The sequence below is a fragment of the Scomber japonicus genome, chromosome 19 (genome assembly GCF_027409825.1).
Source record: "Scomber japonicus isolate fScoJap1 chromosome 19, fScoJap1.pri, whole genome shotgun sequence".
NCBI lineage: Eukaryota > Metazoa > Chordata > Actinopteri > Scombriformes > Scombridae > Scomber > Scomber japonicus.
Window position 1 is genome coordinate 2,191,604 of NC_070596.1, and position 288,358 is coordinate 2,479,961.

A 288,358-nucleotide genomic window follows, 5' to 3' on the forward strand; every position below is an offset into this window, starting at 1 on the left:
TACATTATGAATGAAACATCTTGGATTTTGTACATCAAAATGAAGAAAACAAAGTAATGACAATACTTAATGTGCAGCCAAGACTCACAACTCTTACTAAATGAGTACATTGTTTTCTTTCAGTACATAAAAAAAAACCTAATACTGTACATCACATTTTCACATTTTATTCAGTTACAGGATATTTCACTGTTTTGTTTTGTTTGTTTTTTGCTCCCGTCTTTACATTGTAAAATAAGCCTCTCTATTCCTTTATTTGTTTTGGTGCATTATTTCAACCTTGCATCCTAAAAAAAAAAACAAAGGTTAGCTCAATCTCCCAGAAAAACTGTCTGGAAAATGAGCAGATTTAATGTATTCTTCATTGATTGTAAACATAAGGTGTAGATGCTACCGAAGAGGCTGAGACAAGCGTGAGCAGACACTCCCTTTGTGCACTAAAAGTCCAATTCAGAATCCCCCCCCCAAAAAAGAAGTTAAAACAAAAATATATTTACAGGCTTGACACACAAAATAAATGCCAGAATTGTGGACTGGCTTCCTACTAAAGAAAGCTAAACTCCATAATCAAGCTACAGTGAACAGCTCTCGCTCTGAATATCATGTGACAAAGTTGCCCTAACATTTTTTTAAAAACATAAAAGCCTTTAAATCTGTGACAGAACATTGAAATGGTGCAACATGGAGCTTCAAATCATCAAACACTCAGAAGTTTTTTCTAGAGCACAGCAAAGTGGGTGAGAAGTGCAGTAAGGTCAACAACAAGAGTGTAAGGATTGTGGGTATTTATACAGTAAATGATACGAAGCTGTGGTGTTCTCTCTGTGTATGTGAACCTGGGTGATATCTTCCTATTTTTATCCATCACTGTTGTGTCTGTTACACGTGAAACTGTAACTCAGAGATGCAGGAAATGTGATATATGCAAATTAGTTCCACTCATATTGAATATAAACTAAGGTGAGTCGTGTGTTATTAGCTAATCCTGTGGCTGGTGTGAAAATCCAGCTCACATAGTGCATATTCCTGAAAAGCATAATTTTTAATCAAATTCCCAGCCAGCATGTCCATGTGGGCCCCACATTCAGTAGCATGAGCCCCACATGTGAAGCCCATGTGGGCTGACTGTATGAGCCCCATAAGGGATGTGTAAGTGGGCTAAGCAGGCATAAACAGGGCAAATTGTATGGGTCCCGTATTGTTTCAGAAACATGGGTCCCACATGTGTAATTCACCCAGTTGGGCCCCACCTGAAACCCAGTCGGAACCCGCTTGAAGCCCATATGGGCAAACACAGGTGGGACCACCATGGAAACCTTGGACAAACCCATGTGGGACCCATATTGCAGCTCAAATGTAACCCTTCTGGACATACTGGCTGGGCTGCCACAAATGAAGTGACACTGTGTGTGTAGTGAAGCTGCCATGTATAGCTTGCTGTGTGTGCAAGGTGCAGTCAATGCACATAAAGTGCAGCAAATGCAGGGTCAGTAATGACCCAGTGGGCCCCTAACAGGTTAATGTGGCCATGAATCCAGCAAGAACCATGTGGTAACAAGTGAGAGCCCTCAACAGCTGTTCAAAAAGCCTCTGGTATATTCCAGTAGCTGTTATAACAATAACAATCTGCAGTTCTCTGTTATTTAAGTTATTTTGGAAAGTTATGAGACTTGCATTCCACATCTCCAACAACACTGATTTTGCTGGAGTTGAATTTTCCCAAATCAGTAGCATGACCAATAAATACCATTAGTCAATAAATAGGTCAAAAGATGAGAGGATGACATTTTGTAACACATGCTCTCCTGTGGGAGTGAGAAACAAAGAGGTGAACACATGTGCAGTCATTAGAAACTAGTCGGTGATCTACACATGCTACATGCTACATGTAGCTACACTGCTCACTGACTCACTGAGTGGCTTCCTACATCCTCCAAGACTAAAATACCTCAGGAGAAGCAGGTGTGGAATCTTCCCCTCAGTTACTTTAATATCTTCTGCTCTCAGCCTAGCATACAGGCAATCAGGAAGGGGCCCTCAATGATGGGAGATTTTTTTTTGTTGGGCTCTACAGAAATATGACACGAGGCTTAACCCATTCTCCTGATGTTGATAGTTATGGTCACTGTCAGAAACCTAGTATATCCAAAACAAAATATGGAGTTACTGACATCAGTGTTATCCAATCAGAATAAAATAAAAGTTGTTTTGGGGGACATGAGTTTCAGTGTCCAGGGGGCCTTGTAGGTACTAATGCAGCCTTGTCGCTTTTTTTTAAATAAGGTGCTCTACTTTTCCTGGTGTTCATTTACAATCTGTTCCCAGGTCAGTTTTTTTGGCCGAAGTGTCACCATAGTGTCAGTGCCACAGTGCCTTTAATTGGGGGATGAAAGTTGATCTGATTGGCCCTAACTGAAAACAGCCTCTGTGATGTCACACACTTAATTCTGGGAGAAGTTTTTGGATTTTCTACCAGCTTTTAATTTTTATATGACAGTAGAACCAGAAAGTCACAGAAGGTAACCCTGTGCTGTCCCAGAAAATGTACAAGACACGTGTCCAATGGCATTCCAGCATTGACAGGAGGTGGGAGGTGGGACATTCATGTTGTACATGTTTGAGTCTTCCAGAGTGATGGATTTCCTGCCTCACCGGTTAGAAAATGAATACCTACTGAAACTGCTTACATTCTGATGGTACTGTCCTGCTTAGCTGTAGGATGGTAAGGCTTTATGTAATGAGACTTAATCCAGAACATGTATGTTTGACATGGAACCAGTGTATCATCTTATCATCATACCTCTATTTAACCCTTTGTGTCTTTTAAGTGATACTGTATTGTACTGACCTTCTATTCCAAATGTCCAAACACTCCAATACAATCAGGGGTGAAATCACAAATTGTACATCACTTACAACTGCTATCTGTCCTGACTCAAGGTTCACAAAAAAATATATCACGCTAATGATATTACAGCTCAAACACTCCTACAGAGTTTTGCAGCTGATGCAATTTACCTTTGATTCCTCCAAACTTCAGGCAAGGTATGTAACCATGACATCATCACTGGAAAGTCTGTGCATGACACTCTATATGAACACACTGAAGATGCTAATAATTTCACTCTAACTGTATGTGGTTATTAGCAGTCTTTGTGAATTGGATTGTTTTTGCATTGAGGCTCATTTGTATAGAGAGGAGACAGTTATATATCCAATCTATGCATGTTACCTAATTTAAATACATGAACTTTATAACAAAGGAGCACCAAGACGTTATTTGCTTGGCAGTACAGTCTGGGGTGCATTCACTCTTTTTGGATGCTTTGTGAATTACAGTTTCTTTTTGTATCGTTTTGTGGCTGCAAAAGCTGTACAAGACTTGTGTGAATTCACCCCTCAGTGTATTTTTTTTTTTATAGTGGCCAGTACAGGTACTGCAGCTGTATGCTCCTGTTCACTGGCCTGACTATGCTGGATGCTTATAATAATGCTAATAATGATGCTTTCCTACAAATGCAGCGCAGTGTCCAGCAGTTCCATACAAGTGCCATGATCCTCCACTGTGGACATATCAGAATATCTCCAGAGCTTGTGCTTTCAGAGCTTGACTGTGCAGTAATTCTTGAAGTACAGTCCTTCATACAGTAGCTACTGTAGGACTGTAAAACAAGATTGTGTGTAGTTATACAATTATTTCTTTCTTTTTCCTCCTCTCCCATCAAATCAGTAGTAAAGGACTTGGGGCTGTTTCTTCAGATGTCCAGAGTCTTTTATCAACAATTCACCCCATACACAAACACAAGTGTCTGTGAGGTGTCCTGTACAGCAGCACAGATGGGTCAGTAACTGGTCACCACCAGGAGGGGGCTGCAGAGCTACAACACACATCCTCCGCTCAGCTCAGATATTCATTGGTCTAAACAATTTTGACAGTGAGTCCTGTGCACCTGCCAGCAGTGCTCAGATCACTGCCGTCACACACCGTCATTCATCAGATGAGTCTTTCCTCTGGTGGAACTTTGAGCATGCTGTCCATCTCCAGACGAGCTCCAGCCAGCTCCTGAGAACTGGGGCTGTACGCTCCCTCTGACTGACGCTTCTTCCTCGCTGTTAGCACCATGAAAGTAAAGCCAATGGTCAGGATGAGCACGCAGAGGCACAGCAGAGGGACGGCTACCACCAGCCAGGGAACCGCCTGTTTATGGAACTGCTTCTGCAAACACACACAGGACAGAGATTGTGCTTTAGTGAAGATACTTGTTCTTGTTTTTGTATGATTTGAATTTATTTGCAGCTAACTGAAATCACATAGAGGGAAAATGCTATATAATTAGATTCTGAGCTATTTCAATGTCATTAAAAAACAGTAAGAACAAGTTTTATAGTATTTTCTGAATGATTAATGAACAATATAATATAAGAAGAACAATGTAACCAACATACATTAGTGTCACAGGTTGGACCGCTGTAGCCAGGTGGGCATTCACACACAAACATGTTAAAACGATCCAAACAGGAACCACCATTCCGACAGGGATTAGATAAACACTCATTGATCTCCATTTCACATCTGGAAGACAGAAAATACATGAAGTCACATTTTGAAAGGACATAAGTTTGTTCCTATAGCACAATTCATACATTGAATCTAAGAAAGAGTGTAGAAGGAAATGTAACAATATGAACTGTCTTCTAAAGATATCTGCTGTATCTGACAAGTAGGTGTTTGCTACTCAGAAATTCTTTAGACTTTACTAAAAACACATTTTCATTGCAGATAGTTTTGGTTTTATTTCTCCAGACACTTGGGACTGGTGTGTTTTATGTGTTTTATAACATGAGCGTCCTCTGCTGGGCTCCTGCACACTTTGAGGTGTGAACCCAATTCTTTCACCATCCTGCTGTATCCTGTCCCTCTAGAAGGTTGATGTTGTAATATACTCTCTTAAAATAGTTAATTTTAGATTTTTTTTTAATGATTCAATGTTTTGACAAAGCAAAACAAACTAAATTCCATTCATCTACATTTTGTTGGGGCAGATTCAGACATCTCAGAAACAGTTGTGAAAACCCTTTAACATCTGCATGATGTAGCTTATACCAAAATCAACTCATCCAAAGACATTTGAATTTGTTGATGTTCTAAGGGATGACTGTATTGAACAATCAAAAAATGCATTTGGAATAAATGATCATTTTTGGTAGAAGTTTTCGAGTAAACACAAAAAGAGTCAAGTCTATTAAATGTGAGCCTACCTGCTGCCTGTAAAACCTGGCATACATGTGCAGTTAGCTCCCCATGGCCCATCATTGCAAACACCATCATTTCCACACTGGACGTCTTTACCGCACTCCATTGGTGGATAGTCCCACCTGTTTGAAATAAGTAATACAATTTGCTTTAATACGATCTTGCAAGAACTCTTTGTTGTATGTCAGAGCTCCATATATCACTGTGTGTTCAAAGCCGTACACAGATTGATGACTGAATACTTACTGGCACAGTGGACCACTGTAGTCCTCAGGGCATGTACAGGTGTACATGTTGGGTCCATCGTGACAGGTGCCTCCATGTTTACAGTCATGATGCTCACACTCATCTACATCCTCATCACACATTGTGCCTTCATACCCAGGCTGGCACTGGCACTCAAAACCAGCTAAGTAGTCCTTACAGTTTCCATGACTACAAGGGTGAGATGCACAGTCATCAGTGTCTACCTCACACTGTTCTCCCTCCCAACCTAAGTCACACAAACAGCCAAATTTATTAAAGAGATCTTCACATGTTGCTCCATTTAGACAAGGACCTGAAGCACAAACAGGGGCGCTGCTACAACCCAAATGAATCTTTGGTTTTCCAATTAAATGGAACTGAGATGGTTGTGGGGCCTTATAATCATCCATAAAAGGAAGGTAGACTCCTCCGACCCTCACTGCACCCAAGCAACCAGTGAAGCTCTCCGCAATGGCCAAGGTGGCGTCCTTCTCATTAAGGAAGTGAAGACTCCCCGTGTGCTCCAGCAGGCTGCTGGCATCCATGATTCCATCCACAGTGATGATCCAGGGAGAGGTTTTGCGTTCTTTCTCAGCCATTGAGATGTTCACACGGTGCCAGCTCCCATCAGCCACTCGACGTACTCCTGTAAAGGTCAGTGTCTCCACACTGTTGCCGATGTGGATCTCCACCCGGACCGAAGAGTCCAGCAGGCCTACCATCAACAGGTCAGAACCCCAGGAGGCCCTCAGGAGAACAGCGTTCTCTGAACGGGTCCGCAGCTCCATGTATATGGTTGAGACGGGTTCAGCCAGGGAGCCTCCAGCACTGAACTGCACAGGGTTGTTCTCAAAAGTGGCATTGTACACACCTGAGGGTCAACATATAGAAATGATTATCAATTATTATTTTTGTTTCATTCATTAAGGGATCAGGCTGAAAAATTTAATTTCTTTGTTGTGGAACCAATAACTATTTAACTAGGGATGCATTGTTTCCCCTCAGTAACCATTCCAATACCAATGCTCAGTATCAATCTGATACCAAATCTGTAAACCTCACTGATTTGGACTCATTTGGTCAGATATTGCTGTGTCACTACAAATAATATCTGTGTGCAGCTGTATTACTGTACTGAAACAAAGGTGCTTCCTCCAAAGTTTGTTGATGCCAAGCTACATTGGTTTCTTCCAATTGCTTTTTAAACAAAAACCTGTGCAGAAGACCACCCTAGCATTACTAAACATTTAAGAACAATGCACCCGTTCCTCAAACCATTGAAACCCTGAAACAGCTGTGTGCAATAGAATTTATATACCTGTCATTGCAGGCATTAATAACCCCAGTGCAAAGATGGTCATACAATCCCAAATAACCACTGTGACATATTAAAACTGGTGAGAAGAACTGATGATTGGCCTTGTAGTGTTTCCATGTCAGAGGTAATGTGCTTTAAGACCACATAATCAAGATGTAGATGAGTAAATTCCAGTTTTCCCAGGAATAAATGATACTGAATATTTTAAAATCATAGGAAAACTTTCAACCCTAAGGTATACTAAAGTGTAAAGTATGTCCCAAAATGTCACACTGTTGCTGATAATATTTATTATTTGCTTGCTGCTAACATAGGTCAGGTTTTCACATATCCTGTGACTAACTTCTCACCAACAAGAGTTATAAATGTATGGTGGTCTTACATTCATATCCATCAGGGAGGTCCACACAATGGCCGCCATTGACACAAGGATCACTAACACACCACACACGTGTTTCACAGGTCTTTCCGGTGTAATCCTCTGAACAGGAACACGTAAAATCGTTGAACGTGATGGTGCATTCTCCTCCGTTTTGACAAGGCTCCTCCTGCAGAGGCAAGGATTAAGGTTTTATTCAATACAGACAGCAAATAATCTCCAGAACAGTTTCAAAAGTGTAAACCTTGATATGGTAGGATATGATAGGTATTCAAACTAGTCAAGGGTCAATATGTGTGTCCCATTTTGAGGACTGCCTCCTTCTAGGTTACTATATCTGACCTGGAATCACAACTAAGGGGCTGGTGTGGTCTGTACAGTGTGAACATAGTATAAGGAAGATAGTTTAAAGGAATACTTTTAAGGAATCATTTCCCACCTTGCAAGTGTCGTCACTGATGCAGCCCGTCGTAACATTTTCAGCATCACTTGGTAAATACACCTCCTCCTCTTCTGAGCTGTTCCAGGCGTCCACGTCCAGATGAACTAAGTCTATACGAAGGTCCTGGAGGCAACCTTTGTAATGCCCCCCCCATGCATCAGAGTCCCAGCCTGCTGGAAGACCTCCTACATATGCCTGATCCCCACTGTTCACATTCACTTCAGGGATCTCCCCTATTCCGTAGCGAAGGCCTGCATGCTCAAAGATCACCGTTCTATGTTGGACTTCCACTTGTAGAAGATGCTTCTCGCCAGTGGTCACAAATATTGGAGCAGAGAGTGGGGCACTGTTAATCAGAGAGTTGACAAAAACTCTCCCCATGCCTAGGTAGACTGAGAAGTAGACCTCTCCCTCCTCTTCCTCTGTGGGTCTTCTAAGCTGAAACAGCAGTCCGTCCGGCTTTAGTGACCTCAGGAAGAAGGACACGTTGAAGTTGCTCCCGTGGCTCTTACCAACATCATAGACACTGAAACTGGTTTGGGCTTCATGGCTGTATGTCCAGGAAGGGAACTCTGTCAGGGAGGAATCAGAAGTTTGGATAAATCAATTGACAAATACTGTTGCGTTAGAATGTTTAACAATAGGACGTTGATATTTATTGTAAGTATGATTTTATATGATGTGATGTGTTTTATGTCGATGTAACTATGTTGGCAGTAATAGACACTTGTCAATTAGTGGTGCAGCTATTGTAATTGTGTCTTACTTATGTTTTTGTCATTGCTCATAATGTGCCATACCTTTTTAGCCATACATGCATTGTCAAATAATAAAAAGTAGGATATTTACCAAAGTAATCAATTATTAAAGTAAAGTCAAGTAAAGTAAAGTTAGTGTTTGGGATAAGTACTCTGATATTTAAAAGTACTAAAGGTTGTGATTTGTAACACAACAAGCTAGTGAAGCTCTGTAAATGGAACTGCATTCCTGAAACTTCTCTCTGGAGAGGTACAATTTTATTGCCTTTATTAGTCTTTGGAGTTCTTTCTAAACCTCCATGGTGAAGTAAAATGTCATCCAGTGCAGCTGTGTGGCTGATTGATGTGTTTTAAATAGTTTTTGGACAACAACGGAGACCTACGGCACAGAGGAATAAGATATCAGACTTTGGATACACACACAATATTTGTAAGTAGGATGAGTTAACTGTTGGTTTGGCTCTGCACATAACATTAGTATGTGCAAAGTATTACCAGTAAAATATACTTAAAATATCAAAAGTTAAAGTACTTGTTCTGTAGAAAAATGTCCTACACGACTGATATTATTAGATAATTACACAACTGTGTCATTGATGCATCAGTGTGTGAGCAGAATTTTACTATTGTAGCTGCTCAAGGTGGAGCCAGCCAGGTAAATTGACTAATTTACAGTATACATTTAGCTATACTGGACATCAGTGTTATACTCATTTAGTCCAGAGGTCCCCAACCTAGGGACTGGGTCCACAAAATAATTATCAGGGGTTGTGAGATGATTAATGGGAGAAGAACAAAAAACTGTTCTGAAACAAACATTTGATCAGCCATCTTTCTGACAAATTGGACAGTTGTACTCCTCTGGGACTCAATTATTTAATGAAACCATGTGAGAAGTTTAGAGGGGACATGTCTCTTTAGTGGAACTGCCAACAACTCAAAGACATCTGAAAGAGGGCCCCAACTAGAATTTTGGTAAGGGGTCATACACCAAAAAGTTGTTGTGATATAAAATCTTAATTTATCTGAATCTGAAATCTGAAAAGTCGAATAAACTGGAAATGGAAATATTCAAGAAAACTACATGTACCTTAAAATCCTACTTAAGTATGGTACTTAAATGTACTTTAATTACTTTCCATCACTGGTAACAGTTAAAGTCAAGTCAAAAACATCAACTAATTACATTTGTGTTTCCTTATTATTACACTGGTAGCAGTGCAACAACATATGACACATGAAGACTGGTTTGAAAAGATCTGTTATAAAAAAAACTGGCTATTGGTTTAAGTGCTTACCTTCAGAGCAGCTTTCACCATGAAAGGGACGATAGCAGTCACAGTGGTAGCTGGTCCACAGGTCCACACAGCGTCCTTGTCCAAAGCAGGGTTCAGGCTGACACCATTCAGTCTTACTACATCCCAGTTCATGGCCTTGGTCTTCTGGAAATGTTTGGGGAAGGACAGGCTTAGAGTCTATCATTAGGTCTTCCATGCACCCAATGAAGTTCACACCACTTACAGTGTCCCCTAAAAGGTCCTCTGGTGCTCCACCTACATAAATTTGAGTGAAGGCTTCAGATGCTTGGAAAGGTGGTTCATCAGCACCACCATCTATAACTCTGCATCCGTCCCTGTCACAGCCGGGGCCTTTCAGAATCAGAACTAGTCCTTCATCATCCACAAACACATGAGCATCCCGCCAGTCTCCATCACTCACCAAGCCGGAAAACATTACATCCAGTTCAGACTCTTCAGAAAAGGCTTTAGCGTGAAGACCACCATTCACAATCTCCAGAAGGAGGTGGTTGTCCAAGTCACCTCTGTAGCAGAGCAACATATTGGGTATGGTTGTCCGGAAGCGTAGCTGCACCCCGTAACCACTATGAACACTGTGCTCAACCTCCCTTCGTGTCCTCTCTTCTACAGAAACCACAATGTGAATGAATCCTGGAGTGGAGAAAGAGAACGTTGTACGCGTCGAGCAGTGCTCATCATAGAAGCCATGAGGGCACAAGCATGTGTGGCCATGTTCTTCACCCTCCAGCCATGGGTGGCATGTGGCTCCATTCTGGCATTCATGGTCCACACAGCCATAGAGCTTCACCTCACATTGATTGCCTCCCCAAGGAAGTTGACCTGGCTCTGCATCAGGACAGTGGCAGGTGTAGGACGCTCTGCCGTCTTCACACCAGCCACCGTTCTGACAGGGCTGGCTCTCACATTCATCAATGTTCACTTCACAGTGGTCACCTGAGGAACACAACAGAGATGGTTAGATAATGTATGAAGGAGGTTGACTACTAGAGGGCACCAGAGCTGTACTGGAAGAGAAAGAGGGAAGATTGTGAACAAATGTATTTTCACACCTCTATTTTTATTGTTAAGTGTGTAGTATATATTTGGACTATTAGGGTTAGGGTTAGGGTTAGTTTATCAAGTATGATTATTTTCTGGTTTCTTTTCTAAGTCAGTAAACTGAAAATCTTTGGGTTGTGGACTGTTGGTCAGGACCAAAGAAAACATTTGAGGCTGAGGTAAGGTTTAGGGAAATGGTGATTTTTTTTTGGTGAACTTTTTATCAACCAAACTAATAAATTAATCGAGAAAATAATTGACAGATGAATCTACAGTGAAAATAATAGTAAGTTGCAGCCCTGTTCTCAATACTTGAACATCTATTAACACACCTCACAAATATATTGTTTAATTTTATAACGTGGATAAAAAAAAGTTTTTTTTGTTTATTAATAGTTTTGGGCACTTTTGCCTTTATTAGACTGTAGACAATAAAGATGTGAGGAAGGAGAGAAAGGAGATTACATCCCACAAAGGCCTCTGGCTAGACTTAAACTGGGGACATTGTATTGCAGTATGTGCAGAGTCTTTGAAAGTGCTTGACCACTTGGGTCTTAGGAGACTTAGGAGAGATTTTAGGGTCATCCAGTAATTGTGCTTTGATCCCTGGCTCCTTTAAAATCTCCACTAGGATTTAAAAGTTCTCTTGGATTTAACAATTTTCATTGTTCAAACAATCATGAGTTTTCCCACCAGTTGATCAGTTGGATTTGTGTAAAGTTTGTCATAGTTGGCTCATTACTGATAATCCATTATAACTAAAATAACTGTAAGCAATTTTAATTGACTTATGTTTAATTTCTGTGCCTGTTTCAGCATTTGTAAAAATGGTTGAGCCTTGGTCATTGTGATGATGATGATGATGATGCAGACATTTGAAAATGTTCTTTTAAGTTCTGACACTGATTTAAAGGGTATTTAGCCTATACAGGATTCTGTCTGTGTATTACAATACAAGTTGCAAGACTCACCTAAAAATCCAACAGCGCATGTACAGATGTATCCATTGATTTGATCCACACAAGCTCCTCCATTCTGGCACGGTTCAGATTCACACTCATCAATGTTGACAGAGCAGTTCTCTCCTGTAACGTGAAAGAGATTTATTGTCAGAAGAAGTGTGAGAGCTGAGAATGTTAGATAGGTTTCTTTCATTTAACTGACCTGCAAACCCTGGCTGACACTGGCAAATATATCCAGCTGCATCTGCAAAGCTGAGCTCCCACTCCAGTTCCCAGTGAGATGGATCCGAACGTTCAAAACATTCCCCGTCATTCTCACAGGGATGCTCGGCACACTCATCGATGTCAATTTCACAGTTTGGTCCTTCATAACCTAGAGGGAACAATAAAAATGTAGTTTCATTAAGTGTTCCACATGTTGCATGTTGGGACACATTAACAATAAACTAAGAAGCAAAATAATCCAGATGTGTTTGACCTCCTTGTTACTTATGGCAGATGAATCACGTCAGTCACATTCAGCTGCCACAAACAACAAAAGCTTTGTCGTTTTGTTCTGATTTGTTGTTTACTTTACTGGCTTTCAGAGAACTTCATCCATCTAAAAGAACAAAACTGAAACCTTTAAACGATTATCTCAGACAATTCCTCAATGCAGCATCTACAAAACCTCAATTTGTTCTCATTTAGTGAATGCACTGAGCCCTTCACAAGACTTAAGAAACACAGTGTACCTGAAGTATCCAAAGAGCACCTGTATATGATTACCACAAAGGCCCAGCAGCATTTCTAGTGTGTCTTCTAGTTCTCAACTAGTTCTAAGTGCAGATTTGAACAAATGTAATCAGTTCTGTCCTTCCTGTTTCATTCAGGTCAGGCTACAACCTGCTGCCCATTACTTACCAAACTGATGATGGATTAGCACTTCTTTACTGAGCAGAACCTTTCAAGCATTATATCACCCCCGTATACACTCATATTAGAGGATGCATACTATCTCGTATCTCCTTATTCTGAAGATAAGAAAGTTATCTACTTGTACTGTAGTAGAGCATTTTTCTACAGTTGTCCTTTAGCTACGTTATCATCATAACTCTGGAGTCTGTCTGTCAGCCTTTCTCACTTTGCTCCAGACTGAAATAACTAGCTACTACTGGATGGATTGCTATTACATTTTGTACAGAAATTCATGCTCCTCAGAGGATGAACTCTACTGACTTTGGTGATCCTCTGTCTTTTAAAATATATCATGTTGTACTGACCAATACTTTGTTTTATGACTGAATACCAACAATGTGAACAACATTACCGATCCTAATAAGCAAATGTTGGCATGCTAACACGAATGGGTGTAGACTCTGTCATTTTTGTTATTGATAGCATATTGCTGTAAATAAGCAATAAAAAGTATGCATTTAAGTATACACATTTTGCACTTTATATTAACATACATATTAACATGTTTCTTTTTTTGTGGTTATGCAGATCAGTGGATTTCTTGTCTGTGAGCAGAGGTGGGAGTCTTACATGCTGCCCATGCTTGTGTGAGAACCTGAGCTCAGAAGCATTAAGACAGTGGACCAGTCGGCTCAGCTCACAACTCCTGTTTGTTCTTCTGTTGGAACAGAAATGTTTGGTATGCAGTGTGTTTTTCCAGTACCTGGCCAGCACAAGCAGGTGTATCCTTTGACTTCCTCTGTACATGTGGCGCCATGTTGACAGGGATCTGAGGCACACTCAGGTATGTCCACTTCACAGTGCTCACCCTCGAATCCTGTGTCATTGCAGTCACATTCATAGCTGTAACACACAATCAGAATTATGGTTATTTTCACGGCAGCACCAGCTGATGCAGACATGGCTTAAAATGAAGTACTACTAATAACTCCTAGATGACTCCTAAAGGCTTCCTGCTGCGTGAGATTCCATTCAAAAAGTCATTTTTCTCCTCCAGTGTGTTTAAGATGACTGTAAGGAATCACAATGTTATATTCACACCTAAAATGTGAGAAGCATATTTAAATTCTGGGCAATGCTGAAAAAGCTCAGTCTGTTTACTTTATCATGCTGCAAATAGTTTGATGCACTCCATGATTTTTTCACATTTAAGTTATTGTGTTAATTCCTGGCCACAAGCAGCATCTACAACAATCAAGCCTCTTTTGATAGTTTATATAATCAATTAATTCCTATTCTGGAAAGGAAACCAATAATATCACAGCACTGCCATGTTCTTAAAAAAACCTAAATCTGTTAAGTTTTGATAATTTTATGACATATGCTAACCTTAATCTCACCTATAAATGCCTAAATAGCCATATTCCTCCTATTCTTAGTGACCTGAGGTGACCTGATGTGTGTGTATTGAGTGTGTCAGCAGCTCTTTAGTAAATCCTGATTTTTCTGTTAGGGAGATCAACATGGGGAACTGGCACCCACAGAACTCATCATTACTGCGGACACTTTAAACTCAAACTGAAACCGTTTTTAAAGAGGGATCAGTCATGTGGACATGATCCTGGCTTGTTTTTTCTATGAAACTCGTGTAAATGTGTGTGTATATGTATTTGAGTCTTGTGCAGTTGTAAATGTGTTTTATGGTTGAGTGTTATGTATTTTAAAAGCCCATCAAGGGACGGGAGAAAAGCTGGAAGTGTGGACATTTTTAAAAGGAAGCCTGTCTTTTGATTAAGAACTAAATAGTTTTATAGTCTTTTTATGCTATTACATTGTATTTGTTTTGATGTTTTAAATTGTTATCTTTTTTTATTTTGTGTGCTTTATTTTACACTATTTCATTATCATTCTCTTACCTTATTAACTTTATTAGTCTGTTTTTTTGTCTTTCAATATACATTTTTTAACCTAGTTTTAATCCAGCTTTTATTAAACTTCATCTTTTATTTTACTTTTCTTTTGTCATACACAAATAAATATTAAATAAACACACATTTTTGAGTGAAGGCAGACTTTAAGGATGTGCCTTACCTGTTCACCATATCATGACAGACACCTTCATTTTGACAGGGATCACTGGCGCACTCATCAACGTCAATTTCGCAATCGATGCCGTCAAACCCGGGCAGACATTCACAGGCGTACATGCCGATGAGGTCTTGGCAGGTGGCTCCGTTTCGGCAGGGTCCCGACTCACACTCGTCTACTTCAATTTCACAGTTGACTCCTGGTTTAGAAGAGGAAAGTCAGGATGGATTTACTGTCAATTTGAAACAATATTTGTTTATAGTGAAATGATCAGTCACATTTTTGTCAAATCAATACATGAACCACACTCAACTACCCTTTCTATCACAGTGCATCTATTCTGGTCTGCTGATAAAATCACTGCTGATAAAAGCCTGTCTTTCCATTCCCTAAACAAACTGATAGAGTGACAGTGGAATGTAGCCATGCTCACATAGCCTGACACAGAAGGAAAGGAGTGTAAGAAAAGCTAGATGGGAGTGTTTTCTCTCACCCTTCACGGAGACTTTATCTAAGCTGCAGATAAGAGGCCTGACTGAAAACATCTTACTGTGCACTTAAAATACTCCTCGTGCTCAGTTTATCAGGAACAAACATAACACTTTGGTTTTAACGGTGCAGAAGAAGCTCTGGAGGAACAAATGAATGCTGTCAATGAGCAGAAACTCCTTGTGTTGATTGAGATGATGATTAATGATGACATAATATTAAACTTATTCATTCACAGTGTCAGGAAGCGAGAGTCTATCTTTGTAATAATGCTGATTACTCTATTTTACCAAGCCTTATCAAATTTTGGTTTGTCTCAGTATCCAGAACACTGTAGATTGTGTTTTTGTACAGCTTTTCCTCTCTGTAATCATTCCTCCTGTTCATACTGACTATTAAAAGATCTCCTTGAAATGTGCTTTCAATGGAAGTGATGGAGGACTAAATCCACAGTGTGTTCACACACTCATTTAAAAGTAGATGATCAGCTTCTATTCACCTTCATCAGTGTGAGTTAGTCATATCAAGTGATATCTGACACATTTACTGTCTTTTTACCATCAAATTCCCTCTTAGTGTTTCCTGTTGAGCTGTGGTGGAAGTATAGTAACAAAAAGAGCAACTTTGGTACTAAAAACACTGTAACGTTGAAACATAGAAGATGAAGGATTGACTCATTTGGACGCTGAAGCTTCATATTAGCTTCACATCAACTTTTAAATCCATTGTTAAACAGAAGGAGGACTGTGGATTTAGTCCTCCATCACTTCCATAGTTAGTACATTATGAAGGGATCTTCTAATGGTCAGTATGAACAGGAGGAATGATTAGAGAAAGAAAAACCTGCTCCTTTAGGTAATAATGCACTGCAGGTCTGCTTTTGTTATCAGTCTAATATTACTTTAGACCATTTTTCTGCTCTGGTTTCATCAGAAATTCTAACGATTCAAAGAACCCAAAAGTAGGGATACTCCATATTGACTTTTCTGCAGATATCAGATATTCCGATATTGTCCAACTCTTAATTTCCGATACCGATATCACCCGATTTATGCAGGCTTTTTACACCAAGACTATGGAAAAAGTGCCAATATGGCACTGTCATATTTATTGTGCTTCTTTGCAGTTATTGCAAATTGCAAATTGACTATATTGACCTTTACAGGAATGTCCTCTCACTTGCTCCTCTCAGCTGTTGTTTCTCCAGCAGAGTAGGACCCAGATAGGACCCACCGGACTCTGGCGGTGACATCACAGAGGCGACTCGCCGAAAACGTAACAGAGAAAATGACAACGAGGAGGTAAACCTCGTTTCTGGTTTGTGTTGTGTACATGGCGGTGGACGCTATGAACTTGTCAGCCACGTTAGCCACTAGCACCCACGAGTCTAGCGTGTTGTTGTTGTTATACGTCATCAAGCGCGCGCTGGTAAACGTCCTATGCTGCGTTCAAGCAGGCTCGGAAATGCTGAAGCCTACAGAACAAACATCGGTTAAAACCCGATACCGCTAATATCGGAGGGTCGATAATATCGGACATCCCTACTCAAAAGTGTTTAATTTTATTCTGAGAACACATTTCCTCAAGTCCTACACACACTGTCCTGCGGCCAGAAATACTTACTACGCACCAATGTGGATTCATCCACAGTTGAAAATAGTCCCAGACGAATGCATTATTTCCTCCTGTTTGGGTAGTTTGTTAAATTCTACAGTAACCAGCTGATACTGTGTGTTTTGAAGATTTACAGCAGGGATATCAGAAAGTACTATCTAATTTGTTGGCAGTAAGCAAATGCACTAGACATCCATGTGGGTAAGTGTGTGTGTGTGTGTGTGTGTGTGTGCGTGCGTGCGTGTGTGTGTGTGTGTGTGACTTTTGGATGTACCTGCGAAGCCCACCAGGCACTCACACTGGTAGCTGTCCTTCTCATTGATGCAGGTGGCGTTGTTCTCACAGGGTCGTGACGCACACTCGTTGATGTCAATCTCGCAGTTGTAGCCCTGAAACCCAGGCACACAGAAGCAGTGATACTCTGCCACTCCATCCATACAGATGGCTCCGTTCTGACAGGGCATTGATGCACACTCATTCACATCCTCCTCACAGGTGTTCCCCTCGAACCCTGGTGCACACTGGCATTCAAAGCCCTCTGGTTGCAATATACAAGTCCCCTGGTTCCTGCAGGGTTCATCAATGCAGTCAGTCACGTGTGTCTGGCAGTCCTCTCCTCCGTACCCGACCGGACACCTGCAGTAGTATCCATTCAGCTGGTCTACACACAGAGAACGAGGCTCAGAGCAGGGGTTGCTCTCACACTCGTCCACCTCCTCTGTGCAGTTATCTCCTATGAGTCCATCCGGACAGATGCAGTGGTATTCTGTGGTGCCAGGGATGCTGGTGCAGTCTTCACATGGAGCAAATGAGCAGGCGTCATAGAGCTCATCACAGTTTTTGCCCATGTATCGGACCCCGTCTCTAGCACATATGCAAGCGTAGTCATTCATGGTGTCCACACAGGTAGCTCCGTTCTGACAGGGTGCAGACAAGCATTTGTCTGATGTGGCTGAGCAAAGGATTCCTGAAAAACAGAGGAAATAGTGAGTTCAGATCAGTTCATACATGTTGTAGAGCAATGATTCCTGACCTAGGGATCAGGACACATTAGGGTCCCCAAGAAAAAATTAAAGGGTCAACACTTGTATAGTACAAATTATGATATCAATGCATTTATTTGTGTGTAGGCAGGGGGTGGGGGTTAGGTATGTATCAGAGCCATAGTCTGATAGAGATGAATGTAGCAATGTGTGACATCATCCATTGGTTTGAGGGTTTGAAGCCCAGAGTTGTAGCTTAAGGTCAACGCCATCTTTTCCATTTGGAGCCAGGCAGGAGTGCAGTGTGTTCCCAGACCATTATTGTCAGCCTCTGACCTAGAACTCATTAATGTCCTAATTTTTCCCCCGCCTTGATTACTGCAATCCCCTTTTACCTGCCTTAGTCAAGCTGCCCTGGCACGTCTTCAGTTCTTACAAAATTCGGCGGCTAGGCTATTAACTAGAACTGGCAATGGACATCACTCCTTTTTTAGCCTCACTGCGTTGGCTGCCAGTGAAGTTCAGGGTCGATTCTTTTAATCTTGTGTTGTTTTAAGGCCCAACACCGTTTAGTGTCGACCTACATTTCCAAACTACTAAGCTCTTACGCTATCAGGCCGTCACTTAGGTCATCCAACCAAAACCTGTTGGCAATACCACGTGCCTGACCCAAGGAAACTGTGCTTCTGCTGCCCTTGCACCCAGACTTTGGAACAGTCGACCCCCTTTCATTAGATCAGCTGGGTCTATTAACTGTTTTAAACATTTGAAAACCTACTTTGTTAGTTTGGCCTTTCCATGACTTTTGCTAACTTCAATTGTGTGTGCTCTGAGTGATGACTGGTTGCTGTATGCTTTCTGTGTTTGTATGTGATGTGTGTATGTATTCTTGTATTCTTTGTGTGCTGATGTCAATGTAAATAAAGTTTTACCTACTTACTTACTTTCCTCAGACCCAAGCTAATGCTGATCACATCTTAGGTCACAGCTATTTTAACTCAGTTATGATAATGGTCCAGGTATTGTTACTATGTAAAATTAAATTTGGTGAAATATTGCGACAATAGTCTAACTCAGTGCAAGTTCCAGATTCAGGGAGAGCAGGAAGTGAGCTAACTGTCAATCACAGCTGTCAATCAACACCTAGCAGACATCAAAGCTACTACAAGTCTTCAAATCTTGGAGCCATAATTTCCAAAATGACCACCAGCACACTTCTTAAAGGGCCTGGATTTAGAGGCACACTAACTCATTTAGTCAGTTTAGGCTTTTTGAATGGGAGTCAGTTGGAACATCTAGTGGACATCATTGGTATTGCCCGTTTAGATACTTATGTATTGACTTCAGCCTCAAGTCATGGCAGTCACTGCTTGGTCTGTTCCCAGGGGCCTATTTTCTCTCAGTTCTTCCATAGACTCAGGGGGCCACTATACTGGAACTGGGCACAAGCTCCAGTGTTAATGAATGTTGGGTCAGCAAGCTGTTTCTTTAAAAGATATAATTGTGTTTGTTGTTTCAATGTGCAGATAATGAGAGTATTGTGCATCGTCCACCATGAATAACGACTCTCTGAGCATGTGTGGCCATTCTGTATGTCAAAGTGGACCCGAAACACTGTCAGAGGGGGTGGGGTAGTTTTGTGAGGATTTACAATACATACGCTGTCTCCCCTCATCAGCCAATGCCATGAGGTCTCTTTGGAATCAGTCCACATTCCTTTTATTAGGCCAATCTCAACTCCCCATCCACCACTCCCAGCCTCCCAGCCCCCAACACTTTGATCAGTGTTCTGTTTCCAAATTCTCACTGAAGTGGAAGATATTAACAGTGACGGAAGCTATGGAGAAGAGGAAGGGGGGCAGAAAAACAGAGAATACTTAATGAGATAAACTACTAGTGCGAAAGATAGTCACTCTCATTATTTGTTACAAAAGTTGGCCGTCATTGAGTTTTTCTAGGAGTAAAAGAGAGGTCAAACCAGAATATCATCCATATTTTGACAGTTTATTTTTGTTGACCCATTGAAAAGGTCAACACAAGGTTTAACACCACTGTGTCATCATTACCGTGGCAGTGGAGTTCAGAACATGAGATACTACTACTACTACTATCACTACTACTACTGTTAATAATAATAATAACTAAAAATACTAATATAAACACATGACTTCAAACCTGTACTCTCACAAGTTCAAGCTTATATAAGGTATAGAAGAAGTTCGATGTTATTTTGTGCCAAAGATTCATTCATGACAGTTAATTGGGCTTAAACGTGTAACCGGAAACCTCGTACATAAGCAAAACACAATAGCATTTGCTACTTTAATTGCTAGACAGTTGATCCTTTTACAGTGGAAGGATGACAAGCCACCCTTTCATTCTCACTTAGGGATCAGGGATCTCATGTAGTTCTTGGAGCAAGACAAAATCCAGTTCACTCTGAGAGATGAGAGATCAGATAAGTTCTATTGATTCCTGGCAGCCATTCATTTCCTATGTTAAGAATCTCAGACATGCCTGAACAAACTGTCTGGATGCATCATATGTTGAACATATTGAATTCCCTGGCTGTTAACTGTAATGTTTTCAGGTGTAGCACATGTGTGTGTGTGTGTGTGGGGGTGGGGGGGGGGGGGGGGGCAACATGTCAATATAGGAAGTGAAATTACCAGACATCTTGAATCTGTGCAATTGAGTACCTATTAATTAAGTTGAGTTGCACTGTGAGCACAGGGCTTTGATCAGGAAGAAGCAGGAAGTAAAAAAAGGCATAATTTCATACTTTAACTTAAAACCTGTCCATCCTGAATCAAACAGTGTTATAGGAGTGCAGTGCTTAAATCTGTCTTAACAAGACAAAATGTGAAAGGTAATACCATTACCAGTGACCTGTCTATTAACAACTGCAGACTACCGTATAACCACACTCAAATACTGTATGTACAATCGCAGTAAGATCAAGTCTATTCTTGTCCAGAGCTAACAGTTGTATGTATTTGAATCCTGAAACCTTCTTCAGTCAGTCACAGCCACCATGGAATCCTTCCCAATGGCATGCAGACAGATATCCCAATTACAGCAGTAGTCATACTGACTATGATTCCATCCACTAAATCCACTAAGTCCATGTATAATTCTGACTGTGGTTAGAAATAATACTTTAATACCTAATTACATGGCATTATTTATTTGTGAGAGTCAAATGAGATCAGGTTTGATGCAGCGCAGGGGTAAGAAAAACAAATATCCATATTATTACCAAGATAAATTGCAAGTATAATCTTATAATGAGGTGTGTCTTAACCACAAGTAATTGGACACCTCAGAATACATTCTGTTTGTAGTAAGAAATAATCTCATTATGCTCTTTAACTAAATATATAAGGCGTCCTGGTAGACTGTAACTGCAGTGTCCCTGGTTGGACCTTAGTTGTTGTCCTTCCTCTCTGTCTCCTGTCTGTCTCTGCACTGTTGACTGTTGTTTTTTTTTTATCATTTATATAACAAGAAAAGTTCAAATCAGTGTTTCCCACCATACTACAACATTGAATGAGCATGCACATCAACCATCAGTGTACTTCTTGCTCTCTGCACATATGGAGACCATGGATTTAGTGTCATGATAAAAGCTGATTGGACTGAATGATTGGATAGACTGTGGCAGTGCGGCACATGTTAAAGAAGTTCAACATTTAACCACTGAACTGTAAATCTGTTAGAAGCAAGAGTGTCTTATCAATTCCAAACCCCATAACTTGTTTTATCATTTTGTGTGCAATGGTTGAAAATAGTCAGGCTTATGATATAACTGATATGCTCTTCAGAAGCCAGTCTCAGGCCTGCCAACTAGACACAGTTCAGCTTTACAACCGTGGCCCGGCGCTGCCCTTTTGAAGCAGAGGGTTGTCATTTCCAATTGTCCCTCTGAACTGTAGACACTAACTGTGTTTGAACAGGAGAGTTTTAGCCACCTGTAGATAATAAGAGTCCCAGGTGGCTGTCAGGGGCTTCAAGATTAGTTTCAAGTAGCCTTGATGTAAGGAGACCAGGATAAACATGTTAACTGAGTGCTGAGGTGATCCTTTGCTTGCTTGATAAGAAACTTAACTTAAGTGCTTTTGGGACAAACATGAGTAGAGAACCACAGTCCTTGTCCAAATGAGTCAAATCTTCATCTTCTATGTTTCAATGTTAAAGTGTTTTTAGTACCAAAGTTCCTCTTTTTGTTACTATACTTCCACCACAGCTCAACAGGAAACACTAAGAGGGAATTTGATGGTAAAAAGACTGTAAATGTGTCAGATATCACTTGATATGACTAACTCACACTGATGAAGCTCAATAGAAGCTGATCATCTACTTTTAAATGAGTGTGTTGACTGTTTAAAAGCCTCTCTTTAATATAAGTCTGCCTTCAATAAAGGGATAGTGCCCTCTGCAGCTGAGGTAAATTAAGACCCCTGGCACTATAAGGGGAAACAAAGTGATTTTTGTTATTCAACCCCACTCCACACTCCTCCAACTGATAAAGGTATGAGGTTCCATTGTTCCAAATCCACACTAATACTTTTTTTTTTTTTAAGTTTGTACTTTAATCAATATATTCTAAAATAATCATCCTTTTCTGTGATAGTAACCTGTACACACCCGTTCTCTCTTCACCATTTCACTTATCCAACCCCCAAAGTCTTCATCCTACTTTCCCTCCCCCCTCTTTCACCCGAGCAGGTTTGATGGCCTCCTTGACCTCCACAGCCTTTCCATGTTGTAATCCCTCGGGCCTCTTCGGGCCAATCCCCTTGCTCCTCTAATCTCCAGGGTGGCAGGATACCTGCACAGATTACAGCTTCAAGCTTCAACCTCTAGCGTGTGTCTGCTCTCACCATATTATTTCTCACATACTTTTTTACCTTCTTCTACTGTAACTTTGACCTCTTATTTCTTACCAAGAACCTCATCAAAGTTGGCGCTCGGAATGCTTGTCAGAATTCCCAGGATTTAGTAATAGTGGAATAACACCGTAGGTGGTGCTACAGTGATAGTTAAGCATTTTACAGCATTTCACCCATGCTGGTGATTCACAAAACTTTATGCAAAATGACCTATGCTGGGGTGAGTGTAGATTATAAAATCAATAGTAACTTTCAAATTAGTCAAGTTAGGGTTATCAGATATGGTGTTTAGAACCAAGTTCATATAAATTGACTGATTTGACTCAAAGCATGTATGAATGCATAAAAATACTGTGCTTCGAACAATAATATGTGTCTGATATAGGTTTTCCGAACAGAATTCCCACTTTAAAAATCCTTAATCCTTAAAATGGCATCTTCTCAATTTCCCTAATTAAAAATTCAAGAATCTATGAATATGCAAATATAGTTAATTCAGAAGTTTTCCTGATGGGCACAAGAGGACTCCTACCCCTACATTCTCAGTGTTTGTGCACTGGAGGCTTCAAGTTTCCACATCACTCTTGTGTACGTTACATACTGGACCATGACTGGTCTAGTTGTGATGTCACACATCATGCTTGTAAGTTAAAATGGGATTTTTAATGAGCATAGAGAAACGTTCCTCCTTCAGCAGATGGATGTGAAACAAACTCTGTACATACATAATTGTGCACAGAGAACAACATCCAACTGAAGGAAGAAGAAGAAAAACAACATATTTTTGAGTGGAGGGGAACTTTAGGGAATATTGTGAACATGGCCAACAAGATTTAATCTCCAACTTGAAAATAACATAACATAATTCCTTGAATTTACAACATTTCTACAAAAAAAAGCTTAGTAGCAATCACTATATGGGCACATAAAGATAAACATTACAACATTTTCAGAAATATACTTATTTGCTTTCTTTCTGAGAGTGAGGTGAGAAAAGTCTGGAGTCAGGATGTAGTTAGCCTAGCTTAGCATACTTGGCCTGACTGTCCAAAGTTCACAAATACAACTAGCAACACCTCTAAATCTCACCGATTAATATGTGTTCTCTTGTTTCATTAGTTTAATGTGAGGAATTGTGGTTTTAGAGGGGTTTATGTGCTGGTGCAGGTTGGATTAAATAACCTGTCGATTGCTGCTATTGTTCTTTTATTTCTTGCATCAAATTTTAAACTACAACATTTTAAACTAGAACAGGAACCCAGACATACACAACATTACAACCTGTCCATCATTCAATGTAATCCACAGAATACACACACACAAGGTTGATTGACACCTGTAGCTGTCAGACGAGACACTGGGGAAGCAGGTCAGACAGTGACCGGTGTGTCATTCACCTGACACAATTAATAAAGTCACAGCCAGAGCGGCGCGTATCTGAGAGACTAAGACGCACGCCATGTTGCCTGTCTCCCTGTCTATTATCAATTGTCCAATAAAGATGTTATCTTTACACACACAAGCCTCTTCTCCTCAGATCTACAGCTCAGTTACAGGAAACAGACTCACAAACACAACCATCCAGTGTACACACACACACAAGCACACACATTCCCCTTCTCAATGATATCATTCATTAATCTGCAATAATCTCACTGTCTATTGTCGCTGACCTCCCTCTGAGACAGATTAGCAGCTAATCTATTTTTTGTTTATTGAAGTGTCTTTAAACACATTAAGTGTAGAGTGCTGTAATAAAAGAGTCAGCCAGTTCCTTTACATGAACATGAACAGTTAGTCATTGGAGCTCATCACAGACACATGATTTTTTGCTTTGTACATAACATATTGCTATATTATATATTTGCTAATCGTATTTCACAAAGCACATATTCAAGGCAAACAGGACCTGCTGCCACTTCACTTAGCAGAAACATGTGCAGTGGTTTGCACAACATCTGCAGGAAAATATAGACCCAGGTAGTGTTCGTTAGACTTGCACAGACACCAATACTGATAGCGGATATCAGTCTGATACTGACTCAAATGGCTGGCTCAGGCATTGGTGACAATGGACCAATTTGTTATCAAATACCATTATTTTAATATCTATGTATTTATTTGTTAAAAGAAGCAATGTTTAAGTCAAGCTTGATGTTGCATCACTCATAAAAGAATGATGCCAGTCTCCTTCACACAGTGAGGCAGTGAAACACTGGTTTGGGATCGGTACTCAGTATTAGCCAATACCTGAAGCCTAGATATCGGTACTGATATTGGGACTGAAAAAGTTGGTTCATCAGTAGGTACAGAATGTGTGTGTGTGTATATCTGGGACTGTTTTTTTTGTTAATCTTATCTATCTAATAGAATGTGTAAAGGTGGAAAATCATGGACAGTAACTGAGTACATTTAGTCAAGTACTGTAGTTAAGTACAATTTGTTGGTACATTGGTACTGCAGTACTTTTACTGTAATACTGCATACTACATCACTCATAATACTGCAGTACTCTTTTTTTATTTCGTGGACTTGTAATAGAGTATTTTTACATTTTTATATTGGCACTTTTATTTTAGTAAAAGATCTGAATCATTCTTCCACCACTGCCCCACATGAATCAAACTTGAAGGTACTCTGGGTAGATTTTGGTCACTATGGAGCAGTGTTTTACAAGTGGGCTGTGGTTTTGGTATGTTCTAGGTATGTTTTGGGGAATTGAGTAACACAACATGCAAGTCAAGTAGTTTGAGTACTTTATAATAGCAGAATGTCATAAGAGTTTAAGTGACAATTGAGAAATTTTAAAAACAACAACAGAAATATTGTGTATGGACCGATCAAACTGATGTTAAACATGGATCATGTGTGGAAAAACAGCACAAATGTTTCATGTTATCTGTTCTCACAGTTCCATGATGTACAGTACTTTACATGACATTAAACTAAAAGAGTTCCTGCTTTCATACAGTTCAGACAGTTTGCATCAAAGTAACACCAAGAACTTCTGGCTGACTTCTAAATAAAATCTATATTTTTAAACTGCTGCATAGTCTCTTCTTCAACTTCATGGATCTTTACTTCAAAACGGTATATGAAATATATTGATATATATAAACTTTCCAGTGACAGTGTTTGACCTCATTCTGCACCTCCATTCAGACAGATATGGTTGAGCTTCTCTCAGTAGCTCTCTTTCCTGTTTGCTCTGTTTGAGTATGCATGACTGATGAGCGCTGCCTCTGATTCTGAACCAGTCATGTGTCAAATCTGACAGAAAGAACTTGCAAAAACTACAAATAACGGATAGGATTTCTGTGCTTGAAGCCCCACCCTCTACAATCAACCAGCCAATCATAAATCAACCACTAATGTTAATGAATTGAGTTTTTCCGATATTGTGAAAAGTAAGTAAAAGTAAGCCGCCACCCCCCCCCCCCCCCCCCCCCCCCGGTCATTGTTCTGTGGAAATTGACAAAGCACCCCCAACTTGTCCCCGTCTATTTGAGTCTGTTAATATAGTGGATGCACAAAACAGCTCATTAAGCACCTCCCTAAACCCACTTGTGCACCATTCATGGAGCAGCATCTCTGAGAGCACTGATGACATTCCTCAGACTAGTTGTTATTACTGTTAGACTAAGACTAGACTATCCAATAAAAATCCCAGCAGTAATATTGATTTTTTTAGTCAGACAGCATACTGTAGTTGTTTGTTCCTATAATTAAAAAGCAAGTCTGTGGATGTTTATGTCCTTGGAATAACTATTTCCATGTAACCTGTTGATTTCACAGAAGAGGGATTACACCAACAAGTGGCCACATATGAGTCGCCTTTAGAATTTACACCCAGACCTTTACTTCAACACTTTAAGTACAATTACACAGAAATGATCATCCAAAAAAAAAAAACCTTCACAGTGCCTCTGTCTCTCTACTCACCCCATTTGAACATCATCATGGTCAGCAGCAGAGTCTTTAGATTCATATGAACTCTCCCCAGCTCCATGGTAAAACCACTGACCTGGGTCAACCACTAGGTAATATGGAAAAGGAAAAAAAAGAGAAGTGAAGAAGTCCTAAAGGGCTAACATGCTGCTGTCTGATGCAGGCGCTCCTGGCTGTGTTGCTGTTGTCCTGGTCCTGTGTTTAGAGGCTGGCATGCTACACCCTGCACATGCCTGGCTGCTAATGAGAGCAGCACTGGACTCAAACAGACAGCCCTCCCTGCTCTGGACTCACAGAGTGTAATCAGCCATGAGAGCCGAGAGACGACAAGAAAACATGAGCTGGATTAACACCTAATACTGATGCGCCCCCACCCCCATCCCTGCCTCCACCCCCACCCACCCTGAAGGACCAAGTGAAGTGACTGAATTAGTTTTTGAAAAATACTTAATTAACTTAACCTGTGCAAATATGGGTATGTATGGTATATGGTATATATTACACATTTCATTATTATGTAATAACAATTATTATCATTATTAACCTTTATTTTAGACTATTGAGGAGGAATCCTCATATACAATGGTGTTGAGAGACATTAACAGCAGCACAACATCACACAAACAACATTAGGTAAAAGAAAAGAAAATAAATAAATAAAGGAAAATATTAGGAAAAATTAAAAAATATATAATAAAACATGAATAAATACAGTTAAACAATTAAGATACAGACACAGTGAAGTTAGAAAGATGTAATAAAGATAATGACAAACTAAAGATAAATATAAGATACAAATGTGCCATTCTCACACTGAAATGTTTTAATGATTATCCCTGTCCTTTAACTTTTCATAACAATATAAATTCAATGTATTTTTTAAAAATTGGTTCTGCAGTTCAGAATTATGTAAGTACGTAAGTAATTGAAATGATCAAAATATTAAGTTACTGCTGGACTGCTGATTTGACTGTATTCACAGATTTTCAAAAACACGCACACAAAAAAAGTATTCATGTTAAAACATTCTTCTTCTCTAATTAAATGTATGGAGGCCTTATTTTAGGAACCCTACAGGTAAATCCTCTCGATGTCCTAGTGTGAACCAATCAGACTGTAGCCTTGTTTCCACTTGTACAGTCCAGTGGATCCAGGCCAGGTTTTAGTCACTGGCTCGTTAGTGTCCTCAGCAGCTTTAGTGGCTCCTTTGTAGTGTGGGAGCTTAGCAGTCAGACATCCATCAATTTAGCCTCTAAGAGACTTGTTACTCCCCTTCACTCCCTCCCTACCGCCGTCCCTCCTTCCATTCCCTGCCCCTCCCTAAACCCCAGCTGTACCTGACACCCCGCGGCCTACCGCAGAGATTGGCACCAATGAACTCACATGATCAGGGTACAGTGCATTGTGCATGCGGGTGGACTTGTCAAGTGTGAATGTGAATGTCAAGACTTAAACAGATGGACGTTCAAGTCAAATGTAGCACTGGGTCAGAAGTTCAGAGAAGGTTCTGAGACATCCCGAAAAGGTTCCTGAGACACACAGCAGACAGAGACTATAGAGACGGTTCCACTGCAGGAACTTTGGTGTATTATTACGGAACTGTGACCGTTGGTGCGGGTCTCCATAGCAGGAACCACACCTGAAGGACAATCTACTAGAACTTGTACTGGGGAATAACAAGTCCCTGCCTCAGGGTATGTACTCCATGCAGCCCCGAATAATTCCTGGATGGGGCTTGAGGTTGACCTGGTGCACAACGATTACACAATGATCGAAACTGTTGCAGAATGATTACATCACCTCCAGAGACCAGTGGGTCCTATCAAGGTCCTACTCTGCTATGTAGACACAACAGCTGAGAGGACCGAGTGAGAGAACGTTCCTGTAAAGTTCCTGCCTCCTAAATTTTACCCGGAACTTCCTTAATGTAAACAGGACTACTGAGACAGGATTTTACAGCATTATCAACAATGAAACTATCCTCTGTTTTGACAATCAACAGGTAGAATTATTGAGTTCACGTTATAAAATAATTTACCAGGAAAGTGATTGTCGAGTGGGGAGTGTTACAGCAAAAGCAGAGTTTAATCTTTTTTGACGGATGACACTGTGTTTTATTTTTGTGTTTTTTTAATAACATCGCCAACTATTCCTGGTAGTGGCTGGAATATTCATTACACCAAAAAACATTACAATGTTTGGTATAGAAAAACTACGGAAGCGTATTGCATTCACTTGAGTCATTTATTTTTTGGTCTGTTTTTCGAGATAATTATTTCTGTTTTCTGAGTATTTTTTTTCTGTTTTCCAGAGTAATTTATTGTTATGCTTGGTCTTTCGGATGAATTTTTTTCTGATTTTCTGAGTCATTTCTTTCTTTTCTGTTTTTCGGGCTAATTTTTTTTCTGAGTTTAGAGGGCATTCAAAACATTGGACACGTTCACTCTTTATTGAGAGCTCGATGTAATGGAAGCAAACATGACCTGCTTGTCCTGTCTTTAAGTCATTTAGATGGTATTACTATTATTATATATCTTTCTCCCGCTTTGCCTTTTTTCTCTCTAATTGCATATATTGGTCTAAAGACAAAGTCCCACCAAAAAGCTCAGAAACTGGGCATATGTGTGGAGCAGGAGTCACCATAGATGGGAGTCACTTGCAGGTTGGCTGTTCTCGCGAAGTATCTCGATAACTCAGAGAAAAAAATTACCCCGAAAAACAGAAAAATAATTACCCCGAAAACCAGGAAAAATTACTCCAAAAAACAGGGGGAAAAAATAGCCAGAAAAACAGGAAAAAAGATTAGTCAGAAGAACAGGAGAGAAAAAATTACTCAGAAAAACAGAAATGATTACCTCGAAAAACAGACCAAAAAATAAATTACTCAGAAAAACCGGATTGTTTTTTTTTTATTCAAGTGAATGCAATACGCTTCCGTAAAAAACAACATGCTGATGAATTCTTTACTCCAAAAGGCTCATCACCTCTGGAGCATTAATTTGTTCTGTATATTTGATGTAGATCTGAGAAGGGCACAATACGAAAACAGAATGTGGAAATGTCTAGTTTTAATGCTCAGTAAATACACTCTTTAGGTTGTGATATTTCTTGTAATCATCAGGACATTTAACCCTTCATGTTGGCTGGATTTGGCTTTGTTATATCTGAGACATGATTTAACCTTTACATACTGTTCATATTCTGACTCTATCTAATTTAAAAGTTCACTGCAAGCAAGCAGACATGTCAATACAGTTAGAATGATTTTGATGACATTCTATATTTTAAACATACTGAAAACATGTTTTCAGCTCTGTTATATTAAATGTGGTAACATATACAACATTACAGCACCACTACACTAGTTACACATGACTCATTTTAATAACTGTCACAGTGTGATGGAGTTGAAACGTGACATTGGGAGCTATAATCCAGGTTGTGGATGCTCTCTGCTTTTTCCTTCAATAAATACTGTCCTGCAAATTGCTTGAGTATGGTATTGGATGAGTACACAACTACCTTTCTTTATGCAGTCATCCACTGTGGATCATGAATCTACAATAGATTTCTCAGCAAGCTGGCCAGTACTTGTCCTGATATCCTGTTCCGGACAAACTGACTGACACTGACATTTTAAACCCTGTCTAGCAGGCAAACAATACCTGAGTACATCAACTCCACATGACCTGTTTCATGTGAACAAGTTGGCATTTGAAGTTGGTCAGTGGTACATGACACATCTACAAACATTACATCAGCCCTTTGTCATGTGAAGAACCTCCAGTTTAGTGATAAAATATACCAACTCCAGCAAGTAAACACACTAATTCAGACTGAGTCACAGCTTTGTTACACATTCAGCAGCAGCATGTCCCAATACTGACTCCAGAAGCCTAAATAAAGTGAGTAAATGCAGACTGTGCAAAGGTACAGCATGATGTATGCTCTACTCCTCAGGCTACTGTTGTTCTGTCCTTCTGTCCTTGAGAGGTTTCTTTTTAATCAGTGATGGATAAGGAGGAAGGTGTGAGCAACAGAAACGACAAGTTGTTTTAACACCATCTATTAGTCATTGATTGTGTCATCACAAAGACAACATTCCTTGCATCTTTGAGGTCATGAGCTGTTTTGTCCAGAACAATCTATTTTTTTTGGTGTCAGCATTACAGACAGGTTTCCTGTTTACTATGAAATGAGCTGATCATGATGTGACTCTTTGTGCCTGTGTAAAAATGTCTATTTAATATTGTGCGCACATGGTGCTCCTCCTAAATAATCATGTTGACCAACAACAAACCTGGGGCCATGTAATATTCCAGCATTAGACTACTGGACACAGAGAGTATGTGTGTGTGTGTGTGTGTGTGTGGGGGGGGGATTAATAAGGACCCAGCAGCTTGTTTTTGCTCACGGCCCCCAGCAGGTTAACCCTGCCATGAATAAAGACAGGGTTCATGTTGATGTCTGAGTGGCTTGACAGCTTATTGGAACAACTTTTGTCCCAAGCAAATGCCTTTCTAAGACTCAACAGTCCCAGTGTAAGAGTGAAAATAGTTCAGATTGCTTTGCCAGGTTGTAGTTCCTCAGCTTGGCACACACAAAGAGGTGTTAGAAGGGTGCCAGAGCAGTTACCTGCTTCACAAGAATTCCAGTATTAGGGATTAGATTTGGAAATGAGCCCAGAAATGTGAATTCACTAGAAAACAAAGGATTTGGGTCCAAGAATACCAACAGCTCCCACTTCTTGTGTGTTGTGTGACAATTTGATTTTTTAGCTTTAGTCAATCTAATTCTTAAATTCCAGATATGTTTTAAGATATATAAATACCCTTCTTTGAATAATGATTTGTGTTTTCTCACAAAAATTCAGTTAACAAGAATCTGTGAATATGGAAATATTCCAAAAAGTTTTCCTGCTGGACACAAGATGTCTCCTACTTCACTGTAAAGTTCATTCTCAGTGTTTGAAGGTTTCAAGTTTCTTCATCACACTTTTGCATAGTGGACCACAATTGGCGATAAATTGTTGTGATGTCACAAATACTCGTGCCAAGTGGGAGCTACCATGAGCTATTATGGAATAACCTTAAAGTGTGATATCACTGATGGCCATGAGATGCTCCAACTGACTCCTATTCAAAAAGCCTTAGCTTCTCTCACAACAGAAATACTAAGGTAAATATATTGTCCAAGTCATTATGGTCTCAGTTGCTAAATTCAGGCCCTATAATAGCTGTGCTAACACTTATTTTGGAAATTATAGATCTATTAATAAGATTTGATTGACAGCTGTGATTGAGAGCTGTGCCCCTGACTCCAGGACTCAAACTCAGTCAGACTATATAACTAAGTTTAATATTACTTGATTACCTGCCCTGTTAGCACACTCCTTATTTGGAAGATCCTGACTCCAAACGGAAAAGATGGAGCTGACCATAAGCAGTAACCCTGGGCTTCTAACAGGCTCAAATGCAAACCAATGGATGGCATACCTCAGTCTGTCCATCTCTATATACAGGATATGGTTACTCAGACTTAAGTTGATCCCAGAGACATAACATAATAACTTTTTGCCATGCTTCTCAGGGGAGTAAAAAATTACCATTGGACAAGCTAAAAAAATCCATGCACAATAGACCACAGAATGATGTTTGAGAGAATTTAGTTTGAAAGAATCCCCTCTAAGAATTTATAGTCCCTGGAAGTAGTGTAATAAAAATGAAATGAATCTATTTATCCTTTTGGGAACCCCTTGCAGCCCTCTTAATGACCCATGGTGGTTTTCAGATCCCAGTTTTGCAACCATTCTTATAAACAACTTGATAACCATATTAGAAAGTGGAGGAAAGAATCAAAACCCGCATTTAGAAAATGAAACTAATACCAGTGTTTTTAGTTATCAGTAGTGTCAGCGACGTGTCCACTCTGTGTTAGCATAATATAGCCAGAGTGTGTTTGTTTAAGTGCTGAAACTATTACAGTTTCAGTCATACTTACAGGATTGTAAACCAGAATGAGAGCACATAATCTTACAGTTGTATTGCTTTACAGCATGACATTTCATACAGTTCTCTAATTAAAAATTACTAAAGCTTGCTTTATATTTGAAGGCAACAGGCCAATATTTAATGTGTAACTCTTTTGCCAATGCAGCCTGTATGTTTAAATAATGAAACACTAAAGGTTTCTGTTCAATTGTCAATGTTGATTTAAAAAGTTGAAATAGCTTACAGAAGCGTGTCCTGAATGGGAGTTCTGGTTTTGCCATGGTATCAAATCAGGTATAGCAGTGACCCCTCAGTAGTACTTCTAGTATACTGTAAGTGTCGTACAATTTACTGGTGACTTATTTTGGGAACATTTCCATTGCTCCTCTGTTGTAACTGTGAGATTCACTGAATTAGGGTGGGTAGATGTGATGAATTAGAATGAATGGGATGCCGCTTTCAGTCCAAAATGGCGGCAATGCTACCGCAGCGCCATCTAGCGGCGGTTGTGAAAAGAGTTTCTGTACTATTGCTGGGAATATTTACATTACTAAGCCCTCAGTATTGTCTTATAGGCAAGTTAGGTCCTATGAAGATAAAAAATGACAACACAACTACTAAGCAAAAATAAAATGAACGTGTCTTTCTAAATAAATATGAATGAACAGACGTGTAAATAAAGCGGTTAAGATAATTTTCGTCCTTTTTGAAACGTGTCCTGTCCATGCATGCGATTGTTTTCGGGGGAAGAGTTTGAAGACTCCCCGGCGGCGCCTCCTTTAAGACAGACCTGAGGGAGCAGGAGGTGAACAGGGAAGGAATAGCGTTTCCATTAGCTTTTGGCTTTCATGCTGTCACAACTTGCTATCCTTCTGTCTTATTGCTGCTCAAAGACCCCTGCTTGGGAAATGTAGTGAACGCTACTGTATTAGAAACATTATGTAAATCACAAGAGACTCAAGTTCTCTCATCACGGTGGTTAGCTAACGTTAGCTACGAAGCTAGGTTACTCGGACAAGCCTTGTTACGACAGCTAACTTCGCTATGTGAACTAACTAAGCCAGGAAAGTGGCGATAAAGAAACTCAGCGACTGGCTGCTTGGTGCACATTTAGTGTTTCCACTTCTGAATGTGAGTAGATGCTGCTCATTGCTCACTGCTTGGTTGTGTGTTAGTAGTTGGAGCTAACTTGCTATTAAATTGTAGTAGTGTTACTCAGCTAATGGCTGCTACCAAAGTTGCTAACTAGCCAGGTAGCTATAGAGTGAATTCATAAAGCAGATACATGTAGCTGGTAAAAGTTATTGTGTCATTATTAGTATTTGTCACATATTAAAGCTGTATGACATAAAGCGGTGGGTTACCTAAGAGGCCAGTAATGCTTTTTCTTAGCCAAGGTAACATTAAGCTAGGTAAGCCTGACGTTAAAGCCCTCATCTGTTTGTTTGCTTGCTTTATCCACAGGAGTTTAAATAGCATTATAACATGACTGTGCTCTGCTCTTCGTGACTTATCAGACAAGTGATATTGCTGCTTGGAGAATAGAAAAGATTATGTAGCAAATGTAAATGAAAACAGTGTTGACTCGTAAGTGTGCATTGCCCTTTGCTCCAACATGTTTGACAGCTCCTTACCACAGCTGACTATTGATCTGCTAAATGTTGTTGTCTGGAATATGAAAGCACAGATTGGTCAAACATTAGTAAAATATCACCAATGCTTGTTTTGACTTAACCAGTTGTTTAAAAAAACCCAAGCTATTCAAATTTGCAATGACATATATATATATATATATGAACTAAGGAAAGAGAGGCAAGAAGAGAAACTAATCCTGTCATTTCAAAATCTGTCTCTTGATAGTTATGTTTTTGATGATACATGTATTACAAAATAGTCATTTATTCATTTTCTATAGTTGAAAGAGCCATTATGTCTTGTGCTATGATTATATTATTTTTCTATGTGCAGTGCTGTCACTCAAAGTGTTTCAGTGATAGAGTACACACTAATAGCATTGATACAAACCGATAGTTATACATTTTGAAATACAGTGTATCTGAATCAGTGACAAATAAGGGTCAGCAAGCAATTCTAAAATATGTTAATAAATAGTTGTAAAAGCAGTGTCAGGTTTGTTAAAATGTACATTTAGTATATTTGGTTTTATATCATTTGCATCATTATTTTACCAAAAGTAAGACTGAATGCTCCTGAAAATGGCAAATGGTTTAACCACAAAACAAAACATCAAATGAAAAGATTGTTTTTGGAGTATTTCTACATTTCAATTTTAAAGTATTGTGTCAATATTGAGCAGGACATATCCTAAAAACAACCATTTATTCTAAATAAGTTGTGACAAATGATGTAAAATGTGTTACAAAACATAGTGCTGCATTGTAAAAGTGGATTATATTTAATCCACATTTTAATTCACATTTATTTTTACTGTATATAATCAGATTGTTATGAGAAAATACTGGTTACACTAATTGACACTGGGTTGCATCACGTCATTGATCCATCTATATTACACATTCATACTGCCCTGTCATGTTTAGTAAAACAGCACATGTATAAACTTAGCCACACTTATGTCCAGTTTCTCAAACAGGTTAGGTTAGGCTTCTCATTCACACACACATTCATTCACACACACACGAGGAGCTGGCCTTACAATTGGGAGCAAATTATGGTTTAGCATCTTGCTCAGAGACACTTTAACACATGGACAGGGAGGGCTGGGGATCCTCCTGAGCCACAGTCTCCCTGATTTATTTCTCATTTGATGAAACAATCAATATCAGTAAAGCTATCATACATTTGTCACTGCTTCTCAAATGCAAGGTTAATTGTATCACTGCAAATTGAATATCTTTTTAACTTTGTCAGGGTGAAAAAAAAAACATTTTATCCATCACACTTCTCCTCTGCTGCTGCTTGAAAAGTCAGTTTCATCTGGAGTGAAAATGAAACACTGAAGTAAGATCCTGTGTCTCTCTGGCAGGTGTTGCAGGTCGCTCTCATGTGCCCATGGAGAAAGCGGCCTTTGAGGGGTGGCTGGAGACTGTCTCCGCCACTTTCCTTACGCTGAATGACCAGCAGCGCAACCAGTCTCTGGACCACCTCATCTCCCTGAGCGGCGCCGTCCAGCTCCGTCATCTGTCTAATGGACTGGAGACGCTGCTGAAGCGAGACTTCCTGCGCCTCCTTCCTCTGGAGCTGGCCTTCTACCTGCTGCGCTGGCTGGACCCACAGACCCTGCTCACCTGCTGCCTCGTCTGCAAACAGTGGAATAAGGTAAATACATCATCACCAGGCAGCACTGACACACAGCAATGTTGTTAATAATGACTCTCCATTATGAACCAGGAGGAAGCTTCTTAGGAAGATTGAAAAGGTCTAATATTGCTACAGCTGATCAGACAGAAATGGAGCTGCTGTTAAGCCGTCTGATAGCGATGAGACTTATTTTATGCTTAATTTATTAATTCGGCCTCCAGTTCACACTTTGAATTGTTTATTTGGAACAAAAAATGTCTAAAAAGTGGGAATAACATGTGACCTTGTTCGGTTATTCGTCCATATTGGTGTTAAACAGTGTATGAGTGTTGTGACGATGCAGTTTGGGCGTCCTCTCACTAACAGGTGTCGGGTCTGTTCACATATTTCTACAATATTTCTGCTTGTGTATCCTTGATTTCTCAGGGAAACACCCTCACTTCTCTGTCTTTGCTGCACAGAGCCGAAATAAATGAATTATGGGCTCACCAGAGGAGCAAGGAGGCATCAATTAAAGCAAATGAGAAGCTCTGTTGATAATTCAGGGGGACAGCAGGGGTCACAGAGCACAGCACAGGCAGTCTGCTCACTTAATGTGTGATGCTCTGCTGCTCTTACGGCTCATGATTTCAGAGGCCTGTACTACGAAGCTGGATTTTCTCTTATCGAGGTAACTTCAGGGTTAACCCTGGGTTTTCCGTACTACGAAGCTGGTTCACTTCTTACCGGGGTAAATCACCATGGTAACTTATGCTGAACGGCTAACCTGCTCCGGAGCAGGTTATGTTCTGGATAAGAGATCAATGAGTATAAAAGCACCACCTCCTGACCAATCAGTTCTCTTAGAAAATGACCTGCCCATTCTTAAAAGATCCTGTCAACATTGGTGCGAGGATCGCGAGAGGAGCGCTTAGGAGAGGAAGAGTTTTTAGGGATAGATGCAATTTTTAATTGGCCAAAATATATATTTAAAAAATAATCATTGAGGCACGTGGGGGATATTATTCTGTAGGTTTGACATCCTGAGATCAAAGGGTCAGGGAGCATAATAACTGTATTTATTTATTGTAATTGTAAAAAATTGACGAAAATATATATTTGTAAAATAAGCCTTGAGACACATGAGGGATATTATTCTGTATGTTATACAGTTGGTTTGAAATCATTCACTCAAATGGTTGAAGCACATTATAGGTTTGTATTTTGAATGTTGAATATTAAACTAACTTAATGTCTCTTATGAAAGGAAGGGCACTGAGGAAGCGCTCTGCCCCAAACGTCTGTGCCGTAATAAAGTGACATTGTGTGATCAGAGTGCTGTCCGTTTATATTGTCTGATATATTAATATTGTATGATCTCATGAATTTACACATTAACAGAGTCGGCAATTTTCTGCCAGCATTCCTTCCTGGCTTTTGCTGCATCAACAGAGTTGCTTTTGGCCTGGATGATGTTTGAATTCTTCATATTGTTGAAGAATAATTGTCTGCTCCTCCATGGTAAAGTAGTCTGCTCTGCAGGGTTTCTCCATGTTTGTGATTGGTCAGACGCTGCAAACACCTCCCCTTTATGTGAGCGTGCAGAGATCCAGTTTCGAAAACCCTGGGTTGATTTACCGAGTTGATAACCAGTTTCGTAGTACCGCTTATCCTGGACTGCGAAGATCTGGTTAAGTCAACGGAGAGAGATCCTGGATAGGTTAATCCAGCTTCGTAGTACAGGCCTCAGGTCTGCTGCTTCACAAATGTCACAGGTTTTATTTATTTTTATTTAGTTATTATTGTTTTTGCTCATACAGGTAGTGCAAGTCAAACTCCTGTGTTTACATGCTGGGAACTTGAACTGACTCTATGTATATTGTTGCAAATGTGTCCACAGCATGTAGTGGCTGATCAGATTTGTAAATCTGTGTGCTTACTGTTTGAATTCTGTACATTTCTAATGTTTATATTTAGTCTTGTACGGTTGCTGAGTGTGTTTGTTGAATTCAGAATGCTAAATGAACAAATATATTTTATGACTTAAGGTGTCTTTAATGCTACTACTGCTAATACGTTCTATACTACTACTTTCATATCTTTATTGATTATTTATGCTGGATAATGTTGATGTGATTATGAGGGAAGCTTCCGTTACTTTATTTAATTCTTTAATCTTGTTGGTCTTTGTCGTTGTTATTTGAAAAGGCCTTGCATGTAAACATTTGTGGTGTCTTGTAAGCCCATGTGAGCTGGGCATATTCATGTGCATGACACCCTAATATAAGTCTCAATCAATTAATCAAACCAGTAATAATAACTTTATTTGTGTAGCAAAGTGCTTTTACAGCTAAATAAATTATGTGGTTAAAATATAAATATAAATATAATATAATAAATATAAAACAGAACAAAACTGTAATGTAATATAAGATGGCAAATACAGTTTTTAAAATAGTAAAAATTGTAGATAAAGTAGTTAAAACATAGAATAAATAGAATATATAAAAACAAATAAAGTACAACATTTTAAAAGAAGAGCAGTAGTTCATCAGTGTGAAAATGATGAAAGTTAGTAAAAGGTTAAACTGAAAAGATTAGTTTTTAGTTTGTAAGATATTTAGCGACCTGGCTTCCCTGATATCTAAAGGTAGTGTGTTCCATAGTTTGGGGTAGAATTAATAAAAGCTGCATCCCTGATTTTCTTTCTGACGATGTGAAGGAGTTAGCCATGTAGCTTGATCCTGTGCAGAGCAGCTAAAACTCTTAGTTCTGGTTAATACATGAACTGTAGAGTTTTGAATGAATGAATGAATAGATAATATAAAAAACATGCAAAATTATCTTTCAAAATAAAGCACCAAATCAGTTCCTATATTTGTAAAGAAAGTTGGATATCATATTTGAACTAATATTGACAGTTAAGATAAGATAAGATAAGATATTCCTTTATTAGTCCCACAATAGAGAACATTGCAGTATCGCAGCATCAAAGTGGACAGTAAAAATAGAAGAGCATCAATAAAAAAGATGAAAGTACAAAAGCAAGGAAAAACAATAGCAATAAAAAAATAACCATAACATTATGTACAAGAGTAATATTGGTGTTGAGTAATATTAAAGAGTTACTATATTTATATATTTTGTGTTTAAAGAAGGTTATATGATATGATGGCATAAAAATAATTATTCATTTTTTAGAACATAAAAAAACTAAATTTACAAAAAAAAGTAAAGTAGTGTTGAAACGAGTGTCCTTCTGTGTTCCCAGGTGATCAGCTCGTGTACAGAGGTGTGGCAGGGTGTGTGTCGGAAGCTGGGCTGGAGGATCGACGAGTCCATTCAGGATGCTACACACTGGAAGGGGGTCTACCTGAAGGCCAAGCTGCGTATGATGCAGCTGAAGGATCAGGAGGCCTTCGAGACGTCCTCGCTCATCGGACACAGCGCTCGCGTCTACGCCCTCTACTACAAGGACGGCCTCCTCTGCACAGGTACACTGCTGCTCTGTGCCATTCTCTACATGGAAACTGCTTGTTAGCATTAAATACAAAGGTTGAGCATCTTCTCTATAGCTATGTATTTCATTCTACAGCATCACATTATAGCTGACAGTTTTTTTTGAGTTATTACCTTCACCATTTTACACCTGCATGCATTCATTCATTCTCTCACATGATGAAGCTTTCACAGCAAACTTTGTACAATCAATTGCCTATTGACACAGTGGCAGACACAAATTTAGCATGAATGTAGCACTCATTACACACAAGCTGGTGAAGGTGTAAACACAACCACATTGTAGTCATTTATCAATTCCAGCAGACTGTTATCAGAATGAGCTGTGTATGAGTGTAAAACATGGCTGCTGTTGATGGGGAAAGCAGGCAGAGTTTATATTCTTCTTGATTGACAGTTTGATCAGCTGATCATATTGTCTCTTTTACTGCTACCAACTGTTTGCTGACTGCAAATACACTCTGACAAACATTCAGAACCAGGTTTCAAATGACGTCCCTCATACACATTTAAGGCTCCTTATAATATGATGTAATTATAAAATAATAATAATAATACATTTTATTTGCAATGCACTTCACATTTGAAAAACGTGCTACAAAACATTATAAAACAATAATGAAAAGACAAAGGTTGTGATAAAAAGAAATGTCCCAAGTCTTAGTCCACAACTCTGTGGTCTGAGGTTTCCTCAGCTGGTCAGGAAGGGGGTTCCAAAGAACAGAAGCCCCCGTCACCCATGGTGCTGAGATTAGTCCAGGGGAGGAGGAGGTAACTAGAGTTTAGTTGATGTTACACACTATTATAAACTGTTATGCTCAGATGGAGAAGCAGCAAACAAACAGCACCAGCATCCTCTCCACTCTTCCGTTGCCATGGAGTCTGAAAAACACAGCAGTTAGGTAGACAGCCAGAGTCTGCACAATCTGCACAGATATAGTCAAATATCCAAAAAATGTCCAAAAGGGTTAGTGGTAAGCAATGACTGTAGTATAGTTGATGTTATATACTACTGTAAGATGACATTCCATTATTGAAAAAATTAGAAAAAAAATAAATAGATTTTCTTACTTATTGGCCAATTCATCTATCATAAATCCCAGCTCAAAAATGGAGCATCAGGTATGTACAGTATACTTGACATAGTGACTTTACTAGTGTGATAGATTAGAGTGTGTATTCTGTATTCCTCCAAAACACATATAACACATATACTGTATGTGTTACAAACATGATCAGACCTAGGTAAGGGTTTGCTTCCTTCACTACAAACTTAAAAGATGGATTCACAATTTTTCAAGTGTATCTTAAAATAACAGTCAGTAGCCCAAATGAATTGAATGAATGAATGATTCCTTCTGTTCATGCTGACCATTAGAAGATCCCTTCATAATGTACTTATAATGGAAGTGATGCAGACAGGATCCATCTCTGTGGGGTATAGACAGGGTGTGAGTGAACATGGCACAGCTTACAGTAACAGCTCTTAACTGCTTTATCTTCTATCTTCGTATCTTCTCTTTCAGGATCTGATGACCTTTCTGCCAAATTATGGGATGTGCGCACTGGGCAGTGCATTTATGGAATCCAGACACACACCTGCGCTGCGGTGAAATTCGATGAACAGAAGTTGGTCACCGGGTCCTTCGACAACACCATAGCATGCTGGGAGTGGAGCACAGGGGCTAAAATCCAGCAGTTCAGGGGCCACACAGGAGCAGGTTGGTTTATATGTTCAGCAGCTTTCTGTGTGTGTGTGTGTGTGTGTGTGTGTGTGTGTGTGTGTGTGTGTGTGTGTGTGTGTGTGTGTGTGTGTGTGTGTGTGTGTGTGTGTGTGTGTGTGTGTGTGTGTGTTTTCATGTACACAGCTATTCCACAATGTGATATTGCAGCTTTTCTTTGTCATATACGACAGTGAAGTGAATGTGTTGAGGTTTTGTACTGTTAGTGAGACAATACAAGCAAACTGAAGATGTCATTGTAGTCTGTAAAATGCAATTCTTAGATTGTTTTTTTATAATTTCATTGACTAAATGATTAATTGGTTAATAGAGAAAATAATCTGCTGATAAATCAATAGTAAAATAAGCTTGAATTGCAGCTGTTTAAATATTCATTTTTGTTACTGATTAGGCAGAGAGAGCTCAACTAGTCACTTTGTAATTTAAATCTCTCTCTCTCTCTCTCTCTCTCTCTCTCTCTCTCTCTCTCTCTCTCTCTCTCTCTCTCTCTCTCTCTCTCTCTCTCTCTCTCTCTCTCTCTCTCTCTCTCTCTCTCTCTCTCTCTCTCTCTCTCTCTCGTGCTCAGTCTTCAGTGTGGACTACAATGATGAGCTGGACATTCTGGTGAGCGGGTCTGCAGACTTCTCAGTGAAGGTGTGGGCTCTGGCAGCTGGAGCCTGTCTCAACACTCTGACTGGACACACTGAGTGGGTCACCAAGGTCAGCCTGCTGCTCCTCTACTACACTTTATTTTAGGGAAAAAAATCCTAAGTAGTGATGGGTTATGATCGCTAGTTCCAGTTTGGATCAGTTTCTGGGTGTGATAAAAAGCATTGATGTATAAGAGCTGATAGGCAGCCAGTTTTTCCCCAGTGGCCACTTGCGGTATTGCAGCCCAAAAATGTATAGAATTTTGGGTCCATAGAGGTTTTATATTTATAAAACTTTCTACGAGATGAGAAAAGCAATTTAAAAATGTGTGACATCATCACAAGTATGTGGGCTGAGTGGGAACTCACGGACAGGGCCAGTGGGGGGGACACTACTGCAGTATTGCATACAGTCAGAGGCTGTAAACATTAGTTAGGCTGCTTCAACCAGTAGAATGTGATTATATATGAGTTGTACTTATTTAACTTTACTCACTTTAATGAGCACACAGCTGTGCTTAAAGCTAAACAGAATAAGATTTGATTAAAGTTTTAAAGGACTCAGATTGGATTAATGGATATGGATGGATATGACAACAAATTCCCCCTTGGGACAATAAAGAATTAATCTGGATTTAATACTGAATGAATGCAGTAAAAATGAGAGAATATTCTACTCTGTTTATCTCCCATCAGGTGATACTACAGAAAAGTGAAGTAGAATCTATGGTGCACAGTCCTGGTGATCATATCCTCCTAAGTGCTGATAAGTATGAAATTAAGGTAATACTAACGTCTCCACTGTCAGTTTAAAAAATAATCAGCTGTTTGTGTTGTAGTCATGATGAGTTAATAATATGATGTAACCTGTGTTTGTTGTACAGGTCTGGCCTTTAGGGAGAGAAATCAACTGTAAGTGTCTGAAGACTCTGTCAGTGTCAGAGAACCGCAGCATCAGCCTCCAGCCTCGCCTACAGTTTGACGGACGCTACATCGTTTGCAGCTCTGACCTCGGAGTTTATCAGTGGGACTTTGCCAGTTTTGAGATTCTCAGGTAGAATAACACACACACACCAAACGCCAACATTTTACTCTGTGAAGTAATGAACAGGGTTGATGGGTCATGGAGTCTATTCTGTAGCTGTTATGTTATTGATGAAAGCAGCAGGTGTCACATCCTGTTTAAACAGATGTGTGACATCATCTCTGTCTCCTCCTCCACTCCTCCAGCTGCACTTTCATTGTATAACTGAACTAATACCAAAGCTTTTTATTTCTCTACTGTGTTCAGTTTATTTTATTTATTATTATTATTATTATTATTATTATTTTCTGATTATTTTACATAACCAACCAATCAACCTATTAATAAAAGTAAAAAAAAATCAGCAGTTGGAACTATAATGAAACTAATCATTAGTTACGGTCCTTTTATAAAGGACTTCAGAATGAGCTCCATTTAACCCACTACAACACCCTAACCCTACAACAGTCACATTATGGTAATGCATGATGATCTAAATACCTCCTCCACTGTTTGCTGAGTGATTTTATACAATTTTTTTTTCTTTCAAGAGGTTTGAAAATGTTTTAAAAAGTCATTAAATTAGCACCTAAACATGTGCAGATGTGATTAAAACACAAGGCCTGCAGGTAAAACATGAGGCTAATGTAGCTGTTCTATCAGTTTAGTGAGGGCCAGCTGTTCTGCAGGTGTGCTGCATTTTATTGGAACAGCTGTAACCAGGCAGAAATGAGCTTCCTGAATATGCATCCAAAATGCTGTCAAAACTTTTTACTATTTACAGCCTCTATAATTATTGACCAATAAAGAGGCAGAAAAAAGGTGCATAACCCAAATAACCATAACTTGTTCATTCTATTAAAGAGTTATCTAGAGTTAAAACAACTTCTCATTCAAATCACATCCCAAGATATGAGTGGAGAATATTGTTCTTATAACTGCATTTATACATTTTTAAAAAATCAAATCATCAAACCATGTCGTGATATGCTACTTCAGTACACTAGAGCACATTACAGATGAACATTTCATATCCAGGACTTCACATTATAGACACAAACACTGTAACAAACTGACCAAAGTATCACACATTGATCATATATTACACATAACAACTCAATCATGTTCTTAATTCTTCAGCCAGTGTTTCACATAGCACTTCATTACATACACAAAACAGTACTGAAAACTATAAAATGATTTCTGTGGCAGGTAAATGAAATTTTTCATGTTTTTTCATTTCTCAAAAAAATGTATTACCTTACCTGTACTCTGTTTCCCTTTTACATTCACCAGTTCTTGACTGCTGATTCAGCTCTAAATGATGCTGTTACATTATGGAGAGGAATCTAAACATTTAAAACTTGCACAGTACAGTCTAGAGATTAATGACTTTTGTTGTGATTAGGCTCTATATAAATAAAGATTGATTGACTTTACATGTAAAACAAAAAAAATGTAATAGCCTGTTTTTATCTTGTCAGGGTGATAAAAACGCAGGACCCAGCCAACCTATCCCTGCTCAGCTTCGGGGAGGTGTTCGCCCTGCTTTTTGACAACCACTTCCTGTACGTGATGGACCTGAGGACAGAGGCCATCTCGGGCCGCTGGCCTCTACCCGCCTACAGAAAATCTAAACGAGGATCCAGTTTCCTGGCTGGTGTGACCTCCTGGCTCAACGGCCTGGACGGGGGCAATGACTCTGGATTGGTGTTTGCCACGAGCATGCCCGACCATAGCATTCACTTGGTACTGTGGAAGGAGAACGGATAGAAGCCAACTCTAAACCTCCCCCCCCCCCCCCACCCCCCTTCCCTCCCTCCCTCCCTCCCTCCCTCCCAAGACTGCTAGGATATGAGCCACCGTCATGTGTGCTCTGGAACATATGAACCTTAACAGATCATGCATGGACCAAAGCATCTTTTTTTGTTTTGTTTTTTTTAATCAGTTTCTTCCTCGCATACAGTCATCTCTACACATACACATATGAACAGTAAGAGATGGAAATGGATGACAAACCTAAAAACAGATGAAACTATTACTGTTGCTCCTCTCATCTTAGACAAAGACAATTGACTTCTTGAAGATCCAAAAAATGGCATCAAAAGTTCCAAAATAAACACGATTATTATTATTATTGTACTTTTTTTTTTTTTTTTGGCAAATTAATTCTTTGAAGAATTTCACATTGTGCACTGAGAATATTTTAGCCAACCTTTCATCAACTCTATAATTGGATGCCAATTTTTGTCCAATGAGCTTTTCTGACCAGGATAAGAACTGATTTGCCAAAAATCATCATGGGGTTTCCTTGTAGAAAAACAGGTTCGCCTTAAGCACAGAACATCTCCTTTTGACACCGAGAGAGATGTTACAAAAATTATTTTTACAGAGGAAGCTGTGCATCGTATCGTATGTTTGAAAGTGGTATGGTACATCGTCATGTACCATGTAAAACATTGTGAGGTTTCATGTAATTCCACTCAATATGCTTTTTCTTTTTCTTTTTTTAAACAGGGGGGTTGTGGTTTAAATGTCAGTTTGAGAAATGTGATGTGCCTTTTCAGTTTTCATTTGACGTTACAAAACTAGAATTTCCTCCGTAACTCCGGCACATTACAGTAATCACAGGTGATGACTGCATTGTAAAGAATCTTACTTTTTACGTTGGGTTTTTGTTTGTCATATTTACTGTGCTCTAACAGTCTGAGATGTCTGTAATTTTATAGCTATCTACCTGACATGACTAGCTCAGTGAATGGCTTATATATATATATATATATGAATCATTGACTGTATTTAAAAACATCAGGTTTATTTTTCTATGCGTTGCGCAGGGACAGGAAGTGATGAGTAGTTGGTTCTGTGCAAAAAAAAAAAAATTGCTATTTTAAAAAACCATAGACAATTTGAATAGATGGAAACAATCTGAAATGATGCCTTCTCATGTGCATCAGTTTTAACATCGTCTCAATTCCGTTTTTCTTCTACGAAACTGAAAGCTCAGCCACGGTTGAGCCAGTTTCCCCCCAGATTTCTCACTGATGTCTTCCTTTGCATTGGTAAGTCACAGATCACTACAGATGGAAATGTATTCATGTGCACCAAACCTCATTTATGACAGATGGGTTTTTCTCTTGTATACAAACTGTAACCTTTTCCTCACACACAGATTTAATGTACACAGCTGATGTACAGACTGTTCTTAGTTTAGGTTTTTCAAATCTAATTAAAACTCCACCGACTATATATATTTTGTACTGTTATCTGACCATTGCACCATATTATGCCCCCAGCAGCAACACTCAGTTCCATTTTTAACAAGCGTGATATGATTTGTGTGTAAAGCGATACGTTGAAATGGGAAGAGAAGAAATATGAAATGGGATGTCAAAACTTTTGTGTTCAAGTATCTCTTCACAGTTTTGTATTTCACAGAATCTATTTGCATTTTCTGTCACAGCTTTATATGGTCATCTGCATCCACCAGCTTCAATACTGCAGCCTTTCAAAGAAATAAAAGTAGCAAATACACCTAACTGTGTCGTTTGCTGCCAATTTGAAATACATCATGTTCTGGTGCATGTTGCATGTTGTTTTAAGTAGCAGCAGCTGTAAGAAGGCCTTTCACAATAATGATGTCATCATCTTATCGTACAATAACATAATTATCAGCATCATCATGTCTATATATGGACTTATCATATGATACATGGACATGAGCTTGATCATTACCACACTTCACATTAGCAGCTAAGAGGCTAATGTAGCGCTCACTCTCCAAAGGTTCATGTGGCTGCAGGTTTTCATTCCAACCTATCAGGAGCACACCCGAGGCCTGTACTATGAAGCTGGATTTTCTCTTATCGATGTAACTTCAGGGTTAACCCTGGGTTTTCCGTACTACGAAGCTGGTTCACTTCTTACCGGGGTAAATCACCATGGTAACTTATGCTGAACGGCTAACCTGCTCCGGAGCAGGTTATGTTCTGGATAAGAGATCAATGAGTACAAAAGCACCACCTCCTGACCAATCAGTTCTCTTAGAAAATGACCTGCCCATTCTTAAAAGATCCTGTCAACATTGGTGCGAGGATCGTGAGAGGAGCGCTTAGGAGAGGAAGAGTTTTTAGGGATAGATGCAATTTTTAATTGGCCAAAATATATATTTAAAAAATAATCATTGAGGCACGTGGGGGATATTATTCTGTAGGTTTGACATCCTGAGATCAAAGTGTCAGGGAGCATAATAACTGTATTTATTTATTGTAATTGTAAAAAATTGAGGGCACTGAGGAAGCGATCTGCCCCAAACGTCTGTGCCGTAATAAAGTGGCATTGTGTGATCAGAGTGTCCGTTTATATTGTCTGATAAATTAATATTGTATGATCTCGTGAATTTACACATTAACAGAGTCGGCAATTTTCTGCCAGCATTCCTTCCTGGCTTTTGCTGCAGCAACAGTGTTGCTTTTGGCCTGGATGATGTTTGAATTCTTCATATTTATGAATAATAATTGTCTGCTCCTCCATGGTAAAGGGTAAAGTAGTCTGCTCTGCAGGGTATCTCCATGTTTGTGATTGGTCAGACGCTGCAAACACCTCCCCTTTATGTGAACGCGCACTGATCCAGATTGGAAAACCCTCAGAGGCCTGTACTACGAAGCTGGATTAACCTATCCAGGATCTCTCTCCGTTACCTGGGTTGACTTAACCAGATCTTCGCAGTCCAGGATAAGCGGTACTACGAAACTGGTTATCAACTCGGTAAATCAACCCAGGGTTTTCCAATCTGGATCTCTGCGCGTTCACATAAAGGGGAGGTGTTTGCAGCGTCTGACCAATCACAAACATGCAGAAACCCTGCAGAGCAGACTAAACCATGGAGGAGCAGACAATTATGAAGAATTCAAACATCATCCAGGCCAAAAGCAACACTGTTGCTGCAGCAACAGCCAGGAAGGAATGCTGGCAGAAAATTGCCGACTCTGTTAATGTGTAAATTCACGAGATCATACAATATTAATTTATCAGACAATATAAACCGACAGCACTCTGATCACACAATGTCACTTTATTACGGCACAGACGTTTGGGGCAGAGCGCTTCCTCAGTGCCCTTCCTTTCATAAGAGACATTAAGTTAGTTTAATATTCAACATTCAAAATACAAACCTATTATGCTTCAACCATTTGAGTGAATGATTTCAAACCAACTGTATAACATACAGAATAATATCCCTCATGTGTCTCAAGGATTATTTTACAAATATATATTTTCGTCAATTTTTTACAATTACAATAAATAAATACAGTTATTATGCTCCCTGACCCTTTGATCTCAGGATGTCAAACCTACAGAATAATATCCCCCACGTGCCTCAATGATTATTTTTTAAATATATATTTTGGCCAATTAAAAAATTGCATCTATCCCTAAAAACTCTTCCTCTCCTAAGCGCTCCTCTCGCGATCCTCGCACCAATGTTGACAGGATCTTTTAAGAATGGGCAGGTCATTTTCTAAGAGAGCTGATTGGTCAGGAGGTGGTGCTTTTATACTCATTGATCTCTTATCCAGAACATAACCTGCTCCGGAGCAGGTTAGCCGTTCAGCATAAGTTACCATGGTGATTTACCCCGGTAAGAAGTGAACCAGCTTCGTAGTACGGAAAACCCAGGGTTAACCCTGAAGTTACCTCGATAAGAGAAAATCCAGCTTCGTAGTACAGGCCTCGGGTGTCACTGTGCAGCTGATTAGTTGATTTGGTCCAGCTGTGTGCTGTGCTTTGTGTTTGCTGTTGTGAGATGTAATATGTTCTGGTTGTTTTCAGGAAGCCAGAACAGTAATAACACACTAACTGTCTCTGTGTGTGTGTGTGTGTGTGTGTGTGTGTGTGTGTGTGTGTGTGTGTGTGTGTGTGTGTGTGTGTGTGTGTGTGTGTGTGTGTGTGTTTAGTTTGCAGGCTCAATAAGAGTCAGAGTCTTCACTGAAAGTGATACAACAGCTTGGATCTGAGGATTCAGAAGAAGAAACACCTCCACTGATTGAATTGTTGAATGAAAGGATGATTGAGGTATTTAATGTTCTTTTTCAGACAACAGCAGGACCACGAAGAAGAAGAGGAAGCAACAGATGATGAACAGATAGGTGCTTCTGAGCTTTCTTCTCCTGGTTGAAGGACCTGTGTCAGTGAAGATGAGGAAGGTGAGAAGTGAAGATCTGAAGGTTTTTGTAGCATGATTTTCTATTTTTTTTCAAAACCAACCCTTCATAGATCTTGAAGGGCAGCACAAATGCCCAGCTGGGAGATGATCTGTCATGCCTACAGTCTAAAGAGCAAAAAAAGCAGCTTTTTAAAAAACAGGTTTAACCTTTGTAGACAAAGGTTATGGACACTTTTGTCCAATTCCGATTTTCATTTTGTGACTATTTCATAGTGGTTTTAGCAAGAGCCTTGAAAATTGGTACAGGTTAATCATTTTTCACATATTTTTGAATTACAAACCCAATCCTGTATGACTCCTTCCAACTCTGAGAAAATCAACTTTCCGGCACATTTACCACATTGGACAAAAGTGTCCAACGTGTTTGCATATTTGGCATATTTGAGAATTCTTTTTCTTTTTCTTTTTTTTTTTGCATGCATCTTCTAATCCACTCCTCCTTTATTGATCCAGACCATTGATTTAATTAATGTCAGACTTTTAACCCCTTCAATGCCAGAAAATAGAGTTCCTGGTAAAAAAGAAATGGTGAAAAAAAGCACATGAAAAGGTGATTATTTCCAATATACTGAATGCAAATTGAATTTGGTTTGGGGGATTATATCAGTCTTGGATATGTCATTGATGAGTAACAAGATTGATTTCCAGGGTTTTTTTTTTTTTTTGTAGTGTCAGATTAAAGGAATGGCTCCCATAGACTTCCATTATAAAAAAATGAATTGAAGTCTATGGGGCAATGGAATAAAATGGCAGTGCGTGCACATCACACACACACACACACACACACACACACACACACACAGACCCACCTGTGTCTTTGAAGTAAGGCCTGGTTTACATAGAGGTCCAGCTACAGTAAGTAGCGTGTTTAATAACAATACCTCAGGAACAAAATTGTGACAAATCAGAGGTGTGGGAACTGGTACTTTGTTTATACAGGGGAAGAGAGTATAAATGTATGCAGCTCCGGAGCTCTACATTTCTCTTAACCCTGGAAAAATGGATCCACGCGGCGTGAGACAGAGAATCACTGAGCTTGAGGAGATCATCACTGAGATACAACGGGTTAGCGATAACGAAGAAGAGGTAGAGGAGGAGGAGGATGAAGACTTGGATTCCAGTTCTGACGAGTGTTTGATCATGTCACTGACTGCAGCACTTATAAATCGCGCTGCAAATAAATGTGAATTATATGTGGAATTCGGACCGGACAAACATTTACTGTAGAATAATCTGTATCTGTATTTAATACTGAGGAATGATTTTCAGTTATAGATGCAGGATCATGGGTGCATTAATGAACGGGCTAACCTGGGCAAATTATGTAGAATAATGAACACTCGACCGTAACGCACATGATGCTGCACTACAGTGACATCTGGTGGTAAAAGTGATGGGGATGGTGTGACACCAAGAGGCCCCCCTCCCCTCCTCCCATATCTTTCATTTTGATACAATTTAACAAAATCACACCATATATATCCAACATGCAGCTTAGCAGACGGCACACAAAGCCTAATAGTTAGCAACAATGAAGCGTTCACACCCAAGTAGCGTTATTATAGGCCTACATACATTAAATAAATAAATAAATGGCACAAAAATGAATCAGTTATTTGCTTGCAATATGTTTGATTTGTTGCATAGCCTGTGGAACAGTTATTAGCCTAAGTGAAGTATTGTGCTGATGTAATTGTGTGTGTGTGGGTGAGTATATGTTGGCTCATTTGCAAAAGTGAAATGCACATAGTTAATGGTTCATACAATGGTACAAATAAATGTCACAGAGCCAAAGATGACCTTGTATTGAGTTTTTATAGGCAAAATACAGTGTGTCAACCACTTAGGGATGTGGGACTCATAAAGTCCTGTAGCGGGGTGCGGGGTCGGGGGCTCATAAAGTCCTGTAAGCCCAGGGCAGGGGCCTCCAGTGACGTTAATGCGCCCCTGGGCGGAGGGACCGCCGGAGAGTGAAGGCGGACGCTGCTCTGCTGGTGAGGTAACAGGTGAGTAACATCAGCTCTGCTTCACATAAACTGTAACGTTACCTGCTGACATTCAGCTCACTGTCTAGTTAGTCATGATATGTTGTTGTTGTGATGTTAGCTGTAAAGTAGCAGAGTAGTTACTACAGCTGTTTGACGCTCTGCACGTTAGCTTCGCGGCTAACGTTAGCATTGTGCTAACGTAACCTACAACGTAGCTGCTGTGTATCTGATATTTGTTCACTGCTTTCAAAGTGTTTACAGTCATGAAGACATATAAACACAGGTTTGCTATCATAATAAGATTATTTGGAGTAATACGCAGGCCAACATGCTATGTTATCATTAGCTTTTTACTCCGTTGTGTTTTGTTATATTTGATACACAGATAAACAGATTTACTTTATTGATCCAAGATTTGGAAAATCTTGATTTAGAGTAACAGGTTATCCAGGCATTGCAGAGGAAGAAAACACAGTAAATCAACACTAGACAATAGAAATGTATGTCCGTTAAAAAATGTTTTCTCAGCAACCAAAGGGGGACCCAGCAGAGAAAGTTTGGGAACCACTGTCTTAACATGTTTCCTGCAGAAGTTTTTTTCATTCAGCAAATCAGCAAAAGCAACAGTTTGTCCAGAGGTGGATACAGTCTGTGAGATCACTGTGCAGTGTAAATGATCCCTGTGGTGTTCTGCTGTAAATGAACTAATGTTGGCACTGAATGTTACTCACTGAATCAGTGTGTATCCTCCAGGTCTAATAAAAGGGTGGAGTGCATTTCCTCTATAAATACCTGAAGTAGTTTAAATTCAGCCTTTTTTTACACCAATGTTTATTAGCTTGTAGCCTCCTTTTTTTGACACATTACAGCCACCTGTAGATCAGTAGAGTAGTGTGTGTCATGTCACCCATGTGCTCCACAGTGACCCCTACTGTCCACATACTGACACAGCACACAGGAAGAAACAACATAAACGCAAAGTCAACAACTTTCTGTACATAAATTTTTATTTCCAATTTAGTGGCTGAAGCTGAAAAATACAGCAACATATAGCAATGCCATGATAGGAAATAAGTTAGCAAAAGAATCACAGACTGATAATCACAACCCAGTGGTTATCTGTTTCACAGTTACAACACTAAAAAGTTTGTACAAATAAATACATGCAATGCCCCACAGAACACTCAGTTTGTCCTCAGTGGAATCTGATAAAAACACAAACATGTCTGAATGTAACAAGTATCAAAAGCATAGAAAGAAAGCAGTAAAGCAACACTGTTGAAATACTTGATGAAAACAAACCGGAGTGATATGATGTATTCTTGTACACATTGATGCTAACATATTATATTTGGATACTCAATTAAAAAAAAAACAACCCACTGCTAGTGATGAGGGTTTATTGTATATGTCTCTTTTGGTTCAACATTAGAGAAATAAGTGTTGTGTTAAGCTGCATCTAAATTGAGTTGCATTTTGTAAAACTCACTAGCACATGCTGAGATGTTAGTGGGCTGTTTGTAATTATTTGTGTCGTAAATAACAGAAAAAAACCCGGGCATTTTTTAAAAACCTGTGTATAACTACAGTTCACTTGACTAATCGGTTTCAGTCACTCACAGCTCCATCAGTATTGGTTATAAAAAACAGCTGTAATTTACAGTATGGAGATCAGTTCATGAAAACTGTGGCGGTACATAGTTGGCATTAAACAAGACGAGCCCAGTTTGTAACAATCCGAGCTAAATCCTGACAAAATGTTGACTTTCTTTAAAAGAACAAACAACATTTTGGAGAATGAGCTGTTTTTGGCTTGTGATATACTTTTGGCAGCCGCACATATCTAACATTCCTTCAGTGTTATTAGAAATTGATGCTACATGCCCGCAAGATGCAGTTCAGCACATGAACACTGGAGGCAGTATGTCAGAAATAGACAAACTACAACAGCTGATGTAAGTGTTGGATGTTACCATGTTTAGTTATGTTTACCTTGTGCACAGTTAGATACTGTGGTGCTGGTTAGGGATGTGGGAGAATCATGTTACTGAATATAAACCATAACATTGCCAAACTATTTACAACTAGCTCTCCCTTTCAATATCTTGTTGCTCTGATCATTGTTAGGACACTATTTTGACAATATTAGACTTTTACATTATTTTTAAAGAATACTTTGATTTGCTACATTAGTCAAAACCAGCATTTCCTGTCTGCTTATTGTATCCATTAAAAATCCATATTCCAATAGGGTACTATATCAAAACATAACATGTACATGATTCCACATATTTGATTTTGCAGTATGAAATTATACATAGATGAAGTTGGTAAAAAAGAAAGTACATCATGATCTTTTGTGATCTTCAACATCACTGTTATCTTTATGTCCTGTACACACACACACACATTATTGGTCCAGGTCACAGTTTGGGTTTTTTTAGGCCAGCTCGAGCACACACACTGGAAATGGGGAGAGTGCTAGTTTAGCTACATGGGAGGTGAATAAAACACATTGGGTCATATCTTGTTTATTCATCTGGTGCAGGAATAGAAATGTAGAAACAAGCTACCATTGTTTCAATGCTAGTTCTATGAGTTTCAGTACAGATATTTAAAATGATACTTTGTCTGATTGCGGACTTCATGAATAATCCTTTAACACTTCCAAGTATCTAAATCTATAGAATCTAGATGAACAAAATTCGGCACAAACTCTCTGGACAAAGAACTCTGAAAGCTTTAAAAAAAAAAATTGATTTAATTCATTAAGTTTCTGGGGTTATTGAGACTTGATACCAGCTCTCTTCACAGAGCATAAACCAGATGACTCTTGAATGAAGTGACTAGCTACTGGGAACATGGAAATAATTAAGGGAGATGCTTCCACTCTCTGTGCTCTAGCTAGACACATCCTAGACCTACAGGACAGTCAACATTAATTAGGATTTTCCCTCATATAGTTTTGGTTCAAGTCCAGTGTAATGTAACCAAAAATAATGACTATGAGGTTAAAGCACTAAATATCAGTAGTAGTTTGGACATGTCTGGTCTAAGGTGTGCCAATAATTGGACAACAGCGTAGGACTGTGTAGCCCCTTTTTATGCACAATGTTCCACTTTTGGTACAATTAAGCAGTATAATGATCCTAAATATAAGTAACCAATGACTTTTAAGCCCAAACAATCATCAGACTGATTTCAAACACAAATCCCCTTACTAATTAATTCAATTACTTTGTCACTTAAACTTGGAGATTATGTATAAAAAAGGTCAAACACAGTTCACATGAGGAAAACCAAACTACTTTAACCTCATAATCTGTTTTAGTTAAAATCTGTCCTTAAAGACATTAAACAAACTTATATTATTACCTGAACACGTTGAACTGGAGTGTTACCCTTCAAACAGGTGAAATAAAACCAGTTGGATGTACTGCACAGCAACAGTAAAAAGACATTAAAGTAAAACATGACTCAGCAGTGTTAATCAATGCAGAAAATGTAGTTAAGCTGAACTTCAACAGTAAAATAGTACAATATGAAACAAAAGCACAGGCTCAGTCATTCACAGGTTGGCAGCAGAGCTCATTGTTATTCACTGGTTGTTAGAGGAACATTACAGCCATAATGCATCTCTGATTTCTCTGTTTGAAGAAATGTGCTTTGGTGTTAATTAAAGGACCATACCTGTGTTTTTATAAGTGGCAGTCATTTGGTTTCACAGATTTTGAACATCAGTTTGCAGATCCTTGAAACTTGCCGGGGTTTTGTAATAAATAATGTAACACTTATGTAAACATTAAATTATTACTGCAGGATGATGTAGATTAATTCTAATTTAAACGATTGGTTTGAAAAGTTGACACTACATTAGCTCATAACAATGATGTAGCTTTGACACAAATGACTGCAGACTAAATGTAAAGCCAGACTGACACAGATACTGATATATAAAAGTAAAAAAAACAAAACAGCTGATAATTGGCCATTAAGTTTTTGTTGATAATTAACATTGATATGTAGTGAGAGAACATTGAACAGTGTAAAAATGTATTGTTACTGCTCTCTGTTGGACTTATGTAATGGAGACGCTGTTTCAAAATGATTTCAAAAATACCTTTAACCTTTCTCTACTGATCATACCAATCTGCTTATTGATTGATTGATTGATTGATACACTGGGCCTAATATTCACTGTGATGGATTACAAGCAAGTTTCAAGAGTGTGCTAATTGATTTTCCTTTCTCCATAGCAATGAATAGAAACCGCTGAATGCCAGGAACAGTAGAGAGAGAGTACGTTACAATGTCTAGAACACAGCAGGACAGTGGTTAGCTTTGAAGTGAATATGTGATTTGTAGTAACTGGGCTTAAACATGCATTATCACCAGTATAAGCCTTTATCTGCACACAAGAGTAATACTGCAAAAAAACTACAGGGACTATCTGAAGACGTCATTAGTCCACTGAAAAATGTAGTCAAGGACAACACATGAATGAGTTCAGAAAAACAAAAAACATTCAACTTGGAAAATTGTCAACATCCTGATCACAAGTTGTGATTACATTATGTTCATTTATATGTTTGTAATTGACATCATAAATGACAGTTACCATGATTTACAACAGGGAAACATTACAAATATGACATCGGTTAGTAAATGTTCTTATCGTTTAGCTGAGTTTGACTTTTTAAGGATAATTTGGTTTATTACAACATGAATCTCTTTCAAGAGTTTTGGCCATTGTTTCCATCAGTTACGATAAATTTGGACCTAAAGTAATAAAGTGATGGGGGAACATGCCAACATCACATCTCTACAACGAAGTACAGAGGGGGAAACATGAGCAGCCAGATGATTGGACAGGTTTTAAACAAAGATTATCACAAACTAAAATGGGAGGTGAAACTTTGAATGAGCACACCTGAAATGTCACTAATAATCCATTATTAGATTATAGCGAGTACAGTAGGTCAAAGTTGAAGTGAAGCAGGAGGTGGATCAATAGAATCTGATGGTTGTTCATCTTTTTTTCCTTTCAAATAGGTTTGGCTAACCTTAACGTTTGTTTCAAACCTGTCTGATCATGTAACAGCTTACATTTCTTCACCCATCACAATTCTTTTTAATGATATTGCCGTCCATCCATCATTCCCATCATGCTTCTCCACATCCAGGTCGGCCTGGCAGCCGGCGAAAACACGAAAGCACATTCGTCCTTCACCCTTGTCATGTCCCACAACTACTTCCTGTGGAATTGCTATGCAATCAGGGAAAGATGGGATGTGTAATCCCTCCAGTGTGTTCTGCCTCGGGCTTTCTCACAGTTGGATGTGCCAAAAAAACAGAGGCACTGTAATTACATGAATGTGAAGGCTAAAGTGTTTACAGATGTTCCTAATGGGGTAAAAAGCCAGCGTTCCTAGAGAAGGGTGAGATAAACTGTACACGTGGTGAATACTTTGACACTATTTGAGGAGTGATTGTTCAGACTCATTTGTTACACACAAACTGACAAAAGTTGTGTGAAGAATGGGTGGGTGGGTGGGGTGGGGGGGGGGCGGGGCGAGAAGTTTGTACCCAGCTTACTTTGTAACCTCTACTACATGCCTGACCAGTCCAGAGCATACAGGGGTTAACTCCTCTGACTGTCACTTTCACAAATGTGCTAAAACTCAATCCCCCAATTTCAACATCGGAAAGGTGTGAGGGAACGTCTCAGATGTTGTTCAGCTATCTGAAAAGCACTTCTGTCAGCATAATGATGCATTCTTTCTATCTGTAAGGGTGAGACCAGCCAACCCATAAAAGACACTCATTTATGCTGTCTGCACCCTAACCCCTGATCTCTTTCATTTGGTCATAACTCAAAACCAATGACTACAGGTGAGGGTTGGAACACTGACTGACTGATTCTTCAACATAACAGTTTCATGTAGCATCAGTCTTCCTGGTTTATGAACCCCAGCATGTTTGAACTCACTAATAGGAATGATGGCTACAGCTTAACATTTAGCTTTTGAAGCAGATTATTTTATAGTACCAATGCTGATGGAGTCTTCCCTTCTCCCTGTGTCCTTCAGTTTTAGGGTGGCTTCCCACCAGCAGTCTATCAGAGGAGCAGCTTCCTGCAGAAGGTGGTGAGTCAAAGATAATCCATCATCGTACCTATTTCCCTTTGATGGCCAATAGTCAAAAAAATAAACTCTTTTACAAATAAATACAATATACACAGGATTGTTGAAAGCTAGGTACTTCATTGGGAATTGCTTCAGATGAATTCGACCAACTGCGTCAGCATACTGGTTTAGACAACAACTGGCTGTTTTCTGCATTAATGATTGTAATTATCACCTTGTTCGGTACCGTTTCCATGGTGTCTGATTCTGTAGAAAAAATTAATTGTTGCTATTTGTAAACCTTGGTATGTACATCAGCAAACACATTTTTACAGGACTACCAATTGAGGTAGCAGGGGGTGAACTGATCCAGGGCTCCTTCATTTGAACAACAATTCAACACAAACTATTAAAGCCAACTTCATATTTCCTCGCTGTTTTTGTACAACTACGCATTCTCACATTTTAGAACTAAGTCAGTCCAGCTGTGTGCCACAGGGCTGAAGGTGATGAAGACTCATTGTCCGTCCTTTCTGCTGCAGTGCTTATCTTTTGTGGTATAATGACACCTTCAATCGGGGGTCCTTCATCTGGATAGATCCAAGTTGAAATGCAGAAAAGAAATCCAAATCTTTTACTCAACAGAACATGTAGGCATCCATTTCTTCTTAGCCGCCTCACAAAAGCAGTTTCACAAATTGAGCTTGAACAACATGGGCATTTTTTTTTCTCCAAGTTGCCAAAACTCAAACTTCATTCGACGGCCTGTATAACACTGGAGATCAACGTCGTTCCACAGTTGTGCACTGATGCATCTTTTCACCCAAGCAGAAACCCAACATGGGCCAAAAAAATACTATGTGCTTGCTCACATGTTTTATAGCAGCGATGACGGTGAACGAAGAAGCTTAGAGAAAGAAACACGGGGACAGTCTCACCATCTTCCACCGCCTGGATTGTTCCAGCCTTTACATTTCACTTAGTACTTGTGAAGAAGATAGCAGGTGGGGGGGGGGATGACATTTGCAGTCACACATCCAGTATCAAAGTGCTTCGTCACTCTGCCATCTCGATAGATACCATCAAATTCCAACGTGTTCCATCATATAAGTCTATACTTCCCACATTAATGGGTTTGGCACAGTAATGTCCTGCTGGGTAAGGTCTGCTCTCATTCAAATGACATGAGGTTTGCTGGTATCTGTTAAGAGAATAGAAGAGATATTTAGCACAAATATTAGAGATGAGGGAAACCAAACCATATTCTTGGTTCTTCAACTGGGGGCAACAAAAAGGTATGAAGATAAAGTCCGAAGATTCACTCTCCTTTTAGCTCTGGTTTGGTCTCCACCAGCTCTTGAGCTGCTAAATGCTCCACTATGTTCTAGGCCTGTCACAATAATTATCGACTTATCGTACAATATCATAATTATCAACATTATGTCTATATATATCGTTTATCACGATTATTTCTGAGACAATATATTGTCCAACAAATAAGTAGTTATCATGACAGGACTACTGTGTTCACCAGTTAGTCTCTGTGTCTGTGTACATTGGCTTTGTCAGAGCTCTTCTCTGCCCTAAACATACCTGAGGTCTACTGCTCCTACAAGCCTCTTCCAGGTTTTTGTGCCAGATGATCGCCGAAAACCTGGATCCTGTCTGGAACTTGTAAACATTACCTGTGGAGTGACATAAACGTGTTGCTAAAACCAGACAGGTCATTGTTCTGTATCAAAAAGGCAAAAAGGAAAATAGACAGGTTCTGTTAGCAGGGTGACACTCACCTTTGTCTGGGTCATTGAGTTGGAAGATGTTAGGTCTGGCAGGGTCGTCTGGCAGTACCACCATCCATCCAGTCACACACACCTTCTTGCAGGGGCTGGACTTATACTGTGGTTAATACAAGATTTGTGTCACATTCACACCTGATTTTCATTAGATGTAAAACTTTAAGGTAGATGAATACTTCTGCATTAAGGGGGTAAGCATGAGAACATGGACACGGACCCTGTAGATAGTATGTCCATTGGTAGAAATGCTGTAGCTACACTGCAGCAGCTTACAGAGATCTCACATGGACAATGCAAGGATTGGTCAGCATGAGGAACCACACTCTACTAAAAAATGACGATACCAGTACCAATCCAAGTACCCTTAAAGTGATACTGATACCAACTGAGTACTTCATTCTATACCCATCATGTGAATAGAAGCATTAAATTGCATAAAATGCCACCACTCCTTCACATCTAAATGATTTGATTTTTACACAAATAGAAATCTTACTAGGAAAAACTCCTTTTTTAGATATCAGTTATTTCTTCAGTTTCTTATAGTTACACATCAATAGTTTCCTTTTCATTCATGAAACAAGACAAACCTTTCACTCTGTGACTAAAAAGAGCAAATACAACTACTACGCAGTATATACTTAAAGAATGAGTAAGCACAGTCTGATAATGTTCAACACACACTGCTGGTTTGTCCATGGTGCTATAAATGGAGTAAATGTGATTTATTGTGTCCTGCTGATGTGAAAGTTGTGTTAGGCTGACAACAGCACTGTAGTAAAAAGTGACAGGATGGTAGGACAACTTGCTTCAGGTACCAGTGGGAGCATAAAAACTAACCTGCATGGTTTGTTTATTTAGCCAGTTGTCAATACTGAACACCACATTAGCCTCATGTTCTTACCCTTTCGTACCCTAATATTTTTACTGGCACATTTACCACTTTGTACAAAAGTGTGAAATGTGTTTGATGCCATTAAAAAGGCATATTTGAGAATGTTCTTCGTTTTTTTTTTTTGCATGCATATTCTAATCCACTCCTCCTCTATTGATCCAAACCATTGATTGAATTAATTTCAAACTTTTAACCCCTTCAATGCCAGAAGTCTGAAATTAATTTAATTAAATCAATGATCTGGATCAATAAAGGAGGAGTAGAAGAAACATGCAAAAAAAAAAAGAAAAAGAAAATAAATTCTCAAATATGCCTTTTTAATGGCATCAAACACGTTGGACACTTTTGTCCAATTGGTGGGTTGGGTTGGTGTGTATGAGTCAGAATATAAACAGAATGTAAGGGTTAAATCAGCAAACTTACATGTTTCCTCTCAGAGGCCCTCAGTGCTTTTGCTCCATAGAATGTCAGCGTTGATCCAGACAGAGTGATCCAAAATCTGGTCCATGATGACAGCTGCAAATAAAACAGATCTCATTCACTAGAACATAATGACTTTCCAGTGTGCTGACACGGCAAAAAACATATCGGAGCTCAAACAATAAAATCTACTTTACCTTGGGCTTCCGTCCCTCCTTCATCTGTGTTTTCCTACGGAGGGGTCCCTCAATGGTCACACTGCTGGTCTCACTGCATCCATAGCAGGAATTGGCAGCAGAGGAGCTAAGGATGTTGGGAAATATGAGAAAGGATGGAATCATAAAACATTATTAACAACTGGAACTGTTTTCTGTTCAGTATTCAGAGTTCAGTGTGTGCAATTCAGTTTGAGACAATATGAGTGTGATGAGGTTCTATTAAGTGCCTGTCTGTTTTCTTACAGGGAAAACACATTATATGCTTATTAATGCTATGAAAAAGTAATCACTGTAATGGCAAAGCACACAGTGTATTTCTATGTGATGGACATTTTTCTTTTTTTCCCAATGACTAACAAGCCAAACAGATGACATGGTGCCCTGTGCAGCTATTATTGAGTTTTATTTGAGTCAAAGTGGATTTACTTTGTGAGAAATATGAATGAAAATCTATTGAGCAGAGAGACTAACCTGAACACAGCTTTCCACTTCACTCTTGCTCAGTATCGGTTCAGTGTGCACTCAAAATGTTTCATTATCATTTGTTCATCAGCAGTTTGGAGTTGTTTTTGTTTTTCTCACATTATTTTGCAGCTCATTTAGTAACAGAGGCTTTACTGCTGTACATACATAACTCTCTCTGTAACCACCCATTTTAATGACATAGCTGTGTTTTTGTTCATTGTGTCAGACAGTGTGGGTGTAAAATAATGGTTTTATAGACGCCTAACAGCTCAGTAATAACTGCTGCTTTATGAGCTGTGATCAAATTTCACCTTTCCAACACTTTCTGACAGCAGACTGAGGAAAATATGGAAATGAAAGTATGGAAGCTGTGTACACTGCAGAGACTGTAGCCTCAATAGATAGAATTCAATGCAGTCACAACATGTGTTAGTGTAGCTCCATGTGTACAAATGTCTGTTACTGCTGTTAGGATATCTATATACTGCTTTTAACCCTTACATACTGTTCATATTCTGACTCATAATTAGTCTCTACACCAACTGATCATTGATAAATGTTTGATTCATCCTTAGACAGACATTCACAAATCACTATTTTATGGTCCAGGAGAACATTTTTTTAGAATAAGATTAATAAAACAACATGTTTTTGTTACATTTTGTGCATCTGCATATGTAAAAACGTGTATCAGCTGCACAAAAGTTATTAAAAATGCTGCATTTTATTTCCATGTTTATATACTGTGGTTCACATTAGGACAGTCCAGCTATAAGAAATGTTTTTACAGCTCTTAAAAGTAAAAAATGGGTTAAATTTGCCCTTGAACAGTTTGTAAGGGTTAAATGCTTTGTTTATATATTGATTGATTTGGGATGATTGTTTATGTGTGTTTGTGTGTGTTTGTGTATTTTTTACTGTCTATTTTCTATTTTCTTATATATTAAGGCACAGCACAGCCAATTTGGTTGTACTTCTTGTACAATAACAATAAAGTTTCTTATACAATATGACTGAAGTGGAATGTATACATTATAGTGTATGACAATGGTGGTGAATCCTCTTATAGAAACATCATGCAAGTTACCAACACTGACATTATGTTATAAGTTAGCTTTTCTTACAGTCCCATTAATAAGACAGACAAGACAAACAAAGCACAACACTGACTGTAGCAGTGAAGGAAACACATGATCTTATCTGACAGAAGTCACCTGTAGTCAGTGAGTGTTGAGGTCACTTCACCACTCATCTTGGAGTCTTCAAGAATCTTGCCTTTTTGTGCATGTGTGTGTGTTTTTTCTCATGGTGGGGGATCTGTGATGATGTGTGTGATACGATGTGTGAAACTGTGTTGACCTTTATAAGTGCTGCCATTGGCTAAAGCTGTGATGCTTCCTCACATTAAGAGCACAATGCTGCACAAATGATCAGCCTTCAGATTCAGGGATGTGTTTGAAAAGCCTGGATGTGTTTATAATCTGTATTCAGGTATGTGATTTGAAATGAATAAATGTAGTTTTATAACTTGTATGTGAGCATATGTTTGAGAAGCTACTTTAGTCCAATAAAGACTGTAAATGGAACATTGTGTGGCATTCCTGCTATTAGTGTAAAGATTTACAGATGAGGGGTCAGACTTGGTACATTCATTATATTTAAAGGAGGTCTGGACTAAAACTACATGAGGAATCACAAAGTAACACTAAAGTACTCTAACCACTTACTGTTCTCAGAAAGTGATGTAATGTAACTAGTTACTTTGTAATGTAATGTTGTTGTTGTGTTACCCAACACTGCTCCTTTAATGCTTTTAACCTACTGCTCAAACACTTGTCTAGTAGTCCAGTAGTTCATAGTATGTTGTTTTAGAGAACATTCCAGACCATACAGTCATTGTGATTAAAGGGTCAGTTCACCCAAATTGCAATAAACAAAAGATATATTGATATATCTAACCATGTCGATAGTTTCATTTTTATTTGTCCAGGTTTTCCGAAATCTGTGTCTGAGGCAAAGTATTAAAACTTAATACTTTTTAGATATGACTACAATGTGTCTGTAGGACTGAATATCAGAAACCGACAAGTCCTGAAATCTAAACAGTCAAAACAGTCTTGTCTTGGTACTGTAATCCAGGAATCATATTGACTTGTATCTGAAAATCCCAAACCATACCCAGACTTGTAGGTTTCTGAGATGAAGTATGTAAAGTGTGATTACTAAAGGCATTGAGAAATGACATTAAAAAATCAACAGCAATACATCTTTAAATCAACAGAACACACTGTCAGCTGTTTTATTAGAACTAAACCTTTGACAGTGTGTTGTGTTTTCAGTAACTTGATTGAACAGACCCTTTAGCGACTATACAGACTATTATATTATAACATTCAACCAGTTTACCCTTTTAAATTGAGTGAAATATAAATCCCACAGAGAGCTGACTTAATAAGACACTGGGCTCTGACAGCATGCAGTAAGTCTGATTCTTACTCTAACAAACAGGTGAATGAATTCTTAAAGTGATGTGAACCTCTTGCTCTCTCACTTCACTGTACCTGTAAACATAGCTGCGGCTCCGGGGGGAGTTGCGAAGTGGGACCCTCCAGTTGGGGCCCAGTGTTGCGTACATGCGGCCCCTGTTTGTCACACATTGTCAGAGTCAGTCTGAGGGGCTTGCTGGCCTTTTGGTTAGCTTAGAAGTGTTCAGTGTACCTCAAACCATTTACTGAGATAGAATGTGAAATATAAACCTCACTCTGAGACTCTGCACAAACTCATATACATAACACATCTGTTTTGCAGGGACAAACATAGATATACAGTATGATTAACTTGATGTTAGGATGTTAGCACCATTCAAATACACTGATATCATATGCATAATGGATATGCTGCAGAGCACAGATACAAACTAGTGACACAGCAGTACAGCTTAAACACATATAGAAACAAAGCTTTGAGTAGAAAGCTGCAGATGTACTGTGTTCTTCATTTTAGTAAACCTCATAAACGGATCCAAACCAACAATGAACTGATCTGCTAACAAGTATTATGTGTGTATCAAAGCCTGATATATCTTATTCCTCTGTGTTATTGACACACACACACACACACACACACACGCACACACGCACACACGCACACACACACACACACACACACACACACACACACACACACAGTAATTTATTTTAAATCCCACACACTCCATCCTGCTAGTGGATTTATCCAAAGCTTAAAAATAGTGCTAATGCTATATTTTACAAGGCCTTGAATTTTGCACCATTGTTCCAGAAATGTGAGTAATTAGCAGGTATTTAATGGTTCATTTGTAGGGAGTCAGGTTGGCTTGGTAGGAGGTGCTGCATGATTAATCTGATTGCAATCGTGATGTCAGCCTGTACAATTATATAATCACAAAAGAGACTTCTAAACTTAATTTAATTTAAATGTGTGCATGAAAAAACAGCCACTTTAAGGAAATGATTGGAAAAAAACCTAATATTGTATATTATTTATTGTATAATATTATATTAAACTGCACAGTGAACACACTTTTGTCTGTCACAAGTTTGAAGATTTTTTGCAAATTGAAAATTACAACCCAAATATAATGATTCAGTTTTTTTTATTATCATTTGCAGCAACCATCTACATTAAATAACCAAAAAATGCAACACTAAACCTAAAAGTATTTGTGTATTAAACTATTAATCTACTTAACTGCTATATCCAATGGACTAAATATACATTTTTAGTTTAGTTTGTTTTTTTGTCCTTTTTTTCTCATTGTTGTCAATTGCTTTTCTATGCTATGTAACTCCAGCATAACTTTGTTATGTAATAAACAACCCAAAAAAACAAAAACAAAAATTAAATCCAAGAAATCAGTATAAAATTAAGGGACCTGTAAAATAAAGTGCTATTAAAAAAATCCCCAACAAATGCACTATATCCTGCTGTTTTACCAACACGGTATATGTATGAGCTGTTTTTAAAGATTGACATCTTTAGTAGGAATCAATGTGTGGAAGTCACAATATATAGAGACAGACTAACACATTGTTGGTTTGGGTCTTTTCATGGAATTTGATGATAATATTAAAAATCCAATCATGTATTCACATTTTATTTGTTGTTTCAAAGTAACTGAAACCTTTACAGATCACATGCTTAGTTTATATGTTGTGATTGGCTCTCACCTCTCCATTACAGGTGACAGCTCCTCCCCAAACGAGCTTTCACTGCTGCCTGTTAAAACAACAACAAACATGTTATTCATTATCTGCTCTCACATTTTTAAGAAAAATTGGTGAAACATTTGCATATATCAGTAGTTTAACTGTATTTGACATGGATAGACTGTCTGAATATCACACAGTGCATACATACCTAATGACAGGCCATTGGACACTGACGTACTGTGTGGATCATTTCTGACTGGACTCTGTGACTCTAAGAAGCTGTCATCCAGCAGATGTCGTGCTTTCTCTATGGGGAAGGTGGCACTCCTGCTCTCTGACATACCATACTGACACATCATACTGTGGACAGAGAGGAGCCATTATACAACAAGCTAAATACTGTATATACATGATAGTTTTAAAGATGTTACAATGCATTTTACAATCATGGTAAATTTTCATTAAGGCTCTGTTTATATTTTTTCAGTGATGGAGCTTCAGACTGAGAATTGTTCTCTAGTGATGTGTCATTAGCTTCATATTTGTTGGACAGGTCAACAACCTGTTCTGTAGCTACAGTATTAGCTGCATAAACTGAACTTATTCTAGTCTACAGCAATAAATACTGACTGTATTCAACATGTATACTAACATGTTGAATATGGAGCAGTAAACTTTAGATTTTACTCAAGCACTGTTCACTGCTACAGTGTAGTCCAGTGTAGTAGTCACTTTCACTGGGTGAAATTAACTAAGTACATTTACTCAATTATTGTACTGAAGTACAGTTTAGTTTTGAGGTACTTGCACTTTACTGTAGTATTTCCATGTGATGCTACTTTCTACATCTCAGAGGGAATTATTGTACTCCACTACATTTATTTAACAGCTTTAGTTACTTTTCAGATGCAGATTTGACACAATGGATAATATAACAAGCTTTTAAAATACAACACATTGTTAAAGATGAAACCAGTGGTTTCCAACCTTTTTGTCTTTTGATGTCTTACAAAAAGCAGTGTGTAGTCGGCTCACATTTCAGATGTCTATGAGTTGATTTTCCCTCTAAACTTCTCACATGCTTTTCAATAAATGTTGAAATGATCCAATATTTCAAGCAAAAATATTCAAAGATTAGAGAAAAAGTCCAAAAACTGAAAACACATTTGTGTATCAGAACTTAGTTTTTTCTTCTTTCCTCTCCCATTAATCATCTCACCAGCCCTCACATTTATCTGCTGACCCTTTGGAGGGGCCCCACCCCTAGGTTGGGAACCACTGGACTAAACTAGCTAACTGTATATAAAGTAGTGTAAACTAGCTAACTGTATATAAAGTCGTATAAACTAGCTAACTGTATATAAAGTAGTATAAACTAGCTAACTGTATATAAAGTAGTATAAACTAGCTAACTGTATATAAAGTAGTGTAAACTAGCTAACTGTATATAAAGTAGTATAAACTAGCTAACTGTATATAAAGTAGTATAAACTAGCTAACTGTATATAAAGTAGTGTAAACTAGCTAACTGTATATAAAGTAGTGTAAACTAGCTAACTGTATATAAAGTAGTGTAAACTAGCTCCACTCACTCATAATACTTATGTACTTTTACTGTAAGACTTTAACTACATCAAGCTCATAATACTTATGTATGTACTTATGTTTACTTAAGTAGTATTTTACATGCAGGACTTTTACTTATGGAGTATTTTTACAATGCTGTATTAGTACTTGTACTTCAGTAAAGTATCTGAATACCTCGTACACCACTGCCCGTGTATGTGTGCTCTTGGTTGTGAAGGCGTGTATACATCCAATTTAGAAATTCTGTTCAGACATAGTAAAAATTGTGTTAAACAGCCTCATTTGCTTTGCAGTTCTGTGTTCAGTATGTAAACTTGCAATTGATAAATGAAGTTTCAACATAGAAACAAAAGGGGATTTTTTTAAATAATTAAAACACATTGGGAGTTGATGAGAAAGACACAGCTGTTGTTGTAGTTACCCACAGCTGCCACTAGATGTTCCACATCTAAACTTCAGCGTTAGGCTTTAACAACGATGTAGATTTTTATTGAATCCTACAGTAAATTCAACTTTGGAAAAAAGGCCTGCTGTTACTCACTTGTTTCCCAGACTATGGCTCTTCCTGTGGTGGGAGGGAGGGGGGGTGGGGATATGAACCCCCACAGAGGCGTCAGGGCAGGTAGGCCGTCGATTATACCTCAGAGATGCAGATACCTCAGACAGACCTGAAACACAGTAAACAGGTCATCACTACTACCTGCTCTGACACTGCTACTCTATTTACAACAGTATGTGTAATTACATCACAGATTATTACTTTTATTATTACTATTACCATCAATCAATCAATCAATCAATCAATCAATCAATCAATCTTTATTTGTATAGCACCAAATCACAACAAAAGTCATCTCAAGGCACTTAACACATAGAGCAGGTCTAAACCGTACTCTTCAGGTTTAACTATGTTGACAGGATCACATTAGTTCATATTGTACATCAGTGTATTTCTTATAAATACAGTAGACTGTCATTGGGACAGTGTACAGCTCTTCTTTATAAACACACTGCATCAAATCACCACTAGATGGAGCCAGTGAGGCAGAAAATGAGCCTCTACAAAAATACTGCAATTTACACCAGAAAATAAAGCCTTCATCCCTGTAGTGAGTCTACATGTTCTTTGTACAGTGATTGTGTGAATGTGTCAGGTCTGTCCTCATGATCCTATCATCAGTCTGTCCACAACTCTGCCTTCTGGCAGGCCAGCGTCAGATTGGTGAATTGATGCAGTGTTAGCTGGTGTAATTTGTGCCAGTGGAACCTCTGAGTCACACCCGTTTCCCTCTGACTGGAAACCCACTGGGGCCATTCAATCAGTTAGATGTGACCAGTAAGGACCCAGCGGGGCAGGCTGTGTTCAACATGCTCAGCTTGAATACATCACACTGCTACGATGTAAAGTTATGTAGTGGTACTGAACACTATGAGCCTTATGAAAGGTGGGAACTGAGCAACTGAAGCATGAAGTATGAAAGCTCTCACACTACAGAGGACATACAGATAAACACATGTGTGGAGTTAGGAGGGGAAACAGATAGTATATTACCACTAATGCTGTACTATGGAATCTGTTCAAATTAGAACCTTTCCTAGAACAAGAGGAACATTTTTACTTACCTACAATTTTGTAATCACGAATAATAATGTGGTAAAATTAGAATTAAAGGAATCCTTGTAATATGGCAGGATAATGTGATCCCTCTGGGATAGAAACCAGCCTTAATGTGCCTTAATCACGCCACTATTAGCTCGTAAAGACACGAGCTGGTTGGGGTAGCTGAAGCTTGCAGTCTACAGGACTGCACACTCAGGAAAAGAGTGAGAATTGGATGCATGAAAACTCACTTAAAGTATACAAAAGACAGTTATTCTCTTAGAAAACAATCTGATATTGTGTTTTAATTGAAATGACAAACAGCATTTCATACAGTATATTCTTTAAGTCCTACATCATCATGGGTCCACCACAGCAGGACAGTCCAATGAGTGTGGTTAGTTTACATGTCTGTACTGACAGTGAGACAGTGACATGTCTGTGGTTCACATCTGTAATAATAGTGGGACAGCTGAGTGTCTGTGGTTAGTTCATGTCTGTAATAACAGTGGGACAGCTGAGTGTCTGTGGTTAGTTCATGTCTGTAATAACAGTGGGACAGCTGAGTGTCTGTGGTTAGTTCATGTCTGTAATAACAGTGGGACAGCTGAGTGTCTGTGGTTAGTTCATATCTGTAATAACAGTGGGACAGCTGAGTGTCTGTGGTTAGTTCATGTCTGTAATAACAGTGGGACAGCTGAGTGTCTGTGGTTAGTTCATGTCTGTAATAACAGTGGGACAGCTGAGTGTCTGTGGTTAGTTCATGTCTGTAATAACAGTGGGACAGCTGAGTGTCTGTGGTTAGTTTGCATGTCGGTAATAATGGTGGGACAGTTGAGTGTTTGTGATTAGTCAGTTGACAACTTTAGTTATCAGAATGTCCTAGTTAAGTTTTTATGCACATTATTATTAATATTCTAAGTTCTGAATGAAGTCCTCCAATATTTGGAGTGAGTAGCCTGTAAAACAAAGGGCCTGATTTACTAAGATGCCAAATAGTGGGTACTAAATTGCGTGCACAGTGCAATAGATGTGCATTTCGTTTGCGTACGTTTTGCAGGTGATCTTCTCAGAATAACTGTGTAAATGAAAACAGGAGCAACAGGAGCAGACAGCAGTATTTAAATGAGGGTTTGGTGTCTTAATGGAGAGTTTGGACAAACAAACATATGAAATGTGATCAAGTTCTAGTGAAGAAGTTAAATAATATATTGAGTTAGAACAAAAACTTACCAGAAAAACCCACATATGGGAGATTATTTGTGACGAAGTCAATGCTGTTAGTAAAACCAAAATTATTCCACTCCAAAATTATTAACACTGCTGGAAAAAAACAGTGTTGTGCGTATTCTGTCATTGTGCCTCCATCTCCTCCTCTCCACAGTGACAGCAGTCATCTGTGAGCAGTACACAGCAGGTTAATACCTGCCCTTCAAAAGGTATTATTATATAGATGCAGTTACCATCAGCTAAATTACCTTCAGATTTGGTAAATCACAATGCGTGTGCTAAATAACATATTTGCATTTTCTCCTCCCTGTATTTTGCACACTAGGATAAAAACGCATTAAAAAACGTACTAAATGGACAGCGTGTGATGTCACGTTTACACACAGGTTTACAGATGCAAACCTTTAGTAAATCAGGTCCAAATTGTTTTAAGTAAGAAATCCATAGCAGGTATTAATCTGCACATTAAATCAATATTTAATCTCATTGTAATGTTACAAATACAAAGCCACCAACAACTGCAGTGTTTCCTTCAAGCCAACACAAAGTAATTACAGATCATGATAGAACATTTTAGTTTTAGAGTAGTAAATTAGAAATAATCTAACTTCTACATTTTATTTTCGGACGTTGAAGCTAAAATGAATTACATTCAATTAGAGATGTTCATAGAATAATACAATCAAATCCCAACCATGCTAACCTAAAAGACAGCAGGAATGATTGATTGCAGATGCTTCCACACAGTCACCAAATTTGAACCCAGCTAAACACCTACAGGAGATTTAGGAGCATCCTGTTAGACAGCGTTCTCCACCATTATCACCAAACACCAGACGTCTTTATTAAATGTTCATATCGTTTGGAAGAAAATTTCATCCTTCCAGTAGAGCTTCACATCCTTGGAGAATACATGACAAGGAGCACCAACACTGTTTCAGTTTTTGCTCCCCCGTAGATATAAACTTGTTCAGAGAGCTGTTAGGAGGCCTGAAATTCACACACAGTGGGATTGGCAGGTTCAACAAAGCAAGAAAAACAGGAAAACTGTGATCTCACATGTCCAAAAACCCGTCTGAAAAGTCATATTCCAGGTGATTGATGTTAGCTCTAAGCTCATCTCAAAGCACATGTGTGCTTATTCAGCTACTTGAACTGCTGCTCAGACATTACAAAACAGCTTGGATGAATTTGCCAGATTGTAGTCTGAAACTTCAGTCACGAGAAGCTGAGCCACCAACCCTCCCTAAAATAGATGATTTATAGAACATGATAATTCAAATGAGCTAATATTCTCAGGATCTTCACAGCTAAAGTCACATACAGCACAACTAATACTAGAGGGCTTTTCTCTCTGTTGACTCGCAGATGGCTTTAGAGACGTGTAAACTGGGTGAACGCATCGTGTCACGTGTCATTTCTCTTGTTTTTGTTCTTGCACATGTTCTGCTCTGTCCATAATGCCATTTTACACTAACTTGTTTTACATGGAGAGACTGAGTAAACCAAATTCTTCTGTTTGGCAGTATGTGTGTGTGTGTGTGTGTGTATGAGACTTGTTTATGCTGAATGAGCCAATAGGCCGGCGGACAGAGCCAGAACAGCTGTTTTCTGCCATGTTATATAACTCTGAATGATCATCTGACCTGCGTGAAGAGAACACCATCCACATTCATCATGTACAGATGAGACACTGCTGATCTTTGGGAGAAAAATAAAACTAGATGTACAGCTCCATGTACTGTAGAACAACAAGCTTCCCATCTATAGATACTAAATAGCAAATAAAAGGGGAAAATGGCAACAACTAAAATTCACAGTTTTTAGCTGCATGAAGGAGATATTTGCTCCAGTCCAATTAGAAAACTGCTTACAACATTCTCTGACCTCGGCTGGAAAATAACAAAGTTCATTGACTCGAGTATTTCATGTGAGCACAGTTCTGAGACACATGCACATTGTGTTTCTTTTTTTTCCGCCACTTAATACTTTTACTCCATTTTGGAGGAAAATATTACCCCACTAACTCTGCAATGTTACAGATTTAACTACTAAACATAGCAGTAACATGGTAATGTTAAATGATCTGTACTCATATAGAGCTTTTCTAGTCATTATGATCACTCAAAGTGCTTTTACACTACATGTCTCATTCACCCATTCACACACATTGATACACTGATGACAGGAGCTACCACACAGGGTGTTAACCTGCTCATCAGGACATTCATACACATTCACACACTGTTGGTACAGCCACCAGGAGCAATTTGGGGTTCAGTATCTTGCCCAAGAACACATGGACATGTGGACTGGAGGAGCTGGGAATCGAACCGCCAATTTTCTAATTGGTGGATAACACGCTCTACCTCCTGAGCCACAGCTACCCCAATAACAGCAAGTAAGTAGCTGTAATAGAGGATTTTTAGATTGTCGTGATGCTGCTTGGTTTACCACTGCTGATTAGGGCTGGGTATCGGTACTCGATACCTTTAAGGTACCAACCTAAATAAATCTATACCAAGTAGTATGGAAACGTCTCCCTTTAAACGATACCTGCAAACAATCCTTTCTGCATCCAGAGCTAGATATGACTATTTATATGGACTTGCCCACATCCAATCAATGCAAGAGGTCTTCAATTTAATGCAACATGTGATTGGTCCACTGCCACAGCAGTTACAACCTGTCTTTGTTGGTGAAGTCGTGGTGAATTAGAGTTAGCGCGCTCAGCAGTTCAGCAGTCAAGATGCCACCTAAACTTTCTAAAGTGTGTCTACACTACACACCTGTTACACCAGATTAAAGACAGAGCACTAAATGTAGAATGGGTTACTGAATGAAGTTCTCAGTTGGTATCAGTATCACTTTAAGGGGACTTGGATTGTTACTGGTATCATCCTTTTTAAACGATACCCAGCCCTAATGCTGACTACATATTCTATGTAGAAGTTTGGGTGATTTGCCATTTTCTTCTTTACTCTGATTTGAACTAATATTGATTATTAGCTAGTTCCCTGAGCTCTGTCTCTCAGACAACACACACACACACACACACACACACACACACACACACACACACACACACACACACACACACACACACACACACACACACACACACACACACACACACACACACACACACACACACTCCTGTCTGGAATGAGCTGAGTCTCACATCAACCATGACTCTAACTAACACTGACTGGCTGCAACCTGAACTGAAATTTGTGGAACTTGTTTGGGGCTGCACATAGAGCTGGAGAAAAAAATCATGTGTCTACCTTTTTTTTGTTAATCACACAAATACACTAGAATGAAACATAAGTACACGGGTAGTGCTCTATTGCTCATTGCCACAGCAGTATTTAAGACTTATATTTAAAGTTTTGTTCCAGTGATTAAATACTCCACTTGAATATATACAGGCGATTTGTGAGACAGATTAAAAAAATACATAAATCTTGAAGATCAAAGATGGAGAGGAGTCATCTTGACTTTTAGTCCCTGGGTCCCACCACAATAAAACTCAATCCTACATTTCCCATAACACAACTCAATAGCTTCTCAGAATCCTCCAGAGCCACAGGAGACATTAAGCAGCTATTTTGAGAGGCTGAGTCAAGCTAACCATCATGAGCAAATTGATGTTTTTTGTATAAAATTGGTGGCGTGGCTGTTTTCTCCCAGCGAGGCAACTTTTCATACAGTACGTGCATATAGACTACAGCATCTTCTCCTCAGACTCTGACTCAATGTGTTTCTCATTATAACACATGAAACATCTCACACTAACTTATCATAACGATGGTTAAAGTTTATTATAAGATTAGTCTGTCATAATAATGAGAAAAATATGTCTTTATAAGAGAAAATAACTTGTCATAAAAATGACCCTCAGGTGACACTCTGTTTCTAACCAAACCTTTCCATGTATTAGTTCAGACACATGCTTCCTTCCTGAGTGATTCACTGATCATCTGTGTATTTTAGTGAGAGCTGCACGTTCACACTCTTGGCACAGAGAGATGCTTTTGTAATTAACAAGCGCTGAAACTGAAAACTTTCCTTCCTTTACTGCACAATCCCCTCCGGCCGGTCCAGTGACAAGCACCTAATGACTCTGTCACTCTATAAAGATTAATACCACCAAATTGTCGGAATCGTAATTGCACTAAATTGTCTGATAAGTGGTAGTGAGAGACAGAGAAAAAGAGAGAGAGAATAGTGGTTACTATGGTGACCACTACAAACAAATCCCATCATGTGGCTGGCTGGCCTTCAAAACATGAGTCTATGGAAAAAGATCAATGCATTAGCTCTCATGGCTGACATGTAGCTGCTGCTGTTACACTGCCATTAGCTGCATCGTTAACTTGGTCATGGGACATTTTAGTCATTTTGCTCTACATAACTCTGAGCTCAAGTAAAGCATGAACTGGCTTAACTTGCTATAATTATTATGACTTCATATATCTAACAAACAAACAAACACAGCATTGTTTTATTCATTTTCATTGCTTGGGTCAACCGCTCACATTGTATTCTGAAGCTGCAACATGTACAAACTCAAAAAACAAGATTTTCCTATTTACTCTCACAGCTGTCTTTCTGTCTGCCAACCCGACAAATTCATGTAAATAAAAGCAAATATAAATAAATGTGAATATAAACAGAAATGTGAATCAATTATGCTCACACACAGAGCAGATTATTAAAACCATCAACAGATATTTAATAATTATATGTCAACTAAGGAGGTTTATATGAAAATTGCTGACTCCAGCTGAACTAAATTAAACAAATACATACATGTGGTGTATGAGAGGAGAGAAGAGCCATTCATATTGAGTTAGTTTGATTGATTAAGCGATTAAAGGTCATGGAGTCATTGCTGGTGCGGTAGAGTGATGTTATGATTAGCTGGTGACTCTTTAGAGCTTAAGTCCTTAACTCCACATGTAGTTCAATCATGTGGATGAGAAGCAGGAGGGCCAATACAGAAGGCTCTAGCAAAAAAAAAAAAGCAAACAAAAAAACATCAAAAAAGAATGAAATTAAAAATGGTGGTCAAGCAACTATTGTCAGAATGGAGTAGTGATGTGTTCTGTATTTCTATTTAAAAAAAAAAAGTTCCTCAAAGTATTGAACATAAAAACACATGACTCATATAAGATTATATTCTGACCACCAGTTTCAATTGTTTCACTGATGGGGATACTAATACACCCATCAGCCTTCGTCACCATTACTATGAAGGAGAAGCCATGAGTGTGAATCAGAGCATAATGTCATTTCATTTTTAAACAATCAACATCATTACACAGTTGAATTCACCCAAAAGTGACCCAGAAATAAAAAAGTGAACTGATTCACTCCATAGATTATGAAATAATTTCTCTCGACACCATAACTTTTAAATGGGCTGACATTAGAGGCACACTTCACTGAATTTTAAACTCTATAATTAGCTGTTCCTTTCCAAAATGCACCTCTGGAGTTGTAACTCCCACCCCAAAATTTTTATGTTCACAGTTTTTCTAAAGAACCAGATATTTTGACAGTTGTTAATCTTTTGTACTGATCATACCAATCCAAGCTACACAAGAGATTAAACTGTGAGTCTATATTTTTATTCTGGGACTCCACTAGAGCAGCTTGGCATGATTTATACTTATACTGGTCCTTTATGCAGCTCCTCAGTTCAGCCTCTGTCTCTAACAGTCAGTCTTAGCTCCTGTCTTTTTAAGACCCGCCTTCTGATGAACCCACTCTGTTCTGATTGGCCAGCTTTAGGGAGCCTGCAGAGTCATATTAAGTTACCACCAATGCAAACCCAATATTTCCTGCTTTACTGTTTCATATTAACAGCTTTTAAATGACTGAATTACAGGAGACTTTTATTGTGAAGATTTTACAGTAAGTGTTCCTTTTTAGCCGTGACAACAACATATGGAGATATTTGATGCTCACATTGTTGAGCGGATCAGTTAGTAATAATGCAGGGAGGAACTTTACAAGCAGAAACAGCCACAGTGATGATGATGTTTGATGAAGAGCTGCAGACAATCAGCACATCTTCAACAGGTAAAGTGCTTATTTTACTTTGCCCTGCTGTGTGAAAAACACTCCCAGCGTGCCAGCTTGACTCAAGTCATAGCTCAATGTGACTACACCCAAAACAATATAAAAATGCCATAATGTTAGCAGAGCGGAACCAGTCTGAAGCAGGGTTATTATTATAGTCTTGACATTTTTTTGAAGTTTTTTTTAAAATTTCAGTTTTGTTTTAGTTAACAAGTGATGAAGTAGTTTTTGATTCGTTTTTATTTAGTTTGAGTGTTTCAGGTATTAGGAGGAAAGCCTTGATTAGTAGAAGCTGAAAAGGATGAAAAAATACTGACCCTGAGTTTGTGCAGCTGTCTGACGGTGAGCTTACATTAGCTGTTTCCTGCTGCTTCAAGCCCTTCAACTGTTTGTGTACTAGCTGTATCCCACAAATGTTCCCATCACTCTACTTAACCATACTTTTACTTTTATCTACTACGGAGTCACAGTCTAAATATTCCCATATTGTGCTGTGAAGTTTTCTGCCTGGAACTTTTTCTTCTTCTTCTTACTAGAAAATCACAAATTGCACATCAAACATCTTCTTCTTGTGAGTTATACAGCAGCCTCTTGTCAAACTGAACAGGACATGGTAAAAATCCAAACAGATTTTATCTGCAGTTCAGTTCAGTTTTAGTTATTTTGCATTGTACATTGCAGTTTTTATTTAGTTTTCGTTTTATAAAAACTTTATCATTGCAGTTTTTATTTCAGTTAACTAAATTATTTTTTCACTGCTAGATTTAGTTGTAGTCTTAGTTTTCATTAACTATAATAAACCTGGTCTGAAGTTGGTGCATTTTGCTCATAGGGATGATTTCTATAAACGCTTTGGCCACGTTTAATATGAACATACATTGTAACATGATATAAATATATATAACTGAAGATCAGGAAAGGCACACTAGGTCTCCCTTAACATTGTACATATGATTTGTACTTACCATCTGGCAACACACTAATCAAATACATCCAAACACATTTTCTTGAAAACCAATGTTAATTTGAATTCCATGACAAAAAAGAGACTATATGTATATAAAAAAGTAACATCTGAAAATGAGATCTATGTTGAAATGTGTTCATTTTTTGTCAACCAATGCAAATTAAACAATAGTGTTATTGAAGGAGCTGCAGCATCTGTGAATTCACACACTTTAGTTCCTGATTAGTTAAACAGTCTCCTCTAAGAGCCAATAATGACTCTTGTTCAGATGTTGATTTAGCTGTTCGACCTGCTGCTCTACTATTAATAAGAAGCATCTTGCATACAGTAATGTTCCGTCTCCATCAGTAATTTTATCTGATGTTGGAGCTTCTTGGAAGAAACACATTAATGGACATAATTCAACAAAGATGGCAGATAGTGATCAGCAAACCATGTGGAAGGGAATTTACCTGAATGTATTTTGCTATGACTGTGAAACGGTACATATGTGTTACAACAAACACTAGTCTTGATGAGAATGTATCTCTGTATTTCTCTGAGGAAACTGTACTATGAAGTGATGAATATTTGATCCATATAATATTAACAGCGAGTATAAAAGCTATTATAAAGAAGTGAGGAAAAGAAGCACTAACACAGGATGAATGGCTTGTAATTGTTAGAAAAAATCCTACTGGAAAAACTGACTTATAACTTGAGACTACAAGAGGAAGGACTGCAGGAAAAATGGGAAAAGTTAATATTATTCATAACTAAAAATGGTACAAATGAAACTACAAATGACTCCTTCAGCAAGACTGTATAAATGATTGAAATATTATTATACATTTTTATTTTCCAAGCAGCTTTTTCTTTCAGTTATTAGTCAATGTTTCAAATCATTTCTCAATAAAATGTGAAAATATTGACAGTTATACAAACTGCATAAATCTAACTTTCACATCTTTCACTCGGAGCAATTTCTCACTTTGTCTCACTTACATTGTTTGAAGTTGATCTGCTCATGCTCATGCTAAACGTCCTTACTGACACATATGGAAGCAACGCTCACACACAGACGGCCACAGAGTGCCGTGCTGTCTTTGATGTGGCTGTGGGTTCATCCCTCTTTATTAGCCTGACCTACATCCAGTTCTTGGCTTGTTCCTGCTGCATTACATCACCCAGGCCCTCTCCAAATGAACCCCTCCAAACCCTCGCACAACACAAGAAAGGAAAATAAAGGAAGTGGACTGGCCCTCTACAACATGTCCTCATGGAACTTTTCACTCAGCTCCCACTGCACGGGCCTATCCACACGCTTTACAAATGTAGGAGGAAAGTCATTTGTCTCTGCAGCTTTCAGAGCGTGTTCACTGCAGCTTCCTTACCTCCATGATCACTTCATGGAACATAGAGAGGTGACAGGATGAAAGATAAGAAGGAAATGACACTGACAGAGAATCCACTGAGGACAGCCAGCCAGCTCTCTGCTCTTTTTTGACCCAGTCAAAATGTAATCAGTCACTGTCAATAAACAGCTGCTTCAGGAGCCTGTTGTTTTTGCCAGTCTTCATTCTTCTAAGGTCAAAACACTGCACTACAACAGTCTGTCTCTGCTCAAGAAGGGAGATTTAGGTGAATATTTAAACAGGGTCTCTTTTACACTAGATCAAAGTATCTCAATCTGCCATCTAACAGACATTGTAGGACTTACAGACAGTGCTCTCACACAGTTTACTTTCACTCATCTTAGAAGATTCTCAAACTGAAATCTCTAATTAGGGCACGAGCACTAACAGTATGAAGGCCTTACAGCATCCTTTCTACTTCTTTTTCTTCCATAACAAACATGCACGAGAACTCATGAAAATTTGCACGTGTCAGACCTGGTGATTTTATATTTTATGGGTCACGGAAATACATGTTGCAAAATGGCTCTACAGCACCCTCGCTGGACAAACGAAATTCGCTATGCATATATAGGAAGTTGGCCATTTTGATTTGAATTTTCAATTTTGGCACCATTTTCACCATTTCCACGCCTCGTACTTCAATGAACTCCTCCTAGACATTTAACCTCACAGACTTTACATTTTCAGTGTCATCTTAAGAACTAAGGGATGGAAAATTGTAAAAAATCTTTTTCCTCCGTTATACCTGGTGGGTGTGCCAGTGCGGCAAATTTCAATGTGTCACCTTAAAACAGGAAGTAAATTTAAAAAATTGAGCCCCTCCCACAACATCGATGTAGGTGAACGGAGGTTAATCTACTTTCTTCTCTGTCTTAGTCTAATCTTATCTACTGCTTCTCGTCACTGTGGAGTACTTCAAGGCTCTGTTCTAGAGCCCCTTCTATTTTGTATTTACATGCTTCATGCTGCATGTAGAATATTTATTCGTAACTTTCACTGCTGCGCCTTTGACATACAACTCTATGTTTATGTTAGGAACATGTTATATCTTGTTTAGTTCATGAAAAAACTGTCAGGTTGCAGATTTATTGTTATTGTATGTGGCGTTTATTGCGCCTGGCTACTTACTGCATGCAACAATCAAGATATAAAGTGTCTATATGTGAGCTCTAGAGGTGCTGGTAGGTGGAGCTTTCAAACCTTTAGACCAAATGGCAGGTCCAACAGCCTGAGACTAGAGCCTCTGGATACTCCAACTGACCTACATTCAAACAGACTATTTTCTCTGCAGTTGTTTTTAAGTGATTCTTGTTTCAAACACTCAATTCACACCCTCTAATACGTGTGCTGTTGATTGACAGTTGGCTCACCTGCTGCTCTCCCTGGCTCAGGGACTTGAACAGTTGTACTATTGTTGAAATATTGAACTAATATTCATTTGACTTTATAATTAAAGCTGTCCTGTTAACATAATTTAGCTAAAGTAGTTAACACTAGCCCAAGAGTGAACCACTTGATGTTCCCAGTAAGCTAGTTAGCTTGGGTTTGAAGTAGCAGGGCTTGTTTCCAGTATCACACTCTTCATAAGGAAGGTCCTGACTCCATGGTGCAAACCATAAGCTGCAACTCTGGGCTTTCAAACCACTTCCAATGAAACCAATAGTTGACGTCACACCCCACTATGTCCATTATTATATACAAGCTACAGTTTGGACAGCGCTAGGCTAGCTGTTTCCACCTGTTTCCAGTTTGAAGTTAATGGCATGCTGGCTGTAGCTTTATATTTAGGACACAAACATGAGGTTAGTATTAATCTTATTTCCCAAAAATGTCAAACTATTCCAGGTCTAGCCACGTCTACAGAGAGTAGTCAGCTGCACCAAAAAAACCCAACTAAAATACATACCAACAAGAGACATATGTAATGATACGTCATCGTAATCAACAAGTTATCATCATAAAATCTAATTGGGAGCGACCCAATGCTTAGAGAAGTATGTTCCAAACCTTCCAAAATATCATACAGGCATGCCTGTACTACCTGAAACAAGCAAAGGAAAATTTTAGATTGTTTCAATTTGATGCCTAATATATCTAGGTTTAAATCCTGAAATTGATTTTGAGTGGTTTTTTATACAGACATTCCTCAGTTGCACTTGTTGATGTGCCAGTCTCATTCTCAGTGATATGATTTGTATATAATCTGATTTTACTTTCAAAACTATTATGTTAGATTTTCTTCTATAAAGTTGGTGTTACTGTGATTAATGTTTTCTGTGACTGTTGCTTGTTTATTATTTGATGCAATTTTGTTAATTTCTGGTGTATTGTCTATATAGAGTAGCAGGTGTAAGCAATCTGTCCTTGTTATTTCTGCACTGATAAGGATCCTGTGAGGTTTTGATAATATGCTTGATAAAATGAAGGCTTTTAACACAACGTTTCTCCTTCCTCTGCCTAAAAGTACCTGAAGAACATTTTCCTTTAAATCAAAATATTCCTTCTTCAGTCAAGACATTAACATTAAACACCCAAACAAAAGCTTCTGTGTTGACTGAAAATGATGTCCATTGGGCAGACCCATTATTCAAAACATCAGAAAACACCTAACCTGAACACAATGTCAAACCAGATAATAAAATGGAAACAAAATAGCACTTCAGTCAGATTATCAGGGATTTTCTAAGATTGACGCAGATATCCTCTACCTCTAATGAGACAAACATGTATGACAAATGTATCATATGATCATTCAAAAAATGAAAACTAGTTAGTTTCCTCTACATGTACTTTATTCTTATTATTCATGGATAATTATAACTAATGCTTATGATTACGTAAAGGTGTACTGTTCGTTCTTTTAGTGTGATTATAATGTTGGTGTGATGTGTCTGGAAACTGTTCATTTTGTTATTCTAACACATAAACAGAAAACCTAATAAACTTGAGTTTAAGTGCAATTTAATCTAATGACCCTAATAAAAAAAACCCATTGCTTCAGTGTAAATCTACCACATGTGTGTCTTACCTGCCAGGTCTTCTTTAGAAGAAGCAATGCGAGGGGAACTGTTGCCAGGCTCAATCTTCAGAGACAGCCTGCAACACAAATGGTTTCCATCAGACAAACCAGGCCAGTGCTGCTCACTAGCCAGCTGATAGTTCCTACTGCCCAGACAAAAACACATCACTGTGGTCATATACACTCCAGCAGGTTAATTAAACAGTTAATTAGGCAGAAAATGATGCATAAAGTATGAGTCTAAACTTTGCTTTTGAACAGCTAACAGTGTGTATGTGATGAGTTCAGAACTTTTTACTGCAGCCCCAAATTATTTGCCCAAGATAATTAAAGAAAAATCAGAACCCGCTGATGACTAACTGAGCGTTTCTCCACTGAACAATGAAGGTTCAGTGTTTGCAGCATCTGTTGATGTAAAAGGGTGAGAAGAAAGAACACATGGCTTAGTTATTTGGATCTAGTGTGTAAGATAAAAAGGTATGAAGGTAGTTAATGTAGTTAAATCCTTGTTTCAAGTCAGTCAAGAAAGTGGCAGCTGCCAGTTTTAAGGTCTTTCCACACAAATACTCGCCTGCAAATATTTTGCATCAAAACCATTCATATCGGAAACAATACAAATTTGCACAGACACACATTTTGAGAGTTTGTAACAGAGCTGTCAGTAGGACTGGGCATCGGTACTCGATACCTTGACCAAAATAAATCGATACCAAGTAGTATGGAAACGTCTCCCGTCAAACGATACCTGCAATCCATCCTTTTTGTACCCAAAGCTAGAAAATATGAGTACTCAGTTGGTATCAATCCTCTGAGTCCGATGCAGGTTGGAGACGGTATGGATTGAATGGATATAATGCTCTCCTCTTTTGTCGAGGAGGACAAGATCATCATCACTGGATGATGTCAACGTAGTTCCATAAAGAAATCAAATCTAAAATATATCTGCTTCTTGTGTCTCCATGACGTGGCTGTTTTGTGTTGCATTTTAAGAAGGCTTTATACAGATAGTAGTTAAATACAAAGATATTCACAAAGTGTAACAAACATCGGACCATGTTGATTAAATTAGGCCACCAAACCCATGAGTTGAAGTGAAATCAGAAGTAGTGAGCAGAGCATGGTTGGTCAATTCTACTGATTCTGGTTGGAAAATCTACCTGGACAGACTTTGTTAAAGAGGCAAACATCTGAGATCTGACTGTGACAACATGCATAGACGCATTTGAGGAGTTTAAATTTTCTTGAAGAATAAGGAAAAAATTGTTGATATAATACAGCAGACACTAAAATATAGTCATTTTCTCTTGGGTTGAGTTCAGGTCGCAAATTTGGCAGTAGAAGATGGCGTCAGTTGGGTCTGGTCTGAAAGGCGAGGTTACGGGCCAGGACAATGTTTTACACTGATGCAGAACTCTACACCACAGCATTCAGCATTGTTACATAAACAACAGAAACCAAAAAAAAATTCATGTTACATGAATGTTGTAAATACACCAAGAGGCTAGTTCATAACAATATATTTTAAAGTGTACTTCTTTTACCCTCCTTTACAGTCTATGAGTGGCTTCTACTGACTGGGACTGGATTACTCCCAATAAGTTATGTGCATTGGTAAATGGGATTCTGCCACTCATCACCACATTTGGAAAGTATTTATTGAAACTCTTAGTGGAAGGAACTGTGGGTGAAGTAGTCATTAATTAGAGAGAGAAAGTGGCTTTGGTTGTGCTTATGAATGACTGCTTAAAGAAAAACAGAAGGTGTGTGACATGCAAACAAAAATGACATCATATAGTCAGCATGGTCTTATTGCTGTGGATCTGTTTTGTCTCTCGTCACTGCTGTCGTCAATAATAACACTCAGAATATCTAATAAGACCATCTCACCACGGGAAACAGTTCCCAGAGCTGATCTCTATACAGATCTGATTCATTTATGGACTAATTAATATGGAGTATTCTATGTGTTACACGTTTAACATATCATAACACTTCTATTTCTGAGATCACGTTGGCAAACTACAGTGCTTTTGTAACTAAGCACAGTATTTTATGGTTCGATACAATGAGTATTCTCAAACTGATGCCTGTGTGTATGATCACCAGGTGTTTAGGAAAGCTTTGAGGATGATTTGCTAGGTTTGAAGGTTACATGATGTTGGCTCAGACGTCTTGTTATTCACAGTGCAGGACAATCCCAAGGTCTCTGCAGGATTTTTTCCTTGTGAGCCACTGTCTGTAAGACAATTAATAGGCGCTCTGGAGGACATTCCTAACATCAAGAGGTAGAGGTTACATGCCAGTTCCCTTAATTGCATCCACGTTTCCTTCACTTGTGCCCTGTCCTTGCGTCTTGTTCCCTCCAACAGAAGACACGAGAGGAGGTGCAGGTAAGATAAGACGAGGATGCTGAGACTGTTATTAGTCTTTGGAGCCATTTGGAACCATTTGAAGCCATCTTAATAAACTAACATGACAAAACCGTTTAAAATGATGGGACCTGTCATCAATGTCAGCTGTGTGGATCATTGATGATTAATCGTTTTTGGACATCAATGGAGCTCTACAGCACAGAGGAGTAAGATATATCAGGCTTTGGATATGAACACAATACTTGTTACTAGATGAGTTCATTGTTGGTTTGGCTCCAAACATGAGATTTGTTGACAAATGAGAAAAATAGAGAAAATCACCAGTCTTAAAAGTGAGAACGGATCATAAAAAACTAAATCTTTCTAATGAGCGAAGAAAGTTGTTTATAGCTATTTTCTTGACTAAAAAGACATATGCAATATAAAATTTGGGAGTAGCCTGTTATTTGTCCACTGTGACAGTGATGTCATGTATCAGAGCAGGGTCAACCCCCCACCCCCTATATATGAATCTTGAAATCCACTTATCCCATTTATTAAATAGTTTTACCATTACTACACCTGGCACGGATGGAAGTGCATAAATTGTAATTCTTTCTATCCCATTATGAATATCTAATAGGTGTCTGTTAACCTTTATTCCTGCATTGGGTGAGAAATACAGAGTTTTAAAGCCAAATCTTCTCAAATTCTATCAGAGAATTGAATATAAAGCCTTTTCAGCATCCAAACTAATTACTATCACAATAATTAAAAATACAATAGGGCTTCACGTTGGTCAGCACTCGGGCCCTAATAATATCTTGTGTCTGTGTATCTGTGTATCATGTACAAAGCCTGTTTGGTCTGGATAACCCTTCATGTTTTAGCTAATACTGACACATATAACCTATATGTTTATGTTAAAAATGAAAATATTATAAAATATTATACTTTTGTATAGATGCTACAAATGTTTGTCCATTGAGGCTGTTCTGGGTCAAATGATCTCTGTATCTATTGCCATGTGTTTTAGTGAAATGAATAGTTCATAGTTTTAATAAGGATTTCTTTTTATGATGTAGCAGTGAAGACTGATGGCTCTAATGGTTATACAATAAACCCCACACTTCCATAAAGTTATAAAATACATTTCCATCATTATTGCTATGTTATATGTTCATGTCTTAGGTCAAATAGGACATGATAATGTGTGATAGGAGCTGTTTTTGGTGTAAAAGCTAAAAAATACACTCTCTCTGCTCTCTGAAACGTGAATCAAGGTTTAATCACATTTATTGATCAGTCTGATCAACTATTGATGCTTTATAAACACATCTGTGGTTCAGAATTTGGTATAGACACTTTTTATGAGGGGATTCTTAGACCAGGTCAAAATTGACCCAGAACATAGAGGGTGTAGAATATGAACAGTATGGAAGGGTTAAGCAGGGAATTGACTGAGACTATAAATGTAAATGATCACTAATGAATGAAGTTTTCTGCTGCCGAATGTAGTAGAATAAAGTTGAAATAGTGTTTTTAGGAAAAGTCACTTTTGGATCTACAAATGTGTTTTACTCCTGCTAGATGTGAAGAACTGACTTATACATGATTTAAATATACTTATATACAGTAGCTTGATGTCCTCAGCTCAACAAACAGATTGGTGATTGAATGAGTTATGATAAAATTAGACTTCTGTCCATCTGGTTGTTTTTGTAAACATCCAACATAATGAACCACTGCTTGTCTCAAGCATATCGACAATATCAGACAGGACAGGCAGAGAGAGCTCCACTAGTCAGTCAGTCTCTCTCTCTCTCTCTCTCTCTCTCTCTCTCTCTCTCTCTCTCTCTCTCTCTCTCTCTCTCTCTCTCTCTCTCTCTCTCTCTCTCTCTCTCTCTCTCTCTCTCTCTCTCTCTCTCTCTCTCTCTCTCTCTCTCTCTCTCTCTCTCTCTCTCTCTCTCTCTCTCTCTCTCTCTCTCTCTCTCTCTCTCTGTGTGTGATCAGTAAAAACACTGCTGCACATTTTAAACCTACTTTTCCCAGACTTTAAATTTCAGACAGTTTCCTGCGTCAGGGTTTAGTCTGTGGTGATAAATCAGGTGCAGCAGATATTTGTATGAATTTCCATTCCCTCCTCCCATATTTTGCGCCTCTAAACAGGAACGCCTTCAAACACATTAGAGGCTATTGCTTGAGCATGAACACACTGTTCTTAGTTATACTGCTTTTCTTCTATTTTACTGTTGAAAAACTTCAGTGCTGTACATTTATAGTAAATATCCCACATATATGTACTTAGGCCTATATATTTTTTCCATTTCGTCATCTCTAACAACAGATAATGGAGCAGCAGATGATAATTTACTGCTTCTCACTGGTGCCTCCATCATGTCGGACGTGGCCAGCTGACCCCGCAGTGACTCTGTCTTGATTTAACACGTTATTGACTGGAAGAGCCGAGGACAGACTCTAGGGAGCCGCCTACACACATGTTCTGCAGAAAAGCTCCTCTCACATTTCAACTCTAATTCAAACACACACACAGGTCTGGAAAGACTATTTCCTGTGTGACTGATCTCAGCGTGAGCAGGTAAACGATGCCCTCGCAAAACGCTCTGGTCATCCTGCGGCGCCCCCCATGGGTGCTTAGTGTCTGCACTTCAACATTTTTTTTTTTTTACTTCATTGGTGAAATAACACGGCAAACAAGCATTGGCATAGAGACATTGTGACCTAATAGATATAAAAAATAATAGACAGCAGACATAACAGACAGAGAATTAGATAGTGTAGAAGTTGGGTGGGGTATGTTGTGTGTAGTGTGTGTATGGTAGGATGTTTTAAAAAATCTGATATAATAATACTAGTAGTAGTAATAATAATAATAACAATGAGTAGTAATGGCAACCGCATGTAAGACAATACATTTATAGCACGTCTGTTACAATAATGATGTTATTGATTTATCGTACAATAACGTAATTATAAGCATCATCATGTCTATATATGGACTTATCATATGATACATGGACATGAGCTTGATCATTACCACACTTCACATTAGCAGTTAAGAGGCTATTCATGTCACATTAGCTAAGCTAGTAGTGTCCTCCATTCCTCACTGTGTAGTCCTGAGTGGAGACTGTAGAAGAATTCAAGGGAAATAACTCTGTCCCCAACCATGATGACACAAGTGTAGCACCCACTCTCCAATCCCACCCCCCACCCCCCTTACATTATTATACTATTATACTATCATTATATCAGTGGTATAAAATCATCTTCAAATGACAATAATATTGTTTATCACGATTATTTCTGAGACAATATATCGCTGTAGAGATGACTGTGGGTTCATATACATGCAACACTAAGGACATTCCCATCAGCCTCAGCTATAGGTTGTGTGCTAGCACTCATTAGCAAATGTTAGTGTGCTACAGCAGATTCATACAACAGCTAGTGTGGCTGTAGTCTTTTAGTCTGTACAGCAAATACAGCAGTTTAAAATGTGACAAGCTGGCACTATTAAAATATTTTTTTGTCCAACATTAAAGTCAGTATTTTTTCATAAAACGAAGTCTGTCCCCAACCAAAATGACAGTCTGTGTTTTTACAGAGTGTAGCACCCATTCTCCAATCCCACCCCCCACCATCCTTACATTATTATGTTATTATATTATCATTATATCAGTGGTATAAAATGATCTTCAAATGACAATAATATCGTTTATCGTGATTATTTCTGAGACAATATATCGTCTAACTAAAGTAGTTTAACAGGCCTACCAGAGCAATAGAGTAACAGGCAGAATACCCATTCAGAGCATGGCTGGGGCCGTCCAGCAGGGGCCCAACCCTACCAGGGCCATATTTGTGTCCACTTCCACATTTTTGACTTCTGAAGCAAACATTTAGATAGACATTTGAACAAGGTGAGCGTTTCAGCATTTCACACAGGGAGGTTAAACATACTTTGCCAGTGTTAATGACTTTGTGTCAGGAAAATTTCCCAAAGACTAAATGTTCCTCAAAATGACCATGAGGAAAGGTTTTAGAGAGAAAAACCCTTCCAAAACCAACTTTCGAAGACATGTGAAATTAATTGGTGAATGAACTGGACATCTATTGCATTTCCAAATAACACTTCCATGTGCTCTAATGATTATTTTTATATCAATTACCCTCTGTCCGTAGAGCTTTTTAGACACGGTCACGGTTGTTTTTAGCCAGTTAGAGACATACTGTAGCATTTAGCAGCTGAGGAGACATCTTTCTCTGGAGTTAGTTAGAGACCAAAGCTGAGCTCAACAGGAGAGAGAATACTGGACTTCTATTCATCAGGTGAACACAAACATGCTCTGTGTCTGCTGCATGTGTACACAGGCAAATATTCACTAATACATTGCTTTAACTTTATAAGGTGATAATATGTCAGTGTATTGTTCACAGCTTGTTCTGTTGCCTCCATAAAAATCTATTAAAGCAGCTAAAAATATCAGTTAAGTAAAATAATGACTTTCTTTCTTCTAGTTTGCAGTTCAACTTGTAGTCACAGGGAGCTGACATATTGTGAAGCTATTCTTTAATTAGGAATCAATGGCTAAAAATGGTAAAGAATCACCAGACAAAAGGTATGTCATGTTATAAGGTTAAGTTTTTATGTGATAAATTACTGTTCATTGGTTGGTTTAGGATCCCATTGACCAAACAGATTATTACAAAATGATGTCACTGTTTTTAAATGATTAATATTTTATTATTTTCTGATTCTGATTTTCCATTTTATTTTTTCCTTTTCTAAATTGTTCTTAAATTGTTTGATTAATATTGTAATTATTACCATACTGTGATTGTTTAATGATTGTAATTACTTGGCAACACTGTAAATTAGTTTAACAACTCAGTGTATTCTCCAGTTTAAATAAAGCTTGACTGGATGAAAGAACAATACACTGCTATACATATGCAGTACTATGGATTTGGTTGCTATTGGTAAAGTAATATAATGTGTTGTAAGGCATGTAGGCCTGTCAGCGTCGGCTTTATGACACTTGAACTATGAACTTCTTTAATATTTCACATCAGTATAGGAGAGTCATACAGTCACTGAACTGATTCAATAATTAGCTAACATTAAGACCAAGTAAGGCTGAAGCAGTGAAACCCTGAACTGACCTGAGCAAGGCTGTGACTTACTGCTTATCAAATCAACTGTTCATTTGTCATTTCTTCTTTCAAACATCACATAGTCATGCTTCAACCCAACCTTTCATTTATTCTATAATTCTATTTATTATCCAAGAAACTATCATGATAAGGCTGATGTATCATTTGAGCATTCTTTGTGTCCCACCTAAAATGTATTCCTTAAAAAGGGTGAGGTTTAACCAGAGACCCGAAATGACATCCCACCCCAAAAAAGTCAAACTGTCACTAGCCGTAGCCTTCAGCCAAACACACTCTTGAGCCGAGGATCTGAGAAAGCCATCAGTGCTGCAAGATGAATGAACTCCCTGTGGAGAAAGATAAAACCTGTCGTTTTAAACCCTGCTTCCTGTCCACTGACCCCCGTCAATTTCACACCCACCTCCATGTTTCCATGTGCTAGAGGAAAGCTTGTGTCAAGACCATGCTGGGCAGAGTTTGGGAGTGAACATTGTGGTAGTCTGTCATTAGAGGTTTAGGGGAAAGCTTGTGGAGAGTTCACAACAGAAAGAAAGTGTTTATTACCATTCACTCAGATGGAACTTACTTGAAGTTGTCGTCCTCTACGAACTTCTGGAGTTCTTCTATGTAGCGAACTGACAGCAGATACTTCTGCACATGTGGGAGGGTCACAAGATAATCTGAAGCAAAAAGCAGAAGAAAGTACTTCAGATAAAATACTTCAGCAGACATTTCTCATACAGTATCTTCAGAGTTTATTGTAAATTATTTGAAAAAAGAAAATGTGTCAATCAAACAAAATAGGAAACGCTGACTCAGTGATGATGAATGAACACTAAATACAGGCGTGTGTATCAATTTAGTGCACTAGAGTTATTATAGTTAACCAAAACTAAGACTAAAACTAAACTAGCAGTGAACTAAATAATTTAGTTAACCGAAATAAAAACAACGGTTTAAAAAAAAAGAAAACTAAATAAAAACTACAATGAACAATGCAAAACGAAGTAAAACTAAACCAAAAAAAAAAAACTGAAAAAAATAAAATAAAAACTAAAGAAAAATTCAAAACTATAACTCTGGTTTGCACACACGGCAGAAATTAAAAACAGAAATAAATAACTAAGTTCTGCAGCCTGTAAATGTGTTCACAAACAATGTTTTTCTAGTGAGGGAAGTGTTATGTGCTTGTGTCACACCTAAATAATGTGGAGCTGCTTGGAGTAGATGTACAAAGCACAGGACATGGTTCCACTTAAATGTTAGTAATGTTCCTAAACATGCTGTGTTTTATGCTTCAAGTCAACTTTGTCATTATTTAATCAAGACCATCCTCTTTAATTGACCTTACCCAAGTGATTTGAGTACCTAAACTCAACCATAAAAAATCACTTCACATGTTGTTGCTACAAGTGGAGGTTCAGTATGAATGTTTTCTTATCTGCATTTCTTTGGAAACATATCTGTCAATTATTAACATCTATAAATGTCATTTCCAGGAAACAGGGCAAATGAACCAGCATAATATCCACACTATCACTTCAGTAGAAACATTCATTCAAATATGCAGATACAGAACATTTTTCTTCCACATTTTAAAAAGTTTTATTTAATTCTACTTTAACTATTACTATTATATTTATTGCACTTATTGATGAAGCTAATCCACTTTGGGTTAAGACACACTAAACACAACATTAAGATGCCTCTGCACTTAAATATTTTGTGTTTGTGTGTGCATCAGGGTTATTGTAGTTATGACATTACCATTTGTTTTTATTTTTATTTATTTTTTCCAGTTTATTTTTAGTTAGTTTGTGATGAAGTAGTTTTAGTGTTTCAGGTATTAGGAGGAAAGCCCTGTAGAAGCTGAAAAGAATGAAATAATGCTGACACTGAGGTAAGGTTTGTTAGGGTTGTGGAGGTCTTGATGTGATGCAGCTGTCTGAATGTGAACTTACATAAGCTGTCTCCTGCTCAGTTTAGTTGTAGTTAGTTAAGCATTGTTCTATTATTTTTATTTCTGTTAACTAATATATTTTTAACAGCTAGTTTTAGTCTTTATTCTTAGTTTTGGTTAGCTATAATAACTCTGGTGTGCATGTCTGTCTATCTTTGAGAGCACCAACATCAGTAAACCAGTATTGTGAGGACATTTCTATCAGTCCTCACAACTTCAAAAGGCTGTTTGAAGGTTAGAATTGGGTTTAGGTTCAGTTTAGGGTAAGGGTTGGGTTTAGGCATTTAGTATTGATGTTTAAGGTTAGGGTAAGGGTCTAGGGAATGCATTATGTGAACGAGTGTCCCCACAAGAACATAAAAACATGTATGTGTGTGTGTATGTCTATGTATTTGTTCTACTAATTACGTACACCTGTAATAAATCCACCTGAAAGAGGAGCTGATTCTCATACTGACAAAATATTAGGAACACCATCTACTTAATACAATCTAATCAACACTAATACTAGCAAGCATACATAATTATCATTACACTTTATGATGTATTGTTAATTATATGTTACCTACCATAGTTACATGACATCTGCAGGTCGGAGATGACCCTCAGAAGGTTGTTCATCTGATTGGTCCTCTGCTCTGTCTCTATGATGCTATCTGATGCAGGATAGGCTGAGTCGATGTAGATCATGTCCAGCAGGTAGATCCCTGGAGGAGACATCACAAGATGGCAAATCAGTTAAAGTTAGCGGAGCCAAAATGCTTCCTTATGGACTACTGATGTTACACATTCAATTCAAAGTGGAAATATCAGGTTTTAAAAGATATATGGTTTATGTTTGAGAACATTCACAACCAAAGATAGTGTGCTGATTTTATATTTCAATAGCAGCGCAAGACATTAGGATAAAAGTGCGTGAAGAATATAATCTAATTAAATGTAACTCCTCAGAGGTTGAAATGTTCATTACACTCTTTACACTCTTACTTTGTGTTTCTCTGGACCAAAGTGATGAAGGACTAAGCTGCTATATAATTTACAAAGACCACCGTCTGCAGGTATTGAACACATGCATTATACCTTTCTAATACTTTATAAAATTTTTGCTTTGGATCCTCACTTGGATTTTTCTTTATAGCTTGAATATGCCAAAGCATGTCTCTGCAAAACCACATTATCGTTTATTACCATGATGACTATTTATACAAGTAGAAGGGTTGCATGTCTACATTCTGGCTTCAACTACCAAGGACAGGAGGAAAAAAAACAGAGCACATCATGAACGTCAAAAAATAACCTGGAAAATATCTGCTGAGTCACCAACTTTCCTACAATTTGTCTTAATTAGTCTGTACTTGCTGTTGCTAAATGCCAGACTGGAAACTCACCCTCATCCTCACCACTGTACACTGCTTGTAATGTAGTGTATTCTGTTTTTTAATTATACACACATGTTAAAGCATTATGCACACTGACACACACAAGTACAGACGTTCACACCAGTGAGATAAGAACAGCATGTTTCATGTTATATTCTGTATTTGACAAGTGATGACACTATTTTCCAAATCATTTTGTAAAATCTCAACATATTACACCTTCAGATGGGAATGTGTTTAACAAACACATGGAGGCAGATGCTCCAGCAGCTGAGATGTGTCTAACTAACAGTTACAAATCAAAACTTGACTGATAAAAGAATGTAAATGCCAAGAATACCAATATTCCTGCACCTTGTTGCTTCTAATATCTCAACATCTGCCACTTTTCAAACTAAAGAAATACTCAGTGTTGGTCCATGACTGCTGGGGTGGAAAACCACATTTTTGGGAGCATTGTTGGACACCATCGTTTCCACTGAAACCTCACCGATTAAAGTCTATTAGGGCCGCTCCACGGAGCAGGGTGGTCCACCACATGAATTTAATGACAGACTAGGCTTTTTATTAAGTCATTCATCAAGAGAATGTGGAGCCTGACAGTAGCCTGCTGGTGTTAAATGCATACCATGTATCCATTTATCTGTAACATCCCTGCTTTGAATCTGACCAGGACACTTGCCAGGGACGACAGATCTGAAGGCGGAATGATATTATAATAATACTATAATAATATATTAAAAACTGAATTAAACTAGTATTTAAGGTTACTGTGTAGATTTAAATACCTTTGACCCTCATTTGGTCATTCACTCATTTTCTGCTATGCAATCTGAACTTCTCCCATTAGGTTCCAACTAGCATGTGGTCAAATTGTCATTTAGATACAGAGCCACTGCTTTGTGATATTCAAATGTGTGTACTGTCCACCATACATAAAAACACTATGTACTGAAACTACGTGTCAGTTCTTTATGGCCCCATTTACAGTTGTCATTTTGTCATGTCTGGATTAAATCCATAGGACCGTTTCAACTGCAGGAACGTTGGGGTCATTTTACGGGGCCCTTGACCGTTGGTGCGTCTCCATAGCAGGAACCGTCCCTGAAGGACAATCTCGTAGCACTTTTACGGGGGCAAAACGAGTCTCTACCTTGGGGTATGTAGTCCATGCAGCCCCGAATAATTCCTGGGTGGGGCTTGCGGTTGACTTGGTGCTGATTGGGTATACTTAAAGTGGGATGTGACGTCAACAACAACAACAAAATTCGTCTGTTCAAAATTGTGAAAGAAGCCAGTAAGGTAACTCGCATGCAGCAGCTCTCTCTATCAGAGATCTTTGACAGGCTTGTTTTAAAGAAAGCACGGTCAATCTTGCCAAGCTTTGATCACCCACTTTTGGAGGAATTCATTCCTCTGCCGTCTGGACGGAGATTTAGGCTGCCTCCAGCACCAACAAATAGGTACAAATTTTCCTTTGTTCCACGTGCAATCAATACAGTTAACTTGTACAACCCCTAAACAACATTTCTACTTTTATTCAGATTGTGATTGTTCTTATCAAGTTTGGTTGTGCTGTATGCTGAGATGATGTTTGTTATGTCACTGTTTATTTATCTATTTATGGATGTTGTGTTAGTTGTTTTTTGTTACTGTCACTGCAAACCAAATTTCCCCTCAAGGGACAATAAAGCTCTGAACTGAACTGAACTGAACTGAACTGAACAACAGAAAGCGCCAAAATAAAATGATTACGAGAGAATGGAAACTTGCAGAATGATTAGATCACCTCCAGAGACCAGCTGAGAGGACCGAGTAAGAGAACATTCCTGTAAAGTTCCTGCCGCCTAAATTTTACCCAGAACTTACTTGACGGAAACGGTTTCAAGTATCTCACATGAGACACCTGAGGTTCATTTGAGTGTTCAGTGTACCATTATCACAGAGGAGGGACCCTGTAGGAGCTACTGTATCTACACAGATTGTTTACTGATGTAGTGATACATGGGAAAAGAACAGAGGCAATCTAGCTAGAATGCAGATAAATCAGATTTGATCTTAATGTTTAGGTTACCAAAAAATGTAAAATGAGAAAATGTTACGATCTAGTTATACTCTAACTGTTACCGTTACCGTCCTCTTCCGCTTAACCCGGGGTCGGGTCGCGGGGGCAGCAGCCTAAGCAGGGAAGCCCAGACTTCCCTCTCCCCAGCCACTTTGTCCAGCTCTTCCTGGGGGATCCCGAGGTGTTCCCAGGCCAGCCGAGAGACATAGTCTCTCCAGCGTGTCCTGGGTCTTCCCCGGGGTCTCCTACCGGTGGGACGTGCCCTGAACACCTCACCAGGGGGGCGTCAGGGAGGCATCCTGATTAGATGCCCGAGCCACCTCATCTGGCTCCTCTCGATGCGGAGGAGCAGCAGGTCTACTCCGAGCTCCCTCCGGATAACTGAGCTTCTCACCCTATCTCTAAGGGAGAGCCCAGCCACCCTACGGAGGAAACTCATTTCGGCCGCTTGTACCTGCGATCTTGTTCTTTCCAAAGCTCATGACCATAGGTGAGGGTAGGAACGAAGATCGACTGTAAATCGAGATCACCCTGCTCTAACAATTCACAGCAAATCTTAAAAGTTGTTGCAAGCTACCCCTACAGGTGTCACAAACTCTCTATCTGTATAAACGCCTGGAGGAGGAGGTGTGATGCTCTGGGGTTCTTTTGCCTCCAGAGTTAGTGACTTGACTCAAAAAATGGCTACCACAGCATTCTGCAGTGGTCTACACCTAGTCAGTCAGGTGTTCATCCTCCAGCAAGATAATGACCCAAGTGGGAGGTAACCACAGCAAAGGGTCACTGTTCTTGTGGGAAGGTGGGTCGCTTTCACGTCTTAATATAATTAGTGAGCACTCAATGAAACTTGTATCTACATGTTCTATACCAGGGCAAAGCTGGCAGCTTTGTTTACAAGTGACAAATCATCTTTTAGATGTTGACCACATGTTGACGACATCAATTTGTGGTCCCATAAAAGAAAAAGAAGAAGAAGAAAAAAGAAAAACTAAGACAGAGACTCTCAGACTCAACAGCATCCTTTCTTGAAATGTTAACCAAAATATGACAGATGAAGAATGGTTAATTTTGGTTTCCTGATGACTTTAATAACCATTTATAATAAATTATAGTTATATAACATTGTTTAAATTGTGAATGGACTGCATTTATACAGAGCCTTTCTAGTTCTCTGGCCACTCAAAGCGCTCTACACCGCAAGCCACATTCACCCATTCACACACACATACACTGATGGCAGGGGCTGGCATGCGAGGTGCCTAATCGCACACACACACACACACACACACACACACACACACACACACACACACACACACACACACACACACACACACACACACACACACACACACACACACACACACACACACACACACACACACACACACACACACAGATGGCACAGCCTTCGTGAGTAATTTGGGGTACAGTATCTTGCCCAAGGACACTTCAACATGCAGACTGGAGGAGCCGGGATCTAACCACCAATCTCTGGATTAGTGGACCTGCTTTACCTCCTGAGACACAGCCACCCAGCAGACAACAGAACATATATACAGACATCTATAAATAATACATAGACTGTATTTAGAAATGTGATGCAAGTACAGAAAATACAGGCCAACAACTTTCTCAAGTTTAAATTTAGATACTTAATTATGCAAAGTTACATTTTAGTTTTAGACTTGTTTATTCGCTTGTTTCTTCAATTACATATTTTTGAATACAGAATTACACAATTTTAAGTATAGTACAACAAAGGAACACAGTACCAGAAAAAATACCCATCATTTTCGGTACATAGATATTTATGTATAAATGGTGAGAAACAAGACATAAAAAGACAGGCATGACATTGTAGGACAAAACCAGACAAATACCTTGAGGTATCAAACAGGGTTGATGGAAAAACAGACAAACCTACAAGAAAGTAGGTTTGTTCCAGCAAAAACAAAAAGATAGTTAAATTAAACGAGTTAAATTGAAGTGTAAAACCTAAATTTATGTTGGGAGCCATCTGTGAAAGAGAAATCAATGTTGAAGGTATTGCACAAAGGACCAGGTGTTTTGGTAGTATTTAATGGTGTTTTTCAAAAGGTGCTTTAAGTTTTTCTACATTTGAATGGTTTGCTAGTAGATTGACTCAGTGGGTTATGATACCTTGGTTCTGTCTTTCCAGTTCAGTAATATGGCCTTTCTGGCAATGTTAGTGACATTAATATGAATGGTTGGAGATGTTAGTTTATATGTAATGTAGAGACATCGCCAAGTAATGTAATAATAGTACATATGGGGATGGCGAGGCTAAGGATCTTAAGTAGCCTGCTCATGACCTCCAACCACAAATTGTGGACGTGTGGGCACAGCCAGAAGGCATGAATATAATCATCTGTTGATGTTGGATATGAGCATATATTAGTTTGGCTAAAGTCCATGTGGTAAAGTTTGGGGGTAGTAATGATGGTTCTATGAAGGAATTTATACTGTATTAATTGGTTTTGGAATTGCATGTAATAGAAAATGTGTTACTACATTTGCTTTACCAATTAATATCAGTTGGAATGACTTCTTTTAACTGGGTATACTGGAAGTAGCAATTGTCTGGTATGTTAGATTTTTTTTTGCATGTGGTCAATCATGAGCAAACCACCACTTTCACAGCTTTCCCACGCTGTTTATTCCTCTCTCAATCCAGGTTGAGAAAAGAAAGAGTTTCCTTATTGATTAGAAACATGGAAATATGTCATTATGGAGTATGGATAGATAAAGAGAGGCTTTCATTTGACTTCCACGATGTGGTTAGAGTGGTGCTGATAGAGCTGTTTTTGCAGGTGTTAGTTTTTAAGGATTGGTTTTGATGGATTCCAGAAGAAATTTGGAGCTCCAAAGTCCCCAAATGTATTTTTTAGGTTTTTACAGGGTTGATAGTTTAACTTGTGGTTTTTGGTATTTCCAGTAGAATTTAGTGACTGCACTAATAAGAAAGGAGAACCAGCCCGAGGGCGGGTGACAGGGGTCATAAACAAAGAGATCATTTATTTATAAGAGAATTTTCATTTTAAATGTTGAAATTCAGCCAATTAGAGATAGTGGTAATTTATTCCATCTTTCCAGACTGTTTTTTATTTGTTTGAATAATTCATTTATAATTGGAGAGATGTGGATTCCAAGGTATGTGATAAATGTCTGCTGTCCCTCCTCACTGGGAAGAGATAACACACCATGACATGTTTAAACGCTTCAGAAAGCAGCTAGCAAGTGGACCCTGAGTTCAGTTTTGTTAAATTACAATTGAAGATATGTTCTGTAATGTTTTAATGATTTGTTATTCATGTTTTCTTAGTTTAAATTGTGGGTTTCTAGCAGAACATTGAGCTCTGTGCTCTTTCTGATGCAGTTGATGATAAAATTAGCAGGTTTCCACAGTTTGTTTCTCTCTTCTAACTGTACCTGTGCAATTTGATCAATGCAGATGTAGAGGCTCTACAGAACCACATCCTCAGTTTGTCATCTCTAGCACAGGGAACATCTCATATTTAGGATGATGTGTCAAGCAGCCATCATCATGCCATGAACCTAAAGCTCTCTGCCTTAGGATGTAGTACCATGAAGAAAAAAAACACTTACATGGCTCCTACTAAAACATTTACCCAGGATTTTAATGTGCACTTGGCTCCTATAACCTTAACACTTATGGATCATTTAACAGTAGGTAAGAGATGCTGGAATCTTTACTGATGCAGGAGCAGGCAGACGGTCTGTATGGGATTAAGATCATAGAGGTTTGCGGGTGAAAATACCCATTACCTCAGTTCTTCCTTCGGGCCACTGCATGCCTCATGTGATGGTCAAATGCTCTAAAGCACGATAGCACAGTCATCCATGATCGTATCAAAGTGATTAAAATGCCTCTCGAACATTAAAGCATTGTTACTGGTACGCTGATGTAAGTGTGACAGTATTATCACATCTATGAAGCTGAGCTAAAAAGGCTGGATTGTTAACAAGGTGATACAAGATCAAATTTTACCAAGTGTTGAAACCTTATTCCTTATTATCTTCTTGTGAGGCCTGTATTATTTCACTTGACATTGTGCTTCTATGGTGTATGGAAGTCAGGGGATCATCTGTTTTGTGTAGGACAGGTTGTCCTTGTTTCCAAAGTGCTAAACTTTGATAAACAAATCCAAGATCTCTACAGAACACATTCAGATGAGCACAGTCATCAGCAAACAGCTTATTTCCCAAAAATATCAGGGTTCCTTTAAAGTCCAAGGACAGGAATCAGGTATATGTCAGTGCAGTGCAGCTGCAGGGGGAAGACACAATCCCTGAGGCAATGTATGTTGGACTGAACAGGCTGCTGACAGGCTGCTGATTTAAAGCAGCTATTGTGTATATTTTTTAGAAATAACAATGTATATAAAGTGACTGTGTAATGTGAGAAGTGTGTCTTATAGTGTTGGACCAACAGAGAATCATCACGCAACTCTATAGCTCATGTTCAAACGAGTTTCAGCTTATTGTTTAGCAGTCCGGCTGCAAACTCTACTGTTTTGCTTCACTCTCGGCGCCTTCATGGCGTTGCTTTTCTTTTTCGTGCCAAAAACCTGTAGCTGGTGAACATAGTGGAATAGTGGAGCAATTATCGGCTCAAGAGCCAAATATGTCCCTCAGGAGTTATTAGAAAGCAAAAACAGAACTAAAAAAGAGTGAATATTGGACTTGCATTCACCAGATGGACAGAGGAAATAAGTAACAGTTTGCTTACAAGTAACATATCAACTTAAAAACTGGCGATATGTCAGTGTTGTGTTCTCTATTTGTGTTGACCGCCCCCACCTGACCAAAAATCAGGTATTACAAATTTATCTTATGACTATTTTTTTGCTCGTTACATTTTCACTGTGATTCTCACTTCAACAGAATAATGTTTCCTCCACTCTCCAAAGAAACTTTAACACAAGCCTGATGCCAGTAAATCACGTATAAAACTATTTTCCACTGTACTGAAACGTCATGGACAGATAAATCTTACACATTGCATGTTTATGTGTTTGAAACTAGAAGCTCATCTTCAGGCAGTGATCAGTGTAATGGCTGTAATGACTTATCTTCCACAATATGTTGTTTTCCCATCACTAAGTTATGGTCTCACATTTTGGTGTATTCATAGTGTTCTTTTAACACTTGGAAGACACATTCTAAATGAGTGTGATCTTTAGCATTCATGCTACATCTTCTAGACCAGAGGTGTCAAACATTGGGCCAGAACCAGCCTGCCAAGGCTTCTAATCTGGCCCACTGGATAACTTAGTAAGTTAATATGAAAATTGTAGTAATTCCAGTTTTTCAATAAAGCACACTGTTTTTTCTTTTCTTATCATTACTCTCCATTCACAGTCAAGGCCTCTGATTGTCCCGCAGACGTCCGACTTGAGATAACTGACTTGCAATGTGATTCAGATTTGAAGGAAAAATTTGCCTCAGTTCCCTTGGAAAGAGTTTATCACTATCTCTTACCAAGTTGCCCCTAAATGGTTTATTGCATATTATATTTAAGTTATTATATGTTATTATGTAATGGTTTTATTGGTCTGGCCCACTTGGGATCAAATTGGGCTGTATGTGGCACCTGAACTAAAATGAGTTTGACAAGCATGTTCTAGACTCTGCAGTTTAAGATGGGGGTGGGTGGGGTTGTGGATATGTCTGCAGAGATAGGATGTGGAAAACAGGGGAGGACGTAGTATTTTATAGGGCTTTGGAAAAGACCAGAGGGCACAGATGGACATGCTGGGGAATGTGCATTCATAAAAGTTATAGGACTCTAATAAAACTGAGACGCACACCCGTACTGCACCTGTGCTGACTGAACCAGTGCACCGAAATGTTGGCATACATCACAGCATATTCATTAATGCCAGTAGCATTTAGAATGACTGTCCTATAATGCTTAGTGGCATTTCATTCTGACAGGAGGCAAATTTTCCACACAAAAAAAAAATCTTTAGATTCGAAGATGCTATAAAATGACACGAGATCCAGCTTTGAGATTTATGGAAGTTGATGCTCAACAGACACGAGAGGCACTATGATGACTGGAAGGAATAAGTTCCACTGACTCAAGCGGTATGTTGCATCAAACTTTACTGCCTTTAATAACAGCTTCTCACACACACAAGCTGATGTCAGGTCTAGATGTTCTGTTGTTGGATGAAGCAGCATCTTTCCAGTAGTGATAAGGCTTACAGTGAGTGAAGGAGACAACAGACAAAAGAGAGATGGTCTGAGGACGGGATGTCATGACTGGTAAGACTGTAAAACTGACAACATGAGTGAACTTCAAGCCTCAAACTCAAAATAAGAGAGTGTGCTAGGATAAGACAGTGATTACTGACAGTTTCTGGAGATGAACCAGAGCGAAGACATGATGTCATTTTTCCTGACACATAAAAATAGAAACTGAAGGACAAAACAAATCAGAACAGATTTTCATCACTCCTGTTTTCAGGACATCTGGATGACTTTCACACCTGTAGTTCAGTAGATCTGGTGTGTTCTGGTCATTTCATGTTCGCACTGGAGAATTACAAATGAAGCGAGAGCTGTGAGCATGAAATCATTTGGACTGACAAGTAGCTCCCTCATTAGACAGTGATGTCATCCTGGATCATGGCAGCTACATGGAAAAATCACATCAGGTCATGCTGCAAATGACTAAGCCTGATATTTTTTACGATCTTTTCAATCAATACCGATGATTGACAGGTAAAAACAGGAAGAAAAACATATTATATTGTAATATTATGGGAGAATACTTTGTGTAATCAGCACTTTTCTCTTACTTCAGAATGAGTAATCGCCACTGCTGTTTCACTTTCTAATGGATCAGTGAAAATCCAAACACTGTTGCTGACTGATAACTGATAATATTTATGTTGATGGAATGAAAAAGGTAGAACTCACACAACACTGGATTTATCATCTAGTTGATCTTTAAAAAAGTGTTTAGGTGAAGTTTGGATTGAGGAACTTAATAACTCTGCAATGAATACTTCATACACCATCATCCACAGATTAATGATAGTGAGGCAGAGAACTCCAGCACTAACAAAAGAGTTGACCAACAAACACACACTGCAGCACTTTAGAAAATTTAAGTCTGTCTTATTTCTGCAGACTGCTCACCAATGCTGATACTCTTTTCCCATCTCTTACTCCATTACACACACACCCCAACATGTGTTTTTACAGAAAACACTGAAGCAGTGATGTTGGTCAGTAAATGACACAGGCAGAAGACCGAAAGATGCTTCCACTTCAATGCAGTTCACTTTTTTTGTCTCACACATTTTTCTGTTTTTTCCTCTTCATCAGACAGTAACCTTCATCATTACCTGTTAGCTTCACTGTCAGTTATGCGTTGTATTGCAGTTCAGTGGATTAAAGACATGAGTCAATGGTTTGGTACTCAGTGCAATGGAGTAAGAGTCAAAAACATCAGTTTTGAATCAAGAAACAATTCTAAATTGAATCGTGGCTCCAAGAATCTGAATCTAATTATGACATTACCATGGTTCATATTAATCATGCATATATAAAGATGTTTTAACAAGTAAAGTCAAACTCCGCTAGTGGACTACATCCCAGCATATTTAAAAAATGCAGTAGAAGACACACAGGACCAATCAGGTAGCTCTGGGTCTGAAAAATGAAGCCATTGTGGAAGTGAATTAAAGGTGTAATCTCTCTAATGGCCAGCAGAGGCCCTCTCCACTGGCTATAAAGAGGTCTGATTGAATGGAAGTTTATGGCCCAATGCAAACCAGCTAGGGCTGGGTGATATGGGCAGAATCAAATATCACAGACAAACAAATACTTCAATATTGATATTGTGACAATATTGTAAGGATGACTATCGGTGCTTTCATAAAATATTCACACAATGAGTTTTTTGATAAATAATCATCAGTAATGTGGATATAATGACTAAGTGGATAAAGGCAGATAATAGAACAGTCTGTTAACCTCAGAAAATTACATTTGTACTGTAATGCAGCCTTTAAAAGCAGGAAAAGACACATATTATATATCACCATATTACCATATTCAAAATCTAAGACAATATCTATAAAATATCACAATATTGATATAATATCAATTTATTGCCCAACCCTAAAACCAGCCCCTATCCCCTCACTAGGGCTGAGTATTGGTCTTGATTACTTTAAGGTATGGACCGAAATAAATCGATACCAAGCATTGAAATCTCACCCGTCAAACGATACCTTCAATCGATACTTTTTGTGCCCAGAATTACAAAATATGACTATTTGTATGGATTATGTGACAACCAATCACCCAAAAATCAGTGCGACATGTGATTGGCCCATTACCATAGCAGCTACAACCCATCTGTGGTGGTGAAGTCATGGTGAATTAGAGTCAGTGCGCAGTTCAGCAGCTAAAATGCCACCTAAACACTCTAAAGTGTGTCTACACTACACACCTGTTACACCAGATAAAAGACAGAGCAGACAGATGAGGTACTCAACTAGTATCAGTATTACTTTAAGGGTACTTAGTTTGGTACTGTTATTGTCATTTTTTAAACAATACCCAACCCTACCCCCCCCCCTCCCTCCCCCCCCTTCATTTGCACGTTCATGTTGAGGTACGCCACATTGAGGGCTTTTCCAATCAAAGTAGCATGCAGTGTAAGTGTGTGCATCAGTGTGGGCTTACGGTCATCCTAAAGGGATGAGCATGTGTAACAGGTAACAGAATAGATCGAGCACACCTTTGCTTTCCACACAATCTTTACACTCTCAAACTTACTCTCAGCATGTGTGGTGTGAGAAGATAAAACAAAAATGAGGACAATATCACCTTGTCCCTGTGGTCACTTGACTTGTACCAAACTCACAAATGCCAGCATAGAAGTAAATTATAACAAGTCAAAGATACCTCATGTCTCATTCTCTGAGTCTGGTTCTGCCTGAGGTTTCTTCCTGTTAAAAGGGAGTTTTTTCTCGCCACTGTTGCTCATGTGTGAATGTTGGGTCTCTTTAAAGTTAAAACCTGAAGAGTTTCGGTTTAGAACCTGCTCTATGTGTAAAGTGCCTTGAGATAACTTTGTTGTGATTTGGCGCTATACAAATAAAGATTGATTAATTGATTGATTCTCATGGTTTTAGATGTTATGTGTTCACCAGGGCAGTGAAAAAGACAAAGCAGCTCATAAGGCTGCGTTAAGTATGAAATAGCACTTCATCGCTATGGTGACAGCTGCTTCCTTGTTCCAGTATAGCAGCAAAGGTGTCCATAATAAATCAATATACACCCTCCCCCTTCATTAGGAGTGCTCTCCACAGCTGTGAGTGTTAATTGATTTGGAGTGACACTTGGTGGTGAGGTGGTAGTGGACAGGGACTGGTTTTGGATTGAGCCTTTGAGAAAGTCTATTATCTCATTAAACGGTTTCCTGATAAGTTTATGGTCTCACTTGCTAGTTTCAAGTCTTGGCTTCAGCATAGCGCTGTGTAAAATAGATGATAAAGCAGGCTATGCTTTGGGGTGTGGATACGTTGTTTTTTCAGTTCATAAAAGTTCAATTCATTTTTCTAATGAGTAGCCTCTTTGTGTGAAAGGCACAAACTAAGGATGTGGTGAGCCAGTGTTCTGATATTTATACTTGGCGCATGCAGCTGATATATGAAAGAGAGCTCTGATCCTTGCCTATTACATCACAATTAAGGAGGAACAGAGAATTAAGCTGAACTGAATTTTTGAAATCCCAGCAGAAAGAAACTGTTCATTTTGAGCAGGAAAAGTTGTTTTTACACACAATATGTGTATTGTTGGTAAAATCACCTGCAATAACATCATATGTCGACCTATGTGACCATGTGCACAGTGTAAAAAAGTGAATTAGTGTGTAGTTACCCTTTAAATATCTTTTATACTACACAAAAAAAACAAAGCATTTATAAAGATCTGGGTTTGCTGTCTAGTTCCTAGGTTCAGTAAATTGTGGATATAACACTATTTGAACTCTTGCTAAAAGTTCACATGTACTATCATCAGCGTTGGGGGTAATGTGCCTACCTTTATATAAAAATATATATATATTTATATATAAAATCCACCACGACTTTGCACCGTTTCTTTTTTTTGGCAGGCAGACCAGCACCTGGCTACGTGCTATGGTTATATCACTGTGTGCATGTACGGTAGCTCAGAAGGGACAGCACTCACTTCATTTTGCATTTATGGGAGAAAATAAAGGCAAGAGCATTACAGTAACATGTAAGTTGTGTGTGTTGCTCTGTTGCAGTGATGAAAAGCATTTATGTGTTTATAATCTGTATTCAGGTATGTGATTTGAAATGAATAAATGTAGTTTTATAACTTGTATGTGAGCATATGTTTGAGAAGCTTCTTTAGTCCAATAAAGACTGTAAATGGAACATTGTGTGGCATTCCTGCTATTAGTGTAAAGATTTACAGATGAGGGGTCAGACTTGGTACATTCATTATATTTAAAGGAGGTCTGGACTAAAACAACCTTCCATTTTCACACAACAAGACTGTTGGAGCTTGGCTTTGATTCATTGATAGCTTTCACACGATGTGAGCCAAACAAGAAAAAGACATTGAAATTAACGTATGTGTGAAAACACTCTAGGGTCATTTTAACTCTGGACACATCCATCATCCATTGAGCCATTATCAGCTGAAATTCATTTTTTCTTCTTCATACATTAGAATATGCTCTAGCATCCAGGACACTGTGCATCCATATTTATATGTGAACCGTTCAAGAAACCGTTTTTGTCGTTACTGCTGTTGTTTGCCTGCTGGTTTGTTTGCCTGCTGGTTTGTTTGCCTGCTGGTTTGTTTGCTGGCGCTTTGGAATTGCATCCAAACTGGATACAAACTTCAGCTGTTCTGTTTGATCTTATCAAGATCTTGTGTTATATTACAAATGCTAGTGTGTAATCACACGCTGGAGGAGTGAGAGGTCAAAGATATCAATTGTATCTTCAGGTTTTAGGAAATTGAACATGATGCAATGAAGTAATAGAATCCTGACAGCTGTCTTACCAGTCCTGTTACAACATAATACAGCAGGTTTACCACATGAGAGTAGACAGAGCAGGGCACAGATACTTCCATGTGTTTAAATCCTCATGATTCAAACCACTGACATAAACACAAGCTGGATGAACCAAATGTTTCTTCTCTTTTCTCTTCCTACGTCTGTGAATAATGACACACACACTTCACAAACCACTGCACTTCTCAATACACTCCATTTATCTCTCTGTTACAGTCTGGCTGCTCTGCCTTCATTGTTTAATCATGGAGACTCAAGCATGACTTTTGTTTTTGTAAAAAAGAAGACAGGAGTGATGCTCAAACCTCAAAGACAGGAATTTCTTCACTGTATAAAATTGTTGTGTTCATAACTGATGTATAGTATGTTTATATGTTTGTTAGAGGTAAAACAACTATTAGTATGACTGAGATCCAAAAGAGCAGATTACATCACTACTTTTGAAATTATACAACATGTTTGGGAAGGTTCTGCAGCTAAAAGATATTGTGTTATGTCCTGTGACTATAATACATCCTGTTCAACCAGGCATTACAACTTACCATTCACATGAAAGATTGTTAAGTAACAGAAAAGGCAAAACTTGTATTTAGTAATAGAATTTCAACCACTGCTGGATAAAACCAAAAAGCCCAAACACCTCTTTTAAACAGTGAGGTGAGAGTGGGTCATTCTAGGAGGCAAAGACAAATGGCCTGTTTTGTTGTTTAGGTCAGAAGACCTGATGGTTCACGGCCAGCTACTTTGGTGGAAGACCCTATGAAACGTGTTGCTATGGATACAATTAACCCTGTGAATATCTCATCTTATTGTAGTTAACTACAAATGTACAAAATCACATTTTCCACATTTTTGGTTTTAACGAACTTTTTTCTCTTATTCTACCATTTCATATATTTTTTACATTTTTATCATTCTTATTTTCTCTTGTGTGCATTGGTATCAAATTATTATTTGTTTTTATTCCTTTTCTTTATGTTGTCCTCTGTCTACACTGTCTACACTTTGTCTTATCAGCTTGTCAATCAACTGTGAAGCACTTTGTCCTACATGAACCTGTATAAAAGATGCTTTATATATAAAAAGCTTGATTTATTGATTAATTCATAATCATAGATTTATCAAAAGTGCCTTGATTAATGCAAGGCACTGTCTAAAACTAAGACCTGTATCTATTACTACTGATATCAATCTGAATCTTATATTTATTCAAATGCACACTTATACTCAAATGTCAAATGCAGTGTTTCCCACAGATCTGAAGGCAATGTGTGGTGGTAGTCCGGCGACCGCCGGGGGGGGGGGTTGGTTTCGGTAAACCGGCCGACGGGGGGGCTGTGTGTGTGAGCTATGTGAGAGAGACGCGTGAGTGACAGAGAGACGCAGGGAGAGCAGAGAAAGGAAAAAGGAAATGCAGCTTAACAAATACGATGCGTATTTTTTAATTAGCGTAAAAAAAAAAAATTAATAACGAAACGCAATATGTGGCGGCCGGTGTTGAATCTGTGGCGCACCGCCACGAATTAGTCTATGTGTGGGAAACACTGAAATGTTGTCTAATTGCATATTGGAGAAAAGCAAATCCAGGTTGTAGTTGCCGGAACTATACAAACACTAAACACACTAATGAAAGTCCACTGTAATAGCAGTGTAACAGAGTGGAGGTTCCTCCTTCACAAACAGACACCAGTTTGCACATCACTTCTCTAAAAGACATCTAACATTTTAACCACACTTCAACACTGTGGCTGAACTCCTCCAGTGTACACACACACAGACTCACACACTCACTACATGGTGTAAAAGTGAGGGGCTGCTGAATGTTACTCTACGCTGCTTTGCTAATGATTATGAGCATTGGAGCTTAGGAAGTCCCTCATAATAATCACTATGGCTGGTTATCGGTACTCAATACCTTTAATGTATCGACCGAAACCAATCGATACAAAGTAGCATTGATGTGTCTCCCATTAAACAATACTTGCAATCGATCCTTTTTGCACCACCTCTGTGGTGGTGAAGTCATGGTGAATTAGAGTTAGCACGTTTAGCAGTTCAGCAGCCAAGATGTCACCTAAATGCTCTAAAGTGTGTCTACACTAAATGGTAAATGGTAAATGGACTGTACTTATATAGCGCCTTTCTAGTCTTTACGACCACTCAAAGCGCTTTACATTACATGTCATTCTCCCATTCACACACTGATGGCAGGAGCTACCACGCAGGGTGCCAACCTGCTCATCAGGAGGAGACTAACCATTCATTCTCATTCATACACCGTTGGCGCAGCAACAGGAGCAATTTGGGTTTAAGTGTCTTGCCCAAGGACACATCAACATGTGGACTGGAGAAGCTGGGAATTGAACCACCAATCTTCCAATTGGAGGACGACCGCTCTGAGCCATAGCCGTCCCACTACACACCTGTTACACCAGATAAAAGCATATATGGAAAAAACGGGAACGCTAATAATATGATTAAACACGCTTACACATGGAGAAAAGATACGGGTGAGGAACTAAGCCCATGTCCTCTGAAGTGACACACCACACAGTGTTACCTCAGGTAAGATAAATGGTTAGTACACTTCATTAGAAAGTTGTGTAGTAGACACATACACGCATACATTGATTCATAAGTGTGTGTGATGTATGCTGTGACCCACATGTTGATTTTAAGCATTTTGTATTTAATAAATATTAATGATTTGAAGACTTTCAAAATGCATTTATGAAATAATCAAATCATTTAGATGGCATTTTATGCAATTTAATGCTTCTATTCACATGATGGGTATGGAATGAAGTAGTCAGCTGGTATCAGTATCACTTTAAGGGTACTTGGATTGGTACTGGTATCATCATTTTTAAAATGCTTATTTAGCATAATGCTGCTCTGTAGAGCCCAGCTGTCTTAAAGGAGAGCAGAGCTGCAACAGCTGGCTGAGGTGTACACTTATTAAAACATAACAATAAAGTAGTGACAATATGTGAAATTACATTTCTACATCTGCTTTTGAGTTTGATTAATGAAAACATTTTGTCCAAAAACTTTTCATTTTTTAAATCATATTTGAGTTATTTTGTTATGGAACAACAGGCAAGAAGTGATAAGCTGCATATCAGATTTCTCAACTATATTAATTCAATATCACCATGTGCATAGAAACTGACAACAGATGCAAGCTAAAGATAAAATCTGGTGCTGCAAGCAGTGTTTTACAAATACACACACACACACACACACACACACACACACACACACACAGGTCTAAATTCTTGCGCAGTGCAGTGAGCAACATCTTCAGTAGCACAAAGGAGACGCCCCGCAGGGGGTCAGGCACCGGAGAGGTCATGGGTCATGGAGCAGGGGTAAAGGAAGCCTGGTCCTCTGCACTCACGCTGGGAAGATGATTCATGAGTGAAAGGACACACTGTGGTTTACCTGTCACTGCTCTGCTCACCCTCACTCATCGACTATCAGGACTCGCTCAGCTGTCATTCTCTACATGTCTCTTTTGATCTGAGTCACTTTGCTCCACTGACTGTTTGCCACATCATCTTTCAGTATCTTGCTCAGTGTGTGGTCCTGCTGCCCGCTCACAGGCCAAACAGTCCTGTAACTGCTCAACTGGAAAGAGCCAAAGCCTTTTTCAACTGGAGCACAGGGGACAGTGTCCACACAAGAGCTGAAGGACGGACAGCTTGTCTGAAGCAACAGATATTACTGTTTGTCTTGGCTATGTCTTGTCTTTAGTTGAACAAGTGAAAACAGTTACATGTTTTCTTTTAAGGGTCAAAAGTTACAGCTGGAGAGGCAATTTATCTCTTTAGCTCTGACCAGGGTGAAGACCAGAAGTCAGCTGGACACAGTCACTGTCATTAAGAAAAGACCATCACATCTAATTTAGGACCTTTATCAGTGTTACGCTCATTTCAGAGGTTGACTGATAACCAGTAAGTAACTTAATATCATTATTTCGGTAATTCATCAAGCAAAAACCCAGGATTCTTTTCAGCATCTTCAATATGAAGATTTGTTGCTTTCTTTTTTCATTTTCTGACTTTAAAAAAACCTCTGGGAAACTGATTTTTTTGACATTTTGAGAGGGACATGGAAGCAGACATCTTGGACCTTGGCCTCCACAGTTGACAGGAAATCAATTGATCTTAGCAGTGGAAGTTGGTCTTTTTGTGTCGTTTTTGCGTGAGCATCTGCATTGCACATGTGTTTTAATCCACTTGTGGCAGAAAAGTCAAGAAGGCAGGAGGACTAAACGGCAGGAAGACACAGATCCTATCAAGGATTTTTTAAATATGTTTGTGGGCTTTTTAAAGGTTTTATTGAGAGTTGTCTATCCAACTTTAATATGCTGAAGAATAGTTATATCCATGTGGAGAATATGCATTTGTGGCTACAAGTATTTAATGTTAGCAATTTTTCTTTTGTTATTGCATGTAATGTTAACTTTATATTATTTATTACTTTATATTATTATATTATTTGGCTGATGGGCAGCAGGGTTAGCCAATCAGATACTCAGTCTGGTTAATGTCTAATGTTAGAGCGTGCAGTAGTCGATGTTAGCCTATTATGACAAAAAAGTGAAGCATCTGTACAGTATGGCCCGACTTCATCACTGTCCGGGAAACCAGCTCATAATACAGGCTATGTAAGCTGTTATTGTATGTACAGTATCTGTCTGTCCTGTGCTGTGTGTGCAACACACACACACACACACACACACACAGGAAGCTGAACACTGTCCCTTGATGCTCCTCAGAGCAGAGAGAGAGGAGAGGAGATAAAGCAGCACAGCCATAAATAACAGCAAAATGTAGTACAAACTGATACTGAGCTAAAATGAAATGAATGCCCATAAATTAGCAGTCTGTGCTGTTTGCTGACAGTGAACCAGGTAAAGTACAATCATTACATTACTGTAAGTGCTGTGGGAGTAAAAAGCCACTAAGAGCAATTTATTAATGTTATCTGTGCAAAACAACAAAAGAACTGCAATTGTCAATTAGAAGTGTCAATTATCACCATATGGTGCCGCTAAAGAGAACAAAAAAATCCTGCAAGCCTTTTATGGAATAGTTTGGACATGCCTGGTCTATGGAGCCTGTTAGCAAGCTATGGTACACCTGTAGCCTGTTAGCAAGCTATGCTATACCTGTAGCCTGTTAGTAAACTAGAACACATGCTGTCCTGTAGCCTGTTAGCAAGCTATGGTATACCTGTAGCCTGTTAGAAAGCTACGGCAAAGTCCTTCTAAGGCTACGGTATGAGAAAAGAGAAAAAATAAATTCTATCTGCAAGGGAGCTCCTATGGTGTGCGGACTTTTCTCATTTAGTTGCTTTTTGGTCCAGCACCCATCCCCAACTGGCTGGCGGATGTGCGTGTTGTTTTGTTTTCTATTGTTTTAGCAAGCTATGGTATTCCTGTAGCTTGTTAGCAAGCTATGCTATGCCTGTAGTCTGTTAGCAAGCTATGCTATACCTGTAGCCTGTTAGCAAGCTAGAACACATGCTGTCCTGTAGCCTGTTAGCAAGCTATGGTATACCTGTAGCCTGTTAGCAAGCTAGAACACATGCTGTCCTGTAGCCTGTTAGCAAGCTAGAACACATGCTGTCCTGTAGCCTGCATTATTAACACAGGTAGTAGTCAGAGCCCACTGGTGATTTTATGGATTTACACCCAGTTCTGGCACTTTTCAGCACTGCACCTGGCAACTCTATATCAGTCTGTGGATACATTAGCTGTTTGTTACGCAAATTTATTTACAAATGTCCTGTGTAAGGACAACTAGCTTTCTCGCTGACAAAACTGCCTCAAAACTGAGCTCTTGTACACAGTCAGGTGGATCAAAGTTGTCTCAGGACTGTATAATCTGAACAGACCTTTGTGTTTAGACCCTTGACTTAGATCTAACTCCACCACCAAAGGTTAATCAGTTATTTCATACATGTCATCCATGCTATAGATTGTAATTTCATTATCTTAGCGTATTGACAAAGGACAAGTCTGGATGCGCTCCCGTCTTTCATGTAGCCTGAGCATCATTTTATTTCCCACACCGACAACATGTGGAAAAATTATGATTTCATCGTTGAACATTTTAAAGAACTGAAGTTTGAAGTGGACCAGGAGGAAAAACAGCCTGGGGGTGGGAGCCCTTCATCACTAATGATTACACACCAAATTTACAAGATGTGTCCAGACTGTGTTTTAGCCAATATGTGAAACTATAAAGGCACAACTGATGAGATGGAAACCAGTGGTGGAAATATTGGGTAGCACCTCAGGCGGTGTTTGGCAGAATTTCAAAGCTCACCATTCTAGTTGGGCCTTTAATCATGAAAGAAACAAAACCACAAGGCTGAACTTTCGACACTGGCTTGTTATAACACTGTTATAACACACATGTTCATTACACTTCATCATGTCAAAGTGCTGGATGGAATTAACAGTAGGCTGACTCTGAAATGTCACCAATAGGGCAAAGATAACACACAACAAAAACATTTTATCAAACATATCCAGCAGTCATCTACATGTGTTTTTCACATGTAGAGGAAGACAGTGAAACTCTGATAACAGTAAGCTGAAAAAGTTTTTTCTGTGTTTTGCATTTTCCTAGTTACACACCATGCTACACCCAAATCCCATTGAGATATACTGGCTGTCCATGATATCAGCTGTGTTGGCAGCTACAGCCTAAATATTACATCTGCATAACACAACACAAAATGCTTAACAAATATTTGCCGATGATGTCATCCTAATAGACCCATGTGTGCTGGGTGTAATGTGTTTCAGCTGTGCAGAGCCTGCAAAGCTGTACAGTTTTGCTTCCTGCCTCTCTGCTTCTGACGCACAGTGAAGCCCAGCAACAAGGCATCCAACTCAATACTCTCTAACAAACAGTGCTGGGGGGTCTGCTGTCACTCACAATGGAGGAAGTTCCTTTAACACAGCAGCAAAGTACATTTATTGCCTTTTCTTGTGATGTTACAGGACTGAACTGCTATCAAACTTAAATACGCATTTGGTCGTGTGTGTGTGTATCCAATCCATCTGCAGCAAATCTCCCATAGAACTGGACCCATCAGCTTGATATTTTTGTCCACATTTATTCTCAAGAACCTTTCAATGGTTGCAGTGATTAACACATTTTTTAAAAATCTTTCATAATATGATTACTCATGAGCCTATAATAAAGCTTACACTTTCATCTTTTCAGCAGTCCATGTGATTTCATGATGTGTTATGACAGCAAAAGGCATTTCCAGCAATCGGCTAGACTAAAAATCAGTCTGTAGCAGGCCACATTTTGGCCTTTGTTGTGACTCAAAAACTGACATCCGTGGAAAAGTTTAGTCTCATCTTGAAGTTGAGCATCTGCTGATTAATTCCATACCTGATATGTTATGATCCAGAAAAGTCACGCACAAGATGCAATTAGCACATCCCTGTTTTTTATAGCTTCGTTGCCATCTTGACTGTAAGGGAGCCAGGAGGGACAATTGAGTGAGATTCAACTGTTGTTTGTTTGGTCGGGGAAAGGGAGATAAGAGGGGATTTATTGTGTGTGGTGTGTTGTAGCAAGATGTTCTAAATAAATAACAATGTTAAAATGGAGTGTTGACTTATTGCAGCGTATCGTTAATTGTTACCTTATTAAGTTTATACACTTAAGCAAACCCAGGTTCCTCCATTACAATGCCATTACACTATTCTATGACTATACTACTATATACAAAAACTTTGCGTATTTATACAAGAAAACTGACATAGATCTGCACTCTTCTTGTTTTATTGTGTTTCCTGCGTTGTTATGAAGTCTGCCTCTTTAATGAGCTGCTCCTGAACAACATGAACAACTCTTTTATTTCTTTCTTAGACAGAGAAGAACGATAAATGAAACAAGACTTTATGACAAGTGAAGAAGTGTTTTAAAAGACCTATAACTCAGTTACTACATTAAAGGTGAACTCTACTGATTTTCCATATCAGCATGTGTTTCCAGGTGTTGGGAAATACTACTGCATACAGTACGTGTAACATGTGATATAAAGCCTTTTGTGGCTCCAGAGGGAGCTGTGCAAAATCTGATTAACTGTCTCAGGTGATGTCACTTGAGTCAGTGTCCATTGGGTTCAGAGGCTACAAGTTAAAACAAAAATCTGGTGGTGTGGTGTTACAAAGAGAATGGTGGAATAGAAAGACCTATGTTTGTAAGTTTGTCTCTCAGAAAAGTGATCAAAGTGGGAATATTATAGACACAAGAAATGAGCAAAAACATGGCAGCAATACACCATGGCTGCCATCCACCGCACCATCATCTGTGTTTAACATGTAATGTCAAAGAAAAAGGAGACAAGCCACATTAGCATGCCACAGAGACCACGCTGTCTACTACTACAAACTATCAACCCTCCATCAAAACACCTTTAACACGGCAAACAAGTCAACCCCCAAAGTATTGGAGCATGCATGGGATCACATCACCAACTGTGATGTGATGATGTGGTGAGATATTGTGGTTTAACAAGCAGCCAGCTGACAGTTTGGAGGTATTTCCTGACCATCAACAGCTACAGTATCTTAATGTCAGGCCCAGTGACTGCATGGCCACGTTCTTTTAGTGAAACTGCTTTGTTCTCACAGCGTCCAACTCTGAACTAAACCTGAACTAAACCAGCTGATTCCTCAATGTAGCCTTACCATTTAGCAAGCAACAATAGCAAGTCACTGTCCACTGAATGCACAGAGACCACACGGTCTACTACTACAAACATTCAACCATCCATTAAATTACCTTTAACACGGCGAAAAAGTCGACCTGCAAAGTATCGGAGCGTTACTGTGATCCCCAACTGTGATGTGATCATTTCGTCACAAATCTGTAACACATTACTGACTCACAGTGTCTCTGTGCTGCAGGTCTGAATGAAGAGTGGGCTACAGCAGGAAAAACGCTTCATAGCCCACTGCTCTTTCCTGAATACCTGCTGCCTAGCGCTTGCAGCTCCACTGTATTGTAGGTCATTATCAAGCCCATCAGAGCAGACTGTGTGGCTGAAAAGAGAAGACAAACTGGAGAGCAGTCACAGACTGGGGCAGATCCCTCTTTATGAAGCACAGGAAAGGAAAAAACACGGGATCGCATGATGTACAAAAGCCAGGACAAAAGTACCAAGGATTTATTTTTGTTAAAACACACATACAGGAAGAATCTTAACAAAGAAAAGAAGAATCATGGTTTTGGTTTCACGCTCCGCTGCATCACGATGTGCTCTGAGGCATGGTTCAACTTTGCAGGAAGGCAGTTAAATGAGTATGATAATATATCCTGCTTGGATTTGAATTGGCAATGATGTTGTTATTGCACTGTAGTGCCTCTTAGTTTCTCTGTTGTCTTTGTCAAGATGCTGAGTTTTGACTTGTAATGAGAAATGTGTGAGTGATACTGTCCGGCATAAAGACTTAAGGTGGATCTTGGATTGGATTGGACCGTCTTAATTGTCCCTGTGAGGAAAATTGGTTTGCAAGTCGTCACAACTGATACATTATACAGTAAGAATAAATGATAAAAAAAAGACATATGGGTCAATAACACTGTTTTGTGTTCATGTGGTCATGCTAATTTAAAGGGTTAAAATGTGAAAATAAACGTATGAATAACTCTCACACATTCTTTTTTTGTGGACCCAGCATCACATTTCTGCTTTTAATCCATTTTGAAAGAATATATTAGAGGATTATGGCAAAAATGTCTAAGTGGTGTAACCATAAAAACTTTGTACCAAATAATTCAACTTGCTTGCTTAAAAACACTAAATTCTCAATAAAACACCATATCAACTAGTTTGGCATGATCTTACATTAGAATGTTTTATATTAAATAAAGGTAATAGAATACAATTGTTCTAAATATTACATTTAATCTGTTGTCTATTGTTTAATCATGTCAATCAGGAACCATTTACATTTTTTAAATGAAGTCATTATTAGTATAAGTCCACTTAAATACACTGTAGGTGATAAAATATTGAATATTTATCATTCTTTTGTGGTTACACCATTTGACATTTTCAGGAGCATTCAGTCTTACTTTTGGTAAAAAATGGTACAAATTGTCATTTCAAATGATATAAAACCAAAATACTAAATACAAATACAAATACAAAAATACTAAATGTACATTTTAACAAATCTGATGCTGCTTTTAATACAATTGTTTCATATATAATAATACAGGGTTTCCCACAGCACTTTACAGCTAAGGCGGCTGCCTAAGCAACACATGCCTACCGCCTTAACTAACGTCTTCAAAAAAAGAAAATGAATAAATAAATAAATACAATATATAAATCCAACCAACGTCTGCAGCGGGCCGGAACCGCTGTGTCCGACTGTCTGACTTCGACCCTGAATACACCTGTAGCTCTCTGTACCTCCCGCGAGCATAACACAGACAAGCTAACAGTGATATTAAGTTTAAGGAAACAAACACAGACAAGCTAACAGTGATATTAAGTTTAAGGAAACAAATACAGACAAGCTAACAGTGATATTAAGTTTAAGGAAACAAACACAGACCGCTGGTTAAAACATAAATCTACATCATCTGAGGCAGAACCTGCTCAGAAAAAAACAGCAGAGCCCAAAACACTCATGAAAACAGCGCCATGTGAGGTCAACATTAACAACGTTAATCCTCAGACAGGTACGTTACTATAGTAACAAGTTTCAGGCTAACCGGCTCAGAGTATATGAACGGCTCCAACTAAACAGGTGATATTAGCGGTGCAATGTGTAAAATGCTGCGGTGCTGTACGTTTTATCAGCTGATGTTACAAAACCTCAATTTTAAGTCACTCAGATGTTTCTCATTCAACACACCTGAAGAGAGAGAGTGAGGCATTCAACAAAAACATGATGCTACTGACGCTGAATATCACTACTGTATAATACTATATAATTACTATAAAATATAGCTCAGAGAATAAGTTTACTATATAAAATAGACTCACTGGTTTAACCTGTACAATCTAATTTAATCCAATACAGCAGCTCTGCTATTAATTCTACATTTATGAAGTTTATACATTTTTTGACAAGAAAGTGTAAATTCTGCTTTATGTTCATTATTGAGTGATTGTGGTGTATTAGGCTGAATTATATTGAAAGGTGTTCCTAATATTTTGTCCAATCCATTAAGGGTAGTTGCGTTTACCATTTACACGTGGCTGTCTTATAGCCTGCTTTTGACAAGACCCCCCCCCCCCCCCACCCCACCACCAGCACCACCTTAACTAACACATTTTCTGCGGGAAACCCTGTAATATATATAATAAACATACTGTGGATGTCATTATAAAGTTGAAATGAGATATAAAAGCACTAATGGTCCATCAGTCCTTTGTTAAATGTGCAATAACAAATAGACATACAGCTCGTTTAAGAACTCAACAGCTGAGGGAACAAATGATGTCAGATATTGGTTTGATTTGACCCGCCTTGGAAAAGTGGACCTCCTTGTTGAGGCTAAGCTCTGCATGAAGAGTTTGCTGAGCGTTCGCCAGGGTAGCCTTTGCCCTCTGAGTGATTCTAACATGATAAACATGGCCAAGATTAAATTTAGTGCCAATTGTCTTTTAGTAAAGTCTAACAATCCCAGCCTACTTTTATTAACAATAACTCCTCCAGTCCCCTTTTCTTCACTAAATAAAAAAAGAAGACCTGACACTTTCTGATTAGTATATCGTTCATTTAAAGCTGCAAGTGTGACGTTAAACCATCTGAAAATTTTCCCCCAGAAAAGCTTTTGGAACTCAAATAAAAGCACAAATTATAGGCATCTCCTCCCACAGAGTAGAGTTTCAGCAAACGTCTGAAAGCATAACCATCATCCTCACCCATCTGACCTGCTAGAAACAAAGGGCGGGTTTTTTTAAACCCACAAATAAAAGGCTATCATACATCATGAGATTGTGAACATCTCGTGCAATTAAAAACAAATACGATGAGTCACTGAATATTTTTTGAAAGTGTTTGTCAGGTGTTATGTAATCAGTAATTACTATGGCAACATAACAAACTGTGTCCACACTCCTCCACCACTGCTTTTTTGGCAAATTATGTGAATGGATATGGTGTTTGCCTGATTTAAGAAATAAACATCAGCTTGCAGGTTACATCATCAGTTTACACGGTGCTCTTAAAAAGCAGAAAATAAAGAACAGAAAAAGCTCAATTCAAGCTGGAAAGCCACATATTTGTGCCTATTAAAGTCCAGAATTACAGGAGTATGAATGAGCTGAGGAAATTCAAAGGCACTCCTTTTGTCCATCTGTCCAAGTCAAACTGAAACTAAATTAATTGTTGCTAAGAAGTTTTACATGCGGTCACAGCGGCCCCTACATGGGTCTTTCCCAGTGGGCGTGACATTTTGGTGCTGACTGACAATGCTGTAATTTGATTGGTGAAATATCTGTGTGGGCAGGCACAATAATGTTGTTATCCATGCTCAGCTTCATCTGTTATTTGAGCACTACACTGCTTCATGATCAATTTATCTGATAGTTTTGACGCTCTGGTCATTTGCCATCTCATCATCTGGACTTAGGACCATCTTCTTGGACATAGCTGGATCCCCTCTTTTCTATAATGTAGGATGAACAGTGTGCAGGAGCTGTTGATTATGAAGGAAATGTGCCGTCTAGACGGAGTCAGTGCTAATGTTAGCCAGATAGGAAACTAGGTAGCTTGCCATTTGGGTGAAAAACAAATTTAAAGATTTTCTCCAGATATGTTTAAAAAAATGCTTCTTTTTGAATAATAATTTGTGTCTGGTGTGCTTTCCCAAAAACAAGATCAATTACCTGGTTCTTCCAGAAAAATTCAGAATCTATAAATTTGTAAATCTAGTCTTTTTGATCACTCAAAGCGCTTTTACACTGCATGTCACATTCACACACTGTTGGCAAAGTGTATTTGGTGTTCAGTATCTTGCCCAAGGACACATCAACATGTGGACAGGAGGAGCCGGGAATCGAACCACCAATCCTCCGATTGCTGGATGACCGCTCTACCTCCTGAGCCACAGCTGCCCTCTAGAGGCCTCAACTTTCCACATCACACTTGTGCAAGTTTCATACCGGATCATGATAAGCTCCAGACTAGTTTTCATGTCACAAATCACCTGTTAGACTGAGATTTAAGGGAAAAGAGAAACTTTCCCTCTTCCACGGATAAATGTGAAAACAAACTCTGCACATACATCATTGCGCACATTGAAGCTCAAACTATTATTAAAAAAAGCAAAGCACATTTTTGACTAGAGTGAGACTGAGATAAGATAAGAAAATAAGATAGATGTACATTTTTATTCATAATCTGCCCTTACATTTAGTTTTTTCTAGTAAAACCTTCTCGATCCCTAATTGAATGCACTTCCTTCCACATAAAACATTTTTAAAGCTGGTTCTTTAAGCACAGTGAAACCTGCATTGTTCATATCGTGTTTATTGGCTAACAGTCATCTTCACTGCCTTTAATTGGCGCACCATGTTCCTGCCTCTGTTTATCAGTGTGAAACTAGGAGAATGTATTGCGCTGCTGTACGCTTATGCAAACACATAAGATACAGGAAAAGTGACACAACTAATGTCCTTGAATGTAGTACTTTGCACAGCACAATGGATTCTTCCAAGTTTTGTGAAGAACAGACAGCTTAAATCCAGACAGGATGAAAAAGATAAAATATGTAGTTCAGGTTCAGATATATATAGTGTGACATTTTCTAATTAGCAGCACACTACAGAAGTAGAGAGCATGTCTCCTAGCAACAGTGGCTCAGATATAAGTCAACCTCTGACATGAGAAAATACTCACTCACACTTATACACATTAGAAACTGTTTTCTTCCTCTCATTATATATTATGTTATAAAAATATGATAGAATAAAATAGAATAAAATAGAATAGAACACAGAATAGAAAATAAAACAATAGAATAGAATAAAATAGCAAACAACAGAATAGAATAGAATTTTATTGTCCATCATGGTGGAAAATTGTCTTTGGCTCACCAATAATAGACATACAGTAGACAGAAATAACATAAGATCCATAGAATCCATAGAATAATTAAATTATATTAAAACACATAAGCATATAAAAATATGTAAAGTATAAAATATGGGTGCATATCAGTTCCTGTGTGTGTATTGCATATTGATCATTTGGAAGTGTTTAAAATACTTGGGATAATATTAAGAAAAAAAGAAAGATGCAATCCTTTTAAGAGTGTGCTGCTGAAACAGAGGAAAGACAAACAGTGTGTTTCCCGTAGCGACCGTCTGTATGTACAGGTCAAGATCCACATGCTCTAAAACCTGTGACCTTAGCCTGCAACACATGCAACTGCTGACATGTGCAGCTGGTCGACTCTCCCAGCCTCCTCCACAGAGGGAGTCCTGGGCTATCTGGAGGACAGCAGTGGAAAAAAAAAAAAAAAAAAAAAGGAGGACTGTGGGACTGAGAGATTCAGGGGGGGCTGCAGGGGACAAGGGTTTAGGTGGGGGGACAGGGAGCCTCCAATGCCTCCATGATCTCTCTCTCTCTCTCTTTTTTTTTTTTTTTTTTTTTTTTTTTTAAAGGGGAGGGGAAAGGGACGTTGCCGTGCCTCACAGCTTAATTATTTCAAGCAACAGTAAGTATCTCACTGGTGATGGCAGGAAGACAGAGAGAGGTCAGACTCTGGGAGGAAGAGAAACACACTCTGAGTAACAAGCGTGATAGAGGGGCAGCTCCCAGTTTAGGACTCATCACTTGACAAAAAGGTGGAAAAAGTCCTCTCTGCTGCACATGACTGAAGCTCCGGCTGTTTGTTGGACAATTAAGGACGTCATCACAGTTGGAGTGATTTCCTGGTGGTGTCTACAGAGGATTGATTCATACAGCAGGTGAAGGAAATAATATGAAGACAAAATAAAAGACAAAGAGAGGAATGACTGTGACTGGTGAGGACTTGGAATCAAACTTGCCAGGAAGGCAAGTGATATAAAGACACAAAGACAAGTGGAGGTGAGTGGAGCATTAATCTGACCTGACATTATACACTCTATATTGGCCTTTAAGTTAATATCATGAGCATACTGAGTGAAATATTAAGACTTTTCTTACTTCTTGAGCATCATTTCTCAGCCAGACAGATGTTGTATCTTTGAAAAAAAATTAATCTTCATTTAAAGTTCAAGTTGTGGGAGTTTCATCAAAGTTTTGCTGCGCAGCATGAGTTAGTTAAAGGGGTTGAACTTTCTCATCCATGACTGTTTACAGTCAGGAGCAGAGAGACTGTATGTAAATTCAATTAGTAAAAAGTGTATCAAGTGTTTTTTTATGTAGTCAAAAGGTTTAACAATTAACTCTTAAATCTATCGCTCAATCTCAATTTTCTCAATCTTACATTCAGTTTAGCTGACTCAGCAAGTGTTTATTTTGGAACAACTAAAGAACAACTTTAAAGACAACTTTTTAGTTCTGGTTCAATTTTAACTTCAAATTTGAAAACAGCATAGTCAGTCTTTCTTTTTTTGCTGGAAGTATTTAAGTGTTTTTTTTACAGTGCACTTAACAGAAGCTCACCATAAATTTAGCGGGTGACAGAAGAAATCCAGGTGCAGCTGGGACTGCTCAATATGATCTGCAAATGTCCAACACTGACTTCTGGTATTTGAGAACATTGAAAAATGAGGAATTCCCCATGTGTCCCATTGTGTTTTTTTTATATTGAGCTTTATGAGCAGAATGGAATAATCCATGACGGTCAAACCTTTTAGGATCTTTCAGCGCTGTCCAGAAAACTGACGACTGAAGCCTCACAAATGTCATTAACTCCTGCTGCGCTCACATATCAATACTGGCTGTTATGTCAGCTGATCAGTAACAGTATATGTAAGATCTGAAATAACAAAGTCTGTTACACTGTAAAATGTCCCAATCACAATGGGTCAAAATGGTCTGCAATTCCTCTCAGCTATACGGAGCGATTAACTGTCTTTCAGCTCATTGTTTTGATTTTTAAAAGCAGCTCTGGTTCAGTGTCAGTGCTCAGAGCTCTCATCAAACTGCAGCAGCAGGCAGCAGTTTAAACCCTCTCTCTGAATCCACTGTAAACTACCTGCTCAGCACCAAACAGCAGGCAGATAAAGTTAGAGACTATCTGGTGAAGCATTTAGAAGCTTTTCTTTGAGGTGGAGGAGACCAAACCAGAGCTAAAAAGCAAAAGCAGAGGGAGGATTGGACTTACACTCACCAGCTGAGGAAAAACATGAATCCAGGTTGGCTGTAAAGACCCATAATGGATTTTTGGGACCAATGTCGATACTGATATTAGGGAGTAAAAAAATTCTGTTAAGGAATCAACCTTACTGAAGGTAAGGTCAGTAAACACAAAGAGTGAACTTTACTGGGAATTTAATAATCATCAATAACTATTAATAAAAAAAACAACAAAAAACGTGCATATATATCAAACTTAAAAAAATAAATCAAATATAAATAAAACGTTGCCTATGTAACTTTAAAGAATTTTAAAAATATTGACATACAGTATCAAGCAACACATGTACATCGATACTGATATATATGTGATAGTCCTATATCAGCCGATAATATGAATGGAATGATATATATGACAATATGTCAGTGCTTTGTTATCTGCTTGTTCTGCTGCTTTCAAATGCTAAAACACTCCATTCATACGGGCATCATTGCATTTTGTTTTAATGCTGTCATTTAAAATTGCAATGATTTTGCATATGTGCCTTTTCTGTTTATAAATGTGCAGACAAGGTTTAGCACAGTGGCAACAATGTATTAATATGCATTTGGCTATATATGAGGAGATAACAATTAAAAAATATTTTTTTAATATCAATATCAAGCTCAAATATGTAGCACTAGTCAGGTTGTACAGCAGGCATGGAGCGTACCCAGCATTAAATGATGACTAACCTGTATGAGATCATTTGGGACAAGGAGGAAAAACTACTTCAAGTTAATTCAAAGCTGCTGGATATTAGTATAATAACAAAGCATTGTGCTGCTGCTCCTTCCTCCTCTGCTGTGGTTCACTCATGTTTTTGCATCATAGGGTGAGTGGCTCGGCTCCTTCTGCAGAATCAAACTGTACCATGTTACATGTTACAGTACATGCTGACTTCTGGTTATAATGCAACAAACCAACAAACTAAGTAAGACTAATTAAAGGATAGTTCTGTTACAATCTACTCCACCAGTGTAATTCAGCTAATGTTAGACAAAGAGAACGTGAGCGGATTCATTCAGATGAACTGCTTCTTCAAGTTAATCATTAGTCACCAGCCATCTAAACCAAATCTGCTGAATGAGGAGAGCCGGGTGTCTCTGTGCTTTTCAGATCACTGCAGGCCTGTCATGCCTTTGTAGCCAGACGAGTCGCAGTCACCAGCAACTGTTCCTGCTCTGTGTGTGTGTTTGTGTGTACGTGTGTGTGTGTGACTGTGAATGAGAGCCACAAACAGACACAGTGACAAAGATAGAAAGAGAGTGGCGGTAGACGAGGAAGGATAAAGCATGCGTGAAAAATGGATTAAATGGCTTTTGTGTGCTAAATGATTGTGACGTTCACCACAGAGAGCTGCGTTTGTTCTCTGTGTGGTCGTATATACGTGTCTGCTGGCACCTTTTCCACGTTTGCCTGACAGATGGTGATCTGTGTCTGGGCTGATTTTATGGGGTTCACGCTGCATTTCCCAGTGAAGCCTGCTGCTACGGACAGGCTTCACTATCATCTCTCGAGGTGTGTATGTGTGCGTGTGTGCGTATGTGTGCGTGAAGGTTTGCGAGGCTTTGCTGGCTGCTGAGACGTCTAGCCATGTAATGACCACTGATAAACACATACACACGCACGCTTGCCAGTGAATAATGGTAAACACGTGTGCTTCACTGACAAACTTTTCCTTCAGCGTTTATGAGTACAAACCCACTATATAAGTCAGAGAAAGAAAAATATGAGATTAAAAAAAAATAAAAAGTATGAAAATAAAAAAGTCATGTGTGATTGTCTGTTGGGCTGTGATGTCTTCCTGTTCAGGGCCGAGCTGGATTACTTCATGTCATGTTCAGCAGAGAGCAGGAAATGAGCTATTCATCTCCATTAGAGCACAGACTACTGCAGCGCTCCTTAAAATGCACCAATCAATCTCTATGCAGAACAACACTTTAAATGTTTAATATTTAAATATAACTGACAATAAAGTTGTCTTATTACATAAACTATTACACACTCTTTTTTGTGCATGGGAGACTAATTAAACTATTTCTTTCAACTAGAGCAGAGGTGTCAAACTCATTTTAATTCAAGGGCCACATACAGACCAATTTGATCTCATGTGGGCTGGATCGTTAAAAAGATGGAAGGAAGGAAGGAAGGAAGGAAAGACAGATGGAAGGAACGAAGAAAGGAAAAAAGGAAGGTAGGGAGGAAGGACAGATGGAAGGAAGACAGGAAGGAAGGAACGAAGAAAGGAAAAAAGGAAGCTAGGGAGGAAGGACAGATGGAGGGAAGACAGGAAGGAAGGAACGAAGAAATGAAAAAAGGAAGGTAGGAAGGAAGGACAGATGGAAGGAAGGAAAAGAACACAGGAAGGAAAGTGGGCCAGATTGGAACCCTCAGCGGGCCGGTTCTGGCCCATGGGCCGCATGTTTGACACCCCTGAACTAGAGGAATGAGCCTGGAATAGCTCAGCAAACTCGGTGATCAGTGATTTGAGCCTCTGACATGTCTTCCAGAAGCCGACAAATACTCCATTATTAAATGGACACTTCACCGATTTCACGCAGGAAGCTTCAAATTACTCATCTTTGGGGAGAAGTACAGTGGCAGAGGTTCTAATCCCTTCCAGCAGCTGTGGAGGAGCTTTTGTCGAGGATGAGAAAATAATCCTGATGATGTGATCAGGGTGAAATCGGCTTGGGCTCGGAGACAAAACATTGTAACAGAAAGTCTGTTTAACAAAGTGGAGGTGTGAAGTTTAAAGGGAGTGTGTATATACTGGACCATGTTGCATTGTGGTAAATGAAGGATCCTGTGCTTTGTGACCAAACTTTCTATTTTAACCCTTACATACTGTTAGGGGGTCAAATTTGACCCGTTTTTACATTTGAGAGCTGTAAAAACATCTTATACACATTTTTCCTAGTCGGACTGTACCTAATGTGACCCACAGTTTACACACATGGGAATAAAATCCCTTTTTTTGTGCAGCTGATACACATTTATTTATATGCAAATGTACAAATATGACGTGTGTTTATTAAAAAAATCAAACATCTGTATGTCATCAGTCATTAACCTGTATTAATGACTGATGGGGAATTTATGAATGTGAGTTGCTATAGAGACTAATTACAAATCAGATTATGAACAGTATGTAAGGGTTAAAAATATGTACAATATTTTTACAGTTAAATGGTGTAATATGAATATAAGGCAACATAACTAAACATTTTGGTAAAGCACTCTGAGGGTTGGTTATTAGTGAAATATTTTACAATTTTAAAAGTCAGCTGGTCAGTGCTGTCTGGTGGATAAACTATGGAATGGAGACACTGTTCCCAAATAACCTCAATCATACAGTATCTTTGACATCTCTGCTCGTTACCTATCGGCCCACATATGATACCAATCTGTGAGAAAGTCGAACCTGCAAATAATACTGACAACTTTAAACCCAGACTAGTCTATGGAGCTATTTTATGCACACAATTAAGTTTATGTGCTAAACATTGACATCACCTCCTCATAAAAATCAGGATTCACAAATCAACTCAAATTGTGTGAATCGAAACACTTTGTAGAGAAGTTCAGATACAAATCACCAATCTCATGCTGGAAACAGTAAATGTCCTTGTGCTTTCCATTGTATAAGCTGGAGACCTCACTCCACTCCAAAGTAAAAACATATTCTTCTCAAAAACTTTCTAATATTGCAGCCAACAAGCAGCTCCACCAGCGCTGATGATGATTTGGTACTGTGAGGATGAGATGCAACACAGCCAAAAAAGCTGCTAAAGTATGATTAAAAAACCCTGAGAAAAAAGGAAGGGAGCTGAGTTTAATTTGCTCAATATGTGCACAAATAGAGGCCATAAATGGCATTAAGAAGACAGAAAATGCTTGGATCAGCAGCGATTAAAGCAGTGTTTCAAGCTTGGCGCTGGAGGCAGCATCGTGAGCTTTATGCTGACGTGGCTCTAATATAATCCTGCAAATGACAGTTTAAACGAATGAACGTAAAGTTGTGAGTGTCAGTTAGAGTGTTTATGTGTGTATACGTCCATATCACATCATCCTGTCAGTCAAAACCAATCACAACTTCTTCAGAGTGAATATCACTTTTCTTTATCATCTGCCAGTAGCAGCAGCAGGTTGAATGTATGGCTACCAGCTGTAAAGTAAGACATCTTGAGCTCCATTGCAGAGCAGCTGTGAGATATGTGACATATGATCAAACTGATGCAGAGGCTGTGTGTTAATTGGCTCACACACCTATGATGTCAGTATAGTGAACAATAAAAGGCTCCAGTTTGCAGTGTAATATGGTAATGATATGTGAGCTATAGGTACATTTTCAGTAAGACAAGTCTAAGAAATGAAAGTCTGAGGAAAAATGTTCAGTTTGAAGCACAGCTGGCTTGTAAAATGTGAAGACCACATGCTTTTAAAACACTGCAGCACAGTACAGGCCTTTGGGAAATAATACAAGCTTCATCTCTTAGATGCAGCAGAACAGAAGCTTGGATTGGCTCCAATATAGTTTACACCCACTATAATCAGTCTCAGTCTGAACTTCCTGTTTCATGTTTATCCACTTTCCATTTTTACAATTGTATAAATGTCAATCAAGTTTCATTAACAACCTTGGAAACACTCAAAACAAGCTCTGTTGTGTTTAATGACAATTGGTCTCTGAGGGGCAACACATATTGTATTAATTCTTAGTTTGCATATGAAGAGAGGATATGAATACAGTGTTACAATAGAAGAAGAGGGTTAGACTGTAAAGGGGCAATGTCATGAGTGATAGCGGTGAATGAATATTATTTATTTCATTCAATCATTTGTTCTATTCTTAGTAAAACCAACACAAATCATAGAATCATTTAATCTTTATACTGTGTAAATAGTTACTGTATCTGTTAGTATTTATTTATGCAATTAAGTAATTAATAGACATTTCCTTTATTTAAACAAGGGAGCATTTTAACAAATAATCCCTAAGGGCAAACTCATGTACTGTCCATGTGATTTTGTCATTTGCCAGTACTCTTGAAAGTTGATGGGATGGCAAAAGACTAAACAAGTCTGGAGCTATTCATGAACTAAAAGATCTTGGCAGATTCTGAAGGACTGTGAAGTCCAGGGAATTTAGAGAGATAGCATACTATAACAAATATGAGGCTTGTGTCATTTTTGGATGAAACATTGGTATGCATCAATCAGTAATACAAAGAGTTGCTGTGCCATCACAAACTACTACCTGTAGAGCAGGGATCTAAAAGTGAACATATACTCAAGTGTTCTTTAGTACCATAATAAAGTTCCAGGGAAAGGTTTCCTTCTGTTGAAAAGGGTTAAAGATAATAACTTAGTCATAGAGGCCATCATGGACCAAGAGCAAAATTGAGCAAAATTGAGAAAAACCTTTGCTGAAGTGTTCTGGGAAAATGAATGAAGTCCATTAACAGTGACGGGGCTGGAGAGGCTGCTGCAGGAGTTGGCAGAACATGTCATGACGTAGTAACTCCCATCTCCAACAATCGAAGATAACACTGATATTGTCAGGGGATAGTCATTTTTGTGCTTTGTATTATTGAACATTCCAATGCTGTGATAGAATTTTTTATCCCAAGACCAAGGGAAACATCATCACACGGCATGCCATTATACGAGCTTCCAGCCAAGACTGGAAACAATAAAGATATTTGCTTGAGAAAGCCTTCTTAGTCACATAGTACCAGTCAAAAGTTTAGTCACACTTTCTCATTCAAGAGAAGGAGAGAGATATGGCTTTTGACTGGTGTCTGGTCTTTGTAAAATGGACTGATTATTTCACTGGGATTAAGTCAGGGTCAATTTAAGCATGAATTTGACTTTGTGGGTGTCTATGATTACTTTCTTATCTCTAATAGTTTACAAATGATAAGTAATGGAGCAATCAAATTTGGCAGTTACTAAAGTAGAGTGCTATTGAGAAAATAACTACGTTTCAACTGGAAGTGCATACAGCAGAACAAAAAGCCCAGTACTGTTCCACCAAATGAGGATATGTCTTTGGAAAGAAGTCTGTTTGTCTGTCCAGTAGAGTCCCACACACTTTAAGAGTCTATGACGAGAAGCACCGAAGTTGCTCTTAGGGTCGGTTTTGCTAAATCTTAACTACTTCATTAGTAAGTCAAAATCAGATCGTATAGTTTATAACAACGTCTACACTAGAAAGCAGACTGAAAGGTTTGCCATCATAGAGATGAGGGTTAGGAAGCAATCTGACCATCCAACAAGCCCTCCTAAAACATTTATTGATGGGATGTCTACTGTATTGTCACCATTCATATCATCAGTTCTAAAATAAAAATGCTATAGATGCAGTGCCTCTATGGCAACCCGGTTGCTATGATTTCCATACGGTACTAATCTGGGGCTCAAGGTTAGGAAATCCTGATCTAAACATGACTACAAAAACCATGACTGGATATTGTATGGACAACACAATGGGACGCAATTTGTGTGGCAGGACATTTGAATGGAATATAGTTTAAGAAGTGGACATACATTCTACTAATACAATGGTTGGACACTTATCAATACATGTTAAAAGAATTATTATTTGTTATAGTTTTTCAGGAGCTGGTGGATACCAAAAAAGAGCTAAAAGTCAAAGCTTGAATTGTTTCCAGACCAATGATTGAAAGTGAATGTTAGATGTGTAAATAAGAAACTGATCTCTACCATGTTTGTCAAGTGAGTCACAGTTTTCAGCTTGTTCTGTTGCTACCAAGTGGCCAAACAAAAAAATAAAAACCAAAAAACAGATGATATAGCTTTAAGCACCTGAAGGCACTATGCACAATACTAAGGATGACCACCAAGTATCTACAAAACTCATACAATAATACTGGCCTTGAACTATCACTACCATACTATTACCATAGAAACGGATGTGAGAATAAACCTTTAATGATGACCTTTTCCCTTTCATCCTCAGAAATCATCTTAGTTGGGGTGCAGCAGGACTGCACTATGATTCTGCCTGTGGTGGTTTTGCTGGTGCTCTTGTTGCTCTCTGGACCAGAGTCATCTCTCCAGGGAGACACCCAGGAGATCGGGAGCAGTGATGACGTGCTGGAGAGAGAATACCTCTATGCGCCACGTGAAAAACGTGCTGTGGTTGACCACAGTGCCACCCAAACAGACAAATGCTCTTACACCTTCATTGTGCCTCAGCAGAAGAATAACGGGGCTATCTGTGTGAACTCCAAAGAGCCTGAGGCCCTGCTGGAGAACCGGGTCAATAAGCAGGAGCTGGAGCTGCTCAACAGCGAGTTGCAGAAGCAGCGACGGCAGATTGAGGCTCTGCAGCAGTTGGTAGAAGTAGACGGAGGCGTGGTCAACGAGGTCAAGCTGCTGCGCAAAGAAAGCCGCAACATGAACTCCCGTGTTACGCAGCTCTACATGCAGCTGCTGCACGAGATTATCCGCAAACGGGACAATGCTCTGGAGGTGTCACAGCTGGAGACCCGGGTGCTCAACCACACAAATGAGATGGGGAGGCTAGCTTCACGCTACCGCGACCTGGAACATAAGTACCAGCATCTGTCGTTACTCGCAAGCAACCAGAGTGCTCTGCTGGTGCAGTTGGAGGAGCACTGTAAGAGGGGAGGATACTCGTACGGTGTGGTGCAGGGAAGTAGAGAGGTGGTGGAGAGGATCCGTCCTGTCCGTCCACAACCTCCAGTCATCCCTCAGCCTCCCCTACAGAGACCTGCAGTGTCTCCTGGAGGCGGAGGCTACAGACCCTTTCATCCACCCACCTACACCCGCCACACCAGCAACCCCATGACTAATGAGATACAGAATGACCAGAACTCCAAAGCATTACCGCCTCCACTTCCCACAATGCCAAGCGCTACATACAGCTTTACAAACGAGCCCTCTGGTGAGTACATGAGTTTAAATTACACACACTTTAGCTTCAATGGCCTTAGCTGATGTGTGGAGCAAAACGAAGGCTCACAATTAACTCTCCCATGATAATACAAAAATGTCACCCAACACTCAAACAGCTTTTCTGCTTTTCTTATCATAATTATTTGGTTTAATTTACCAGAGCTGTATGGAAAGATGGTCAGAAACTTAAAACAGACACAACAGTGGCGCTTAAATTATTGAAAGAAGGAACTTATTATTTAATAACTTATGTGACTTGATACAGTATGGAAATGATATGATATGGTATGATGTGATATGATATAGGAACCCTAAAGGAGAAATCTTTCGGGGCAGTTTTGGCTCAGATGAGTAATGCTGACCTACATTGACAGTCCTTTCTAAATCAGCGCTGATGGTGGCTGCTGCAAAAAAACAGATTTTATGTCCAGTCAGTCCACAGATTTTCCATCCAGAAGGAAAAGGGACAAACTTCTCCAAAACAGATGTCACAAAATATTAGAAGTGAGGGCATCAAAACAAATTAATTTCTGACTTTCACCTAATTGCATGTGACATGCATTCAAATTCTTTAGAATTTTTTAAATTCAAAAGGGATGGTTTAAGTCAATGATGCACAGCTGACGTGATTGGCCTATCAATTATTTTAGTTGACTGACAGAAAATTAATCAGCAAATATTTATTCATTTTATTTACTGTTCATTTTTCAAGAAAAATCCTCAACAATCAGTAGTTTACACTTCAGCTGCTTTTATTTATTTTATGTATTAGGAAGCTGAATGTGTTGTGGATTTTGGACTGTTGGTTAGAATTTAAGTTGTCATCTTGGGTTTAAGAAAAAGAAGAAGAAACTTTATTTTCATCCACAGGTCCATATCAATAAAATAAACATAAGAGAAAAAAAATGAAAAGACAATAAAAGGACAAAGAACTGTACAGATATATACATGGCAGTGTTGGTTAACACACATGCAGACGTGTTCCTTGTGTCACTTAGTGTAGGTTCAGTTAATGCTATTATGACTTAATTTAAGTGAGCCATACATTTGTACATTAAACACCTCAAAATTAAGTAAATTGTGATGGAACATTTTTCAGAATTTCAACATTTTATAGATTAAGTATTGATTTAGAAATCAATAAAATACTAGAAGGATTAAACATATTGAAAAAATCATAATCACAGTTTCACCATAAATAATTGATATATACAATCATAATGTAATTTAATGAGGACATAGTTTTTTAGAACAAACTTGCTGAAGGATGGAAGGACTGTCATACAGTGACATTTAGATTGATTTTTTTTTTAACTCCCCCCAAAATAAACAGTGAACAAACAACAAAACTCTAATTATGATGATGGGTGTTACTTGAAATATATGAAACTTGATTTATTATTTTCAAAGCCAAATCTACCAGGAGATTCATAATTTACATTTTGTTGAGTGTAAAATTCTGCACTTTCAAAAGGAAAATTAAACTGGGGGTGTGATGAAATTCACCCAGTGCAAGCCTTCTTTCCCCAAAATGTAGTCCAATAGTTATGTTAGTTAATATATGCATTGATTTGCAGAAATGAAAGAGACACTTTTATCCTGCTTCAAATGTCTATTATGACTTAGGACAAGGACAGGGTTTCTACATTTAACAGTTGTGTAAAATAAACAACTATATCAAATCTTACAGTACAGAATTGTGGCTAATACCTTGTATGTGACCATGTATGTGATGTTGGACACTACTCTACATCCATCACCCTGACCTCTGCTTATAATCATACTCTATACCCTCTAATGTTTAACCTTCACACACACACACACACACACACACACACACACACACACACACACACACACACACACACACACACACACACACACACACACACACACACACACACACACACACACACACACACACACACACACACACACACAGAATTGTAGTATGAAGGCTGCAAACACAAAGCTTTCTAAGCTTCGAGGTGGGCGGATGCAACATTAACCCCCTGCACATAATGGAATGATGAGATGTGAATAAAGTGCATTTAAATGTGTCCTCTCTTTCTGGCTCATGATAATGTTTGCTGCTGCCAGCATCACGGAGACACAGCTATGGCCTGGAAAGCATTTGTCATATCTGGCACATGTAAAACACAGTGACTTCACTTTTCCAGGAGCTTTCTTTCCATATGTTTTAATATTCTATTTGATGTTGCAGTGTCTGTTACTTGCACACATTGTTAGTATTATAAGACTAATAATGAAAGTGCGTTAGTGAAAATGAATTCCAGCCATGAAAACCTTTAGATGGTACATACAGTATACGGCTTTGTTAGTCACTGCTGCCTTTCTCCTGCAGGTCCATTCAAAGACTGTCTGGACGCCCTGGAGGCTGGATACTCTGCCAGTGGCATGTACCTCCTGAAACCAGAAAACAGCAACCGCCTCATGCAGGTTTGGTGCGACCAGAGACACGACCCTGGTGGTTGGACCGTCATCCAGAGACGCCAAGATGGCTCTGTCAACTTTTTTAGAAACTGGGATACGTACAAGGTACTAATGAGGATCTGAACGAGAATTATAAAAGGTTCTACAGTATGTGCCTTCTAGATCGTTCTGGTATCAGATATCAAAATCATTCTTTCAAACAAGCTAATAGATTACAGCCACACCAGCAGCTCTGTGAGACTGTACATGGAGCTTAATGATTGAAACATTATGATATCATGCTCACAATCACAATGGTAACATACTGTAAACCTAACCCTTACTTTAGTGTGTTACCATACTAACATTAGCTACTTAGCACTTATTACAAAGTACAACTGAGGCACCAAATTCACCAATCTCATAGTTCCATCTCCCAAAACAATAAGAGGGGTCCAGACCAAAATCAAACCTATGTTAAAACAACATAGGGGGCTGCATGACTATAGATGGGGGTGTTTGGCTTTAGGTAATGCTGAGACATTAAATATTATTCATCAAGTCCAGTTCTGACAGATACATGAGTTTAAAGACACCAAATACTTTTAGACAGGATTTTACAATTCAGTGGCAACCATCTGATCTTTCATACTGAGTTCACTCAGTTCAGAATGTGTGTGTGATTGGCTAGCACAGTCTCGTGCTGGATGACATCATGTTTTGTTACAAAAGTTGAGCCAGGTTACAATTTTGAAACCCACTTGCAAATTGAGAATGAGGTGGCAGCATTTTTTCCAGGGCTTTGTTGGTCTGAGTGAGGCCTGGATATGATAGGCTCGGTGCGACTGAGGAGGTGGGGTAAGGGGTCAGAGTAATCACTGATCTCATCAGGGTACATTGTTTGGGAAATATGAATGTCAAACTCATGTGTGAAATTCTGTAGATATTTCACAGGATATGTGGAGTGATCACAAAAGTCACCAGGATTAATCTCTTAAGGTTAGGGTTAGGGTTGAAATTCCCTCTCTTAGGCAATTTCAATGTTATGTGAAGTGGAGCAGGTAGACCCCAAATGTAGGAAACCATATAATAACTTCTTTATACTGGCTCAGGTGCAGGTAAAGCACAACTGAATAAAAAGGACTGAATAAACACAGCAAGCAATGGATCTAATAAGACTGAAATAAAAAAAAACAGAACTTTAGCACAAACTGAACTAATGAAACAACAAGGAACGGGTGGTAAGATACAAGGGCAGGCTTGGAGCTGATTGGCTGGGGAAGACTCAGGGAGGAGGGCAATGCTAACAAGACTGATGCAGGGCAGGTGTGGAGCTCAGGAACACAGAGGGGAAACAGAAAACCAAAAAAAAAGAATTCAATATAAGCATGCACAAACTGTCCTAGAACTCATATAAACACGACTTAAGTGCATAAGACACAACAAGTACACACTGTCAAATAAACATCAGCATATATTGTTGTTAACAAACACATGAATAAATCAGTCTGTCAAGCAGAGCCTGCAAATTAAGGCTGCATGTAACATCATCCCACCAAAAAGACTTCACTTGAGCACTTAGTTCCAAGGAGAGTCAATGTAGAAAGCAGCAGTATCTCAAGTGGTTCATAAATATAATCTGCAACCTCTCTTATGTGTCCTTCTTCCTACTCAGTCCAGTCTTAAACGGGGCAGAAAAAGAGTGATGACATCTGGTGGACTGGTGGGGGGGATACAGAGCCAGACTGTGACAGAACCATGACACCCATAGTTGAGTAATAGTCCAAATATTTCACTAAAAGCCTAAATGTCAACCTCATGGCAGCTGAAACCATGGGGAAAATGTCATGGAAATCCGTCTAATAAGTGTTGAGAGATTTCAGTCTGGACCAACAGAGTGGACTCACCAACTGACAGTTTCATCTTTAATAGAACAGCTAAGAATTGCTACGAGCTAAGAAGGATGTTGCTGTGATGGTACAGGAGTGAAAATGAAGTAAATACTAAACTCTCCTCCCTCCTTTGCCCCTAAGAAAACAATGATCTTCCTTATGAGGAAGGAGGAGGCCAACGTAAAACTAGATAAGCAAGGGTGAAACAAAAATGTAGTTGAAGAAGTACTCCAACACTTGAGCATTTTACTGTTTTAGTTTGGTGACACTGGACCTTACATTTCCCAATGAGTGCCTTTCATTATTCACTCTGTATGTTTCTTTCAAAGACCTCCTAGTTTGTAACCCAGGCACTGAGTTTATGAAGGTATATTAGGGCCATGACCAACCAAAATAAAACTGACTGACTTTGCTGAGGTTGAAGTCGTGAATTTACAAGAAAAAAAATCGGATATTCTCTGATGTTAAAATGTGGCAAATCAGTGAGGAAAAAAAAACTTTTTTCAATCCACCTTTAGGATGGATTCATTTGATAATTTGGCATATGGTGTCTTGCTGGACCACAAAACCCATTTGAACAGCTCGTAGATGTAACCAACGATCAGCATCTGCCTGGTTTGTTGCAGATCCTAGTCAACAAAAGCTATCGCCTTTTGGGAATCGCCTTTCCCTGAAAAAGGCCCAGTTTCTTGTAATGTCTTTTCAAAGTCCTGATGCTTAGGATGACATGGTGATCCCAACTGAAAAGTACAATTTGATCAGTTCTTCCACAGCAGACATAATGAAAGATAAGCCATGTCTCTCCAGTGTTGCGTAAGGGGAGGTGACGGTTTGGCAGAATAAAAACACCTCATTTCCAGCTTTTGTTTTTCTTGCAAATTTGCGACTTTACAATGTCAGAGAACATCAGACTTTAATTCTTGTAAATGTTCGACTTTAATTCTATTATATTAAATATTCCACCCTTCCTCCAGGTCAGTAAATTTTAGTGGAATCTTCCTTCAAGTATGTCATACTTGGGAGCAGCTTTTATTTTGAACATTAAAGTGAAACAGAATCAAGAGTGGGGTTTTTTTTAAGAACCATATATATTCATACCACTCAACTTAAGATGCACTTTCATATTTTACTACATTGACTGATAATAGCTCTTAATTAAATCTAGAACTAAAAACACTGCTACACTTTAATACTGTTAAAAATAATAAATCATTCTGAGATTCCGGGGAGAACTCTGATATTCACCTGCTGTTAGACTGAAGAGGAAAATGACATCAGCACAGACATTACATCAGTTATGACATAATGGGCCAGTTTCCCGGCTATGGAGTAAATCACAACATAATAGAGATATGTTTTAGGAGAAAGTCCACAGTTTAAGACTGAGGCTAATAATAGTTTGCGGAGACCATCCACAGCTGTTCAACATGTACGTTTGATTCTGGACAGTAGACTATACAGCCTTAAGGTCTGCTATGATAACTGAATATTAAAGAATGAGAAAGAGGAATGTCAGAAAGGATGACAGTCACAGATGTTGACTAGTAAACAGATGGTTCATAAACTTACTTTATAAAGTTTGTGCCAATAGCCTAACATTGAATGCAGTGTCTTTATTTCCTGGTTTGTGTCCCACAAAAGAAACTGTCACTTTTACTCATTTAGATTCCAACAATTTTAACCAATGCATACAGTATACTAGCATCACAGTGACAATAAAAGAAATATGTACAATTGTGCATCATCTGCCTAACATAGTAACTATCACTGTAATCTCTGATTATGTTAAAAAGAATATATAAAAAACAGAATGCTGCTCTCAACAATGCCAGTAAATACCAAACGTCTGTGGCTCATAAATAACTGCTTGAACTACACTGAATGAGAAACGTTATCATTTCTTACGTGTTGTGATGGATAATATCAAATGCTGATATAAAGACAGTATCAAATCAGTTAGTTTATTATAATTGTAAATTGCAGGTCATTTATACCTGGGTTTAGGTCAATTATCAGACTGGAATTCTCATAATATGTTGTCATGTAATAGCCTATTGGGTTAAATGACACAAGCACAATCAATGTACTGTAGATACATGCTCAAGGTGGAAGAAAATACAATACGCTTTGGATTACAGCTACACAAGTGAAGTGCCAATTGACTCAAGATGAAGTGGATCTGTTCTGTGTGAGGCGGACTGAAAAACATGGCTGGATCTCCAGTGAAGACAGCCTTTAAGGCTTTCAGGGGTTTTGTGGCTGCCTCCCTGCAGGCTGACTGGTCATCAGTGGTTGTAGCCAAAGTTGTGTAAATTTCCAGACTAGCGTCTGTTCCACTTGTATATTTCACTGTTTTGTCATACAGGAAATCTTACATCAATATTTCTTTAAAACTGAGACATGACATTGGCAGTTTTTATTCATATGCCAAACTACAAGGATATCTACTTCTTGCCATTTAAATGTGGAAATTCTTGTCATTTTCACAAAGCGCTGAGAAACTACAGCTCCCATGGGGTTTTGGGTTGAGGCTAATTGAGTCATTTGAGGTAGTCTACGACTGACAGATGTGTATTGGTTGGGTATGCATCCTCCTCAATGGAAAACAGCACCAACACTTGGCAGCCCCTGCTAGTTGGCCAATTCAGAATTGGAACTGAACTGCTAAAGCGAACAGGAGCTAGGTGACGAAGTTGATGAATTTCCTTAGCGGCTATGGGCATGTGAAAGGGTGAAGGGGTGAAGGGGTGAAACTGCCACAGGGGCATCATAAATGATTGATACAGTTATATCTCTGATGAAATAACTAAAACTGCCATTTGGCTCCCACAGCTGAAATCCATCTTTAACTGAGCAAACTGTCTGGCCAACCCAATGCATTGTGTAATATGTGAGTAATCACAAGAAAAACTCAACAATATGAAGTCTATGAGATCACACCAGCAGAGCTGAAACAAATGCAACTGAACTAAACATGCTCTCAGTGCTGCAGCCCATGCAGTGATATAAAGACGATGTAGTGTTCTCTAGTGACTACTCGTGGAACCCGACGTTACGTAAATGAGGGTGCAGGTTGAAACATTTTGCGGCCAAAGATTAACATCCTGCGGCACGAAGTGAGGAGGTCCCAATGTGAATACTCTTCTCGGTACTTTAAACTTAGGACCGAAGCACAACAGAGTACTTCCAAGTCCTCCAACCGGATCATTCCCAACCCACCCTCAATGAGTCAAGAAGGCACTTGAAGCCAATTACACGCTCACATTTGGCAGAGACAAGAACTCCCTCCTGATTTAATCCATGTGTTATGTAATTGAAGCCAGGGATTCAGGCGCAGTGAGCTCTAGTGGAGAATATCTTAAACACGTCCTGCCATTATGCCACAGCTTGAGCCTCGTGTTCTGACATCATACCAGTGTTTCACTAATGCCTGGAAAACATGGGTGGTTTGTTGCTGGAATTTAAAGGCAGTAATCCAAGGGGCTGAATAACAGCTTCTTTCTTGTAAATCATAAAATAAAAGAATAACTGTGGCATTTCCCATTAATTCATGTGTCAAGACGGTAGGAAATGATTGTTTCTGACTCAATTCAATGTTGTTTTTCTACCACAGCAAGGGTTTGGAAACATTGATGGTGAATACTGGTTAGGCCTAGAGAACATCTACTGGCTGACTAAACAGGGAAACTATAAGCTTCTGGTGACCCTGGAAGACTGGACTGGACGCAAGACCTTCGCAGAGTATGCCAGCTTCCGTGTGGAGGCTGAGACTGACTTCTACAAGCTGAAGGTGGGCCGATACCATGGCAATGCTGGAGACTCTCTTACCTGGCACAATGGCAAGCAGTTTACAACACTGGACAGAGACCATGATGCTTACACAGGTGAGTGGAATGTAGCTATTGGTAGGCTTTCACTTGCAAGAACTGCAGATGTTTTGATATCCGATTCAATACATCCCACTCAGTCGCATCAGTAGAAACAACCTTATACTGTATATGCCATTCCTCTCATTGAATGAAGGTATGTAAATCATAAGTAGTTGTATTCAGGGTTGTGTACCTACAATGGTGAGTTGATATATCCACTGTGACAGACTGGTGACGTGTCCAGGGTGTAAGCTGCGTCTACCCAAATATCTTGCAGGTATAACAAATGGATTCAAAAAGCGGACATACAGATATACGGTATAAAGCACTTACAAAGCTATGAAGGTAGACTTTCCTAAAGTCAGAGGTGTAAATAGAGGTGTGTCTTGAGTTAATCAATTGACTGCTTCTGCAGCCTCTGCTCACATCAAAAGAAATCATATTTAATTGAAATTAATGAATTGAGGCAAAATAAGAAACTGAAACAAAACAGTGTATTCAATAGGGTTGAGTATCAGTACTTGAGACCATAAAGGTGTCAACCAAAATAAATCGATACCAACTAGTATCGAAACGCATTATTGAAGCATCCATCATTCATTCAAACTGATGGTCCATACAACCTGCTGTTTGAAAAGGACAACAGGGTTGTAAGTGAGGATTTCCCTTAAGGCTATTGTTTGGACCTCATATAGTACCTACACTGATCAGGATTTGTTAGAAGGGTTTATGTCTCAGCTCAGCAGATGACACTTAAAGCAGAAGTGCTGGACACTGGTCTCCCCCTCTGGCAGTGAGAGTAATTACAAAAACACTGTCGGCACATGCTTATATCATAGGCTTTGCCATAGCCCACTCCGTCACTACTGCAGCAGCTGTGAAACTGTGGATAAATAGTTTTGAGTCTCAAACAACCCCCCGTGAAATCACTATCAGAATTTGATCCATTCAGTCCAATCAGACTTGTAAAGTCTAAAAGAGCCATGCAATCAAATTATTTTATTCTCATTCAAATTAGCAGACAGCAGGTCGACTGGTTAGAGCGCATGCCACATACGCAGCCGACCCAGGCTCCAATCCCGGCCAGAGGTCCATTGCTGCATGTCACACCCCCCTCTCTCTCCCATGTTTCCTGTCTGTCTACTGCTGAATAAAGGTGTCTATGCCTAAAAAAATATTTAAAATGTTGGGGTTTTTTTTAAATTAGCAGAGAGCTAAGTAGAAGTTAGCTGCCTCAGGCAGCAGAAGTCTCTAGTAGTATGTATTCATTCGGCCAGCATAGGAACGTCAAATCCCATGTACTGTGAAATAAATACAGACCTGGCGGTGATAGGCTTAATCAGCATTGTGTGAACTCATTTGGCAAGGGCTTTAGACGTTTATTTATATGTAAAAGTTCTAGTAGGTTAAATCTTGTCCCTGGTTCCCAAGAACACCCTGAATTTTACGTTGTGCCATATAAACTCTAGTCAGAAGCTGTTCCAGAAAAACTGTCACAATTGTTCAAACTGAAATTCACATCAGTTGAATGTACAATCATTAGCAAGAACACCTATACATTGTCTAATGTAGTTTCTTGGTTTTTTCTCTTGTGGTTCTGTTTTATTTTAAAGTGATACTCAGTACTCTATGAATGTTACTGCTTATTATGCAGAAAAAATATTCTGTACTTTGAGAGGATCACTGCAGCCATATGGATAATAGAATTTTCATTTAATAAACCAGTTCACCCATATTCAGTGTCTGCTCGCTGCGCTCAAAATGCATCCAAATGCCAATGTTCTGCTCTTCCTCTGACTGACAACATGCATGCAGAAAGTTAACATTTGTATGCATTCAGAGGTTTCCATGTGACAAGCAAGTCACCCGGGTAATGTCTGGCTAATTTCAACGATCCTAATGCATTGCCCTCAAATCAACTAAGCATGTACACACTGTCAGAATATGAATAAGCTCTGCTTCTTGGCTGGCTTGCTTAAATCAGCATCTATGCAAACGTCTAGCCTAAATGCCGTCTGCAAATATACTCTGCACAGTAAGTGTATTATTATCATTCAGAGTGTATGCACAACACTGCAACTCTGAACACAGCGGAAGAAAGAGTAAATGAGTTTTCCTCCAGCATTGATGCCAGATTAGAGAAAAAAGAACTATTAGTGAGTTCACCTCTGCAGTAAGCATTGCAGTAATATTGCAGTAATGAGGAACACAGCTCTAATGGAAAAATACAAAAATGCCAATTATGCAGAAATCTGATTAAAATAATGCTGGACTCATTGATTGATGATCAACCCTAACCCTGATCCAGCAGAAGACCAGATCAGATGTATACCATTGAGTCTGACTTGATTATTTGTGTCACCAGGTAACTGTGCCCACTACCAGAAGGGAGGATGGTGGTATAACGCCTGTGCTCATTCAAACCTTAACGGCGTGTGGTACCGCGGTGGGCATTACCGCAGTCGCTACCAAGATGGAGTCTACTGGGCTGAGTTCAGGGGTGGAGCTTATTCTCTGAAGAAAGTGACCATGATGATACGACCCAATGCGAACACCTTCCATTAACACTCAGTCATTCAACAATCAACAGATTTTACTGGACAAGCAATTCCTCCGAAGGGATTCCACCTCTATATCACAAAAACAGGCATTCTCGATTTGAACGTCATTCTTCGCTTTTTTCTGTTGGCTGCTTTACATTCATAATGTTGCTTCTAACTGTGCTTTTTAAAATGTTATTCTCTCTACAGGTATAGGTTTTACTTATCTTGTTGGGCTTATGAAGCATTATTGCACACAAATCAAGTGGCTATAACACATTTCTATGTATGTTTTTGTTGATTTTGTTGGTGTGCACAACTTCAATAAATACAATATTGTTAGCAGGATTGTTTTGTCATGTACAGAATAAACCACATTGCTTTCTTTCTATATCACTGTAAAATATTAACACAAGAATGTATATCCAGAGATCAGAACTGCCAACTTGCAATAATCTCATACCTTACATTACCATCGGTGCTTACTTGTATAATATAGACTGAGATTAGTCCTAAAGGAGAAAAGTCAGTTATTTATTTTGATACACTTTTCTAGAACATTTTTAGTAATCTTTTCCTCCATCATTTCCTATTCTGCTTAGTTTTGGATAAAAGGTCTACTGACTGTTAAGTACTGTATGTGACCAAAGTACAAAGTTCGATAGGTCAACTTTTTTTTAATTTAAACAACACTGACTGTGGACTACACAGTTATCAGTGAATACACTAAACTATTCTATAATGCTTGTTAGGTCTTTATAGTGAGATTAGAAGCTGTGAGACAAACTGTTGTTGCCATTAATGGTGCAGAAGCAGCCCTTTTGAGACCATCTTCTCATGTCCTGATCAACCATTGATGGACCACTGTTGTGGTGTCCCAAATGTCTGTGCATTTATGTGTTTTTGAAAGATGATCCTGAAGATTCTGGTACTCAATATTTTGTGCCACTACTCACTAACTTTACTGTATTGAACCATTTCATGCTCAGAAGGATATTCATATTTACATAGATCATTCTAGATCGATTGCTCTATAGACAGATAGTTTGGCTCTGTCCAAAATTAAAAAATACACCCTACAAAATCAGATTACCACAGTGCTTCTTGTTTCTTTAATTCTTACATAACAAGAAATGTAAAATCAATATGAGGTTTAGGGAGAGGTTAGACTAGGCTAAACTAATAAGTAGCTTTACTACACTACTTCCCTCTACCCACCAAAGGTGGTTTCTGATCTGTTGAAAAGATCACTGTCACTGTATTAGTATGCAGATACAGTATGTACCAGGTACTCTGTGTATATATATGCTGTTTCATTAAGAGTATTTTTATAGTCTGTATGTTATCAATCTTGCAATAAACCATGTACAGCTCTGCTTGTGTTTCTGGTGACCTCTTTTCAATCAACTCCATTTTTTAATGATTCATTTCACGTGTTTACAGTATGTCAGAGATACTAAGAAGTGAAGCAACTTCAACCAAGTTCAATCTTTCATCCATCTGGACAACTATAACACATTCAATTAACAGAGATGAGAGAAATACTATGATATAATTAGAGTCCAGAAAACCAATAAAATAATGAACTGAAATACTGGTAAGACCAACAGTAATACATGAAAATCAGGCACAAATCAATAAGAATGTAAAAGCACAGTAGCTTTACACTTGGAACCAGTAACAAACACGAAAGCCCTAGAGTGACTGATCCGTTCTTAAATTTCAACACACTGTAAAATAAAACACACTTGTGTCCAAGTATGTTCAGACTAATTTTATTTAAGTACATTCTGTCTGAGAAGATGTAGTTTCAGAGTAACAGGGGATGGCATGTGTACCTGAGTGAGTAAATAGTAAATGATAGACTGTACTTATAGAATGCTTTTCTGGTCTGGCAGAGGCTACCACGCAGGGTGCCAACCTGCTCATCACACACTGTTGGCACAGCCATCAGGAGTAATTTGGGGTTCAGTATATTGCCCAAAGACACATCTGCATGTGGACTGGAGGAGCCAGGGACCAAACGCAGATCATCCGATTAGTGGATGATCCGCTCTACCTCCTGAGCCACAGCTATGTCCCTGTTCAATCAGGATAGTCCTAGATGTAAAGATCTGTCCTTGCTACTCCTTTATGTACAAGCAGGACAGTATTTGTGTCAGCAATTAGACAGGAAGTAATCTCACGGTTGAAAATGTTGTCTTACAAGCACAACTGTTATGAGATGCTTGGATCTATGGGCGTCCGAGCCAGCCAGTTTGATCAGACCCGCATCAGCTTTTATTGACTGATGGACACCACTGGCACAGTGATATGGTAATTGTAATACCCAGTTAGCCAGAGGGAGGAATTAGAGAAATAACTGCTCTGAAAATCACTTATCCTGTGTTCTCCTTTGAGAGAAATCTGACACCAAAAAGGAGGAATTTATATTTGATGTATTTTGGTATAATGATGGCAACTTCTGTCTTTGCAGAACTTATTTCCATACATCCAATCAATTCATTTTTAACTATTATGGTATTATTATAAAGACATCTTATTCCGGTTATAAAAGCACTAAAGATAACATCGACTGACAGCAGTGTATCTGAAAAGAATGGAGTTTCTATTGTTCTCTCTTATAAATAAAATAGTAATATAAATACAACTTTTAGTTTCAATAACAACGCAAACAGAATGACATGCCATACTATGTAATGCAGCCATACTATCAACTGTACTTCTCAGTACTTTCAACAGTATTACATGTGGAAGCAAGAGGGATAACTGAGTTTAGGTACAGGTCAGATATTGAACCAACTGCTTTCTTGTCATCTCTGACACTATAGAGTTGTGTAAGGGACTTCTGTAATCACTGAGGATATCTGACCAAGGTCCCCACTTCCAACCTTCATTGAAAAAGTGAATGTGCTGTTACTGTTCTGTCTACGTAACTACAGAATGTTGTCTACCAGCCTGTGAGATCAACTAAATATGTCCACATTCACTGCCTGAAAACACTTTTATAGGATTATATAGGATTACCTTTCATGTAAAGTGTATAGGGGTACCTGATTATGGAGACATTTTCATATATGTGACATACTGTATTTAAAATACTCTTATTCTCATATACCTCATATGTATGAAATGCTCCTTAGACCAGCAGACAGTTAGGGACACACAGATGTCTTCTTTCCGGTCGAGCCAACCTGGCTTTATAACTGTTGCCATAGAGACAGTGCTTCAGTAAAAAACAATTGATGAATAACAGAATGGTTCAACTCTTCCTTCAGACTTGATGTGGAAATTCACTGTGACGACCAGGCACTTTGATACGTAACTGATGTGTCCCTGATCGATCATTCATACTGACGTCCATATCTCCTCCTGCGTTCCTCGGTTTATCATTTAACCACTTCTCAGCCTTTTCAACACTTTTTAATCTCTTTGCAAACAACGGGAGACTGACAGTCGACCAGATAAGAATTATGTGTTATACTAAAAATATTTTATCAGTTTTAACTCGTGCTTTCCATCATGCTGATATGCTATATTTATTCAATTTCATTTTATTTATTTATTTTCAGCTCTTGGCTGTATGAGACAGGAATTTTGGTTGGAAAAACAATAAATCTATCCCATATGTGCTCAGCAGAATTCATAGCAAATTGCTTAATTATAAGCATGAATTGTTATGATATAATATATATTAAGTCATTTGATTAATGGTCACAGAGTTATAAATATTAAGGGGTTCTCTCTTTGCCTTTTTGACGGCATTTGGGCAACTGCTAAATGTGTTCTACATCACCTAGACTTCTGTCATTGACCAGGCAACCCTAACCCCTAACCCTAACCCTAACCCTAAACAATCAAATGACATCAAAGCTCAACACTTCTTTTAAGTGAAACATCAAGAGAGACGAATCTAGAGTGATGGCTTGAGAAGACACAACAGGAATATGGTGCAGATCATTACAAATGTACTCAACCTGTACTCCCATATGGTATTCTATATTCTACACCAAAAAACAAATGTATTATATATAGACATTGTAAGACGTACAGCAGTGTAGTGGTGTAATGTAGTGTTACTAGTCCTGGAAACCCAGCAGTAGCATTGGAAGCATCAGTTTGAGCAGGCAGAAATAAGCATGGTAAACTTACCAAGGTAAGGAATGCAGGGCACCATCTTCAGGGAGCGGATGTACTCTCTCATGCGAGTGTAGTTCTCTTCCTTGGATGTCAGATAGTTTAACTTCTCAAATGTGGCCTTGTCTTTCCGACTGATCAACTACAAGAACAGAGAGAAATATATCATGTTAGGTTTTCTCCTTCTCATTCAGAGCCTTATAAAAACACATTCATATTACTGTACATCAGTGATATGAATTAAATAACAGTGTTCCAAAACCACTAACTACAATGTGAAACATCACAGACTGCTGGAGCTAGACGTTTATTAATAATGGAATATACACAACAGTTCTTTCTAACATATCTTGATGGTTATGATTATTACTGCAGAAGGCAGCAGTTCATTTAAAGTGAGTTAGCTGAGGCTTGCAGTGTATCATCCTGAGCGATTCAGACAAATTTGGCAAAGTCGAGTTTTCTTTCTTGCCAATGTGTGACCCAATGCTTTTGTTGAGGCACAGAATAAATGATTTGAGTGCTATCCGTTTCCAGACATACGAAAAACAAAACAAAACAAAACAAAAAACCTGAAAAGTTGCTGGAATATGAATCAGACGTGTCCAAAAAAAACAAACAAAAACCCAACAAACTTTTATGACACCGACTTTCAGTGTCCCACAGTCTGAAACACAAAGTACAGTAAAAAAAAAAAAGAAAAGAAGGAAAACATGATGTCTTTACACAGGGGACCATATGTTATTGTGTCATATTCTCAGCCAAGTTTTCACCAAAAGAACAAAAAAAAAAAACACTTACAGAGAACTGTAAAAACATGTACTATCGGGTTAAGTTAAACAACTGTGCTTTGATTCTATTCATCTCTCCAGGCTCTGTTTTAATAAAGTACTGAAGAAAACATTCATGTAGCAGCTTCTCAATTTTAGCTGCTGCTGCTCATCATCTTTTTGCTGGTTAAGGGGTAAGATTATATCAACTGTAGCTAATTCACATTTAACCCTTACATAGATACTGTTCATATTCTGACTCATAATTAGTCTCTACACCAATTCACATTCATAAATTGCCCATCAGTCATTAATAAATGTTTGATTAATCCATAATCAAATATTCACAATCACTGTATTTTGGTCCAGGAGAATATCTGTGTCAGAATGCTGATTTTGGAATTTCTTTAATAAACATAGGTCAAACATTTTTATATATTTGCATGTATAAAAATGTGTATCGGACACAGAAAAATAAAAAAAAATAATGCATTTTATTTTCATTTATTGTCACATTAGGAAAAATCTGGCTAAAAGAAATGTGTACAAGGTGTTTTTACAGCTCTCAAAGGTAAATAATTTGATCCTGAACAGGAACAGTAACAGAAGGCGTGAATAACTAGCCAAAAATGATATGTATAACTTTCCAAATGAAAGTTCTAGCTGTAGATTGCTTAAGGTGTGCTGAGCTAAAGATCACTTGAATTGAGAAAGAACCACCACTATTTTTTGTGTTTTCATATTTCAACCACAGAAAGAGTGTGATGAGTTTCAATTAGCAGCACGTCAGTTTCAGCAGGAATTAGCTGATCGACTTATTGATAGATATAGAATTACTCAGCAGTTCTTTTGATAATTAATAGTTTATCATTTTTAAAAGCAAAAATATCAAACATTGGTTACTGCTTCTAACAAGTGAAAGTATTACATTTGGGGGTTTTGAACTGTCAGCAGAACAAAACAAACTGAGAAATGCTGATGGCTATTTTCGCCTCTTTCTTAAGATAAGATAAAAGATCAAACTTTATTGAGGGGAAAATTCATTGCTCAAAAAGATAGTGACATGAGAAAACAAACAAATGTATGCAACAATTATTTTCACCAGTATTTGGATCATGTAGCTGATAAAAGTCAGTAGACTACAGCTGTTATTAAAATGTGTCAAATACATACTTAAACAACTCTCTATAAGAACACATCTAAAACATCTTTAACTAGTGCTACATTTGCTGTTAAAATGACATTGATGCTGTTTACCAGAGCCACAGATATAGATACAAGTAATGTGCATCTATCCTCTATACTGAATAAACATACCTTGGCCTCTGGCTTGATCAGAAATGTACATTCAAACTCAGAAACAGAGCAAGCTTCCCTATGATCAGTAGAAAGAGGGTTTTTTTTGCCAGTGTTGGATCATGGTGATGTCATTTATAGAAATGCTGCTCCGACTGTTCTGAAACCGCTCCGATCTATCATTCCACACAGATGTATTACTAGTGATAATTATGCTACACATCATTGTGTATTGTATGACAAACTGGATTGGTCTTCTCTAGCAAAATGTCTTAATAAGCATTGGTATTTTTTCTCTTTAAAGCTCTGATTGGAACACTAGCACCATACTGATGGATGATGCTGGATTGGTAAGTTGGAACGTATAAAACTCAAACACATGACTGGCTGATGCTTCAGGAAAATCAGCCTTTTCCTTCAGTGTACCAAATTCTTCGATGGCCCTTATAGTAAGGGCCAGCCAGGCTTGCCTTGCAGACAGCTGGGGGTCCTACTATGATTCACTGAGCTCCTCTCTCCTCCTCCCTCTCTCTCTCTCTGTTCATCTCTATCCATTTACATTCATGTACTATTAATGCATTCACTAACTTTAACTTCTTCCCCACAGTTCTCTGTGCTCTCTCGTCTCACAATCCTGGACAGGATTATTATAGTTAACTAAAACTAAGACTAAAAGTGAAATAAATATTTAGTTAACTGAAATAAAAATAACAGTGGCTGTTTAAAAAAACCCAAACTAAATAAAAACTAAAATAAACAATGTGAAACAAACTAAAACTAAAGTGAATTGCAGATAAAATCAGCTTAGTTTTTTCCCTTTTTACTGACCCTAACCCTAACTAAAACTAAACACTCTCTCTCTCACTCCTTTCTCCCTCTCCTTCAACCACAACCGGTCGAGGCAGATGGTCGTCCACCTACAGTACCTTGTTCCTGATAACTTGAGTTATTCAAAAAGGTGAAACACTGAACTTAGGTAGATTTGATTTGATAATGGATTTGATTTTGGATTGAGATTTGTAATTGTGCTATCATCCCATCCACAACTACGACAGACAGCTCAAACACTACAAGATGCTCGGCTGCTCCTCCGCTCAGAGAACCACGTATTCAAATAGTTTCCACGTAGCTGATTTAAGTTGGCCACCCTGCAAAATACAACCTCTTTCTGCTCACTACATCTGTAATATAATATCAATGTTTTTTAAAAGCCTTGCTGATACAGTAACCTCCTCTGTGTACTGGTTTATAAAATCATATCGACTTAAGACGCCCTCCCTGCTTAACATACAGAGTATTTCTCCATGTGTCTTGGCACTGATGCATCCATTTTTCATGGTCTCATATCCAGCGCCGTAAAATCAGAAATCATGTTCAAATATTAAAACCAGGACCAAACAGTTTGCACTTTAATAGCCTGGAAAGAGGATAGATGGCTTACGATGGCTCGCAGCTCACAAACAGCTGTCGGTGATGTGGAACTAATCATTCAAACACCCTGTTTGGAAAAAAGGCACAAGCCTGCCACACTTTTATTACTCGTAAACATACACAATGGCATCTGTTTGTGGTAGTGAAAAAATCATTTGAAGCGAACAGCAAAGCGCCGCATTTTTTATTTTATCTTCTCTGATGATCGTCCGTCCTGATCCACTTTAAAAACCTGCAGGCCAGTTCTCTGATCTGTCCAGCAGAATGTTATAATAAACTGAACACTGAGGTCTAAAAGAGCTTTCAAATCTATAATAATTCAAATATTATATACAAGCTTTCTCATGTCTGGAAACTGAAGAAATAATTAAAATAACAGATCTTTGAGTGAAAAGTCAGGTAGGGTGTGGCACATCACATCACAACAGCCTTCAGGTTATTTCCAGTTGTTTTTGGACATACAGCTGCACAGTCAATTCAGTTTTGAATGTTGAAATTTAATAAGAAATTGTGGTCTTGTCCTCTCTGCTTGCAACACTGTGGCATGTGTTGCGAGCAGGCGAGAGCAGTAATGATTTACCCCATAAAACATGGAATTGATAAATATATAGATGAGTAAATAAGTCCTCATATACTGTTATCATTATATTGTTATTGAGCCAGTGTTGAATATTTCATGAATAAGCCTCAACAATACATAAATTAAATTAAGGTACTGGTACACTTTACTGGCAGTGTGTCTTCTGATAATAACCTCTAATAATAATATCATCTAATAATGATACACAAATACTTTATCCAAGGAACCTCTGGACTAGAGCCCAACCCATACTGTACCAGCCCAACCATACTGTACCAGCCCAACCTTTACTGTCCAGCCCAACTCGTACTATACCAGCCAAACCATACTGTACCAGCCCGACCCATACTGTACCAGCCCAACCCATACTATACCAGCCCAACCCATCCTGGACCAGCCCAACCATACTGTACCAGCCCATATGTACTGTACCAGCCCAACCCATACTGTACCAGCCCAACCCATACTGTACCAGCCCAACCCATACTGTACCAGCCCAACCCATCCTGTACCAGCCCAACCATACTATACCAGCCCAACCCATCCTGGACCAGCCCAACCCATACTGTACCAGCCCAACCATACTGTACCAGCCCAACCATACTGTACCAGCCCAACCCATACTGTACCAGCCCAACCCGTACTGTACCAGCCCATATGTACTGTACCAGCCCAACCCATACTGTACCAGCCCAACCCATACTGTACCAGCCCAACCATACTGTACCAGCCCATATGTACTGTACCAGCCCATATGTACTGTACCAGCCCAACCCGTACTGTACCAGCCCAACCATAGTGTACCAGGCGCATAGATTTGGACTGTGTGGCAATCTCTCCACACAGTCCAAATCTAAGTTACAGCGCCTGGTACAGACTGCTATGAAGGTGATGAGGAGGACTGAAAAGCTCTCCCTTCAGTCCATCTATGAGTAGTCTGTACTCAGGCAGGCGTGGAGGGTACTGTCCCACATCATTCAAACGCAATATGAGCTCTTGCCTTCTGGCCGAATGTACAGAACCCCAAAATGCAAACTTTACTGTTTTGTACCCACCTCCATCAAAATGTTAAATAGAACTGTACGCTGAGGGAAGTGTGCAATAACTTGGTGTTCTGTTTGGAATTTGCTTTAATATTTCATTGGATGTTTCATGAGTGTGTACGTAGCCTACGTGTACGTCTTTAGCTGTTATATGTATTTTATGTGTATTTATTGTCTGTAAGGGCAGCTGCTACAATGCACTACGCACTTTGAGTCCATATATATGTATATTCTATTCTTTAAACAGATACTGGATTTTTCGGGCTGATGCCGATATTAGAGAGTAAAAAAATATGGGCACATATAGGATGGCACAAAGACTGAATGTAATTGCTGTCTTACCGCCCAGGTTTTGCTGAGTCTGAAGATGGGAGCACTCTGCAGAGCAGACACCACAGACACCAGAGAGTGAAGGTTGTTCAACTCCAACAGTTTCTGAAAACAAAGGCAGATGTTTAATGAACAGGAGGCATGTGTTACAGTAGGTTTTACAAGTTACTTCACTAGTCTATTGGTACTGGCACTGACTTTAATCAAAGAAACCATAAATATCTACTCTTTTTTTAAAGAGCTACAGATGGCCTAGGTGTTCACACACTGACCATGACCCACAACCAATCCAACCAGGGACCTCTGTTGCATCTCTCTCTCTCTCATTCTGTAACCAATGAGCTACTGTATGTAGAAAAATACGTACAATAGGTACTATAGCCAGACCCATATATCAGTCAACCAATATTATCTGTCTATATCAGCGATATATCAGTATCGGTCTTTATGGCATTTGATATGTACCGGTATTTTGTTTTAAATATACAGGCAGCATTGTATGTATATTTATTCCTTTTTCCTTATTCAAGTTTAATATATACATATTAAATATACATATTAATATATACATATTAAACTTGATATATACATATTAAACTCCCAGTGAAGTTTATCGTTTCAGAGCACTGATGTAATTTTTATAAAACTTTAGTTAGTTTACTTTAGTTTACTCTTAAACTGTAAAATATCACGCCATCATTTTATATTATTGTTACAATTGTTTGGTAACCACCATCATACAAACAGAAAATACAGGAATACATAAAATGTAAGATTAATTATTAAATATTATTATTAATTAAGGCTCCATTCCATTTAGGTTTAAGACAGTCAGGTTCCTGCTATTGCTCCAGTGTAAGAGGAGGTCTGAATACTTACACACTTTAGCCAATACAAGCTGTTTTCTTTCTGTTTTTTAATACTGCATACACATTTCCTGTATTTTTTGGTTGTATTCTAATAAAGAGACTGAGAAATAATTATATATGGTCATTATAGCATTGCTAAAAAATCTGTCAAATTCAGTGAAAAATCTGACATTTCCACATCGTCTTTTTCAGCTGACACACCTCAAAGTCCTTCATCACTTTGCTCATAGTCCACAGGTATACAGTACTGTGCATGATTAAATTATCTCTTTTTTCTTTGCTTATGTCAGAATCTCCAGCGTATATCTGATTTCAATTAGTTTTCATGATCATCTGCAGTGCTTGGAGCCCCGATCCTTAATTTCACAGTGATTCCCTTCAATGACAAACTCTGAGTTTGTGTATTGGTACAGTCAAGGACATAAAGGGTGCTTCAGTCAATATCTTTCCAATTTGCCAAGAACACTATGTCATGGTTCCACTTTTCCTTTCCATCCCACACTCTGACCTCAGGGAGAAACTCATACTGCTACTATTCCCTGATCAGACCACAAGAAGAGAAGCACCATTTTGTTTCTGCCATCAGTGCATCTGCTCTTTCCATTCCTCCTCATATACTGTAATAAAGTAGCTGGGTAGCTCCTGTGTGTTGCAGGCTCACAGACTCAATTGGATTCTGTGTTGAGATGACTTTCCAAGCAACTGGCAGTGACCCATGAAATAAAAACCTACACTAAAACACTAAACTGCTTCCTGCACGCTTCCACTTCTGAACACGTATCCATGTCTGATGATAGATGTTCTTATGTCTCTGAAAAGTTTACTGATGTCACATTGAGTTATCTCTGATGTAACAATGGAGGTGAACAGTATGTCTTTGTCTTTTGAAAATATATCTGAGCTTTTAGAAAAGTTGATCCACTAAGACCAAAGCAAGAGGAACGGTTCTAAAACCAGCTTTAATACTCAAAACCTCATATCATAAATAATGGTTCACATGAATAAAATCACTACTTATTGCAACTCAGCCAGCAAAATAAATAATTAGAACACATCTCACATATAACACATAGAAGTCAGCACACACCTTGACTGACTTGACTTTCCCATAAAGGCTCATAATGTATGACAGAGTTAGTACACAATTAGACTATATTTTTCATAAAACTACTTTTAAATACTTTCATTCAGTAATTTGAACTCACCTTTGCTATTTTGACAAAATGGCTCAGTATTTCAGCTCGGATTTTCAGCGTCTGGGCGGTTAAGATTTCTCTCACCAGCCAGAAGCTTACCTGTAACATAACAATATACAAACACATATTTAAAACATCTGCAATAACCTAGTATAAGATACATTTTATTTCTATATTTTTTATCTTTCCCATGCGTCATTAATTGCAATTAATATTATCTGCCATCTGATTTTGACTTTACACAATTATTAATGTAATGGTAATTGTTACATTAAACCTGCATTATTGATATTTAGGCACTTGGGGGCAGTGCAGCAAGCTGTAAACGTGACACTTTCATAATCATAAATCATATGATAATATGTACCATCCTATCTTGTTATATTGTAAATGTGCTTGTACCAGTTATCTAGTTTAACATCCATGGAACCACTTTCAGGTCCATCTAAGGAGTATAAGTCCACTTTCCTTTCAGCTCTGATTTGGTCTCCACCAACTCCTGAGAAAAAATATCTGTCTCTTTAGCTGCTGAGACAAAACCAATACAGTGACAGAGCAGGCGGTAAAGCCAGAACAGTGAGCTGAAAGACACCAACAAGCTCTGTAGAGCTAAGAGGAACTGCAAAGTTGGTGGTAATTCTCTGTAGGTTTGTCTCTACGGGTGAGTCCTTTGACATTTCACATTAACCTGAAAATATTGATAGTGCAGCTTTAAAGAAGAACAAAACTATATTAAAAGGAGGAAAAAAAAGGAATAGGAATTTTCCATTTGTCCTTTTCTAGGATTTGATAGATGATGCCATTTAGAAATAAGAAGGGAAATTCAGATTGAGCTCAACAGTAATAGTATCCACTACTGAACTTTTATCTTGTAATCAATCAATCACTGATGATATTAAGGATAATGAAAGTACTGTATCTTTGCCAAAGCTAATGTCTATGATCACAAAGTGAAGACAGATGGGAGAGGATATTGTCTGACTGGAGTATCTTTTAGAACAGTCATATACTTGTTGAACTAGAATTACAAGTCAGTCTCTAAACTCATGGAGACTGGGGAAAACCTCTGAGGTTTCCTTGTTAAAACTAGGTGGAAACATTAGTTCATTTACAAAAAAAAAAACCTATCCAAAGCACCTTAGAGCAGCTTTCATATTGGAGCAAAGATTCAGGAGAGAGCATTATTTCCCTTACAAAAGGAATTTCAAGGAACATAGGTTTCTCCAGACTTAGGTAGGCGGAGGTCTCCAACTGGCTGTTATCATGAGACTACTGAACAAACAGGAAGAGTTCAATAACAAGCTACAATAATAGTGATTCATGGGTTGGTATGAAACTGGGCAGGATTTCACTTGCCTTTATTAAGAGCATTTAAGTTACACATCAAGTAGAACTTATGTATCTCTTATTTGTTAGATGTCATTTTTGAGAAGTAGAATCAGATGGGGGAATATTTGCTTTAGAAATGGTTTAAAACGCACCTGGTTGAACCTGCGTGTGAATGCAACCACATTGGGAGCCAAACTGTGTTTCTCTTTCCCATTCCATCCACAGCTGGCCAGCTCCTGCCAATCAGAAAAAAGACAGATGAGTTCTATCAAACTGATGATGACAATACCAAACACCACATTTTTAGACCGAAGCTGGTAACATAATTTGTCAACTCAAGTTAGACAATGCTCATGAAGAATCATCACATACTGTCAGTGTTACCCCTCTAAACTGTTCTGCCATGTTAAGGCAGGAAGGAACATAAATGCAAATCCCCCTGTGTGAAGCCATGTGTCTCTCATTGCCAGACATACTGTATCAACACACTGCATTCGCTAAACAAAAGGCCATTCTTAAACTACTCTAGTACTCTACATGTATATAGGCTACCATCTGCTAATTAGTAATTAACACACAGCTGAGGCTGATGGGAATGTCATTAGTTTTGCAGGTATTTGTGCTTTAACCAAAGCATTGGACAGATAATGGTGCTAGATGAAAAGTCAAAGGAAAGTGATTACAATTAATTCAGATGGTCGTGTTTAGTCAAGACATTTCATTCTGAACCAATGATATATAATGCAATAATATTACAGAGACACATTTCTCTTGATACATGAAAACTCTGACCTGTTGGTGGCACTAGAGGAAGTGTCAGGGAATCCCCAAAATCATTAGGGTTTCTATTCTGGGCGCCACAGGTATCAGTACTAAACTACATGGCAATCGATCTATTTGCTCCTGAGATACTTCAATAAAAGCCAAAAACCTGCTAGTGGAGCTAGACACCCTACCAAAGTCAGCCAGACTCATCCTCTGGGGAACATGAATATACATACAAATTTCAAGGAAACCTCATAAATAGTTGTTGAGATACTTAAGGATGTAAGGACAATTTTGCAAGTGTGTCTTGAGACAACAGTCATGTGCCCATATGAAAGAGGTTTCCCACAATGAAGTCATTCCTACTGTTCATACATTTCAAATTTCCCCATTTTGGGACTAACAAAGGAATCGTATCTTATCTTATCTTATCTTATCTAATCTTAAAAATCCTCTTCAAATGTTAGATAGAAATAGATAAATGTGCTGTATTGAACCAAAATTAGAAAATGAATTCAGTAAATACACTGACAATATGCATATAAACACTGAGGGGTTTAATAAAATAAAATAGCTCATTACAATAATGTAAGAAAAACTCTTAGCATATACTATTAATATAATAAAATATACAAATATAGGATAACATACTGTATATTAGACAAATACAAAAGTTGCTTCATTTTTTAAAATGCAATGGAGGTAGAGTAGGACTATAAACACGTGCAAATTCACCCAGTTTTGAAGGTACAAAAAAAGAGTGGAATTTGGTTGAGACCGAAACTATAAAGCTGGGAGTTCTGAGGGTTCTCTATTAGACTGAGGTGAGGTGTTGTAAAGAGTTATTGTTTTGGGCAGGAAGGATTTCAGTCCTTATGATAGCAAAGCTGAACAGTCTGTTAGAGAAAGTGCTCCAATGTCTGTCCAGTAGGTAGAAGAGAGGGTGGTCAAGATTATCTCTAATCTCTGGCCACAACAGATTGATGGATTTCTAACATCTTGTTGTACAAGTTACAAGATATCTGCTCAGGAAGTAGTGTGCTCATCCCTTTCTTATATACAGCCTCCATATTGGTCTTCCAGTTCAGTCTGTCGTTGATGTGGATGCCCCGGTGCTTTTAGTCCTCCACCACACCAACAACCTCTCCCAGAATTAAAAAGGGGTCTTTATCCTTCTGAGGTCGATCATCATCTTCCTGGTCTGGGCTGTGTTCAGAAACAGTCGATTTCTTCCAGACAACTCCACAAACTCATCTACCAGTGTTCTTTTCTCTTCCTCCCACCCATTATATATAAACCCAAACACTGCAGAGGCATTAGAAAATTTCTGAAGTGTTATGACCCTTATACATAGTTTGATTGAAAGCGTGAGGCGTACAAGGTGAAAAGTAAGGAAGACAGCACAGTCCTCTATGAAGCTCCTGTACTACCCTCTACCGTTTCAGACAGAGCAATGCCAATTGGAAAAACTGTGGTCTTCTAATCAGACAGTCAGTAATCCAGGAGATGGATTACTGACATTACTGACAGACACTAACATGTCTATTCTCATCATCTGCAGCTTCTGCCTCACAGAGCAAAGACGAAGGGTTTAGGACCAAACACCCAAACAAGGAGCTCACCAGGGGATATTGAGAGAGTTGGGGCAAAAGCATTTGTGGGCATTGGGGTTGTGTGGTGGAGAAGACAGCTGAGGGTTGTGAACTAAATCTGTTGAAGAAACAGTTTAGGCCATCTTCAGACCAAATCAGGCGATGCAGCAGCTCATGCTGTACAATATAACCACTGTGAAACAATCAGAAAATAACATTCTGTTGATCTGATTCATCAGCTTGCTACCAGCACCCCCTATCTTCATTCACTCTATAGCTCACTCGACCACAGCTGCTCTGTTTCTTGCTGGTGCTCTCAGCTTTCTCTTTCTCTCAGTCAGGAAGCCGACAGCAAAGCCTAAGTTTACTTTTAACATTACAAGACAAAGACAAGTGTCCTCCCTTGCTCCTAGCAACGTCTTTGTCCTCCCTTATGGCAGAGTATTACATTTCTGATCAGCCTGATCTCTGGCCATCACAGGCTTCAAAAGTTGACTCTGCCTCAACTTTCCGGCCTCTGGCCACTGTGGCCAAAACACCACAGCCGAAACGCACTACCACAAATCAAATAAATGGAAGGACTGGCATTTTCACTGCACTGCCTGATTTGGTCTGAATACAGCCTTAGCTCATTTTCCCTTTCCAGCCAGCCATTCTTTCAATTTGAACCGACTGTTTTCCTTAATTTCAGTTCAGATTTTGGCCTCCAGCTTCCAGGAGTCTTTGAACTCCCTCAGCTTCACCCTTGGGTCATGCTGCTCACTCTTCAGTTCTTTCCTGTCCCCAAAGCTCAAGGCATTCTTAATCTTATTAAGTACTTTCAGGTCACTGGTGATCCAAGGCTTGTTGTTAGGGAAGCAGTGTAGAGTCCAGGAGGCAAGGTGGTGTTTTCACAGAATTTGATGTATTCTGTGATGCAGTCTGTCATGCTCTAGTTGTCATCCCCATGTGGGGAGTCCACTTCCTCACAGTCCTTGTGGATATAGGCTGCCATTGGAAAAGAGGGACACTTTGGCAGATGTAATCACAACCTGTTCCTGCTGATACCAAAGGAGGGAAGGGCATCCATAAGATTAGCAAACAAGAAGTCCAGTGTTTTATTGTAGTGGGGCTGTTAACATAATGATAACATGTTGGTAATGTTTTAAGCAGTGTGATATTATAGAGGTAGTATATAGGTTGCGATGCTGAGTTTGAAATCTTGCAACAGTGGAGTGAATGGTGTAGCACATTACGTCTGCATTGGGTGATAGAGGACAACAATAACAATGGTGGACGAGAACTCCCAGTGCAAGTAATATGGATGTATTTCCACAGCAGTTCAGTGTCTGGGCCCAGAGACGTTCCTTCACATTAACATGTCTGGGATTGCTCCACCTTTCATTCACATACAGTGCAATCCTTCCTCTTACCAGTCCGTGTAACATCCCTATCCACCCGAAAAGTCCTGAAGCCAGGCACAGCTGCAATGCGGTCCAGTAAGTGTATGAGTGCAGCCATGTCTCTGCACGCATAGTATTCCCTCTGGGTCAGTGCACCGAGCTCATCCATCCTATTGCCAAAGGACCTCACATTCAATGTGATGATCACTGGAACTCAAGGTTTATATTTCTTCTTCTCCTTTGCTCTCCATTTAGCTCCATCTCTGCAACCCGGGAATCACCTCTGCAGCTCCTCCAAGATTTCAGGGCTCGTTCCGGTCAGTACCACTGGTTTACTAAATGCAATCAGCTGGCCATATGAGTAAAAATGCCTTCACTCCACTCTGCATGGCTCCACTGTTACAAAGTGTGTAGACCCAAACAATACAACCATGCGAAAAAAATTGCAAAATGAAAAAGTTTAAAAAGTTTAAAAGTAGATGATCAGCTTCTATTCAGCTTCATCAGTGTGAGTTAGTCATATCAATTGATATCTGACACATTTACAGTCTTTTTACCATCAAATTCCCTCTTAGTGTTTCCTGTTGAGCTGTGGTGGAAGTATAGTAACAAAAAGAGCAACTTTGGTACTAAAAACACTGTAACGTTGAAACATAGAAGATGAAGATTTGACTCATTTGGATGCTGAAGCTTCATATTAGCTTCACATCAACTTTTAAATCCATTGTTACACAGAAGGAGGACTGTGGATTTAGTCCTCCATCACTTCCATTGTTAGTACATTATGAAGAGATCTTCTAATGGTCAGTATGAACAGGAGGAATGATTACAGCAAGAAGAACATGATTCAATGTTCATTTGAATATCAAGTGTTGTTTTAAGACAGAATTCAAAAAATTCTGAACCCTGTAGGCCTGGATTAAAATGCTGGAATGAGAGACAGGGCCATGAAAATTAAATCATATGAATGGGTGTGGACAAGGGACACTGACAGTATCGAGCCTTTGTGTGACACTGGCCCTCTCTCAGAGACATTATGCTTATATATCTGAATGAAAACAGCAGTGATTAACAGCTGTGTGGAAATTCCTTTAGCCTTTTACTGAGTACGAATTTAAATTACTATTACTTTTCTCATTCTTTCTAGGATTTTATCCAGTGTTTGACAAGTCTAAATAAAGGCATTAAGGAAAGAACATCCCGCTCTTAGAGAGGGATGACAGGAAACCCCCAGATATCCAAATTCCTTTATAAACAAGATTATTTTCATTAGGACCAGTCCTGTGTTGCTATGCTGGACACAGTTTCTCACCAGGACATCTGATTAACAGTAACACTGCGATGATTGAGTCATTATGTAGAGACGGAACATCAAAGACCCAGCTTTTGCAGCCCTCAGTATTATGTTTCTTAACTCATTTACTCCAATTCTTCTTTCATTTGGAACTGAGGATGTTTTGTGCAGTTAACATTTTGCAGTCCAGACAGACACAGAAGAAGTTTCATAGTCACACGTTTCATTTTCTCAGTTTCCTCTTGCAGGGTTTCCACCAGCTTTCTACAGTGTCTGAAATAAAAAGGACCTCTGCATTTTTATGACCGCATCATATTACGCTTACTAAGCTTCAGGGAAATCAAGATTTGTACTACATCACACGGAAAAGGCTATATATTTAACTAGTGAGAAGATATATTCATTACATTCATTTATCAATTATATTGTTATTAATAATTGTAGGACTGTAGCATACATAACTTCAAGAATGTCGCTGTATAAACTTAAAGTTTCAAGTGTATTTTTTAAATATAGCACTTTAAAAATGCAAAGATGGAGGTGATGTGGTTTTGTTTCTTGGACCTTATTGGTTAATAACCAGAAAGCAGCATTTTGGATGAGTTGTAAACAGGAAATAGTAGCTTGACAGATACCTAGGTAGAGTGAGTTACAGTAGTCCAGTTTTGTTATGGATTATATCAGTCCATGGATGACTCTTTCTTGGTCAGAGAGGAAATGACTGATTGTGGAGATGGTTCTGAGTTGGAAAAAGCTGGACCTAGCTCACTGTGAGATATAGCACTCAGATTCTTGGCTTGGTGTGGTCTGTAGGCAGAATGACTGCACTTTTTATTATGTATGTAGAAGTGGTTAATGTGTACATTGGGAAGAATAAACAAAGAGGTAGTGTGCACATTTCCAAATGTATTCAGGCCTATACACACTGGATCATAGCTCGAAAAATCTTTATTAGACTGCAAAAGTTAATGCTTTGTCCCCTCTGGGTCTTTTCCTACATAAAGGAGGAATGAACATGAAATCCATCCCGTCAGGAAGTTCTCCATGTTGTACTATTAATGTGTGATGTCGGAAGTGTGTAGTTGCTGTTCACGCACGCCGATTTGTAAGAATAAGACCAAATGACTTCATTCTTAGAATACGGACCCTTTTAAAACCAAGACCTGTTCCAGGTCTGTATCTCCTTGTCGAGATTTCTTACACTGTACAAGGAGTTGGATGGACCCCCACCATCCCACACCCCCTTACAAGTGAGGAGGAAAAGACTGTAATCATAGTCTTCTGGAAAAATCTAAAAGACCATGTTGGATCAGTCAACTGAACCATACAGCATGTACTTGTGAAAGCTTCACTTTGCATTAATTTCTAATCTTATTCTTATCCTTAATGTCTCTACCAGCTCTGCCTGCTTCTCTTCTCTCTACAGTCCAAGCAGAGCCTGATGTGGAAATCCTAAAGGAAACCCTTCAGGGCAGAGCTGTGACTGGAATTTCATTGACTAATCGAGGGTTAAGTGGGGTTGCCAGTGGAGGGTTCAACCACTGAGGCCAGTCTGGGTTCATTTGAGTGGCAGCAGCTGTGAATGCCATCATTACCAGTGTTAGAAACAGAAAGGTAACTGGAATCAGTCTGTGGTGAGGGTTAGATCTCTCAGGGCTTTCCTTGGAAAACACTGTTACACATCCAACCTTATACACATGTTTCATGAAAGGTTTGAGAAGGTCAGCAATAACAAACTCTTACTCAAGGTCTTATTTTGCCTGCTGAGAATATTCAACAGACGCTACGACAAATCTTGGGTTTCCTTCAAGATGAAAATGTGATGAAAGAATTTATAGACATAACTGGAAAAAACACACAATGTCTCTCTTACCTCCGGCTGTATCGCTTTAAATACTGGTGCGTCCATCAGGGTGATTTGACTCTGAAATAACAAGAAATAAATCCACATTACCTTTATGTACTGTATATATGGCAAATGGAATGCACTTCTATAGCACCTTTCTAGTCTTCTTGATCACTCACACAGACGGTAGAGACTGCCATCCTGCTCATCAGGATCTAATCTAGTACACACACACACACACACACACACACACACACACACACACACACACGACATCTGGAGCAATTCAGGGTTCAGTATCTTGCCCAAGGACACCCAGACATGCGGACTGGACGAGTCAGGGATTGAACTGCCAATCTTCCGATTAGTGGGCGACCTGCTCTACCTCCTGAGCCACAGCCGCCCCAAAATATATGAAGTTTTCTGACAGTCCTAACTGGGGATGATGAGTTTGTAATAACTGCCATTGATGGAGATGAAAAAAAAGCTGCTGTGTATCTGAGGCTGCAGCATCAGAAATCGTTGCTCTTGCTCAGCCTGTGTGAGACGTGGCTGCAGCGTCTTGCCTATTTTTTCTATGTGATTGAAGCACAGAGAGATTGGTATTTTCCTGACCTTTAAATTTGCCCGTTTGTGTGGAGTCTTTTTTTGGTTTTGTTTTTTTGTGTGGCATCTAGCTCTGTGCACATGTTGCACAGGGGGGAGGAAAGCAATAAACAGGTGGGAGGTTCATTCAAATGAAGCAGCACAAATTGAGTTATTGGTATTTTAGTGGCAAGTGGGCCGTTATGCTGAGAATAGATCTCTCTAAATTGATTTTGTTAAGAATTGACAGTTTAATCTTTGCAGTAAATGTGCAGCAATAATAAAATACTGCTTAAATGTATTCTTAAAATGTTAACAAAAATATTTAAATTAAACACATTTGAAATTGAGCCAATCATCTTCACGTTCGATGTGCTCTGTGCGGGATCTCGTGCGACCACACGGTATTTTGGTGATCGCGCAAGATTTTGATTATGTTTACAGCTTTAGCAGTAGCAGCAGAGTAAAAGCCATCAGGTAAGTGTTTATTTTAATAAACTGGTGTACTTACAAACTTTTCAGTGCATCGGTTTATAAGTAAAGACCCTATCTGTACTACAGTAGAAGTTTGATAACAATCCAGGCATTATTAGTGGGGTCATTTACCAGATACACTGGTGGTCCCATCCACTAATTGGGTGTTTAGATAGACGTTATGGTGCATATGACGCTAGGTCAAAATTACGCCGAACCATTGCTTTAAATCTGCATTAAAAATAACATTTAATGTGGTTTACCTTCATTAAGGTAAATGAAAATGACGTTCTGATAGCGTCTGATAGTGTGATCATATAAAACAGCTTCACCACATTTTTTTAATCATTTATTTATATCACCACTGCACAAATCAGGGTTATTTTGTTCAGTCTAGATCTGCTCTATGTGTAAAGAGTCTTGAGATGACTTTTGTTGTGATTTGGCACTATATAAATAAAGATTGATTGATTGAAATCAACAGCTTAAAATCATCATACTGCCTCTGACTGCAGGTCTGAGGCCACTATATGACTGTTGTTTCTTCATTTATGGAGCTTTTGTCATCATGATGTGAATGGATCATCATGATGTGAATGGATTCTTAATAACCACACCTTGTGATATATATTCCATTCAGCCAGCTCTTTAGACCTTTGATCAAACAGCTGCCTTCTGCTGCTGGAAACTGGGCTGACTGAAGCAGACAGTAAATCCAGCTATAAAAGCTCAACTATGAGATAAAGGAGGCTAAATTTTCAGAAGAGCAGCAGTGTTGAGAAAGTCTTGTTCACAGTGACAAACACACACACAAGTCTCATTAGTCAGTTGATTCAATGTTAATAGACCAAACACTGATTGGTGGACGACTGAAGAGCTAACAGCTGTAAGCAGCATCCTTTTTAAATTAGTTCAGAGCAAACATCATACTCCTCCAGCTGACTCTCATTAACATGTACAAGATGTGTAACAGTGCACTGTGTCTTTAGATGTGAATCATGTTGTAGACAGAACTAACACTTAGTGACATAATACTGAATAATACTCACGGCAAACTCCTCAGGCGTCACCTTCAGCACATCGAATACGACGGCATCGTAGCTCTTGGCGTAGTCCACGCAAGGTCCATCCAGAGAATCTGAGCTGCTGCTGGCCTGACAAACACACACACACACACACACACACACACACACACACACACACACACACACACACACACACACACACACACACACACACATATTAGCCTATCAAACTGACAGCCATTCAACAGTACAGTTTAACAATCTGGACACTGCTCTATGCAGCTTCTAACAGCTTCTGACACATTTATCGTCACAGTTTTTATTGCTTTTGCCGAGTTCTGAATGGAGTTTGCAAAATGTCATGAGTCAGCTTCATAAATTCTCTTTATACACTTTATGAAAACTGTACCAAATCATTCACTGCACACCTACAACACATCATCAAGAGTCCATTCACAAATTTCCTCTATATACCTATTGACTGTCTTGATTGGTTGCCACCTTCCAGAATCACACTCCTGTATTACTTCTATGAGTCTCCCTCTATTCACAGTATTATAGAGTCTGCTCCATGCTGACTGTCTCAGTATTAAACACAAAATAGAACAATTGATGATGAAAGTACAGCCTTTTCACTCATCACTATCTTCAGATCCAGACAGCCAAGGCAAATATTTCTGCTGAGTGACACCTGACTGACCTCTGTCAAAGAAACAATGATACGAGATATCCAAGTTTCCCCCCCCCCCTTCTTTTTTTGTTGGCCTAGGTTTAAGTTTCCTTGAATAAAAGCTGCTGGAGGAAGGATCTGCTCAAATGTTGTTTTTTTTAAATATCCGTTTTTTGGACGTTGTGTTGTGCTTTGTATTATTTCTTGGAAGTAAGGAGCTAAATTTGTTTAGACTGAGAAAATATTATTTACTGTAGCTGATTGCTACATATTTACACTGACACACACACACACACACACACACACACACACACACACACACACACACACACACACACACACACACACCTTATGTTTTTGAATAACAAAAACTAAACTGAGCAGAGCAACTGCTGACTGCTAACTGAGCAAAATAGTATTTTTCCACTGATAGTCTCTTTTTGGGTTTTGGTAGAAAACCCCCCACAAAAAAACCAACAACAAACAAAGTCCTGTGCACATCCACAAAATATAATTAAATTGGATACAAGCTGTAACTGTACACTGAATCAGAGCTCTATTTACTTTATTTGCATCATTTAGACCAATTACAGGACTTCCTCAAGCAACCGTAGGTAAATAAGGCCTATTTTTAATTAAATAACCTGTGACATCACAATCATTTAATCACATTCACATGTCGAGATATTTAAAAATAACCTGTGACATCACAATCATTTAATCACATTCACATGTTGAGATATTTAAAAATAACATCTTGGACAGATATAGAAAGGATGAACAAAGAGATAGACTGTTAATCTAAAGTTTGCTGTCATTTATATATTTATATATTTTTATATTTCGGTGATTATATATTTTATTTTGCTATTTTAAACATGTTCAAAATAATTAATTAAACTAAAACTAAAGACACCATCAATATAAGAGCAATTAATATCAAAATAGTGCCTGACTGATTTATATGTATTCCGCTATGCACCAATATGAAAACTCCTTTGTCCAGCAGAGCGCGCTTAGGCATGGGATGATAACCGTGTTCAAGGTATACCGCGATTTGAAAAAGCCACGATAACCGAAACCGTCAAATGTTCTGTCATACCGTTCCTAAGGTATGAGCTGTTTTTAGTCTGGTCAAAGACAGGAAGTGTTGGTCCTTCCTTTCCTTCCTCCTTTCCTTCTTTCCTTTCCTTCCTTCTTCCTCCCTCCCATCCTTCCTTCCCTCCTTCCTTCTTTTCTTCCGTCCTTCCTTTTCTTCCTCCCTCCTTCCTCCCTCCCTCCTTCCTTCCCTCCCTCCCTTCCTTCTTTCCTTCCCTCCCTCCCTTCCTTCTTTCCTTCCTTCTTTCCTTCCTTCCTTCCCTCCTTGACTGGAGGACAACAGGAGGACGAGCTTAATCTCTGTTTAGGAAAAGGAAGAGTATCACGACCCCTCCCACTGTCATTACAGATTCAGGTTAAATTAACATGTGTGAACATTTTAGAGCTGTAATCACAATACCTCCATACCGTGAAACCGTGAAACCGTGAAACCATGATATTTTTTCTTATGGTTATCATACCGCCAGAATCTCATACCGGCCCATGCCTAAGCGCGCTTCAACTTCATTGTTTCCAATACTGTCAGAGCTGACGGTAGTACCAAGTTGGAGTCAAGCCATGTCTCCACAGTAGTGTTGCCAATTCATATGTGAAATACATACTGAGAGGTTAATAAATATTCAACATTTTCAATATAAGAGCCGCATTAGCTAGCCAGCTAACCATGTAACTGTTAGCTACTTTCACAGCTCGTCAGCTAAGTGGAAGCTAATGTGTGATTTTGTTCAGGAATCAGTTTAGTTTGTCTCCTACTGAACTACTACAGTCATTATAGTTCAAATACTGTAGAAATATTCCCCTGAACATGTGTAACAGAATAATACTACTACCGCTCTTCATGAGTTATTATACATGAACGGTGAAATATTGATAATGGCACTTATTAATTAACAAGCAAAAAATCTATTGAAATAATGACTGATACGGTACAGTCTATGTTTATTCTGCCATTTTATTTTTATTATGTTGTAAGCGTTCATTTCTAGAAATGCTTAATAATGTTAAATATATTTCATTAGTTACTTTAATAATAATAAAGCAGCCTCATATCAGTGCAAAACCAGAGAACACTCGACATATATATTATTATATCAGCCATCATATCGGTTATTGGTGAATTTTTCCACTATAAAATTGGTATCGGTTTCAATCAGTAGCGGTCGGGCTCTAATCAAATATGATAAACATTTTAACCCTTACATACTGTTCAGGGTCAAATTTGACCCATTCTTACATTTGAGAGCTGTAAAAACACCTTATACACATTTCTTCAAGTCTGACTTTTCCAACCCTCAGTATACAATAATGGAAATTAAATGCATCAGGATTGTTGTTGTATTTTAGTGCAGTTGATACACATTTTTATATATGCAAATGTACCAATATGACCTGTGTTTATTTAATAAATTAGCATGCAAACATGTTGTATTCTTCATATTCTATAAAATGTTCTCCTGAAACATAAAATAGTTCTTCTGAATGTCTGTTTCCATATGATGAATCAAACAGAAGGATTAACAACATGTATGAATGTGAATTGGTGTAGAGACTAATTATGAGCCAGGACATGAACAGTATGTAAGGATTAAGTCCATATCTGTCTCTCCCCGTCACAAAAGTCACAAAAAATTACAATGAAAAGTAGAAAATATCATATCAGGGTTGGTCCCATACCTTACCAAGACACTAGGGGGCCAAAGGAGTCATTTAAAAACATGCAGTATAGGCTACAGTGCATCCGATACAGAATTAATATAAACAGAAATAGAAATAAACTAAGAAGAATATCACATGTCATGTATGTATATAGAACGTAGAGGAAATAAGACCATCATCTTCTTATGATGATGTTGTCATGACACATGTGAATGTGATTAGATGATTGTGATGTCACCGGTCATTTGGCTGTATGCCTCATTTCCTTCCTGTGATTATTTGCCTGAGGAAGGCCTGTAGTTGAGAGGTCACAAATAAAGAAAAGAGAACTTTGATTCAGTGTGAGGTAATAGAATAGAATAGAATAGAATAGAATAGAATAGAATAGCATAGAATAGAATAGAATAGCATAGAATAGCATAGAATAGAATAGAATAGCATAGAATAGCATAGAATAGAATAGAATAGCATAGAATAGCATAGAATAGAATAGCATAGAATAGAATAGAATAGAATAGAATAAAGCAATATTGGAAAAGTGGAAGTGGAAATTGGTCTTGGGCTCACCAAACACGAGACAACATACAACAACAGTTTGTATGTGTAGCTTGGATCTCATCAGCCACTCTGCTGTGTTCAGGATGCTGACAGCATCTTCCAGAGCTCAAAGGCTCAAACAGGCTATATAGAAGATGGAAACTATCCTTTAATATGCCCCTCACTTTCCTCCTTGTCCTTTCAGTGAAGAGTGATGACAAGGCCTTTTGAGGTCTTGTCATCACTCTTGACTTGAACTACTAGTCTTGACTTGAGACTGACATAAAACCCCAAATGTGAGAACAGAGATGGCAGTTCTGACCAGCTGAAAACTGTCTTATTGTCACAACTCTATTCCTCAACAACAACCGTTTTGACAGATGACTTTAACAATTTATTAATTATCAATCAAAAAATACCAAATATTTCAATGCTAATGCTAAATGATCATAAACTGAATATATTTGGGTTTTATACCAATGAAAAGACAAAAGAAACTATTTGAAGATATTGCACTGGGCTCCTCAAACTTGTGATGGGATTTTTTTTTTACTGGTTTTGGATATTTTATTAAATTAAACAAATTAGTCAACAAGAAAAGTAATGGTTAGTTTCAGCTCTAGAAAGAGATATTTAAGTAAAGGGTAGACTGCGTAGATATTTTGCTGAGAAGACTTCAAGTGTTTTGTCAAATGTTGTCAATTTTGTCAAGATTTGTCGATTATAATTTCCAAGCTGTCAGCACAAACAATGCGCCACTCACAAACACACATAAACAGACAGATATAGCACATTTAACAAGTGACAGACAAACTGAGCGGACAGTGAATGGAAAAAGATGGTGAGAGGCAGAAAATGGTGAGAGCATTTGAAATGTGGCTATACCACAACAGCACACACTTAAGAATAAATAGAACTTACATAATATGTTTCACTGGGTTATTACAGTGAATCAAGGATTCCACCCAGTAAAACAGATGCTATATTCCTGGCATGTTACTCATTTCAAATTATGATAATGTGACATAAATGTCTCTGATGTTTCCTCTGGCCTCTTTATTTAGCCTTGATTCAGACAGCTTTGAATTTTGACTTTGTGTCCTTCCTGGACTAATAGGCCTCAGGTCTGGCGTTTTAATCAGACATTTTTAAATAAAATATTATTTGGAAAAAGAAAACAATAGGCATGCAAAAAAAAAGACACGTGCATAAATCATTTTTAGTCCACTGGTGGAAAAACCAGCCTCTCTGCCCAGCTATGGACAGGACTAACCAAGCCACTTCATCTATCTAACACTTTGTTCTGGAGCACAACTTCCTGCACAGTCTATCAGCTACAGTATATACCTTTCTTTTCATGGTACTACACTGATTGAGAGACCATGTCATTGTACTAATTACAGCTAATTAGCCTTTGTACCCATAATAACATGGTAATCAATTCTCTTTTTGATTGACTATAAACACAACAGAAGCCTATTTAATGTGACTTGTAGTACAAATAACAACAATTAACTGTAAGTCTAGAGATCTTAACATATAATAAACTTAACGCACATGTAATTCTATGACATCTTTTCATTTTATAGTAAGCAGCGATATTGTAAAGTCGATGTCAGAGACAAATCAGCTGTTCCTCTAAGAATCAAAAATGTTCAATACTTAAGAAATATATTATTAAGTAAAACTCTTATGGATAGTATAGAGACAAAATATATAAATGTTAAATGTTATATATACAGCATATGTATAGATACTGTCCTATTATAATGAAATATTATTTTATACTGCTGTTTTGGGGTGGGGTTAAGTTTATTGCAGACATTGCCTGTCTGTTCTTTAAAAAGTAAAAAAGAAAAAGTCTAAATTTAATTTCACAATTTCATGGTTATATCAACTACTGTTATTTATCTATTTATTCATAAAGTGATTACAGGGGGCCACAGGGGGCTTAGGGTTAGGGTGAACACTTGTTTACCAGATGACTTACCATGATTAAGACTAGAAGATCTGCAACAAATGAATATTAACATTATGCAGTTATTGTTATTAGTATTATTTGCGTGTTTAATCTAACAAAATGTTCAGATAAAATGCTGAAAATCCTGACATTTAAGAAGCTAGAAACAGAGAATGTGACACTTTTTCTGCCAATACAGCCATCAATGAATGGACCACTCACTTCATTATTATTATTATTATTATTATTATTATTACTATTATTATTATTACTATTATTATAATTATAATTATAATTATAATTATAATTATAATTATTATTATCATTATCATTATCATCATCATTATTATTATTATTATTATAATAGAGTAGAGTTAGACTGCTTTCATGCTTTAAAAACTTGATTTCTTTCTGTTACTAACTAGGTAAAGGAGTTGGAATCTAACAACAGCTATCACCTCTGTATGTAGTACATCAGTGCTTCAACTTGTTTGTAATGGGTGAATGTGGCACTAGATTCACTTGTATTGGTCCCCATCAAATAAACTGAATAAAATAGAAAAATAAAAATGAAATATTGATTATACTATGATAACATGATCATAGCTTCAAAATATGATTGCACTGAAATGTAGAAAACAATATATTAGCAGTAATACTCAGCTCAGAGGGTCAAAACAACATCATTGAAATGATCTGGTTTCCCAGATTGCAGGGTGTTGTCTTTAAATGTTTTAATTATTTTATTAATGTAGAAGAATGAGAAAACCAGTACAGCAACATTCACATTTCGAACTAAATATGAAGATGAGACCAGCATTTTGGGGGGATTTTTGTATGAAAAAAAAAAAACATCTAATCAATTATAAGAATATTTGCAAATTAATTTTCTGTTGATGCACCAGTGTATTAATGGACTCATCATTTTAGCTGTAGATGAAACAAGTCAAACGTGGTGTGAGTGTGGCTAGCAGTTATCAGCAGTGGCTCACATTAGGGCATTATTAGGGTATTAGTAACCAAATACACTGATACCAAGTAGTATCCAAACATACCTGTAATCGATCCTTTTTGCACCCAGAACTAGAAAATATGACTATTTGTATGAACTCACAGTGAAATGGAAATGCCACAGCACTACCTGTCTGTAGAGGCATTTTAACTCAATGTAATGCTTCTATTAACATGATGGGTATTGAATGAAGTCCTCAGTTGGTATCAGTATCACTTTGGATTGGTACTGGTATCATCATTTTTAAACGATACCTAACCCTACTTCACATCCAATGAAAAATCAACCTCTAATTAACTTATAACTAACATTACTAATTGTATTTGACAAGTAATGAACTGCTAATGAGAAGTTCAGTGTGTATTGGAAAGCATATGAGGTATATTGCTATCCGGCTTCAGTTTGTTGGCAGCCTGGAAAAAAAAGAAGCAGCTTCTTACTGTGTTCTGTTACTGTCATCACGGAGGATAAAGAGTGGGACTGTACTGCAGCCAGCACAGGAACAGCACTATGTTGTGGTTGGCTCCTACTCTAATCACTGATGTTTATGATTTCTGCTGTACAGCCATATAATGTTGCTGCTGAACATGATGCAATGCTGGACCACTCTACCTTCAGCCGTCATAAAGACTGATGTTGTGCAAAAAAAGAATAAAATGTTAGTAATATTAGCTGCTCGTGAAAAACTGCAAATCACCGCGATAATAAAAGCTTTACGGCATACGGCTCGGTCCAAGAGGAGGGAATATTCATTAAGAAGCGCTGTGGAGGAGCCTGTTCTTACCTCTGAGGTGACTGAGTTGATGCTGGTGCCATCCGAGAGCCCGTTCCTGCGATACATGCTCACAGAGGGACTGGTGGGATGCACGGGTCAGGGCGACGGAGGCCTTTAGCTGGGTGCCACACATAACCTCTGGTCCATGCCTGCAGACACAACACACAACTCTTTAGAATCTCTTCAACCATGATCTCCTTTGTTTGTTTTTGTGTACATTTTTTCATTGATTTGCTTCGCAGTCAGAGTTTTTACTCCAAGTCTTTTTTTGGCAACATTCTTACATCAATTTAATCAAGCACAGTAAATTCAGCTTGATTAATACCTTTGGAAACATCGACTAGTCATCTTCTGTAACTTGGAGCAATGAACACGAGGATGAGAAGACTAAAAAAACAATAAAATGATAGAACACTGCAAATGTACACAGTTGGGAAGACCAATATTGGATTTTTGGATCTGATCCAACACTTTTGTAAAAGAGGAATGATATTTTACAGTTTAAAAGTAAAACCATAAACAGTAAACACACGCACACACACACACACACACACACACACACACACACACACACACACACACACACACACACAGATACAGTGGGGCAAAAAAGTATTTAGTCAGCCACCAATTGTGCAAGTTCTCCCACTTAAAAAGATGAGAGAGGCCTGTAATTTTCATCATAGGTACACTTCAACTATGAGAGACAGAATGGGGGGAAAGAATCCAGGAAATCACATTGTAGTTCACATCACATTGTTTTTAATGAATTAATTGGTAAATTCCTTGGTAAAATATTTGGTCACCTACAAACAAGCAAGATTTCTGGCTCTCACAGACCTGTAACTTCTTCTTTAAGAGGCTCCTCTGTCCTCCACTCGTTACCTGTATTAATGGCACCTGTTTGAACTCATTATCAGTATAAAAGACACCTGTCCACAACCTAAAACAGTCACACTCCAAACTCCACTATGGCCAAGACCAAAGAGCTGAAACGAAATTTTAGACCTGCACCAAGCTGGGAAGCCTGAATCTGCAATAGGTAAGCAGCTTGGTGTGAAGAAATCAACTGTGGGAGCAATTATTAGAAAATGGAAGACATACAAGACCACTGATAATCTCCCTCGATCTGGGGCTCCACGCAAGATCTCACCCCGTGGGGTCAAAATGATCACAAGAATGGTGAGCATAAATCCCAGAACCACATGGGGGGACCTAGTGAATGACCTGCAGAGAGCTGGGACCAAAGTAACAAAGGCTACCATCAGTAACACACTACGCCGCCAGGGACTCAAATCCTGCAGTGCCAGACGTGTCCCCCTGCTTAAGCCAGTACATGTCCAGGCCCGTCTGAAGTTGGCTAGAGAGTATTTGGATGATCCAGAGGAGGATTGGGAGGATGTCATATGGTCAGATGAAACCAAAATAGAACTTTGCTAGGATGCTGAGTTGCATCCAAAGAACACAATACCTACCGTGAAGCATGGGGGTGGAAACATCATGCTTTGGGGCTGTTTTTCTGCAAAGGGACCAGGACGACTGATCCGTGTAAAGGAAATAATGAATGGGGCCATGTATTGTGAGATTTTGAGTGAAAACCTCCTTCCATCAGCAAGGGCATTGAAGATTAAACGTGGCTGGGTCTTTCAGCATGACCATGATCCCAAACACACCGCCCGGGCAATGAAGGAGTGGCTTCGTAAGAAGCATTTCAAGGTCCTGGAATGGCCTAGCCAGTCTCCAGATCTCAAACCCATAGAAAATCTTTGGAGGGAGTTGAAAGTCCATGTTGCCCAGCAACAGCCCCAAAACATCACTGCTCTAGAGGAGATCTGCATGGAGGAATGGGCCAAAATACCAGCAACAGTGTGTGAAAACCTTGTGAAGACTTACAGAAAGCGTTTTGACCTCTGTCATTGCCAACAAAGGGTATATAACAAAGTATTGAGATGAACTTTTGTTATTGACCAAATACTTATTTTCCACCATTATTGCAAATAAATTCTTTAAAAGTCAGACCATTTTTTAAAATTTGTCTGTTTGTTTTTCTTTTTTTGTGTCTCTGTGTATTTTGTTGCCTTATTTGTTGTCTCCTGTCTGTGAAGGAGAAAAAAGAGTACAACAGAGACTGTGTTCCATTGTGAATTTGCCAGTACTTCAATAAAGTAATATAAATAAATAAAAATCAGACAGTGATTTTCTTGATTTTTTTTTTCTTTTCTCATTTTGTCTCTCATAGTTGAGGTATACCTATGACGAAAATTACAGGCCTCTCATCTTTAAGTGGGAGAACTTGCACAATTGGTGGCTGACTAAATACTTTTTTGCCCCATTGTATATCTGTGACAGGCCTATATCAGCCAATCATATCGGTTGATCCATACTAGGGATGGGCATGATTAATCGATGATCGATAATTGATCGTTTAAAATGTTGTCGATCACATGAAATTTTTATCGATCAAACGCTGGTTTCAAATAGAGGTTGTGTTGGGTAGTGTGAGTCTTGAAGCAATGCAATGAATTTCACTATGTGGCAACAATGAGACATCTTACCCACAGGGGGCGATATTTGACAGAGAAAACGGCTCAGCTACCTACAGTACCAGCTGGCGTAGATATCAAACATAAACATGAAGAGGTCAAGGCTAAGTTTGGCGTGGGATCTTTTCAAACTAAAAATGACGGAGTTCATTATAAACCTGCACCTTGGCCAGGCTACCCAGGATAGCACTACAATGCCTCTGCATCCCGGCTGCTGATAATGATTAAATCGATAATTGATCCTTAATTTTCCTGTTGATCAATCAAGAAAATGTATTCAAATGCCCATCCGTAATCCATACATCGGTCAGGCTCTAGCTACACACAAACACAAACTCATGCATGCAGACGTACATTTAGTAAATTTACACCAACATATGACTGCCTCATACTGAACCCAACCATCAGTAATATTCCAGTATTATCATATATCAGCATGTGTTGGTGGAGTCATACTGTGATGATATGGGCTAGCTCATGGACCAACTAGGACACTCAGGTGTATTGACCAGTTGCTTCAACTTCTACCAAGATCAAGGTTGAAGCACAGAGGAGGCCGAGCCTTTTGAGTTGTAGCCCCCAAACTACTGCATGTCAGGCTGGCCTCCACACTGCCTGTCTTTAAATCCCATCACAAAACACATTTTTATTCTTTGGCTTTTAACTCAGTAGGAGAGTTGTCTTTTCTTTGTTTTTTTGGGCTACTACACTAGTTTTTATATCTTTACTATGTTGCTTGTATGCTTTTGAGTGTTCAGCACTTTACTGTTGTTTGAAATGAGCTTTATGAATAAATGTGACTTGACTTGATGTTATAATCACAGTGTGATGTAATACAAAATAGTTTATTGTGGTGAGTGATGTTCAAACACAATAAACTGTTGATGCTTTGATATGTGATCTAACATATGAGATATATCTTGATCCTCTTTCACATATACGTCATATTACCTCACTGCAGCCTCTCAACACTTTCAGCTGAATAAAACAGGAATGACACTTAAACAGGAAAACCCAACTTTGTGTTTGTTTACAAGCTGCACTGTAATGAAGACAAAGGATTCATGGTTTCACCCTGCATTGCTTTTTATTCGTTTCAAGTCATTATTAAACTGTATTAGGCAGCAAACAGGAGAGAGAAAATAAAAGAGGAGAGAGATGTCGTCCCCAGCATGATGGAGAGATCAGTTAATCACCGGCACTACACCTGCAACAATTATTCAATAAGTCGATTGACTATTAAAGTAATCTGATTCAGTCATCAATGAATCATTTGAAGAAGAACATTTCTAAATGATCCGATTCCAGCTTCTCAAAAAGCAAATAATAATAATAATAATAATAATAATAATAATAATAATAATAATAATAATTAAAACTAAAAGCAGCGGTGAACAGGCCCTCGCCCCCCCATGCATGTCGGTTTGTTTCACAAGGCAGACTCAATTAAAATGAAAAAAGCCTCTCTGATAATGAAGTATGTTTTAAGAAGGGATTTAAAAGAGATGAGTAATTCAGCCTTTAGTCCTCTGTGACAGAAAACTGTATATCTTTGGGTTGTGGAAAACGTCACATTGGTCTTTGCAGAACAGTGATTAACATTTTGCACCATTTTCTGACATCTTATGGACTAAACATCTATCAATTCATTGACAAAATGATCTACAGATGAATCAATAATAAAATAATGGTTAGTTGCAGCTGTAGTCAGCACCTTCACCCAGCAGCTCTGCTCTGATTATGCATACAGCACAGATCACCATTACAGCAACTGATATTTTCCATGTAAGAGTTGCATGTGAAAAGCAAGACTACGAAATAAAAACAAGACTGTCATATGTCCCTAAAAGTCTCTGTTCCCAGCAATGAAGACCAAAAAAGAGAAATGAACCCACACTGAATCAATAAATTTGCTGAAATTATAGTTTATGAGCAGTTAAAGAATGAGAAAATCTGAGAAAGTAACATGAACATAGGAAAGTATGTGGCTTTTTTTCTAATGATGGAAATCTGCATATATAAACTGTTTTTTTTTTCTTCCTGCAATGTCTGCACACCAGTTCAGCTCAGATACTCTGAAGCGGAGAACTCATAAAACCTACCACAGAAAGTCACACATGGAAGCTGATAGAGTACAGGACAGATAATAATAGCAGCAGCAGTGGCAGCAGAGCAGCAGCAGTCTGCAGTGTTAACATGCCCTCTAATGTTAAACTGAAATGCTGCATGTGTGTGAGAGATGCACTGCACTGGAGATCAGTTCATTAGTAACAGGTGATAGGGCTGGGCAATTAATCGAAAAATAATGGAAACTGACATTTAGAAACTCTAATCGACTTAATCTTGCTCATGTCAATTAATGGTGGTGTTCACTGTTGCCATGACAGCAAAGGTTGCATATCTGTAAGGAATTTGAAAACTTGTCTCCAGTGATGATTTGAACCCAAACCATGATCTTTACATAGTTCTAATCAAGTAAACTAGACATTAACCACAGCTTCACACCTTAAAACATCTTTATTTTCACTCCCTAAAGATCCTCATGTGTGAGGGCAGCAGTGGAAAATACTAAACTAAAGAAACTGTGAAAATACATCATTGTTCATCAAGGGTGGAGATAATCCTTCATTAATCGTAATCCAGGTTAAAAGTTCAATTAATCGTGATTTTGATTTTTGCCATAATCGCCCAGCCCTAACTAACAGGTGAGTCATAAAATATACCACAAGTTAAATGTTCCCATCAAGCTGAGGCTGAGATGACCCTGATGACACCACTATGACATCATCTATGAGGGTTATTATCTCTGATTTGACAAAGCCTGGTGGGAAGAACACTACTGAGAAATGTACACACATCTCACTGATGATCCAGATCTGTCACAATAACTACTTTTGTTGGAAGATATATTGTCTCAGAAATAATCATGATAAACGATATTATTGTCATTTGAAGATCATTTTATTTTAGCCTCAGCTTAAAGAGGCTATTTAACTTGGCTCACTGGGCAAACCTGTGCTGCATAGAAACAAAAAACACATGATCATGTGATTATGTCATTAGAATGAGGCGTGCTGGAGGTTGTTACTATCACATCATGATGCACTGACTGTTTGAATCTTGTGGAGTTTCCCTCAGAGGAAATGTATTCTTAGTGGGGCGTTAAGAGTTTCAAATTGTAACCAAAAGCAGACGATTGCTCTCTTTTTTAATTAAAATGAAGTTGGCTTCTCTGGACACTTTGATGATCCAGTAATCATCACGCTTCATAACTTTTGCACAGTGATCCATATATTTACCATCTACAGTTAAATACCACTTTAGTGCCATACTGTATAGACAATAAAAGCAGACTTTAAAATGGGCTTTAGAATTTTAGAATATTTTTTAAATTAAATCCATCACAGAAATAACTACTGACATTCTGGTAAGGAGGTATTTGCTCATTTAAGTTTCATATTGTGACATGCATGTGATCCTGTTGATGATACATTTATACATTTGGGGTTAAAAAAAAGAAAAAGACATTGATGTAGAAAATGTAATGTCACGTTGCTCATTACAGTCACATGACTATGGAAGCGTATTGCATTCACTTGAAAAAATTAATGACATCATTGTACTTGTTTTTCTGAATAATAATCTGATCATCTCTTTAGCCAGCCTGAATGTATTTTATATGCATCATCTCCTACTGATCCTGGAGAAACATCACAGTGTCCAGCAGATCTGACTGTGCTTTCCATCTGAACAACCTAAGGTTCCTGCATAAAGTCTACTAACTAAAGACAATAGCATCTATATGACTTAAAGACAGCAGTATCTACCAGTGTATCAAACCCAAAACAAAGTCAAACTGGATTCAACTAAACAAGCAGGTCATGTTTGCTTCCATTAAATCAAGCTCTCTACAAGGGAATGAAAGTGTCTGATGTTTAAATTAACTCCTTAATTCAGAAAAACAGAGCTTTTTTTATTGTTTCGAGTGAATGCAATACACTTACATACATGTCTTCCTGTATTGTAAATTACAATTTGAAGCTCCAGGTAACATTTTATTGATTTACATTAAAAACTGAACAGCATAATAAATAATAACAATACATTTGATGTGCACATAAACACAGGTTTGTCTGCTGCTGGTTGCACACAGTTTAACCAGGAGATGTACCATGAGTTACATCATTCCAATTAGAGATCAGATGCCCTCAGATGGATTTACAGTCACCAGAGTAAAGGCTGTGAAGGATGCTAGCTTTGCTGCTAAAAATCACTCATTCATTGTAATCCTTGTGAGCATTAATGTGTTAACTAGAAGAAAACTGTATGCAGATTAGAAAGAAGTGGTGTACCTTCAACAAATACAGTGCTCCATGCAGACACACTCAAACGTGGCACCAAGCTTTGATTTATATAATTTGTTGTTGTTGTTTTACATGTTTAACATAAGAGTCTTCACAGGTGCTGCTACTCACAGTACAGTTGTAGGTGGATTATCACCTGAAAGCACTTTATATTTAAACAGCTGAAAAATGACACAGAAATCTGGCTAATACAGAGAACTGTATTATTTATCATTAACTCCAATTCAAATATCAGAAGCAGTCAATGAATCAGCTAGTGTTACTGCCATGCTACTGCTCTACATGTTTAACCATGTGGAGCATCACTACAACCACAGCACAGCACACAGGAGAACACTGCAGTTAGAAAATATGCTTGTGAGGAACATTACCAGATTAAATGTTTGTAGTTGACTCTAGTTTTAGAGTTCGTATGAGATAGGAGTTGAAGGCTCTTGTTAAATCAATGTTTGTTCATTCATGAGAAGTAGTAGTGCAGTAACTTTAACCAGGTTTATACTAACATCATCATCACTAACAATAGTTATGTTCACATCAGCACATATTCCATAGACACAATATTGCTGCATTAGGAAACAATACAGTATGACTACTGCCACACACATGCACACGCACACGCACACACACACACGCACACACACACACACACACGCACACACACACACACACACACACACACACACACACACACACACACACACACGCACACGCACACGCACACGCACACATGGCCAACAGATGGCAGTATACACCAGTATTAATACATCCTCCAGCCACAGCAGGTGTGTGTGTTGTGTTCACACTCAAGCTATCACTATGTATGCTGAGTGAAAACATGCTGATAAGCCGTTAATGTTCCATAATGGCTTTGGATTAAGAAATTCATTGTTTTATAGTCTTTTTGTTCTATTTTATTTTATTTATTTTGATGTGATGATCTTTTTTTATTTTTTCTAATGTTTTACATTATTTTATTATCATTCTATTTGGTAGTTTTATTTATTTAATTTATTTACTAATTTAAATTTTCTAATCATTTATCATTCATCATTATTTTCTCTTGTGGGCATTGGTCTCAATTTTTGTCTTTTAATTTGTTCTTAATTTTTTTTATTCCTTTTCTTTATATTGTCATTTATTCTGTCTTATTATCAGCTTCTCAATATAGTATCAATAAAGTTTGAGTGATTAATTGACTGACAATGCAATGCACAAAGGAAACAGACCTGCTATTGTATTGTATTATATTGTATTCAGTCCAGTTAGTATACAAATGGTTGAGGATACTGCTTTCTTAAATACAGCACCAACCGCAACAACAGTGTAATGGTGAAATGGTGAAGTGAGTATTGAGACAGTGATGCTAAAACGCACCAGTGATTATGACTACAGACTGTTTGTTATGCAGATACAGCTTCACACACACACACACTGTGTTCCCTCATTAAATACACACACTGGAAGATTTATGTGGCATGATGGTGAGCAGGATGTACTGAATGTCAGAGGAGAGTAGAAGGAAAGATAGATAGAAAGTAAGAATTCAGAAACTCATTACCAGACCTTGGAAACAGAAAAGAAAACATGGCGTCAGGTAAAATTCTTTGCATGGCACAGCACTCCTTCACATTACTAATAAACCCACCTCTGCTTACACTGTCCATAATTAATCCCCCTCACTAAGAAAACACATTTCTAAAGGAGTCCCTGAGAGCTTTGCAGAAAGGGGTCACAGCTAAATTATCTCTGTAGCAGAATGGTAATCAAATTTTAAAGGAGGCGGAGAGAGGAGGAGGGGATGAAAGAGTGTGATACAGCGGCTATATATTACAACTGTAAACATATTCTAGCAAAGATATAGATAAAAATACAAATATAGAAATCAGTTTACTCATCTTAAGGAGTCACAAAAAAACCTGATGATGTCATTAGGGTTATCTCTTATAGACGTTGCCCCAAATTAGGGACTACAAGACAGGAAATGTTGCCCTTTGCTGAAGAGTTTCTCATGCCAGATAGTTGAGAGTGAAGACTACACACAGCTAACAAAGCCATCGCCACAAAGATTCACATAAGTATCACAATACTTATTTTCTACAACACTGAATCTATTCACAAATGGCAAACATCTACTATCTACTATACTAGTAAATAATGATGTTACAATGGAGAAACAGAAACAGACCATCCCCATTGTGGGACTGATAAAGGATATCAAAACTAGACAAGAGTTTGGACACATTTTGGATTTAATTGCTTGGTAATTAGCTGTGGTATAAGGTGTAAAATATGTTGTACAATTTGCACATAGATGGCTTTGTCTGTGATGACACCACACTTTTTATAGTTAAGGAAAAAAGACTAAAACTAAAACTAGCAGTGGAAAAATTATTTAGTTAACTGAAATAAAAACAAAAATAAACTAAATAAATGGTACAATGTACAATGCAACATAACAAACTAAACTGAACTGCAGATAAAATCAGCTTGACTTCTTGAGATAACAGGCTGCTTCCAGTAGGTGGCAGCATAGCAGATGCTGACTGATGCATAACACTCAAGAAGATGCTGCAAGACGTGCAATTTACGATTTTCTAGTAAGAAGAAGAAGAAAAAGTTCCAGGCAGAAAACTTCACAGCACAATATGGGAATATTTAGACTGTGACTCCGTAGTAGATAAAAGTAAAAGTATGGTTAAGTAGAGTGATGGGAACATTTGTGGGATACAGCTAGTACACAAACAGTTGAAGGGCTTGAAGCAGCAGGAAACAGCTAATGTAAGCTCACCGTCAGACAGCTGCACAAACTCAGTGTCAGTATTTTTTCATCCTTTTCAGCTTCTACTAATCAAGGCTTTCCTCCTAATACCTGAAACACTACTTCATCACTTGTTAAACAAACTAAAATTAAACTGAAATTAAAAAAAACAACTAACAACTAAATAAAAATAAAATGAATGAAAACTTCAAAAACTATAATAATAACCCTGGCTGACACACAACTCCATTACACACACACACAAACTTGTGTTTTTACAAAAAATATTGAAGGAGTGATGCTGGTCAGTAAATGCCACTGATTTCATTCTTTAGGCAGAGGACTGGAAGATGTTTCCATATTAATGCAGTTCACGTCTTTTACTCTCGTATTTTTCCTCTTCATCAGACAGTGACCTTCACCATCACCCCTTGGCTCCACTGTCAGTCATGTGTTATATTGCAGTTGAGTGGATGAAGGACATGAGTCAGTGGTTTGACACACAGTGCACTAGGGTCTAAAAATGGACGCCCCCTTTCTATTTTTTCCTTTCCTTTCCCAGAATGAGTTTTGAATCAAATCCACTCAACTACTCTACTGCCACTCTCTATTACAATCAATGAAAGGACATAAATATGGCGACTGCGTGCATAGTCAGTCTCACATTCAGTAATGAGAGAAGCCTTTCCATCAATGCTCTACTGTATATCACAAAGTGAATGGAAGAATGTAAACAGTTATATACTGTACATCTGTCCAGTGTTGTGTGGGTCACATCAACAATCAACAGGTGAAGTCCAACTATAAATCAAACCCAACACCACTGGCATGCACAACAAGACTATTATTATCCCTGTGTGTCAATCATAATCCAGATTTGGTTGAACTTCACAGTAGGCATCAGTAAATTGACATCATTGACATGGTATAATGAAGTTATAGTAGTAGAACAAGTTAGGATTAATGCGATCACAACTTGTATCGTAATGACACTCTTTACTATGACTTTCTGGCTCACTCAAACTAGTATGTCAATATTTATAACAGTTCATCCAAAGTGTGACAGAAGTCGCAGAGAGAAAATTAATGTTATGTCTCTCATTGCTAACATATTTTATGATGGGTAGAAAAAAACAAATGAAGGCTGATTATCATTTATACAAATAGAAGTTTGTTGTTTGTTTTGCAAATATTTGACTCATCACACTGCTTTGCTCATTACTGTCATTCTCTGTTTTATTTATTAGATTAGTTTACTGATAGGTCAAAGAGCAATAAGTGAAGCTGATGGTGAATTTTCACAATGCCCTGCCAGAATCACAAGGCAAACTACTTCAAAAGGGTGTGTTGCACTTATGGACTGTAAATGTTGAATCTGAACAGGTCATTACAGTTCAAATTAATAATTCACTTCCAAACAATGGTTCAAATTTCAAATAAAAACATCATGTTAAGTCACAATAATGAGATGTGAAGTAATTATATATTTAAAAAATAGTTTACAGAAGTGGCTGAAAATATTAATACTCTTCAACCTTTTTCAAAAACACAATAAAACAAATGAGTGGCCCGGCCAAAAATATTGGTACCTTAACTTAGTATTTTGTATTACAGCTTTTTGAGGCAATAATTGCAGTCAAGCTCTTTCTGTAACTCTAAATAATAACTGGTAGTTTGGCCCATTCTTCTTGAGCAAACTGCTCCACTTCTGTCAGGTTTGATGTCTCCCAACTGCATGGTTCAGCTCTTTCCACAGATGATAAATGGAATTCAGATCAGAACACTTTAGAACGGTCCATCGTTTTCTTCTCATTCACTTTTGAGTGCTTTTTGATCTATGTTTGGGGTCATTATCCTGCTGGAAGACCCATGACCAGCAAAAAAATACATCTTTCTGGCACTGTCCTGTATGTTTCATTCCAAAATGTCTTAGTAGTCTTCTGATTTCATTGTGTCCTGCACAGATTCAAGGCACCCAGTTCCTGAGGCAGCAAAGTAGGGCTGGGAATCGTTCCGAATTTCCTGGATCTATCCGATTCCGATTCGTAAGGTCACGATCCGATTCGATCCACGATTCGATTCAATATCGATCTATTTACAGACATAATGCAAATAAATACTGTCCCATGTGCTCCATGTGTTTGTGATTGTGTACGTGTAAGAGGGACACAGAGAGAGAAGAGTCAAGAATCAAGTATTTATTTTAGACAAAAATCCAAGTATTATTTGAAATTTCAGTAACATATCCATGGCATTAAAACAATGACCAAAACTAAACAACAATGACCAAATAAAATATAAATAAATTAAAATTAAGTGGCCCCCCAAGAACCCCCTGTACCCAGTCTTTGACAACCAGATACTTGTGAAATGCCATTTACAGGTTGTTCATGTAACAGATGGCTTGATTGAAAAAAAAATAAAACGCCAAAATGCCGCCATTACGATCAGCTGACTATCAGCTGATCGTAATGGCAGCATTTTGGACGGAGGGAAAGGGAACCGTTTTCTCCGTTTCATGTTTTTATGTATTTAATAGGTAAAGATACAGTATGCATAGACAGGCTAGTGTTGCCAAACATCAGCCTTCATTCCAGAAGGTGATTTTAGTGGTGCCGTGAGAGAGAGAGAGAGAGAGAGAGAGAGAGAGAGAGAGAGAGAGAGAGAGAGAGAGAGAGAGAGAGAGAGAGAGAGAGGCCAGTCGGTCATGTCAGCTGACTATCAGTTGATCGTAATGGCAGCATTTTGAACGGAGGGAAAGGGAACCGTTTTCTCCGCTTTTAATGTTGTTATGTATTTAATAGGTAAAGATACAGTATGCATAGACAGGCTAGTGTTGCCAAACATCAGCCTTCATTCCAGAAGGTGATTTTAGTGGTGCCGCTTCAGCCATCTCGCTATCTTAAGTTTCGGTTTCGTTTAGCCGGCACTCGCTTTTTATAGTGCGCCTTGCGCGTCAAAGAAAATAGTGCCTTTAGTCACCTGGAAAAGATCGATCCAGACATTTTTGGATCGATATCGTGCTTTTTCAGCGTGAATCGATATCGGATCGCGGATCGATTTTTTGACCACAGCCCTACAGCAAAGCCACCTGGAAACATTACTTAGCCTCCATGTATCAAGGCCTGAAATTCATTTTTTAAAATATATATGCTTCATATAGGGGGGGATTTTACTTTGTTGGGGGGGACTATAGGTCGCACCTTGTTTTATTCTTACCGCAGATTTGTCACTTTCCTTCAATTTAAGGTATTCTCTAAACTATATTATAGTAATTAGTTATTTAGTAAATACTTTAGTAGTTTTATTCTCTGAACTACAGTCACCTGAAACTTCTTTAGGAACACATGTGCAATATAATTCAATCCAATAAACAGCTCTGCTATAAATTCTGCTTTTTTTGAAGTTTATACATTTTCAGTTTTTGTTGACATTGTCAAAAAAGTGATAATTCTACTTTGTTTATTACTGAGGTTGTACTAAGTGGTGGTGGTGTACCTCCTCATGTATGTTAATAGAGTGGACAAAATATTAGGAACACCTTTCAATATAATTCAGCCTAATACACCACGATCACTCAATAATGAACATAAAGCAGAATTTACACTTTCTTGTCAAAAAATGTATAAACTTCATAATTGTAGAATTAATAGCAGAGCTGCTGTATTGGATTAAATTAGATTGTACAGGTTAAACCAGTGAGTCTATTTTATATAGTAAACTTATTCTCTGAGCTATATTTTATAGTAATTATATAGTATTATACAGTAGTGATATTCAGCGTCAGTAGCATCATGTTTTTGTTGAATGCCTCACTCACTCTCTCTCTTCAGGTGTGTTGAATGAGAAACATCTGAGTGACTTAAAATTGATGTTTTGTAACATCAGCTGATAAAACGTGCAGCACCGCAGCATTTTACACATTGCACCGCTAATATCACCTGTTTAGTTGGAGCTGTTCATTTACTCTGAGCCGGTTAGCCTGAAACTTGTTACTATAGTAACGTCACAGTTACCTGTCTGAGGATTAACGTTGTTAATGTTGACCTCACATGGCGCTGTTTTCATGAGTGTTTTGGGCTCTGCTGTTTTTTTCTGAGCAGGTTCTGCCTCAGATGATGTAGATTTATGTTTTAACCAGCGGTCTGTGTTTGTTTCCTTAAACTTAATATCACTGTTAGCTTGTCTGTGTTTGTTTCCTTAAACTTAATATCACTGTTAGCTTGTCTGTGTTTGTTTCCTTAAACTTAATATCACTGTTAGCTTGTCTGTGTTTGTTTCCTTAAACTTAATATCACTGTTAGCTTGTCTGTGTTTGTTTCCTTAAACTTAATATCACTGTTAGCTTGTCTGTGTTATGCTAGCGGGAGGTGCAGAGAGCTACAGGTGTGTTCAGGGTCGAAGTCAGACAGTCGGACACAGAGGTTCTGGCCAGTCGTCCTGCAGTAAGCACCGCTGCAGACGTTGGTTGAACATTAATATACATCACTGTAAATGTGTGCGGGAATTTCCCGCATTATAAGTGTTGGATTTGCGGGAATCAATTAAATTGTGCGCAATACCCACAATCCCGCGCTGAAATTCAGGCCCTGTGTATCATGGTAAGCATGGAGTTCTTCTCTTCTTCTGTATGTATAGGGTTGGCAGTATTCACCAAAAATCTAATTTGGTTTCATCTGTCCTAAACACAGTCTCTTAGGACTGTTGCTTGACAACATGCATTTTGTCCAGTCTTCCTGGGTTTCTACCATGGAGCCCATTTTCATTCAGACAGTGATGGATGCTACGACTTGACTATTGTACTTGAGCTGAAGATCAGCTTGCATCTGTATTGAGGTTTTCCTCTTTTTTTTTTTCGACCATTCAAGCAATCCTCCTGTTCAATTTCTGGCCAATTTTCCTTTTTCAACCACATCCAGAGGTGTTGGTTACAGTTCCACAGGCCTTAAACTTCTTAATAATATTGGCATCAGTGGTGACGGTGCTACCTTTTTTCTATTTCTATTGTCTAACCCAGACCACACTCTAGTTTTCATTCTGTTTTCCATGTTCAATATGATGCACACAGCGGTACAAAGCAGCAGAGTTAGTCATTTTCTCCTTTTAAATTGGCTGCATGAGTCTTCTGTCATCTGTGATACTGATCAAAACACAATAGTCTGCTTTAAGTATTGCTACAAATCAATTATTTCTTACAACTTCTAAAAATGTACCATTCATTTTTCCAAGGCTATTTAGAATGTCTTTGTAAAATATGCTTGAGTTCAGTTATTTTCACAACTTGTTTGCTTTGGCCCAATACAAACCAAACATAGACATGTACTGTTGATAAAATACATTATGACTTAGGTTACATTCTTTTAAATAAATCACATTTAAATTAAAAATGAAAAACTTCATCAAATGAATGTCCTGATAGGTGCAAGCTGAGAAGCTGATACTCAAACCATCAAAATGAGGTATGTTTAGATCATCATACATAATACTAGTGTGTATGAGTTACATCATTATTTAAACATGCAAGAATTGTACATACATCAGCTTTTAAACTGTGCAATGTCCAGAAATTAATTTAAATTATTTATTCAGTTACATATTTATTTCTATTTATTTTATCTGTTTTTAACAGAGCCATGCTCAAAATTTCATTCTACTTTGCATGTTTGATGTTGTGCTGAATGACAAAAGAAATCTTGAATGTTGAGAGTGTCTCTGCATTTATAGCTAAGATTTTTGTTTTGATCAACACAATCAGTCAGAACACAACTTCATGAGAATAGTTTTGACATGACTGATTGGCTTTGATTGTCAATTCTTGTTCCGAGGCCAGTGGGGCAGCACAACTGCTGACAATGATTCATGAGGAATACTGTTCCACTAGGATGAATTTCATGTTCTTGGCAGTCATCCCTCACATGTTGATGAGGATGACTCATGTAGTTATTGCTGTAATCTCATCATGTTGAGATAAGATCACTGTCAAGAAAGGTTTGGCTGAAAATGATCTCATAACCTTATGTTCAGCTTTCAGATCAGCTCTTATTCTGCTCCTTTTAGGGCCGCGCTGTGCTCTCTATTGACTCACTCATGGAATGTAAAGAAGAATCAATCAACATAGCTGTTTGCTTCCATTTTGGATTGAACTTGAACTTGTTTTTCCCCCACACATTCTTCAAATGGGTGAAAAAAGGGTGAAAAGGGGTAAAAAACATGATCACAGTTTCCCAAAATCCAAGCTGACAGCCTCAAACGTCTTGTTTGGTCCACAACCCCAAAGATAATCTGTTTACCGTCATAAAAATGAAATAACTAAATAAAACAGAACATATTCACATTCAAGAAGTTGGAATCAGACAAGTTGGACATTTCCTTCTTAAAAATGACTCCAAATTATTGAATAGATTAACATAATAGTTGACGATTAGTTTAATAGTCAGAAACTAATTGATTCATTGACTAGTCATTGCAGCTCTACTAATTACTACTCTTACACACATGTAATAGACACACATGTCTTTTTGTCATTAGGAGCACCTGTTTGAAGACTGCTGAAGGATAAGCCAAGCATACAATGTCAGGCTTAAACACACATCTCTTACATTAAGAGTCTGCCAACTGAGCTTACAGGGCTGCTGCTCCTTCTTGGAAAAAGCACTCATTTTTTAAATTGTAAAAGTAAACAAAACTTTTGTGCAATGTTTCAGAAACAAAGAACCGGCTTTCCAATTCCACCAAAATCAGGATGGGTTAGTTATTATTGCTACTATAAGCAATTAATAGATTAATGGTTGCAGACTTTCTTTAAACTTAAAAGCGACAAACTCAATTAGAGAAAAGTTCTAAATTAATCTGTGTACAAAAATAGGAAATGAAAGATGGAATGGACAACCTTTGTTCTGTCATGAGCTCCATTAGATCCTTAAAAGTAAGAAAGCAGTTGACTTTGATGTGAAAGACTTGAGGGTATTGACATCTACCATCACAGCTTTCTTTTTCTTCTTGTTTTTGAGACCTATACTATTTGGGGTTAACAAGGTAACCCTGGATTTTCAGTGTCATGACAGTGGTCCACTTATTACCTGTGTACATTGCCATGGTAACTCATACTACACAACTTCCAAGATTATGTTTGAGATAATACATCAACACATATAAAAGCACCACCGACTGACCCGTCAATTCTCCTGGAAAATGGCATCACCATTCCTAGAAGATCCCATCCACTTTCCACAGAAATCTCTTCACAAACTCCAACTGGTCCAGAACGCAGCCGCTCGTATCATAACCAGAACTCCCGCTATTGAACACATCACTCCTGCCCTGCAGCAGCTTCATTGGCTCCCTATCAAATCCTGCATTGACTTCAAGATCCTTCACAACCTGGCACCATCATATCTCTCTGAACTTATTCACATCTACACACCTTCCAGAACTCTCTGATCCTCTTCTTCCAACCAGCTCTCTGCCCCATCTGCCAACTTAACCACCACCATGGGGTCAAGAGCCTTCAGCCGATCTGCCCGGCCGCCTCAGGAACTCTCTCCCACCAGACATTCACACTTCTGATCCCGCCTGAAAACGCAGCTATTCAGAGTGGCATACTCTGTCTCACACTGACTATGTAATCACATTCTTGTTTATTTATTGTACTACTAATAAAATTGTACTTTGTAGTCACATTCATATTTATTCTTTATCTTTGCACTAAATGTCATATTTAGTTTAGTTAGTTATATTGTTTGATGTACTGTTGTTGTGTTATATGTGCCTTGTAAGGTGTCCTTGAGTGCTTTGAAAGGCGCCTTTAAATAAAATACATTATAAGGGCCCGAGCGCTGCCCAGCGCGAAACCCTATTGTATCTGTAGATCAACATTCATGGGGGGGGGGCGAGGGCCCGTTCACCGCTGCTTGCAGTTTTAATTACTATTATTATTATTACTTTGGTGTGTGAATAGCGCAAAGATCTCTTAGGAAGAGCTTTGGAGGCTGAACCTTTGGCTCGCTTTAGAAAATTCTATTTGGTTTCTTCTGTTTTTTGACTAAAAGTATCTTAAAACTCAACTTATTTTTCTTGACATTGTGTTGACCCACACAAAGTCTGATTAAAGGCTTAAAAGCTTATGAAAGGAAAGTTTATTCAGCAATCAACAAATATCACAGATTCACTAAAGCCTGAATGTAATCACAGCCCACGTCACTTCAAACATGGAGATGCATTAATCAGCATCAGCAGGTGTCTGGACTCCTTGCAACAGACAACGTTTTTTTTCTTTTTCTTCCAGAGCATAACTGAACAGTTTCAGTCATAATTTTGATCAATGAGGCATTGTTGGACATTTACATTTTTCAAAACAAAAGACCAAAATGTTACTTTCTACTTTTTTTTCTGCTGAACCAAAATCATACTGATCTGTGACCCTAAAACAAAAGGTACATATTAAACATACTTAACAGTGAATTTAGTGTACCCTTACACCCCTACTTAATGGTACACTGTGCTTTCGAATCATACACCACAGAAATCTGTCAAATTTCAAAGTTTGCACCTTACATGAACTCCATCACTGATTCCTTTTATAGGACATCTAGTTAGAAAACAGTAAATGTGATGTACATGGGTCTGTCCCAGTCACAACAAATGTGTGGATGGTTCTTGGAGCTGGAAGTGTAGCTCACAGCAGAACTGGATAAGTGATGGCTGACACATGGTAGAGTGAACAGCATATGGTGCTTCCCCCAGGCAGATCATTTTCCTATTGAATGTCATGGTGATGTCTTTTTCAAATTTGGTCAGAATGACAACATCACATTGTAGAACCCCCTAAGGGTGTAACTCATCTTGGTTTAACTTTCAGATTTAGAAATAAAAATAGACAAAGACTAAATTGAGTTCTGAACTTTCAGCTTTTACCCCTCAGAATAGAGGTTTCACAGATCTGATACCCTCAGACAAAACTCCAACACCAACACACCTTGGGCCAGTTTCAATGTCTTTAAGTCCACTACTTTTCAAAACAGGGCAAATATGTTAGTGATGTAATGAATTAAATGTGTTAGTTGAAAGATTTGGGATATTGGAAAAAATTAAAGCCATGACCCACCTCATGAAAATGCAAGTGGATATTAGGGATGGGCATTTCAAGCAAAAACACTATTTGAAAATCGCTGGAACTATTCGACCGATTTTCCTATATTAGGGGGGTGGGGGGGGGGGGGGGGGGGACTTTTATAGTCGTTTTATACCCAAAACGACTATAAAACAGAGTATGACGGTCTGCGCCACATCCTTACCCTTATAACACAACTCAGTATGTTAAAGCAACATGGCGTGGTAAGGGAAAATGATACTTAGATTAGATTAGATTAGATTTCTTTATTTGTACCCGCAGGTAAATTTGGCTCGCAGTGAGAGACATTCATACAAAACAGAAAAATGAAAACAGTAAAATAGCCACATAACTCATCATCATCCCCATCATCATTCCATGCTACGTCATAAAGTGCATTATATATGTAGGGTGGCTACCCTAAAAGTGCATGGCATAAAGTGCGTAAGTGCATAAGTGCACTCATCATCATCAACACAATCATTGTCAACATCAACATCATCATCATCATCAACTCCCCAACCATCATCAAGGGATCACAAGTTCTTATTAAGATGTATGATGGCTGCAGGGACAAAGCTAGACCTGTGCCTTTTAGTTTTGGTCCTAGGTACGGTGTACCTGCGGCCAGATGGGAGGAGCAGGAAGTCACTATAGAGGGGGTGAGATCTGTCTCCTAAGATGGAACCAGTGAGCCGCTGCAGCTGTCTTATATACAGGGCTTCTGGGCTAAGCTGTGTTTCACCGATCGTCCTGCTAGCCCATTTGATGACCTGGCTCAGTGAGTTCCTGCTTTTTAAAGACAGGTTGCCAAACCATGCCACCATACAAAAAGAAACAACAGACTCAATAAAAGCACGGTAGAACAGTTTCATCAGTGATCTGTCAACATGAAAGTGAGACAGTTTCCTTAAACAGAAAAGACGCTGGTGTCCCTTCTTACACACAGCTTCACAGTTTTCATCAAAGGTAAGTTTAGTGTCTATGATTGTACCCAGATACTTGTAAGATTGTACAAGTTCTACTGTCTGACCCTTGATGTATGTGACTTCATGTGGAGGGGCTTGCTTCCTAAAATCGATTTTCATATCCTTGGTCTTTTTTGTGTTTATCTCTAAATGGGACTCCTCACACCACTCTATAAAATGGTTGACAACCGGACCATGACCTGTCTCCTCTGCCTGTACCAGGCTGATGATGACTGTGTCGTCTGCATATTTCATAATCGTTCTCCTATCAAACCCACTCTGACACATGTTAGTGTACAAAATAAAAAATACAGGGGACAAAACACAACCCTGTGGGGAACCTGTGGAGGAGCAGACCAGAGGCCTGTACTACGAAGCTGGATTAACCTATCCAGGATATCTCTCCGTTACCTGGGTTGACTTAACCAGATCTTCGCAGTCCAGGATAAGCGGTACTACGAAACTGGTTATCAACTCGGTAAATCAACCCAGGGTTTTCCAATCTGGATCTCTGCGCGTTCACATAAAGGGGAGGTGTTTTCAGCGTCTGACCAATCACAAACATGGAGAAACCCTGCAGAGCAGACTACTTTACCATGGAGGAGCAGACAATTATTCTTCAACAATATGAAGAATTCAAACATCATCCAGGCCAAAAGCAACACTGTTGCTGCAGCAAAAGCCAGGAAGGAATGCTGGCAGAAAATTGCCGACTCTGTTAATGTGTAAATTCATGAGATCATACAATATTAATTTATCAGACAATATAAACGGACAGCACTCTGATCACACAATGTCACTTTATTACGGCACAGACGTTTGGGGCAGAGCGCTTCCTCAGTGCCCTTCCTTTCATAAGAGACATTAAGTTAGTTTAATATTCAACATTCAAAATACAAACCTATTATGTGCTTCAACCATTTGAGTGAATGATTTCAAACCAACTGTATAACATACAGAATAATATCCCTCATGTGCCTCAAGGATTATTTTACAAATATATATTTTCGTCATTTTTTTACAATTACAATAAATAAATACAGTTATTATGCTCCCTGACACTTTGATCTCAGGATGTCAAACCTACAGAATAATATCCCCCACGTGCCTCAATGATTATTTTTTAAATATATGTTTTGGCCAATTAAAAAATTGCATCTATCCCTAAAAACTCTTCCTCTCCTAAGTGCTCCTCTCACGATCCTCACACCAATGTTGACAGGATCTTTTAAGAATGGGCAGGACATTTTCTAAGAGAACTGATTGGTCAGGAGGTGGTGCTTTTGTACTCATTGATCTCTTATCCAGAACATAACCTGCTCCGGAGCAGGTTAGCCGTTCAGCATAAGTTACCATGGTGATTTACCCCGGTAAGAAGTGAACCAGCTTCGTAGTACGGAAAACCCAGGGTTAACCCTGAAGTTACCTCGATAAGAGAAAATCCAGCTTCGTAGTACAGGCCTCGGGTCAGATAAGGATCCATTAACCCTCACTTTCTGTGTTCTATTAGTCAGGAAGTCAAGGGACCAACCCACGATATTCTTACTCAGGCCAAACTGTTCTAGGAGCCTCTTTGCTAAGATGTGGGGCTGCATTGTGTTAAAAGCCGATGAAAAGTCGATAAATAAAAGTCTGACGTGTGAGCCGACTTGCTCAACATGTTTGACAATCTGGTTGATCATGGTAACTGTAGCGTCCACTACCCCTCTATTTGGTCTGTATGCAAACTGCATTGGATCTAATGCCTGCCCTGCTACTTCCAGGATCTTGGTCTTGACAAGTCTCTCAAAAGATTTCATGACTACTGATGAGACAGCCACCGGTCTTAGATCGTTTAGGACCTTGGGGCAGCTGACCTTTGGGACACTACTGTATCCTTCCAGATTGCAGGGACATGTTGAGACTGTAAGGATTTGTTAAAAATAAAGTGAAAGATAGGGCTCAGTTCTCTGGCACAAGATTTAAGTACACGTCCACATATGTTGTCTGGACCGTGACTCTTGTTTACTTTAACTGAGAAAAAGGCCTTTTCCACATCTCTGAGGTCTATATTAAAATGCTGGTCATCCGTCAGTTCATGCCTCAGCTCCTGGACGTCTGTATTAAAATCATGCTTATCGTCAAAACGATTGTAAAACCCATTTATTATTGTATTTCTCATACAGCAATGTATCTGGTTAACAGGTCAAAATGTGCTTGTGCGAGTTAAAACAACTTTCAATAAGCATCACAAACTGCTTAATAAATTGGGAAATGAGCTGACCTCATAATGATACTCTGAATGATTTTGAACATCTAAATTCTGAACATACCGGAGTGACGGCAATCATGACATGAACATTAATTTTAACACATCCGTCTGCATAAAGTCCAGTCTGAGGGACTGTACAGGCTTGTAGCATATTCCATATTTTTGTTTAGAAATATGAGCATGTCCACATGGTCGGGGTGAAGACGAGTGCGCAGTCTGTTTACAATAAGTCCTGCCGCAGAAAACACTCTTTCTGATGGCACAGACGTTGCGGGCACACATAAGTATGTGCGCGCCAATTTTGCCAGTCGGGGGTATTTGTTTTAGTTGGTTTTCCACCAGTCCATGGGATCGATGTGGAGGGGTGGACACTTGTCCTGACAGTATATGGTTAGTTCAGCAGCAGATGTGTCCTTTGTTTCCACGTTGTAATCCTCGCCAAACAGGACTGTGATGGCAGACACAGCATCACTTCGTGGTTTTTTGGCCAACAGCTCAGTTTCATTTGATTCAGCTGCGACCATCTCTTCTTCGCCCTCGGAACTGCTCGAGAGGAGATCGCTCACCTTTTCCTGCACAGCAAGTTTAACTTCCTCAGTTGTGAACCGCAGGTGTTCGTGCCTCGGATCTAGGTAGGATGCGATGTATGGCACCTTGTGTGCGCTGCCGGTATCTGCGGGTGCAAGTCGCCGCTCCAGTGAAGCAGATACGGTGCGCTTGAATTGAGACACTTTAGGTGACTCTGCCTGGGTTCCTTTGAGGTGTTTTGACAGAAGAGATGCTGTAACCGGGTAAACCATGGAGATAGATACTCCGGATGGTATTAGCACAAGTATAAGCTCCTCCATAACACTCCAGTTATCATCAGTCATTTCGAGGGTCCGTGCATCTGATAGTTTGGTGAAAGCTCTGTCTGACAGGACTGCAGATATTGCCCAAATTTGCTCCAGCAGGCGTTGAAACATGTCATGAATAGAATTCCACCTTGTTCAGCAGTACTGCATTAATTTGTGCTCCGGTAAGCTCTGAAGTTGTTGCTTTTGTTTCAGCGCTTGTGTTGCAGTAGTACTGTGGTGGAAATGAGAAACCAAGCGACTAGCAGATGCTACCACATGGTTTATGTCTCGAAGTCTGAATCCGTCATTAATAGCGAGTTGGAGTGAGTGTGCAAAACAAGGCTGAGAATCCCATTCCAGGTGTTCAGCATTGGCTAGCACCATGTTAGCAGCGTTGTCATGTACGCATGCTGTGACTTTTCCATTCAGTCCCCAGTGTTCAGTAGCAGTGGAAAGCATGCTCGCCAGGTTTTCAGCAGTATGCCGCTCTGGCATACCTGTAGTCTGCAAAACAGCACTCTGTATTTCCCAGTTGCGTATGTAATGACAGGTGATTGTTACTACGATTCAGTTGTAAGCGCTGTCCATGAATCTGTGATTAGAGACAGTTTTTCAACACTTGCCAACCGAGTGCGCAGCTCACTTGCATGATCACCATACAGTTTCTCCAGCCTTGCGGTAATGGTTTTTCTTGATGGGACGGTAAACTCAGGCTCGACAAATGTCATCAAACGTCTAAAACCCTCGCCTTCAACAAAGCTGATGGGAAGCATGTCTTTAATTATCATCTTCACGATTAGGGCTGTTGTTTGCTCTGCACGTCGTGTAGCATCAAGTTTACTTCGTCTAGTGACAAAGCTAGTCATTGATTGTTGATCTGTGGACGGTCCCACGCCTTCTGCTGGGTGCCTCGATCTCAAATGGCTGTGCATAGTTGTTGTAGACGTGTGATATGATAGCTTTACTGCACAGAGTTTGCACTGCACCTCATTTTCGTTGATTTTTTTGAAGTTGTTCCACACAGAACTTTTTGACGGCTGTACTAGTATCTGCATGTTTCTCCGTTTGTAGAAGAGCATTTAGCTAATGTTAGCCCTATGACGTTAGCCCATCCACACCGCTATAGCTAATCTTATACTGCCCTCGTGCAGATAGGAGCCTCCTCCAAAAAAGGAGGAGATAAAAATTTATTTATGCTTTAGTCGCATTAAGTATTCGATTTTTTACAATGTAACGAATATTCGAATATTCGAAAATCGTGACCCATCCCTTGTGGATATATGTCTATTAAAAGAAACTCATTTAACTGACTCAAGAAACTGTTGCAAAATCATCTCAATCCCCCAACAACTTCCCAGCCACTTACAATTCAAGGCAAAGAGAAGTCGCCATATTTATTAATAATAAAAGATTTAAAATTCTCCCACAACACTATAATCTCATTCAGAAGGAGGATTTGTCATTATTATCTCTATTTACAACAATCTGTTGACAACTGCTAACCAATATGGCCTCAATAAAGATGACCTAACCTACTTTCACGTTTCTCTCTATTCAACAACTTCCTCCGTTCAGAATAAATCATAGGATGTAAATTTAAAACTGAGACTAGAGCCTGACCAATATATCGGGAAGCTGATATTATCAGCCGATATTGACCTAACACAGATATATCAGTATCAGTGAATATATGTCTGATATGTGCGGATATATTTATGTTTTTTTAAGTTATACAGGCAGCATTTTATATATATTGGACCCTTTTTCTTAATTTAAATTTTAATTGATGCACATGTTGTGTTTTTTGTTTGTTTTAATCATAGATAATAGATAATAGATAAATTCCTAGAGAAGTTTACTGTTTGAATACATTGATGTCATTTTACACAATAAAGTTTATTGTTAAATTGTAAAATATCATACCTTCATTACATTTGAGGGATCATTTAAAAAAAATGTGTTTGTCTATATAGTATTATCAACCAATATGTCGATATCGGAATTTTCTTACTCCCTAATATCGGTATCGGCCCCAAAAATCCAGTATGGGTCAGGCCCTAATAGAGAGAAGTACTGCAGGTAATATTAGATCTTGGCAATCCACAGAAGGTTTAAAGCAATTATGTAGGACTACTGCCTTGCTGATAGTTGGAGGTTATAAAGACCAAGATGAAAGAGAGTACTCATACTTTTCTGAAGTACATCATTCATCCTTCAAATTCCCCCAAATCACATATCAGAAACACAAATTAATTAGAGAACTATAAGTGATCATGTACTCATTTCATTTAAGCTCAACAGAATACTCCAACAGAAATCAACTCCCAGATGGAGGTTTAACTTTTCTCTGCTAAAAGGACCAATCTTTTGACAGTTACTTTACAGAGAGTAAGCATCCTTCATGGAAATAAGTCATTCTCTGAGCACCTCTCCAATACTTCTCTGGGAAACTGGCAAAGCTGTATTAAGAGGCAGGATCATTTCATACTCATCCTATAAAACGATGAAGTAATGATGATGTGAAAGAAAAATAAAATAACCTGCAAACACATACGCTACCAATCCCACAGAAATAAGTACACTGTGAATTAAGAAAATATAAACTGGAACTAACAATCAATTTCCTATAGAGAGGAAGTATAGTACAGTGTTTCCCACAGAATTTTGAGACCCTCTAGGAGGGTGTGAGGGGATGCTCCCCCAGAAGAACATTTTGTACATTTTTAAGTCAAATGCATCATTCTGGTGCTCTCTGAAAGCAACAGTAAGAGGTTATATCTAGAACTTATTTTGTGCTTTAGTAATTTAACTACTGGTTGAACAGTGATGACACAGTAAAAAGGTCACACCCACAAAGCACAGGAAAGAAATATTACCAGTTCAGAAATGTTTGAAACAAACTATCAAAAAAGACTCCTGTCTTTCAACTAGTTAATTACTCCTGAACATATAAAATACTGACAGGTCAAGGTCACCACCAGGAATATCAAAAGCAGAATTGGGTTTAGCACTGACAGGCTTCATCACTGCAGCTACAACCATTCTTCACCACTGGAAAAGTCACACTCCACCAGAATTTACTGACTGGGTTGAGCTGATGACAGGTAATGCCTCCTATGAATTGATGATAGCAAGGTTGAATGATAAAAGGGAAATTTTACAAGGTCTGGACTCATTTTCTGAATCATATAAGAGGGGAATAGGTTCCTATAACATGTGAGGAGACTTTTTTATTAAACAAGTACTCAACGTACAGCATACATCAATAATATGCACTGCATTTTTGTTCAGTACTTTACCTTTTAAACTTAAAGTGCTTCTGCTTTCCTTATTAAAAGAAATAAATAAAAACTTAGCCAGCCTAGGGCTGGGCGATAAAACGATAACGTTTTTTTTTTTCTCAAGACACCGGCGTAAATTTAGCCAGAGTGCTCTCTCTGGTTATGGGTTTAAATCGTTGCAAAGCAAGCTTGGTTGCATTAGCAAAGGCACTTGTCATCTGGTGCCTAGCAACGAATGAGCAGTGACACGCTAATAGCCAATCATCTAACAGTATCAAGTTTGGTTGTGCCAGCCATCTCGTTGTCTCGTGGTTGTGTGTTTTTCCTAAAACAGCGTTGGAGAAAGCAAAGATGAGTGCACCAACGAGCGAGGAAATTGTGAATAAATCCGGAAAGGTCAGCTCGCCAGTATGGGAGTTTTTTGGATATTATAAGTCCGATCGTAGTCAGACAAATGTTGTCTGCAAGTTATGCAAGACCGTGGTCCCCACCAAGGCTGGTAATACCACCAATTTGTTTTACCATCTTAGCCACGCTCATCCTTTGGAACCGGGTTTTAAAAACCTACTTCACGTGCTTGACCCACGATATGTTCTTCCTGGGCGAAAATACTTCTCAAAAACTGCCATTCCCCAAATGTACCTGTTGTGCAAAGACTCCGTGCAAAAGGAAATATTGGAAGCAAAGTACTTTGCCACAACATCCGACCTGTGGTCAAGCCGTACGTCGGAGCCGTACATTAGCCTGACAGTTCATTTTATAGATGAGGAGTGGAAATTACAAACACGATGCCTTGAAACGGCATATTTTCCCGAAGACCATACAGGAGAACTAATTGCAGAAGGGCTGAAAGAGGCACTGCTGTCCTGGGGTCTGATTGAGAAAAAAATGGTGTGCATCACCACAGACAGTGGTGCAAATGTGGTGAAGGCGACTTCACTCAACAACTGGACAAGGCTACAATGTTTTGGCCATCGTTTGCATTCTGCAATTGGTGAGTAGCATTGTCATTTTGATGGTATCATCCATCCGTGTTGGTTACTGGATTGATTTTGTTAGCTAATACATTATTATTATTATTATTATCATCATCATTATTCCTGAAAGCAGCTTTACACTAATTTACTGAACCTCATCTATTATCTGTAATTTATGCTGTCATTGATTTTCTACAGGTGCTGCAGGAAAGGATAAAAGAGTGGACAGGGCTGTAGGTGTTTTCAAGAAAGTGGTCTCTGCCTTTTCTTACTCATGGAAGAAAAAGAGTGCACTCTCCAAAGCACAGGAACGTCTCCATCTTCCCACACACCAGCTGATCACAGAGTCACTAACCAGATGGGGCTCAAGGCAGAGGATGGTGGCAAGGGTCCTAGAGCAACAAAAGGCCATTACTGAAGTTCTGTCTGCAGACAAAAACACCAGGCACCTGATCCCAACTTGGCAGGACATTGATGTCCTTGAGTCTATGAATGCAGCCTTGACTCCTCTCCTGGAGTTCACAGACTCCCTTTCGGGTGAGTCATATGTGACCGTCTCTTATGTGAAACCTGTGCTCCACCTGTTCCGCTCCAATTTGCTTGAAGTAAATGAGGGGGACACTCAGCTCACAAAAGAGATGAAGACAAAAATAATGGCCTATCTTGATGAGAAGTATGCAGACGCTGACACAGATGATCTCCTTGACATGGCTACCTTGATGGACCCCAGGTTTAAAGTCCAGTACATCAGACCAGAGAAGGGGCCATTAAAATGAGAGCAGTGTCTGAGGTTATGAAGGAAGGCCAAGGCCAGTCACTGGCAGGGCCTTCTGAGGGAGCAGCAGATCAAGGTGCAGAAGGTGGAGCTGCGGCTGCACCACCTCTACCACTGGGCGTGAAAAGCAACGCAAGTCATTGGGGAGCTTCTTCAAAAAGCAGAGTCAAGAAGAAGTTGACCTGTCTGATGAACAACAAGTGGAGAGTGAGCTGGAAACGTACCTGAGGTGCCCTGATGCAGACAGTGAGGCTGAACCCCTGGACTGGTGGAGGCTCCATGAACACAACTTCCCCAGATTGTCTCAACTGGCAAAAAAGTACTTGTGCATCCCAGCCACCAGTACCCCCTCAGAAAGTACTTAGTACTGGGGGTAACATTGTTACATGCACCAGGGCAGCTTTAAAACCAGAGAAGGTCAACCAGCTGGTGTTCTTAGCACAAAACCTTGAGCTAAAATAAATAGTTCGGATGTTACAGATGTATAAGTCTACCTCAGTTTTACTTTAATTTATTTTATGTTTATAAAATACTGCATATATTTTTTTAAATGTTATTGTTATTAACATTTTTGCACTAAACTTGCAGTAGAAAATATCATTGTTCTTCTCATATCAGGTTTTGCTATGTTTACACATGTTTGCTATGCACATGTTTTTATAACACTTAATAAAAAGCACTTTATTATAATTGTTCAGTTTTCAACTGTGATTTTAACATTGAACATATGTGTTGACATGCATTTTTCCTAAATGCTTATTGCCTACAATTAGAGTAAGGATTAAATAGGTCATACAATATTTCAATAATTATCGATATCGACCAATATGAAACACTTATATCGTGATAGAGATTTCAGCCATATCGCCCAGCCCTAAGCCAGCCACAAAATTGTCTTTGTAATAAATTAAATTAAATGTACAGTTCATCATCATTGAACATCTTTTGGACAACGAAATTAAATTTTTTACATTACAATTACAATTACATTAATTACACACATAAACAGTGGACACTGTCACAACAGATGGGTTGATTTCACGAAACTTCCCTCTACACAACAGGACGAGCTGCAATACAGCCAAATGGCAACATCAAAATGTATGCAGACAGCCACTACAGAGCGTAAAATGATTCATTATGCAGATGATATTGTATTATGCCTTCAGGACCCTCAATCATCCCAGTAAGAATGCTTTATGGTTAGAAAATCATTGTCAGAAGTCTCCAGCTACTCAATGAATTGGTCAAACAGGCAATATTAAATCATTAGGCAGAAATATATTCCAAGCTTTCAAAACTGTTCCATCTCAATTTTAGATCACTGCTCCAATCAATAAAATATGGCTTAAAATTGATGGAGACCCCTTTATTTATTTTCAATTATCCATATTTTTCACAACATTTCCAGGTTTAAATCCCTAAACACGAAATTTGACTGGGAAACTTAATCGGAAATTGAAAAGGCATTATGTGACAACATACATTGCATTAAACAATATTACTGTTTTCAAACCATAACCATTGCCTCAACTCTCTCACCAACTCCACAGTTGTACCATCCTTCCATTCATCTATTTGAAACAACCCAGACTTCTCTATCAATAAAAAACACTAAATCTGCCTGGAAGGATGAATTAATTACTCATCTTCATCATATTGTTCAAGATTGTACCTTTGTTAATCTTCTAGCATATAAGAAGAAGAAGAAGTTTGCCATTGGGAAGTCCGCCTTTCGAAACTCAATTGAACTCTCAGCAGACTAACTCATCCAATTCCAATCACTAAAGTGTTAAATCTCTCAAGTCCAAGAAAAATCCTATCAAGAATTTACATAAATCTCAGCAATTCCGACAGCTCAATATCTCTCCCAAGTGAGACAGAGAACTCTCCATTAGTATGAATGTCGATTTCTGGACCAACATCTGCAAAAAGTAAGAGCAATAACATGAATCTATAACTCAGTTAATACAGTATAATGTTATTCATAGAATATAATACACTGAGGAGGAATTACACTAAATGGGATTTTATGAATGCACACACTGTTCATAAAACACAGCTGACACTGACTTGCATGCCACTCACCAATCAGGCACTTTTGACTCCAAGTTACAGCATCTGTGATGCAGACCTGCATCCTTTATCCTTGCAGGTCTGCATCACAGACCAGCACTGCATTACTCAGCACTTCTAGTACTCTCCTCACACCATGAAGGCTTGGTGTGTTTATCAAAAAGTAGCTTTAACATCACACAGTGGAAGAATCTTCTAATAGATCCTATATCCCTGGAAAAATGTCAGCTTCACTCCACCATAAAACAGCTGATTTCAATAAAACCTGCTCTATAGTCTCAATAAATTAATTACAGCTATTCAATCAAAAACACATTTTCAATCATAACCTGTTTTGCCTCCTTTAGCCAAATGTTCTATAATGTTTAACATTAAATGGTCTCTTCCCTCCATCCTTTCCCTTTTATTTTTCCATTTTATTTTATTTTATGAATTAATTTAAATGTAACCACTTATCTGCCATATACTGAATGTGTTATTGCTTTGTTGCTCTGTTCATTCTAATCAAAATTTACGCCTTCTAAATTCTACTTCCCTCCTTCCCGTTTTAAAAAGTTGTATTTTTAATTCAAATTATTCAAATAAATAGAAGTAAATCAAAGGAGCCTGATTACACCTCGCAATAACGCCCCTGTGCCTGAGTTTGTCCCGGTCTGAAGGGACGGGTTTTGATACAGCATGTAGATCTACTTTGATTCAATATGTGAGCTTAGTGATATTCCTTCTACTTCAAATTACTTTGCTGACTATTATAATATAATATAATATAATATAATATAATATAATATGCATTTTCGATCTATAATCAGGTATTTTACAATGCGGATTCTGCAAAATATAAAGAAAAAGTGCTGTTGTTTTATTATGGAACTGGAGGGTTTTAAACATGTTGTGGTTCTTTGGTCTTCTCTATCGGTGTCTGTTTTTTTGTTTGCATGTTCTGCAGGCATGTTTTATATCTACATGTTCTAATTTTAACAGCATTGTTAACTACTTTCTGAAATGCTTTTCACAAATGAACTCCAGCCACCATGAATTCAGTTTGGTACTGCTGGGGAGGAGGCAGTGGCTCAGTTTTTACAGGAGTCTGGTCCACTAGGAGGGGGTGGTTCAGTTTTTACAGGAGTCTGGTCCACTAGGAGGGGGTGGTTCAGTTTTTACAGGAGTCTGATCCACTAGGAGGGGGTGGTTCAGTTTTTACAGGAGTCTGGTCCACTAGGAAGGGGTGGTTCAGTTTTTACAGGAGTCTGGTCCACTAGGAGGGGGTGGTTCAGTTTTTACAGGAGTCTGGTCCACTAGGAGGGGGTGGTTCAGTTTTTACAGGAGTCTGGTCCACTAGGAGGGGGTGGTTCAGTTTTTACAGGAGTCTGGTCCACTAGGAGGGGGTGGTTCAGTTTTTACAGGGATCTGGTCCACTAGGAGGGGGTGGTTCAGTTTTTATATGAGTCTGGTCCACTAGGAGGGGGTGGTTCAGTTTTTACATGAGTCTGGTCCACTAGAGGGGGCGGGTGGTTCAGTTTTTATATGAGTCTGATCCACTACATACTATCATCAACATCAACACTTGAAACCTTTTTATTTTTTGTCACTTCCTGGCTGTTAAAATGGACCATTTTGGACTAAAGGATGTCACAGGTATAAGAGTTATTGTCATCACGTAAATAGTTGAGCACAATAATGGTCATATACTGACTAGTCACTTTAGATTCTTTCCAAAAAACTTGAAATCATGAATGTATGTGAGAACTCGTTCTAAAAATCATGTGTATTACATCCACAAATATGTATTTATCGTTATCATAATTCTTTCTTAAATACGTCTCAATAGGTTTCCCAGAGAGCTTCATCTCCAACCACATCAGGACTGGTTCTCTAGATGTAAAAGACAACTGGCTGCATAATGTTATGTCACCAGTTCTAGACAGATTTGTCATATTGAATGACATCTCAGACATTGTAACTGCTGTCACAGATACCACCAGTAACCTGCCTCTACAGAGGAAGGAGCTATTATGCCATGTTGCACAAACATCTACAAGTACAACAAACCAACAAGAGGAAACAACAAGGCTTTGCAGTACCTTCAGTGCCAGTGGCAGATACAGCCAGGCCTAGTTTGGAGGACCACAGAAACATCACACAGAAGTATGACTCAACTTTGGCTTCTTCCTGTCCAACATAAAGGAAGCAGTGAAGGAGAGAGATGAAGAAAGCTACTGTTGTTCTTTTAGACTTGTGGTCATAACCAATATGCCTACAGTAGGGCCCTATGATTTCCACGATCACAGAATCACAGACGGAATCGTGGAATTGGCCGATTAAAACGGAACTTATTTTAAATGCGGAATATCGCAGAATTTGACATAATTTGACTGAAATGCTGTTTTCGTGTGGAAGAGGAATGTATGTCTAGGGAAAACTGCACGGAGGGAAGCAAATCTATATGGCACAACAAGCCTCCTCCACACACTGAGCCCATCCCCCTTCAAAACAATGTAAGCATGCGAAGCGGCTGAACACGGCTCTGTCTGCTGCGAAAAAACTTCAACAACTGGACACTAACCCCTCAGTACAGAGCCCAGCAGTTCCCAAAGGACTTCTATGTGTCAGGTGAACTGTTGTTTTGCAAAAACACACTGTTGTTGTTAGTAAAATAAGAGTAAAAGGTCAAAAAACAGGATTCACAAAAATTAAAACGGAAAAAACTGAATTTGGGAAAAAATAAAACGGATTTTATAGGGCCCTACTACAGTATACTCCTCCTAACCTTGCAGATCAATGCCACTATCTCCATACCCTTGGCACAGTCTCATCTGAAAGAGGTAATGGAATGGGAAGCGAGGGAGAGAAAGATTATCTCCAACTGATTTACACTTGGAACACCTCAGCAATTTAATTTTTGAAGCAGATGGATGCATGAAGCAGCAGACAGGATCAACAGGTTCACCGGTGTCCTAAAGGACTTGATAGACACCACTGACACTAAGCTAGAGGTATGAAGGTCCAGTGGTGTCTACCATGATCCTTGTCAGACTGAGACCATTGTAGTCCTTGTTGAGGTTGTCAGACAGGCCGAGCTGTTCAAAGACCAACCAGGCATAACCAGCATTTCTTGATTTCAACAGAAACTAACTAAAGTACAGTTAGTTATGTGGATGGATGAAGCTAAACTGAAGGAGTGGAGGAAAATACCAGTTTGAAAAGGTTCAACATTTTAATTTTAAATAAGATAGAAAATGTCTCTTGGTGCTAACGTGAATAGAATCAATCCACTACAAGGCACTTATGTATAGAACACCCACATAATTAGCAGGACAATACTGTAGTGATTTCTTTTTCCAACCACCTGTTTTTACAGGTCCTTATATCAAGTTGATTTAATTGTGAAAATGTCCTTGGTATGGCTACATAGATTAGTGTGAGAGCCTTGACCTCTAACTGTAAATATGTATCTATAATTATATTGTTGTATTTATTCATTTTACATGCAATTCTATGTCAGGACACAACAGTAGCCACGTGATGGTTGAAAGTAGTAAAAAAATAACATACAAAACTTTACAATAAACAATCACCATGTGAAATAATCTGCCATTATATAAATCCGCAATATACTTACATGCTAGTGTATACAGTATATACAATTGTGCAATGTTCCTGAGATTTGCAAAGTAAAGTTCAATGTTCCTGGGATTAAATAATAAGGACAGCCTCAAGCTTTTTAGTGGGAGTGTCATTATTCTATTAATAAAGTACAATACCAAACCTTTATTAATGCCTCTAGCATAATTATTTAAAACAAAAGCCATCAACAATTTAAAAGAAACTGGCAGTTTTAAACAACAGTAAGTTGCATTTGGCCAAGTAACATATATAGCAAAATAATTATAATTCTGAGGAGTAAATCAACTAAATAAATGAATTAGTACACCAAACAGTGACAGAAGAAAGTCCACAGCTTATGTTGTCACAATCTCCTGAGTCATTAAAAGAACCTCTGATGGTCTCCTGCTGACTAGTGGTACCACATTTGAAAGTCTGGCATGCTGCTTGTATTCCCATCTCAAAGCCCTCATCTTCCTCATCAAAGTAAACCATGTAATCCATTTCATGCTCAGTGAAGCTATCCTCATGGGAAGTAGGCTCTATATCCTCAATATCATCATGATTACTTACTGATTACTTAGAATTCTCCTGTATGTTGTAATCTAATTACTGGAAGGTTGTTGACAAATGTGTGTGTGCTGTGTTCTACTACTGCCTCGATAAGATCAGTCATAATCCAGTACAGGCTGAGTTGCTAGTGTCTTTAACTAATAAAGTCACATTAACATGCTGGATTAAAGGTTTCTCCCTACTGTATGTGTTACCTCTACATTTCATTTCACTCACTCCCCTCTTGTTCTAATAACTCATGTTTGTGAGTGGGCTCTCCACAAACATCAGTAAACTGTTTAATAGTATACCAAATTGTATGTGATTGCAACCCATTTCTGCCAGCCCCTTTTCAACCTGTTGAGCATCGTCTGGCGATGACATGTAAACATGTGAAACCGTACTAAAATTCAAGCCCATCCCAAGAATTGTTGTTGCTACAGCTCTGCAGCTCCTCTTTCCATTAAAAGGATGCCAACACTGGTTTTGTGTACTGTGGGAGTTTCTTACTGTGGAACATTCCTATCAGAAGGTTTCCAGCTTTATCATCCTGGTCAACCTGCCAAGCATCTCACCATGCAGAGGGAAGCGTCTATCATGAATGGTGGGTGTAGTTTGGTAAAAAAAAAAAAAGAGAAAATAGTTCCTACATGAAACTGCTCACAACAAGGTGTGTGGATTATCCTGATTAAGCTAGGGTTGGGCGATATGCACAAAGCCAAATATCACAATATGTTTCACTAAATACCTTAATATTTATAGAGAAAATAATAGAACAGCTAGAATAGTATAATCATTTTACTGCAATGCAGCCTTTAAAACCAGGAAATGATGACACTTGTGCCATTTAGTCTCATATCACAATATCGATATATATCAATATATTGCCCTGCTCTAGAGTACCACACACCAAAATTATCTGGAGATATTTTTGTTTTTGGGGTGAACTGTTCCTTTAAATATTCAAGATTTACAAATACTAAATACCAGTTGGCATCACCCTTGAAGGATGTCTACAAGGGCGACCAACAGACAGCTGATAAATACTGGATGCTGCCTCCTTCTTATTTTCCACACTACCAGAGAGGCCAGCAGTTAAATCACAGTCTTAGTGAAGCTTAGTTTACTGCTGTTCTCTGCTCAGCTTTCAATTAAGAAATACTCTGCGGTTCTGATACAGAATCACTGATGCTACAGCAGCATCTACACTAACCTCTTCATCCAGGTCTCAGTCTGCTTACAAACACAATGAGTTAGAGAGCATTGCCGCTGCTGAAATGCATATTCTAGCTTTTCTACTGTAATGGACAATAAAGTTTTCGCAAATATTCTACTATTATCAGTCTAACATGTTATTGGCCTGTTTTTCCATCATGGAGTGTTTGTACCATGTCAATGACTTTTCCATTTGGTGTTAAAATGATATGAAAAAGTGGGTTCATTTGTCTTTGCATGTTGTCTGGTTCAGGACATTAGTTTACCTTGACAATATGATAATTAACATGAATACACAGGCCTCCATTTCTCCTGCCATGTGAAAATGCCACATGGTAGCAACTCATCCACTGATTCAGACAAAAGCAAACAGACTATAGGTGTGAAAACACCCTTGGGAGTTTCTCAGTTCATTGTTTTGGTTCAGTCTGGCAGCAGGCAGCTATTTTAGAGAAGGTCATAACACCATTATACACCATATATACACTGCTATATACACCATGTATACACTGCTATATACACACACCATGTATACACTGCTATATACACCATGTATACACTGCTATATACACACACCATATATACACTGCTATATACACCATGTATACACTGCTATATACACACACCATGTATACACTGCTATATACACACACCATATATACACTGCTATATACACCATGTATACACTGCTATACACACACCATATATACACTGCTATATATACCATGTATACAGTGCTATATACACACACACCATATATACACCATGTATACACTGCTATATACACACACCACATATACACTGCTATATACACCATGTATACACTGCTATATACACACACCATATATACACTGCAATATATACCATGTATACACTGCTATATACACACACACCATATATACACTGCTATATACACCATATATACACTGCTATATACACACACACCATGTATACACTGCTATATACACCATGTATACACTGCTATATACACCATATATACACTGCTATATACACCATATATACACTGCTATATACACACACACCATGTATACACTGCTATATACACCATGTATACACTGCTATATACACCATATATACACTGCTATATACACCATGTATACACTGCTATATACACCATATATACACTGCTATATACACCATATATACACTGCTATACACACACCATATATACACTGCTATATACACCATGTATACACTGCTATATACACCATGTATACACTGCTATATACACACCATATATACACTGCTATATACACACACAATATATATATATATATATATATATATATATATATATATATATATACACACACACACACATACACACTGCTATACACCATATATACACCATATTAACTGAAAGCTGAGGAACATGTCACCTTTCATGTAGTGTTGCATTCAAAGCTAAAATAATCAGTTACTACAGGGTTCACTTTATATATGTATTGTAGTGCTGCAGTAGTGCTTACCACCAAATACATTTGCACGTTCTAAATTGCTTTGCTGGGTATAATACTAGTGCTGCAGTGATTAGTTGATTTATCGAGTAGTCGCCAACTATTAAAATTAGGGATGCACCGATCCGGCTTTTTCAGTTCCGATACCGATACCGATTCTGGGCTTTGCGTATCGGCCGATACCCGATACCGATCCTCAAATTAGTGAACTGAGCTAACATAGTTACAAAATATTTAAAACAAATAGCCTACTTCACATGGTGCAATTCAACACCATTCATGGCTGGATCTCTAAGTGGACTTTCTCCGTTATGCCCATAGCCTTCGCGCTGTTACTCGGCATTTTCTGGCGTTTATACAGCGCATCGACTAGCGATTGCTGTGTGCTAGTGCTGCTGCTAGCGCTGCTGCTAGCACCTCCATCAGCTCCTTTTGATTTATTGAGCTGCAGAAACTCCGCGTGCTCTTTACCGTGGTGCTTCTGCAAGTGCTTGATTAAACTGGTGGTGTTAAATTTCGCCATTTTACCACCACCCCTCGCAACACTTATTTTGCAGACATTACACACGGCTGTTGCACTACCTGGCGTAGGAAGGGTGAAAAACCTCCAAATGAACGACCCCCTCTGCTCCATGCTTCTTCTGACAACGGAGTTGTTGTTTTGGTTTTTTTTTACGACTGACCTGCGCGTAACGGGATGACGTAGCATGCATGATCACACATTTAAAGGGAACATAAATGGATCGGTCTCATGGATCGGTTGATTTTCAACGATACCGATCCAGCTAAAATGTTGATATTGCCGCCGATATCCGATCCTAATATCGGATCGCTGCATCCCTAATTAAAATAATTGACAAATATTTTAATAATTCATTATTTTGGTTCTTTAAAAAAAACAATGTCTAAATTCTCAGATTGTAGCTTGTCAAACATGCATATTACATCTGGTTTCTTTCATAGAAAACTGAATATCTCTGAATTATGAACTGTTGTGACAAAACAATACATCTAAAGACATCATTTTGGGATTTGGGAAACAAAAATAGTGACAATAATTAACGGATTAATAAAAAAATGAAAATAATCAGTTAATCATTACTCGTTTACTTAACTGAACTGAAATTAATCAAATAACCAAGAACCAAACTCCATGTTCTAATAAGAGACTCTGCATGGTTCATGTTCTGGTCTTAACTATCTCAAACAACATCTGCAGTAGGAGTGTCACCATCTCCATTGTAAATCGAATATTGATCGAAATTATCACGATCTCGACCTCTGAAATCAACGGAGGAATCAAAGATGTAGCCACGCCCCCAATGTCATGTCCAACAGGCGAGTCAAGAGGCGAGTCAAGAGGGAAAACAACACAGACGTGTTGAAATGCAGCGAGTCAACATTACCTCCTCTAACTTGAACCTGCAGCCGGTAAAAACACACCATGGCACGTGACTCCTTGTTGATAAATGGCTCAACCCTTGTTCTGGTTCTTTCGCCCCCTTAAAAGCTTAACAGATAGCCAACAAATGTTTAGAGACAAGAAGGGTGCAAAGGTAAGCAGAGGAAAACAAGACGTGTTGTACACTGTTGACACAACAACACTGTCAAAGACATGAAAGACATGAAATATAATATTCATAAGTATGTTTTAATTAGTGTACAATCACCCGAAAATAAGAATTGTTGTGTTTTCGTTACCTTACAATGAGCCCTTTATATCTATACAGGGAGCGGGTCCTCTTTCACAGAGCCCGCCATGTTTCTACAGTAGCCCAGAGCAGACAAACCAAACACTGGCTCTAAAGAGCGACTTTCACAGTCACTGTAGGTTCTCCTACATGCTTGGAAGGGGAGGGGGAGGGGGAGAGGAGGGGTATTCAGTTAGTTTCAATCTGCAACCTCACCTAGATGTCACTAAATCCTACACATTGGTACTTTAACAAAAATATTGCACACACACACACACACACACATACACACACAGCAGCAGAGGAGACTGTGTGCATGACACAGTAACCAAGTTAGGAATAAAGGGGCAGCTCCAACATAACTAATAGAGGAGTGCAGTAGCTTCCACTGAATCAAGCTAAATACTGTCAGGGAAAACAGTATTAGACATAATGTGTGCAGAATCAACTTATGCATCACATTATCCCTAAATAGAAGGGCAGATGATAATAATATAATATTAATAATATTGTTTTGGTCATACATATAAATCTTCCCCTATTTTTCATAGTGGGTTTAGATGAAACCACAGCAGGAAATATCTATAATTTTGTTGGACTCATCACATGGATATGAAATATTCTGCACATCCATCACTTCAAAAATAAACAAGAAACCATCAGCATCACCAGGCACTAAGTATCTTTTTTTCCCTCTTGTGGTCATACATGCAGCCCCTTTCTAGAAACCAATGATGAAGGCTCACCATCTATCTCCTAGCACTCGCTTCTGGCAGGTTTTATTAGGGTGGAGTGTTATGCTTTTACAGCACGGGGAGTAAAGCATGCATCAGTATCCATGGTGACGGCTGCTTCCTGCTTCTTCTAGTGGGAAACAGACTGCCCCCCCCCCACGGCGTGCATGTTTATTTATACATTCCCCTTTTTTTTTTAATGATCGTCCCCCCACAGCTGCAGCACGGGGGTACAGGCTGTAGCATGGTGAGGTGACAGGCCTTGTGTCATGTGTTTACATCAGAATTCAATTCTGCGCAGGATATGAATGAATGGCAGATATATTCACATAGCAGGATATTAGAATAGAAGAATACATTTAAAAAGCAGTGATGGTTTTCAGCCTACAATCCTGACTAAGTTGCAGTAGTGAGCTGAATGGTTAGCTTGTGTTGTGGTTTCAGTTTCATATCCCTACTCAGTCTGACATCATGTCTCTGATAGCCAAAAATGACCAGTGAAGGACACATGGACTCAGCTACGTCACTCACAACCAATCAACAGTGATGTGACTGGCATATTTCTCTCATGTCCAATAGTTCAACTCATTTTCACTCAGTAAAAATGTCACACATTCTCAGGCTCCAGCGTTTAATGATGAGGATGTGCTGCTTTTCTCTGTTTTATATGATTGTAAACATAGCACTAATATGAATATCTTTGAGGTTTTTGGACCGAGGCTCCGGACAACACAAGCTATTTCGAGACATCGCCTCAGGCTCTAGGAAATTGTGAGGGATGTTCTTTACCACTTTCAGACATTTGTGAAGCATTATTTTAACCAAAGCACAGAGGAGAAGCATGGGCAGAGACATTGTGATGGCATGCATCTTAACCAGTAAACTATCCAGGTGCCTGTCAGGTCTATAATTTAGTATGAGGTCAAAACAAGAGAGTAGTTAAGCAGGGTTATTCCATTACTGTAATAACACAACAGCTTACAGAGCATTTCTAATTCTTTAGTTTGACTACCATTCTTACAGGAATCACATAACCCATTATTATTTTCTGTCTTAATCTGATAATATTTAAATTGTGTGCAATGTTTAATGGTTCCGTTGGTTGAAGTCATGGGGGACTTCCATAGAGCATGTTCTTAATGTCACTAGGTTGATCTAGTAGGATGCTTGCCCTGAAGAACACTGTGTGACATGTAGACTTCCATCTACAATGTGATATGAGGTATCAGCTGGGGGGTGGAGGGTCGTTTTCTGCTTACGGCCCAATAAATGCTGTAGTCGGCCCTGCACGATAACAAACATGTTTTGACAGCTGCGATTCACGTAGTGTCGCAGACACACAAACACACACGAGCGCGCGCACACACACACACGAGCGCGCGCATGCACAGAAAGAGAGAGAGAGAGGGAGAGAAAGCGAGAGACATGTCCATAAATCACCGTGTCTCTGTCCGATATCAGCCTCCTATCACGACCGCAGCTCTGTATGACACGGCGTTCCCAGTCTGTGTGAATCCCCGCAGCACAGCCGGGCCTGCTGCTGTGTGGCCCCGCAACACAGCCTCCTCTGCCCGCTAACACTGACAGCTCACTGACGCTACTGACGTGCTTACCTTTCCTCCAGACAGAGTCCCGCGCTGCTGCTGCTGCTGCTGCTGCTCCTACTGCTGCGGTTGTATCAATAAACACGTTAATATGAGTCCACATTAAAATGACTCCAGCCGCGGTGGTTGATTACACCCGAGCGGTATTTTCCCAGTAGTGTCCACGGGGGTTACTCCTCCTTTGAGCCGAACATGACGCCAAGGTCGTAACGTTTGGTCCGCAGGATATACACACCGTGCGGGATACATCAGCCGAAATCATACAAACATGGCAGTGACGTGCCAAATCATCCCGACACGAAAAAAAAGTGAAAATGAATAAATACCGACAGCAGGAAGTGACAGGTAGGCGCACTTATCTTGATAGTCAGGTGTATTGCCTAATCATCCGCTCTGCTTTGCAGAAAGCGCCCGCCTCTAATAACAACAAGCCAATCACAGAGCGGCTTTAAGCTAGCGTCCTTCAGACGCAGGTGCATATGATAACTTCATGAACTATCTGTAAGCTCGTTCGTCACAGTTTCTTACTGGTAGACTACGTTCCTTAAATTTCTGGACTGGCCCACAACAGACATCTGATCTCTTATAAACGCTAAGTTCTTCAGAAATCCTACATATATTTTACCAGATGAATTTCGTTGTACTGAGGAAACATAAAAACACACTTTTCCAGATGCCTATAGAATATTCCTGATATTTAGTCTAGATTTTAAATAAGGATGTACTCTACATTATCAGGATAGTTTATGTTCCTCCTGTAACAATATTAGAATAATTTGGTTGTAAACATTAGAGAATGTGTTCACAATTTTTCAGTCAGGTACCCATATGAACAGTGAAAGAGGTTTTCCTGCTGTGATACTGGCTATTTAAAGATTTCCTTAACTGTTGGGGGACAAAATCCACAGTGTGTCCACAAGGTCATTTCAAAGTAGATGTGAAGCTTATATGAGTCTTCATCAGTGAGAGTTAGTCATATCAAGTGATATCTGACACATTTACAGTCTTTTTACCATCAAATTCCTTAATGTAAGGTATGTGAACATGCACATGCACAATAAGGATAGATTTCCTGAATGTGTTTAGTGATTTCTTACATTTAGAATAGTAAACCTCTTGTGCATGGTTGGATTTTAAGGCTTACACACATCTCTCTTAACAATGTTGCACATGCTTATTCTGTGTAATGTGTGCCTGTGTGTTATTATAAAATTAATAAAAGGAGTAAAAATAGCCTAACAATGCACAGTTATCTTCATAGGTTGTTAAAAACATACATGTAAGAACTCATACAGTAAATAACATATAAACAACATACTCACATGCTCACAGAAACCTGCACTGGTGGTAGCAACACCTTGTGCTTAACAGCATACTGTAAGCTATGGTATTTTGTACTGAATGTATCTATTCTGATATATGAATTCCTCCAAAGCAGATGTTCTGCAGTATTTCAAGAAATATGAGGAACACTTCTTAGTAATACTGTTAAGAGACTCTCTGAGGGACTTTCTGATATGTCAAATATATTTAGTGCTCCAATACTGATTATCCCCAGTGGATGATTTGGAGAACAGGATGGGATCCACCCTTCAGTGGGAGTACCCCGCATGTTCTAAAATCCTCTTATTTATTCCCTATGCTCTGCAGTTTTCTTGGCCTGCTTGGTGTTCACTCCTGTGCACCCTCTAGTGGCATTTGAGTGAACATCAGGAGTGTTCACACTGTGTGTGTGTGTGTGTGTGTGTGTGTGTGCGTGTGTGTGTGTGTGTGTGTGTGTGTGTGTGTGTGTGTTTGTGTTTGTGTTGTCTGTCATAGGCTAATTTTGGGGACAGACTTAAGACCAGTTAATTAGGGATGGCTTTTCCAATTGGGGGCAAAAGCCACCAAACAAACCAAATTTGGAAAAAGCTGATTTTGGGGTTAGTGGTTAAGGTTAGGCTAAGGAGAGCTAAGCAAGTGTGTCTGTCTGTGTGTATACTTATATACTGTAGACTTAGACTTGACTAGAATATGGAAGAAAAGCATGATACAGAATGAGGAACACAGCCATATTTTAAGGATTCAAATTACAATCTGGCACAACAGGGACAAACAAAATAACAGCAAGAACAGGAAGCACACAGCTACTTCCAGTAAAACTGCTATACCACAAACTCACTGCAGTATGATCATATGCTAAGAGCACATTGCTGAGAGTGGGATTGCACTTACTCAGGCCCTAATGATGATGAAATTATAATACAGAAAAGATAATGACACTAAGTTATTAACTAACATATAATCACAAATGTTTTATTTTCAATGTCCTGGTAACAATAACTTTATTTGTTTTGGAAACATCAATGCCTGCAGCCCCCCCCTATTTATGTAAAATGGTTCAGTCCGACTGGATCAGCTGCAGGTAGCGCACCGGCGGTTTGTCACACAGCCACAGCGGGCAAGGAGGAGGAGACGGCAGTAGCCTATGCCTCAAAAATCAGGCAGCTAAAAAAGAAAATAAATTAAGAGAGGTGAAGGTGTTGAAGGGTCGACAATATGTCCCCCAGTATTTCAAAAAAAAAAGGTGGGTTTGTTAGTTGTGGTGGAAAGTTATGGAATATTAACCTGTCCCTGTCTGTGGTCTATAAGCTATCTCACTTTTCTCACCATGTTAGCTCAAGAAAACTCTGGATTTTTAAATTTTACTGCTATATTAGTTAAATAATCAATCCAGTCAAACATTTATCAAGCTGTTCTTATTCAATAATAGTTGATCTCCCCTCTGTCAAAATGATGCCTCATTCTGAATAGTCAAGTGCACCAGCAGCTGTCTGTCAGCCCCCAACTTCCCCTGCCCCTGAACCAGCCCCAGTGCCCCCACATGAGGAAGGAGGTGAGCAGCTGTGTGTGTTGAAATAATAACAATAATAATAATAATAATAAATTCACAAAGGTGAATCTGTTATGGGAAAGATTAATTAAAATGAATGAAATAAAAGTTATTTTGAACAATTTTAATGGTTTAAAAAGCATAAACCCTTTTTAAAAATGAAATAGAAGACGTGCAGTAAGAACAGACGAGAACATCTGCGGTGTGTGGAGCAGACTGGGGTGACTGCTCTCAGTCCAATCAGAGAAGTTTACATGTTGGTGACTATGCTATTACAAATAGTTATATTATAGGAAATACTGTATAATTAATGTATGTCATGTACACTCTACAGAGCCAGGTCCAGGACCCTCTTCTGGTAATAATGGACAGAAATACCATTAAAATGCATAATTGTATGTAAAATAGCATCAAAAAATTTCGCCGCTGTGTTGGGGGGCCCTGAAAAGATTCATGGGGATTTTCATGGGGCCCAAAATCCCTAGCGGCGCCCCTGCCTGCCTTTATCATGTAAAGCATTTTGTGCTACATTTTACTGTATGAAAAGTGCTATATAAATAAAGTCTGATTGATTGATTAATAATCTTTGTAGTCCCCTCCTACAGAAAACTGTCTGCAGACTCATGCTCTGCCTGGTTTTAGATCTGGACATGCAATCGAAAGTCAATCAGTTTGACTTTGAGGGATGTGTGTGGTGATTGACCAGCATTGTGTCGTCTGGTTTGATATCACCATGGATCACTCTGATGCTTTTAGGTGTGTCAAATGCTGTGGCCACCTCAAGCTCTAGGTCAGCAATACAATCAGAGCATCTAGCACAGTTTCAAACCATGTGTGTTTTGCTTGTGTTTTGCTTGCTGGCCAGTGCTTTTTCACCACTAAATATTGGACTAGTTGCAGAGCATGAAGTTCTTCAGCATGGAAACCTAACATGATTAGTTGTTTACATATAATTCATATATTAACTTGTATGAAAGTCAGGGGAACAGTTAGACTAATGGGACACTATAGAAAGGCACTGCATCATACTATGGTGCTTAAAACTCAACTACAGTTTGGTCTAATCTACACAGGTTCAGTGTTTTTAAATTTAGCACCTGAAAATTTTAAGAAAGCTGTAAAAGGTTTGTTTCAATTGCTGCAGTGTAATCTTTATGGATTATTTTTGTAAAACAACACACTAATCCTAATTTAAATTTTCTTTGCGCAATTGTACAATATATATGTAAATCTGCTATTTTGTGAAATCGTAATCTCTATTTTGACCTTCCTTTGATTAATGTAATCCTTGCACTGGAGAGTACCTAGATTAAGGCATCCTGAGGGTTTTTTACACTTCATCACTTTCATCACATCTTATGTTGCTGTATTATTTGTATATGTTGTCACAATCTGCTCTGCCACCCTCCAGTCGAGTGCAGTGGAAATTTCCTTTCACCCCGCCTCTGGTATGTGTATGAGGTATAACTAATTATACCTCATACACCGGAGGCCTGTACTACGAAGCTGGATTTTCTCTTATCGAGATAACTTCAGGGTTAACTCTGGGTTTTCCGTACTACGAAGCTGGTTCACTTCTTACCGGGGTAAATCACCATGGTAACTTATGCTGAACGGCTAACCTGCTCCGGAGCAGGTTATGTTCTGGATAAGAGATCAATGAGTATAAAAGCACCACCTCCTGACCAATCAGTTCTCTTAGAAAATGACCTGCCCATTCTTAAAAGATCCTGTCAACATTGGTGCGGATCATGAGAGGAGCACTTAGGAGAGGAAGAGTTTTTAGGGATAGATGCAATTTTTTAATTGGCCAAAATATATATTTAAAAAATAATCATTGAGGCACGTGGGGGATATTATTCTGTAGGTTTGACATCCTGAGATCAAAGTGTCAGGGAGCATAATAACTGTATTTATTTATTGTAATTGTAAAAAATTGACGAAAAGATATATTTGTAAAATAAGCCTTGAGGCACATGAGGGATATTATTCTGTATGTTATACAGTTGGTTTGAAATCATTCACTCAAATGGTTGAAGCATAATAGGTTTGTATTTTGAATGTTGAATATTAAACTAACTTAATGTCTCTTATGAAAGGAAGGGCACTGAGGAAGCGCTCTGCCCCAAACGTCTGTGCCGTAATAAAGTGACATTGTGTGATCAGAGTGCTGTCCGTTTATATTGTCTGATATATTAATATTGTATGATCTCATGAATTTACACATTAACAGAGTCGGCAATTTTCTGCCAGCATTGCTTCCTGGCTTTTGCTGCATCATCAGTGTTGCTTTTGGCCTGGATGATGTGTTTGAATTCTTCATATTGTTGAAGAATAATTGTCTGCTCCTCCATGGTAAAGTAGTCTGCTCTGCAGGGTTTCTCCATGTTTGTGATTGGTCAGACGCTGCAGACTCCTCCCCTTTATGTGAGCGCGCAGAGATCCAGATTGGAAAACCCTGGGTTCAATTACCGAGTTGATAACCAGCTTCGTAGTACCGCTTATCCTAGACTGCGAATATCTGGATAAGTCAACCCAGGTAACGGAGAGATATCCTGGATAGGTGAATCCAGCTTCGTAGTACAGGCCTCCGGACTCTCAGCTGCAGCTCATCCACAATCAACCTATTATATATACTCCTGTGGTTCACTTACTCTTTGCCAGATCATCTAGTGTGTATGCCTAGCTTTCACTATTTTTGATTCTGTTTTGCCTCTTTAGACCTTTACCTGCTTCTTTCTTTGAACTTTGGATTCCAAAGTCTTTGGAGAGATAGATAGATAGAGTTAGCTGCATTATTATTCACTGTATCTTTACAAAGTAAATGCAGTAGCTACGTATGCCTAAAGTTTTATTTAGCACTTACTGAAGGTAATTTTCTTTTTGCAGTTGTAATTACCAAGTTACATCTGAAGTTTTCCAGACATTACCTCAAAGAGCTTGTATGTGTCCCTATAGAGTCTGCGTAGTGTCCAATTGAGCCCATATGTCAATACAGCAGTGAACCATCCAGAAAACCCTCTAGCAATGCCGAGACACTTTCTGCATCATTAAAAACTGTTTCCACATGAGGAGTCATCATCTCGGCTGTAACATCACACGGTGCAGAACATTGGACACTCGTCTGGTATGAGGAAGGCTGTTGACTGACCTTTGCCTCATTCTCCTCCACGTCATCGTCAACTGTCAGATTTTCATTCATTTTTTGGCTGCTCTGAGTGTGATGTTCCACAGGGAAAATAGATGTTCCAACACTTTTGAAGAAATTATTATTCACTCATTTTTGTCTACCAACAGCATCTTTTTTAGGAGGTCCACAAAGATAGATAGATAGATAGATAGATAGATAGATAAAGTTATTGTTGCCCTCAATGTTATGCAAGAAGAGGGTGCTGTTTTGTCCACAGTTGAGCAGATAATCAGGGTGTCCACAAGTAATTTAATCAGTAGACACAATCTTACGCACATGCACAGATACAAGATATTGTCATTTGATCTAGGAGCTGACGTCTCATTTGTAAGAACATTTCTTTGACCTAATAGAAGCCACTTACCGTGTCATATATATGGGACCCAGGAAAAAGTGGGAAGCCCATACCAATTTCTGCAGACAGAAGACATGTCTGGCTCAGAGAAGTCCAGACCCAGCATGACATCCAGAGCCCTTCCACACAGTCACAGCTGGGAGCTCTCCCAGTACAGCATGTCTGCACTCTCCTGTACCACAGTGACTGGGCACATGATCCTAGGGCAGCATCCCACATGTGGAAAGCCAAGCCAAAGTCAAAGATCTTGACTCGCAACAACTCTTGACTTACATTCAACTACCATCACATTCTCTGGCTTTAAATCAGCATGTGTGATTTCCAGGACCTCAGGATGGATCAGGGCTGTGGTCAGCTGACAACACACAATTATGTATTCTTGTTAAGTCAAGATGTACATAGATATTGATTTTATTGATATTGTTTAACTTTAGTTATGCAATAAAATTGTTATTTAGGGGTTTCCGGTTTAGCGGCGGCTAAGATGGCAGCTTAAGAGAGAATCTCTCCCGACTACTGGGATTTAAGCGCCCATTAACTCAACGAACTCGATTCAAAACTGACGGAAAAGCATGGTTAAGGGCAAGACTCCATTGCGAGACAGGCAGAGGAAAGCCAGACTTGGGAAATGTGCACAGAACACCGAAACACAGGGAAAACAGAGCCCGGAGTCGTCTCCAGCTAGCTGTAGCTCACCGGCTAATGATAGCGGAGAGGAAGACGAAGCTAACATGGAGGCTAACCTGAAAACCATTCTCGCTGAGATAAAAGATTTCCGACAAGACAATAAGCAACAACTCCAGGAAATCAAAGAGGAGATCGGCAAAACCAAAAAGAGACTCGATGAAGTAGAAGACCGTGTTTCAAACACGGAGGAGAGAATGCAGTCACTAGAAGAAGTGACGGAGGAGCTGATAAAACTTCAAGCACACCTGGAAGAAAGACAGGACGACCAGGAGGGAAGATCCAGACGAAACAACATCAGAGTCTATTCCGTCCCGGAGGGGTCAGAGAACGAGTCTTCATCAATGATAGAGTTTATCGGAAAACTTCTGAAACATGGCTTGTCTCTGACGGAAGGTGGATCTTCATATTGAATGTGCACACCGGGCACTTGGACCTGTGCCAAGAGAAGGAGCACCTCCGAGATCCATAATTATTAAGTTTCTGAGTTATGAGACAAAAGAGAAAATCCTACGAACAGCGTGGCAGAAAAAGGGCTTCATGTGGAAAAACAAACAAATTAATCTGGACAATGACTATGCACCGAGTGTGTTGAAGAAAAGGCAACAGTACATGGAAGCTAAGAGGGTGCTGAAGGAAAAGGGATCCGCTTTCATACACCCTTCCCGGCCGGACTTAGAGTTTTTTATGCGGAAGGGACGCGCACCTACAACACGGCCGAGGAAGCAACGAAGGAAATGGCAGACAAGGGGCTGCCGGTCACAGTGCTGAAACCACCCGAGACGCTGCTGGAGCGGATCCGGAGGCTATCATGGTCGGTGAGCGACAGGCGGGAACGTACACAGACAATAATGAAAGAAATTGGTATAGTAGACGTTTGGAGAGAGTTTAATCCAACAGCCCGTGACTACACTTACTTCTCTGCACCTCAATCTACTTATTTAAGGATTGACTATTTCTTTGCATTTAAGAGAGAACGATTGAGAATTCAGTCATGTATTACTGGAACAATTGATGTGTCTGATCATGCACCAATAGTAATGACAGTTGATATTGGTAATAACCTAAAGTCTACACTATGGAAATTGAACTCAAGTGTATTGAATAACCCTCAGGCAAAAGAAGAGTTAGAAAAGGCAATAGGTACCTATTTTAAAGAAAATAATGGAGAAGTGTCTCCCCCTATGGTGTGGGATGCATTTAAGGCAGTCCTGAGGGGGAAAATAATTTCAATTTCCTCATCACTAAAAAAACGTAGACAGGAGAGGCTCAATTCTCTATACACCAAACTCAAAGAATTTCAAAAAGACCATCAAGCTAAACCAGGGACCAAAGAAGTATCAATTAAAATTAAACAATTGCAAAACGAGATAGATGACATAACCACAGAAGAGGTTAAAAAAACTGGTATTTCTAGAACAGAGGTACTATGAGGCAGGTAGTAAGGCAATGAAATTGTTATCATATAAACTGAGGAAACAACAGGCAGACGCCACTATTAATAAGATAAGATGCCCTCAGACTAAGAAAATAGAACATAGATCAGAACAAATTCAACAAAGTTTTGAAAATTATTATAGGGAATTATAATCACAACCAAAACTAGATAACGAAGACGAGATGAAGAGTTTTCTCGAATCCCTAAATCTTCCTACAATTACACAAGAACAAAATAAGGTCTTAATTGCTGATATCACTGAAATGGAAATCAAAGCAGCAATATCAAGACTTAAACCACATAAGAGCCCAGGTTCGGACGGCTTCACAGCCGAGTGGTATAAGTCTTTCAAGGAACAGTTGATTCCAAAACTGTGCCAGATATGTACTGTAATGGAGCACTCAAAAAGGGAGAGATCCCCCCCCTTATGGAAGCAAGCTATAATCTCGGTAATACCAAAGGAAGGCAAAGATTAATTAGATTGTAAACAATATTGACCCATCTCAGTGTTAAATCTAGATTATAAAATGTATATGTCAATATTGGCTAGAAGAACTGAACAACTTTTGCCATCTCTCATCCATTTGGACCAGACTGGATTTATCTATGAGCGACAAACCCAAGACAGTTTGAGGAGGATGCTACATATTATGTGGCATATCCAGCAAAACAAGACACAAGCTATGTTAATAGGATTGGATGCAGAGAAGGCGTTTGATTCAGTAAAATGGACTTTTTTGTATAAGGTGTTAGATAAATTTGGTTTTCACTATACTCTGATAGAAGCTTTCAAAGCTGTATATAATAATCCAACAGCAAGAATAAAAATAAATGGCAGCCTCTCAAATTCTTTTGTTTTGGAGCGTTCCTGTAGGCAGGGTTTCCCCTGTTCGCCTCTTCTTTTTGCCCTTTTTGTAGAACCTCTCAGTCAATATATTAGGCAAAACAAACAAATCAAGGGTATAAATATAGCAGGACAGGAACACAAAATATCCTTGTTTGCGGGATGATGTGTTAATATTTTCATCCCAACCATCAACATCCCTAACAACTTTAATGTCGTCTCTAGATGTGTTTGGTAAATTATCAGGCTATAAGATAAATATTCAGAAAACTCAAGTTATGACCCTTAATTTTAACCTACCAGTTGATTTGGTAACTAAATACAGCCTGAGTTGTGACAAAAAATCAATGAAGTATCTGGGAATTAATCTTACCCAAGACATTACAAAATTATTTGAAGCCAATTATATTCCTCTCAACCTTAAAATTAAGTCAGACATCTCCAGATGGAATCACTTACCTTTTCTCAGTCTAACTTCCTTCTAAAGGATTGAATCAGTCAAAATGGTGATTTTACCCCGCCTGTTGTATCTTTTTCTGTCGCTACCAATTGAAATAAGTGATCGACAGTTCATTGAATGGCAGAAATTAATTTCTCGATATATCTGGATGGGTAAAAAACTAGTGTGCGGCTCAGATAAGAAACCTGGGGTATCTCTGTGACTCGCAGTTTAGAGCCAGGTGGAAGGAAATAGAAGAGGGAGGCTCTGTGGGTCCACCCTTACAGGCAGTAATGGCAGACAAAAAACTTGTAGACAGTCTTGCAAATAAGGATAACCCCTTGATAAAAGTAACACTAAAAACCTGGCACAAGGTTGTTAGGAAATACAATTTAAAGGGTGCAGAAAACATATTACGTTGGTGTGCTTATGACATGGATTTTATTCCAAATAGGACAGACAATAGATTTAAAATGTGGTCAGAAATGGGGCCTTACGGCTTACTGCTGCTTTATACACAATGGGTCTGTGAAAAGTTTTGACGATCCCTCAGTTGCCATAAATTCCCATGGAAAGTTTCCAATTTGGAATATTTCCAAAATTCCCCAGCTTAACTTCCCATGGAAATTTACCGGAAACTTTCCGGAAATTTACCGGAAATTTTCCACCCCTTTGCAACCCTACTCATGACTTAGAGAGGCAGGATTCTTTCAGATACCTTCAAGTAAGGAATCAATTAAATACAATTTTGATAGAGGACCAGAGAAGTGACATCCTGAAGGTTTTTGTTTCAATTTATAAATCTGGGTGTGGAAAGAAATGAATACCTAGATTATACAAAGGTCTCCAAGATGCCTCAAATTCAAACAGCCTGCATATTAAATGTAGATGGGAAAGGGAGGGAGATTTGGTTATATCTGGGGATGAATGGGAAAACATTTGTAAATTACAATGGAAAACCACATCTTCACACAACTGGTGAGAGTTTGGATGGAAAAACATTGTGAGACTTTTTATAACACCTGCTCAGAAGAGACACCAGGGTAGTGGAACAAATTGTTGGAGGATGTGTGGTTCAGATGTGGCCAACCATTATCATTTATTTTGGGATTGTCCGAAACTTTCATCTTTCTGCTGACATTCTTGATTGTCTGGAGTATATGTTTCAAATAACTATACAATTTGATATCAGCTCAATGTATTTTTGTACCATGGCATTACATAATCAATAGCAGACAAATATTTAATGAAGATATTATTGATTGGAGCAAAGAAAGCTATAACAAGGAAATGGCTACAACCCAACGCACCGACACTGGAAGACTGGCAAGGGACTGTTCACGAAATCTACATCATAGAGAGACTGACATTCGCTCTAAAATTGCATTTGGAGAAATTTAAGAGTTGATGGTCCAAATGGATCAGATATATAAGATCACAGAGACCTGAACTGCTTTAAGTACCTCTATTACAAGGCTTGAAGTACCAGTCTATTCATCTTGACACACAATTGTCCAAATACATGTTTTTGTTTAGCTCTGTATGAGTGTAATGGTATTGAAATGACTTTGTATGTTTCTCCCTGATAAAAAAAAAAAAATGTTATTCAGAAGAAATCCAACATACTGGAAGAAGCGCATCCATGCACAGAAGCAGGAAACTTCTCTGCTCAACTTCTCTGCTCAATCAGACTTAGGTCAAGAAGTTCAAACTTCAGAGAAATGAATCTTTCATGGTGGAAAAAGCCATCCCATCTCACCAGATTGCATGTGTCTGGATCCTGAGCCTGCAGCTGTCTGACAATTTTAATCTATGGAGGATTTTTATTGTTTTCTGTAACCTTAAAGACAAACTGCATTCATTTACTGTGGGATGGTTTTTTGGTGTGTGATAGATGTAATTGGATGTAAGTCACGTATGTTGCACAGCTTTAGTTTTGATAAATAAATGGTTTGGCCTCTTTCAGTGTATGCATAGTTAGATAGGGCTTGTCTTTGGTTATTTTTTTAATGTTACAACATCCAAACATCTGGCAACCTTTCTAAAGCCCTCCCCAAGAAAGGCCTGCACCTCGTAGTGCAAAGCCAACAGGGTTCCTTTCCATATTGGGAGGTTGCCTGTGAAAGACGAGAAGATGGACACAACATGACACAATCAACAGAACACTAACAGCATGTCTTTGTATGGACAGAATATAGAGAGAGTTTGTCAGGTTTATCTAATTAGGTTAATTATTATCCTTTATTTAAAGGACATATTCCAGTGTCTAGCTGGCTGGGAAAATGCAGCTGTGATTAGTACCATCACATGGCACTGTCTCCATTGGGAGGACCCTCTGTGAGGGCTAGGGAGCCAACATCTTATTATTACTATTAAATGAGCGCACTGTTTTTGAAGGTAAATATCTTGTAAAATGTGACTGTTGGAATGAGATATCAAGTGATTCTCCTTTAAAGTGAATGGATACCTACAGTTGATACACTAATGTGTCTACAGTATGTGTTTGATGTTGACAGTGCAGAGTGGAGACTCGCGAGGAACCTGATGTAATTGGTTGGTTTTGCTCCTTGGCTGATACACAACCTAGTATTTATTGAAATTCAAAAATATAATAATGTTAACTGTGAGTTTGTGTGTTCTCGGTGTGTGTGTTATTGGAATAAGCCATTGTAGTTGTTTTTGCCCTCTTTTACACTAGCAGGAGTTGATGGTTATTCAGACTACGACTGTACGGACACAGTGCAGAGCCTGGGTGTCACAGTGTAAACACACTCGATACCTCCACTGGTATTGATATAGTTTATCTACAAGAACTGCATGAGTCATAGTTTGGTAATAAACTAGAATTTGTTGACATTGGCGCTCATGAGATGGTAGATGCATGGTGATGGTGTTTGATATTTATTCAGTGGTTAAAGTAAAGGCTGACATAAAAGTGTACCTAATTTTGTACATTAACCTACTTATGCAATAAGTAAAATCAGTCACACTAGAAAATTCTACCATTGGAGGGAAGGGGGCTTTGGAAGCTCTGAAGGAGGGTTCACCCAGGGCACCATACAAGCTAGAACAGCCACTGCTGCTCCCGCGTGTAGATAGCAAGGGCCTTGATGAGAGTGCAGTAGCCGCCACTGCAGCCTGTGTTGACTGCTAGAGTCTAGCGTGTTGCTGATGCCTGACTGAATTCTGTCCAGGTCGTCCACCAAAGTGTGTTTACAATTGTGAACCATTTAATAAAGACTGCCTTTTTGTATTCTGGATCACTATGTACAGATTATTTAAAGGCTCTGACTTTAGCTGCAGTGTTTTCCTGCTGTAAGGTTCTAAACCCACATCTATTACAGAAGCATTACGTTTAACATTGACTAGACTTTCAGCTTGGCAAAAACTTTGTAATGGAATCTTCAAAAACTTCTTCTCAGTGAGTGAGTATAGGCATCAGGCATTCTACCCAACAGAATGAGACTGATGAGGTATTCCCACTCAAGAGTTGCTGGGGTAAAAAACATAGCCACTGCAGATGCACCTATGGAACCAGTAGTTCAGATACAGAGTTGATGCAAATCATAAACATATGTAGACATGGTTGTGAACAGCTTTTCTACAAGTTGGTCACACCTGACAGAATCTGTCAGGTATGACAATGTTCAGAGGGATGGCCAGACGTCAGGGGCATATTTAGGCATTGGCAAGCTATGTGGTCCAGGTGTATCACCCTTGAAACAGGCTTGTTTTACACCCAGAAATTCATAAGGGAAGCTATACTTGAACACAAATTACATGTTGGGTCCTTGTCTATCTATATTTCCTATTTACTTGAAGATTTTGGGGAGAGACAACTACTATAAAAGCTGATGGCCTGCCAAAATCAACAAAAAGAAGGGAAGATACCCATACCAAGCCATAAAGGATTGTAGGATCTGGGCTCTCTCCTCTAACTTAAATCTACATGGAAAATACACCGAACAAGAATAAAGCCATGAAACCAGGACTACAAGACCCACAAATGATTGCAACAAAATAGAAACTTAAAACATGGCAAAAACACACAACACAATCAGCTGCTGGGAAGTGTGGAAGACAGAGAGAGACAAATTCCTGCCCCTCTACAAACATATACACAAAAACAATAACATTTAATACTAAAAAAGTACCTTTAAGTGCAATTATAGTGCAGCATTGTACAGTCTGACTGCAGTGGGAATGAATGACCTGCAGAAGCGCTCCTTCTTACACTTGGTTCTCAGCAGTGGCCTGCACACACAAAACAATGCAAGCCTCCTCAGCAGGTGTAAACAACACTGACCCTTTTTGTAAAGAGAGTCAGTGTTTTCTGACCAGTCCAGATTACTGTTGAAGTCAACACCCAGGTATACAGTATGTCCTCACTCTCTCAATGTCAAGTCCCTGGATGTTCACCTGTGCAATGTTGGAGGGTTTTCAGTGGAAGTCAACCACCATCTCCCTTGTCTTGCTGGCGTTTACTTGTAGGTGGTTCTGCTCACACCAGTCGACAAAGTCCATGATGACCTTCCTGTACTCACAGTCGTTCCCCTGTGACACACATCCCACAATGGCAGTATCATCAGAGAACTTCTGGAGGTGACTACTGTCTACTGATGCCATCAGGACCCGTGGCTTTCCTGGCCTTGAGCTTCTTTAGCTGCACTCTCACCTGATCTACTGTTGGTGTGAAGAGAGGAGGGGAAAGGGGGGGGGTACTACAGAGATGATGGTGGTGGTAGTGAGGAGGAGGGTGAGAGCCGCAGGGATGGTGGTGGTGAAGGGGAGGGTGAGAGCCCCAGAGATGGTGGTGGTGGTGGGAATAGTGAGAACCGCAGGGATGGTGGTGGTGATGAGAGGGAAGGTGAGAGGCCCATAGATGGAGGCGGTGGTGAGGGGGAGGGTGAGAGCCCCATAGATGAAGGCGGTGGTGGTGGGAATAGTGAAAACCGCAGGGATGGTGGTGGTGATGAGAGGGAAGGTGAGAGCCCCATAGATGGAGGTGGTGGTGATGGGGAGAGTGAGAGCCATAGATGGAGGCGGTGGTGAAGGGGAGGGTGAGAGCCGCAGGGATGGTGGTGGTGATGAGAGGGAGGGTGAGAGCCCCATAGATGGAGGCGGTGGTGAAGGGGAGGGTGAGAGCCCCATAGATGATGATGGTGGTGGTGGGGATAGTGAGAGCCGCAGGGATGGTGGTGGTGGGGAGGGGGAGGGTGAGACCCCATACATGGAGATGGTGGTGAAGGGGATGGTGAGAGCCCCAGAGATGATGATGGTGGTGGTGAAGGGGAGGGTGAGGGGGTGAGCAGGCAAAGGTAGCTGGAGGTAGGCTGGAATGTGCTCAGGCTGGTATTGTTATTATAATTATACTTATGTATTGTTCTTTATTCTTCTTTCTTATTGCTGCTCTTATATCATATTTACTGTCCACTTGCTGCTGTGACAATGCACATTTCCCAATTGTGGGACTAATAAAGGAATATTTTATCTTATCTTATCTCTTATCTTATCCCCAGGTTCAGGGTCCCTCTTCCTGCCTTTGTCCTGGCCTGATATAGTTTGGAGTCCTCTCCAGACCTCCCTTGAGATGTTCTGCAGTTTTTCTCTATTTTCATCCTGTAGTTGGCCTTGTACTCTCTGGTCTTTCTTTTAAGATCCCCCTGCACCCTCCTTTGTTCATCTTTGTCACCAGATTAAAAAACCCTTCTTTTCTCCAGCAGCAAGGCTCTCAGCTCAGGAGTCACACAGGGCTTGTTATTTGAGTAACAGCGCACTCTGCTGGTGGGCACGGTGGTCTCTACACAGAGATGTATGTATTCTGTGATGCAGTCCGTTAAACTGAGTGTCCTGTCCGTGTGGTTCACAGAGTCAGTGGTGGAGAAATAGTCCTTCAGTGCCTCACTGACCTCCTCAGACCACTGTTTCGTGGGGGGCTGTCTCTTCACCATAGGTGTGTAGAGAGGGAGCAGATGGACCAGGTTGTGATCTAAGCGGAGGAGCTGTAGGTGTCTGCAGTGTTTGAGACAGCAGGTCCAGAGTTTTACTGTCCTTGGTGTAGCAGTCCATGTACTGGTGGAGGTTAGGGAGAGTGGCAGACAGGGAAGCATGGTTAAAATCTCCAGTGATGAGATCCTCTCCTATCCTACAACCTGAATCAAGGCCACACAAAACATTATAACCCAGCAAGTATGTCCACTTGGGCCCCATAAGGTTTACATTTGCACTACAGATATGGATCCCAAGTGGGTTTGTCCGCATTTTCCAGTGGTGGCCCCACCTGTGTTTGCCCATACAGGCTTCAAGTGGGTTCTGACTGGGTTTTCCATGTGGGACCTGAAAAATGTCCCCAGCTCAAGCCCATGCCCACTCAGTACCCACGTAGACTGCATTTAACCCATGTGGGGCCCACATGGACATGGCTGGGTGGGGAGCTGATGTAAAATATTGGAAACAACACTGATGCTCAGTGGAACATTTACTTTAGAGAAATGACAACTGAATACCTAAATAAAAGCAAAAGTTCCTGGTTTTATTATTGGTTTTATTATGTGACTATGCGACAATCCAACAAGGACATCCTCTATTAAACCTGAACGCTTTAACATGGTCTGACACTATCTGGCTGAGTTACACAAGACCCATGTAGGCCCCATATGTTTGTCCATATGGGGTCTAAGTGGGATCAGAATAGACCTTAAATGGGCTGCATTTAGCGAACCCACATGAGCTTCACATGTGGTGCCCATGTTTCTAAAACAATATACAATTTGTCCTGTTAGATTTAACCCATGTAGGGCCACATGGACATGCTGGGAGGTGGAATGTCATATGTTATATACGTCCTATCCAGATATGTAACAATAGTAATTCCTCAAATAATTTCCTGTGTATATTGTAATCACAACTAAATTTATTCCAATATCACAACACTTTAACCCATTTCACCCTTTTTGCCTGTCTTGCCAAAAAATGTGAGCAAATATTACTTTACTTTTTACTGTAACTAATCATGAAAAAAAATCATTATATTGCTTTAAAAACTTTAAAAGAATCATTACAAGGTTTCACATAGAATTAATCTGATTATTATCACTGAAAGCACTTCTCATGTAATGGGAGGATTAACTTCCATACCAGCTCAAACAACCTCGCTGTTTCTTATATGAAACAGAAAATGTGATTGCAGAAAGGAAGGTCTTCATCTTACTCACCATATATATCAAAGCGTACACAATAGATATTGTAACAGATGCAATATTAGTGTGTGTGAACAGAATGTATTAGTGTTTTTAATGTCTTTTTCAGTATTTCAGTGACCAGCAGGTGGAGCTATTGCATTAAAGAAGAAACAGGCCCAAAACTGTCTAGCTGTAGGAATATTTTGAGTCAGAACAATGGAACAAATATGATACCTGAGACTGCACTATTGGTAGAGTTACATATCACCGCCTACCTGCCCACACAAACTGCTTCCTTGTTTTTTCCCTTTTCCTCCTTATTTTGAATAGTTTCTAAGAGACTATAGAGTGGAACCTTTTTGAGTATATATCAGACGTGTGTCCCACTCCAGACCCAAGTGGTAAACTTCTCTCAAAGTGTAAAGTAATATTATAGAGTTGTGGCTCAGGGCAGCACTAGTCAGCAGTGTGCTTTGCCTTTATCCATGCCAGGCACCTGGAATGAATGTCCACCTTTGAGATTTAAAAAAACATTAAAAATACTTTAGTCTTTCTATCCCTCTCTATTCTGGAGGTTACAATGGCATCTTTATTTAATTATGTGTACTGTTATTCTTAAGTTCCTCATTTCTGTTGTATTCACCCCATCAACATTTTTCAAGCAAAACAGTCTATAATAAACGTATCACTGTCCACAAATGTTAGTCTAGCCAAACTACAAAATAACATTTTAGATATGTAACAACAGTGTAGTTACTATAAACACTGTGAGGGTCCTGTCAAGATATTTCCATTATTCTATATGATTGGTGTAGTGACCACAGATTTGGCTCACCTGAACTCACTGGCTGCTCTATACACTCACCTAGCACTTTATTAGGAACACTTTTGCAATATATTGCAATATAATACAACAACATTCCTAATTTACTAATATTTTGCACACTTCCTGGTGGATTAAACATCCACTACATCCTCAAACATAAACATTAAGTAGAATTATCACAATTTTTTGACAATTTTTTAACAAGCTTTGTAAAAGTACAATTTATGATAGCACTGTTTTGTACTGTATTGGGTTGCATACGATTGCACAGGTGTGTCTAATAAAGTGCTCCTTGAGTGAATAAACTGATCAGTCTCTCCCCTGGTTTCCACCCAGTTTGGTGTTGTTGTGGTCTTTTAGTTTAAGTTATCTTTAAGTTGTGCACAATACACCTATTTTTAGTTACAACTCATGTGTGGTCGCCCTTTTTTTATCCAGTCTTGAGGTCAGGGCTGTGACAAATGGGGGCTCATCCTGGATTTAAACCCGTTGGTATGGGTAATTCTAGCCTTAGTGTGACAAATGGAAGCTTGTTTAGTTGAACTGGACAATCATTGTGGGCCAATATGGACTGATTCATGTGGTTTGGAGAATGCTAACATTTAAATGTTTTTGGGGAGAGCAGATTAATGTGCTTTTGGTAACTTAACATTGTGGTTTGCGGGAGTACCACACAAGGTTGTATGTTTAGATAACCTTTGTGGAGTCGATGTTAGAAGGGAACAAAATCCATGAGTTTAGAATTTAAGGTAAGAACGGGTGCCAGTAATTGTTGATTATGGCTATTTATCCTAATTGTTAGGCTGAAGAAGCTGATCTCAACAGGAAACCAACCAGTTTGTTGTTTTCACTTTAGTGTGACAGAGAAAGTGGGTAAAGACATTGAGTGCATTTCATTATGCTAACTTATTCTTCCTCACATCCTCTCTCCTCCTCTGACCCAGAAATCCTCCCCCCTCTACTATCATGGAGGATCCTCCAATCTCATAAATGCTCCTAGAGGAGAGAGGAGGCTTCTGGAGGAGCTTACAGCGAGGAACCGCTCTAGTTTTTTTTGTTGTTTTTTTACCAGATGGCAGCACCCGTTTGATCCAATGTGTTTATTGATTGGTAAGCTGATCTGATGGGACAATAAAAAGTTGGGCTGTTATTGTAATACACATCAACACATCATACAGCACATCAGGAAAAATACCTTTGGAACAGGAATGAGGTCATCAACACCAGCTGTTCATGTTTATTCATGAGATAAAAATTACAGATCCACGGATGAATCACAAAAAACTCATAGAACTTGATCTTTTTTTTAATAAGCCAAAGTGCATCTATTTTCTTCATTTCCATCTCATCAGGAAAATATGAAACTGTGTGTCTCTTATAAAATCATCCTGAGGCTGAAAAGGACTTCAGACCTCCACAAACTAAATACGCTATATGTTTGGAGCAGTTATCAGGTGTTTTACTTCCACCTTATCAAAATGTAGAAATGATTAAGTGATAGTTTTAATGTGTTAATTTATTGTACATGGATATTAAGTATAACCTTTATAGTTTAAACTGTTACTTAACAATTTCTGGATATTGATTGCAGACCTCCTCATATTTCACAGTTGGTATGATGTGCATCATGAGTAGTTGCAGTGAGCAAGTCCTGAAGGATGAATTAAATTCCTCTGTCCTTGTGTCTCTTCCTTGCATATCTCTCTCACATCCTCACAGGGAGGAGCTAAGATGTGTAGGAGAGGAGCAAGGAGATGTTAGCATAATGAAAAGCATCCAATGTCTTGGCAGCATTTCCCTGGTTCCTAGAAGGTTGCCAGTTTCCTGGTTGCCTTTTGGTTCCAGTAGAGTCACTGAGTATGTACTCCTCATAAGTATCTGTTAACTAGTTAGCACCTTGGTCTAGCAGCTTTGGTATTTCCGTAAAAATCGGTGTATAAGAAGCAGTCTATTCTGGAGAGTGTCATGTGGGGAAAATGCCTTTCTATTAAAGACTGATTTATTTGAATGTACCAGTAGCTAATCATTTATAGACACATGTGTTTACACTCCAAAACTTTCTCAATTTACTTTTATTTGAAACACAATCAAACACATATTACACCTGGAACAGTGTGTCAGATTAATGGTTAATGGTCCGGTAATGATTTGCTCAACTGAACTGGACCAGTATATTAACTGAGACTGGGTTCAGGTTAGGCTGAGTTTCAATTAAACCTTTTAAAAGAACACAGTTGACATAATTGATACAGTGTGCAGCTGTGTGCTAACTCAAGTCCCAAAAACTCTTCATCAGAGCTGTGAATCAAAGTCAGAGTCAAACAAACCATCATCCTCTGTTCCATCCAGTGGAAAAACAACAAAGTTAGTGAATCTCTTATTCTTCAAATCTGTGCTCATACTATGTGTCATTGCCACAGCGCAATAGCTGATCGTCACCGCACTTCAACATCTACTGTTGTCAGTCAGCACCCACCGGTGAACCCTCCTGGTTTCATTTTTAATTTTTCGCTAACCCTAACCATCTATTTTAATTAACTGCTGACACAGCTGGACAACAGCTGTTTATAGGACGTTATACTTCATAAGTGTGGATGCTCACATCATTATCTTTATAATTATAGTTATTGTTATAGTTATAGTTCTTAGTGTGGACGGCCTTTTACATTCCTATAATCATATCCAGATCCAACCTCTCTGCATTTTACTGATGAATAGGACACACTGTGTATAAGACGCACTCCACTTTTCAATGAAAAAAAAATCGCGTTTAAGGTGCGACTATACACCGGTTTTTACGGTAAGTGTTGCAGCTCATGCTTTAGTTTAGTTTGTATGAACTTTGTGTATGAGTCTTGCGACAATTTGATTGTCTCAGAGGGGCTTTTGGATATGCTAATTTGTTATAGTGCTTATTTGGTAATTCCAGTTTTGACACCCCTCCCATTGTCTAGCTGGCTGATGTAATAGTGGAGGGTTGTCAGTGTAATCTGGTTCATCTGGGCCCACACTGGCATTCTTTCACCCCCTTCCTCCTGAAGAAGTCCTTCTTTTGGTTTTGCACCTTGCTCTACACACCTTACTGTTTATTTGTGTAACCCTTAGTTTGAATGAATGACTAACATCCACCTGCCAGTTTGTGACAATTGGAGAAAACTAACATTCATCCATAGAGGAAAAACATGACGAGGATTCTTGTTGAAATTTTATCAAAGCTTTATCTTAATAATGCTGTAATTGCTACAAGCAGATATTGCATTGAAGACGTGGAATTACAAGGAAAACAAATGACATGCCAGACACATTTTGCTGACACTCTCAGTTTTAACATTTTGCAATTTTCCTGCATTATATTGATTGAAAAATGTAATCATTGTTAAATTGTTAAAATAAGCAGAAGGTGTTCAGTGCCCAGGAAGTCTTCACCATCCATGCTAGTCTCACTGAGCAGTTTCGGTCAATCAGTCATTGCCAACATTATCACCAACATACCACCTTAAAGCTATGCCAATCAAACAGAATTTACAGATGTGTAAACCAGCAGCACTTAGTTGATTGAGATAACCATTACAAGTCAGCATTTGTTATCCAATTCCAACAGCTTCCTGTTTTTAACACAACACCTTCTTGAGGTGTTAAGCCCATGGTAAAACTTCCAAGAGGTTTATAAAAGCTGGAATAGTAAGGATACAAAGAGGATCAGGGAGGAGTAGATACTTGAACTTTTGGTCTTTCTAATGTGGATCTTGATAGGAAAGCTCAGAGCTTAAGCATCTGGATGGAGTTCAGAGGCGGTCAGAGCATCTGCTGGGATATGGGGCAGCTTTGCCTGATCCAGGAGCTCAGGGTGACTCCAGGCACTTCTGGCAGGGTCTGCAGTAGCCAGGCTGCTCAGGCTTCCTGCAAAAAGTGCATCCAAGCTTCCTTTACTGGCAGTGGCTATAGACAAGGGGGGAATGCTCTCCTCCTTCTGTTTGAGCGTGGAATGGAAGCCAGTATGCTGTGCACTAATCTGCTTTTTAATGTATCAGTAATCAGTAAAACACAATTGTTTAGTCACAGTTATGGTTTGAAATTATGGGCTGGGATTCTTAAAGATAAGATCCTTTCAAATATACACTTCACCTATAACATTTAATTTGAGTATTCTGTCACATATGGCTTAGGGATAACATTAATGCAAAACAGATAACCTAAACAAATCATCTTTTTATTAAGCAAAGTGTTTCCACCTGTTTGGAATAAGCATACTGTATTCCTCACCAGATCCTTTGGTTTGTGTGTGTGATCCACGCACAAAGACAGGAGGAATCTCAGCTTGTTGCTTCAGCCTCTGCACAGTCACTGGAGTTAAGTATAAAGGATGAGGCGCTGTTAGTGTTCTCTTGGGAAACCTAGTTATTCAGCAGTCTCTCTGTGGTCCTTCTAGTTAGAGATACGTAGATGAAGTTCAGGAGCAGGACACACCTGAAACAGTCCTCTTTCTGTCACATGTCTATAAATGCCTCCCTGTCCTGTGCACCACCTTAGTCCAGTTCAATCACACAGCTACCACCCATATTTACTGAAATGCTTCAAGACTTAACTCACTTGCTTTCGTCGACAGTCTCCTGGTGCATCTGAGGTCCCCCAACCCAGCTTCTGCCTATCTCCTGTAGATCCACATTTAACCAATCTGCCTCAACCTCCACAAACAATGCCAGAAACAGCCAGTCCTCATCAAAGTAACCATTTCATAAATGGTTGTCTCGATGCAAATTAAAAACATAATTGGATGTCTGTATCACTTATAATTATGCCATTTTTGTATGGTAAAGGGTGTGTACAAGAGTTTGTAAAAGAGAAGAGTATCCCAAGTATTTTTGGACCATAATAAACTGTAGCCATTGTTCTTTCTTTGTAATTACTACACTTTCCCAAATAATGCCATACCAGGTAGATAAGTATTGCAGTTACAACACAAATCTTATCTTGGGACCATACATCATTTGTCTTAACATTTCTAACAATGTCCCCATTTGTAATATATTTATGGGTTTGGGCAAATCTAATATTGCTTTTAAATTTGCTTTTTTATTGCTGGAGGGAGTAAAGACCCTTGTAATGTGTGTCCCAAATATATGAATATAGGACCACATTCTGGTGTGTGATAGATGGTACAATTTATTTTAAATAGCAAATCTGGCTTTAATAGATTCATGGCTGTGGTGTCTGACAGATAAAAAAGAGTGGGAAGTTATGAAACTTCACATGCTTTCAATAAAATTTGTTTTCAGCACTCCAAATGTTTTCAGTTGCACTGCGTGTTTTCAATTGAAGGACAATTCATGCCATGTTGTAAACATTGTAGATGTTAAATGGTGTCATCAGCCAAGTCTTTAATGGACAGACATTATCCCCTGACAGCCACCTCTCCAGGATCTCTGAAGAAGACTGCAGGAATGACAGAGTGGCCAGTATAAATATATTTAATTATAATGTAACGTATAATTTGCAAATACATGTTTAACTTTACAAGTTGCATTGCAAATCACCTGGCTGTTGATAGAATGAGTTCCCTTATAGTTCACATATATCAGAGTGTTCTCTGATTGGGCCTGTAGTTTTACATGCAGTCAATCGCGATTCGCACCAAGAACCCCAAGGTCCAGATATCCTATTTACCTGTTCTTGGCTAGAAGGTATCATGAATTTATTAAACTCATTGACATGTTGGACTAGGCCTAATGTAACTGTGTGTATGGCTGAATTTATGGCAGATGGGGATATGCCTCCAGTTAAACTGAGGGGATGCTGGTACAACTTACTGGCAGAGAAATGTAGCTCAGTAGTGACTTTTACAGCAAAATGGAGTCATTTACTGCAAATGTCTGTTATAGCCTGGTGAAACAGGCATCACTAAGGGACAAATATGTTGTCCTTGGAAATCAGTCCCAACTGTGAACACTTTTAAATCCAGGTTAAAAACACTTCTCTTCTCCTGTGCTTATGATTTAGCTCTTTTAAAGCACTTTACATTTTAATCTTTCATTTGCACTCTATGTCCTTTTAATGATTTTAAAGCTAATTTATTATTTTATGCTGCAATCTTATATTTAATGCTCTATTCTAGTATTTTATGTATTTCTTTCTATTTTTCTGTACTTTGTTTTTATTATGGGGGGGGGGGGGGGTTAATTATATGTTTTAATGTTTCTGTTTTATGTAAAGCACATTGACTTGCCATTGTGTATGAAATGCGCTATATAAATAAAACTGCCTTGCCTTGCCTTGCCTTGGCCAGTGGACCTCCACCATCTCCCAATCATCTGCCCCATCATTTGGCTGTTGCAATCTATGTGCAAATACACTGATACTTAACTATAGTTGAATGAGTGATGTTTTGTTCAACTTACATACTCTTGTATTAATATAAAAGTAAAGTCAGTGTCCATGGTCATGACAGACACCCTCAAGTTGATGGGTCTGTTTAAATACCTAGGTGTACTGCCACGATTGGTCAAATAATTAAACAATTTTATTTGTCATTACTCGGATTAGCTATATCTGATAAATATTATGACTAACAATTATCACAAGTATTTTCTTAAAATATGTTGATGTTAACAATAATAATCATTCACATTCATAACAAGTGTGTATGTGCACTGTGCACCCACCTATGTAGATGCCTATTACTATCTTGATGCTTTCTCCCTAACACCACTTCTGGCATGTCTTGAAGACATCAAAGCCTGGATGGCCTTGAACTTTCTTAACTTCAACGAAAAACCCCCAGAAGTGATGGTGATTGGTCCCAGTGGCCTTTGTGAATCCCCTCCATTTGACTTGGGTCCTTTGGCAGATTATTTTATGCCAACAGTCTCAAACTTGGGTTTTAAGATGGACAGTGATTTTAAATTGGATCGGCAAAATTAGTGCTGTGGTGAAGTCCAGCTTTTTTCACATTGGACAGCTGGCAAAAGTAAAGCCCTTCCTTACACTACAGCACTTTTGAAGCTCAGAGGGATAGGGCTTTTCCCGTTGCTGCTCCTAAACTATGGAACGAGCTTCCTTTAAATATTAGACAAGTGTCCTCACTGTCCATTTTTAAAACTTGTTTTAAAACCCATTTTTATTCCTTGGCTTTCAACCGTGCATGAGACTCTGCTCCTGTTTTAGTGTTTTATGGTTTGTTTGTTTTTTTTAGTTATTGTTTTATTGTTTTTAATTTGTTTTATACAATTATTTTAGTATTTATTTCCTGTTAATTGTTTTATGTCCCTGTGTTGTTTTATCTATTTATGTACAGCACTTTGTTTCAGCTGTGGTTGTTTTAAAGTGCTATATAAATAATAATAAAAGTTGAAGTTGAAGTTGAAGTTGATGGTGCGCCCTTAAGATAACAGTAAAGTACTGCAGTGTTGATTTCCGATTTTTGTTGATTTTACACAATTGCTTTCCACTGCCTCAAGATAGCAATGTACCAACAATACGCTTCATTTCAAGACCAACATGCCCATGGTCAACAATGCATTTGCTATTTAAACAAAGTGAACACTGGAAGTAACTACATTTACTAGATGTACAATTATCACTAAAGGAGGCAGAGTAATGGCTAAATATTTGCCACATTGGAACTAGAAGAAGGTAGGGAGAAGGTCACCCCAGTATATGCTGCCATTTCCAAACCAATGGACCATGGGTATCAAGGCTGAGGTCGGTCCCCATGTTTGCCTTCAGTCTCTCATGACCTAAGTGAATGTAGCTGTCACCCATGATACAGAAACTGGGCACTGTTGTAAGGAAACAAATATAACACATACAGCTCTATTATTTAACAAAGCCAAATTGATTATGATGTATCATAATGCAACCCATCTGGCAGCGATGTCTGGTGTTTATGGTAACTGCAGCACTCAAGAGTAAAGTTTAATGTAAGGTACAGAGAGCCCACTGAGGTTCTATTCCAGCGTGAGGGGGCTGGGAAAATAGGGAACTGATGATGTTGATTTCGGGAGTGAACGCACAAAGAGGTTTGGAGGTAAAAAAAAAGTCAATAAGGTGTGAAAAATCAGTAATGTACATGATGCATGGGTGAATGGAGAACAGTGCATGAAGATGTAAGGGGCTGAAAGAAAAGACAAAACGAACCAAACAAAACCAGGAGACCATGTGGGAGCTGTGACAGAGAAGCAGACTGAACTATGAAAACATTCCAAATCAGCAACCCATGGTGAACGTGGAACCTACTGTACTTCCTGAAAGGGGAGGAGAAAACACAACCAGAGGCAGAGTACAGGAGTGAGAGGGGTCATCACAATATCCAAATAACAGTTTCACAATGCAATAGAAAAACAGGAAGGCCTCACTGCTGATGTATCTAAAGAAATTGAGAATGTTTAGGGGTATAAGAGCAGATTTGGCCTAAATGATTTTGTACCCGGCTGAGGAGCCAAAATCATCATATATGGATAAAAGATATGGGACAGATTGAGAAGCATTTTGGATATAAGCCAAAATAGTCTCAGTATACATAGGCAAGCTGACGTTGTGTGTTGATGACTGACACAGGAATGACATCAGGGGATTGTTATCATGGCATTTGCTCCTGAGAGAGCTCCAACAGCTGGACTCTGATGAGAAGATCTAGTGAGAATAGGGGGGGAAACAAAGTTGACCTACAAGAGCCAATGCAGATGGGTTGGAGTAAAAACCTTAATCATATGAAGTTTAGACCAAAGCCCATAGCCTCCAAAACAGACCATTAAAAGTGGCCACTCAAGCCAAAAGATTTTATGGCATCTAATGAAAGTAGTTTTACTAGCGCTTTAATATTACAGGCAGCATTTATGATATGTCATCCTTCATTGCTGTCTGCTGCTAGTTTTGATTCAATAAAACCTATTTTGACAACAAATCAGGTTGGGCATAGGTTCCTGGGGGCAAACAGTGAACACTTTACAATAAATAAGGATGATAAGGTTCTGTCAGATCCTTTTCTGTCTTGAGAAGTAATGAAATTAATCTTAATATCTCTGTTAGTGCTGCCCTTCACGATAGAGGAGTATCAGTTTTTATTTGAAATTACAGTTGGGTGTTTTAAACTCAACATACAAGCTGCCCTTATGATATGAATATAGTTTTTGTTTGTGTATTCATAATGAAGATGTAGTTTGTTAAATTTAAATACTGAAGTTTGTAAATTAAAAATTGATTGTTAGATACCTGAGCATGTTGCCTGGTTTTTTGAATTACACTACATTTGAATAGCTGGTTTTAAACCAGCTGTATACCATCAAGAAGAAAATGTATTAATTTAGTAATTTATTTACAAAGAATGTTTATAGAATACAAATGACAATGGATTTGTGTGTATCTGAGAAACAGAAGCTAACTAGAGAGAATGTGTGCTTTATTGAAACTGTAAAACGTTGATGCAGGTGATATGATGCACTCTAGGAACAGTTAACTGACTGAAATGAGTAGGATGTGATGTGTTTACCAGACTGTCACGAGTTGTTGAATGAATCAAACTCAGGCAGTCTGGAAGGAAACATGACACGCCATGTCCTTATTGCTCCTGTTTTACCTGCTTGATAGAGGTTACATTTTGTTACTGTGGTACTCATCCCTGGGACCTCTAACAAATCTTGGTGGCTTGTCCGGGATTGGTACCGCATTCTGGTTTGGAGATGATGACATCTGGTACCAATACCAGAACTGATGTTGGCATAGAGCAATGAGTTCAGACGGAGCCATTGTTGAGCTGATTGATCCATTGTGAGGGACAGTTAGGAGCTACTGTCATGGCAGAGAGTGCAAGAGAGAGGAAGAGCCTGCTCACCTTGTCAGCGGGGCGCTCTTCCAGATCGCCAAAGTCGTGGTTGTAGTTTCAGAACAGGACTGGCCTGAGTTCGAGGAGGGAGACCAGGAGAGCTGCTTTGACTACATCAGTTAATGTATGTGCAGTAAGCACTTGCTTGAGTTAGAGGACAGTGTGATGGTTGAGTTGTTTTAAAGGACTGTACTGATGCTGTTTTTAAGAACTGAGATGTACTGCTTCCACCTGATGATTGAGGTGATTTAAAATCACACACCATACAGACAACTACACAAACAGTGCATACTGCTCACATCACAGGTGCACCAGGTGTCATTAGTCCACTGCAGACTTATGTCCCAGTCCCTATGACCATCATGCATGATACAACCAAGCAGTCCCAAGCAGGCCTGGAATTTTGTCATTTTAGGGGCAAGGCCACTTGGCCTTTTGTGTTGTCAATTTTTTGAGGGCACCAAGGCCATAAAATGAAACCATGATTTTAAGTCCACGTCCATAATGAATTTAATTTAAGGACTAATGACGCGGAAGATTGGAGTCTCAGTCAAAACTGTCAAGCAGGTAAAGAAACATCTCCTACACTTTTTTATGTCTGAAGATTAGACACTATTGAACATATCTAAAAAGAATACAAAATGTACCGTATCAATCTGTCTTGTTTTTACGTATGTTTATGTTTTTATTATATGTTTTAATAGTTGTCTATTTTTTAACCTGTCTGCAAGCCAAGTTTCCCTTAAGGGAAAATAAAAGCAACTGAACTGAAGTACACAGGAAATTATGAAGTCCATCACTCACTTCAAAAACTGTAAAACTTATTAAACCAATCTCTACCCACAATTGCCATGGTCCTCGTGGCCCTCGTGAAATTCCTGCCCTGGTCCCAAGCCATAGATGCAGTTAGCCATACTGTTTCAGTCAATTCTATTGTGCAAGTGTAGCTATGTTGTCATAGCTCAGTGAGGCCAGTGTCAGCCAAACCTCTAACTGATACCACCAGGCATGTTACCTGCTGACCAGTCACCAGAACACTCTCCACTTATACCAGTCCAAAACTGATGAAGGGATCAAAGAAGGCTTCCATGATTGTGGTGTGCTAAGAATAATACAATCTGGGACTTTTAAAGGTATGCTAATCAATAAGGACGACCTTCCTGTGACAGAACTTAAGGGGTTCCTCCAGGCCCACCTGAAGACGAAAAAAAAAGAGTTCTTCCAAGAGAACCCAAACTCTGTGAATTAGTCTGTACTGATTATGTGCACTTTGAGTTGAGCAAAGGGGGGTACAAGTACATTTTGGTGGTAGTCTACCACTAATGAGGTTTGCCCAGGCCTACCCAACCAAAAATAAATCCAGGCGGATGGCAGCATAGCAGAACCCTTTTACAGCTCTCTGAAGTAGGTCACTCCTGAATGTCTGCATGACACCCCCAAAGTTGAGCAGTTCAGTACGTTCTTACAATTGTTACATACTGACAGACAAAGAAAAGGAGGCATGGAAAGAACGTCTCCTGTAGGTATATATGCATTTAACTGCACCTGACATGAATCAACTGGTTATACACACCACTGTTCACTTGGTTTTAGATTTTGTATGAAGGCTTTTTAGCTTCCCCTGAGTAGCTCCTGTCACTGCTGATTTGATTATAATATCATTATTGATTTCTGGATTTTGATTCTGGTGTCTATGTTGACTATGTAGAGCTCAAACTAAACCAGTAATGCAACTGTAGCCCAGGCTCTAAAATGATGCCCTTTTAATATTAGAACTATCCCTTTAACCCTTTGACGCATTACATGGGTCAAAAGTGACCCGACAGAGTTTTAATTGTAAATATCTTTGCAATAAATTCATTTCACAATTCAGAATTCCAGGAATTCCTCAACTAACTTGTTTTTGATCATCACAAATTCTTATTTTCATTTTTACTTTTTTAATAAATATAATTTTTGTACGACTGCCCTTCTAAAGCACAACACAAGTCAAAAATGACCCGTATTCATTTCCTATGTGATTTCATGCATGGCTGTGTTTCTTTGCTATATCATTTAAAATATATTCATTTAATCATTTAATATTTTAAAGTATTCATTACATATCTTGTTTTTGATTACCATAAATCATTTTTTTTCATTTTCTCTGTCTACATGTTGGAACTAAAATAGGTTTTGTATCACTACATCAAGTTTACACACATGGGTCAAAAGTTACCCGTGCAGGTGTGAATTTGATAGAAACCTTTTTATAAATGCACTGGTCCAATGAATAAGGCCACGTCTCGTACTGATGTCTCCAGTTGTTTTTATTCGTATCTCTTATCCTCTCAAGACACCGTGAAAACGTGTGCGCCTCTTGAACCATGCAAATTACTTTCTGGCTGTATGTCTTCTTTGTAGCCACGTTGTCGTTCTCCGTTTACATCTCTTCTCACCCATAATGCAGCACACCTCCCCAAACACTGACCTATGACCTTAACTTTCAAAATAAAAGATGAAATCTGTCTCCGAGACAGTTACACTCCCACCAAATTACTATGATTTATAACAACATTTATAGAAACATGAATGAATAAATCTGGTAATTTTCAGAAATAAACAACAGGCATTTTATACCTCACATGTCAACACTGATATTTTAAACTCTCCTTACTGGTAGATTCTTTAAGATTTGTGACTTTACCACACATTTTAGTTACTTTCTACAAGTACAACTAATTTATGTATAGGTCGTTCAAGAATGGATGAACTGGTGAGTCTTTTTCCTTCTTTACTGAGCTTTCTGTTTCCCATTTGTACTGTGGCTTTGCGCACTAACCCATCTTCATCTTTGCAGACCTCTAGCACCCTCCCAATTCTCCACTGATTACGGGGCACCTCATCCTCTTTGAGAATGACAATATCTCCAATCTTCACATTACGTCTTGTAGAGTGCCAGCATTGTCTGAGGGTAATATTTGCTAGATACTCCTTCCTCCATCTGCTCCAGAATTGCTCTGTCAGGTACTGTACCCTGCGCCACCTTTTCCTGGCGTATACATCTTCCGCAACAAATTCTCCTGGAGGAGGAAGCGGCACAGAGCTTTTCATGGTCAGCAAGTGGTTTGGGGTAAGTGGCTCTAGACTTTTGGGATCATTGATGCTGTCAGTAGTGAGGGGGCGGCTGTTCACAATTGCCATCGCTTCATAGAAAAATGTTCTTAGAGAAGCATCATCTAATCTTCCAGCACTCTTGGAAAGGACACAGCTTAAAACACTCCTAACTGTCCTTATCTGCCGTTCCCAAACCCCTCCCATGTGACTGGCATCCGGTACGTTCATGATAAAGTCACAATGCTTTTCTGCCAGGTAAGATGTCAGCCTGTCTTTATCAACTTCTGTTAAAGCTTTCGTCAGCTCATTTTTTGCTCCCATGAAATTTGTCCCTTGGTCTGACCTGATTTGTCTTACAGCTCCACGAATAGCTATGAAACACCGCAGTGCATTTATGAACGCATCCGTTGTTAGATCGTCCAATATCTCAATGTGGATTGCTCTTGAGGATAGACAGGTGAATATCAGTCCGTATCTCTTATTCTCTTTACGACCCTGCTTAGTCAGAAAGGGCCCAAAACAATCCATCCCACAGAAGGAGAATGGTGGTGAGGGATCAATACGGTTAGCAGGCAAATCTGCCATCTTTTGTGTTTCTGTTGGCCTGCGAGCTCTTCTGCATGTGACACATTGTTTGATGTAGTTTGCCACAATTTTGCTGCCACCGACTATCCAGTAACCATTTGCTCTGAGTTCATTGAGAGTCTGTCCTCTGCCTTGATGCTGACCTTTTTCATGACAGTAACCTAAGATCAGACGTGTGATCACCCCATTTTTTGGTAAGATTACAGGGTGTTTCAGGTCGTGAGGCAAGGAGGCCTTCTTTAATCGCCCACCCACTCTGAGAACACCATCTTGCAATACTGGGTCAAGCTGGAACAACTGATGGTTCTGTGACAGCTTACCACCACTCAACATATGTATTTCCTCTTTGAAGGCATCCTTTTGTGCTAATTTCACAAGAAGAAGACTGGCTGTCCTTCTGTCTTCTACAGTTATGGGATCTGCTGTTTTCGCTCTTTTTGCCAGTTTCTGGATATGAGCAACAACATTCAAAGCTGTATGCCATTTTGCAAAACGCTCAAATCTCTCTAGAAAATTGTCCTCTTCGACTGCTTTTGTCTGTAGTACTTGTGTCACTTTGATTTCTGGATCTCCCACCATAAGATTTGGAGTTGACTTTGGTGTGACAATCTCTCTTTCCCACAAGAATTTTGGTCCAGAGAACCACGTTGAACTCATCAATTCTGCCACCTTCAGCCCTCTAGAAGCGTGGTCTGCTGGGTTTTGGTCAGTTTCAATATAGTACCACTGGGCTGGGTCTGTTGTTTCTCTGATTCTTTGGACTCGATTAGCCACGAAAACATGAAACCTGCGTGCTTCGTTGTTAATGTAGGCTAAGACTACCTGTGAGTCTGTCCAAAAATATTCTTGGTCGATTTTGAGCTCCAGCTCCTCCTTTAACATACTGCCAACTGCTGAGGAGACCACTGCAGCTGTCAGCTCCAGCCTAGGTATGGTTACAACCCTGGTGGGTGCAACCCGTGCTTTACCTATCACTAAGGCGCAATGCACTTTGTCTTTTGTCACCACTCGGATGTATGAACACTGCCCGTATCCATGACTACTCGCATCCGAAAAGTGATGCAATTCCATCCTCTGTACTTTCCCTAGGTTTTCAGGGACAAAGCATCTTGGGATTTGGAGTTTCTGCAGATTCTCTAGATCGTTCAGCCAGTTCTCCCATTGAGGCTTTAATTCTGCAGGCAGTTGTTCGTCCCATCCAATGCCCTTTTGGCACATTTCCTGCAGGATTTTCTTACCCAGCAGGAGGAAAGGGGCCAGGAAGCCCAGCGGGTCGAACACTGAGGCGACTGTGGAGAGAATTCCCCGCCGTGTTGCTGGCTTCTCATCCAGGGAAACATTAAAGGAGAATGTATCACTGTTCACACTCCACTTCACTCCCAACACAGTGTGTACTGGGAGTTCTTCACGACTGAGATCCACATCCTGTACTCCACTAGCTCGTTCACCGTCAGGAATAGACTCCAAGACTTCTCTGTTGTTAGAGATAAACTTGTGTAAGTGTAGTCTGCCCTTTGCACACAACTTTTGCGCTTCTTTGACTAGTTTGATGGCTGTGTCCACAGAGTCTACGCTGATCAACCCGTCATCAACATAAAAATGTTTCTTGATGAAATTGGCTGCTGCAGGGTAATCTTTCTCCGCCTGGCTTGCAAGGTACTTCATTCCATAATTCGCGCAGCCTGGAGAAGATGCTGCTCCAAACAGATGTACCCGCATGCGATACTCTTTTGGCTCTGTTTTTGAATCACCGCCTTCCCACCACAGGAATCGTAAGTAGTCTCTGTCCTCTGAACTTACATGAAACCTATGAAACATTTTTTCAACGTCACAGATGAGTGCAATTAAGTGTTTGCGGAACCTGCAGAGTACTCCTGTCAGTCCATTTGTGAGGTCGGGTCCGGCTAACAAGTGATCATTCAGAGCTGTGCCATCATACTTGGCGGAACAATCAAACACGACCCTGATTTTTTCTGGCTTTCTAGGGTGATATACTCCCTGGTGAGGAATATACCAGACAGATCCTGCTCTGGGTTGGTTCTCAGCTCTTTCTGCATCCCCGTCTTTAAAGACATTGTCCATGAACTTAACATAGTCATTCTTGAATCTGGGATGTTTCTCAAATTTTCTTTTCAGCTGCTTTAGCCGCACCAGAGCCAGATGCTTATTTTCTGGCAGTTGTGGGCGTGTCTTAAAAGGGAGAGGCATCTCCAAGTGTCCATCTGCATTCTGCTTTATTCTTTCATTCAGTAACTGCATAAACTGTATATCATCTTGTGATATACTCTTTTCCCCAGGGTTAGTATCTTTAAAGTCAGCTTCAAGGGCTCTGATGACATTGGCTGGTGTCAAAGGTGGAAGTTCTTTGACAGAGACACGATGGCACAGACCTGTCACTTCTGTTGACTTTGCGACCTGAGGTGAGTTGCCAACGATGCTCCAACCCAGGTCCGTTTTGATACCATACGGCTCATAGTCACCTCCTGTTATGACTTGTCTTGGGGCCAAGGCTCTGGGGCAGTCATAGCCTATGAGGAGTCCAACTTCACACTCCATCAGCTCTGGTATTTCCTGTGCTATTTGGTTCAAATGTCTCCACCTTTTGGCAGTTTCAGGGGTAGGGATGTGAGAATGTTCGAGTGGGATGAAATCTCTAGTATAGGCAGGTGGCAAGTTGACAAAAGTTTTTGAGGAAAATCCTCTAATTCTAAGACCACTGACTCTTTCACTCTGAACAATGGAATCTTTTCCCATCATAGTGGTAAGTTTCAACTTGACTGGCTCTGTACCCGCCCCCATCTTCTCAATTACCCCCTGGTCTACAAAGGTGTTGCTACTTTGTGTATCTAGTAGAGCATACACTAAAGTCTCTGTTTCAAGGGTGGTGGCTGAAGAAATCCAAACAGGCACTATCATGGAAGTGCTCCCACCTTCACCTTTATCAATGCAGCAGGAAAGGGAGGAGGTGTTTTCTTCCGCTTCTGTAGCATGAGAGGAAGATGCGTCTGCGGCAGCAGAACGGTCCTCATGAAGTGGTGTTGGATGAGGTTTCTTACACACGCCACAAGTAGCTTTATTCTTGCAGTCCTTTGAATTGTGTCCCCGCCTGAGACAACCAAAGCACAGATTATTTTCAAACACAAACCTTTTCTTTTCCTCAACAGGCTTACTGGAGAGCTTCTGACATTTGTGGACGGAGTGACTCTCTCCACAGCACAGGCATGTTACTGGGTTTGCAGATAATGCTGACATGCTCACTTTCTTTGATCCATTTGAATATTTTGAGCTGTTCTCTGTAACACTGTATGTTTTCATTACTGTCGTTGATTTATCAGTCTCATGTGCTTTCACATTTGTACTGAATGCATTCGCCTTTGTTCGTTTTACCTCTCTTTGTGACTTTTCTTCAGGTGACCTTAAGGCTTGCAAAGATGTCACAGGATTGCATGCTATATCTGCTTCATTTGCTATGAAATCAGAAAACGCCTTGAAGTTAGGGTATTCCTCTGTTTGTCGCAGCTGTTTTGTGACATGGCGATTCCAGCGGGAAGTCAACCAATCTGGGAGCTTCTGCAACATCTTTCGGTTTTCTTCACAGTCATTTAACACCTGAAGTCCTTTGATGTGAGGCATGGCATTGTTGCAGGATGTCAGAAAATCACTAAATTGTCTTAATTTAACTGACTCTCGTGAGCCAATCTTTGGCCAGTTGTTCAGTTTTTCTCTGTATGCACACTGGATTGCAAAGGGGTGGCCATACCGAGCATTCAAGGCTTCCCATGCTTGGTTGTAAGCTTCACTGTCCTTTCTGTAGAAGCTTCCTTCTACTACAGATCGTGCTTCACCACTGAGATATTTCTGCAGGTAGAACAATCTGTCTGCTGGGTCTATGCATCGACGTTCTATCAGTGCCTTGAAACTTGTTCTCCACTCTAAGAACTTCAGTGGGTCTCCACAGAAGACTGAGGGCTCAGGTGTAGGCAGTCTTGTAAGAACCATTGTGTCATGCAGAGCTTGTACTAATGATGCTTCTTTATTTGTACTGGTTGCTTGATCATTGTTATTCTCACACGTTTGTTCTTTTTTAATTTCTCTACGTGGTGCTGGAGGACTACATGATATTGGAGGACAACTGGCCTCATCACATGCTGCTTGGCTTTGGCTGTCACCCCTATTTGAGTCAGCATCAGAGTATGCCTTAAGTTTAGCCGCTATCACATCAAGATCTCTCTGATTTTCTAGTTTCTTAAGTTCTTGCTTTTGTGCAGCAATTGCTTCTTCCATCTTCATTTCAGCTCTTTTTGCAGCCAGCTGCGCAGCACACTCTGCTCTCTTGACTGTTAAGCTTTGACTTTCTGCTGAATGTGAAGAATGATTTGAGTGGTGGCTACGAACAGTAGATTTAGTTCTTGAAGACCCAAATACTGATTGGGCATAATCTCTGTCCAGCATCACATGAAGCCTTGCACTTTCTGCTTTGGCATCAAAGTCCTCTTGCCCTACTTCACTCATGCGTACCTTCATAAGTCCCATCAAATCTCCTGTTACTGCTGTGCAGGAATCCATCTTCCTTCTAATCTCAGTAGAAGGTGCTGATTGAGATCGTACATTTTCATATACATCTTTCACTTGTTTCTCTAGTCCTTCAACAGCATCCATCATGTCACTCAAATCTCCATCAGAGCACTCTTGTTTAAGATTGGTGCGTGCAGCTTTTACCTGCTCTTTCCATTTTTCATACATTGTGAAGAATTTACTCTCCTTCTGAGAGATCTCTTGTTGCTTCAACTCCAGCATTTTTGGGGTTAATTTTCTCTCGCGTGAAGATTTCCTGGGGTTGTCTGTCTGGAAGGTTGTGGAGGTAGGCTCAACCATTGTTAATTTCACTATCTCTATTTCAGCAAAGACATCACCTATAAGTGATTCTAATCTCTCTTTTTCAGCTTCCTCAGTTTGAGATTTTAACTGTATTCTCAAACTACTTAAGTCTTCTTGAAGAGACTCAATTTTTTCACTTAATTTGGCACTTGGTGATTTTTCCTCACTAACAGACATTTCACAGGTTTTTGAAAAGGCACTGCATACCTCAATTTGCATGTGCAGATATAACCCTTTAGAACTATGTAGTTATCAGTACAATCAACTGCTATTTCTATTTACCCAATCTCGTTAAACTCAGTATTTAAACTCTCAGATAAACCATTAACAAAACAAAAACATTAGACTATTAAAACCTTCATAACAATTAGTCTATAAAGAAATGAAATTACTCTCTCAATAATTAACCTAGTGTTTTTAACAAGTTTCTTGTAACGGTTTTTGTTTGTTTTATATAAGGAAATATGAGTTACTCTCTCTTTAAGAACCAGCAGTTTTGTCCGGTCCTTTCTTTCAAGGTATCCAAAGTTCCATAAGAACTTCAGGGTAGCACAGTCAAACCTGGCGCCGTCTGTAGAGCATGCCCTCTTTGTGTTGACAGTGTGGGACGAGAAACACACACACTGCACGCTGCACCCGGTAGGGGATATTTGCGGAGCTGTAGTCCGCACAATTGTTGCCCTCTGTTGGCGAAATCGCGGCACTCTCCACCCGGTGTCAGGATCGACTCTCCCACCGTCTTCCTTGGATTAGCACGCCTCTTCCTTAGCCTCTTGTCCGGTCATACACTGCCCCGGCGATGCTTCTCTCTCTCTTCTTCACGGACACGCGCGCTGCTCTTTACAGTAGACTCTTGGCCACACGGCGTACGTTTTCACTATAAATGCACTGGTCCAATGAATAAGGCCACGTCTCGTACTGATGTCTCCAGTTGTTTTTATTCGTATCTCTTATCCTCTCAAGACACCGTGAAAACGTGTGCGCCTCTTGAACCATGCAAATTACTTTCTGGCTGTATGTCTTCTTTGTAGCCACGTTGTCGTTCTCCGTTTACATCTCTTCTCACCCATAATGCAGCACACCTCCCCAAACACTGACCTATGACCTTAACTTTCAAAATAAAAGATGAAATCTGTCTCCGAGACAGTTACACTTTTATTTATAAAATGCTTGCAGTTAGGAACTTTTTTACTGCGGACAACTTTTCACTTGTCAGAACTAAACTGAACAAGAGGCTGCTTTTTCACATCTGATTCATGTAAGTCTATTTTTACAATTGTTTTACCTAAGAAAAATATCTTCTAAATATCTTCTATATCTAAAAGATAACTGCACATAACATTTGAACATTATCCCTACCTGGTGGGAAAGATAAATATGCCCAGTATTACATTAGCATATACCATTCTAGCTAGCTAATGCTAGCTTGTGTTAGCTAGGTCAATTCTAGATAGCTAATATTAGCTAATGCATACCATATCATGTATGAAATGTAATCATGTCTTACACAATAAATACACTATACTATTTTCAACTTTATTCAACTCAAATTTTTAAATTTGTCAATCTGTCAATACATACATAATAATAAATAAATACATTTGTTTTGCTAATAAACACAGTTATATTAGGAATAAGCTAATGTCAGCTAGGTCAACAAAATAAAACTTGAAATAGAAAAGTGTACTGTATAGTTTATCAACAGATGCTGAAAATATTGTTTCCATCCACAGTGTTAGTATGGCTCGTCGCACTCATTCAGGTTTCACAGCTGAAATGGTCATCGAGATGTTACATCAAGCACAGGATGAGGAAGATGGAGCAATCCTTGATCCTGACTCTGAGTCTGACCTCTCTGATGATGACCAAGACTGCCACAGGGTCAAGCTGAAGTTGCAGGCGATGAAGAAGACTCCTTTTACGAGCCAGAAGACTCGTCTGATGAGTCCTCTGAAGAGGAAACTCACACCCAGGCCAAAAGGCTAAGTAAAAAGGGGTCTCACTGGAATAAGCAACCCCCCGCTCAAGGCAGAGCAAGAACCCATAACATCCTGAGGAGGTGTCCAGGACCCGCATCTGGTTCAACAACTGTTTCACCAAAAGATGCCTGGGAGTTGTTCATTAGTGATAACATCATAGAGGAGGTTTTAAGATGCAAACGGAAAAGAGTGGAGAAGCCTCGACAAAGTGGAATTCATGGCATTTATTGGTTTGACCTGCCTTGCAGGGGGGGGACAAGACCTGGGATGTGGCCTTGTGAGAGCTCTTTCTGGATCCCCTGCAAAATCCGATGTACAAGGCTACCATGGGGGTACACAGATATGAGGATATCCGCCGCCTTATACGGTTTGATGATAAGAGGACTAGAGCTGTTAGACTGGAAACAGACCACATGGCTGCATTCAGATATGTGTGGGACTGTTTCCTGGCCAATTGCAAGAGAGTGTTCGTCCTCAGTGACTGTCTCACCATAGATGAGTAGCTTGTGCCATTCTGTGGAAGGTGCAAGTTCTTACAATACATGCCCAGCAAGCCAGCAAAGTATGGAATAAAAATCTTTTGGATGTGCGATGCAAGGGTCCTTTATGGGTTCAATGGCATCATCTACACGGGTAGACAGCCAGGAGAGGATGTTCAGAGGAACCTTGGCGAGAATATTGTCCAACAGTTGACCAGCAGAATAAGACACACAGGTGAATACAGAATACAGAGTATACATACAGTGAATATACTCTTGAAGTTCTAGCACAATACCTAGATGACTTTTCAACTCTTTCATAGTGTCTATTTCATTTTGTATTGCCATTGGGAGAAATTGATTAATTTATAAGCGTAGAATGAAATAAAATACATTGCAGTACTCCATAATAATAATCAATAATCCATCAGGTTTATTTTAGTGTTAGAATTTAGAAATTGCATGTTGACTAAATTGACCATTCAATGTTTTTGTTCTGTTCATAGGTCGCAACATAATTATGGATAACTTCTTTACCAGCATTCCTTTGGCTGAGAAGCTCCTGGAGAAGAACCTAACTCTTGTGGGGACTCTTCGCCAGAACAAGCTGGATATACCACCTGTCATGAAGCCACACAAATTGAGAGAGAAGTACAGCGATGACGATGGTGAGCTGTGTCCCGAAAAAGGGGAAGGCTGTTGTGCTGCTAAGCACCATGCATGATGACACAGCAGTGGATGACCATAGTGTCAAGAGGAAGCCAGAAGTGATCCAGTACCACAACCACAGGAAATCTGGAGTGGACACAATGGATCAAATGGTTCGCACGTGCTCTGGCACAATATGCTGGATGTTGCCACCCTCAACGCCTTCACCAACTACACTGCATAACACCCTCTGTCCGATTTGTGATTAAGGTCGTGAGTCAGTTTTTCAAGAGGAATAAGAGCAGAAATCTGCCCCATCCACATGTCGACTGTAGGGACCTGAGGAGCTTAAAAGACAGACAGAAGGAGACAGCAAAAACTGTTTACCAGTGACCTGCTGGATTACAGTGTGAACCTCTTTCCAGAAAGTCTGGATGCGGTCACATGACCAAAACAAATGGATAAATGTACCTTTGTCTATTTTACATTTATAACAAAGATTGGAGGTGCCAGGAAACATTCTCTGGAGGCGAACAGGTGTGTAATAGGTTCGGTGAAAAAGTTTAAAGTTCTGTTCATGTATAGAGATTGAAGTGCATTTAGGGAAAACCCTGCTACAGATCTTGTCCCAGTCTACAGGACTGAACGTCACCTCCAGATCACGTTCCCACATCAGCTTCAGAGTCAAAACCTGAAGAATCAGTAAAGTAGTGAAGCATAAATCTTGGAAAGCAGTCCTTTGGGAGATTTGGTCAAAACTATAATGTTTTCCAGCTCTGACAGAATCCCACCTGTCCTCAAGACAGACCCTATAAAGTGACGCATTTGGAGATATTTATAGAAATCTGTACGGGGAATGTTAAAATCAGCCCTGATTTGCTCAAATGACTTAACAGAGTCAGAGACCAACAGGTCTGTGAAGGATGACAAGCCCCTAGATGACCACTCTAGCAATCCAATACTTCTAATCTGTGCTGGTAAATCGGGATTCAGCGTCAGAGGAGACCAGAGAGAGATTGCAGGGGAAATGTTTAGGTATTTCTTCACATCCCGCCAGACCAGTAGTGTGTTATAAACAATAGTGTTGTTCTTGAGATGATTTAACTGATCTATATTATTGATATAAGGAAGAGAATTAAGCCTTCTGGGATGGCAAGATAGGGATTCAAGACCCAAGCATAAAGAATCTTTTCTGTTCACAAGCCAATTCAACATTGTTTTAAGTTGCGCTGACCAGTAATATAGTTGTATGTTGGGCAAAGACAAGCCTCCTAGATCCTTTGGCTTAGTACGTGTAGAGAACTTAACTCTTTGGTGCTTGTTGTTCCAAATATAGCGAGAGATATGAGAGTGCAGCGACTTAAAAAATGCAGGGGTCAAATAGCATGGAAGATTTTGAAATACATAGTTCAACCGAGGAAGAATATTCATTTTTATAGAGTTGATTCTCCCAAGGAGAGAAGTTGGTAGGGAGGCCCATTTTGTCAGATCATTCTTAACCTTTTGAATCAGGGGTGAGTAATTACTTTCAAACAGATTACTTAAATCAGTAGTGACAAAGATACCTAAATATTTGAAGCCCCCTCTTAGACACCTGAAATGACACTGTGGGATATGAAAGGGTGTAGCGACCGATTTCCCCAGATTAATCTTATAACCCGACAAGGCACTGAATGTAGCTATGGATTCCAAAACTGCCGTAATTGATTTCTCTGGATTATTCAGATATAAAAGAACATCATCTGCAAATAAGGAAATGACGTGGTTTTCTTCACCTACCCTAATTCCAGAGATATCAGGGTTAGTTCTGATGACCTCGGCCAGAGGTTCAATGAATACACTGTAAAAAATAGCCGTGAAATTTACATAAAAACAACGTAAAATCCCTACAGAAAAGTATTGTAAACCCAGAAACTTATATTTTTTGTTAAGACCACAGTGAACTTTTGAAAACTATTAAACAGAATGTTTTTGTCATATGTACAACAACAATGTGTGATTATAATCAAATTTATTTGTAAAACTACAAATATTGGTAACACAAACAGAGAAATACTGTTGTACTCATCACAAAATCATTTTGTTAATTTGACATGCACATTTCATAAAAACTACAGTTTGGGTCAGTTGTTTTTAAAAATACAAGAAATACATATAGTAGGCTAAGTCACTTTACAAGTAGGCTATATGCAAGCTGATTGATGAAACAATGCTAATTGAGGTATAAAAATGTTTTCACAAAAAATGTCATTGTGAACCTGAGAGGCTGCCTATCTATTTATAGGCTATTTAAAAATGTACAATTCTAATAACATTGTTTTTTTTTTTTTTTCTTTCAGTGAGAAACACTGTGACTGTCTTGTACTCTGTGCACTATCCGCCTAATTTTGAATTTAAAAGTGTCTAGCTGAAGCTCGTCTCTGATTGGATAATGACGTGAGGGTGTGAGGAGCGGTAGAAGCACGAGCTTCTTGTTAACGACACGGCTGCATCCGACGTCACCAACAAGCGAGCTAAAGCGCCTTTTTCGTCTTTCAGAGTGGAGAAATTTGCTTACCAGAGTGGAGAACACCGTTACACAAGAGCAAAGCATACATTTTCGTAATACTTTTGAGTTTGTCATTTTAAGAACATTAACAACACTCGTACTCTGTTTGCTGCGGTTGATAAGCTTACAAACCCCCCTCAACAGATCGCTCCAGAACTCCTTTCCACAGAAAAATGCAATGAATTTGCTTTTTCAGTGAAAAAATCCAGTCCATAAGGTTAAATATCAACACAAATCAACAAAACAATAAAATGACACAATCCCTCAGACCTCCCAGGAATAACTCAACTGCAATGTCAGAATTTAAAACAGTTGACCAAAAAACCATAGAGGAAACAGTGCAGCATCTAAAACCATCAACATGCTGTCTTGACACAATGCCATCAGATTTCTTTAAAACTATTGTGAACTCTGTCCAAACAGATTTGCGACAAGTAATAAATAGCTCACTTAAATCAGGTGTGTTTCCTAAACTCCTAAAAGTAGCTGCCATTAAGCCACTCTTAAAAAAGAGAACGCTGGATGCTTCCATGTTAACCAACTACAGACCTATCTCAAATCTTCCTTTTATAGCCAAGATCGTTGAGAAAGTGGTTTTTAATCAACTCAGCAATTTCTTGAACTCCAGTGGCCTTTTTGACAAATTTCAATCAGGCTTCCGACCTCACCACAGTACAGGAACAGCTCTTATTAGAGTGTTAAATGACATAAGGTTGAACACTGACTCAGGCAAGGTGTCAGTTCTGGTCCTGTTGGATCTCAGTGCTGCATTTGACACTGTGGATCACAGTATACTGTTGAACAGGTTGGAAACTTGGGCAGGACTCAGCGGAACAGTCCTAGACTGGTTCAGGTCCTACTTGGAAGAGCGGAGTTATTTTGTGACCATTGGAAGTTATGAATCTGATCGAGTGGCTATGACATGTGGAGTTCCTCAGGGGTCAGTTCTTGGACCCCTTCTGTTTAGTCTATATATGCTGCCCTTGGGTCAAATTCTGCAGAACTCTAATGTAGACTATCACAGTTATGCAGATGACACACAGATATACCTAGCACTGTCCCCAGATGACTACAGTCCAATACAGTCATTGTGTCACTGTTTAGAGCAAGTCACTGATTGGATGAACCAAAATTTCCTTCAATTAAATCAGGACAAAACTGAGGTCATTGTTTTTGGCAATAAAGAGAAGAGGATTGCTGTCAGTAAACATCTCGAGTCACTCTCTCTAAAAACTAGGGACCAAGTACGAAACCTTGGCGTGCTGATAGACTCAGATCTGACTTTCAGCAGTCATATCAAATCAGTCACCAAAACAGCCTTCTATCAGCTTAAGAACATATCCAGAGTGAAGGGTTTTATGTCTCAAACAGACCAGGAGAAGTTGATTTCATGCTTTCATCTCAAGTAGACTTGATTACTGTAACGGTCTTCTGACTGGACTCCCACAAAAAAGCATTAAACAGCTGCAGCTCATTCAGAACGCCGCAGCTCCAGTTTTAACCAGAACAAAGAGATCAGAGCACATTACTCCAGTTCTAAAGTCTTTACACTGGCTCCCAGTCAGCTCTAAAGTCTTTACACTGGCTCCCAGTCAGCTATAGAATAGATTTTAAAAATCTGCTACTGGTCTACAAATCACTGAATGGTTTAGGTCCAGAATACATGAATGACATGTTAGTAGAATATAAACCCAGTAGAGCTCTGAGATCTACTGACTCAGGTCAGATAGTTGAGCCCAGAGTTCAAACTAAACATGATGAAGCAGCTTTTACACAACTGGAACAAACTACCAGCAGAACTGAAATCAGCCCCAACAGTGAACACTTTTAAATCCAGGTTAAAAACATTTCTCTTCTCCTGTGCTTACGATTGAGCTCTTTTAAAGCACTTTACATTTTAATCTTTCATTTGCACTCTATGTCCTTTTAATGATTTTAAAGCTAATTTATTACTTTATGCTGCAATCATTTTATTTATGTCTTTCTATTTTTCTGTACTTTGTTTTTATTATGGGGGGGTGGGGTGGGGGGTTAATTGTATGTTTTAAGTTTCTCAAATTACATGTTTTTCTGTTTTATGTAAAGCACATTGAATTGCCATTGTGTATGAAATGCGCTATATAAATAAAACTGCCTTGCCTTGCCTTAAACGTTTTTAGGATAAATCAAGGGAAGTTTTTGGAGGATCTGTCATCTGTGGCTGTTCAATCTGCACGGTAAGTTTCACATTTAGGATATGTGAAAATGTGTGCTGAAAGTGCATGGTGTTAGCTAGCACCCATTGATATTTAGCAGGCCAAGACCAGTAGCGCTAGCCTAGATCAATTCTTGATAACTTAGCTGCTAGCTGAGTTCAACAGAGAAGTACAGACAAACACTTCCTAAATCCTAAAAATGATCACCTGCGTCTTTTGCAAAAAGATACTGTTAACAGTACGAGGATATGTACTACATTGCAGAGTGCACAGGAATGAGCCTCGTTGTATTTTCAGATGTGTTGGGGCTAACTGTAGCCAAACATTTAGCACTTACTCGGCTTTCAAGGGGCATTTTTATCGTGTGCACACCGCACCTGCGCCGCAAGCTGCCCCTGAACCTGTTGTTGCAGATTTAAAATGTGCAGTCTCGTTATGTGCCCGCCATTTTCACACGGTGAAAGAGCTAATGTCTCACTTAAATGATCATATTGGAGAGGGCAGATCTGTGTCATGTCCAGTAAGTGGGTGTAAGCACGTGTTTACCAAAAAATCATCCTTTACTTCTCACATGTGCAGGAAGCATAAAGCATGTTCCCCTGATAGTATTGATGCCATGTACAGGGAAACTCGCCCTCAGCCCCCAAATGTCATGGACAGTAGTACAGATAATTCAGAAAACACAGCCATGCCATCAACTAGTTCAGCCATTGATATTCCAGAGAATGATAGTCAGTCTTATCTCAGAAACATGTGTCTGTTTTATCTTAAACTCCAAGGAGAGCTTCTTATTCCTGCCTCTACGATACAGACTATTGCTGAGGAAATGCAAAATGTCCACGACTTGGGTCAAGCCTACACAATAACTAAATTAAGTTATTTATTAAAAAATGATATGAGCCTATCAGATGAAGCAGTCACTAAAATCTGTGACTGCATTAAAGAGTCAGATTTGTTCACCGTCTGTCATCAGGGACAATTAAGAACAACATACACCAGAAATCAGACATTCGAAAAAATGTTTAAATACACAGAACCCCACAAAGTGGCATTGGGAATGGATGAAAACATGACACAAAAATGTGCTTACTACATACCATTGGCAGAAACTTTGAAGAACTTTTTACAGTCACATTTATGGAGGAATGCACAGTCACAACAGTTTGGAGATCCTGATGTAGAGGTTTTTACGGATGTATATGATGGAAAAAATTTCAAATGTCACTAGTTCTTTAATGAAAACCCTGAAAGCCTCAAACTGATTTCATTTGAGGTTGTGAATCCCCTGGGTTCTGCTAAAAACACACACAAAGTTCTTGCAGTCTATCTTTCATTAGCAAATTTACCCATTCATTTGCGTTCAAATACTGATCATATGTTTTTAGTCTTGTTGTGTGTTGAGAATGACTTTAAGCATTTTGGAATAGCAAAAGTTTCCTCAGAGTTGTTGGCAGATCTGAAATCCTTGGAGACAGATGGAATACATGTAGATGGAGAACCAGTAAAAGGGGGACTTTACTGCATTGCTGGGGATAACTTGGGATCTCATTGCATAGGTGGGTTTACAGAAAACTTCAGCTGCTCTCGATATTTTTGCAGGTACTGTGAAATCTCAAGAAGTGAGTTTCATGCTGATCCGAATGCCTGTGGTCCTCCACGCACCCCGGAGACGTATGACGCGGCTGTTGCTGATCTCCAGGCTGAAAACATCCTAGACGTCAGAGGAATAAAGGTAAACTCTGTCTTTAATACCCTTGAGACTTTTCACGTGTCCCAGCCTGGTCTCCCGCCTTGTCTAGGTCATGACCTCTTTGAAGGAGTTGTGTCATATGATCTAGCACTGTGCCTGAAGAACTATATAAAAATAAAAAAATGGTTCACATACTCCCTCTTAAACAGGCGCATCAAGCAGTTTAAGTATAAAGGCTCTGAAGCGCTCACAAAGCGAAGTACTGTCAAACCTGACGGAGCCAAGTTATCAGGGCAAGCCCTTCAAAACTGAAACCTTTTGAGATTGCTACCAGTTTTGAATGGTGACAAAGTACAGAACCATGAGGATGAAGTATGGCAGTTAGCTCTCCAGTTAAAAGACATTGCGGATCTTATCTGTGCTCAGAACATTTCCTTGTCCCAGATAGCATATGTTGACATTTTGATCCAAGAATATTTGGAGATGAGAAAGCTGTTGTTTCCTGAAATTCAACTAAAACCTAAGCACCACTATTTGCGCCATTATTCAGCACTGATGTTGAAATTTGGTCCATTGATAAGGTTATGGACGCTTAGGTTTGAAAGCAAACACAGTTATTTTAAAAGATGTGCCAGACACTTGAAAAACTTCAAAAACATTTGTCAAACTTTGTCAGAGCGTCATCAGATGTATCAGGCTTATCTTTTAGCTGGGCTAGAATGCAGTAAACTACTGCAAGTGAAGGAGAGCTGTGTGTTTTATCCCAACCTCTATAGTGACACTATTAGGCATGCAGTCAGGGAGTTAGCCTTTTTAGAAAGCAATACCACAGTTACCACAGACATTCAGTACAAGGTCACTGCATATAAAAAAGGACAGTTTCTCGTTTACAGAAATGATGAGTATATGGAGTTTGGTGAACTGCTACTCATCTTGATTCAAAATGACACATCTGTGCATGTTTTGATGGATATCCACAAAGGCATCTTCCTCTCTGAATACCATCTGTATTCTGTGACAAAGGACAGTCTTGGGTTACAGTGTATCAACATTAATGACCTGCCTGATTTCTATCCTTTGGTATCATACATTCTTGATGGATACCAAGTGATTCCACTAAAACACAGTATTGTGGCAAAATAAAGTCCAATTAAAGCTCACTTCTCACTGTAAATAGTTTGACATTAATATAAGTTCTACCTCAAGTCTTGTCAAGTCAAGTACATTTATTCGTCTCCCTTGGGAGAAATTTGGTTTGGAGAACGGGTATTGCTGGATAGACAGACATAGAACATACAAAGACAACACTATGTAAAGACAGTATAAACATTCAAACAAAGAAGAGGTACATAACTGGCAACCAGGTAAGGACCAAAATGCAAGAGGTCAGAGCTGCCCTACCTGATGTTTGAAAGTACAATGCTAATGCAACATCTAAAGTGCAGTGCACAGTAAAGTGCTGGTGCATGTTAAAGTGCTAGTACATATATTAAAAAATGCTGGTACAGATTTGGTTAAAAGTATAGTTCTAATATACATTTAAAGTGCAATTCACCATAAAGTGCTAGTGCATATTAGGGGTGTAAAGGTATACCGTATTTCGGTATACCGCGGTGGTGTGAAGCCACGGTAGTGATACCGTGACGGTAATTAATTAATTAGGCTATTTTAATATTATGCGGCGCTGCCGGCGTAACTCCACTTACACGAGAAGGAAACTCACAAATAAAACATTTCACTTCACGTTCACATTAAGGTCAGTGGTCAGTCGTCACTCAGTCACATTAAGATCATCTCATTTTACAGCTGCAGCAGTAGATTGAAAAAGCGTTTCCTACCTGTGTGCTGCTCAAATGTATCTATTCCATTTAGTTCAGGGCAGGCTGCATGGTCAGCGTTGTTACGTACTTTATTATTTTTTCACTTTGCTTCATGTTTGATACACGTTGTTGTCCGACTCGTTCATAGGAGAGAACGGGAAAGTTCACTCAGTAGGTTTTAATTCAAAGTTTTCCAATACAAGACGTACAATGACAGGTGCGAACGAAGTAGATTACTCCAGTAAAAGTAAGACTTATTTTAATGACTTAAAAGTCGCCAAATGACTTACTTTAACGAATTTCGTTAGTTTATATAATGCAGATTTGTAAAATATTACTTTTATGAGGGTCACAGTCACAGACAATAAACTGAGCATGTGATAATTGTGGTAGCAGCGGTGCAGCAGATGTAATGAAGTCCACGCAGCACGCTGGATGTAAACTAATATTAAGCCTATTCATTATAATGTCCATGGACATAAATTCAGTTCTTTTGCCTTAATAATGATAAAATAATACACAATAAATGGTCGGATTGGGAACCCATATGCATAATGTCTCCACGTTGCATTTAGTGTTGCTTGAAATGACCAGGGCTCAGCTAGTGTTGCTCATGTTGCTCCAATCAAAAAAGGTAGTTTTGGTAAACACACGCGAGACCCACATGATCCATGACCGTAATATTGGTTTCAGTTAAATGATTGTCTGGTGATTTATAGACAGACACACACACACACACATTTTGCTTAAATAAAGCAATGTTTTTCTTCTAAGAATGATACTTGTCTGTTTTGTTGGTTATTTCATGGCCCCTAGTACCAAAAAAAATCTTTAAAAAAATAAAATACCGTCACCGTGAAATACCACCGTATACTGTACTAACACCGTCACCGTACCATACTGTAAAATCCCATACCGTTACACCCCTAGTGCACAATAAAGTGCTAGTGCATATTAAAGTGCAGTGCAGTACCTGATGCATGTCCCTGCTCTGTTAAGTTTATGAACTGTATTTTTTTTCTGTTCTGTTTGAAGGTGGAATTTCTTCTTCAGTGCAAATATGAGTGACTCAGAGCGAACCTTCCTAGATGTCGCCATCTTGGAAGTCCTACCAGAACTTCAAGCAGTAAACAAAAACATCCTGGAAGAGCACTTGCAGTCCATTGGAGTCGAGACGGCTGAGGATCTACGCTTCGTAACAGAGGATGATTTGATGACAGCATTAAGACCTGTACAAGCCAGAAAGCTACTTTCTGCTTGGAAACGGAAATGTAAGTAAAAACACCATACAACTTTTCAAAATCAAAAGCAGACATGGTCATGGACAGACATACAATGTGAATCAAACTCCCGAGAGCAGCTCGCTATCATCTGTGGAAGCCTCACCTACCCAACCGCTGTCATCGCACTCTGTTTCACCCCCCCGAAGTCTATCGTCAACCTCCTCCAGCAGCCCAGGACTTGACACACACTGGGACGACAAGTTTGAAATTCCATGGAGTAAGCTTCCTGAGGCAGTGATGCAGTCTCTTGAGAGGGGAAAAAGGCCAGGCCCAAAACTGAGGAGGCAAATGGTCCGGATTGTTGTGACTGAGATGATGGAGAAATGCTCTCATGTAGGCAAAAAGCATTCAACTGATGTTACAAAAAAAATGGTGGCGAAATATCCCACTTCTCTGCAAGATGTAATAGTAGGTGACATTGTTGGAGCAGGCTACCTTTCCCTTGTCAAACAGTTGCAAAGCAGAATCGAAAATGTGAGGCGCATTTCAACACCCAAAGTAAGAAAAAGAAAACATCAGACTGATGACTCAGATCACACAGATGAGATCCCACTAGAAGAGAGGCCAGCAATGCAGGATACTTACGGATGCATCAAGTGGAATGTAGAATTTCTGCCCCGTGACGAAACTACACAGAGCCAGCAGCAAAAGATGGACAAACTCAAGGTGATGTTCCAACAGTCTGATGCCAATCCAGAGGAGGTCAAATGTCTAATGAAGTCCACTTTTTACACACAGCGTCAACATGTCAACCAGGGAAAAAGTATCCAATGCCTTCGAGAGGAGTGGCCGTTTTGGTTTGAAGAATTTGGCATGTCAGGCCACTTCAAGGAACTAACTGGGTTTGACCTCAAAGAGACATTCACAAGAAATTTGGATTTGAAGGGGAAAAAGCTTCTGAACTATATGACCACAGTTTGTGTCAGCAAGAGCAAGACATTCCTTCAGGCTTATGCAAGGCTTCAGAGGATGCGGGGACAGCACAGTGGCTGCTCAGATGACGTGAAGGAGATGCTCATGCTTCTGCTCAGTTACTTTGACGAGAAGGAGGAATCCATGTTCTTCCATGTAGACGATACATGTCTGGCAGATGAGCTGCAACTGGAGAAAGTGCCTCTGACACCCACTATTATTGTCTGTAGTAAGTCTATTTCATATCTCTTTTTTTTTTAAAAGGCACTGTTTATAGAAATTGCAGTGTGAATGTAGCACTTATTAATATAACCTGTTCATAAATTTGTTCATAGGACAGTTCTGCTATTCCTCAACAAAGTACATGCTGAGTCTGGATCGGAACCTTGTCAACACAAACATCCCCTCCTTCATTTCTGCATTGTGCCTCATGTTCGGAAGCTACTACAGTTTCAACATCCACTATCCATCTGAACTGGCTTCAACTCTGGAGTTTCTTCAAAGGTGAGTAAACTAACTGGGTCTGACTCTCTGCCTTGGCTCTAGGTGTGGCCTAAGTCCTGGTCTTGGTCCAGCTCTGTGTCTAGGAATCCGGGTCTGAGCCCGGCCGAGACTCAGAGCCGGACCAAGACCAAGACTCAGGCCACACCTAGAGCCAAGGCCTGCCCTTTTTTTGTACTGTAACAAATGACAAGATTTGTAGAAGAATTTGTTTGCTGTAGTTTTATTGCTTACAACACACTTGCCGTTTCCGGCTCAATCCCCAGCCCTTGTTCCCCAACACTACACTTCAACACACAGGTTGGTCACATTACGCATTGTAGCAATGGTTACGCACACATCAATACATCAACAACACATGTACGAAGTGCCAACTTGGAACGAACACGTTAACATTGCAAAACATCACATTTATTTGCATCGATTGCGCTATGTGGTATTTTTGGAATCCAAGTCAGGAACTGCTAGGCTCAGGTTCGTTACAGTACTTTTTTTTGTTAACTGATCAATTAAAATTCTTAATATGTTTTCATATGCTTTTATTCTACCGGTGTTTCTTCTTGATTAACCCCGAGAAAGGGACCAAAGTGGAGAACAAGAATTCAAAGCGTCGTCTCACTGTGAATCCTCGTGTCCTCACCCTGATTCAGGATCTCGCTGATCACGAGTGGTGTTGAGGTACTTTTAGGTTTTGTTTTTTTTTCAAACATGTATTGCCCAGGGGTTAAACACAGGGAACCATTGAAACTAAGGGTTAATCGTCATATGGGGATGGGGGGGGGGGGGGGGTGTTTTGCAAGAGTGTTGTGTATGTGCTGCAAAATGTTGTATGTAGTGCAATTCAATTGTGTAATTTGTGACAGATATAATTCTGTCACAAACGCAATATATATTATCTTATCCTGAATATTAATACCCAACCAATTTTTCAAAGTGAGATGTTCTTTAATATCAAGTTTCCAGTTCATAAATACTACCAATACAAAAGGGGTGAAGGTAGGGCTGGACGATTAATTTAATTTTAATCGCGATATCGATTTTGGCCTCCCGCGATTATAAAAACGTAATAATCGACATAAAACGATTATTGTTGTGACATAAATCCAGCGCCCCCCTCTTTCCCAGCAAGTTCTGTGTCCCGCCCCTCATGTTAGACCCGCTGGAGGAACGGTGTGTTTCTGTGCAGATGTGGGAGATTTAAAATGACAGAAAGGCCTTTGGTTGACAAGAAGAAAGGTAGGACTGGGACATCTTCAGTGACATCTCACACGCGCTGCACTGAGAGTCACACACACACACACACGCGCGCGCGCTGCATTGAGAAGCACACACACACGCCCGCAGTCACTCTCTAGCGCGCTCTCTTGCTCGTTCGCTCCAGATTCCGGGAGATTGTGTCTCATGTGCGGGCGTCAGGGAGCAGCTATCAATATGCAGAGAGTTGGGATGTATGGATTACATAATATATTAATTTCTGTGCGGTGGGATCACTTCTCAGCGTGAGAAATGACAGGTGTGGCGTGAGAACGTGTGAATGGATTTTTGTTTTGGTAGGTTTTGGCTATTTATTTTTATTTATTGTTTTTACATATTGCTATTATTATTTCCAATCATCATTATATATATTTTTCTTGATTTTAATGTATTTCTGGTTGTGGTGTTCAAATATATTTCAAGTTGAGTTCTGGTGGTTCAATAAATGCTTATGTTTACACATCTATGAGTAATCGTGTTTTATAATCGCGATTTCAATATCAATCAAAATAATCGTGATTATGATTTTTGCCATAATTGTCCAGCCCTAGGTGAAGGTATTGTTTTTGTCTCTCCTTAAAAATGGCAATGTTCCTATTGGTCGTGTTGTGCATGAGTGTTGTGTATGTGCTGCAAGATGTTGTATGTAGTGCATGTTGTTTAAATAAATAATTAATCTGTGTTGTAATACTTAATGCTTCACATTTATTCATTGTCTCTTTGTGCATAATCAATAATATTCAGAGTTTGTCTAATATTATCTGCCAGGATCCTTCCTGGAATGAAGCCACACTGATCTGGAGTAATTATGTCTGTAATATTTTCTTTTAGCTTATTTGCCAAAATTGATGAGATTATCTTGTGATCTGTGTTGAGAAGTGATATGGGTCTTTATGATTCACATTTTGTAGGATCTTTCCCTTCTTTATGTATTAATGTTACAATTGATGATGACCATGTTTGGGCCCACTTACCTTTGTCCAATGCGTGCCTGTATGCTCTAACCAGTAACAAAGTTATTTGATCTCTAAGAACTTTATAGAATTCATTTGTAAAACCATCGTCGTCTGGAGATTTTGCAAGTTAAACATCCTTATTAAAACATAAAAAACCCAGTATATTAGGAATAGATTTTATGTATAAAATACAATACAGCTCCATTTAAAATGCAAAGTTTTACTGTTGCCTCCAGTTTAAATTAGTTTTTGGTTTGATATTTCCCTGTTAATTTGACCATTTATTGGTGCACAATAAGCAATTATTACATGTAAAAAATACAGGAAATCGTCTATTAATATACAACATTATGTGAAATTAACACATTTTTTTATAGACTAAAACAGTTTTTTAATGTGAGTCAGCCGTAATTTCATTCACTGTAAATCAATTCACATATTTCGTCTGTAAAGTTATCTACTGTGCTGCTGTATTTTTTACAGGAATTCTCTGGTAACCACAGCTGCCAGCGTTTTCCTGTAAAAACAACAGTTTTTTTTTTACAGTGTAGTATGAACAATAAAGGTGACAGGGGGCACCCCTGAGCACCGGGAAACCATCAGACATCAGGCCGTTTGTGTTAACTGTGGCTATTGGGTCGGAATAGAAGGTTTTAATCATATTAATGAAGTTAGAGCCTAGGCTGAACTTTTCTAATACCAGAAACAAAAAGGACCACTCTACTCGGTCAAAGGCCTTTTTGGCATCAAGGGAGACTATCAGTGCTGGGTTTTTATGAGTGTTAAGATATTGAACAACATTAAGAGCACGGCGTACATTGTCTGTGCCATATCTTGATTTTACAAACCCTGCCTGATCTGGATTTATTATTTTCGTCAAGATGTTTTCCAGTCTCCGAGCCAGTACTTTTGCAACAATTTTGTAGTCCACATTGAGGAGACTAATAGGCCTGAATGATGAACAATCCAATGGGTTTTTATCCTTTTTTAAGAGTAGACTAATGGAAGCGTATCTCCAGGAGGATGGGATGCCACCTCTTAAAATACCGTTAATGGCGGGCATAAAAATTGGCTTGATCTCTGGCCAGAATTTCTTAAAAAATTCCAATGGAAACCCATCTGGGCCTGAACATTTCCCGTTCGGCATAGATTGAATTGCAGCCCAGACCTCCTCTGGTGTAAATGTAGCGTCTAAGATGGAGCGATCCTCCTCCGCAATGGTAGGTAAGGGAATATTGTTCAAGTATGAAGCGATATCGGCGTCTGCCTTCTCTGCACTGTATAGTGATTTATAAAAGTCCCGGAATGTGCTATTGACAACTAACGGATCACATGTGACATCCCCGTTCTGTTTTCTTATCATGTTAATTGAGCGATCATTATTTTGGCTTTTCAATTGGTGGGCGAGCAGGCGACTGGACTTATTACCAAATTCATAATATTTCTGTTTAGTATAAAGTCATAGTTTCTGGACATGACGTATGAGTATGATCCATATTAAGTTCAGTCTTAGCAGCCACTAGCGCCTTTGAGTTTTCTGGTGTGGGTAATTGTTTGTGCATTTGCTCCAGTCTAGTCACCTCTTTTTCAAGGTTTTTCCTGTTTTTCTCGAGAGCTTTCTTCTGATGAGAGCTATAGGAAATAAGGTGTCCACGTAAAGTAGCTTTTGCTGTGTCCCAGATTGTAGCAGGTGACACAGGAGAACTATTATTATCCAGCCAGAATTGTGATAGGTTGTTCCGGACAAAGGTACAAAAATAGTCGCTATTCAAGAATGACGTATTGAACCTCCAAGTGGGAGTCCTAGGAATGTTAAATATTGGGTTAATGTACAGATGTACAGGGGCGTGGTCTGATAGAACAATAGGGTCTATACAGAAGGTCTGGACAGAGTGCAAAACGTTTTTGGGGATAAAGAAATGATCTAGACTAGAGTATGAGTTGTGAGGATGAGAATAAAATGTGTAGTCCTTCGCTTTAGGACTTAAATGTCACCATATATCTATCAATCTATCAAACAAGAAAGGTCACTCCACAAGTACAGCTTTAATGCAGATGACTGATCAGTGGTTAAGTGTTATAGACAGGAAAAGAATTGTAGGTGCTGTTCTGCTTGATTATAGTGCTGAATTTGATTTAATTGACCATGTGATGCTATTAATGAAACTCACTTATGGTTTTAATACTCTGCCTCTTAGCTGGATGAGGAGTTATTTATCCAATAGAACACAGACAGTGTTTTTAATGGTAGTTTTTCCACTGTCAAGACAGTACAGTGTGGAGTTCCCCAGGAGAGTTGCTTGGGTCCTTTGCTCTATTCTATTTTTACCAATGACATGCCTCTTGTTCTGAGTAAAGCCAGTTTAGCTATGTTTGCTGATGATTCTACAGTATTTATGTCAGCAAGCGGTGTGGAAGAGTTAAATGTTCTCCTTCAAAATGAAATTAAACCTATTTCAGATTGGGTAGAGAATAACAATTTAGTTTTGAATGTGTCTAAGACCAAATGTATTATTGGATCAATGTATGCACTAAGGGAGGAGAAGCAGTTATTCATATCCATCAAGGGCAGCTGTATAGAGCAGGTCAATGAGGCTAAACTTCTAGGGGTCACCCTTGATAGTAAACTATCATGGCAGAATCACATTGATAAAATCATTGGGAAAATGGGGAGAGGAATATCTGTTATAAGAAGATGCTCCTCTTTTCTTACGCCAAGTACCACATTGCAGGTTATTCAGGCTTTGATACTGTCTCATCTAGATTATTGCTCAGCTATTTGGTCTAGTGCAGCTAATAAAGAGCTGTATAAGCTTCAATTAGTAGGAAATAGAGCAGCCCGTCTTGCACTCCGGTGTTCAATAAGGAAAAGTACAGACCAAATGCATGCTGATCTTGCATTGTTGAAGGTGGAAGATAGATTAAGACGGAATCTTTTTTAAACAACCAACCTGCTTATACTCAAGAATAACGTTTTCTGGGAACAGACATGACCATGAAACAAGACAGGTGAGGAGGGGTCATGTTGTAATTCCTAAACCTTGATCAAATGCAATGAAAAAAACAGTTCTGTATAGAGCCAGTTTTCAATGGAACAAATTACCAGACTATATTATTCAAACTGCAAAGAACGTTTTAAAAAGCATATAAAAAGGTTATTCTTGGGTGGAGGCCAGCACATGTATCATTGCTTGTGGTTTTTTTTTGTGTTGTTTCTTGTTTGATTGTTTGTTGTTTATAGTGTTGTTTCAATCATTTGTGTGTTTTGATACCAATTATGTAAGCTGGTTTTAATGGAATTGTACTAAGTTTGAAGTCACTGTTTTAAAGGAGGGGCACTTTATTTAGGTATGCGTTAATGTTATATTGTAATTGTAATGTAATTGGTTGTATTTATTTTACCATGGACCCCAGGAAGAGTAGCTGTTGCCTGGGTAACAGCTAATGGGGATCCAAATAAACTAAACTAAATCCGGTATCTGTGCATACATTTTTAAGGACGGCAGACGATCTCAGGTTGGATACGGTTGCAGAGGAGGATTTATCCAGAGAAGCATTCATTATACAATTAAAATCAAAGATTTTTGTTTTTTCAAATATGTTAAAATCTTCTTCCTTTTAATTACATGGCCCAATCCTTGGACATTCCAAGTAGTGAGTTTAAGTGAACCAGACATGAGAGCCAAAAAGCCAGAAAGTAATTGAATGACAGGTGCTAAGTGGAAAAGAATTAATCAGAGTGCAAACAGTTGTATAAAATAGTAAACCTAGACTCCAGTTGTTTAACAAAAGAAAAATAACACACAAAAACTAGAAAATTTTGCAATTTCATAAGAAATTGCGTGTGGGAGCTGCAAACTGGCAGACGCATCCCTCGCAAACTGCCAGATGCAGCCGCTGCCACCATTCCTGTTATTGCTACCTTCACTGCAGATTTCTGTTGGAGCAGCAATTATTCAACATTTTGTGGCGCCACCTACAGGTGAAGTTTCATTAAATACCACAAAGGTGTTCAATATCCCCATCTGTACAATTCTGCTGTCATCATAGAAGGTTGACATTAAAAGATATGGAACTTAATAAGTCATATGTTGGTGTTTCACTAATGGCCACAAGGTGGGGCTATTGGCTCCATGTTTCACTATATCGTACACATTGACATGGAGAACTAATGTACCAAGTTTCATTTCATTGAAGACAACAAAACTGTAGGAATATTGTGTTATAATATTACAGTAGCGCCCCCATTTGGTAAAATTGTATCAAATTTTACATAATGGTGCACTATCACTATATGTACAAAATTCTCAAATTTGGTGTTGATCCGAATCGGCATTGAAGAGTTATTGATCGTTAAATGCATCAGGCCACGCCCCCAAAAGTTTGCTAACCAATTACGGACAAACGGTAAGGGTTACCAAAAAACGAAGATAATAGCTGTGTTCGGGGTCCTCTAAACATGTTGTGTACCAAGTTTGGTGAAGATTGGATGAAAAATGTGCCAAAAGTAGTAAAAAATGTATTTTTCAAAAAATTCAAAATGGCGGAAAATTTTTCTAGACGCAAATGGGCGAGGCCTATATCAGTCTACTTGGTACCATCCAAGGAACACACTGTGCAAAGATTGTTGGAATACGCCTTACGGTTCATGAGTTATAAGCCAAAATGTAAAACATGTAATAACTGACCACATGGTGGCGCTACAGATCATTCTTTACAATATGTGAAGCATTTGCTCATGGGCCACCTGTAGTTGAAGTTTGAACACTTTAGCACTTTTACTTCTTGAGATATGAGCTTTCAAACATCGCTCCCATTGACTTTCCATTATAAATTTTAATGTTTTAAAAAATTATATAAAATCAATGGAATATGTTAGAGATATGAAAAGTAATAGCACACATCTCCTTATGGATATGTACAATTTGACATTGAAACGAAGTTGATATGACAAATCGTGTAGGACTAGTTACGCTACGAAAAACGGCGAAATAATAAATAAAGAGCGAAGATAACATAGTGTGGGAGCTTTGCAGCTCCCACACAATAAAGAGCGAAGATAACATAGTGTGGGAGCTTTGCAGCTCCCACACAATAAATCATATGTTGGTGTTTCACTAATGGCCACAAGGTGGGGCTATTGGCTCCATGATTCACTATGTCGTGCACATTGACATGGAGAGCTGGTGTACTAAGTTTCATTTCATTGAAAAAAACAGAATTACAGAAATAAGATGTTATAATATTATAGTAGCGCCTCCTGTATATAGAATTGTATAATTTTACATAATGGTGCACTATCACTATATGTACAAAATTCTCAAATTTGGTGTTGATCCGAATCGGCATTGAAGAGTTATTGATCGTTAAATGCATCAGGCCACGCCCCCAAAAGTTTGCTAACCAATTACGGACAAACGGTAAGGGTTACCAAAAAATGAAGATAATAGCTGTGTTCGGGGTCCTCTAAACATGTTGTGTAACAAGTTTGATGAAGATTGGATGAAAAATGTGCCAAAAGTAGTAAAAAATGTATTTTTCAAAAAAATCAAAATGGCGGAAAAATTTTCTAGACGCAAATGGGCGTGGCCTATATCAGTCTACTTGTGTATACAATGAATATTGAACAAGCAAGGCTTATATAACTTAAAAGTGCAGGCGTGCAAAATCAAGTTGATAATAATACTAATAATAACAATAATAATAATAATAATAATAATAAAACATATCAATGGCATATTAAATAAAATTTAAATAAAAATTGAATGCCTCCTTTCTGTTTGCAGCCTTCTGAGGTAAATGTCAAAATTAGCTTCTTACACAGGCTAATACATTTGAAAATAAAATAACATAACAACTATGAATAAATCAACCATTCAGGCCTTGGAGTAGCAAGAAAAAGTGCATAGAAAATGTATTTACTGCTCATTTTGTGACACACTGATCTACTCTGATGCGGCCAAGCCAGATACCTGGCATCTTTTCTTGGATGCCAGTTCATCAATGTCGGGGCTTAGGGTTTGAGCTGAGGAAACCGTCATTATCGAACAAAGGTGTTCGTCAGTCAGACGTCTCCTGTGAGAAGTTTTCGTCATCTTCATTGAGGAAAAAAGTTGCTCACATAGGTAAGTTCTACCAAACATGGAGAGCAATTGAGCAACTTCAGTGCGAAGCTGAGGCATCGTGTCAGGGATGAACTGTGGAAACTGTGCGGCCCCAACAGCATCAAACTTTGACTTCTGCGTTTCATCACACTGGAGTTCAATCAGCTCCATTTGGAGGTTGGTTGGTGCTTTTTCCACATCAACTGCGAAGGGATTACTAAGCAGTTCAAATCTAAGTTTCTGGACATCAAAGTCGCCAAACCGCCGGCTAAACTCAGCGCCGAGCGCACTGAGTTTTTCAGCAAACTGTGCGCACACAACGATAGAGATCTGCGTTTTTATGCAGGGGAAATGGCCAAAGTTTGCTTGTAGCATCTGATTCTCCCACAGGCACATCTTCATTTTAAAAGCTCTCACTGACGCATACATATCTGTGATGATGCGTCCCCGCCCCTGCAGCTGCAGGTTCAGCACATCGAGGTGGCTTGAGATGTCACACAGAAAGGCCAGCTCACACAGAAACTTTTGCTCCCGGAGCTCTGCTGTGTCCTTCCCTTTGCTTTCCAGAAACTGGCATATTTCTTCACGCAGTTCGAAAAATCTGTTCAGCACTTTTCCGCGGCTTAGCCATCTCACCTCTGTGTGATACGGCACATCTGTGTATTCTGAATCACACTCTTCCAGAAAAGACTTAAACTGGCGGTGATTGAGACCTTTGGCTCTTATGAAGTTAACAACTTGTGTTACTGTGGACATAACATCCTCCATCTTCAGCGCTTTACCACACAGGGATTCTTGATGTAAGATGCAGTGATAAACAGATAATTCACCTGCACAGTTCTCTTCGCGCATCTTTTCACGAATCCTGCCCACCAGTCCATTCTTTTTACCACTCATGGCTGGCGCACCATCAGTGGTTTATTCCACGGAAGGTTTATTTCAGTTACACATTTGCAAACCTCCTCAAAGATTTCTTTCCCTGTGGTTGTGCCATGCATTGGTTTAAATCCCAAAAGCTCCTCGTAACACACAGATTTGAGTCCACGCCGCGGACGAAGACAGACAGCTGCGCAGTATCAGACGCGTCAGTGCTCTAATCCACAGCAAGGGAAAAAGAAACAAAATCTTTTCCCTTCTCCATCAACTGGACAAGCAGATTGGTGGCAAGCTCGCATGTGCGGTCAGCTATTGTGTTTCTGCTCAGGCTTACGTTTGCAAAGGCTTGCTTTTTCTCTGGGCACATTTGGTCACAAACCTTCATCATGCACTTTTTTACAAACTCTCCCTCATTAAAGGGTCGGGCTGATTTGGCGATTTCTTGTGCCACGATATAACTTGCCTTTAACAGCAGCCTCACTTTGTGTTGTGGCTTTTGTGAACATTTTCTGTTGTGAAACCAAACCTCTTTTCATCTCCTTTACTTTCTGGCTCCTTTGAGCCGTGTCCAGGTCCTTATATTTGTCCTGGTGTTTGGTTTCATAGTGTCGTCTAATATTGTACTCCTTAGTTACTGACACGTTGGCTCCACAAACAAGACAAACAGGTCTGTCTTGTATACATGTAAACAGATATTCTGTCTCCCACCTGTCCAGAAAAGTTCTATTTTCTGCCTTTCTTTTCGCCATTTGTTGGTAGTGTAACACAGTGACAGCTGTAGTTTGAGGTCGCAGTGTGGTCTGGGGGAGAGGCACAGAGATGCGGGGTGTGCATGGGTTTTCAGCCAAAGCAACAGCAGAGCATTATGGGATTTGTAGTACAAGCTATGAATGCGGTGTTACAGCGCTGCCGCCGTATAATACCGGCGGGCCAGCTCTAATATTAATTTGAAATTGCCTCGCGGGCCAAATATAATTACACTGCGGGCCAAATTTGGCCCGTGGGCCAGAGTTTGACACCTATGGTGTATAAGGTCCATCTTTCTCCATTACAACCGGTAACATTAGAGATGAAGAAATTACCTCATTTAAGAGTATCCAGGAATGCAGCAGCAGACTCAGGGGTGTCAAAAAGGCGAATCTGTCCTTCATGGAGACACCGGAGGTGCGCTGGGTAGGCAAATCCACGGTACTTATTATGACGAGCCAGCGCTTTCCCCACGGTGTTGAACTCCCGTCGCCTTCGCAGGACCTCCACAGACAGGTCAGGATAGAACGAGAGTTGGACGTCGCCATGGTGGATGTTGTGTTTCTTCAGGGCTGCTTTGAGTACGGCCTCCTTTTGGGAATAACGGAGAAACCGCACCAAGATGCTTCTCGGAGGCTTGTCTGGAGTCGGAGCAGGAGCCGGGGCTTGGTGCGTGCATTCAATCTCCAGTGGGGGGAAGTCGGCAGGCAGGCCGACTAAAGTCGGCAAAGCTGCTTGGAGGAAGTCTGCAAGACCAGCGTTGCCCTCTGTTTTCTCTGGAAGGTTGATGATTTTCAGGTTTTTACGTCGGCCACGGTTTTCCAAGTTATCAATTTTCAACTGCAGTTGCTCCACTGTTTTTTCCATGGTGGCTATGCGGGTGTCTAGTGCACCGTGACTGTCCTCCGTAGCAGAGACCCTCTCTTCAGCCTCTTCCATGCGCTTTTCCAAGTCTGCCACTCGGTAAGAGAGAGTCGACAAAGAGCTCTCCACAGAGGTGACAGACACTTTTATTTCGTTCAATGCAACGTCAATGACGTCCAGACGAGCGCCGACTGATTCATCCATGTCATTCACCCGGGAGGCCACAGACTTTATTTCGGCTAGGATCTGCTCCATAGTTGCTTGACCGGTTAGCGTTAGCTCTGAGGTGTTAGCATTACCTTGTCTGATCTCACACGGAGTGCGTGATGCCACTTGTTGACCGGTTTTCTTTTAACGTCGGAACCCAAAGGTGAAAAAATAGGAAAGTCTTTGTCGCACTGCGGTCTAGGCATCTCTAAAGTACAATTCAGCTGACGATATTAAGTTTACTTGGAGAAAGTCGTAGATTTATTTAGAGCCTGGAGTGGAGTAAAGTCTCAAGCGTCCATCTTGATCCGGATCACGAATTGCCAAATACATTTTAAAATTGGTACAAATTTTACAATTGGTACAAATACATTTTAAAATTGCATTACAGAATTGAAGATTGAATTGCCATTTTGCAAAATGAATTGCCATTTGAATAAAGGTGGAGATACGCTTCCATAGAGAAGAGTTATTTCTGTGTTTCCTCATGTTTTATGTGTATAATGTTAATCTAACAGCAGCAGTGGTGTTGTGTAGTGACTGCAGGACTCCAGCAGAGGGAGTGTAGAGCTATCAGTCATTACATTTATACAGTCTATGGTCATTACACATGTGACCTGAGGAAAGTTTGTGTGTCTGTGTATTTTTCACATTAATACTCAAAAATAAATATTTCCCTTAAAGGCTTTAAAAAATATATAGAGTCTTCTAAGTAAAAAGAAAAAATCTCAGTCACATCAGTTGCTAACTCAGATCAGTATATATCAATAAAGTTTATATATATAAAAATAATGAACACTGCGCATGCGTGACTTACATTGGCTGTTTGGTCGGACTCATAGACTGTATAAAAGAAATGGACGTAACATCCGTGATGTCACCCATTGGTTTGTGGACTGCTGCTCGGAAGCCAATAGTTTCGAATCTAGGCAGCGCCATCGTGAAAATTTCAGGTGCATGCCGGGGAAAAAAACAAACACGGATTCTACTTATATGAGCATGAGGCGGAGCCATGGGCGGAAGTATGGGTGGAGTCAACGGCGGAGCGGGGAGGTTGCGATTGGTTGCGAGGGCTGGATCTCGAGGACATTGGTCAATCAACCTGTCAATCATGATGTAACCACGCCCCAATGCATACCCTGCTTTATTGTCAAATATAAAATCAGGGAGGCCAAAATCACATAATGACATAATGTCATACTGCATTGAAGAAGGCTTTAAACTAAACGATTGAGACCATAAACACATTTTGAAAACGTTAACTGAGGTTAGAAATCAAGTGAAAAGTTGGTGAATTCCCTATTGACTTGTATAGAGACGGAAGACCTTTTGAACACAAAACAGTCGCCCCCTGGCGGCCTTTTGATAGAATGCAGCCCCAAGTTACTTCCGTGTTGGCCTCATTTCAAAGGACCAGAACTCCCCACCTGGTCGGACTCAGATCGGGTAGCAACACTGCGCATGCGCGAACAACGGCTCGTGTATTAATACTTTCCCTGTTACATACAGATGTACAAACTTGTGTTGAACTTCTATTGTTTCTATACTTTGTGCAGACTCGCATCCAACTGCTGAAACGTCTTTGAAATACATCTATCCAACATAGAACAGTAGTTTGTCCAAGTGGTTTGCCGTAAGTAGCTGTCCAAGATGGTGGACGATAGCGGACGATACTGCGCATGTCAGACTCACATCGGGTAGCGACAAGGGTCTGTCTGCGGCCTGCAAGACAGAGGCGTGTGGAGTAGTGACGTCACTACTCCACACGCGACTTCAAAGGGGGAAATTGTGTTAAACCACGCGAGATGTAGAATGAGACCTGCCAAAAGTTAATAAAAGGAAAAGGAAAAGGAAATAAACCATCAAACAAGAAGGATGTCCTTGCAGACTGTAAGTGTCAGCGTATTTTATATATATCATAGTATGGAATATAAATGGAGAAACAGAACGAAGCAAGCCCTGTTGCTGTGAAAACTCAGTTAGCAAAGTTTCAGAGGAGGTTAACGTTAACGGATTTGCCTGTTTGATAAGTGCCATAACGTTACGTCTATACGTTTTATTCTACTGAAAAGGGCTGGCCCAAGTAGATGAGTCTAAGCTAATGACAGTCGGTGTTGTAACATAGCCAGCAGAAAAACAAAATTCTCAGCGTGGTCCAGTGCAGCAATTTAAAATGAGCTCGATGCTGACATGAACGGGCCATATCAGTTAATTGAGAGCTTGTCCGCAAGCGTTTGTGTGTGCCATAATTAGTTTGGTTGAAGTTGTTGAACTCTGAACAGATGAACAGGCCATAAACTCTACCAGCTTACCTAACATCTCGAAGCTTGACAAGCGCAGTTTCGGGAGCGGGAACACACACCAATCACAACCCTTCCGGCTCCTATATAAACAGACGTAACCAGCTGCCCCCTCGTTCGCTTGCATTCGTGTTTCTCCCGTCTGTGCTAGAACAAACAACCTCGATAACAAGTTACTAATTAATAGTAACCTACCAGTCTCCACGGCATGGATTTCTTGTCTCTGTCTCCCTCCGACGATGAGGTCTTTGGAGGTATACTGGTTACCCAACGCCAGGGTCTCCAACCAGCTGGAGAAGTCGCCATAGCCTCGACGTCCGGGGCACCACCTTCCCGGCCCCCAAACCAGCCAAGGAAGCGGTCGACTCCCGCTAGCTCCGTGTCCTCTATCGTCACCATCCCGCCCGGATCATCTCTCCTAAACCTCCAAGACTACAGTTCTTCCGACGACTCCTCCACCTCGCCAGGTACACCTCCTCCACCAGCCAAAAGGGGACGCGGCGCTTCGAGGACTTCCTCCAGAAGACCCCGCAGTCATCCAACTCCCTCACCTGCGAGGATAACTCCAGCCCCCCACGTGCGCTCCGACACCGGCGTCTCCACCCGCAGCCGCTCGATGCGCCACCATGCCCCACCAAGGTCCACTGCCAGCCAGTTCTCCTCAAATATCTCTGACTGGACCGTGGCCACCCTCCAAAAGACACTCCGAGAGAGGGGAATCCACTTCAGCCGTGCCGACAACAAGGCCAAACTTTTCAACTGCCTCATGGCCGCTTGCTGCTCCCACACCACCGTCCCCACTGGCGTCCCTCCAAGCGACGTCAGCACGCACGCCGCACGGGATGACATCAGAACCCCGCCCAGAGATGTCACTTATTCCCAGCCTCCAGCCTCCAATCCAAAGAGGAGGAAGAGCTCGTCAAGGCTGAAGGAAGCTCCGGTTACCGCCCACCACACGAATCCTGCGCAATCAGTCAGGGAAAAGGAACCTGGCACCGGGATGCCAGGACACCCAGCCTTCTCCTCACAACCAGCTCACCTCCCCCGTTCAGCAGCTACGGCTGGCACCGGGTTGCCAGTACGTACTGCTTCTCAGCGTCAACACACTTACGCAGCAGCTCACCATGGCACCGGGATGCCTGAAAGCTTTGCTGCTCCCTCCGTTCAACTTCAATCGATGCATCAAGGGGCGCGCGGCACCGGGATGCCAGCGCCTACAGCCTGCTTCTCCTCCTTCCAGCAGCAGCAGGCTGCCTTGGCAGGAGCTGATAGCACCGAGATGCTAGATCCATTCACAGCTCCTTTCAGTCATTTCCCGAGCTCAGTGTCTCGCGGGACGTATGACACCGGGATGCCTGCGCCCCCAGCACTGGCTTCGGCTCAAAATCAGCAGGTTGCCCCGGCAGGAGTCTTTGGCACCGGGATGCCAGCCTCCCACGCCGACCTACTTTACGGGCAGCCAATTCAACCAAGCGAGGTCACCGGCACCGGGCTGCCGGTCCTTCCCGCACCACACAATCCTGCAAGATTCACCCTGCTTACAGCCAATCCAGCTACGCTCCCCCCGCATCACTTGTCTCCCGTCCATCGCCCGTCCCCACCAACATAAGAAAACAAATATTAGACGGTAATTACGTAGACCCAGCCTTATTACTACTTCCCTCCCTCCACCAATCACCAGTCGATAGACAAACCAACGATCCAGTAAGGTGTTTCCACCAAAAATCATCCCCCGGTTTCAGGGAACTTAATCCCACAGAATTTGCTTATACATTTTCCCTGTACAGAGACGTCCTCTGCTCCAGGTTTCCGGCACGACGCCAAGAACTGGATGACTATATGTCAATCGTCCTCAATTTGGCACTCCGTTTTGGTGATTTCGGTTTCTATCAATACCACATCCACTTTGCTTCAGAAGCAGCAGCCCGCCTCCAACAATTTAACGAGGTTACATACTGGGGCACATTAGACACAGAAACGTATTGTCGTATCTTTGCCGCCCGAGCCGCTCAGCCTTGTAGCCTTTGCGGCGCACCTTCCCATCCCGCATCCGCCTGCTCTATCCCGGCCAAGATCAATAGACAACATAATCCGACCAGGAGTTATGCTCTTCCCCATACACAATCACCAGCCCCCCCAGCGACTATTATTCCCAGGCCAGTCGTACCTAATCGCCCCCTCTTTTCACCTAACATTAACGGTGTGGACAAGAGGGGCAGACCTATCCTACATCAAGGCGGGCAAACAATATGTAACAACTTTAACGAAGAGGGGTGCAAAATGTCACAATGCCGCTTCCTCCATGTGTGCTCCTTCTGCGGCGGCGGACATGCCAGGTCTGCATGCCCGCATAATCCTACTTCCTTCAAGTCAGGTAAGCACCCCTCAACACCTATCAATATCATGGCACTGAAAGCTGCTCTCCGTCACCATCCTGATCCCGCTTTTGTCGAATTTCTTATTACCGGTTTCAAGGAAGGCTTCCACCCCGGTATATCAGTAGAACCATCTGTTTCATTTGAATGTAATAATCTGCAATCAGCCACCAACGACCCAAGCTTTGTCGATCGCCTACTCTCTAAAGAGATCGAGCAAGGCTTCATGATCGGCCCCTTCTCTCAACCTCCCTTCCCTACCTTTCGCATCAGCCCCCTCGGTATAGCTACCCGAAAATACTCAGGCAAGCAGCGGATCATTATCGATCTCTCAGCTCCGCACGGCAGCAGCGTCCCTAGTCTTAACAGCCTCATCCCTAGCGAAGATTACTCACTTCATTACGCTACAATAAACCATGCTATCGCTCTCATTAAACTTGCAGGCAAAAATTCATGGCGTTCAAAAGCCGACATCACCAGTGCATTCAAAGTCCTTCCCATCCACCCTGATTTCTGGCGGTTTTTCGGCGTTAAATGGCGAGGTGCTTACTACTTTGCAGTGAGACTCACCTTCGGCTGCAAAAGTAGTCCCAAACTGTTCGACACGTTATCAGAAGCCCTATGCTGGATACTATGTAATAATCACGGCATCCAATTCCTCGTTCATCTCTTAGATGATTTTCTGCTCATCAGCCCACCCTCTTCTCCTCCCGCATCTGGCATAACCACACTGACCGCTGTGTTTGCCGATCTTGGCGTCCCACTATCGGCGGAGAAAACGGAGGGCCCTTCCACTTCACTCGAGTTCTTGGGCATCACGCTCGACACTAACTCGTTCCAAGCGTCCCTCCCCATCGAAAAGCTCAAACGTATCTGTCTTCTCATTTCTAACTTCCTCATGGCCCCATCTTGCACTAAACGACAATTACTCTCACTCCTCGGCCACCTTAACTTCGCCCTACGCATTATCCCACAGGGTCGGGCATTCATTTCCCACCTTCTGTCTATCGCCTCATCAGTACCGTCGCTCCTGTCATCCGTCTCACTAAACCCATCTTGTCTCGCCGAGCTGCGCTTATGGCTCCATCTCCTCTCAAACTGGAACGGTATTTCCTTTTTCTACGACGATCAATTAACCAATTCTCTTGATATTCAGCTCTTTACCGATGCCGCTCCCTCAGCCGGTTTTGGGGGTTTCTTTAATGGTAGATGGTTCGCTTCGTCATGGCCCCCAGAGATCACGAACAATTGCGAGGTCGCTTCCTCTGCGCTCTTCGAAATCTACCCAATCGTAGCTGCCGCCGTCCTATGGGGACACGAATGGTCCACAAAATCCATCCTCATACACTCTGATAATCTTTCAGTAGTCGACATCATCAATAAAGGTCGTTCCAACTCTAATTCAATCATGCCATTCATGCGTCGCCTCACCTGGCACTCTGTTACCCACCAATACATCCTCCGCGCTGCCCACATCCCAGGCCACCATAATGCTATTGCTGACTCTCTCTCTCGCTTCCTATTTCAGAAGTTCAGAAACTTGGCTCCGAACGCCGACCCGATGCCGACTCCAGTTCCTCCGTATTCAGCGTTGACTTTCAACGTATAAATCCATCTCTGGTACCCCTTATCATCGAATCTCAAAAGCACATCATTAACAGTTTATCACCCGCAACACTCTCCTCATACTGGACAGCCTGGAATAATTTTCATCAATTTCATAACCGACATAACATTATTTTCCCCTCATTTGATCTCACCACCGTAATCTGCTACGTTACTTATTCTCATTCTGTCTCGAGGATAAGAACATCGACCATCAAATCCTACCTCAGCGACATTAGTTTCTTCTCTAAACTCATCACCGGTACTCCCAGCCCAGCCTTAAACCATCCCCAAGTAAAGTCTCTTCTCTCCGGTCTCCTCCGCCAAGAACCAGCCAAACCTCCTAAACGGCTTCCTCTTACCGCCGAACTACTGTCCGCTAGCCTAAACACTATTCGCTCCGGTTACCAAACTCCTCACATCGCCCTGACCCTCGAAGCTATGTTCGTTTTAGCCTTTTACGGTTTCCTCAGATGCTCAGAGTTCACCGCATCTTCATCCCATTTCGACCCGTGCCGTCATGCTTGCATCTCCGACTTATCAATGTTCTCTGACGATACTATAGTACTCCATCTGAAGAAAACAAAAATGAATCAATCCGGCCATCCTACTCCCGTCTTCTACTTTAAAAGTCAGTCTTCTTTAGATCCATTCGCCATCCTTTCTAACTATCTTCTCTACCGAAAATCCCACGGCACACCTCTATCTCACCCTCTTTTCATCTCCGAATCGGAGTTTATACCAATGGCTGCATGAATGTTGTATTGGAGAACATATATAACATATATAAGAATTTCACTTCATAATGCAAAATTCAAAATGCAATTTCTATTTGTTTGCAGGTTATAAAATGTTCAGGTGCCTGCATGGCTGTGTGAAAACCCCACATCATCATTGCTGTTATTGTGGCTGCACAGTCACCAGACAGGACTGTTCATACGCCATCTGAACACCTGCAGCGATGTGTCTACCTTAGGTGTTCCTTTGAGGTGATCGGGCCCCTATTTCTGCTTCCTGTCACCACTTCCTGTTTACGAAAAAAACATCTAGCACTTGCCTCCTCGTGTACTGTTGAACACAGAGATCAAATCTGTTGTCATCCGCTGGGTAAGAGATAAAAATAATCTTCTAAACGAAGTTATATAAATTATTGATGATGTTAAACAGTTGCTGACCGCCATGCTGTTACATCTAAACCTTGTAGAGCAGTGTGAGAGACCGGATGAATTTTCGCGGGTCTTCCGAGGTGAAATGCTGTAAAACTCATTCATACATTGACTCAGTGGTGAGTGAGAACACTGTAAAACCTGTTAAGTTGTCTATAAAGCAGCTGATATTTATGTTAAGTTGATTGTAAGGCAGCTGATATTTATGTTAATTGGCGCTGATAGCCATGAAAAAGTGCTAATGGTGCTAGCAGTCTGAGACGGTGTTTGTGATGCTAATAGCCTGTTAGCTTGGGCCTAGCCACTTAGCTGGTATGATTATCTGGTATCATTAATTGATAATAATTCATGAGAGATTAGAAAATGAACATGATTTATGCAGACAGAGTATGAATGTAATAAGACATTTGGATCTCATCTGGCCTGTCAGGTTTTTGGACGGTGGAAGGTGGATCGCAGCCACGTTCCACCGTCCATTGGAGCACTTCCTGCCGGACTAGTGCAAGGCTTCAGGTCCTCAGATCCAGAGATTCCCAGTGTGAACTGGGTGGCAAGCTGAACCGAACCACTGGTATTGAATCCAAGGTGTGTGCAGGATTCCTTGATTCCCCCTCCCTCACGGACTGTGTGGTAGGACTAAAATAAGCACTGATACACCGACATTGATCGGAGAAGGGCCCCAACGCAATAAAGACTAATTTTGGGAAAAGGGTTTTATTTTGCTGGCTTTATTATTTTAGTTTGTTATTTTTCATTCATTGTTTTTTTTTCCAAACTGTTGTATTTACAGTTGACTTGTAATAACAAATGGCCACAAAATTCAAACTATTGCTTCTGTGTCATTATTGATGTTCAAAATACTGGCTCTTAAAAACTCAGTCTTCTGTTACCGGTCCAGTTATTACTATTGACTATTACTTACCTGTGCTCTGTTATTACATCGTGACAAGGGTTACACAATGCACTGAATGAGTGAGTAAATATTGTTCTAAACTCAGAATCCCACTGACAGTATCAGCTGTTTAAAGTGTATTTTATGGCCTTTAGAGTCTTTGTTCATTCATTCATTTTCATTGTGTAACATGTGCATACCACAACTAACTGAATACATTCCTTGTTGTTCTACTCTGCCAGTGACTAGACTCACTGACAACCTGCAGACTGTGCAGAGTGTAAATGGAATTCATTTTTATTCCCTTTACTATGTTAAATAAAAGACGTGATTTAAATCACAATGGCATTCCATTTATTACCATTCAGGGTATCTACTTATTCATATAAGTACTTTATGGTGTGTAGTCGAGCCGATGCTATGAAGAGTCACAAGCTGGTAAGCACTAACTGTGCTCATATTGATCACCTGTAGGTGGTCTCTAGCCACTGACATAAAAAAGAGTCATTCATTTCTCCTCAGTGTGTTCTAACTTTACTCCAATTTCTTTTTAAAACTTTCCAAACAATAAAAAAAAACAAAAAGCAGACCACAAAATTGCTGATGTTGATAATGTGATTCTTTAAATGCTTGCAAGAGCAAGATGACCAGTTTACAGTTGTGGCTTCTTGTTACTTAGCAAATTAAGACATAGACAAATGTTTATTAAACATGTAGTTGGATGGAAAACTGATAGCGGTACAGAATACAATATTTCACTCATTGTGCACTTGCATTAAGTGTAACGGGTATGGAGTGAACCCAATAGCAGCACAATAGAACCAGGAACTTGTATGAAACAGTCTTTATTCAGCAGAATAAGCACAGCAGGTCAGAGGATGGCAGCAGAGAACCAGGTCCAGGTGAGCATGGCAGGTAAGGGGGAAAACTCACTGCTAATGGAAGTCCCGCTGGAGAAGTGAAGCTGATCAGGTGGGTTTCTTGATGAGCAGAAACCGGCCAAGTGCCAACCAGCCACAGGCAGACGAGGAGCAGAAAACAGACAGGCAATACTCAAGGTCAATACTGATAACACTGTGCTCAACAAGTTAATATGTCAAATCCAGGAATATTGTGGCCTGCTAAAAAAAAAAAGCCTGACAGTCAAATGATTCTGATGAGATGAGAACAAAAGCAGAAAATCAGACTCACGTTATGATAAACAAGAATCATCATTTAATGTATACAAAAGGATATAGTCTAATCTATATCAGAAGATTTGTGGCTTATTTCTGTGCTCGAGCCCCACCTGCAGTCATTATCGTCTTCATTTGATTATGACAGTAATGAAGTGCAACTGAATTATTGCTTCACTAAAACTGCTAATTTGAGAAAATAATCTCCTCTACATTCAGACTAAAATATACAAAAAGTCAAAGATATATTCATGAACAAGGAACACATCATCAACTCAGATGTGTATATAATATATTAACAAGTGACAGGTGGATGGGAATGATGCAGTAGGATGACCTCAGAGGAGGATCCATAACAGCTCCCAGGCTTGGCACACCCCCAAAAGACCAACACCACCACCTGAGGAATTGCGCCCCAGGAGATAATGTCTTAACGTCAGGCCTTTTCTCTTGGCCTGTGGGAATCTGGAACATGTTGAAATGTTTTATATTGCATGTTTAAATAGTTGAGTTTGGTGTTTTATGAGACTCACCGATAATTATTAAAAACCAACAGCCAATAGCTAAATCTACTAAATAAAAAGAGTGTCGCCAAAAATGTATGTTGCAAATTCAATCACAGTCTCAGATACTGATACTGTATATGTTACTTGGATTCACAGTTTAAATTTTGGCCTGACGGTAGCAATAGAAGAATGCTCATGGAGTGTCCAAAATGGAAAAGATTCTCCTCTGAGGGACAGGAACGTGCTGTCCTCCTGAGTGTCTATATTTCTGAAATATGTTATGTTAATATGTAAATATGTACAGCTAAATTCATGGGAATTGCGCCCTACATTTTCAAGATACCTTATCATGGACCATGATGGTGCTGCTGGAGTTAAAGTCAGAAGGTGATCAAAATTGTTAAAAAAAATAAATTCTATAAAGACCATGAACATAGGAGGGACATTGCATTGATTGAAGCCACATACACTAAGGCAAATCTGCCACAAACATGACTCATCGCTCTATTCATGAGTCATTAATCCTTCCATTTACTGAGAAGTTTTCCTCCACCTTCTGAATAATAAAAGGTGGCATGTTCCCTCAGTTTGGTGTTCTGTAATATTTTCATTTCAAAGGCAAAATCTTTGCCTGGAGCAGTCTGAGTGTGCATCCACTGCTAACATGTCCTTAATGCTTTAATAAGAAGCTGAGTTTGTCTGGGGGACAAGGGGTTCAGGAGGGAAGATAGCTTCCATCTATCTCTCTGTGTATCTAACTTGGGATTTCCGCACTAAAGCACTCTGTTTGAGATGCACCTAAGTGGGATTTAGAGGAGAAGATATGAACCATGTGTATGATGCAGGAGCACAGTGCAATACATTTTTTTAACCATTCTTCTTCCATGTTGATGTAGCCTCTGGGTCTGGGTTGTGGTTTTTGGTCTTGAAGTCAAGCTGGATGATCAGTGATTGTTCAAAGTGTCAGGAAGTCATCACATTCATATAAGACAGCCAAAGCTGAAAAACAATGACTGTAATTATAGGTTGATTTTCTGTCTAACCACATGGGTACAAAATTGATTGGTAGAGAGGTGACAGCCACGACACAAACCTCATAATGCCCTTTATTGTTTGAGTGAACAAAGACATCAATGAGGACAGGAAATTGATCACATCTGAAGGTTCTGGATCAAAAATACGCCTTCCTTAAATCAGTAGCAAAAGGACATTTACCTATGTCCTTTGTAACCCTAACCCTACCTATGTGTCCATTGATCATATAGAGATATCTTGCAGGTACATCTTCATATTTTAACATTTTACAGAGAAGGCACTGGATGGTTCGACACCTCACCCCAACCCTAACCCTAACCCCAACCCTGACTGTAACTATGGTGTTATGTTAGGGGTTTGTTTGAGGACACAAAAGTGGATACAGAGAGAAGGGATAGAGTGTTACAAGGAACACTGAGGGTGAAGGACGGAGAGAGGAGGCTAGCAGTGGAGGTATGTTGGATTGGCTTGTTCGTGGCATAGCTTGGCATTGGAGACCTGAGGCCTGTACTACGTAGCTGGATTAACATACCCGGGATATCTCTCCGTTACCTGGGTTGATTTACCCAGACATTCACAACCCTGATAAACGGTACTACGAAGCTGGTCATCAACTCGGTAATTGAACCCAGGGTTTTCCAATCTGGATCTCTGCGCGCTCACATAAAGGGGAGGAGTCTGCAGCGTCTGACCAATCACAAACATGGAGATATCCTGCAGAGCAGACTACTTTACCATGGAGGAGCAGACAATTATTCTTCAACAATATGAAGAATTCAAACACATCATCCTGCAAAAGCCAGGAAGAAATGCTGGCAGAAAATTGCCGACTCTGTTAATGTGTAAATTCATGAGATCATACAATATTAATTTATCAGACAATATAAACGAACACTCTGATCACACAATGCCACTTTATTACGGCACAGACGTTTCGGGCAGTGCCCTTCCTTTCATAGCGACATTAAGTTAGTTTAATATTCAACATTCAAAATACAAACCTATTATGCGCTTCAACCATTTGAGTGAATGATGTCAAACCAACTGTATAACATACAGACTAATATCCCTCATGTGCCTCAAGGATTATTTTACAAATATATATTTTCGTCAATTTTTTACAATTAGGCCTACAATAAATAAATACAGTTATTATGCTCCCTGACACTTTGATCTCAGGATGTCAAACCTACAGAATAATATCCCCCACGTGCCTCAAGGATTGTTTTTTAAATATATATATTTTGGCCAATTAAAAAATTGCATCTATCCCTAAAAGCTCATTCTCTCCTAAGTGCTCCTCTCGCGATCCGCGCACCAATGTTGACAGGATCTTTTAAGAATGGGCAGGTCATTTTCTAAGAGAGCTGATTGGTCAGGAGGTGGTGCTTTTATACTCATTGATCTCTTATCCAGAACATAACCTGCTCCGGAGCAGGTTAGCCGTTCAGCATAAGTTACCATGGTGATTTACCCCGGTAAGAAGTGAACCAGCTTCGTAGTACGGAAAACCCAGGGTTAACCCTGAAGTTACATCGATAAGAGAAAATCCAGCTTCGTAGTACAGGCCTCTGGACATAGAGAGAGGGATGAGTTCAACGAAGAAAGTAACACTTAGATTTACTAAAGCAGTGGTGGCAGAGAGCAGGTAGATATCACTTGGCTGACTGGCAGCGAGTGGAATGTCAGCCAGTGTACTTAAGCAGTGGGTGATGAGCTGATTGCCGCCAGGTGTGCAGGTAAGCAGGCCAGATCCAGAAAGCCAGGCAGCGGATGGACACACACACACACGCACACACACACACACACACACACACACAGCTGGGACACATCCAGCTGCACCATGACATATGGTCTTCATCTATTGTAGAAAGAAGGAATTTTAATGGTTCATTGTTTTTTTAAATCTGTAATTCATTGTAGTTTATTGGAAATGTATCTATATTAGAGGTATAACGCTACATGTATTCGTCCAAAACAATTACTGTCAAACTAGTTTAATAATTCACTTACTCCAACATGCAAAACAATGATTCGAGAGAGACCATTTTTTATAGCTCTAGCATGAATATATGCAAGCCGGCTTAGGTGAGGTAGCCTGGTTACCCTGGTTACCTTGTATGGTCACTGCCGTCGGAATGACAAATAAGAGGTTCTTTAAAGGTTTTTTAGGAATATCAAAGCTTTCTTTATTAGCTTTAGCTTTATTAGACATCCCTTCCCATTGTCCTCTCTAGAGCTCTGTGCTTATTCCCCAACTAATAACAAACCAATCAATACCTGGAACAGTTTTAATGTCTTTGAACCATGTGACCACCCTGGGATTCAACCTTCATGTGGGAAGGAGCACAAGGGCTTGATGTGAAAAATTACTTTAGTTATATCTTCACCTTTTGAGGTCTTTGGAAAAGCTTTCATAAAGTATCATGATAAATGAAAATATTATGAAAAAGGATGTTGTAATTTGTTCACTAGAACAGTGATTAAAATGCTGTTATATTACACATTGGATCCTTCTGATTAATGTAATACATGTAAGCAAAACTCATCAAATTTCACTTTCCTCCCACATAACAGAGAGAATATTCATACTGTACATTAGTTACATTTAAGTTATTCTGGAAATCCATGAAGATCCTGAATAACATGCCTTAAAAGAAGTGGTCATCTTTTAAAGGTGTAATCCAAGTCAAGTTTAGTTCTGCTTGATTTGCTAACAGTTGTGGTTACTGTGGTAACCCTTATGCTTGTTAGGGAATGAATCCAGCATGGGAATGGAGGACATCACCACTACCAAATAAGTGGTCTCATTCATAAAGCCAAGTCAGCTACCTGCCAGTTAGACCCACTACCTACCCACCTGGTCAAAAGCTGCCTACCTGCCCTGTCTGCGTTAATAACTGACATCATTCATTCCTCACTGACTTCTGGTGTTGTTCCATCATCACTCAAGACTGCTGCAATAACTCCTACACTCAAGAAACCTGGCGCCGATCCAAATGACCTGAACAACTTCCGTCCCATCTCTAACTTGCCATTTCTCTCCAAAATACTTGAAAGAACGGTTGCCGCTCAGATCCACACCCATCTGTCTGACAACAACCTTTATGAACAATTTCAGTCAGGCTTCCGTCCCCTCCACAGCACTGAGACAGCCCTAGTGAAAATCACCAATGACCTCCTGATGGCATCTGACTCTGGACTTCTATCCATTCTGGTTCTCCTCGACCTGAGTGCAGCCTTCGACACTGTTTCTCATGAAATCCTCCTGGACAGATTAGCCTCCATTGGAATCACTGATATCCCACTGGCTTGGTTCACATCATATCTCTCTGACCGCACCCAGTTTGTTCAAATCAAAAACCTGAGATCCGGCTCCTCTCCAGTCTCTAGTGGTGTTCCCCAGGGCTCTGTCCTTGGCCGCCTCCTGTTCATTATTTATCTTCCGCCTCTTGGTCACATTCTCAGGAAATTTGACATACAATTCCACTGTTACGCTGATGATACCCAACTCTATCTTTCCACTAAGCCTACTTCCACTCTGCCACCCACAGCTCTATCCGACTGCTTACTGGAAATTAAATCATGGCTCTCACTAAATTTTCTTAAACTTAACGGCGAAAAAACTGAGGTCCTCCTCATTGGTACCAGATCAACCCTAGCAACACTCAACACTTTCTCCATGTCCATCGACAATACCACTGTTCCTCCATCCTCTCAAGTAAAGAGCCTGGGTGTCATCCTGGACAGCACACTATCGTTTGAAGCCCACATCAATAGCGTTACTCGGTCTGCATACTTCCATCTACGTAACATCAATCGTCTCCGTCCCTCACTTTCACCAACCTGCACCGCTATCCTGGTAAACACCCTGATCACATCTCATCTGGACTACTGTAACTCTCTCCTCTTTGGTCTTCCGCGGAAATCTCTCCACAAACTCCAACTTGTACAGAACGCAGCCGCTCGTATCATAACCAGAACTCCCTACATTGAACACATCACTCCTGCTCTGCAGCAACTTCACTGGCTCCCTATCAAATCCCGCATTGACTTTAAGATTCTACTCCTCACATTCAAGATCCTTCACAACCTGGCACCATCATATCTCTCTGAATTTATCCACATCTACACACCTTCTCGAACTCTCCAATCCTCCTCTGCCAACCAGCTCTTTGCTCCATCTGCCAACTTAACCACCATGGGGTCAAGAGCTTTCAGCCGATCTGCCCCTCGCCTATGGAACTCTCTCCCACCTGACATTCGCACTTCAGACTCTGTCTCCACCTTTAAATCCCGCCTGAAAACACACCTATTCAGAGTGGCCTACTCTATCTCCCATTAACTATGCAATCTTCATTATATTAATGCACTTTGAAGTCACGTTCATATTTATTTTTATTTTTATTTATTTATGTATTTATTTTCTTTCTTTCATTATTCTTTATCTTTGCACTAAATGTCACCTGATTTGTATTTGTTTGATGTACTGTTTTTGTGTTATATGTGCCTTGTAAGGTGACCTTGAGTGCCTTTAAATAAAATGCATTATTATTATTATTTACCAATAATGAAGACTGTGTGGAGAGATGGTTATGAAATGGTAAACTGTACTGTACTTATATACTGTAGCACTTTTCTAGTCTTGACCACTCAAAGCACTTTTACACTACATGTCACATTCACCCATTCACACACATTCATACACTGATGACATCAGGAGGAGACTAACATTCATACACCATTGGTGCAGCCATTGGGATCATCTCGGGTGAAGCATCTACATGTGTACTGGAGGAGCCGATCTTCAGATTGGTGGACAACCACTCTACCTCCTGAGCTACAGCTGCTGTAGTAAATACACTGAATGACTGTGACTGAACAGAAATGCTGCCAATAAAGAGTATCAAAATTGGGTTTTATTTTGGGTCTGAAGGATTATAAACTGCATTACCAGACTGATGAAACCCTTGTAACCAGTCTTTGAATGTAGGTTATGCAACATCATTCTAATAGAGACTGCAGACAGAACAGGTACCTGCCACCTGGCTTTAACGAGTTATCAGAATAGGACAGCTGTTGTGTTGTGTTGTTATTCAGTCTTGCAAATGCTAATGCCATAACCAGGAACAAACAGTGGAAAGATGAGGAGAAGGTGTATATTGGTGTGTGTTCACTGAATAAATTGACAGCATTTAATGGAACACCTACATTGAGCTTTCAACATGCTCTGAGCAGGGAATCAATGGTGTAAGATGCATACATTCTTGGCAGCAAGATTGCATGTAAATATTGATGAGTGCAGCTTTAAGAGAAGTATTACCTGTCAGAACATGAATAAGGGCATAGTTTGAGTTCCACTCCTTCACACTGACTCCTTTCTTTTTCCCTTTTTAGAAAATAATAGAGACAAATGAACTGCTATAATATCAGCTTGACCTACTGTCCTTCACTCATAGAATGTCACCCATGTAAAAACTAACTA

The 288,358-nt window shown here is 39.4% G+C and overlaps 5 protein-coding genes and 1 pseudogene across 7 annotated transcripts; 3 read left to right on the forward strand and 3 right to left on the reverse strand.

Moving 5' to 3' along the window:
• Positions 1 to 3,994: 3,994 nt before the first annotated feature.
• On the reverse strand, positions 3,995 to 26,688 carry crb2a (crumbs cell polarity complex component 2a). The gene is made up of 13 exons (XM_053339345.1): positions 26,622 to 26,688; positions 17,079 to 17,771; positions 14,705 to 14,900; positions 13,377 to 13,516; positions 11,919 to 12,089; positions 11,726 to 11,839; positions 9,696 to 10,649; positions 7,637 to 8,211; positions 7,201 to 7,366; positions 5,501 to 6,371; positions 5,260 to 5,376; positions 4,447 to 4,573; positions 3,995 to 4,216 (listed from the first exon to the last, which is right to left on the reverse strand). The coding sequence occupies exons 1-13, from the start codon at positions 26,686 to 26,688 to the stop codon at positions 3,995 to 3,997; spliced, it is 4,413 nt and encodes a 1,470-aa protein (XP_053195320.1).
• Positions 26,689 to 33,459: 6,771 nt separating this feature from the next.
• fbxw2 (F-box and WD repeat domain containing 2) lies at positions 33,460 to 44,565 on the forward strand. The gene is made up of 8 exons (XM_053339360.1): positions 33,460 to 33,748; positions 35,625 to 35,917; positions 39,150 to 39,372; positions 40,924 to 41,118; positions 41,705 to 41,838; positions 42,465 to 42,551; positions 42,653 to 42,822; positions 44,277 to 44,565. The coding sequence occupies exons 2-8, from the start codon at positions 35,651 to 35,653 to the stop codon at positions 44,563 to 44,565; spliced, it is 1,365 nt and encodes a 454-aa protein (XP_053195335.1). The 5' UTR covers positions 33,460 to 33,748; positions 35,625 to 35,650.
• Positions 44,566 to 58,186: 13,621 nt separating this feature from the next.
• On the reverse strand, positions 58,187 to 210,862 carry LOC128379726 (ras-specific guanine nucleotide-releasing factor RalGPS1-like). Of its 3 annotated transcripts, none has more exons than XM_053339350.1 (21): positions 210,561 to 210,862; positions 169,746 to 169,885; positions 162,053 to 162,157; positions 159,972 to 160,022; positions 153,218 to 153,301; positions 151,746 to 151,835; positions 149,684 to 149,776; positions 144,237 to 144,363; positions 91,064 to 91,201; positions 89,121 to 89,214; positions 81,015 to 81,082; positions 67,244 to 67,370; positions 66,877 to 66,945; positions 65,324 to 65,475; positions 65,134 to 65,182; positions 63,487 to 63,567; positions 60,440 to 60,545; positions 60,246 to 60,338; positions 58,922 to 59,027; positions 58,725 to 58,816; positions 58,187 to 58,332 (listed from the first exon to the last, which is right to left on the reverse strand). In XM_053339350.1, exons 2-21 carry the CDS (start codon positions 169,800 to 169,802, stop codon positions 58,303 to 58,305), a joined length of 1,812 nt encoding a protein of 603 aa, XP_053195325.1. In that variant the 5' UTR covers positions 169,803 to 169,885; positions 210,561 to 210,862; the 3' UTR covers positions 58,187 to 58,302. The 3 variants fall into 3 exon arrangements, with proteins under 3 accessions (XP_053195325.1, XP_053195326.1, XP_053195328.1); XM_053339351.1 differs by having other exon boundaries at positions 169,746 to 169,872; positions 210,553 to 210,589; XM_053339353.1 differs by lacking the exon at positions 66,877 to 66,945.
• On the forward strand, positions 120,105 to 140,343 carry angptl2a (angiopoietin-like 2a). Its single transcript, XM_053339354.1, has 5 exons — positions 120,105 to 120,163; positions 128,389 to 129,339; positions 131,716 to 131,909; positions 137,289 to 137,559; positions 139,910 to 140,343. The coding sequence occupies exons 2-5, from the start codon at positions 128,424 to 128,426 to the stop codon at positions 140,107 to 140,109; spliced, it is 1,581 nt and encodes a 526-aa protein (XP_053195329.1). The 5' UTR covers positions 120,105 to 120,163; positions 128,389 to 128,423; the 3' UTR covers positions 140,110 to 140,343.
• Positions 210,863 to 268,966: 58,104 nt separating the features above from the next.
• Positions 268,967 to 270,750, reverse strand: LOC128380640 (general transcription factor II-I repeat domain-containing protein 2-like; annotated as a pseudogene).
• Positions 270,751 to 276,399: 5,649 nt separating this feature from the next.
• LOC128380641 (uncharacterized) lies at positions 276,400 to 278,233 on the forward strand. Its single transcript, XM_053340513.1, has one exon. It carries the CDS (start codon positions 276,400 to 276,402, stop codon positions 278,101 to 278,103), a length of 1,704 nt encoding a protein of 567 aa, XP_053196488.1. The 3' UTR covers positions 278,104 to 278,233.
• Positions 278,234 to 288,358: the final 10,125 nt, after the last annotated feature.

Coding starts and splice junctions, on each gene's coding strand:
- crb2a (XM_053339345.1), bottom strand. CDS start 26,688: ATGGAGCTGGGGAGAGTTCATATGAATCTAAAGACTCTGCTGCTGACC. Junction 12,090..13,376: donor CACCTGCTTGTGCTGGCCAG/GTACTGGAAAAA, acceptor TGTTCCCTCTAG/GTTATGAAGGACCAAACTGT. Junction 10,650..11,725: donor ATGCGCTGTTGGATTTTTAG/GTGAGTCTTGCA, acceptor TGTGTTCCTCAG/GTGACCACTGTGAAGTGAAC.
- fbxw2 (XM_053339360.1), top strand. CDS start 35,651: ATGGAGAAAGCGGCCTTTGAGGGGTGGCTGGAGACTGTCTCCGCCACT. Junction 39,373..40,923: donor GGACGGCCTCCTCTGCACAG/GTACACTGCTGC, acceptor CTTCTCTTTCAG/GATCTGATGACCTTTCTGCC. Junction 42,823..44,276: donor GCCAGTTTTGAGATTCTCAG/GTAGAATAACAC, acceptor TTATCTTGTCAG/GGTGATAAAAACGCAGGACC.
- angptl2a (XM_053339354.1), top strand. CDS start 128,424: ATGATTCTGCCTGTGGTGGTTTTGCTGGTGCTCTTGTTGCTCTCTGGA. Junction 129,340..131,715: donor CTTTACAAACGAGCCCTCTG/GTGAGTACATGA, acceptor TTTCTCCTGCAG/GTCCATTCAAAGACTGTCTG. Junction 137,560..139,909: donor AGACCATGATGCTTACACAG/GTGAGTGGAATG, acceptor TTGTGTCACCAG/GTAACTGTGCCCACTACCAG.
- LOC128379726 (XM_053339350.1), bottom strand. CDS start 169,802: ATGTATCGCAGGAACGGGCTCTCGGATGGCACCAGCATCAACTCAGTC. Junction 60,339..60,439: donor AGGAGGGACGGAAGCCCAAG/GTAAAGTAGATT, acceptor TTTTATTTGCAG/CTGTCATCATGGACCAGATT. Junction 58,817..58,921: donor ACTCAATGACCCAGACAAAG/GTGAGTGTCACC, acceptor GTCACTCCACAG/GTAATGTTTACAAGTTCCAG.
- LOC128380641 (XM_053340513.1), top strand. CDS start 276,400: ATGTCACAATGCCGCTTCCTCCATGTGTGCTCCTTCTGCGGCGGCGGA.